Source organism: Anguilla anguilla, chromosome 1, assembly GCF_013347855.1.
Source record: "Anguilla anguilla isolate fAngAng1 chromosome 1, fAngAng1.pri, whole genome shotgun sequence".
Classification (NCBI taxonomy): domain Eukaryota; kingdom Metazoa; phylum Chordata; class Actinopteri; order Anguilliformes; family Anguillidae; genus Anguilla; species Anguilla anguilla.
The window spans coordinates 47,838,823-48,101,555 of NC_049201.1; the positions used below are offsets into that span (position 1 = coordinate 47,838,823).

Sequence of the window (262,733 nt, forward strand, 5' to 3'; positions counted from 1 at the left end):
CTGAAAATAAGTTTTGAAGTTTAATTTTATCAAGAGGGCTCAATCCTCAACACATCGAATCTGTTTCTGCTTTCATCCCGCCCTTAACATGAGCAGGATCTATAGGATTAACGTTCTTCTGCTCGGAAAAGGCACAGTCGTTAGCAATAGTTTTTTGTTTCGTACAACATTCCAATACTGAATTAATGAAAACTGGCAACAATTAAAAACATAGCTGCGAGAAAACTGTGACCAGAATATGTACAATTGAGTGTAAAATGTGTATTGTAACCTATAGGCTTGGCTGCATAGTGTGCAGTATGCATAGCGTCTTTCACGCGATGGTTCCAGACCTGCACTTGGGATGATTTAGTCATGAATTTGTGTCGACGAACCCGTGACCGCATGAGATGATAACCAGGTGTAGTTCAAGGATATTTGGTCCGCAAACAGCAGCGGTGCACAGGCATGCATGCTAACTGGAAAACACAAAGTCAATCGCCATAAATTCGTCTCTGAGTTCTAGGGAAAATGAATTTGCTCTGCATGGGACGCAATCTTGCGCGACAACAGAAAGGGTCGATTTCATTCAAAATGGTCTGCGAGCTAACTGACATCTAAACTGAGGACTTTAATTCGTACGAATTGGCGGACGTCCTTGTAGGCTAACTTAAATCTGAGATGTTAAAGTACCCTGGGTTGATCTCTTGGGACCTAAGGTTGGTAAAGGCTACAGTGTGGCTGTTGTTAAGAAGATCTTAAATATTTTGAACATAGTTTGAATTGTTTGACTTGATCCTTATTGCTATTATTTAGATACCTGTGTATTAACCTTGATTTAAATGAATGTGCTGACATCCATATTAGTTGAAACAGAAAGCACATTCATTTTTATCTAAATTAAATACATTCGTGGAGTAATTGATTTGTTCATCTGAGTTACAAATATGTACTATTTCATGTTGACAGAATGAAGAGGTAAAAAATAATTTTGGCGGTTTTTTAAATCTTGTCCTCATTGTGTATTGATTGCCTTGCCTGATGAAAATGCAATGCGTGTAATTGGACAATGCTATTGAAAAAAAAAATGTTACACAAGACTTCTTTGTGTACAGAAATATCTCACATAAGTTGCTTCTAATTTAGTCATGATGTTGCCTGATTTGGAGAGTCAAAAAGACATGGTATATGTGCATACATGTGATAAATTCCATGTGTTCTCTCTTTGAATGAGGAATGGGGGCTCATTCAAAGTGGATCAGTCAGTAAAATCTCTCACAAAATTGTCAGAATAGAGTAGGCTGAATGATTGGTCATGATCAACCAATTTTGTCTGGGATTCCACAACAGGGGGCCATAATTGGCCTTGTTCCTTCAGTGGTTGTGTGAGTTTGAGTGGGTGAGGAGTTCTATCAGCTGAAAAAGTTGAGGGTGTGATGGCCCACTGGAGAACTGGAAAGGCCCACTGGAGAACTGGGAAGTGCACACATTGAAAGGAAATCCTAAACTTCATGGCTTTGACACTGACTCAGTTTTTTAAATGGCCCTCCAGAGTTTACCCCACCCATGGTGAAACTTCATGTCTCTATGTTGAAATTGTACATGAGCTTAACACCATAACTCTCATTGGCAACAATGCTGGTTGTTCTGGCAAATCGATTCTGAGTATCGTGAGGATATCAAATGATTTTCGAAGACTACACATTCTGCACTCAATGAACTGGCGAGTGTTTTGGCGCAGACTATGCCTTAGTCACAGTGAAAGCACTGTTCATACCAAAGCAGTGTAAAGCCATTAACAAAAGCAAGAATTTGAATCAATGTGGCTTCTTCCCCCTTGAATAGAATGCATTAAATCAGAACCCATCTCACTGGAATCAAAGGCCACATGGAATGCAGTAGACATCCAGGACAATTTGACTTCAGGTCAACAATGAATTTCAGCATTTCCCTGACTCCTGCTGTCTCACTTTATTGTCACCCAGCTACAGCGAAACAATATACAGGAACTGAACCCAGAAATGAATGAGAACTGGCCACAATGTGCTGACTGGTATTCTTTACTGTCTGCAAATCCAATGTGGTCAAGATCTGTTCAACACCACATTGTTATGAAATGGCTGAAATACCAGTTTCAGCAATTTCATAATAATTAATGGGGCAATACAGCTGGGACTCCGTCATGTGCAGCTGATGAAAACAAATAAAATTCCACACATTTTTTATAAAGATAAAATGAGCACACGCTTGCTCCAGAAATATGAACCAAGCTAAACATATACAATGTTCCCAATTGCTGTTGACAGGAAACAAAATATTACATCACAAGTCAAATAATACTATATTTTCTAGCCTTTGGCCAAGGACTTCACAGCCTACAGTCTTTCACTATACAATGTGGAAAAGTACAATTTCCTAGGGAAGTTTCCCAATGAAAAGTCTTAACAGGAACACAATGCAGAGGGTGAAACTGGTTGATTGTCACAGGGATTACATCCTGGGACACTTTGGAGAACTATGCTGGGCTGAATATTTCACCATCTGTTACTATTTTTGGTATTCCAATTAAGTTTCAGCCCATAAAAATACCACAAAGCTAAGCCCCCTTTCCTGCTGTCATCCAATTACACTTCCTGAAGACATTGCTTGCAAGCCTTCATGTACCTGCTATGAAAGTATTTTGTCCCAATGGAAGCTTAATCTGATAATGCTCACTAAGGGTGGATTTCGTTTATTCACATTAACATTCAATGGGCAATACATTCTACGTTTTGAGTGATGTAAATCAGCAGCCAAAGAAGGCTTCGGTCATTTGAGTGGAACCACAGAGCCGTAACTGACTTGCATTTGACACAGTAGTCACATGATTAAGCGATCTATGGTCTCCCTGCAAAACAGACCAAAGTAAGACAAATATATAATATATTCAGAATGTGCTTCCTGTTATGATTTTAAAAGTGGGTATCTGCCTTCTTGAAAATTACGCAGAGACGAAAAGCCCAAACTGTGTTGTGAACATTTAAGGTCAATTTCCTTAATCTGTGCCATAATTTTTTCTCACCCTGAAAAAGAAAAGCCTCACTTTGTTTCAATGACCAAGAACACAGTTTCATACTGTCTAATCATCATGTAGTGCAAAGCACCCAAAATTCTTACTCTTTATAAAAGTTAAATGACACTCAGCCAGCTACTTCACAGTGCATTCTAGGGACTGGGCAGACAGAAGCCTTTATTTTATTTTTAAAAAACATGAAAGTACAATAATAAATTTGATAAAAATGTAAATGGCTTAGGCTAATGAAGGCCACCTATGATCTCAAAGGGTCACAAGGAGAACAGGAAATTACAGACTAGTTGAAGAGAGTGGATTCTGGAGTTTGAATGTTCTCCCCGTGTCCGCTTCGGTTTCCTTCCACAGTTCAAAGACATGCAGGTAGGCTAATTGGAGACTCTAAATTGTCCATAAGTATGAGTGTGTGAGTGAATGGTGTGTGTGCCCTGTAACAGATTGGCGACCTGTCCAGGGTGTATTCCTGCGTCTGTCCCAATGGATGCTGGGATAGGCTCCAGCACCCCCTGTGACCCATACCAGGATAAGCGGGTATAGATAATGGATGGATAGATGATTGAATAGAAATATTTCACATGTATGGCATCCCATGAAGTGCAGTGAAAAAAAGTAATGCATGGGTTAAAGCACGTTACATAAACACACATAAAAGTATATCAAACATTTCTTTTCTGTAACCTTTTGATTTACTTTGAATTACTACCATCCAACAAAACTTAATGTCATATACTTCAGTATTATTTATTAAGACCCCTTTTATTGTTTGAATGGATTTATAGTGGCATAAATGTTTATGGATAGCAGTCAATGATAACATATTTCTAACCAGTCAGACTAGTCTGTCTGTGTGGTTAATTTGTAGTCACAGACATATATACAATACTGTTCTCAAATGTGTGCATGGGATTTAAATTAATGTTGGTGTGGCAGTGAATTTCTACTTGATGTTCACCAACCTAAAAAGGAAAAACCATAACACAGTTGAATGTTCCCAAAAATATTTTATTAGCCCCCTCACAAAGAAAACATTGTTGTAGTATTATTCCCTTGTATGATTCACTTCTTACTTGGAAGTAGTACTGACATTTGGATGTGTACCTTAAATTCTTTGATACTTATTAACTTTCCTGTCTACATTTTCAAGTTTTAAAAGGCTTTACAAGGACTGACCATGATCTTTTGAGTTTGGAAAAAAACAGGTCTTTTGCAGAATCTATCTAAGCTCTATCAAGGAGGCATAAAACAACAGAATGATGACCCAAGATGAGTTTCAAACTTTATATGTAATGTACCCTGTATTCTCAACTGCAGATGTAAGCAGTGTCCTTATATCTGTAGAAGATGACTTCAAATACATTAGATTCTAAGAAAAGCAACATTGCAGACAGTATTAGAAGATGCCTAGAATATGGTGAAAAGGAGGAAATAAGACCATTGATCCATTGCCAAACCTTTCAGAGTTTGAAGACTTCAATATTATAAACACTCTTCTGTAAAAGACTATGAATAGTAACAGAAACAAATTTCTCCATGTAATTTCAATGTCTTGTCAAGTATGCTCTCAATTTCTGTACTTTTAGAGATTAACTGAAATCCAAAGAGGAAAACAAAGTCAATACATTTCTTGTGTAAGGATCCAAAACATACAGAGGTCTACAAATGTGTAGAAATGATGAATGTTCTTAAAAAAGAAGAAAAAAAAAATACTGAATGTGTTCAATAGTGCCTGGTGAATTCTCCTTTGACACCGATGACAAAAAACATGAAGCCTTTCATAGGAATCAAATGCTTCGCAGGAAGAATTTCTTGAGCACTGGTCTTGGCAGAATTCCTCCAGTTCTTTTACATTTCTTATTTTTTTCTTATGAGCTGAATTCTTGAATTTCAACCACAAATGTTCTCTTGAGGTGTAGAGATGGTAACAGCAAGTCCAAAACTTAGATTTCTGTGTCCACCAAACATATTTTTGTTGACCTGGTTATGCCCCTTGGGTTATGCTGAATGCCAATTTCAACTCATCCAGCTTCTTAATAAAAAGAAGTTCTTTGGCAGCATCTTGCTTCACATGTTATATAGTTCACAATATTACTATGGGTATTGTGTTATGCCAGCAAGCACAGCACCAATGAGCATGTCTGTAGAGACCCATTTGTTTAATTTGACCACAGCATCATCAAGATGCAGCTTTGGTAAGTTATACTGCATACTTTTGTCTTGTGGCTTTATTAAAACTATATTTCTTTTCAGCTCTGCTGTGAACACAAGATCTATGTAGCTGATGTCCATTGGTGGTTTTTTTGTTATACATTTTTTTTTACCTTGATTTTTTTTCACCAGGTTTGGAATTCCAGTTTATATATTCTTTATTTTTCGTATTCTTTATAATTTTGGCACCCAGTTTGAGACTGAGCATGTCCAATTCCCACCCTAATTTGAAATGGCCAACTTTCTGCAACAGCAGCCACATTCAACTGCAAACCGCACTCCTGATTCAAAAAAGTATAGACAACCATGGTCCTACAGGGGCCTAGCTGACCAGCAGGGGTCGATGCTCCTTATGTTCTGTGATGGACTGGCAGAGCTCTGCAGGCATTGAATTGCAGCTGGTGCCAAAGGCCTTTGAGTGACCATGAGGGGCATTCTTCTGCAGAGACAACAATCTTACAGATGAAATCAATATATGATACACAGCATTCCTGTTTGCTATGATTTTACAAGAAACTAAATAATTATTGAAACAGAGCCAAAGCTCACATTCCTGTTAACTGGAATTCTAAGTGACAAGTCAGTGACACAAAGGCAATCATTCAATACGTCAAGAAAAAATGTGTTTATTTTAGGTACACCAATGGAATAATAAATAAGGTATGACATGTAGTGTGTCGTGACAATGCCTTTTACTTTCTCCATGCAGAAAACAATACAATAAATAGATGTGAGCAGCCTAGAGTCATTTGAAAACCAGTGACAGATTTACATTTACTGGTAACAATACTGAATTTTAATTAATTGAAATCGAACTTGAAGTTTTAATCATCCATATTACGGAGTTCCCTGCTTGCTTGTTTGAATACCATAGCAACAGGCTTGCCAGGATCCTTTTTTTCAGCCTTTTTTCAGAACATTTTCACCAATGTTTATTTTGAGTGATGTCACCCAACCAGGTGCCGATGGCTAACGTACGCTTGACCATGAGCAACAAGGAAAGCTCAGCCTTGCTCCAGACAACCTGAACAATTCTAAATTGAAAAGCTAAAATAAACTATGCCGGATCACCCTGAATAAAAAAAAAACAACAGACACCCCATAAATCATATAACATTACAGGAACACAAAACTATTTTATCATTTTAAATATACATTTAATCACACTTTCATTAATAACAGTACCGAGAAGCATGTGGTTAAAGAGGCTGAATGAGCCGGAATCGAGTTGTCGCACGAACCGCTCATCATAGAGGTCCAGGCAACGTTCCAACTGCGCTTTACACCAACTTCCAAACCAGCTGCATGCACCGAGTGATGATGGCATGATGGCACGCTGAACAGGGCTCACGGTAACCAGGATACGCTTCCAGGATTCTAAAACGTATCTGCAAAATGCTGACCACCCTCTGACTAAACTTACCTTGAAGCGAACCCGAGACCCGCATGCCTGGTTTAGACTCTGATGCATAGATTGTTACACTTTTTAAGAGAATAAATAAACCACTGAAGGTATTTTTTATTTCCTTCTGTTGTTTTGCTGTACCGCTCTCTTCTGGTAGATACTGTGCATACTGCTGGCTAGCTGAAGAGAGTGACAAAACTGTGGCTTGGCTCCTCTCGTGACCGCACTGGATACTCATAATACAAGTATGAACGGAACACCAGCGAGTTTTAAACATGATCATACAACAGTCGCATTAACTTAGGAGTTTCATTTTAATCAATGGTCCTTTTCCCTCTCCCAGGTGTTCTTTATGGAGTTTAATGAAATAACAGTCCATCAACTGCTATGAATCCTGGCAAGCCTCTTCATAAATACACACAGTGTCACACATTTTCATTTTTATTAAATATCCTTCAAATCAAACTAAAACACTTGCTGTCTGTGGCACTGTGAAAACAGTTAAATGCCAAGACCTGTTGCTGATCAGACTTTTCTAAAAAATAACTGGTTTAAACCTGCAAGATGCTTTGGTCATGCAATCCCTTAAACAGATGCAAAAACACATTTTTAAACCAATGAACGGTGTTGCACAACTCGATAAATAATCAATTGTTTATCATTTCAGAAGGATTGCTTTTTATATATTGTTCAGTAAACAAAATTATTTCGAAAGACAACAGAAATATCAACACCAGCAAAGAGAATACATTTGGTGAGCATGAAACAAAAAAATGTAATTGTTCAGTATTTAAGGGTTTAAAATACAACAAGCCCTTTTGAAAAAAAAAAAAAAAAATCGTAAATTTACAAGCTATCTTAAGTGAGAAATAGTCAACAACATCAACGGTAAAAGAACTGAATGTCATATATATAAACATTTTTCTGTACAGTTCAGGCACTGCAACAGGCCTCCTAAGCGTGGTGAAAAAAGGATCCTGTGTGTAGCCAGGGTTATTAAAACAGAGTTAAGACACAGTGTAACGTGTCCGCCCACTGGCGCTAATTCAGAATGAAGCGGCTCCAGGTGTTCACATGGCTACATCACTTCCATTTTGGCTCCAATTAAACAGGCACTTCGCAGCCTGACTTAACTCCCATTTTAATAGCCCTGTGTGTAAGCATACTGTGGAAAGAGCGTAAGCTCCTGTAATAGTTCCCGGTAGCATTGCAGGATAACAGCATTCCTATACATAATACGCGACTCTGCGAGGAGCGCGGGGTTAATTCAATGAGGGGGACCGGTCGGTCGTCCACAGCAGCTCGATGTACGGCCATTTTGTCTGGAGGCACCGCTTGACGGGGGTGTCGTCCGTGCGTACCATCGGGTCCTCGAACCCCAGAACAAAAGACGTCCCTTCCACGTACATCACCTGCCGGTCGAGGGGGGGGGGGGGGGGGGGGGGAGGGAAAAAGAGCGACCTTGTTTACGGAGAGCGACGCGAAGGGGATACGGACAAACCTAACATCAAGGGGACGCGCAATGTGAATCCAATTAAGCGTGCGGCCTCACGCGATGACATCATCAAATTATTGTTTTTGCGATTGCTTCCATGTGCGAGGAGTAAGGTTGCTGCTACAGGTCTGCATTACCTGCACTATTTATAGGGACTCCCAGAAATTCACCACAAATTCGGTGCCCGGGGTGGGTTTAATAGCAGAGGACTGGGTGTATTACAGAACACGCTGGAGCGTGAAGTAAACAGTGTGCCACGCATAAATGAAGTAAGTCACAGAGCAGTCTCAGCATCCCATTGCTGCTCGGCTCATCTGGTTTTTTTGTTGTTAAAATGTGAATCTTGTGTGGGTTTTCAGGTCCCCCCCCACCCCCCCGTTAAGCCAGAAGTCTCCTGAACTTTGGATCACATTGTTTTTTTAGAGAGGAAAAAAAAGCTGGCTCACTGCATTATTAGGTCACAAGGCCTCTTCTTTTTTTTTAATGAATTTGAATTAACTGAAAATTTTATGGACCACCAGGATGGCGGAGGGCGGGAAACGGTCCTGCACGTGCGCGTGCGTAAGCATCGTCTGTTCCGCCTTCGGGCACAACGTTTCCCTCTAGTGGCAAACATGGTCGCTATCGCAGTTTTCATCATCTTACGCATTTTAATGCTTCCTGTCATATTCTCGGAGCTTCTATCTAAGAACTAAGACATATGATTTTTTCAGCCCTTCAACCAACACTGTAGTATCTGGGCATTACGAAGAGATATCAGACTGATAAGCCTTGTTATGGAATGCAAAACTTTTCCTGACGGCACATAAGCAATCTGCGACTGACGGTACTGTTTTTCACATTTTAAGATCACTCGCACTTCATACATATATGCCGAGATACGCGTAGGAGTATTTTCATAGTATATTTTTTAAAGGTTGCCCAATAATCAAACAAAATGTCCCCATTTGCTGTACTATATACATGAGAATCTAGTGATAAACACTGGTGCTGTGATATCGCACTGCCTGCAGGGCTTTTTCCGTCATTCTCAGTTATCCCAGGGATTAAAGACTGAAATGTGATTTTGAACGAGGCACAGACTCAAGGGGAGCTGGGGAAACCACTGGACAGTCACATAAAAAGGCCATTAAAGACTGATACTGAACGGTGCCAGTGGGGAGCAAGCTTCAGGCGGCAGAAAAGATAGCCCAATTATTGCCTCAATCGCTCGACACGAAAGCAGACAGGTTTGCGAGTGAAACAGATTGTCTTCATTGTGCACTGGCTTTTGTTAAAACTGAAGGAGGGGGGGAAACCCCCCCCAAAAAACCCCAACAATGTCTGTGTATGTTTATGCAAAATAAGCTAAATATTTTCACTTGAGAACGGGGAGTTTACGTTCACGATTTCACAGCCTCTTGTCACTGGCTGCAAAAAACTTCATATTTGGTTTAGTGGTTCATAGACGATAAATCTGTGTACCATGCGTTACATATTTGTCTAAGTGCACAGAAGAAGATAGTGTTCGAGGAGGAAGACATAAATAACCTGCTTAACAGGAAGTGCAGTCAGTCTTAAACATGGGCCCAAAACGAGTCGAGGAAGAACTGACCCATAGTGGAACTCCACCAATCCCAGAGCTGCTGGCTACAGAATCTGCCCCCCCCCCCCCAAAACAAGCAAAAACCTGACATAAGAACCCCAAAAAACCCTAAACTGTGGTATTTTAACCCAAAGGAAAACGTTTCAGATCGGATTTGTGCAAGTGCATTTTCTCAGAACAAAAAGGCATCCATTTTGTATGAAGCTAATGAGTTCTGCAGGCTAATGAATGGCTCTGCCTGTCTCTGCTGATTAGCTGTGTCTGCCTCCGTTCTCCGGCTTCCTTCCAGGGGGTCAGAGTTCAGCCGTACGGGGAAGCTACCCGAGGAAAGCACACTTTGGAGGAGGAAGCCGGCCTCCTTTATTTTGTAGAGGGGGGCCGTTACACGCGTCAGTCAGTCCAGTGGACCGCTGTCAACAGATCGAGATCTCAGATGTTCCAGAACTCCCACCGAGCCTGGAATTCCTCACAGTCATCCACATATTTACAGATTAGTGGGAAAAAATGCAGTTTTACTCAAAATGGAAATGATCTGCAGGAAATTCAAGACCAAGGTTATCCAACTGGCTTCTAAAAAGCACGATGGTATTCAAATTGGCAGCACTGATGTTCGTGTACATCGACCCTGTGTTCCTACGCGTGTCTTGGCTTCAACCAAAGCGTGCGTTTTTCAACCCAATAAACGTCCCCATAACCTTTAAACAATACTGACGTGTTCCAGCTTGTTTGCCATAAAGGCAGAGAGAACAGAGTCCCCGGCCCACTTCACATTACCTTCTCGTTGTGGTTCGACTGCTTCAGCCCGTTGTAGTGATACACAGGAAATGAGTCTGGGATGCCGGAGTCCTGCAATCGCAAGGAAACGTACGTCAACGTCGCAGCCGTCTCTCCGAGAGACCAGGCCTGTTTTTCTTAAAATGCCGAGCCCTTCTCACAGCACAAGACAAACAGAGAAAACGTCGAAACGGGAGCTCGCCGGGGGGCGTAAGGACGGACCCGAAGGCGCACTCACCTGAAGCGATCGCAGAGGGCCCCCAAGTGATGGCAGACGGCGAGAAAAGCGCAAAAAAAAACCCTCCAGTCCTCTAGTCTAGTTCATTTCCAGAATCGACACTCACTTAGACCGCGATACAAAAACACAGCAAGGGCTCTGTCACTGCCAATACGTGAAACGGGAGAGCAGGCAGAGGCGAAATCGGGCTCGGATTGTTTAATTTCGCAGCGAAGGGAAGACATTCCGAGAGACGTCCCAGGGCCCAAATCGCTTTAGCACGTTTCCCTTAATTCGCTGTGAAGTCATGACAACGATCTCCTCGGAAACCATTGTCTCGAGCTGTGTTAGCCCCGCTCCGCGTCTCGGTGCCAAGTGTCACATTTATCTGTTTATCTTCGACTGGCGGTGACTCTGTGAGATCTGGAGAGCCGAGGAGCTCTGAGCATGACGTTACCCAGGCCCACTTCTCTAAAGGAAACGACAGGCCTGATTCATTACTGGGGTTGTTTTTTTCCTCGGGACCGTCGTCCGCTGAACCCTGTTCGCTGCCGCGCGGCGCAGATGTTTCTTACTGTGTAACGGGGTGAAAGGGGATCCGGGAGGGTGGGGGGGTGGTGGGTGGGTTTGCCCCCGCGAAGGGAAAGCGCGCTCGTCCGGCAGTCGCGCGCCAAACCCGCTGCTGGCGATACCAGCGCCTTGGCCCGCCGCCAGCTCGCGAGCGCCATGCGTTTTTCCGGAATTCTCGCCGTCATTTTTAAGCCGCCGTGGCGAAACTTTGCCATCCGACTGCAGCGCGTACAGGAACCAGCACGTTGGGGGCGGGTCGGAGACCTCGCATCTGGATTTCGCGGAACTGGCTGGATGTCCTGGCGATATCGCATTTCCCCTCTAGAACCTGTAAAACTGAGCTCAGTCCGCGCAGCCCCTAGGCATCATGAGAAGGCGAGGAGGCGATGCGGAATTGGCCCTTTCCTGGCAACCAGCGCAGCAGTAAAGATTCTGTGTGGACTACAGTTCAGTGCATGGAGGTGGAGTTCAGGTTCGTATGAAAATGGCATACTGCCACACCTCCCAACCCCCCAACCCCCCAACCCCCTCCCACCCCACCCACCCAAAAATAAAATTCCATTACCTGATCAGGGAAAAATTCCAGGAGAAAGGGCCCTAGCAATACGATGCCAAGGCCTTCAGGATCTAATTTGTTCTTCATCAGGTTTACACTGAAACACAGATAGAAACGGCATCTGTAAGAAAGCGCAAAGGTGCTCTCTCACACTTTTTAATGGCAATGTAATGTAATTATGTGTGTTGACACAGGTTGCTGGTTCAGAATAAACAAAATCGATGTGATTTATTAGAACTTGTGAGGAACAGCGAGGAATAGCATGTTCGGATGCTAAATATAACCGTCCACGGAAATTCCTGAAAGTTTGAACATTATTGTTTCACGGCAGTGCCACTGATAAAATGTAGAGAGAGATTTCCTTTTAAAGACAAATCTGCTGGCAAAATCTTAGCGTAGCTATTTGCTTAATCCCAAACACAGCCAGAAACAGATATTGCCAGTAATAAGACGTAATTTACAAAGATAAGTGTATTACTGAGTTATAAAAGAGGAGTTTTTTTTTAACCACGTTAATATCTTTAAAAAATGGCTAAAATATTACCCGCCACACCATTTGCCATTGCGTTAGCGTTGATCGCACGGAACACTTCAGCCTAACCCATTCAGTTAACACCGAAATCGCAGCATAAAAGAAAACTAAGACCCGGGGCTCTCAAAAGATCTCAACATCAAACCCAAGACCAAGCCTAAAAGGGAGGTGTAGGTTTCAAACAGGCCAAGAGAACTTTGAGCAATAAGCACCGCTGAATGCAGGTGTCAGAAGCATTTTGGCTTTTTAAAAGGACGTTTAAGGGCCAGAGCGGCGTCTGCTGGATGAATTAAGGCGCCCTCGCCGAAGCCGGCCGGCTTTGCCGGGTGACATAAAGCGCGGCTCTGTTTGATGGCGCTCTTAAAGCCCTTACCGCCATCCGTGAACTTCACAGTCCTGCGGTACCTGCAGTAGGTCTCAGCATGACTCTGAACGACTTCTGAGAGCTGAGCTACATCACAGAGCTGCAAGCCTGCGCAGCTTCAACAAGCACTTCCTGACACGAGCAGGTGTTCAGCAACCCTTTCTGGGCCCAACACGTAAAAACTGGTCACGTTCTGCATGCACTGCAGCATAATGGTGGTACTGCGGTGTACGGAACAATCGACTTCATTGCCTAATGCACTGGACACTCAACTTCAATGGTCTCGCTGGTTTTAGCCACATGCGTCTGTTTAATGCCTAAATGGGGGATTCTTCTCTGAATCTCACATTTTCCAGCGGTCCAGTGTATGACGTTTAAGGCATCAGTATAGTAATAATTGTCCGACACTGGCTTAAACCGGTTCGGTCAATTCATAATCTTTTCCCTCTGTGAAAATGTTGATGTTGAAGTGCTATGCGACAGCCTGTTTGTAAATGGTGTTATACAAAAACAAAGACCTATTGACTTATTCACTGAACGGTGAATCCTGGAAAAAAGTTGAAAGAATCTTGGTACGTGTTCTAAGTATCTTCACAGCAATCTCAGTGACGATGCGGCTCCAAGGAATATCATATGGTCGTGTGATAGGGCCGTGTGATCTATGTCATGTGGCCGTGTGATCTATGTCATACGCCCACGCGATCTATGTCATATGCCCATGTGATCGATGAAGCAGGCAGGCAGGCGGGCCATACTGGAGCCGCTTCACTGGCGTCCAGCAGCAGGGGGACCAGGCCGTTTGACTGCGCGGGTGATTGGCAGTTTAGCTTACCTCATGTAGTGTGGCAAAAACCCAAACTGTAAACACACATCACAGTCTGCGCGGCCCTTTAACACTGAGGGGGCGGGAGGACGGGGGGGAGACGGACACTTCTGAGGACTTATGTGAAGGGGGGGGGGGGGTGTCTATAACACCAGATGCGCTGGAGACACGAACAGTATGCGCTAGGCCTTGGACCGCGGGCGGCGTACCCCTGCCAAAATTACTTACTACTCGGGCTCGGAGACGAGATCCAGGGCCTTCATCACGTCCTCCAGTAGTGTGTCGGGTATGAAGCCATTATCTGCAGGGGGAAGAGGGACAGAGACAGACGGAGAAGTGCTTTAAAAACAGAGGAGCCAGGAACCCGAGGTCTGATAAACAGATACCCCCTCAGGATGGCCTGACCTCCGCTTTGAAAAAGCTGAACGACAGGCAGAAGACTTAAAAATCTGAGCATCAAGATTAACAGGAATCTTAACCCAGAATTTTTACCTTATCCTGAGTAATCTAAGACGAACCTGAAGAATGAGAGGAGCCGATGCAAGAAAAAGAACAGAACTACTCAGGCATTAACAGATTTAACGCACACACACTCAGGGTTCAATGCCTGTGAAGACTTCCTCAATGTCAGCAAAGCTCCGCATTATCTTCTCTTTACTCCATATCGCCTCATTTTTCAGGTTAAAGTTACTTTGGTAAAAAACCTCTTGAGCCAGATCTCCTCATAGTGTCATTCATGAACTACATTCAGAGTCACTCTTTTTCCAACACAAACACATTATCTGAAAACTAAAAACAGGCTTTGTTAATTCGCTAAATGCGGTGTCAATCAAATTCCTGGCCTGCGTTTGCTGTACAGTCACTCACAGAGTGTTGCATTCTGGGTAAGACTGAACAGTGTACAGTGGATGGTGCCAATGAGCCATGATCTCCCACACTTCCCTCCGTGATTCAGTGTGGAAAGAGATACTCCTCACATGAACAGAACTGTGTAATGCCCCATGCCAGTCTGCATAAAAGGGTCAGGTCATGCGCTCTATAGCAATCAGGGACTAAAGGACTTCAGATTACTTGTGTAGGTAACTTCCAATTCCAGTGAAGACCCATCCCACATCCAGATTGCAGTTCAACCACATCTGGGCAGAAACCGGACCTTAGATTTAAGCACACACCATTCAATTGTTTGATTAATTCTCATGTAGGTATACTTTCAAACTGTCCACTACCCAGCATGCTTTGAGGTAACCAACATGCACTAAAATGTCCATATATTGAAATTACATTACATATTAATGCCCAAGTTTTTATTAATGGTAATTTACGTGCTGATCTTTATTACGAAGAAAATTTGCATTGGGGAATGAGTTTGCATGGCCAGGATGAGTTGTCATGGAACCTGAAATCACCATGGTAACGGCACAGAGTGGATTACTGTGCATGCACAGGGATGAGACTGAGGCAGATATTAATCCCAGAGCTTCTCCTTTCAGATGAAGAGAGTTCCATGTGTTCCAAAATGGCGTGCATTGCAACCTCTGCCCATCTCACAGCAACCAAAAAACACCGGATGCAGGACTTGATCACATAAGTGGATCCGTACTGAAAGTATATAGTCTGCAGACTAATTAAAAAATGCATTTTTTTTTTTTTTTTTAAAAGAGTGTGGACAACTTGTCCTCCTTTAACTTTTTGCTTTATTCAGACAGGTGGGAAGCAGAGAGGGCATCAGACGAAGAAACCACAGCTGAGAAGGTGCCATGGCGGGGGCCAAACTGCGGCCCGTGCGGAAGGGTACTGCTCCACTCTCCTACGGACTCTGCCACGCGCCTCACCCTGCTGTTTCTATTAAACAGATGAGAGGTGTGAGCTCTTGCCTTCCATCTAACACAGTAAATTACAGATGAACGCGACTCCTACGAACAAAACCCCAGTGACATCAGGCACATATAACCACGCCCAGTTTATTCAGGAAGCCAATGACGAGATTTCTCACGAACCCAGGAAGAAGCGGGTTAACGGAGAGCTTAACGCAGCTTAACATAGCACTGCGCCGGGACCAACCGAGGGGACCAACAAAAAAAAACCAAAAAAAAAAAAAAACCTGGGATGTTCCAAGACACTGTCCTTTCCATTAATCCAAAAAAAACAACAGGCAAAGAGGCCGGAAACTGGCTGGAGGGAGCGTGGGTCAGGATTCGAGGAGAGATGGGGTGAGGTGGGGGTGGGGGGGGGGGGGGGGGGGCGAGCGAAGGTAAAGGAGGGCTGCCTGTCCCGGTTTCCATGGCGAGCCTCACATTTGTTTGGCAGGGGTTCTAATTGAGACTCGCTCCTACAGCGAGGAGCGGCGGTCTGGACTGTTTACATATTTGGTGTTGAGGCAGACGAGATCACTTTCAGCTGGAGCGCGGAGCGCCCGCAGCAGGGAAATCAATCAGCCCCGGGCCCTTCCCTTCTCTGAAACGCATAAGACATAACAGAGACTATTGCTGATTGGGAGCCAGCTGGACTGGGTTTAACCCCGCAACTCGCTAACCGCGGCGCAGTTTCTGAGGGCCCTGGAGTCGCGCTGTTTGACCGTGGCGTCCGACTGCGGGCTGCCCTGCGAGCCTGGCGCTGACCTGCCTCCTGACTGGCTGTTTGGCAGACGCTAGCAAGTGTCTGTTTTCCAACCGCACGCACACGCACATTCACACGCAAGCACGCACACACAGACATGCACACAAACACATGCACACAGACATGCACACAGACATGCACACACACACATGCACACACACGCACATTCACATACATACACACGCAAGCACGCACACACACATATACACACACACGCACACACAGACATGCACACAAACACGCACACACAGACATGCACACAGACATGCACACACACACATGCACACAGACACATAGACAGTCAAAACCGGTTAAAATGAAGAACTGCATGTACGTTCAAACCACTTCCTGCTTCGTCCTCTTTCCTTTCAACCAGCTTTACCCCAATAATTCTTATCTGCTCCCGATATGGAATTCCCATTTGTGGGAAAAGCAGCCCCTCCCACAGAAGCAACCTTTGGGAGATTTAGAGGGCGCGGAAGCACACGTTCTCTTCTAAAGCGCACAGACAGCCGCCACTTCTCTTCACCCCGCAGCACGCCAGAGCCGCACGCCACAGCCGCACGCCCGCCGCTCTGCAACGGCACACTCCACCCACCGATGCAGGCAGACCGCAGGAGCCCGAACGAACAGAGGAGGTGCTGTGGTGCGCCGAGGCGGTGACAACCCGTCAGACTGAAACGCTCTCTCGCCGGACGACGCTATGGCAGATCCTGCGCCGCGGGCCCGGACGTGGTGACGATCCGGAAGCAGGCTGATTCGGGAGGGCGTGTCCCTGCACCGAAACCCAGCGGTTCAGCCGTCCGAGACACCCGCCAGCCCCCCGCACTTTCCCCCGGTCAAACGCGCAGTAATGGGAAACAGTTGTGGAGCGCAGACGTGCACGCAAAGCGCCGCACTGTTCTCGTAAACACACAGAGCGCAGGAACGCTGTTTACCGCATTAGAAAAGACTGCGCTTCCAGAACATCCTGTCTAAAGAGACCAGAAAACACAAAGGATAAAATGTGACTCGTCCCCCATTCTCACACATCAAAAGGTTTTTCCTTTTTTCAAAATTCAAGGACGTGGAAACCCATGAAGGGGTTTGTGGGGGGTGGTTTGGGGGAGGGACTTGGTGTGCCACCCATGGTGGTTCTGGTGACGACTGCAATGTTTACGATTAACATGATGACCACACACCGCATGGGGACCGATATTCATAAGCCTGTAGCAGGCGTGGTTTCACCCTCTACAACATGCACCGGTCACGTGCTTCCTGAGTCACGTCACCGTGTCTTTGGCTCACGTTCTGGTGTAAAGAGAAACCAGAGGGAAGCAATTAAAAAACAGCTGTGTCTTTGAGGCTGGGAGCCCAGCACATAAAACTGGAGCTTATGTGCCCGGGCCCTGCCGGTGCAGGAGTCTGCAGAATCCATCTCTTCATTAGTTCGGGTTCTTAAAGCAAGACACGAAGAACGCGACCGCCAAAGGTCTCGGGCCACACCGCGCGTTAATGACCCGCCGTCTCCTCCACAGCCGCGCGTTACGGGATCAGGCAAATCCGCTTTCTTAAGACTGCCTGCGCTGCAGTCAAACTCAGACTCAGACGCATGTTTTAAAAGATTCCCGAAACCTTACGAAAGCAATCCAAACTCGTTCGCGAAGAGGCAGGAGAAGCAAAGCGACGTGGTCTTCGTTACGGAGTGCTCCTCTGAGCGGGCGCTGGGCGAGGGCGCTAAGAGGCGGAAGAGCGGCCTCCCCTGCCCTGTAATAAGCGCAGCACAAATAAAGCGCTGGAGCTGCGGTTTCCTGCGCGGTCAGGCCCAGGTTAGCCCCATTAGCACCGCGCTCGGTTCCCCCGCACCCCTCCGAAAAACAGCACCGGGCCCTTCGGTTAAAGATTAGATGGGGGGGTGGGTAGGGGGTCGGTGGATTCGCAGAGCCCAGAGAGAACGATGGGATCTGTAATCCTCGCTCTCCGGGCGACGCGTCCCCCCGGCTCCCCGTCAGAAAAACACGGAGATCACTTCCGCTCTCACTGAGGGGGGCTGAGCGTAGCCGCGGGCAGCCGAGCCTCCTCAGACAGGGGCACGCGACCGTGACTACGGCCCGGTCCAAACAGGAAGGAACACGCCCCCGCCCCGCTACACACGACCGTGACTACGGCCCGGTCCAAACAGGAAGGAACGCGCCCCCGCCCCGCCACACGCGACCGTGTTTACTTGGCGTCTAACTCGGGCGTCTGCATTCCACGCGGCGACGCCAGCGTCTATCTGCGCCGGATTCGGCGGGCAGCATCCCTGCCCCGTTCTTTCACTGCTGGCCGGCAAAGAAAACGTCGGGAGCAAGAGAGTAGAGTCGACCGAGACCGTCAGCTTCAACCAAAGCTAACCGAAGCCAGTAAATGAAGGTGTAAAAGTGGTGCAATGACCCGAGTTCAGGAATGAGTTCACAAACTGTTCACCACCCTGTGGGCCAGCTGCCCTGTTGGCTCAGGGAAGGTCAACACTGGTTAGCGGAGTGCAGTGTCTGTAAGTGCTTGTGGAGAACACACACCATATGATAGCAATGTGGTGTAATGGTAAAAAAAAAAAAAAACAGCTGCAGAGAAAGACCTGCAGGAGGACTTACCTTCTGGGTCAAAGGTCTGGAAGACTCTGCGAGCCTGTTCAGATGGAGACTCCGGGGCGACCAGGGCCATTTCCTGCAGCACGGAGAGAAATACATTTAAAAAGACAGATTTTACAACGTATAGTTGATTCTGAGTATCAGCCTATTTTCCTCAAACATTTCTGGCGGTAAAATGCTGCAGAAGTTCTAAGAACGTTGCTAAAGTTATTAGCCGCGCAGACTGGGGCGGGATCAAAGACGAAGCACATTAAATGACTTGATAAAGAAAGGCATGCGCTTTAGAGTGACGCATAATGAAGGAAAAGCTCTGTTATAATGTGCTCCTCCTCACACCACAACACACTGTGACGCTCCCACAGCAACCTCAGTACAAGCTCCAAGAAAAATGCTAACCTAAACAAACAATTACTTCAAGTTTTTGCAATCAACCTTTGAAAATGACAGTCCTTAGTGCATGCACTTAATATTAGGGTTGACATGCTATCTTGAAGGAATGTTTCAAAATCATAATAAAGTTTAATATTTTTCATCCACAATTTGTATTTTAGGCTACATGTACTGTAAGGTGATGGAGTCTAAAATTAAATGACCATTTATGATCTAATGTTTCTAAATATACTGCTTGCGGCATTATTCATTTCCCGAAGGGGCAATCAATAGCCATTCTACACTACAGTTATTTTGTTAATCTGTGGGGGGAACCAAGGGGGGAGAGGCGACAAATTATAATAACTTGGCAGAATGAAAGAATCGCTTTCCAAATCAGAGATAGCATGACTAGTGCACAAGTGCGTGCGACTTAAATGAACGGCAACACGCAATTATTCTTAGTTTATGCCATAACATAATCGAGGCAGTAGAAAAAAACCACTTAGGAGCGTGCGTCTTTGCGAGCAGGCCAGAATCGTAGTACAGTACACCTTTTCTTAGGGGTCCTGCTGCAAGGGTATAGCATGTCTACAATAACACCAGCACCGGCGCAATCTCCGAAATATTCGCCCGTTACTAGCCGATGAAAAGATAAGGGAGCCGCAAAGCCGGGCGCTTTGTTTCCACTCTAAACCCGCCCCTAATCAGGCGCTGTCGGACGTCCGCGCGAATCAAAACACGCCGTGATTTATGGCGAGCAAATAAACCCAGTGTGTGTTTGGGCCCGTTTCGAACAACAGCGAAACACCGACCTGCGGGGGGGGGGTTTCAGTGGCCGGGGGAGAGAGCGTGTAGAAAACAACGCGCTTTGACAGATTTCATCGCAGTTTGAGCGTGTGAAGCCGTGCGGCGCGTAGAAACATTCCAAGACGTCCGTTGGAATAAGCCCCTCGAACTGACGTGTTGGACACGAAGAAGCCCCCCCCCCCCCCCCCCCCACACACCCCGAAATGATGGATGGTGGGAACGGGGATCTCTGGCAGTTTCACGAGCGTGTGCGGAACTAATATTCTATTTTCTTTATTTTTATCTTTAACAGAAAAATAATTCAAAGATCAGGATCATTTAAAGACATGAAATAGGTTTTGAGAAAGTACTACCCAGGGAAGGCACCAGGGACCTGGGTGAATGTACACAACCACTGACAACTCCTTGCCTTGCTCAGGCAGCACCGTGCAAGCACCTGGTGTCTGTCTCAAGGTCACCATCAAGCATTTACCAAGCTACTGAAGAAAACATCAACTTAAACTAGTCAGACACATCTTCAATAACTATGTGACATTAAGGATAATCTTTTGGAGAACAATCTTAGGTGAACTTTTAAACTTTAAACACATGCTTCACGAGTCACTGATCTTACTGCTAAAATGATCTACAATTCCACTGAAAAAGTACTGCGCCTCTTACAGGCTAGAATACAAATTAATACAACATCTCATAAATAATGCAAACTGTCTCATTAAAAGACCACAGTAATCAATCCAAAAAACTGAAACTTGCTCTTTTTTTCAACAAAATGAACGAATGGACAGAGAAAGTTTTTAATGGCGGGGGGGCAGGGAGGGGGGAGATTAGACGGAAATCAGTCACTGAAATCAGCATCGCAGATGTTGACATAACCCAGTGCACCTCATTGAAGTGCTCACCTTGGCGTAATTTGAACCGCACTCAATTAAAAGTCCTTGTTTTCTCTGAACAATGCAAGCAGAGCCCCGGGCCTACTTCAGTCACTTGCAGCTCCACTCGGCTGAACTTGAACTGCGGACATCGAAAATAACCGGTCCCTCGAAAGACTGTTTACCAGAGCTGCCTCTTACACAAACAAAACAGTCCTATTGAAAATAAACTGCGAGTGTATCCTCTCAGCATGGATATTATTAAAATGCCAGTCCTCCTTCCTAGAATTTCATAATACAAAGAGATTTGGGAATCCTTTCCAGCTCCAGAGAGAAAAGGGTAGAGAACTCCCAGCTGCCGGTGGGTCAATGAGCAAGAGACTGTTCTCCGGGACTTCATGAACAAATGCTCAGAGTATTTATAGTTTAGAGCAAAAAATAATATACTTCTTCCCAAATCCAGCTGCAGAGAAGAATCCTCTTGTTCATGGCTCAAATGAGTTGTTAGTTTTTACATTACGTTACGCAAACAGTTCGTAAAATATATGCATTCAGAGGGGGAAACGTTTGTACCGTTTTACGTTTTCGTGGATGAAGAAACGTCGATAAGGTTTCACTCGCAGGCATCTATGCACAGGCCCTAATTTAGAGTAAACCTTGGCATGACATATTTCATTTTGGCATTAGGGGCTTTGGTTAGCTTTAGCATCGACTAGCGGCGGAGAGTTCTTACAGGGCCTGGGCGGTAAATCAAACAGAACAGGTAACAAGACCGAAGACAAACAATCTCTGCTAACTTTATAGACGACTCGCGGAAACGTTCCTTGAAGTTTACGACACAAAATTACCGGCTTTCTGACTGAGATTTCCTGCCGGGTGCAGAAACGCATTTCGGCTAATTACCTGCACATACCTAATGCCTGCAAGCATATACACACGCTGGTTGTGGTAAACGCAAGGGCTGTGCGCATGCGACAGCCGTGGGATATCCAAGCGGACTGGCAGTGACGTGTCTGAATGAGATTCAGGGCTGACAGGTAGACGAGGAAGTTTAACCGAATGCCATCCCTCAATATTTCTGATTCACTCACTTCACCTACCCTCCTCTTCCTCACCCTCACAGCATCCCAGATTTGAGCACGGGCTCACTGCTGTTACTGACAGTGACAAGTCAAAACTTGAGGCTGTGAGGGAGTTTCTGAAGTTAAGGTTTTTAATTTAAGGGCAAATGTCCACGTTCGTGTATTTGTCATCAGGAAGCACCTTCAACACAAAGTTGATGACACAATGAAAGATGAAAAAGTCTTGTTGCTTGTTGGGAAGCCATTGGGGCAGATTATATGCTGCCCAGACATGGGTCAAATATATATTAGATGTCTTATACTTAGTTTTAAATACTTTTGTAAACAATATGTTGTTGAATGTTATTTTTTTAAAACATAGTATTTAAAGGGCACTACATATGGTAATCGTTTGATGATGAGTCCATGTACTCGACGCCAATGCAGGGCAATGTCTTTGAAGATATTTTAAATGTATATGGGGAAAACACACTTTAAACTTTAAAGAGCATTTTAGGTATTTCATTTGAAAACAATTCAAAGACATTTGGATAGAATACAACATTTTTTCCAAATTGCTCTTGAAAATTTCAAATAGAAGTACTTGTTTTGGGCAAGATCCACACAAGTTCCCAGAATGCCACGTCGAACCCCAAAACGCACTGTTATCTTGACGATCCAACCAGAGCAGCATGGAGGGCAGCCGAGGCTCCCTCCTCATTAAGAGTTTGGGCTGCGGGGGAAGTGGCCGGCGGGGAGGAGCGGAGGAATGGCAGATAAAGGTCTGGGATGCAGCCCAGCTCTGAGAGTGAGCGAAACAGCCAGGATGTCTGGGCACCGATAGAGAGGGGAGGCGGTATTAGGATTCCTAGCTACGACGCGCGGGACGCTAGGAGCGAGCACAGCTCCACATTGCGGAAGGGTTAGCGGGTTGGCGACAGAAAGCAGCTGGAAATCACCCACGCCGCCATTGCGTGCCGTTCTCAAACGCTCCGATTTTCTGACCGTGTTCGCCACCGGTTCGCTCGTTCAAATAATCTATGTGATTGCTATGCATTGCATGCTGCTCACTGCAGTCATGTACCTTCAGCAGGATTCAATTTGTACTGGAAGGAAGAAGTATTCCTTCAGGCAATAACAGAGGCAAACAATGTTGTGCAACCAACGGTGAGGACAAACCATAGTGTTCAGCGTGTAATAAGCGCAGTAAAGATCGAACAAAGAAGCAACCCAAGCTAAAAAAGGAGAACGATGCGTGCAGATAATTTGAGGTTAAAAATACCTTTGCTCGTCACGAACGCGGCAGACGACAAATTGCACATCTTATCACCGGGAAGTTAATTATAAGCGTGGCTCCCGTTATCGGCCCTTTAACTAAAGGCCTGGCACAGGAATTAAGCTGCGTGTGCGAAAAAGCAGCCATGTCCGAAGGCAAGAGAAGCCTCGCTATGGAAACAAAACAACCCTGGGCGCGGGGGTCAGTTAGTGCATCTCTGTTTGTTACCCTGGTCCCACTTCTGTTTGCTTTTGCAGGATGGTTCCCAAACAAAAGGAGGCCAGACGTTATTTAGTCTCCGGCAACACAAACGCACGCATTGTTGAATTTACCTGCCATTTACGAGTCTTTAAAAGACAAATAACGGTGGCCCAAGTTACCAGTTTCGGGAGCGTTTATCAAAAAAACTTGTCGATCACCTCATTTGCGCTTACAATTCATTTGGAATTTTAAAAATCCCAGTATATTCTTTTGAGCAATACACTTCTAAAAACAAATAACACAGAACAACAACAGTCTTAATAATATAGCACAAGAATAAGCACCATGTATAAAAAAGGAAAATGTGCTCTCATCCAGCCAGTACATAGGAGTCAATAAAAGACACCAACGAGAAGACGAAATTAAAATACAAAGCAGTTCCAAAATCTACTGTGCTGAGTAAGAACCATTTCCTTGATTTGAACAAACTACATGAAAACGCACACTTCCCCAGGGATCTGTTTCAAAGGCTTTTTATGAGAAAATTTGCAAAGCAATTACAAACTCGTCTGACATATTACATGTTACATGATAATTGCACGATGCTATGAATCATTTTCCTGGACACAGCCATTGGCGTCCTTTATAAGGTCTTTTTCCCGAAAGACAGGGGGAATTTATACTTCTTCACAGCTTGTTCGCATTTTGAAAACCCGGAATCTGGCTTTCATTACGGACACAGCGAGAGATCTACCAGTCGCCGTACAAGGAAGTTTAAAAACGCCAGCTCTGAAATCTAGAGAGTACCAGGACGGCCAATTTTCGATGACCGCTTGCGTAAAACATTCTACAAATGCAGCGCGCTGTGTTCTGTTAGGCAGACCACTGGCTCCTCACCCGCCAACCGCTGGAGGAATGGAACAGGCCACACCGCCATTGAAAAACCTTACTTTCAGAGCGGCCGTCAGTCACAGTCCAGTCATTTCAAGGACATGAGAGAGGGCAAACGAAGCAGGAAACGTAGCTCCCGATCGCCAGAAAATAGTCAAACAACATGAAAAATACGCCGAATACCTTTGTGCTTATTCAGAAAATGTGTCATACTTGGAATGGTTTTCCTCTCACCAACAGCGAGAACAAAATAAAGCGAAACGCCAGAAGAATGTTACCGTGTTTTATAGTCTTCAAGGCAGACTTGGACATCAGCCTGCAGCACTGAAATGTTGGTGAAAAACTCAAACGATGCAGAGGGGGATATGGGCCCAAGGGTTACTCAGTGGCTTGTAAAGAGAAGCTTGCAATGGCTAGCCTTAAAAGGTTATATGCTGCGAACAAGAGAGAAACCACCACTGTTACACCTGCAATCTCCCAAGCTCTCCGATTGGCACCCATCTCAACCTTGGGAAACAACCTTGACGTCCATCACACACGATCAGGTGTACCTAGCCTTGCTCGTAGCACCGAGAGTGACATCTCCACGAGAGGCTTTTTTCGTTGGCTTAAGCTACAGCAGACACAAGCTTAAATTTCACTTGGCCAAATGTTTAAGCTTTTGTTTACCTACACCTTTACGGCAAAATTGTACTATGAATCCTTAGCATAACATATAACCATGAAAGATCGATAACATAGGTATAGATATTTTATAGGAGAAAGCACTATACAAGTTCTTTATGACTAAAACCATTAGTTTGAGACAAAAAAACACATAATTATTTCCCTTGTGGTTTAAATTAGACTGCTTGTACTTGCTTCAAACAGTGGTGATTCAGACCATAGGCGGTCAGTTCTGAAAGTTGGGTGTGGTAAATCTGTGTGGGATTTAAGCACCATGTATCCTGAGCCGGTCACTCAGTGCAACGCTCCACAGAGTGTCCAGCGCACACCGGCCTCTCCAAGCTCGAGGAAATCCGAACAATTCGGAGATAGCGATCTCGGGGAATTATACCTAGCCCCCAGACGACTCGCCTTCCTGGAACCGGGTATCGCTATTGTCCGAGGGACACGGAACTCCCGCTTCCACTTGACTGACTCCACGGCGGCCTGTCGGCATGTTTCAGAAGGGCTATGGGCGCTAATCCTCTTTTGTGCTGTAACACTATATCTGGTCTTAAGTACCGATGAGTAACCCGATAGAAGGCCACAGTTCATTGGCTGGAGACAGGCACTTCAATGTCAGCCTCGTTTTACGCCGCGCTCCTCAGGCCTCTCCTTTGTTAACAAAGTAGTTCCATAGTGATGCGTGACAACGTACGGACAGGGAACCAAAGAGGCATTGTTTTCTTTTAAGAGAGATGCGTGCTATACAGCCATGAGATACAAGGGGTTGGGAGAGAGTCGTGTAGCGACATTATCACCGAAACAAAGGAGTGTAGCAATCTCCCAGGATGTCCGACAGCTGTGCCACCCCTCCGCCATGAACAGCCCGTCAGGCATCATGGCAAAGGCCCTCTCCAAAAGAAGGCTCCAAGCCGAACCGTCTCAAACCAGCTCACAGCACCGGGCTTCTTCAAACCACTTTTTCACAACGGAACAAATTTAAGAAATCAAGGTCTGCCCCGCAGAAACGTCGGACCATCTGGGGAGAGCCAAATTGACACCATCCTCTCCTCCTTCGCTGTGCCTTTAAAAAAAATCGCAAAGGTCAAGTCTGACAATAAGAAAAAAAAAAGACCTATTAATGGATATTACTTTACACTCCGGTTCCAGCCCAGTGCAGCCCATTTGCCAGTTTATCTGCACTTCGACTGACATCAGTGTTTTCTATAGAGCTTTCCCCACTGCTTTGTGCCCGTTTCCCCCATTCTTCTATGCACCCTGACATTCAAACCCCAGCATAGATTAAATCTATCCATCTATTATATCAATTCCCAATTTTGGACACATTATAGTATCAGTAAGAGGGAGGCAGTTCAAACCGCTCCCAATGTCGCAGACAGAAGAGCATGAGCGAGCCACAGGGCCACAGAGAGAAGCCAGACCTCCGCCGGTAGCTTCAGAGACATAGGAAGCTCGGGGTCCCAGCTCCCCTCCAAGCAAATTACCGGACCGTGAACGCCGCCGCGAACATGAAAGGTCCCCGAGAGCGACAGACGTTTTCCCCATCAGCGACTACGCCTCCCAAGCTCTCCCCGACCCCTCCTCCTTCACCTCCACCTCCTCCTCCTCCGACGTTCCAGCCTGAAAAAGAAGCTCGCCCATCCTTAGAGGGGCGAGGGTCCCCGGTGAGACCATGTTAAAAAAGAGATAAAATCCCCACCGCTCTGAGTGGCGGAGGGGCAGGGATGTGAAGCTCATCATGTCCGGCACTTCAAACGCGCCGCCCTGCACGAGGGGACTGCGCTCGGAGCAGCGCCGGGCCCGCGCCGGCCAGCCGGGCCGGGAGGAAACCCGACTCACAGCCCGGGGTCTCGGCCTCCCCGGCGCGTCCGTCTCCTTCCCCTCTGTCCCACAGCTGTCACGCCGCCTCTTAAGTTTTTGTGCAAACAACGGGCCGCCGGCCGCCCCAACATGACACCCGATCGCCGCCCATTGTCCGGGTCTACGGTTTCCGTTTTGTTAAGGGGATGTAAAGTGACTATCCATTACCTCCCCCCCCCCCCCACCCACCCCCCCACCCCCCTCCAGGGGTGTCTACCTATGGCGGTATCAATGCACTTCTGAGAGGACGCGTTCTCGCTGGGCTTTGTGAAATCAAATCGGATACACTGGAGGGCAAATCCTATCTGCGAAAGCAGAGGAACATAACGCTAACCACGCACAGCAGGAGCACGTACGCAGAGGTTCTCTTCGCCCCTTTCACGGCGAGCAAACGCACAATTTGTTCAGGAACCGCGCAGACTGAACGGAGGGCTTGCCACTCTTTTGTCGGGTTGGTTTACAATTATGAGGAACAAATCAGTACCGGCGAGAACAAGGCTGGGGTTACAGCTCAAATCAAGTCAATGCGCTGAACTGAAAATGTATCCATTTATTTTTAGACAAAAGGCCCAACGGACTTAAGTTTACAGAGCAGCAAGATCCTGGCCAAAACTCTAACTATTCTCAACGCATTGACTTTCACATCTCATACAAGGAGCTAACAAATCAGGTAGAGAGCCTTGCACATTTAAACTAAATATGGCTTGCCTGACACAAGCAAATATATCCAGCTGTTCTACTAATGTACAACCATGCCGCCTGTGCTCCTGTTTCAGCTTAGTGAGCAACAAGCCACTCTTTAATTAGATGTTAGGAGGCTAGGCTAGCTCGCATGCTGTGTGCCTTGCATCATAAACAAAGAGTTAAAACATAGTTTGTCACTAAATAAAATGCAAACAGAAGACTGTGTGTTTGGTCTCCCTTAAACATCATAAATGAAAACAATGATTTAAACTACACATGGTTTGCATGAAAACCACCAGCAGCCTAAAATCAGGCCGAGTCTTGTTTTTGTTTGTTCATTTAATTAATTTACCGAAAGACTCAACTGGTAATGCAACACAAAAGGAATGGCTCGTGTGCAATGTACTGGATGAGTCAAGGTATGAGAGTTGGACATGTACTGCAAGACTCAACTGGTATTGATTTTCATGATTTGGCTCCGTACTTCAATTTTAAATTCAAACAACACGTGTCAATAAAGTACACACTCACAGAAGTTATTTAAGTGTATTTCTATACACTCTGGTTTACAGAACTTTTTCTACATAGCCACACCCCCCCCCCCCCCCCATTACAGGGCATGTTTGGGATAAATGGTTTGCCAAGAAGTACTGAAAAGAGCCAGATGAGTTCTGGAAAAAGGTCTTGTGGATAAATGAGACCAAAATTCACTTTTATCAGAGTGATGGCAAGAGCAAAGTGCAGAGGCCAAAAGGAACTGCCTGAGACCCAAAGGATACCACCTCATCTGTGAAACATGATAGAGGGGCTGTTATAGTTTGGGCATTTAAGGCTGCCACAGATACTCACTTGTCTTGTGATACTCACAGGTCTTACTTGTCTTCATTGATGATGTAACTGCTGATGGCAGCAGCAGAATGAATACTGAAGTGTACAGAAGCATCCAATCTGCTCAAGTTCAACCAAATGCCGCAAAATGCATTGGATGACACTTCATCCTACAGCAAAACAATGATCCCGAACATACTGCCAAAGCAGTGAGAGTTTTTCAAAGCCAAAAACTGGAAAATTCTTGATAGGCCAAGTCATTCAAATGATCTGAATCCAACTGAACATGTGTTTCACATGCTGAAGAGAAAACTGAAGCCAACTATTCCCTGAAACAAGCAGGAGCTGAACATGGCTGCAGTACAGGCCTAGCTGAGCATCACCACAGAAGATACAGAGCAGCTGGTGATGTCTATGGGTCACAGACTGGAAGCAGTCATTGCATGAAAAGGATATGTGACAAAGTACTAAACAGGATTACTTTTGACAAAACCATTAATATGTCCCAAACATTATAGTGCCCTGAAATGGGGGGCCATGTATAAAAAGTACTGTAATTTCTACAAAAGTGAAACCATCCACCAATCCATGCATCCATTTTCTATACCCGCTTATTCCCGCAAAGGGTTACGGGAGGTGCTGGAGCTTATCCCAGCATGCATTAGGCCAGACGCAGGAATACATCCTGGACAGTTCGCCAGTCCATTGCAGGGAATGGTGAAACTAAAGCATATAAAAATACCTTTAAATAAAAGCTGAGCATTTGCACTTTAACCACATGTGAAATGTTTGGTTACTAATTTAAAATTTTGTAGTACAGAGCCAAATCAAGGACAAAAAAACGCAAAATGAAAAAGGCTTGCGTCGGGCACCAACATTCTGCTATCATCTGCCAGGTTTCCTTATTCTGGTATTTCACACGTGAATGCTCATGACATTTATAGCAAAGGCAGAAGTAAAGATTCACACCTGAATGGTGACGCTCTGTCAGACAGGCAAGGGAGCACTGTGACATGAGTGCGGCTCTTGGTTGCGGTTTCTCACTACACAATCTTTGCTCAGTTTGCTCGTGTCATGTCATACCCCAGGGTCTACATTCAACACACAGCCAATTATGTTCTGTTTTTGCACTGAAACCCTGGCCATCCGAAGCGTTTTACAAAAATTGTTACACTCAAGGGAAAATACACAATTAGCGACTTCAGCTCCTAGGCTGACACAAGCTTGTCCTGGATTTCACCAATCACGCAGTATTTACATGGCCCGGGGGCACGATATCTGACACCACAGACGGGAAAATGGCGATTATAGAGGACTGAGAAATGTTACATAAGCACATTATGTCCCTATAGTTCTAAAAGACACAAAAATAATATTTCAATCAGATCTGATTCCATTTTCAGTAAACAAGATTTTTAAAAAAGCCATTATGTCGCACAAAACAGACACAACTTCTTTCCCTCCCAATGAAGAATGGCCGCTGGTTGTAGCTTTGGAATGTGGTGTCCTAAAGTGGGTAGAGATCGAGACAGAACCAGCTTTACTTTGCCGGGGCTGGTTTAACAGCTAAAGCAATCTCCAGCAGGGAAAGCTGAACCAGATGGGAGGCCGGGGGGATCAGTTTTCCAAAAGGAAATAATTTTGTTGTTCACCTGAGGGCATGCACAATGAAATTTTCAGGGCTTGCATCAAAAAACCACAGATATTAACCTTAATCAGTCTCATATTTTAAAGCTATGAAGAATGTGTTGGGGTTATTAGGTAGAGGGGTCTGTGTTATTGAAGACAGCATCCCCGATACGTCTGGAATTGGGGGTCGCCATTAAGACCCCTGCGATTTCTCATTGCTTTGAGAAGCGGCCCGTCTGATGACACACGCGGTGCTTTACAAAGGACAGAGGGGATATGAATAACCGGGCAACACTGCCGTCTGGATGAAGAGGCCGAGTCGAAAGAGGCAAAAAGGCCTTTTGAAGGATTCGTATTCAGATACATGAAAACGGACATAGGTATTTAAAAAGAAGTGAACAGAAATAGGTGAGGTATCGCACCTTGAATGTCACATTTACTAATCGCAGCTTACGCGTAAATAAAATGATTATTTCCACGAGGTAACCAAGTTCTGACAAACAAACAAGGCAGTTTTACGTGTTTCTTCATGTGACTTCAGTCACACATTCTTTGATAAAAAGTGTGATCTCACTTTGGTCAAACTCAGTTCTTAGAAAAATTCAACTGGAATATCCATCCTCCTGTGATGTAGTTAGGAGTGAATTCAAGAAGACAAGGAGTCGCTTTTCCCATTAATCTCATTAGTTCTCGTTAACTTCAGCCTCATAAAAGGAGAATCACACACCAAGTAACACCATGATGTACACTAACTTGTACATGAAGCAAAGTGGGGAAGGTTAGATTTTCTTCACAGAAAATATGGCATCATTTAGGGGTCAAAGACTGGCGCTTTAATGGCAATGACCGCATAACATTCCCCCCCCCCCTTTTTTTGGGTAGAGTATGAAACTCTACACTGGGGTCTGTACAGCGAAGACCTCACTAAACCTCACACAGAGAAGCCTGACCTTTTACATTCGTTTCGGTGAGAAAAGGTAGTTCATGGCCAGGACTCTTTGAGGTGTGCTGGTCTGTTTCCAGAGAGAGGGATGGTATGCGCAGTTATCAGAACATATAAGGCAAGGAAGGCGCAACATAAGCATAAATTTGCGACAGGCCCTCATGATTCATTCAGCAGTTTTGGCTGCGCACATCCAAAAGTTTGCACCTGTAAAATGTTCTCCCCCATTCGAAATGCATCTGACGCACAGACGGTAATCCAAGCGTCTTAATGCTCTTTCGAACCGCAAAACCCCACTCCTTCAGTGGCAGTCAAAGTTGCTTTCTACAGTGATTGAAGCACTATCTAGCCCAGAGCTGAAATGAGGAGACACTGAGTCTGAGAGATGAATCGTCTATTGTTCCATTCCAGTTTCAACCATGCTAGCTTTCCTGCTGTATCTGCTAAACAGAGGAGCCATTTTCTAAATCAGAAAATGTGTAGGAAACTAATCCGCGTTAATGTTCTGCAGATGATTAATGTGAGCCGTCAATATCGCTTTCCTCCAGGTGCTCATTTTTTTTTTAGAAAATCAACCATTTCTCATTCCCTGGGGAAAGCAAAAATCATTTACATTAAAAAAAAAAAAGAAGAAAAAAAAACAGCACTGGAGAAATGACAATAAAACATACGGTACACTTGCTACAGTATCTACTTGTTGAGTGATGCGGCGGAAGGGCGCAACCGATATTTTCGTTTTCACAGGTCTTTCAACGGTGGGGCCAATAATGGAACCCTCTCAGCAATGCTGCATTACATAACGTGTCCATTTTTACACGAGAAACGCAAAACAGGGGCTACGCGTCCTGCAGTGCCAAAACGTACCGCTCCCCGCTGCGGACGGGGCGCTCCAGGATGCCTTATAAGTCCACGGCGCCTGTTCTCGCAAGTCCGCGTGCTGTTTTTTTTTGCTTTAAAATAAAGTCGGGAGTGCTCGATCCGTTTTTAAAAAAACACATTCTTGTTGCAAAAAAAGAGAAAGTGACCCAGAGAACAGCGGACTGGTTTACATTACAAAGACGGAGCGTTTCAGAAGGCAAACTCACCTTGGCAAAAAACACGGATAGATGCGTCTCGCTGCCAAGTATCCAAATAGGGAACTTTGGAGATTTTAGAAACGCTCCGACCTGGAAAACAGAACACAGGGAATGTAGCTGGTTTCATACCGGTGGACCACAAATGAAATATGGCGTCAAATGAGAAAGTCAAGGAAAATAACAACAACAAAAAAAGAAATAAGTTGCTAATTAAACTCTGGCGACCCTTCAAAAACTAATTTGGAACAGTCAGTTAAAAACACAAATGATTCATGAGAAAGAAATTGTGTTTCTTATTTTGAGTTTCAGTATGTGTTGGCTTCTATTTACTTAAGTGAGGGCAAAGAAACTTTGCTTTTCATCTTTGAAGAAAATCATTCTTTAGGTCATTGGTCGTTGGATAACAGATTTTTCAGATAACAGTGTTCCTCATGATATTCACAGTTTTATGGGGAACAAGCAGATAAGACCAAAATATTAAGCTTAAGACCTTAGTTCATTATTCCACAGACAACAAAATCAGCCAACATGTTATGTCATCACTTAGCTAATGTCCAAAGAATGATTTAAAAAATAACATAAATGAATACAACTTTTTTTTATGCATCGTGTCCTTATTGAAAAATTCTTATTTATATTTGCAAAATAAATAGAATCTATATAAAATCTATATAAATACGCAATCTGCTGGAGCAATCACAACTCATTTTCTGACTTTTCAGTGTTTAGGAACACAAGTCACAATTTGTTGGCTTGATGTGGTTGCTTGATATTCATTTGTGTTGCTTGTCTCCAGTGTACTCAAAAAACACAAGCACCTAAGCACTAGGGCTTTAATCAAATCAAAGTGAGACGTGCTTTCAAAATGAGGACCCTCCATTCCAAAACTAGGCTAAACACTAAAATCTCCCGAAACAAAAATAAACACGTCAAAGTGATTTGGGGGCAAAGAAATATTAGATTCTATGACGTACATTGTACAACTGGAGCATTTTATTTGCTAAAATTAAAGCAACGTTCTATAAGCAGTAGTTTAAGAACACTAATGTGTCATTTTGGTCTCGTTCCTTCCAGGCTTGTCGTTCCGGAAGGCAGCAAAAACAACATGCCGTAAGGGGTCGTCCAAGAAATTTGGAGGATGCAGGCCATTAAACTTCAGACGGCTCCTCCTCAGGCTGGAAGCGGTCTCCGCTGGCCAGGCCTTCATCTCTCCTCCTCTTCAAACATTGAGAGAACCTCTCGCAGGGTCGCCACGGCTCGCTTGGCGGCTAGCGCACCGCTCCGCGTTCCGCCAACTAATTTCCACATGTCGCTGTTCGCGGCGCCCGTCACGTGTGGCTGCGATTCTACGGATCTTAAAAATAACTTTTTTTTAAAAAATACTATTTTTTGTAAGGGTGTCTGAGCTGTTGACGTTCCACTTCAAATGGTTTAATGGTGTGAAGCCACCATGATGTCCATATGACGGCCATTCGTTGCTTTTCACAATTAATATGTTTGAGGGCCTTTACACTTCCCTCAGTTGTGTTTTAACATTCGCAAGCCGTTACGGACACCGAATTGTTTTTTTGGGTTTGAGTCAAACTCAATGTTGATACACAGAGAGAAACATTAATACAGTGAATATTAAACAATAACTGTTTTGGCCTGCTGTTGAACTATCTTTCACACAGTGAGGGAACGTGGGGAAATGGTATTATTCCCTCGGTATAGCAAAAAAAAAAGCCTCCGATTGGTGTAAATGCAATGATCTGCAACCGCCGTTTTAAACGTTTAAAGCACAGGTTGTGTTTTCTTATAGTTTCATAACATCCCTAAAAATGGTTTCACTGTGCCTGTCCTTTACTCTTCATGGCTGTGATGGTATCACTTTCATAACCCCTTTAATTACAGCATGACGCTTCATTTTAATAACTCCTTAATTGGACAGTTTATTTCAGAGTGGCTTAAAAGACCATCATGGCCAGACACGTGAAATGCATGTAACAGTTCAACAAGAGCAAAAGCACACAGCACCTCCAACATAGGGCTGAACATCAGGCCTAAATATCAGCCTGAAATCCAGTGGTAATGGCGAGTCTACAACTGTAATCATTGAAACATTAAAATAAATTACACACAATAAAACCACGAGACCAATAAAAACGAGCGGAATAAAACCCAGAGAGCCCAACAGGCAGTATGAGACTGTGCTGGGCAGGCCCAGGCTGCCATAGGAGAGCTACTTGCCTTGCAGTAGCGTAGAGACTCCATCAACGTGAGGAAGCCCACGGACGCCTGGTCATGGATACCGTGCAGCTCTGAAACACAAGGTTTTGCTTCTCATTACCGCAACTTACAAATATTACAATTACTAATCAGTACCCCGTTATTCACTTAATTATAATCTCATTCTGCAGCTAGCTAACCTAAGTTTAAGTCAGAAATCAAACCAGCAGTAGCCTAGACAGGAAGCTCACAAGAACATCAATGATTTTTTCTGCATCAGATTTCCAAACAATGTGTCTGGAATATTTCATTATATATTCCTTTTCTTTTTATTTCTTTTACTTTTTTGTTCCCCCATTTCTTTATATCAAACTCTCTTCAATTCAGCACATTGTATTCTTGGTCATGTTCCAATGTCAAATTTGTACAGTGCTGTATTTTGAGATTGTTTTAAATAGGAAGGCATGAAATGTATTTGTTAAATGCATCTTTGCATCAGTAAGAAGGAGCTTGATTAGGTGCAAATGTTGACCGGCCAGCAACTCTGAGGAACTGGAGTCGCATATTATTCAGTGTACTGCAAGATATGTGGTTTCTCATAGCCGTCTTCAAATTCATCTACATACAACTATCCAGTAGCAGCCAGATGATTTACAAGTGATGATAGGCTGAGCCTAGCTTGCTAAATGAGAGCGCTTAACATTATCTTAGACAAACACACAGTTCCAAACACGTGTGGCTGTTCCATGCCAGCACAAGGACGGTATTGGAAGACCGAGCCTTATTACACCCCTTCATTCTGAGATCAAGTCAACTGTTCCAGCAGACACAGGGCGGTAAGAAGACCGCAGGCAATAGTCATGTGTACTGACAAGAAACATCTTAAAAGCAGCCAAACCCTATCAGTAGGTCTGTAAAGAAAGGCAACAATGGAGTTTATGCTACTTGAGATACCGGCAATCAAAGGACTGAGTCAAAACTACACAACACAATTCATCAGTCGGTCTCTGGCAGGCTTGACAAAGCAACATGGTGCCGTGGGTTTCTGGCAAGCTTGTCGACCAACCGTATAATTTCAAACAGCTTGTAAAACTTTACTCATTATAGCTGTCTTTAAATCTCTGAGAACGTCAGTACATTTGGACAGGGGTGACAGAAGTATAGGCTTGTGTGACTAACTTTGTTAAGGCGGGACATCAATGGCACTAACTGGCAATTAGATTTTGGTTTCCAGCGTATTTTTAAACTTCTGCCCTTAGTATCACGTGGTCATTGTGCCGTCACACACAAAAATCGTTCATTCAGGGACCAACATGACTGGCAGGGCGACCAAAAGGTGAGTGCACGCCAACATAGTATTTTCAAAGTAGTTCAGTTTGACAGTTTTTGTTTTATGTTATCCTGTCCATGAAAAAAAAAAGCTAACTAAGTTGGATGAATAACGCTGTGCGGTTGCCAGTCCTGGTTTCCTGTCACAATCAAGTGCTAATTTCTAGACATACACATCTTAACACTGCCACCAAGTGGCAAAATACAGAACAAACAATTCACCGTGAGTCTCAACATCACTCCAACCCCCCCACCCATATTATTTGGTGAAAACACATCTGCCCAATTTCTAAAAACCTTTGAAAAGAACATGCATTTTAAACTAGCAAAATAAAAAGGGTAAAGGCAGAAAAATTTCTCCACCTAAATCATACTGGCAGAAAGCTCAAGGACTTACTCATTCCAGAACATTCCCTGTCACCGTCCCACACATTGGACACTGCATGACCAGTTATCAGCAGGTTGATCAGACTCTGACTGTAAACATAAAATAATATAGTAAACAGCCATAATACATAGAAAACACATCACAGCATACATGCCAGTGTGCCTTGGGTGTATGGGAGTAAAATCACACCTTCAATTGGCAGGACAGATTACCTCTTAGGCCCTAAAAAAAATAGGTGATGTAAATCTACATGAAAAGAAACATCTAAACTATTAAGCAATACTGGCATCCATCACTTTTTGATTTGATTGAACATTTGTCTCTGTCTCACAAGCAAGTGCACACGTACACAGGCACAAAAAGACCTACCTCCCGTGACCGTAGACTGGGTCAATCAGGGGTTCAGCAGTGTCTTCAATTTCATTCTTTATATTTTCTATACCCTGTAGTAAAAATAATAAAGAGAACGTGTATCATTGTACCTGGAAGCTATGGGGAGCGTCAATACTGGACAAGCCTAGGATGGTATTGTGTTAAAGATGATTCACAGCTGGGTGAATGTTATCTTTTCTCCTTTACACTTTTTACAGCAAAAAAAAAAGACGCTGATCACATATGGGTATTATACACTTACAACAGCACAAAAGCATGAAAACACTTAATCATGTGCATACACACATACATACACTATATGACCGGAAGTATCTGGATACCCATTGGTCCGGGGCTGTTTTTCATGGTTTGGGCTAGGCCCCTTAGTCCCAGTGAAGGTAAATCATAATGCTACAGCATACAATCACATTCTAGACGATTCAATGCTTCCCCAACAGATTGGGGAAGGCCCTTTCCTGTTTCCGCATGACAAAACCCCCGGGCACACAGCAAGGTCCATATAGAAATGGCTTTGTTGAGAACAGCACAGTCTGGAAGAACTTGACTGGCCTGCACAGAGACCTGGCCTCAACCTCATCCAACACCTTTGGTATCAGTTGGAAAGCCAACTGTGAGCCAGACCTAAGTGCCCAATCAGTGCCCGTCCTCACTAATGCTCTTCTGGCTGAATGGAAGCAAATCTCTGTAGCAACGCTACAGTACTAGTACTAAGCCTTCCCAGAACAGTGGATGTTGTTATAGCACCAAAGGCTGGATGAACTCCATAGGAATTCTCATAATTTTGGTTGAGATACTGGATATTAGGTGTCTATATACTTTTGGCCATGTAATGTACGTGTGCATGCGTCTGCGTAAAAACGCGCATATTTTAAAACAGGACTGGTGCGGCTCCTTTTGAAGGGTCCTAACACAGAAACTGGACAGACGCTGCCCTCTACCAACCTTTGTCAATATGACAGAGTAAAGGAAAAGTAGGACTCCAAACTGGTTTCTCCATGTGTCATACAAGGCAAGCACTGCCTCCTTCAGCTCCTCAGAGGTCTTCAGTGTCCTTTTGCTGTAGAATCAAAAGCACGTGTCTTAATTCCCCAAGGCACATCCACTTGCGGGGTAGACAGCACAGCCAGGGTTCAACAATAATGATTGCCCATATACAAGTAAAACAAGTAAAACTGCACGGCCACTTTGTGACAATTCAGAAACGTGCTAACTCAGAGAAACCTCGACGGAATGTCCATTGTTTACACAGAAATTCCCTGGAGGAATTATCTTTGTTGTTCGTTTCACCGTTACATACAAGCCGAAAATATTGTGAACAAAAGAATGTTGTTATTTCTGTTCTGTATAGATTCTCTGGAACAAAACAAGCCCATCTATAAGCTTCTCTGTCCAGTACTGGGCAAGCCGTCCCTCAGTATAGCCAATGGGACCCGCAACGACTCAACGTAGACAGTATAACTAGCCAATAAACTGCCAGCCAGTGGCAAGCAATTATAGTGACGACTGAGCAGCATTTTAGAAGAAGAAATTATGTTTCTAACGGTGTATCTGTTGTTAGGGCTTGAATAAAAGGATACTCATTGTTTCTCCAGAGTAAACAAACCACATATTTTTCAGTGCAAATGCTGAAAACATTAGGTCTCAACATTCTTGAGACTTTATGCCTACAAAGGCTGTTTTAAAATAAAAATGTAGTTTGCATGACCACATGTATTTATTTTGAACAATCTTCTTGCTGCCAGAGGTTGCAAGGTGAGAGAAAAGAAAGAAAGATGGAGGGGGTAGGGACAGAGAGAGAAGGAGAGGTCGGGGGAAATAACGCCACTACTTTTTCCATGACCATATAGTACAATATAAATTGTTGCTAAGTGTCCTTTTGGAGTCTCCAAATGGATTTTTTCAAAACCCACCTAGACATAGCTCAGAAAAAACAATGCAGAATGCTCATTTTTGGTGGTATTGTCATCAAATTTGAACCAGGATTTGTCCAGCATTGTGGCTGTCTACACTGTTTCTACCAGGCATAGTCTCAAACATCTGTATCCACTCAAAAATAAATAAATAAATAAATAAATAAATCTTTTATTTGAAAAAAACAAACTTCTATTTCCTCTGTGTTTGAGCTTTTGTTATTCTGTTTCAGCAATATTTAAGAGTGATTCTGACATAATCTTGGGAAAAAAAAACTCCCAAGGGGTACCTTTCAGAAGAGACCAGGATTATGCCTGTAGTGAAAAGGGTTCAAGAATGGTAACCATATTATTTGGGTCTGTCATTGGGGCGATACATAGGGGGTGAATCTAGTCATTTCCAACACTTTAATTTTCTGATGATACCAAGTTTTTTATGCACTTCACATCATGGGCAAACTTTGGACTTGTGTTTACATTGAGATTTACTCTGGATAAAAGCACCTGCTGAATGGCAATAAATGTTTCCATTTATAGGCTAGTGTGAATTTAATTTGGGCAAGTATTTTTTACCAACTTCCCTGACCAGGTAAGTGTGGCAAAAAAACATTAACACTGAACAACATAAATGTAATCTTCAGATTTACTGTAATGAAATGCATCATATTCTGAAATCCACCTGCCTTTTATTTCCCATTGTATTTACTTAGCTTCTAGGGTGTGCAACAGTTAATGCATGCTGGACTAACAAACATGGAAGCCAAGTTTGTAATTAAAGACTATAAAATTTGAAATTTGCACCAGAAATGAAGGTGAACTCCAGACATTTCACCAAAGCTATGTGAATCCACTCACGCCAGAATAATTTTGAAAATGTTATACCCCATTGAATAGGGTTATTGAATTGTTCATTAGCAGTTAAAATGTTAGTACGTCACATTAGATTAGCCAGTCGCTTGTATCAAAAGCAATGTACAATAAGTGCATACCAAAGGTCATTAAAATAACTACAAAACACAGGTCAGATAAAGTACAAATAGTACCTGCACAATGTAATACACTGTAATAAAAAGGTAAAGTACACCGTACTTATTCACTTTTAATAATTATAAGTATAGAACCAAGCACATAAATTAAGCAGTTGCTATTCTGTTGACATGGTCAATCAGTTTTCTATTATCCTGAAAACAAAGGAATCCTTATACTGCCCACTACTGGAGGATCTGTCCATAAGGAAATAAACACATGGCATATTTGTTCAAACAGGTCTTTCAAGACTCGCTTTTTAACATCATTAACAATGTAATTAACATAAACTATTTGTTCCATCAATCAGCTGTTATAAAAAACCAGCTCATTATACAAGTTATGTGCTTGCTTGTCACTTTATCAGTACTGTACAAATGTCATGGCTCATTGTATAAGCAGCTACAATATGTAGGCATGTCAAACTTTATGAGTCATAGAAAGGATTAATAAAGAGGTGCAGGGAGGAACACATCATTCCTCAGATGGAATAACTACTATGGCCAAGTTTGGTTCCTAACGCTATGCTTGCATCAACGCAGGGTAAGCAGTAAAATAACAATGGAAAGGCTAAAAAAGATGTTATAACAGGACTGTTATAAAATTTTTAAAAAATTACCTAGCTACCAATTTTTATAACTTGGTTTATGACACTGGAAATTCAGTAGATGGCTTGATAAACCAAGCTGAAGTTTCTAGATATCAATAGCTTGCTACCAGTCAGAAAATACTCCAGAGGTGGAAGAGTTGATGTCCCTATCACTGGAATTGACTCGTATTGCCTCGAACATGTACAGCAGAAGCACTCCAATCTTTCTGATGTTAAGGTTTGTTTTAGATGTCACCGGTGTCAAAGTCGGCATCGTTTTTCACGTAGGTCATAATGCAAGGCTAGCTAGCTAACTAAATGCTAGTCTGAATCCATTTAGTGGGCAGTCTATCAAAAGTGAGCTTGTGAATATTAATTACAGAAGAAACAGTCCCTCTCCAGCTATCCTGTTCAGTAATAATTTACATCAAAAGTACATTTTATTACTTTCCTGTTAAAAGGTAGGCAGGCATCTTTATCTTGAGTATAATGACTATTAAAAGTGCACAGTCGTTAACTACTTGCCCCACGGCAGGTAAAAGTCATTGCTGGCCATAAGACAATTTACTGTGCAGAACAAGAACGTATAATTTTGTGCTTACAACACACTATCATCATTTAAGAGGGCTTATCTTTACTCAGGATAAAAACTGTAACATTACATTTGTATTCATACAACTGTACTTTATACATGGGCAGTTGCAGGCTCACAGGTGTAACATTACTGTTCCAGTCAGACTTCAACCAGCTCTTCCTCTAGATTTTTTCCAGCAGAGGTGCGTGGGTTTCACAACGGTTCTCAGGTTTGCGGTGCAAACAAAGCCCATGGAGAGAAAATCTCCGGTGCAACTCAATGTTGCGTGCGCACAAACACACACAGCTGATTCTTAGAGCTTTACTACAGCTAATATGCGCCTCAGCTGATTCACTGATGTGACATCTGCAGTGTAGTTCATGTGTACCGCAAAGCCAGTCATCCATCACTCACGTGAGCTTGGCAATTGCTACAGCCGATTTGGGGTGGCAAACAACACAGTGAGACTCCCACAATGCTCCCTGAAACAATGACCGAAGACGTTACATATTACAAGTTGGCTCAAAAGCACAAGTAAACAACCGCAAACCCTTTTTGCAAGTTTCATGCTTGAATAGGAACAACATGGCAAGAGATGAATTTTCTGCTGATAGTAATGTTGAGGGAAAACTTTTAGCACGATAATACAGGCCACAGCTTTACTTATTTTCTTCGACCCAGTTATTCTGAACCAATGGGCCCATTTGCCTCTAAGCATAATTCAAGAAATAAATTGATGAACAAATAAATAAATAAATAAATGCATAAAAATTCTGGCAGTGGCGCTGTGCCACAGCTGCCTCTATGCAGGGGAAACAAACACATGAACTACAAACACATGAACTTCAGGCCCACTGCCCATGGCTCTAAGCTCTGACAGCACGTGAATTTAGAAAACGATACAGCATTAATTCAGCAATTACCTGTTACAGAATAAACGTAATAACAGGGCAATTAAAATCTGAACACACGGTGCATCACTTAAAACTTAAGTTAGCTATGTCAAGAGTTAGCTGTCCACTGATAATATGGTATTAGAAGATTGAGAATGTAACTTACTGCACAACGGAGTGAAATCGCTCAAAGCCGATCTCCTCTGCAGCCAGCGCGGCTAAGCACAAAAACACATTCCTCAGCAACATGCCCGCAAAACAGCACAAGGAGCAACAGCAAGATCACAAGGCATATACAGAAGCAAAATGCTTTTAAAATGAATGTTCTGGCCATGTATTTAGAAAAACACAACCATTTCATTAGTCTTCATATGTTTTCTAATTAATTTCTACATAGCTCACACCAGCACTCAGTTAGTCTAGCTCATGATGACAAACTCAAGCCACTCTGTGCATTATTCAGGAAATCAATTACTTTTCCTGGATATGCAATGCTCCAGAAGGCTGAAGACTTTAAGTATGATCACACAGCAAGTCTGTACCAAACAAAGTAGAGTGCAAGAAGAACCACAGAGAGAGAGATCTTACGTGGCTGGAGGCCTTCACTTGACCGACTGGGCTCTGGGTGACTGTCAGGGATGTCCGAGTTTTCATCTGAGATTTTAGCCTTAGACCAAGTGGCTAAGCAGTAAGACTCAGATTTGTTGAAACAGGCGGTTTCTAGAATTTCAGTCAGAGTGTAGCAGAGGGCAGTTTTTTGCTCTTCGTCTGTTTTGGAAGACAAAGGGCACACCTCAATCCACAACTGAAATCTCAGCCTTACTCCATATCATTTTCAGATTGTGGTTATAAAACAACCAAACAAAAAAATCAGATAAATATGCAGAGAAATTAATCTTAATTACTGTGTCAAGAATGTTGACACAAACCAGGCCTGGCTCCCCCAGCTTATCTCTTGGGAGGCCAGACAACATTTGAGGGTGGAGGGCGTGATGCTTTTATGGAACCATGGCATAATTCAACATTGGTTCTATAAAGATATAAACCCCTTCAATTGTAAAGGATACGTGATAAAATGATAGCAAATTCTTTTTGGAATTTTTCTCCCTTTTAAAAAACAAACAAACAAACAAACAAAAAAACATATATTCCAGACTGAAAACTGGAGGTTTTTCTAATCACAGAACTGTGTAAAAATGGACTGTGAAATGGTCAAATTCGTTCAGTTAATCTGTGTAAAACTCACCTGAAATATCCCGCCAGTTGGATCTTTCGCAGTTAAACAAGATATTCTTCATTAGGAAGGCCTGGAAAACATAAACTTCGAACGATTTAGCTCAATGGAGACTGTTAATCGCCTTTTATACAGGCACCTTCTTAATGCTGAAAATAGCTGTGAAGATTAACTTTTTCACACTACATTACTTGCTTATTTATGAGGCACTTACGGTGACTTACGGAGGCTTACAAATAAACATTAACGTTACACATTCTGTAATCCATCCTTAACTGCTTATTTTTACACAGAAGCAACTGAGGAAAGTACTCTGGTCCACTTCAGGCACATCGGAAACAATGACCCACCACACCACATGCTATCCACAACAAGATGCAAGCCATTGTCGTCATTGATGTATAAAGTCAATTCATCCTGTGTCTTCTGACTTTTATTATTATTATTTTTTTTTTTGCAATATAAAAGTCACCATTTTAGCCACAGTAATCAAGGCCCACATTCATGCAGCACCTGAGTAGGAGTGCTGATCTAAAGACCAGGGTTCCCCAATTCATATCCTAAACGAATACATTATGAGCTAAAAGGGAATACTGACGCTAGATCGCCACTCCAACCCTGGGACCCTTTGTGAATACAATAATAATACCATATTACATACGTTTTGTAACAAAGCTATTAAAACATGTAGGCATTTTTACTTCAAGTAAGATTTTAGCTAGAAGCAACAGTGCATTAATTAAATCAATCATTGTTAAATCATACAAGGTCGTCCCTGTTGTCTTAAATCGAACATTGTCCCACATAACTTGGCCATAAAAACTTATAACTGCATCGAATGTGACCAACCTGAACAGGTGCTATCACTGCGCAAGGGCCCCCTTCAAACTGCTCCAACGCTGTGCGCTCCGCCTCACTGAATACAAACCCTTGAACGAGATTTCAAGTCAGCTACGAAGCCTATATAGCTATATAACTTAAACCGCATTAAGCCCCGTAGTTTAAGGTTTTGTCTCCTTTAAATCGTAAATGGTTAATGCATGCATGTCGTAAATAGTTAATGCGTGAACGCAGCTAAATAAATCGAATTAAAGCACTAACGTTAGCTAAGGTGTACCAGTTAGATAAGTTACTTATTTAGCTAGCAAACTCTTAGCAGTTCAAAGAGATAAAGGTTTGTGACAGAGACTCCGAAACTTTGCTCACTAGCTAGCTAAATTGACTAGCGAATGTAAATACCTTGTGTCCATCTCCTGAACAGCGCGTCTGTCATGCCACTGCTGGTTTGTCTTCCCCACACCAGGTCGACTACTTCTTTGTTGAGATCAGACATTTTCTAATGTCTTCAATACGGATCTTGACACGGAGTAGCTCAAAAGGACTTAAAATGCAGTGCATGCACACCAGGCACCCAGCGAGGGTCCCCTCAAGAAGTAGTTAGCCGACTAGCTAGTGCTAGCACCTTTCTTCAAGACTGGCAATCAGTCTCCTTCCGCGTAATGGCAAGCTCGGTGGCATTTGCCACAGTGGTGGCTCGTGGCAAAACAGTAGCTATCACCTAAAAGACAAATGGAAAGATACTTTTGGAACATCCAGACTGAACATAACCGTGATCTTTGGCTAGGTGGATGGCTAGCTACAAAATAGAATTCTGTTTTAATCGTTTTTCCCTGCGAAGGTTAGCTGAACGCTATCTCGCTAGCTATATACAGGACTCATTGTCTGTGACATGGCAGTTTGACCCTTCTCATTGATGATACACAATGAATAAAACGTTAGCTAAATTATACCTTACTACCAGCTCGAAAACTAGATGTCTGGGCCATACTGGCCAACTGGAACAGGCCGCCAAACTGACCTGCTCGTTAGCAGGACTGCAACGGATAACCAACGAGCTAAGTTACCTCATACGATGTCCGAGGCCCCGACGTAACTGACTGCAACAAAAATAATCAACAACGAATCACCAGTCGTATGGTCTGTGCTGAATTAATAGCTAGCTTAGCAGATAGTCAAATACCCTATTTTGCTCCTTAGCTGGCTAGCGAGCTTCATCCAATGGAACCGGTTGTATGCAATGTAAATTCAGTTTCGTATCTAGGCTACAATTGGTTGAATTTTCTTTCCAAGACAAAATGTTTTTGCTGTAGCACAATGTTGACTTATTAGCTATTTCAGTATTACTATCTCCACTTCCCACTCATTCTATTTACTACAACTCTTACAAATGTGGGCTAAACGTAAATGTAGATAGGGGATTGGTCCAAATCCAGAATGTTCCCTATGCGTCACGCATTCAGACGCCCCACATGACAGCGCTGTGGCTTACCATAGGCTCATTTTAAACATCAGTCAAACGCGTTGCTATCACAACCGCTCTTCCCGCCTTCATGACCCGCAACACCATTTGTGGATACCGTATCAATGGTAATGGTAATGGTAAAGCATTTCAAATGACTTCATAAAAATGACGTCATGTATAGTTTAGGGCTCAACTTCAAAATATTTTATTCTGCCGTTTGGTATTTTATAGAATCATGTTAAGCACTTATTTTAGTTATTCACATGTTTCAGACGTTTTATAAATTGGTTTTGTTCTTTTATAGTGACTTATTACAAATATAGCCTGTGTTGGGTTGATACTCCAGGCTTTATATAATATTAAAACGTCAGAGCATGTGCATAAATACACACTCCCTGCTATTAAACAAGGTTATGCACATCGTGCGACTTATTGCTTTATTTGTCGATTCTGGTCACACTTAGCCTATTTAAGGGCTATTAACCTTTTTAGAACGTTTCCAGTCGCAGACCTTAAAAGTGCTTTCTCGCTTAGAGCGCATATTCTCTACTGCATACAGAAGTCGAACATTTCTTTTACCGGAGTATATTTTCCAGTAAGTCGAGGTGCAGGCAATTTCGTAATTTTAATTTATTTATCATTTATTTTGAGGAAATTGTTACAAAGCCTAGTGGCTTCCTACTACAACTGTCATAGGAAGAGCGTTACCATAATTTCGTACTTTTCGTCCTCGACCATATTCCGTAGTCGTAGCCGAATCACACGCGTGAAAAATAGGTTTCCAGACCAAGTTATCTGAGGAGAACCTGGAAAGTAGATAAAATGGGAGGTCAAGCGAAGAGTAAAAAGAAAAACAAACCAAGAAGGAAAGAACGACATCCAGACAGAGGTTTGTCATACTTAGTTTCAGGTTTGCCGTGTGACAGAATTTGAAGGTAGCCACTCACTTGGCTACCTAGCCAAACACGCATGGCACGTTTGATATACTAGGATAGATTTCAGCCGGCTCGATCCCAAATTAAGATAACATTAGCTGAGTTCCATGCGTCTCGAAAATCAGCTCAGGATTTGTAAATTTTGAGTATGTTGTATCTAGCTAGTCTGTTAACTGTACTGTATGCTCTAGTTTCATTCTGATGACGTACGTCCACAGTTGTCCAAATACCCGTTGCTAGTGTTGCCGGCTGCTCCTAGAAGAAGCGTCTAACGACCATGGTGTACATCAACATTGCATCTTGTGGCGTAAACCTTACATGACTCTCGGATATCTTGCATGAAACTGGTGACTAGATCAGCAATTTCTTTTTTTTGTGCGTATCCAAAAGACCCTGAGCAGAGAGGCTTATCTGGTCAAGAGAGGATGAAGTTCAAGATGCAGGAAAAAGCCAAGAAGAAAACTGCTGAGAAGTACTCTACGGAACAGTTACTGGAAAAGGTAGAGGGAAAAGGCACTTCAGCAGAGTAACACTTTTGTCCAGTGCAAACGTGTAAACATATAATTATAATTTTTTTTCTCTGTTTTAGACTGAAGAATGCATTGATAACTTCAATTTTGAAATGGCCCAGATGTTCTGTCAGCGTGCTCTGGACATCGAACCAACAAATCTTAAAATCCTAGACATGCTGGGAAACATTTGTGCAGAGCTTGGAAATGTGGAAAAGGCCAAGCAGATATCCTTTTACCAAAGTGTACATATTAGTAGATTAAGCAGTATGAATATGCTCTTTAGTGATTTGTGTAACATTATCATTTGCAGATTTTTTTAATCAAACAAGATGCACACTGAAAAATGTGTCCTGTTATTTTACAATGATGGTGGATAATGTCTGTGAATTGGAAAGAATGCTCCGATCTAGTCTTATAAACCACGGACACTGCTCTTACATTGTGCGGAACCTTTCTGATATAGGGCTTCAGTTAATCAGCAAAGTACCTTTACTGTCCATGTGCTCAAGTGTAAACCTAAACATCTTGTCAAGTGTTGTGTAATAGCAATGTAGGGTTGAGTTTTGTGGAGTAAACATGTAAAAACCATGTTTGTCCTCCAAAACGTGCATGCTAGACGTACATTATTTTGATTCTATGAAATATGTGGCTCTTGGGCCAGAGGACAGTACAGGCAGACAGTAGTCACGCAGAAGGTCCCACCCTGGGTGGCAGTGTTGTATAGCAAATTTGACAAATAATCTTGTGAGACTCTTAGCCATAGTTGGCACTGGCTCTGACGGGAATTGATTCCAGTTTGCGGGGCACATGGGTGTACCGAGTAACAATGCTTTAGGTAGATATGCTACCTGAGATCCTTGGTTTTGTATATATTGTTGTATGTATGTTTTATGTTATATGTGCATTTACACGTAAATGTATTGGGACAGTGGCACAATATCTGTTTTGGTTCTATGCTCCGGCACATTGGATTTGAAATAAAACAATGAATATGAGGTTAAAGTACAGACTGCCAGCTTTAATTTGAGGGTAGGAGAGCAAATGTAATGGGACAAATTAACATAATCTAAACGAAAGTTGTCATATTTAGTACTTGGTTGCAAATCCTTTACATTCAAATACTGCCTCAAATCTGAGACTCATAGGCATCACCAGACACTGGTTATCTTCCCTGGTGTTGCCCTGCCAGTTTTGTACTGAAGCCATCTTCAGTTCCTGTTCGCTTCTAGGATATTTTGCCTTCGGTCTTGTCTTCAGCATGTGAAACACACGTTAAATTGGATTCAGGATGAGTGATTGACTTGGCCAGTCTTGAACATTACACTTTTTGTCCCTGAAAATCTAATTGGTTGCTTTAGCAGTATGTTTGGGGTCACTGTCCTACTGAAAGATTAAGTGCCATTCAATGTGATTTGAGGCATTTGGTTGAATCTGAGCAGATAAGATGTTTCTGTTAACTTCAGAATTCATCGTGCTGCTGCCATCAGCAGTCACATCATCACAGAAGACAGGTGAGCTAGTTCCAGTGGCAACCATACATGCCCAAGCCATAACTACTGTACCTCCACCATGTTTCACAGATGAGGAGGGTGCTTTCGGACCCTTGTAGTCAGCTAATACTTTTTAATGTACTTTTAGCAAACTTCACCTAAAAGTAAAGTTTGCTAAAGTTGGCTGTTCTGTTCTTGAGGCATACCAGTGGTTTGCTTCTTTTGGTGAGGTTATGCGGGTGTAATTCTTCTTTTTATGGTGTGCCTACATCCTGGTGAGTGACTTATCTCTAAATTGGATTTTGATAAGGTGAATGACTTGGCCTGCCAAGAATTTTCCAGTTTTTAGCTTTGAAAAAAAGCTCCTTTGTTGCTTTAACAGTATGTTCGGGATCATTGTCTTGCAGCTGGGTGAAGTGTTGTCCAATGCGTTTGGAGGCATTTGGTTGAACTTTAGTCGATATAAGATGCTTCTCTGCGCTTCAGAATTCATTTTGCTGCTGCTATCAGCAGTTACATCATCAGTGAAGACAAGTGAACCAGTAGCTGTAGCAGCCTTGCATGCCCAAACCATAACATCCCCACCACCATGTTTTACAGAAGTGGGGGGTCCTTTGGATCTTAGACCTTTTGGCCTCCACACTTTGCTCTTGCCATCACTGATACTAGTGAATCTTGGTCTCCTCTGCCCGCAAATCTTGCTACTTTTTCCCCATTGAGGAATGCTGTGGTTGTGCAGGCAGTGTTTTTTGGGGTCATGGTCTTGCTGCAGGATGCAGCATCGGGTGATGTGGTCTGAGAAATTTCATAGTACATTAGGGCTGTCAAAAAATATTTGAAGTTCGAAAACTATTCGAAAAACTTTTTTTTAAAAATTCGAACCTAAATTTGACCATTGGAATATTAGTTTTGGATCCCGAATTTTTGATTCCGCGTTTTGTCATAAATATACAGGCTTTAATTTCATGCGGCGAGTCATGTTCATGCACGCAAAGTTCATTTCCTGTGCTAACGTTACTTCCTATGTCACATCAAAAATAACGGTGAAAATGGCAGCAGCATTGGAGGAGTTGTTCCCACTAGCTGGTAGTAGAAGCCCTGTTTGGGAATTTTCGGCTTATTGGCCATAAATGGCGAGGTCAAGGACAAGACAAGAGTTACGTGCAAGCTTTGCAGAGCAAGTGGATCGTCTGGTTTTCCTTGCCAATAACCTCCGGTGATACTTTCAGCTCCATGGACACCTAACGTTACTGGGCAGCTAACAATTTAGGCTAAATAATGTTCCCATGGCAGGCTATGTTTCCTTTCTGTCCTGAAGATTTTGATAAAACTGGATAATGAAAGAAGTTAAACAAACAGAGTAAGTAATTTATGTTGTTTTAGGCTACAGGCATAGCCGTTTGAATAGTTTTTGTGTTAAGAAATAAACAGGGATTTCCTATAAACATGATTTCCCTATTATTGTGATTAATAAATGGCGAGTTGTGGCAAATTACATCCACGAGAAAGTGCTTTATTTATTTGCGCATTAGGCTATAGAAACTGCAGGAGGCTCATTTATAAAATGAACTTGCATGCATACGTCAAGTGAAGACCTGACATGGAGCCACAACCGTTTCCACGGTCAAATCGAGTAATGTTGAAATTTTATACATCACTACTTTGACGTGATTTTCCACGTACGCGCCACACAGTTGTGTGCAGGCCAGTTTAGAGGGAGCCTCACGTGCATGTTGCGCCCGACAATAAGCAGCTTTTTTTGTGAATTATAGGCAAATGATGTTCGAATATATTCGAACGCTACCTAATTACAAAAGCTAATATTCGAACTCAATTTCATGGCACTTTTGACAGCCTTATTGTACATAGCTAGACACATAGGGGCGACATAGCTCAGGAGGTAAGACCGATTGTCTTGTCGAAGTGTCCTTGAGCAAGACAACCCCTAACCCCTAACTGCTCTGGCGAATGAGAGGCATCAATTGTAAAGCGCTTTGGATAAAAGCGCTATATAAATGCAGTCCATTTACCATTTACCATTTACATTTAGTCTACGCTTCGAAATTCATCCTACTGCTGCTGTCCTCCATTACATCATCAATGAGAATGAGCGAGCCTTTTCCAGAAGCAGCCATACATGCTCAAGCCATGATGCTCCCGCCTCCATTTTTCACAGATGAGGTGGTATGCTTTGGGTCATGGGCTGTTCCTTTCTCCAAACTTTCAGCTTTCCACTGCTTTGGTAAAGGGTTATTTTGACCTCATCTGTCCATAAAACTTCCAGAACTCTTCTGGCTTCTTTCTGTATTTTTTGGCGAATTCTCATCTGGCCTTTCGATTCTTTCTGCTGCTGAGAGGTTTGCATCTTGCAGTGTAGCCTCTGTAGTTCTGCTCTGGAAGTGTTCTGTGTACAGTGACTTTTGATATTTTCACCCCTGGCCTCTGAAGACTGCCGGTAATGCCACTGACTGTTGTTTTAGGGGTTTTCTTCACAGCTCTTAGGATTGCTCTGTCATCAACTGCAGTTGTCTTCCTTGGCCAACCTGTGTGGTGTTTTCTTCAGAGTCCAGTGGTTTCTTTCTTTTTTAGGACATCCCAAACTGCTGTATGTGATATATATATACACAGTTTCTCTGCTGTCCTTAATGAATTAATCTGTCCTTTCAGCTTTCAGATTAGTTTTTTTTTTTTTTTTTTTTAAGTCACAGTTAATCCTTTGGTCTTAATGGTGTGTGCCTTGACTCCAAATGAAATCTTCTCAGATAAAAACAATGGCTAAATCCTCACTTCTAAAGCTCACACTCACTTCTCTTTTATGCGTGAACAATCCATGAAAAAGTTAACACCCGAGCAACAGTTAACACCTGTCAGTCATTCATTAACTTGTTTTCGCACAGCTGAGACTCAAAACAGAAATGGCCGTTTTTGGAAAATGGTAAAACATGCAGATGTAACTACCATGAAATAAAAGGCGATTGTCTGTACTTTTGTCTCGTATTCATCTTTTGATCTCAAATCCAAATGCATTAAGTATATAGCAAAAATAACAAATTTAACTCTACTGGTCCCATTTTTTTTGGAGGGCACTGTATGTACACGCTGCCTAGGCTGATGATGTGGCGTGAGCCATCCTCTGTTATTGCTGTTATTAGCGCTGTGGGAAACGAATGTGGATGCCTCCTTAATCACCTTGTACGTGTTCCTGAAAGCTGTGGAGCTGAGTCCAGAGGAGGGACACAGCAAGTACATGTACCTGGGCCAGATTCACACTGGCATGGAGGCTGTGCAGTACTTCAGCAAAGGCATTGAGGTCATGCTCAACGCGCTGGAGGAGCGGACGCAGTCGGTAAGTTTCCTCAGGCCCGAGCGCTCTTAGGAGGTGGAGGCTGAAAATCTCCATTTCTGTTTTATCCACCAGTTTTATAAAATGTCAGCACAGTCCAGGTTGAGATTAAATCAATTTTTTGGAGCTGGTCCGTTTAAAAATCCAAATCGGCCTCCAGCGCTGTGCATTCACCTTGCAGTTCAGTTAAATTCCAGTTAATGGATGTAAATGGATGAATTGAATTGGAATTGTCTTCAATCTCCAGAACTCAGTTGCTCTTGGGATTCGTTCCAGCTCTGGTACTATCCTATAAAACCACATGTCGTGTAAAAACATGTCCCTCTGGCACACTTCTGACCTTCTCTCCTTTTCATTAATGGATATTTCTTTGTGAGCATGAGGAACCTCAGCTCAAAGCAAGCTTAGTCTCCTGACATCTGAAAGAACCCAGTTTCATTAGTGTAGACAGGAGATGCACTAGGGCAGGGAACAAGGGACGTGCCTGAGAAGCCTGTATTGAAGACAAATGATTGGGTAGTCAGAACATCAGTCTGACTTGCTGTGGCCAATCAGACTGAAATTTCCTGATTCATCGCTTCAGAAATGTATATCTTTAACAGAAGTCACACTGTAAACAGCCAAGGAGCTTCTAAATGTTATTCAAGGAGAAGAACCATTCATTCATAATACACATCTCAAACGTATGTATGATTTATGTGAATGGTGTTGAGGCATCATCCTGAAATACCCATCTTCACAGGTTCCTAAATACAGCTAATATTACCGCCTGGTTGCTTATAAGAGTACATTCTTCCAGATATTGTGGAATCTGGGTTGGTGACCAATTTGTTTTACTTTAACCAAATAAGTGATCTAGCTGTGCAATTAAAGCTTTGAATAGAACAAAAACAACACTTTGTCACTGCATGACCTGGGTTGCAGAAAATTGGTGGTTGCAGTTGTTTAAAATCACGAATTCCTTCAGTATTATTGACCCTTTGATTGGCGGTAGATTGCTTGAAATATAACTTTCAAATGAATATTATGACAAAAGTGTCTCTTGATGTTTTATATGTGTTACCATATTTGTGAGAAAAATGTGTGAGAAATTCCCAAGTTGCATGTAATTACAAAAGTCAACTTGCTGCTCCTCTTGCATAAGTTTTGTTTAAACATGAGAAAATTCCCATGTGGAAACACTCATTTTAGATCTTACAGCAAATAACTTGGGGCATATTGTTTTGAAATTATTATTAAAAAAAAGCTTCTGCTTTGAAGTTGCTTCTGTCTGTCTGATAATGCAGTTCAGTAGACTCACACAAGGGGGCAATATAGCCTAAATGAAAGGCATTTGTTCTTTTAAAACGTGAAGATGGACTCTCGAAGTACATTTTCAGATAATAAATAGCAAATCCCTGAAACATATTATTGGCACCACAAATATTCGTTATTCATCGGTTCCCCAATGCCTCTGAATGACTCACCACGGACTATGTGAATAGCCATTCAGAACAAATATGCCGAAAACCTAGAGAAGTATTTGAAGGCCATTTCTAATGCAAAATTTAAAAGGTTTTTTTTGGCTTTTTTTGTGATTAAATGTTTGCGGAAAGTCTGGATGGGACAGACTTTTTGAAGGGCGTTACGTGACGGTTGTTTTGTTCACCTGAAAGGCCGAAGGGGCGGCAGCTGCTGTCTCGGACCGCGACCCAGAACTGACGGGGAAGGATGTGTCAGTGGCCTTCTGTTCGGTGGCAGAGATATTCTTCACTGACCTCTGGTAACATTCTGTCTCACATTATCCTGTGAATATTTATTCAACTCACCCTGGAAAAAACAAACAAACAAACAAAAAAAACATACAGTGACAATGTGGTCCCAGCAAGACCGCTCAAAGGTCGACAATGTCGAATGGTTGCATTAAAACTAGAGGTTAAATGTAAAGATTATTTTGTAATTGGATACTCTTTGTAGTCAAATAGTATGTGGATACTCGGTTCAAAGTTAAATTGGGACTGTTACAACATGAAACTAGCATATTTCTGCCTGTCATATTGCAGACCCTGTCAGTAATTACCTGAGAATGGCCACATCTTTTCACATTTCTTCTAATGAACAAAAATAACTGTTGAGATGGCAATTTGCATATGTGTGTGTTGCTCAGATAATTAGCGTCCATATGAATACGCATGCTAAGTGTTCCACTCATAAGTTTTAGTACTGTGCCACACAGCGCTTCACACTTGCATTCTCACTTTTGTTTGTTTGCGTGTAATAAATCCACAATGCACTACGGTGATTCTGTTTCATTTTGGCTAGCAGACAAGCTAACTTAATGTTGCTGCCTGTAGCCTAGATGCGCTGTCATGGATTTGTCCACCTGAGATGAGTCTAATTTCACCCTCTTCACGAGGTGTAACATCCACATTTTGTCAATCAACCATTTCTGGACATTTGTTTCTCATCCATAATTGAAACCAAATTCTCTGAATTTTAAATATTGCCTCCTGTCTATCCTCAGATGTTTTGAACTGAAATATTTGAAAAATCTTGGCTTTATTTTTGTGAGTTCCTGTTTATCATTTTTTAGGATGTTTTAGGATCCCTCTTAAACATTTACATCCACAGGTCTTGCAAAGCTTTTTCAAGCTTAATGGTATGCTATGGAGTGAGATAATGAAGCTGATGAATAGCTAGTGAACAAGCTGCTTAATGTCTTTTCAGAACGTTTTTTATGATACAAAAGAGAAACTAAAAATGAGGGCTGTTGGAAGTGGAGTGGCACTTGTTTGAACACATGCCTCAAGTTATGGTAGCAGAGTAAAATTCAATAATTTCTTTTTCATTTGACCAAAGTTTTGTCCAAGTGCATCTGCACCTTGTCCAGAGCAATGGAGTGAAGAACATGAGAGCAATCAGATGGTGCTTCTCTTTTTAACCTATCTACAGAAAAGCATGACGAATGGTCTAAGAGCCAGTTACAAGTCAGACAAACAAGCTCACATAATGTGGTCAAGCAACAGAACCGTCTACTGCACTTGTGACCTTTAGAAATGTAAAATCCATCAAGTTTGCATTTTATTTTTTTTCACCACACATAATGGCATAATGAACAAAATAACACTTTGAACAGCTGTACGGATACCAGAGAACAGAACCAGATAAAAGTGATGTGTTTATGTATTTATCTTCCCCTGTCAGTATGGAGGAGGGTGCTGCGGAGAAGTGCAAAGAGGCCATCGAGAGAGCTTTACAGTATGACCCAGACAACCCAGAAGCCCTGCAGCTGATGGCCAGCTATCTCTTCAGCACGGAGAACGTTCAGGTGACTGGTCGTCTCCGGCCTTACTCTCCTCGTGGGCAACGTGGTGTGAAAAATGGCTTTTTGTTTATTTCTTTCATTTCTTTGTGCACTGTAGAAGTTTCCACCGGTATTATCTGCTAATGATTAATTGGGATCTAGTGATACCAGGGAAGAGCACACCAGTAACCGAAAAGGTTCATGTAGTATCGTTGGTTACTGCTGGACTCATTGCATTTTAATGTGGTGAAAATGAGCTTGAGTGAGTTTTTCAGTTCTTTTGCTACAAATTCAAAGACTTGTGGGAAATTATAAGCTGTTAAACATTGCCAAGCACCAAGCATAATCGGTGGTGCCCAAGATAAAGATTTTAAGATGCAACAGATGCATTCCTTGAGGAATTCCCGGGAATTCTCTATGATTGAGAGTTTCTTCATCACCGCTGATGAATATCTATATGGGGGTGGTTGCTTCAGATAACAGAAGACAATTAGAGGAGCCATCAGTTGGCTCGACTGCAGTAGCTGTGATGGCCACAAGGTGGCAAAATGGGTTAAGGCAAGTGTGTCATAAGGAGGTTGCCCCTCTTTGCTCTTTGGTTTCTCGCGCACATTCGCTTTGGCCCCTGGTCTCTCGTTTTCCTTTCAGTCAGGTGCAGCCTGATGTAGCGCCTTTTGTGTACTGCTGTGGATGTGTTTTTTGGCCTTATCGTTTGATGTAATGAGTGATATGTGATTGTTTTGCCATTGCTTTGTTTTTGCCTTCGTTTCCTAGTTAACCCAGCCAGGGAAGCGCATACACCGATTGATTCAGCATGCCTGACATCTCGTTTGCATTGCATATCATATTGCATATAATGGCCAGATGCGAATGTAATAATACCGAAAGTTTGAAAACCGTTCAAAGCAATATAGTTAAAGGGTGACTAATATATGAACCATTTCATTGACTCATTTTTCCGAACTATTTCCACCACGCTGATCATGTAATGACACTAATTTTGTGAAACTTTCTTTGTGGAGTGTTGGTGACCCCGAGAACCGCTCCAGTCTGGAAATAGCTTCTAAATGTGGTTTTACCACCAACTGAAAGCTTGATTTAGCATATACAAATGTATTTAATGGATAGCTGTGAGCAGTTATTGCTCTGAACTTTTACATTAATGGTCGGTACTTTTCTGCACTATAGAAACGCAATCCTGCTTGCACTGCGACAGGTTGTATTCATGCGCACAGGAGGGCGTGTTGGTACGGTTGCTCACTGCCGTAACTTCCTTGGCAGCGAGTCGCGCACTTCCCTTCTCGCCGTAGTTCTCACTGAGAGCCGTGTATTGTTCTGCTGAAATAAGTAGCCTGTCAACTGGAACACCAAATGCCTGGGGATGGACTGATGGAAAATTGCGTAAATGACTGTTCCCTTCCGGCTACGAGCGGAGTGGACCAGCTCTCGGGGTGACCAAAGCTGCACAAAGCAATATGTGACAAAATTAGTGTCATTACCGATCAGCATGGTGGAAATCGTTGGGTCCGAGCCAGAAAAAAAAAACCTCAAGTTATCCTTAAATATTAAGCTATATTTACCCACTCGAAGGTCAATTAAACAGTCATCGGGTAAGTGAATGAATTGCGTAGGTGTTTTCATAGCAAACAGAAGTCGTCCACAACAGATGCCAACCGTTTGACTTTGGGGGGGGGGGGGGGGGGTTATGGTTCCGGAGCCCGCACTTGCATCATCCCGTGGAGTGGATGATTGGCTTTGAGAGGCAAACCAACAGAAAGAGCGAAGCGCCGGTGCGGTTGCCCGGGCGATGGACGGCGCTTGCGCTGGAGGAGCCCGAGCCGGGCCGTCCGTTGTCAGGCGCGCCGTGCCTCGTCAGCGCAGCAGGGAAAGGGGGAACTGAAGCTGCCGGGGCCGTGTGTTGCAGGAGGGGCGGGAGTTCCTGATGCGGAGCGTGGCGCTGTGGCTCCCGAGCCGGACGAGCGAGGCTCAGCCGTGTGGGCGAGAGGAAGACGCGGAGGACGAAGAACACCAGCAGGTGAACGCACGCTCTGACTCAGTATGACATACAGTGCAATGCACAGTGCCCTATACAGCAGGGATCAGCAACTCACGGTCCTCGAGGGCCGAGAACTGCTGGTTTTCCACCCTCCCTTTGCCTGGGAGTCAGGTGCGAAGACAGTCTGGCCAATCAGTAGCACTAATTACCTGGGAGAAAAGAAAACCAGGGCTGGAGTTGGATTCGAGGGCCAGAGTTGATGATCCCTGCTATACAGTACGCTCACTGTTCAGAATATGCTACACAATATGCAATACCTTACTCTACATGCAATTTCCTATCCTGAAAAATGATATACCCTACGCTACACAGTACACTACATTTCTTTCAGTGTGGTATACCTGAACTCCAGGAGCAAACTAAAGGGGATACACCCTAATGCAAATAACATGGCACAGTAAACGTGAAAGGATTTTCCTTCAGCATGAAGTGGTGCTCAGGCAAAGTGAATGGGAGCGAGGTTCAGAAACAGACCGCAGCTGAGAGCCTCCACTTCTCTGGCTCTGAAAACGGTTCCAGTTTGGCAGGGCGAGGCTGCTGAGGGGCCAGGCAGGGCCTCCTCCTGAGCCCGCCGTTCCTGGAGCCCTGCAGCAGCACGGCAGAGAGACGCGTGTGCGTTGCGAGATCCCCACGCGGCTAACGGGGAGCCGCGGTCGGAATCTGTGGCTGGGCGTGATTTATGACGCGCGCGAATGTTAACAAAATCATTACGCGCGTGCCGCGGTACTGGAGCGCCAGGTCGTAGCTCTGACAGCTGATCACCGGATCATTAGCGGTCTCCGTGCGTCGCCTTCTCTCTGACCTCATGCATTATCCATAAGCGTCATGAAACCGTGTCAGAATGTTGATTTTGGCTGGAATTCCGCTCTAACGGAGAGAGAGAGACATTCTGACGCGCCGCGGAGGAATTCCGGCTCGCGAGCTGCGTAAACCTCATCAAAAATGAAAGCGGTGGCATTTCCGAGAGCCGCCAAACGAAGCAGCGGGCGGCGCGCTATGAAAGGTTAGCGCTTGCCCGTGTTCCTCGTGACACGATACTGTGATCGCCCTGTACTGCGCACGGAGGTCACGGAGAAAAACAATTAGTGCCCGGAATGGCTTTCACCTGTTCTCAAAGCAAGCGTGCAGTGCGTTGTTTGTCACTGTCATCTGGATTTAGCGATACCAGAGGCTAGCGCTGAAGGTCAGTTTTGAAAGTGGCCGTGTCCAGTGGAGGGGACGGCTATAAAGATGAACGGGGTGAAGGGTAGCGATGTAATACGCTGTCACTGTCATGTAGTTATTACATCATTATGGAATTTACCTGGCAGGACTTCCCTCCTAAAAGGACAGCATGTGTACCCCGTTCTAGATCTGAAAATGGCTGCGTAATGGAAAGATAATGTGGGCCTGCATTGCGCGAGTTTGATTTCCGAGAGAGCAGAGGATCCAATTGAAAATTGAAATTGAAATTAAAGTGGTCTTGAAATTATTTATACTTGAAATTGGATTGTCTCATACGTGCTTGGATGATGTAATATTGAGATTTGCACGTTCATTATTCATGTGCCATTAGGTCTACCATAGAAGCGGAGAGCCTTGGGGCACTGCTGGCCGAGCTCGACACGGTGCAAACTAGACAAGCTGTCTGCAACCCTGGTTCTGTAGCAGTACAGGGTCTGCTCGTTTATGTGCTCACCCTAAAATCAACAACCAATCAAGGCCCAAGAAGCCAAGTGTGGGGGGTTAACGGTGTAGTCGCTGCTTCAGTTGACGAGCTGGTAAAAGAAAAAACCTAACAGCAGCAGACGCTGTGTTATGTTATATTTATGTTTGGTCCCATGATACATAGAAGGTTTCTCAAGGTTGGCGGGGTAACCGTGAGCGACCGCCACATGACCCAGCCCCATGGCTCTGTTCTCAGTGGGCCTGGGGCTGCAGAAGATTACAGGCCAGCATCCTCTCCATAAAAGAATGTTGTTGTTCTTGTTACATTATTCTCTACATACTTGAGTCATCACTGCAATGTACATCCGGGCTTTTCAGACTTAGTCCCTGGAACCTACTTTGCATTCTAATTTTTTGTTCAGTTAAGGTTTCCATTTCTTCTGTGATTTTTTTCTTAAACTTATTACAACACAGTGCAGGTGTGATTCATTGCCTTTTAATTTGTCTTCAAACTTAATTGTACCAAAAATTGTCTGTGCCTGTGACAAGGTGTCCAGCAATTATGATCCCACTGATTTCATCTGTCTGTCCGTATTTTAATCTAATGAAAACTTTAACCTTTTTCTAAAGGAACTGTTTGCCAATATAGTGCATGATGGAAAGTGAAAGCTTAGATCATATGACTGATTAGAATTCGTGGCATGTAAATACGGGGTATTTTTTCTTCAGGGTTTGCACAGCTATTTCTGAGGGCAAATAACCCCCTCAATAGGTATTAATTGTCTAATTAAGAACAATTAAGAGCTTATTACAATTCAGGGGTTGCAATTATGTTTGGAATGAAAGCTGGCATATAGAGTGGGCCCCTGGGGCCAAGTTTGAAAACCCCCGACGTGGATCACAATATCTGAACGTTCTCTTTGTTCACTGAGCGTGGTGGAAACAGAGTTAACGGATGAGAGCATCGCTAGCACGGTGACAACAGCGTGTATGCTGGCTGTCTAACACCGAGGCCTGCCCCCCTCGTATAACGTTGATACTGCTGTCACATGTCTGCGTTTGATTCTGTTGCAACAGCAATATGTAGAAAGTGTTTTTCCGCAGTATTCTGAAGGCTGTGAGGCTCTGAGTCAGAGATCAGCCACAGTGATTGAAATTACCGGTCCCCAAATCAAAAAGGGGAAATTATGAATCCACAACACAGTATTCCCTTTGATATCCTGGACATTTTAATGAAATCGTTGATGGCCGCACAATTTGCATAGTTTGCTATTCACTTTTTTATGTTAGATCTTGAAGGCTTTCATTTCTGTTCAAGAATGTGTTATTAATTTCACAGCTGCACTCCTGCTTAAATTTCAAATTCAATCCCTACATATATCTGCCATTTGGAAATATGGTGGTGTGTTGTTAGTAACTTCATCTGTCTAGTTTACCAGAATGCTTTGGTTTTTGTTCTTTTCCGCTGTTTTGAGACCTCTGAAAGTTGATCGCTGTTGAAACCATTTTTCTCTCATGTCTGTTATATACTTGATAAATCGTTGTTTAATTAAATTAGAGGTGACAATTCATGAGGAAGCGTAGGAATGTTGTGCTCAAAAATGGCTTTTGTAAAAATGTGTAAAAATAAGATTAGTGTTGTAAAATGTTAATTGACCACCTTAAACAAAAGCTGATATGGGCTCTTATCTGATGGTTTTACTATTGACATCACAGTGAAATGGAAATTTCTTGGTTATGCCTAAGGGTAAGTTTGATTACCCTGACTGGCTTTCCTTGTGTAAACCAATTTCAGTCTCTTGCCTTGCCACCAGTGTCAAGTCATGATCTCTGGAAGTCACATGTGTACAATGTGTATTTACTTAACATCTTTGCATCTTTGTGCAAATTTCAGTCTCACCTTTCTGTTCTTGGTATTCATGAGAGGCTTACATCAGTGTAATTTGCCTATGTCAGTCTTCTGTGTGGTGATCTGCCATTATTCCACTCCCCAGTGTATGGGGATCATTATCAATGACTTGAGCTGACAATTTAGGATTTTTTTTTCACAGCTCCTGCCATCACGTTCCGATGTCTTCCATTGAAGTCCACCAGTAGTTGGCTTGTTCTTTAGGAGAGAACATAGCCTGCTGTTGACCATGGAATATGCAAACTTTCTGCCATAGTTCTAATTGAATTTAACTTTCTTTAGTCCTCACAATAGCATTCATGCTTGTCATACTCCGGTCTCTGGCCTCCATTGGCAGCTTTCTTGTCTTGTATCTTTTAGTTTATAACAGGAGTCCACAATCTTATCCAGAAAGGGCTGGTGTGGGTACAGGCTTTTGTTCTGAACCAAGCAGAATTTCTTGATAGAATTGAATTCTTTGTTCCCTCTATGATTGCAAGCTGTTCAGGCCCTGAGGCAGCAAAGCAGCCCTAAGCCATGATGCTCCCTCCACCATGCTTCACAGTTGGGATACGGTTTTGGTGTTGGTGAGCAGTGCTTTTCCCCTCCAAACGTAGCGTTGTGGATTTCTGCAAAAAAGTTCAAATTTTGTCTCTTCCATCTATAGAACATTGTCCTAGCGGCATTGTGGAACATCCCAGTGGTTTTTTTTTTTGCAAACATGCAATGTTTTTTTGGAGCAGTGGTTTCCTTCATGGTGTCCTCCCATGAATACCATTCTTGTTTAATTTTTTTCCTTATACTGGAACAGAGACTAAAAGAGCAATTTCAAGAGATTTCTGCCGGTCCTTTGCTCTTACCCTAGGGTTCTTTTGACCTCCTTCAGCATTGCATGGTGCACTCTTGGTGTGATCTTTGCAGGATGCCCACTCCCAGGGAGGGTCGCAACAGTACAGAATTTCCTCCATTTGTAGACAACTTGTCTTATTGTGAATTGATGAACACCCAGGCCTTTAGAAATACTTTTGTAGCCTATTCCAGCTTTATGCATCTCTATAGTTCTTATAAGTTTCTCAAGGTGTTTTGATCAGGGCATGGTTCACATGAATGGATATTTCTTGAGAAGAGCAGACTTTGTCAGTGTGCCTTTTTTATAGGGCAAGGCACCTCCAACTCACAACCCCAATCTCATCTCATCGATTGGAACAGCTGACTCCAATTAGCTTTTAGAGAAATCATTAGCCTAGAGGTTCACGTACTTTTTCCATTGTAGACTGTGAATGTTTAAATGATGTGTTCAGTATTGACAAGAAGTACAATTATTTGTTTTTTGTTAGTTTAAGCCGGTTTTGTTTGTCTATTATTGTGGAGATCAGACCACATTTAAATGAGTAATTATTGCAGAAATCTAAACAGTACCAAAGGGTTCACAAACCTTTTCTTGCAACTGTAATTCAATGTCTGTTTAAAAAATGCATAGAATAAATGCAGACATTGCAAATTTTGCCTCATAGTCGGTGATAGATTTGAAATGCAATTGTATTAGTACTGACGTAAAACAGCGGTCACAATACTTTTTCTTTAAACTGTATAACTTTAAAAATGCTTGCTAAACTTATTCCATGCTCAGAGGCTCCTTCACAGTCTTTCTAATGTCATATTCTGTCTTGTCTGATATGGTCCGCAATAATGTTTTCTTATTAGTTGCACAAAATAATTTGTAAAATTCAAACATAAACACTGAAGTATATAGTTGTGTGTCCTTACAGATCTTGACAAAGTTATTCATTCATAGTTTTGTGATATTTAACATTTTAATCACATTTTTTGGTTTCACGGCATGTTTTAATAGTAACACTTTAAACACTATCTTTTCGTGTTTATGCATTTGAAAGAACCAGTATTCACGTGTCTTAAGAAAGGTGGTCATCAGTGCAGAATCTGGCAGAGACAGGGTTTTCCCCCTCCAGTAGCCTACTCGCATGTGTAAGAGGGACAGCTTAATTGGGAATACGTTGGCAGCTCGGAGACAGCCAATAAATGCAAACTTGTTTTGTCGGGAGAGTACCGAGGTTAGATCCCGAGGTTAGAGTGTTTTACAGCAGGTATCCTGATCTCCCTCCCCCCCCCTTCCCATCCCCACAAATGCAACAGCAGCCCAAGAAAGGAACACTTCGCTTCTGGTGAAGTCGGTGACGTTAGTAAGATAGATGGGATGTAAACAAGGTTTGATAAGTGCACTCGTCGTCAGCAGAATAATGACTAGCGCGAAGATTGCAGAGATCTTTTTTTAGTTTCCTTTCTCCCACCATCACTAAGATGTCATCGTCCTTTCTCATTTTTGACTTGCATACTCAAACCTCTGGTGCCATTTTTAACAGGCGGAAAAGAAATTATTACCTGCAGTTGGTCTGTGAAATTAAAAAAAATGTATTTAATAATCCATAGAAGGCTGTTTTTCTACAACAGGTTTAATCTCCAAGTTATGCATTCATTTTTCTCCACTTCTCCAAGCTGCAGTATTCTAATTATGAGAATAAAACTGAGCCATTGGTCTTGAAATGAGTTCCAGATGGGAGACGAGAGACATTTTTGCATGTTAATATCCGGGGACTTTTATGGTTCAAACAATCAGGCTTATTAATCTACAGATTATGTAATCTTTAATTGTATAATGGCTCTTTAAATCCTTAATTGGTTCACACTGATGCTTGATGGAGGTCATATTTGATAGTTGAAAGTTTTAACTAATTGATTAAAGACACCCTTGGACAAACTGATTAAAGCGAATCATTTCTGCAGGAATGGGCAGACTGAAAATGTACTGTTGTTTTAATTTGCATTTAACATCTGTTCCAACATTTCTGTAGTCCCAAGCTTACCCATATTTTCTTATAGTGCTGTATTATGCTGTCCAACTGTTTTGCAATTCATGCTTTAACAGGATCAAGTTCAGTTGCTTTTCCTTTCAACCATTCTTACAGATTTTTTCACTGGAACACACTGTGCCAATTCAAAAAATATGAAATTCAACTTAAAATAATACATACAGAAATGTGGTAGCGCAGACTTTACGCGAACTTTTGTGTTGCCATCTCATGTCAGCTAATTACTGTGTGGATAAACATGTAGACCCGCGAGTAGTGATTAAGTGGGCCTGAACCCTAAGCTCCAGAGGAGTTTCAGACGGTGTTGTCACATCTGTCCTCGAGTAAGGCTCGTGTACACTGCTCTGGCGCTGTGCGCTAACGGCTGTGATAGCAGGTAAGTGCTGTGTTTCATTCACAGTGCTCTCACTACCAATGACAAAATGGACAAAAACAAAGAGAATAAAGTGGAAAAAAGTCAATGGGACCAGTATATAAACTTACTATGATATAGTCTGGGTGGTAGAGCACTACCTCTGCCCCATCTCCCATTTCCACAGTTACCTAAAAAACTGTTTGGGTATTCCCAATGGTTGTTCAGTTTGTTACATGAAAAAATAAAGCCAGTTGAATGCATGTGGAAAGACCTGTGCGGTTTACAGATGGGATATAGATATATGTATATATCTACATATATATAAATGTGTATATGAAGAGAGTGGGACAAAAACACAGTGTAAAATGAAACATGGATGCATCAAGCTTGAACAACATATTTCGGGTTAAACACACAGAATTAGCATTTTTTGTCTCCAACGTTCGACAGGAGAGTGCAATAAATATTTTGTACGATATTGGCAAAACTCTGTTTTGGCTATATGCAAGTGATTTTATTTATTTATTTTTTACCGGAAGTGTTTTTCTGCTTCTGTCTTGTGTGTATATCGTGAGTTGCATAATGTTTGGGACAAATACATTTTTCTTGATTTGGCTCTGTACTCCATAATTTTATATTTGTAATCAATCAATTCACATGCGGATAAAGTATTTATTAAAGGGCATTATTATGCATTTTAGTTTCACCAAGTAGAAACACTTTTTTATGTCCCAAATTATGGAACTCACGATATACAGTATGTGTGTATATATATATATATATATATATATATATATATATATATATATATATGCACACACAAATACCCATACACACCATTTTAGACACTCACTGTTTTCACTGTGTAGAAGTGAAAGAAACCCCTTTGTCTGGATTTTTTACACGCTTTTAGAAGCTGTATTCCTTTGTTACCTGGAGTGAGATTTCTTTTCTGTGTGCCTTTTTACACAGAATCCAATATGACTTCCCACTTATAAAATTTGCTGGAGTCGTCCTCATAGGGTGGCTCATTTCTGCCTGCCAATTACACCAGCCTTTGCTGGACCTCATAACAGTATTGTTGCTTCTGACTGGGAGCCCCTGCAGCTGTGCACTTAGTTTTTCCTAAGTGCTTTGGTTGTGTGATATTTAATTTTTAATGTGTGTTATATAGTGTGTACATTATTGCATTTTCTCCCCTGCAGAGTGGCATTCCACCATATGAGTCCAGAATAACGACAGCCAAGCTGCTGGTGGAGGCGGAAGAATACGAGGTAAGGTTTGGGCGAATTACTTCCCCTCTCCCCAATTCTTCCAGGTGTGTGAATTTTTCCACAATGCTTTATGTCACTCTTGCAGCCATATAATATTTAGAGTGGCCTATTCTCCACTGCACTTTGTTGCAGTTGGATGCCATCAACAAGTTTTGGAAGAATGGTGTCATCTCATGGAAGCAAACCTGCAGAGTCAGCCGTGTTTGCGTTAGTTATGAGCGTTGAATGTCATATTACGCTATCACCTCTGCTTGACCTGGAACTACCGAATCGGCGACTGTGCAGTCACAGTCTCACATGTTTAAAGTAGCTTGAAGTACATACGCAGTGAGCTCCATGTTGGGGAGAAAGACACTTCTTTCTTGATTTGCTGTGTACACCACAATTTGTAATGAAACAATTCATACGTGGTTAAAGCTCTCATTCTCAGCTTTTATTTAAAGGTATTTTTCCCACGGTGCGCAGGAACTGCCGCCGTGGGCTATGCGTGGCAAATTGTGGTCACTCACGCACTCACTCACTCACTCACTCACGGGCGACCTTTGAGGGACGTTTTGTGGGACGCATGCGCAGGTGGTGCCAGCTAAAATGTGTCTGCGGAAGTGAGTTGTGCCGTGGGTCTGGACGGTTACGTGCTTGTTGTACTATTTGGGTAGCCTCTGTAGTTCTGTTTGTGAAGTCTTCTGTGGACAGTAGTCACTGACACATCCATGCCAGCCTCCTGAAGAGTGTTTCTGTCAGATCTGTCAGACTGATGTTTGGGGATTTTTCTTCATTAGGTTGAGAGTTCTTTGGTCATCAACTTGTAGAGGTCTTCCTTGGCCTACCAGGCCCTTTGCGATTATTGAGCTCACCAGTGCTCTCTTTCTTTTTAATGATGCTCCAATCAGTTGATTCTGGAAAGCCTAAGGTTTGGTCTGTGTCTCTGACTGTTTTTTCTCATTTCTGAGCCTCATAATGGCTTCCTTGACTTTCATTGGTGCAGCCATGTTGACAAATGAATCAACCGCCTAGAATCACGGTTAGTTACTGTAAGCTTAGTACTGAAGCAATTGAACACACCTGACTAATTAGAAACACCTGTGAAGCCATTTGTCCCAAACATTATGGTGCCCTGAAATGGCGGTCTATGTATAAAAAGTGCTATAAGTTTCATATGGTGAAAATGTATAAAAATGCCATTTATTAAAAGATTATCTACACTTTAACCGTATGTGAATTTTTGATTACTAATCAATAAAAAAAGAATGTGTAGTACAAAGTCAAATCAAGAAAAAATATGTCTCAAAACGATGGAGCTCCCCTGATACTGTGCACATGTGCTGATGAATGTGCCCGGACAGAATTCAGGTTGGTGCAGTGAGTGTCTCAGTGTGGGGAAAATGGCTCCAGGAAAGGTTGATGGCTAATGTTTCAACAGATGTTCAGTCGTGTAATGTACTTTCTCCTGCAGTTACAGCTAACAACTGATTTGGGTTTAAGCACTGTGATACAATAAAGTTACCCAAAACAATAATTCTGTCCGCTGTAGTTTTCTTTTCACTTCGATTAAGGCCTGTAGCGAAAAGCAGCAGTGTTTCTCAAGTGTCCGCGCCAGTTTGAAACAATGGGCATAATAAATTCAGGGGAAGGTGGTTTATTTTGTGCTTTGTCAGTGTGTTCTGAAAATAGCACTGGGAACTTGTTAGTCCCTACTGTCTGCCTTTAGCTTCACTGTGTGGTATCCTGGTGGGTTTTGTGCGCTGTACAGAACACGCTCTTTAGGACTGTGAGACACACCTGAACTTGTTTCTCACAGAGGGGCTTGTTTACCGGGATTTATGAAGGCAGACGACTTGCCGTCAGTGTGAGAATGCTATGGATTTGAGTTCTGAATTCAAGGACAACACATTTCCGAAAGAAAATTATTACCACAAATTTAGTGGCCGCTAATGTGAAGTAGTATTGAAGTTTGAGGTTAATGTTTAAGTTTAATGTAATGCCTTGAATTTGAATGAAGCACTGTAACTGCTGTGTGAAGTACATGGGCTGTTAGCCTCAGAAGTAACGGAAGCCTGTTTCTATGGTGTAATTATGTAAGATGGGAAATAGTATCTCTCTTATAACATGGTTATCCCATGGTGCAGTGTGGATAGTGCTCTACTCGGCACCTAATGGTTTTGGGTTCGAGTCCCATTGGGAACTAATCTTTCCGATTGCTTTAGTACTTTGGTTGCCACAGTTTTAGAAAATCCATCTGAATAAATGAAAATGTTACGAGTCAAGGTCTCTGCGAATAAGCATCTGCTAAGCAAATGGTGTCTGTTTCTCCTCTGTAAAAAGCTCCTTTTTCATAAAGCTAAGGTTATTTGTTTAATAATGCAAGAGTGTGTGATTTCCCCAAATGCTCTTGCATGACCTTTCTGTACAGAATGTGCTGTAGGCTTGCCTGTCGGCTCGGCTCTGCTTAGCACTGTGCCTTTGAACTGTGGAGAGCAGCCAAAATGGTGAGCTGGTCGAACAGACAGTGGGAATGAAGCCTTTTCTATCGTCGCTATTCACATTGAGACCAAAAAGCTTGGATGCTCAGTCATTTGAAGAGTGCCATTTCACGACGGCCATTAAACATTTAACCCCAGCCAGTGTCCGCTGGCTCCTTTGGGTGCCTTCCAGCTTGGCTGGTGTTTAGTGTGCAGGCCAGCACCACACATGGGATATTATTTCATAAACAGCAGCTTTAAGGGAACATTATTCCCTTCTCTAGCTGATGAAGTAGGTTTAAATATTTATGTAACAATAAAGAAAATGTACATTCACAATAAATTAGGTTTTTATAATGGATGGAACATGTAAATCAGAAATTATAATTATGCACTTCAGATTCATACAAATTGAAATTATATGAGGTATTCTACTTTAATATGAATTGTGTTAACAAGCTGTCTAGCATATTCAATAATTTGGTTGGCATGTTCAGTTTAGCAGCTTAGAGACTCAATTTTTCCTGGGTTTAATTTAGAAATGTTGTTTGGAACGTGGGCTTGTATGTTAAGGGACAGTCATGACCTACAATTTATTATTATTTTTCTTAAGTTTTAATCTCTGATTTTCTCTTTTTGAAATATGTAGTTGGATATTTGATGTCACCTTTCCTGGCATGCCATTCGACTTCATTGCTAGTTGAGCTGCTTTGTTTAGTCACACTTTAAAGAGCTTGCCTGCTGTCATATTGAGTGGAACTGCACTGGGTAGCCATTGGGACACAAGCCTATGAACATGTTGCGAATAGGCTGTTTCACTGAATTAATCACAGCTTTGTCGTAGCCGTTTATCTTGTAATGTACAGAAAAATGAGGATGCACAGAATGGGTTTTTGGCTGAATTGCAGGCCACCAAAATGCACTGCAGAAAAAGAAGAGTGCTCCTTATATCGGACTGCCAATGTAAAGGTCAAGAGGCCGCTGGTATGCTGAGTTTAGGAAACTCTGTTGTGCGGCAGTTGACAATATCCTGTCCGCAGTCAAGATTTTTTTCTTCAGGAGCGTTCTGCACCAAGAGCACTTGGTGATCAGTAGCTGCGTCATGGAAAGGGTTTTCTATTCAGCCAATGCTGCTGCTACGCACTGTGACTTAACCCCTTTGCACGGATGCTAAACCCAGCCAGTCCTTGCCCATTTAGTAGTATTGGTTTTAAAATGGCTGCTCATAAGCCAGTTGTGCTGACACTCGAAGCGATTAGAAGAGTTAATGGAGGCAAAAGCGCCTGGGAAATTGCGGAGGAAATGGGGAAATTTGTACGCAGGTATGGTGAAGCCTGCCTTAGCGGTCACCTTTGTCTGGCAGTCACCTGCACATGACGGCCATTTCTCGTTTCTCCCCTGGGTGGCCACCACAGACAGGTTTCACTGTGTGATGATGAGAACAGGCCACTCAACTCGTAACATGCTTCCAGTCCTCGGGAGTATCCAGCGCTGTGTCAAGCCTGCCTCTGCTGTACTGCTGTACTTACATAGGACCCCGGTCCTCTTCTTCCATGTATTACTTACTGTTTGCTGGGCCATGTCAGACTTCAGCAAGTGAGAGAACTGTTTGAGCAGAGAATGTACAAGTACTGCCGACATAGCCTTTCATTTACGGAAAGACTAAAGAAAAGAGAGGATGTCCTTCCCCTCATTAGAGCTGCGGGATTGATGTGGATGCTGGAGCCAGCTGGCAGGGGGAAGTCTTTAATTCCAGCGGAGTCGGCAGCGGTGACGTGACGCGTGTCAGGGAGCCAGCCCTGCATTGGCAGGCCTTTGCTGCAGACCAGCTACGGTGAGGTCGGCAACACGGGCTCTCTCTCTCTCTCCCTGTCTCGTTCCCTCTCTCCCTCCCTCCTCGCCTCTCTCCCTCCTGGGTACGTTCTCCTGAGTGAGAGCTTGCTAGAGCGGGAGGGACCGGGCCTGCCTTGCGGCATCTGCCGACGCTTTGAAAGAAGATGTTCCCTTTTTAACGACGTGAGGATTTAATTTCCTTAACAACTGGAGATGAAAAAAATTACCCCCATGAACTTGTAAACCTGCTGTTACGCTAACTGCTTTTGGCAGAATTGTAGTATTTGCTCATTCTGATAAACAGGGCAATTATTCTGCCAGGCGAACATCAAGAGAATTCATATGCTGTTTAAGTATAATGGCTACGGGAACGCTGCATTTTGCTAATTAAAGCCAAGTATTGTTTCAGATTTGCAGTCGAGGCCACTTTGTTAAATGAACATTCTGGACCTTTATTTAAAAAATTTAATGATGTGCAGAAGCTGGGAGAAACGAACTCATAAATCCAGCTGTCGGTGGTCACCAACTTGGAAAATGGAGAGATTTCCCTCCATCTCGAGAGACGAAGCACGTGATGAACTTGAAATCACCTGGCCGTGATAATGCCTCATGGCCAAGTGGTGTGGTTGTTTCAGAATGGAGGTTCGCGTGCAAATAGGAGATGTTGGCCTTGAGTATAGAAAGTGCGCCACAGGTTATCGATGCCTTGGTAGGAGTCTATGTTGTCGACCCCTGCGGTTCAGGATGAACGTCTCGGCCACTATCTTAGTTAGACTGCTGTGGTGCAATTAAAATTCGTAACAGTCTTTGTCTCCCAGTCAGAGCACACAATGGCAATGGCAACATAAATCTGGACAGACTAACTGTTGCTACCGGAGTCTTGACATTCAGCTCCGAACAAGGGCTGGATTTCAAAGTGGATTTCCCTGTTAATCATTTGAGTGACATCTGCCTCTATTCCCATTTCAGCCACAGGAACTGTTATTCCTGAGACGGAGAACTAGGAGATGGGTCCCTAACGACTGATTGCAATTCCAGAGACTGAAGCGGGGGCATTGCTACCCCGGCAGCATCTTAACTACACAAACGGCTCCTTAACTTTGAACCTCCGTTTCATTCTTTCTTGTCTCAAAAACTTAGTTTCAGAAACATTTCTCTACAATCAATGAGAATTGCGTCAAAAGTAATGCGTTGTGTACTCCAGAGTCCGTTCTTTGAAAGCTGTTCAGTAGATTGGGCTCCGTTTACTTGGTTGCAGTTTTTATTGAAACCCCCCCCCAGCTCCCCCCCCCCCCTTTTTTTTTTTTTTTGCTGTCTCAGTTTTTTGTGTTTTTTCTTTGCCAGTTTCTCTTCAGTTTTATAAGTCCCTGCCTTATCAAGCATCAAAAGAGAGCGGGTCCTTCTGGAAAGTCGTCTTGGGGCCCGAGGTTCTCGGTTCAGAGCCTCGCAGGCGTTTTGCCGAAGCTTTTCCTCGCCTCTCGTCTCCCCGTTTTTATTTCCCTTCCTCCCCAGGAGGGGAGCATCTCATTTGATGGGAATCTGGGTAGTTGTCAGACGGGTCTTTAAAAATGAAGGCGCCGCAGTGCAGAATTTCTGCTGTGTCATTTGTCTCCTTTTCTCACAAATCTCCCCCACCCCCCCACCCCCCAAACCAGGCCGTATGCTGGGGTGGACTTTCAGCGACCATAGCTGCTCAGACGTAGAAAACGTGACTCTCTGCTCAATTTATTCATATGGATCTCTTAGACATACTTATGTTGATATTCTGCTCTTTTGCTCGTACATAATGCAGTGTACCAAGAATAGAATTCTCACATAGTGCATTTTAATCAGAGAAGTGCTCTTTTTTCCCTGTGATGTACTTACATACATACATCACCTTTTAAACCTGAGCTTGGTTTGAACATTTTGTTCTGTGTTTTCAGTTGACATTTTTGATGGTTCCCTTCCTTCAAATGAAACTAGGAAGCTTAATGGTTTCTTGATTTAAAGTAATTGTTTAGGAAATTACCTGTCAGTTAATTTTATTGATGAAAGCCAGGGTGGAGTGCAGGGTTATTTGAAAATGTTTTACAGAACTAGAAAATTTCTTGGTTCTGTAATGCATGTTCAGATAGCCTTTGTGGGAAGGAGCAATGTTGCAATGTGAGCAGGCATTAAAGTAATTTCTCCACGTCTTTAATTGTCTTTTGCTCACAGCACAAGTTACCATGTTATATTTGGAAAATGGTGGGTTAACTGGCAGCAGCTCTGCATCTTTCACACGCAGATACCATCCCAGTGAAGGTGGTTGAAATTTTTCTTTTTCTATAACACATTTTCTTTATATTTAAAAGCGCATTTGAACTCACCACAGAAACTGCTGAATGAATAAATTCTCCACTACAGGTGAATTGTTCTGAAATGGTGCGTGCAGAACTGGAAATAAATATATAGGGGTATTGTGTGTTTTAAACTCACATCTTCACTACGGCATGTTGAGAAAATGCTGTTCTTCCATGATGACTTTTGATGACTCTTTTGTTTTGTTTTGTATAAAGGGGAACACCACTGGAGAAATATCTTGAGTCATACCTGATATTCCATAAAGCAAAGCACATACCATGTGCCTCCTTCCCATTTTTTCCCTCACTTCATTTGGAATGTCCAGTCATAATTGTGGGGCTGTCCCAATATTTGGGCAGTGTCATGTTGGCACACTTCCTCCAAAATGCTTCTTTTGGCTCTTAAATCCACCAGCTGAGCTGTGCAGTTGAACTAATGCATCTGGTGCCAGGTGCCCATTGCATGTTTTCACTTAAGAACTTTAACCTAACCTGAGGGACAGAGTATCAGAGGATGATTAATGTGCTTAATCCTGTTTTCTCACTTTGAAGGGATTTGAATATGTGGGGTGAAATCATTTTCGCCTCTTGAAAATGTTGCAACATTTAAAATTTACTCCTACTTTCTCCCTTTTTGGAGTTTCCACATTGAGCATTGCAACCTCTGCTAATTCAGCACGCTCTCCTCTGAAACTCGGTGCCAATTTCCAGCTGCTCTTTGCTCCGCAGTCCACCAGTTAAACTGGCACTTCAGCAATTCCTGTGTAGCTTGTGCAGGCAGATCATGGTCTTCTGATTGACCAGAACCGGTGCATGAGTTAAAATAAGTACTCCTAAACTGAGACGTAATCCATTAGTAGAAATAGCGTATAAAATTGTCAACTAGATAACTATATCCGACAATGACGAAGGTTAGCTCGATAATGGTTAGCAATAAGTCTAGTTTTCTAGTTTGCCAGCGAGATAAGTGAGTTAGATTGCTTTTGCAAGCTGACTTACCATAATCTCTTTTCAAGACAAACTGTGAACTTAACTCAGCAAATCTTAACATTTTATGTCCCAGTGGCAATTCTAGCTAATGCTACTGTTGATAAAATGCCTTTGTAGACGGCTCTCTGGCTTGCTAGCCGGCCCTGATATTGCTGTCACTTTCTTGTCTGTGTGCATTTTTCTTTCTTAGACGGGAAGACGGGAGTAGAGGGAGTTCATTTTATGTTCCATGCTTTACAGCTGAGGGGTGTTTTCAGCACTAGATTAGGAATACAAAGTGGGGGGTGGGGGTGGGGGGGGGAGGCTAAAAGTGGAGGGGCCATAGGCCCGCTGGCCGCGTTTCTGACGCCAGTGCACGGTGCTCATGTGATCCTACAATCGCACCTGTATTGTACTCGTTCTTTGACTTCGCTTGATTGGCAGTTCAGTTTTCTCTCCAGGTGAACCGTTTCTTTACTTATCTGTTCTTTTAATAAGATCAGCTTTTTTTCCATCTGAGCTTGCACTGATGTTATTGTGCGCTGGGTTCTGCTGGTTGATAAACAAGCCCCAGCCGAAGGATTTGAGCGTCCGCTTCGGATTCCCGCACATGCTCCTGACGCTCAGAAGAGTCCCGGCGTGTAATCTTTCGCTGTAGAGAGGGTTTAGGGTTTATCTCCGAATTAGCTCCTCGTTAAGCAGGCATTCATCTTCCGATTAATTAGCATTTTACCTTCTAATCTGATTGCGCTGGGTTAAGAGTTATATGCATGCAAATCAAACAAAAAGTGGCTGTGTTCCTCTAACGCGTTTCTGGGAAAAAATCTTGCGAACACCCCTGGAGACTGATCCCAGGGGGAGGAAAAATCCTCCCGTTAATGTATCTCCTTATCCCTTAAATATTTTTCCACTCTTACTTAACCATGGCACTGAACTGAAAATTCAATAGGTGTAAGATATTTTAATTTCAATCAAGGCGACATCATTACTCAAATGTGGCTCGCGAAGAGGCTGTTTTAACGTTGGCATGCAAGGTGAAAAGGAATGGTAGTGAAAAAGAAAAAAAGCCCGTACAAAAAAAAAATTGGATTAAATATCATTTGGAACAAAATATAATGTACGATTTGCATTATTACTTTTAGTGGTTTCATTTTTTGCCCCAAGAGTGCTGAAGAAGATGGGGAAAAAAATGATGGGTATTTCTTTTGCAATCTGTGAGCCCTTTTTATTGAATTCAATTATAATATGTGGAATATATCCAGGGTATTTTAATTAAAGATGGAGGGGAGAATGTAAAAATATAACAAATTCCATCTTCTGTTGGTTCGTAAGGTTCAAATTAACGGTGCTATTTCGTGAAGTTGTATTTTGATGATCACTTGCATTAGGCAGGTAAATCTTTGGTTGCGGCTCCTTGAATTATTCTAATTAAAACCCAGGAACATTACAGCAAATGGGGAGTCAATTTTCTGTTTCTCTTTTTTATGCACAGCTCAGATTCTCTCGAGTATCCCACTGTGCCTCCCTTGTATCTCCGTGTATCCATTTCTGTTTTAACTGGATGCAGCAATTTGGGAAAAACTCTGTAGTGAATGTGTCTAACAGAAAAAGTAAATATGTGTATTAATTCCATTTCAAGACGTTAGAGGTGGCTCAATAACAGTTTTTTTCCCCAGTGTAGTTGAATCCTTCTAGCGTATCTATGAATTGATCTGAACATTTGCGAATTACAGATGATTTTTGCCAAAAGGGAAGGCCTGACTAGGTTATTTTTTTTTCCCGAAGTGTATTTTTAAAGTGATATCAGGGTTCTGAAGCTTCCGTAACGAGCGTGAAGAACTCAATTTCCCCCCGCTGTTTTAACATCAAACATAATTAAGCCTTGTAAAGATTTGATTAGCTCTGAATCTGAGAAGGAGTTGCGGCATTAATCGTAAAGAGGATCTATGTTAGAACATATGGCGCTACATTGGAGCCAAGCGTATATGGACAAACCCATTGCCTTTTTTGACACAGGATAAACGGAAACGGGTATACGTGAATTAAGGTTTTTAAATGTAACGCAGTTACCCATCAGTAATTTCATAACCAACGCTCATTTCTCATTGAATGGGCAACATTTTACTTAATTTGGTCACAAAGGAGCAAACTGGATATCCCTACTTTGAGAAAATGTCATGGAGGAGTGATCTGCTCAGAAAACTCAAAATGGTCCCCCCTCTCGCAAAGGAAGCAGGGCCAGTTCCACTTCCTCCTGCTGTTTCTGTCCCTGTGCAGGTGGGTGACTTTCTGAAAGGCTGCCAGTGCGTGTGTGAGGCGAAGGTGGGTTTGAGCACCATGAGCATCAGAGGGGCTTTCATTTCACTGTACAGCACTGTGGGCAGATGACTGCGAAGTTGCTTTTTTTTTTGTACAGTCGCTCACTCTGTCGAACAGAAACTCCAGGATTGATTTCTCGACTCTCGGCTTTTTATTCGAGTATCTCGGCCGGAACTGGGAAGGGTGTGGCGCGGTGAGCGCTGGCCTCGCCCCGCCGCTTTTCCTCATGCGGCTTTCGGCAGAGAACTTTCCGGATTATCCGTGAACTCCACAAAGGGCCAAGTCCGCGCGGCCGTGGGGAGACACGGGGCGCGGCAGTTCTCCCCCGCCGCACGGATATTCACCGTGTCTCCGCGGAGACCTGCTTCCTAAATCGAAACGCCACCCCCCCCCCCCCCCACCCACCTCCGGCCCCCTGCCGCGTCATCCTCCGCGGCGATACGGTTCAGAGTTTTCTCTCTGCCCGTCGCCCGCTGTAACTTTCCGCCCTTCGCGAATTCCTCGGCGACGGAAGGGATTATCATTTCATCTTCTAATGGCGCTCTGTTGCCAGCGCAGCGCGCGGCACAGTTACAGGGCTTCTTAATGGCCTCCCAGACGCCGCTCCTCACGCGGAGTTCGGTGCGTCGAACCAAAAAGAAAGAAAAGGAAAAAAACAGGGGGAAGCCATCAGAGAGATGAAATGTTAAGCACTCTAGTGTCTGATGAGAAGAGAGGGTGAGGAATTACAGACTGCAGACAAGTGGAGCTCTCTATATATCCAATTTTAAGCACAGCAGATCACGGTTTTAAATTGGAATCAATGGACAGTATCACTAAAGGACATTTGGAAGGCTGGTCACTTTATAATTGCATTCACACTTTTAAAATAGTGAATTCAATTATGTTTGGGAACCAAGTTGAGTTAAAATATTGATTTATGTTAACGTTTCCTGTATCTTCGCATCTTCTTGGGCAGAAAGCGGCCCAAGAAGACCAGTGCCATTTAGCAATCTTTGCTGTCTGACAGGCAACAGCAGCAGCAAATGAACATTGAAACGCTAAGAAAGTGAAACATTGCTGCCTATGGAGCTTATGCAGGCAGAGGTCCCACCTCTTAGCAAAAAAGAACCCATCTGATTGGTTTAGAACGTGTTATTTTTCTTGCCACTGGCAGATGGCTTTAGCCAAACACTAAACATTGGGGTGATGATGAACATATTTTGTTAATTCAGAGAATCTGTAGTTTATACAGTTAAATTGACAGGTCACCCAAAAGTAAAATTAAGCTATATTTCCACTTACCCGAAGTGCTGTCTATCCATCCAGATTGTTTCAACGTTTGAAAACACTGTTGACACTCCGCTTCAGAAATACTGGTGTGCTTTGGTTGAAACCTATATACGCAGTTGGCGTACTTCAGTAGAAAATAGTTTTTGATAAAAACCGTTTCGCGAAACCATGTCATTATGTGAGTTTTTCGGTGGTAAATTTTTGGCCCTGAGCACCACAAGCGTTGGCTGAGGTCCGTTGTATCAGGGTGAGCTGTGGTGGATATCTAGAAAGCTCGTCAAAGAGGATGGATAGATAGCACTCCGGGCAAGTGGAGATGTTGCTTTCTGTAATTTTTGTGTGAACTGCCCCTTTAAACTGAAAACCTGCAAGTTAAAAAATAGGTGGTTTGGCTGATTGTCATTGAATCTACTTTTGAATGAAAGTGTATGAGGGAAATTATTATTCACTGAGAGTAATATCACACAGCGCTGCAATTTGCCTTCCCTCCATTTAGGATGCCGTAACTGGTGCCTGATGCCTGCTGCACCTGCTTTTCAGAAGACTGGAACAGCAAAAAGCATTCCTTACCATAAATCTTTTTTTTGACCTCGCCCAAAAAGATTTTTTTGTGTTTAGCTGTTTATTTCTGCAAGCAACACCCACTAATTGCCAGGAGGTGTGTTGTCTGTACGGTTCATTTGTGGTTCTTTTTGAGGTCTGCTTAATTTGTGCATTTCGAACATAATGTGGCCCCAGTTGTTACCTCACGACTTGCCGTACATTGATTCTATGCAGCTGCAGTGGCGTCTGCACGTCACCCGGTAAAAAAGAAAGAGCAGAATCGCTGCTGGTGGTGTTCGGGGGATTGTGTGGCCAGAAGAGATCAGTGCTCTCCTTGCATCAGCCTCCTTAAAACCTAGCAGAACCAAATTATAAACGCATCTGCAGAGGCCATCTTGAAGCAAATTACCCATAATCAGGTCCATAATCAGGCGTTGACATAAGTGGTACGCAAGTATGCATTACCAGCAAAAATATAAAAATGCACAGCAATTTTGTGTCCTCACAGTGCAAATGCCTATCTACTTTTAGGTACGTATTGCATTAGGACATAAAATTGCCATGGATTTTAATCTTTTTTCCATTAATGCAAACTTTCATATCCCTTATGCTAACTCCTGCCCATCATCCAATGTTACGGCAATGGGGTCTGATTTCTAAAGCAGCTGTTGAGTGCATAACAAGTTCCTCGATACTTAAGTGGACCAGAAAGAGAGCTGGGTTCCCTTACAATGTGAACTCGAATGACTGGTCATTTGCAGCTGGTTCACTTGAATAGAACTGAGTTCGGTTCATCTTAAAAGAACTATATGTGAAAATGCCCTATTCTTTTTCCCTGAAGACCGCTTTACATTCCATGCAGTTTGAAAGCTAGTTCAGACCAAAGATTCACAACATGACGAGATGCAAAGCTCACTCTCTGGAAACGGTTTGCAACATTCTCAAACTCAACTGTTCGCATCGAAGCGACGAGATGAGACGTTGCTTATGGTTACCATAGCAATGATGCTGTCCATGTCCTTGTTTACAGTTACTTACTTGTTCTTTGCAATGCTCATCTGGCAAATATCTAGGTCAATGTAGCGAGAATGAGCAGAAGTAGTAGCGATGGTGAGATGCTTGCCGTAGCAGCAGCACTGCTAATGAAAGCAAGGCTTCGTAAGAACCGAACATCCAGTCCTTAGAGGCAATTATGGGTGTTTCAGCGCCCGGTACGTGGAGCGTACGCAGAGTTGTACACAGACTTAGATTTACCATTGCTAATTTCACCCCTCTTTACCCTGAGCAGTATGCTCACTGAAGAGCTGGTGTCACCGACTAGCCTGTATACCGCGTGCTCTTTAATTAATTACCACAGCGAATAAAAAAAAAAAACGTATGTTGTCGCCAGGGCGAATGCCGCCACCCCCTGCGTGAAACCCCTCACCCCCCCCACCCCCCCACAGTCTACAGCACTGCCCACTAATAAATATTTTCTAGTGGACTGTTCTGTCCCACTCCTCTGGGCACACGGCCTGTATCAGAGTACGCCTAGGACACCGCAATCTGCACAGCGCTCACTCTGTGCTCTGCTGAAGTGTGGCAGAGTTTCTGGTACACTAGGGGAGCACCGGAACGCAATGCAGCGGCACAGTTCAGTCCCCGTTCCCATCCTCTCTCTCTCATTTTGTTTTCGTGTGACTGGGAAATTATCCTTGCTTGGTGTGCCAACCGTGTTTGCTTCCTTCTGGCATTTTTTGCTTCCTGTAAAAATCAGTGATAAGCAAAATAATGCTTTTTCCACCTCTCTCCTCCTTGTGGCATCAGTGAATGTAATGGGCAGTTTATATGTGAACATGAGAAATGATTTTTCATAGGTCTTACTCTTTATATTGATAGTGGGAAATGCAATTATCATGCCTCCTTCCACCACTTCTTTAATCACTGTCAAATTCACCGAACACCCACTGGCTAAAGTCAAATATTACTTTGAGTCAAACATAAACACTTTTGCCTCTAAATCTGTAAAATATTGAAAGGAGAGCGTAATCAGGTTTGTTTGCCAGAAGCCCCCTGCATCCAATATTCTATATTTACTTCGAGCACTCAAAGCACCCTGTCTGTGGTGTGAATCAAGGCGTACGGAGCTCTATATGTGCAAATCTCAATTCCAAACACGCACGTACGCACTCCCCCACCCACACACACACACACACACGCACTCATGCACCCACATACACACATGCACGCACAAAAAAAAGAGCTTTTTTTATTTTATCACCCATCGTTGAAAATGGCAGTCATTGTGCAGTTAATTTTACTGCACAGAATGGTCTGCAAGAGGTTGTCAAGAGTGATGTTTGACAGGCAGGTCCGTAAGAGGAAGTTTCACCATGTAAACGCCAGTGAGAAAAATGCCAGAACGAATGTAATTACAGGGTACTGATTGCTTACAAATTCAAATGTGAAATTATTTCAGAGTAAGATTCATTACGGAGTTGTTAATCACATTATTTGTTGTCCACTTACAAATGATGGCGTGAAATATATTTTAGTGAGCTTACTAGTCTCTTGGCCGCTGAACAAAGAGATATACGATCAGTACGCAGTAGAAAAATAATGGGGTGTGGGAGTGGTTTGAAAGCCTGAGCTTGGATACTGTGTTTCTTTGTGGAACTTGTTCATCATGCTAATAGTTCAGTTTATGATTAATAGGTTTCAGGCTGCAGCAGTAAGCTAGTATTTTTAAAACGCATAAATCCTGAAATATTAGGAAATAGTTCTTTTTTGAAGGTTATGGAGGGTGGCTGCAAATGGAATTGCACACCATCATATATTACCAGAAATAAAATGGATTCCCGTGGACCTTAGAATTGCAAATTTGTACGAATGCCTTCCACAGAACACCCTTGAATAATCTCAAACTTTTCCAGTGCCATAGATTCTCACAGACGAGAGGTAAAAAAATTTTTTTTTTTACTTTGTTTTAGATTCATCTTTTAAAAAAAGTGCTGCGAATACAATCCCCCCCCCCCCCCCAATCCTCGCCTCGTTTTATATGCAATTATCAGAAGCACTGAAACAAGGAATGAATCATTGATGAGGTGTTAGCTGAAATTAACGAAGCGCACGAAGACATGCTTCGTACCTGCAGCTCTGCGGGGGACGGCGATCGCCCGTGTATCTGATTAAACCCTGTTTGGTCTCGCTACTGAGGCAGTTAGATTTAATTAACGGCTTCTGTTTGCTCTATTGGTAATGACTAGAGCTTGCATTCTTCTGCGGGAACTAATAATCTCTTCAGCGATTTATCGATCGCCGCGTTCTTATCTCCTCGGAGAGCCATTCCCAACACAAAAATTTCCTCCTGATTCCGTGCAATAGCAAAGTCTGCGTTTTGTCTGTATTCTGCAGACCTCCTTATCTCATATCTGACAGACTGTTAAAGGTTTTCAGTTTTCAGCCCCCAATACTTTTTTCTTCTTTGCTTGGTTTCAGTGTACTACATCCAAAGCTTAAGACTTGATGTCTGTGCTATACTGAAGTAACGACAGCTGTGTTATGCTTCCCGTGTTACTTGCTCTCTATCGTGCATTATGAAAAGTAACCGTTTCCAGAAAGTCCTGGTCATTTTTGTTGTCTGAAATAGCTTTCCTTGTGTTTTCAGTTCAATCGCTGTTTTCTGTGTTTTTCCCATTTCTTATAGATTAAGTCAAACCAAAGTAAATCAAACACGATGAGTGACTGCGCCTGGCCCAATTTTTTCTGCTTTGCCGGAATAATAAACTGTCAGACATTAACTTTACATTCTTCAGCATAACAAACAATCGATGCCTTTCATGGTTTTCACTGGCAGTAATGCACTGGAGTTTTAGCAGGCCAGCCAGCAGTATGATGAGGTTGTCTCTATAAATTAGTTATTTAATGATTTGCATGGTACTTCTGTCATTTTCTCGGGTGGAATATCAGACGTTTACAGCCTTTTAGGGCTTGAACCAGAGAAAATATTGATACAAACGCGTAGGTCTATGTGCATTCTATCGCAGACTATTCTCATATATTGTCTCCTTTTTTGGCCTGACATATTATTGGCCATTTTCTCTGTAAATATATTTGACTGATGTCCAGATGTTGTCAAGGGTGACTTGAGAGTCATTCTCGACGAGTGTTTTATCTGTTTAGGGTGATAAAGGAATCCCTTTAGCGCTTCTGCGAGTGTTCATCGCGAAACACGACGCTGCACGCGCTAACGATCCGCAGAAATGGTGATGAACGGCCCAGCAGAACGGCGTAATCAGATTTACTTCCACAAAATTGAAAAAGCTGTCCTCTCTCTTCAAATTTATGTCCCGCCAAACCACCTGAAGAAACTTGACCGTTTATTTGCGGTGTCCATTACTTTGTTTTGGAGAATTCCTTTTTATTAGTTCATCCCGGCAACGCCGGAAAGATGCGACGCGCTGCCGTAAATCAAGCTAATGGCTCGGAGTGCGGCAGGCGCGCGGTCGTTTAAGACCCTGAAAATCAACCTGCAAATATGTAAATAGCAGGACATTTGACATTTAATTTTCTTAGGCAGATATCATTAGCGGCAGGCTCACCGCTGTTTTAGTGCCCACCGCTACTCTCGAGTGTTTCTCACAAGCCAAAATAGTTCAGTTTTAGCCGCGAGGACGTCTGCTTTGGAACAGAACCGGTGCGCGCCGAGGAGCACTGCTGTGCTCAACAAAAGAGTTATGTAGGCCAAATAAATACCGAGGGGATCAGGGGAAAGCGTTGTTTCCTGTTTTTGGTGAGGCGCTGCTCGAGGTGGGGCGGGGGACCGGCGAGGGAAGGCTCACGCGGCACATTTGCATACCTCGTTTGTTGACCGAACATCAGTTATAAAGCGACAGTCTCGATGCCAGTTCTTTCTCGTGCTGGAGCCCACTCATTTATCTTTATATCAAAATGCTGTCGAGACCTCGCCCATGTCCTGTTTGCGAGAGGCTTTGTAGAATTGTTAGGGTGAAAAGGAAGATGAGAACCACAGGAACCAGAAACAAATGGAAAAACATCAGCATCAAGGTAGTTGAACACTCCTTGTTGTAGGAGTTTATGTGATGGTTTAGTGACACTGATAACAGATGGAATCTAAGGATTCCATGTCTCTTTATTTTGACTAGGGCCAAAGATGGCACCTCTAGTCCCCTGACGGAACAGACACCGTTTTCAGCACCCCAGATTGACACTTTCGCATGGGACAGGTCCTTGGTCCTTAGGAGAAGGCTCCCATCCCCCTGTTTAGAACTGCTAATGTAATGTAATGCTTTTAGGGGTATCGTAGCCGGATAAATAACCATGAAGCGACCAGGAGAGGGCTACGCGGTGGGAATGCAATTTCCTTTTTTTTTGCCAGGGAAGTGATCCTTTATCCGCTATCTGGAGCTGACAAAAGGGCTAAATGTGTTTGGAGGACACGAGATCGAATGGCACGCGGTGTGCTCCTCTGTAGATCTCTCGGATCGATACCCCTATCAGAACGACACGGAGCGCACGCCCTGAGACCCAAAGTAGTTAAGGGGCAAGATGGAATTGTTCTTTACAGTGGGAGGGAAGTGATGTGTCTCCCTGAGAAGCACATTGATGATAGTGTAAAAAGAAAAAAGAAAAAAAAAAGCTGCAATCTCCCCATCGGTTACATAATTCAAACTGAGATATAATATGGTGCCAGTTGTCATTTGCTCTCCTTTTCTGTGAGAAGACCAAAATGGAATTTTCCGTTGTGTATTTCTTTCTTTTGTCGTTTCAAAGACAGCTGTTTTCCCTCGCTGAGGGAAATGATACTGTGAATTTATCCCCCCAGTGTTGCAGCCAAGCAGGGCAAAAAAAGATACCCCCCTCGAATAACTGCAAAACGGTTCTCTGCGACGTCCAGACGAGCGAGTCGTTTGTCTTGCTTTGTTCTCGTCTCCGCGGCGCGAGCCGTGCTGAAATGATGGTCTTTAGCAGTTTCGCTAACAAATTATTCAGAAGGCGGTGAGCGATGACGAGCGCAGCGCAAAAACAAAACGAGTGCGCCGCGACGTTCCCCCCAGAAGAGCTGTTTCTCACTGGAAATAATAAGGGCAGATGCACTGCCCGACCAATTTCACTTCTCCAGACATCAATTATTCCCCGTTCTAATGGCTTTTCTCACGCTCCTTTTGTATTAACTTAATTGATATTTGTCCTTTCAGTAGTACAAAATAAATGTCCTGATCTTTGCATTGGAAGAGGATGACTTAGAAGCACAGTCGCTTTTCCATGCATAACAGGTGAGTAAGTAAGCACCCTCATTAATCCACACGAATGTGCCTTAATGTGTTGTTTCTCATACTTACGGAAAGAAAGGTGTTGCTTTTTTTGTTTTTGATTCCTACGGCGGCAGTAATTAATGGCAACGGAAGTTTTCAATTCCTAGGGGGTAAGCCGAATTCAGTCTATTAGAGTGTTCGTAAAGGGACAGGATAAATCAAAACTGAGTTCCATTAGCAAACAGTTGCATAGCCATCGACTTTCATGAAGCCAGGGAGACATTTTTATTATCATTATTTCAGCTGAGGGCATGAACACAGCTGATTCAGCCTTGGCAGCGAATTGGCTGAATTCACCCGTGCCATCGGGGAAGCAGGAGAGAAGACTGAGGGGATCTCATTTGGCCTGCAACTTGCAAATGCAGTTGTTTGCTATGGAGGTGCCAGCTGAATCACTGTCAACATTAGATTTCAGTGGTTAGAATAAAGTACTGATTTACTGCAACAAATGTGGTAACAGAGCTCTAGATCTGAGTGAGCTGAAAATTCCATTTCACTTTCTGGTAAGAAAGTCGCTTTGTGGTGACTCTATTCACCCCTAAATGTTTTTTGTAAATAGTATTCTTGAACCTAAGTTAATGTGTTGTGAGTATTTGTGCAGGTATTGGTTGCATAACTTCTGTTATATTAAATCAAGCAGATTGAGTCTGCTTAAAGTCAGAAAATGCAAGAGGGACAGGATTTGTATCAGTTTGTTTTGCCACTCTCACTGCAGGCGTGGGCCAGTGTAGTCTCCATTTCCAGACCCTCAGAGTGTTGTGGTATAGGCTTGCCTTAATCTGTTTGGTGGTGGCACATCTCTGTCGCTTGATTTGGTTGGCCAGGGCAGTTTATCACACCAGACACATTGTGCCCACCCCCTGATTTACAGTTTCTCATCTCTGTAATGATAATGTTGGACTTCAACATGTGTGAAATGGCGTTATTACTTCTGGTCAGCTTTTCACATTGGCTAAAACTGTGTTAACATTACAGAAGCAAGTTGAAATTGCTTTTTGGCTGTACTGCAATTATCGGTCAGTCTACAAATTATGTGATTTTTGCTAACTACCTGAGATTATGAAATCCCAGGAGCAAGCTATCTACCGAGCCATACAAACTTAATTTTAGCTTGATAAGCAGTTGTTGTATAATAGTTTCCATGACTACCATAATGCTTTCAGAAAGCTAGCTATCTACCCGGCCAATGTGTTCTTTTATGTAACTGCCGCACCACTGCAAAATAGCCATCGGTTTGCTCCCTTTTTCAGGCAAATTCCCAAAGTGAATGTTGAATTTTATTGTATTTAAATGCTTTTAGAATCGCAGCACTGGTCACGTTGAATTGAGTGGTGTTTCAGACTTTAAGTGGGATTATATAAATAGGATTAGTCTTTAGGGCTTTATTTTGGCACTTAAACTTATCTAACCCCAATATATAAGCTTATTAGTTGCATCTTGGTATCTAGATTTGCACAAAAAAAGACTGGTTGAAACATTGCTGTAAATTATTCCTGTAATAAAGGTGTGTTGCGCTGTGACAGTAAACCCTGATTTCCATGTCCAGACCAATGCCTTCCTCAAGGGGATTCACCACTTTTGAGGCTAGTCATCTGGCTAGCTACCTTTCGCCATATAGGTATTTAGATTGCTTCTTCTTGTATTTAAACTTTTATATAAACCAAAACAACAGTAGTCTAGCCACTCCTTTAGCTAGATAACTATAGTTGGCTGTCATTTTTTCGCGCTCTCCTTTTATGAGCAGTGACATGGAAGGCGAAGGGGAGAGATGTCCATGAGAACAACTTGTGCAGCTGCTGTTCTCCGAAGCAAATTCACGAAAGGAGTTGCATTTAGTCTTTTTGCACTCTTTTTAGAATCACAGACCTTTTGGTCACCTCAAGCTGTGTTTTGCAAAGTTTCAAACTGGGAGTAGCTGTAAAATGATGCAAAGACTAGGGCTTGTTTCAGTGTGTACATTATTTCTGGAAACACTGCCTCCAATTGAACTCCCGCCGTGTAAAATTGTGATTCTTTGTGATGGGATGCAAATTGTGATGGGATTCAAAACTCACCATTTTTCAGCAGTTCTAAAGGGCCATTAAGATTCAGATCAGGTTTAAACCACTATGAACTTCAACTCATTCCAACACCATTATGAGACATTCTACTTTGTTTTGTTTACTGGAACACAAACTCAAGTATTTTGTAGGCAAAAGGGAAGAAACGAAATGAATCTGGCCCTAGGTCGTATCAAATGAAGGAAAAATAAAAATGAGGCAAAAAACAATGAACAAACCGCCCTACAAAGAAAAAGCATTAAATCCGGCTGGAGTGACAGAAATAGGAACCCAATTGACTGTCTTTTTATAAAGCTATAAATCCTGCAACTTACCAAATTATTTGGGGCCCTGATTTTTAAAAGTGATTCTTATAAATGGAATTCTTAAAAAAGTGAATCGTGAAATCTTAATTAGACAAATGTTCCGTCACCTTCCTTAGAATAAGTACAGGCAGCCCTGAAGATTTCAAGTGAATTGATATATTCATTTTCATGCAAGTTTCCCAAGATTGCCAAAAATGGGTAGAAGTAAAAAAGGAATAGAATTCAAAAGCAAATGGGCCATGAACTTGCTTCTTGAAGAATACGTCTTCTGTACACCTTTCTTATGTTCCTTTTCCTTGAGTTATATCATCTCTTTTTGCTGACCTGATTATACTTGACCTCATACTTGGCTGTGAAATGTTAGATCACTGCATGTATCATTGTAATATCTCTGTCCTCTATGTGCTGCATCAGGTCTGCCCAAACTCTTTCTTTTCTTGTTTGCGACCTGTCCTTTCAAATTTCTCATGTATAGCTTTGCATCTGATCTTTTTATTCAGGTGCTTCGCAAAGATGTGTTCCTCCAAGTCTATTCAGAATTTATTTTAAGTAGTATGACAGAAGCTGTGCAGAATGAAAGCTTTGAATACAAACTTAATATGCCAAAGCAGTCAAAGGCTGCTCCAACGAGTGAAAGCCCACCAAATTTAAAATGTTTTTAATGTTTTTATCATCCATTCAATTGCTTACAGCAAGGACACTTTCAGGGGGCATTTAGAACACGACTTTGGGGTTGTTTTGCATGCGCTAAGCCGCCTGAAATTATTTCTTCTTGCCTGGTGCACTGTGTGTCATTACTTTCCTCCTTAATTAATTCTGTATCCAAATATTATTTTATTCAGTTCTGTAAACATTCTTTTTTTCTGTTGCAAAGGTCTTTATTCGTGTGCCTTCTTTGAGGCAAAACAAAGTTTGTTCTTATCCTGCTATACCGCTTGGTCACTTGCCATAATAATTAGCATTTTAGTCCTGGACTCACGGACGTTGCTTTCCAGAAACAATGAATCCCATTGGCTAGGCTTGTCAGGCACTGCTCAGGTGAGCATTTTGTAAAGAACAAAGAAAAGATGCGCTGGTAAACAAATTGGGTGAATGATTACCGGGCTTATTCAAAACAAAACACTTGACACTCACCAGGTCCTATATCAAAACAAAAGTAATTGCTGTTTTGGATGAGAGCGAGTCATAAGTGAATAGGACGGATCTCCTACTTACAGGCAATCCCCTTTCAGTCCTCAGAACCAAGTGTTTTATGGATGTCAGGTGCAGTGTATCCTTTACAGTGACAGAGTAATGTAGATTGTGCAAGTGCATGCAATAAATTTACCACCTTGGCTGTTGTAGTCATTTAGCTTATGTGCATTTGGGAAAAGACAGTGCAGGTAAAGAGGTTGGCATGTTTTGAAAAGCCAAAACCAACCACCGTCTATTCAGAAGGGAGAGTCTGTTTAGTTGCAGACTAAAAAAAAACGAAACAAAAGAACGCATGAATTTTGTCTTTGCATCTCAATGTTATCTTTTCCTTCAAGGAAAAAAAACAATCAAGAACTGCCCTTTTCTGCTTTCAAATGGATGGCCAAATAATAAAACAAATGCACTTGTACATTTAAGGTGCTCACAAGCTCCAGATGACCCAAAATGTGAGCCATTCTCTGTCAATTGGGATGCAACCGTCAAAACACCCAATATGTTAGGAGGTAGACTTTGGTAGAGGCTGGCTGGGGCATTGTAACCGTGGTAACCTTTGTAACATTTGCATTCAAAGCTCTGTTTAACCTTCACAGAATCCAATAAATTTCAGCCCAGCTTTTTCTTGCTATGATGCAAGCTGTGGCAGATAGATGAGAGGAGACACAATGAAATTTCAGAAAACTTTGCAGACCAAGGACCTTTTAAAAATTTGCCATTTCAGAGAGGCTAACAGAAGATGTTCTAAAACTTGTTAAGTGTACGTATTAAAGATTATGATCTTGTCTCTTCTCATTGCATACTTTATCTAAACTGGGCTCGCATACTATAAGATGCACAGTCTGTGGAGCACCTAATAAAATGTGTATATGGGGTGAGGGGATGGAGGGATGACAGAGAAACAGAAAAAACATCTATTAGTTGCAGTGCTTCACTAAAAAAAGAATAACAACTGGCATGTGTGTATTATTTAGTGTAATATTTTTATTAAAACAAAATATCAGAAATGAGCAATTGTCACCAATATTTTCATTGTGTGAGGAAATATTCTAAACATTCTAGGAGTTGAACCTGGTTTGTGTTGAACGAATGCTGGGTAGTGTAGTGTGGTACATGTTACAACATTCAATTTTAAATTATATTAACTGAATTCCCCAGAATTCCATATAATATGTTCTAGCTTTTCAGACTTGGCTAATGTTACATTAACATAAGCTAACAGAAAAAAGTTTGAATATGGGAGTGAACATTCGCCTTGGTGGATGCACATCTGATTGAGGATGAAATGTCACTTTGTTCTAAAACCTATTTCAGACTCAGAACTGTACAGTTGGTGGTTTTCTTATTTCAGGTTATCTGTGATGTATTGGAACAGGTGGGAGTGAACCAGAGGCAGGCTTCGGTGATGTTGAAACATTTTGTTAAAAACTTTTGCCTTTTGTTTTGTTGTTAAAATGTTGTCCAACTGTATTACCTGGGCAGCCTGTCCAAGTGAAGCCTAGGTGTGGGGAACGCTCATTCCTCCTTGCTGCAAACCTTCAGTTAAGCATAAGCATTTCTGCTTTTGCAGTTAGACTTTTGCTACATTTGCTGTTAGACTTCCATGTTTTCACATTTATGAACTCTGTACAACCCATCACTTTTACTGTGCTGCCGCTAACCTATCCCTATCGCTCATTCAAGTATTTTGAGAATGCCTCACCTTTGCTGTCTCCGCTTTTTAATTAGCGACTTAGTCGATGGTTTTCTACCCCACTGGCCTGTGTCCACATCTTCCTCCTGCAGTTCTGTGGGCTTGCCTCCCCGCTCTTCTTGGATCTCGTCACCTCAGTCTCACTTTTACTTGTGCCAATTAGACTTCATCATCACTTGCATTAGCCTGCCATTTGTACTATGTCATCATGCTTTTTTTTTTTTTTTTTTTTTGCTGTTTGTGCAGTGCTGCTTCTGTGCTGGGAATTTCAGAATTGTATGCAGATGTATTGCTTCTCAGAGGGAATAATTACAACAACAAAAAAACCTAAGAAGAGGATGCCAGATTCAGTATCTCCTGCAGAGTTAACCCATATTTAAGAATGTGGATGTAGGAACCTAAAGGGGACTTTTTGTTTTGAAGTGCCACTTGGTGCTTTTTCCTGCAGTAACTTAAAAGGAGCCAATAAGATTTATTAATCCCTTATGTCTTACATGAAGGTTCAAAACTGACCCTGATTTAAGACCAATCCTGAGATAAAATGTTGTGCCTTTAAGCCAAAATGTTTTATTGATTGCATCATGCATTCCATATTTGAATATGTCTTTTCTTTTGAGTCTGTGGAGCAGGATGAAAAATTGAAAGTGATCAGTATTGCTCTTGTGTTCCTACTCACTTCCTTAATATTCCTCTGGTACTTGTTTTCAGAGTGTAGATCTAAGCCAGCAGTAATCTCTCTGACATTTGATAAGACAGAAACATTTGTTCAATCACTACCCCTGTAACATGTATGGGCATCCTAATATCAGACATGGCTAACGGCATGTGTAGCCAAGACACATCCAGCCTATATTCTCGTAGACTCTATTAGATTTATTTTGGCTCATTGAATAGCTGTACTCTGACTGGTACAGCTGTATGACTTTGAAACTGGAATTGACTAGGCTATATTAATGAAACGGAAAACCTTTGCCAGGGATGGCTCTTGATTGTCAGTAAATCTCATTAAATGTGCCCTGACACAGGTTGGGCAAGGCACAACAGTTTGTGACAAAACCCTGGTTGTTTTGTCGTAGCAAATCTGGGCCTGCATGCGAAACCGGTAATTGAATGTAAGAAAAGTTCTCCCTAAAACTCTTCTTGTGCTGTATTTCTTCGCATCTTGCTTTTCTCCTGCAGTCTCACAGTCAATGCCTCTGGGCCTACAGTATACTTAGTAGAAACGTTGCACAGTGCACTTTTTAGTGGGTTTTGTAGTTATGGTTATGCCTCTCTAGTCAAGTGGTTTGAATGACGTTTTGTAAAATTATGTTTTTTTGGTGTTGTCGTTTCATCATTGGTTTTTGATTAAGCTGGATATAAACACCATTCTCATAAGTACCTAAAACCCTGTCAGCCTCCAGGTAACAGGTTTGAATGTCAAAATGATAGCATCTTCTTATAGGCTCTTTTATTTCGACTCTACATTCACATGTATTTGGGTGAAACCTGAAACCTTTCCTTTTGTATTCTTCAAAACTCCTATTCATGTCAAATGCCATTCACGAGAGTTGAAAAGAATGTCCAAGAGCATTTTTCAGCTTCAGGTCTCTAACTTGGCCTCTTTTGCAAGTATTTTAATCAATCTTTGCACAGATTCTTCACAATTTTCCAGAACTATGCTCCTTTGATCTTCGTTTCAGAAGATATAAGCAAACTGAAAATTCTAATAGATCCAACTGTCTGGGAAGTCAGAATCTGGTTAACATGACAATGTCAAAATCCAGCAGTTTTAAAAGCTAACTCCTTTATTTAATGTTCGGCACTCTGAATACAGAACACAAGTGCATCAACAATTAAAACTCCTCACTTATCCAACATGATTTTGATTTTATTAACTTGTTTATTGTTATGTGAGATGTCACTTATAAATTAAGTCACCAATTCATTGATAGGCAGAGCAAACCAATAGACCGCAGAATACTCCAAAAAGACCAGTGATGAAATGTAAAATGCACCACTCAGATGCTATCCATTGAAGTAAAGACAGACCCACAGTTTATGTAGTTGAAAGAGGGGGAGGGACACCCCCTCTTCTCCTGGCCGTTGCATAATGAATGATGAGAGGATGCTTGGTCTGAATGTGTGAGGTCACACAAGGACTGGCTCATCTAAAAGCTTTGCTTATTAAAGAGGCTTTATGTTGTTGGAAGCAGGATTAAGAACACGATATTATCAAAATATTCATGGTTTTAGTCTCTTTCTAACTAGACCACTCATGAATATGTGAGGGGGTAGTCCGGCTCAGCTATTTAATGCCTCTATAAAAATGGAAATTTACTTCCACTTTTAACAACAGAGGTGATGGTTTTAGGCAATAATTGTTAAGTGCTGCCAGTAGTGCAATCTCCCATCTTCCGGCAAAATATGAAGATACTGATTTCAATTGAATGTCATAGATTGGCATTCAATATTAAAATCAAAAAGTAAAACATGATCCTTATGGTATTCTGTGGCCACGCTGGGCCCTGACCCCATATATAGCTTTGTGTTCTGTGTCTCTTTCCTTTTTATGCCTGTGGAGGGGAGATATCCAACACAACAGATACGGATACTTTCTCCTCACTATTGATGCAGAAACATTGAAATTTCATGCAACTTCTAAAAACGTATTATCAACTTAAAGGCATACTATACAGGATTTTCCCCCTTGCTTTCCTCCTGTGTTTACAAGCAAAAACATCTGTTCCTCTGTTCTCAAGCCTAGGAAGCTAGCTTTAGCTTAGTTGTGATGGAACAGACCTATGCTAACCACTGCTAGCACAACACCAGTGGGTTTTAGTCTGCTTTAGCCTGCCTGGAACTACTGAAAAATTCAGTTCATTGTCACATTTATTATTGATTGACTTATTTTTGCTTCATGGTCTAGCTTTGTGTATCTATTGCAGCAATGTCATATGCCTCTCGTGCAACATAGCTTGACGGAAGGCCGACTTTCCCCCTTTAGCAGATCAGGGAAGAGGCCTAGACGACCTGCCAACTCCCATGGCAACAAAGGCACACAACCGCACGTTCACCTTAGAAACGAATGACCAACCAGATAATGTTGCCAAACATCGTTGAATGTGGTCAGCCAATGACAGCAGCTACCTAATGTTACCAAATGCTGACCAGCCACTCGGTTCGCATTAGGTTGGCCACCAAGGCAACGCTATCTCTCCAGCACTAGCCCAGCTGAAAACACACCACTGTCGCCAATCCATACACATTTCCTCCTCTTCTCCTTCTACTATTGCCCACATGCTTTTCAGATGCAGCCCACATAGAAAAAAGGGTCACGCACAGAAACATCCTAAGCACTTTTAGGAGTAACAAATACAGGCAGACAAGCAAGGACTGGGCAGAAGTGAACACTAACACGGATTGCCAGTGCATCATGGTATTGATTGAGCATGGCTGTTTTATAATATTTTCAAGGTGAAAATCCTGCATTATTCACTTTTAAGAAGTAGGAAGGAATTCAAAACCTGAGTGTCTGATAAGCCCAAATTCTGTGATGAAACTTCATAAAAGGTCTATTTACAGTTACCTTTCAATGAATATCCATGCCTGTCCATTCTGGCATAAACCGGTGTGGCATAAAAGCCTTCACCTGCAGTGATCCGTGTAATGATTAGCCTGTCATTTAGGTTATAATGTTGCATTTTCCATCAACCCATGCCACCCATCTTTGTGTTGAGCAATTGCATTCAAATGGGCTTAGCAGCTTTAGTTTTCTTTGAAATATTTTTGATTAGAACAGAGGCGTTCTCTCATGCTGCAAAAACATTTTGTTTTTGTGTTCTAAATTGTGTTTTTATTCTTAATCCTTCATTAACTATGGAACAGATTTAATGAGTTTAATTTTTTATTAGCGATAAAAGAATTCTTTTGGTTTGAACAGAAAGCGTTTGTTTTTTATTTGTGCGTCGCTTTGAAATTCTTTAACTTTAATCCCTTGCTTCAGGGACATCTAAGGCTTTATTTTTAACGTGGTTAGAAATAAATGTCAAAAAGTGAAAGTAATTGCAATAATTAATCTGTAACCTTGGGCTGTAGTAGAACTGGCCAGAAGCCTTTTCATTTTACAGTCCTATCACTAGGAATCGCTACCATAATTTCTTCTAAAACGAATCTGATCTTGTTATCCACTTCTTGTGCTTTGTAACTTGCATTTTGTTTTGTACGTTATGTAATATAAATAGGGAGAACTTTGATGCTTGTGTTGTTAGACTATACAGCATACTGCCACAAAAAGGCTATGCAGACAAAAGAGGCTTTGTTTCATCATAAACTGCACATTGTTGTAAATGGCAGGGGGCAAAAGTCACAACAGGAAATATGCAAAGTTTTCTCACAACAACTGTTTCCCACATCCCTTTGGTTAATATGCATTTCTCAGACTTAGTGAATGGCTTGATTTGTTTCCGTCTTGACTCCTGATTAATGAGCTTTAATTGGAGAAGATTCATCTGCCATCAGTGATTGCCACCTCTGAAAGTCCTCCTTTCCATCAGAGGGTTTTTTTTTTTTTTTTGTTCAGTCAAGCTAATTAGGTGCAGTCTTGTATTTTGTTGGGGAAAAAACCTAAGATAACCTAAGATTGAAGGTTTTTCTGTTTTATGAGTGTCTCATGAAGTTTCCATGGTAACAATCCCTCATGCTGAGCACAGTCACTTTTCTTTCTAGTTTATTTGTGTGGGGCAGATATGAGTGTGTATAATAGTGCTCGAATGTAGACAACTACAGTATCTTGCCACTTTTTGAAAATAATAACTGGTAATTGGTTTGCCATAATTTGGAAAGTCTCTGTTGAGAACGGTGTGTTTATAGTCAAATAAAGCACGAAGCATCACACTCCCCCCTCTGCGATATTCCACCAGGTAGAGAGTGGACACGAGCAAACGGTGTCCTGTCAAAGCCTTCTCAAACTACACAGGAGACAAAGAAATCAGTGTTTCTGCAGAAGGTCAAGTGGCAGTAGCTAAGTTAATTCTATGTTTGTCCCAGTAATGTAGCAATACAATTTGATAACATTTCAAGTTTCTCCAAATAATTTTACTGACTAAAAAACAATGGCTTTCTTATTACTGAGGTATTGTGTGCACTTCTGAGAAACTGATTTCCCAAACAAAAAAATTGTCTTCCCCAATTAATAGTAAGGTGAAATTATTACACTACTAATTATGGATTCTGATGGTTACTTCACATATCCAAAGTCACAGAAATGTAGGAAATGGACTTCCATAATGTTCTCTGGGGAAGGGACCCCCAGACCCCTCTGCAACCCCCCACTCCTCAACACGCACACCACGGGTGCCTTCTTGTTCCACATTTCCAGAAAAACCTGGAAATGTGAAACAGCCCAGATAGTTTTGTTTATTTGTATTTTTTACTTGGCATTTCGCCTGCCTCCCTCCCAGGGTTGCAGTTTGGCGGTTTACCTGTCTTTCGGCTTCGTCTTTGGTCAGTAGTGAGAGAAGGACATAAACCCGCAGGGCCTTGCCGTAAGGCTAACTGAATGTGACTCTCCTGCTCGAGGCCCTGTTACCCTGCTTTCCACCGCGTCGCCTCTCAGGCGGCACCTGGCGATAAGCTCAGCCCCGTGTCTTCCCTCGGTGTCACCCTGCCTTAAGGTCTGCACGTCTGCCCTCCACGCTCTCTGGGCAAGGGCATGTAACAAAGAGTAAGATTACCCCCCCCCATTCTGTTCTACAGTATCTGGTCCTCTTGCCTATAGTGGATCAATGCAGCACACATCTACCCATCTGTAATTCACAAATGTAGTAACTGAATTGTGAGTTAGTACATAATGACTGGAAGGAGTTCCACCTGGAGGCAGCTGGTGCATGGTGTTTCCTTCTCGCCCTGTTGCCTTCACTCTCCCACTCCTTCCGCATGCTTGGAAGGGAAATGATGAAGCTGCTCTCGCCCTGCTTGGCATTCTCACTCCCCCCGACAAGGACGCACGTTTCATCCGGCGTTTCTAATGCTGTGGTTTTAGTGCCTCACACTCTGCCCATCGGTGCGAGGTGAGACTTCTGAAATGAGGAACGTACGGCCCACAATATCCTTGCTTGTACGGAGGATACAATGTTCAGTCGGAAACACTGAAGTAGGATGGTTGGGTTTAGGGTCCCAGGGAATGCAAGGTGAAGTTGTTTGCCAGCTATACATGAATAAAACTATACACAGTGCAAGTTTTTTATACAACAGCAGCTTCTTCGCCAGTCATCTTCTGCAAGGTCCCTCTGCTGGAGAGCTCTCTAAAATAACTCGGTAAGCTTCCGAGATAAGAATAAACACACCATTTTATTCCCTTTTTTTAAACTGAATTCCCTCTCCTACATGGACTAAAAACACAATTTAGACTACACAAATAACACTTGAAAAAAAAAAAAAAGGCCTTATGACAACATTATTTTAGATTTGTGGTTTGTCCTTTAATGGTGCATCTGTGTAGAATCATATTGCTAATCTTTTTCTTTCAAAGTGATTATTTGGATTTCTTCAGTCTGTTATGTTTATGATGAAGTCGTATAGCTAATCTCCACAAATATTGGCTGAATATTAAAAACATAATGCCTTATGCCGGAAAGCTTCCAGAGAGTTTGTAAGTGGGTGGGCGGTTTGCCCCAGGGAATGCATCTCGGGGTAATGCAAATTGCCACGGAGACCGAAATTAACATCTCGGAATGCCAGATGCGACGACGGCAGCTGTGAGTGTTCCTCCGAGCCGAATCATGAATTCCATTGAACCCTGAACCCCGCTCCCTCAGATTTTTATTTCTTTTTTTTTTTTTTTCCTGGTGACAGCGCTCAGCCAAGGAGCGGTTAGGATCAGTAGCCTCGCAGGGGTTCACCTAACGGCTGTCACGGGTCGTCACTCAAATCTGATCTGCCACCCACATCCCGCAGCACTGTTAACGTGTGCATCTGGGGGGGGGCTGCCACCTGTCACACGGCTGCTTCTGGGCGAGCCCCGGCCCCAGCCCGGACCTGGACCCAGACCCCTTCTCATCTCCACGGCTTTATTAAATTTCAGAAATTTCTCGAAGGGCACCTTGGCCCAATCTGGGAAAATTAGCCGCAGTTTAGTCTGCTGTCATAGCTCGAATCGAACGTCTGTCTAATTGCTGCTTGAAATGAATCTTTGAGTTTCCCAGGAAAAAAGGTCAGTGAGTAGTTAAGAGGTAAGTCATGTTGTAAGCATACACTGAAGCAGTGGCTTTTATAAAGTCTGATTAATATTTTCGGCACATCCTACAACAAGCTTTCCTGCGATTTACTTTCTCATATGCCAACCTTCGGTTCCTTTTAACAATTTTTTTACCGCATTAGGTTCCTTTTAACAATTCTTTTTCTGCATTTTACTGTAATTTACATTTATTTTCATAAAAAGAAAATGATATGTAATAAATTATGAGCTCCATTATGTTTTGGACAAAGTAATTGATTTGATTTGGCCCTGTACTCCACAATTTTAGATTCGTAATCAAGAAATTCACATGCAGTTAAAGTGCACATTCTCAGCTTTTATTTAAGGGTGTTTTATACACTTTGGTTTCACCAAGTCGAAATTGCTGCACTTTTCATACATAGCTCCCCTTGTATTGTGTTGACTATAACGTTTTGGACATATTGTTATGTAAATGAAAGTAGTTATGATTAGTACTTAGTGCTGCTTATTCTTTTCATGCAATGACTGGTTGAAGTCTGTGACCCAGAGACATCACCAGGGGCTGAGTATCTTCTCTGGTGATGCTTTTCCAGCCATCGTCAGCTCCTGCTTGTATTGGGGGCTAGATGCCTTACGCATATCTCTTCAGCATATGAAAAGGATGTTCAATTGGATTCATATCCAGTGAATGACTTGTCCAGTCAAGAATTTTACAGTTATATTCCAGAATGCATTCAGTTATATCGTCATATATCGTCACTGGAGACACTGTGCAGACATACAAGCCCAAACCATAACACCCCCACCACCATGTTTCACAGCATGACCTTTTCCCCTTTTATTTTTCAATCACAAATTCAAAATAGAAAATTCATTTCGACTTTATTTCATTTTTTTTTCTAGATTGGAAACTGGCAGTGAAAGGCATGCATGTGCATAGCGTTACCTTTTGTTGAAAGTGGGCATAAAGTGACATAGTACTGTCACTTTAAATGTGAGTTTTTTGTGTTTTCGCACGTTGTTGGTTGTGCTGTAATTAGCCAAATATTGCTTTGCAACAGCCCGTGTTACTTCAGTAATGCCTCGCGTTTCCACAACAGTGTTTACAGCTGGGGGTTAAGACGCTTTCTGTAGTAGAGTGGATAGTGCACCGTCCTTTCATATTTTTTGTGTTATTCGGACAGCTAGAAATCGGAGAGAATGACGGATAAGGAAAGGGTCAGGGTCAGAATGTGCCGTGGCACAGGATCCTACTGTAAATGGCTCTAGAGTCAGCTGCCCTACAGACTGCGCCACACGTCCCCCCTTGAAAATAAATTTCCCCCAAAGGATGCTTTTGTCTCTGGGAGCTAACTTCTGCAATGTGGTGTAACCCCAGTAACTTAGAAAGTGCGCTTTGATAATAAATTAGTGGTCAGCTACTGTTCATAAACACTCACCATTCTATAGGTGGAATTCCTGATGCAGGCAGCAGTTCAAAGCCAGAACTCTCCGGTGATCCATTGGCAAATGATGTATGCGCTAGCTACCCTGGTCAGGGTCACAATAACTATTCAGCTATCATAACATGCTGTTCACCCAGAAAGCTGATAGGATTACTTGGCAGGCGAAGAATAAAGAATGTCAGCTAACCATTTAATGGAATGAGACTTGGCCACTGAAGCAGTGTTTGATCTTCATCCATGGTCATGCCAACCAAGTGCTGATGAAACACTTGAGTCAGCATTTTTTACCCATAATTTCTTTTTCTGCACGATCATCTCCGGTGATCTAAAACAATGTGTAACTGCCCATAAGCAATATCTACATCATTGTTTTGACTGGTGCATTGAGCTGATAAACCCCAACATTCAGACATTTAATTTATTACGGTATTAATATAAAGATAAAGATGAAGGGAAAGATAACCGTTATCATAGCATGTAACTCTGGGCATCGCTGGGTATTTATTTGATAAACCTCATACCGCCAGGTTTAATATCAGATTTTTCCCATATCCTGTTGGCCGACACCCAGCATGTTTTGATTCAAGTTGACAGTTTTCTCAAAGCCTGAGGGTAACATCAGTGCAGGAATGCAGCAACTGTTCAAAACCCGTGCAACAGTATGCTCAAAAACTCCTTCTGATACTTCCATATTAACAAAGCACAATGTCTTTAAGATCCACTAATTCTGGTTGTGCCAAGTGAGGGGGATCAATGCAGTGCACTTGTATGAAATGGAAAAACAATCCTTACCAATCAAATTCATTGTCAGATTGCTGGCACCAATCAGATTGCAGGCAAGGCCAGACATTTTTTGAGATGCCCTGTGAGAGATTTTGCATCTGGAGTAGAGACTATACTGGGCTTTAAGTAGATCTCTGTTATCATTGGCCGAGGGTCATTCACCCAGACTCTTTTGGACAAATTTCCAGGGCACATTTCCTGACATTATGATTTTGGAAAATGCTTCACTGATTATTTCTGAAAAACCACAGAAAGATTGTACTGTGCTCTTTTAAAGCCAGGCCACCAAAGTCTTGCTTGATCTGAAATTACCTCGGTAGTATTTGATTGCTCCCTCCCAACTGTGCATAATGCAAGTGGCTTAATTCCTCCTTGACCACATCAGGAAATGGTTGCGCTCCAGCACTCTGAAAATGGCACTGTGGGAATGCTTTTTTGTCGGGGTAAAAAAGATCCTTTAAAATTCTGCCACAAAAAAGGTTGCCCCGCTCTGCTCACTGTGTTGACACAGTGACCCTGTCTCACCCGTGTGTCTGAGCCCGCCCACTGGGTCATGTCCGCTGTCTGGGAACTCCTCCGCGGTCCGGATGGCCCTCTTGTTGCGCCCAGCGTCTCTTTTTCCTTCTTCCAGCAAATTCATTTTTAATGGCGCGGCGCGGTCGCTACGGCTCAGCGGTCTGTCGCCCTGCCCCCTGCCCTTCTCGCGGAAACAAAAGGCGCAAGGATAATGTCATCGTTTTGCAAATGGGTACTTTAGGGATGAGTGGTTTTTGGGGGCCGAGGGGTTAGGTACAGAACAGACCCAGCCCGGCAGAGGCCCGACGCAAGCTCTCTTTCAGACTGGAGGCAACCGCGCCTCTTCAGTGTGCCGTTCATAATCTCCTGAAGATCTCCCCCTCGGTCAGATTTCCCTTTTCTGTCTGCTTTTTCAATGTCTAAACTTGGAGGTGTTGTTAAACACGATGGGGAACGTGCTTCTGCCTTTGATTATTGTCCTTTCAGCTGTCACTTTTTTGTTTGTTTGTCATCTTTTTTTTGACGGACTTCCTCATAAATGAGAGAGTCTGTCGGCCGACCATTTCAAAATGCAAATTGACTAAGTGACAGCATGGATGATACCTTCCCGTTGGAAGTGGCGGAAACTGAGCAGGCTCGACCAATCACGGTTGTGCGGTGCGCAGGTAAACAGAACCCATAGGAAAGGCATGGGCACTGATGGCGTAGTCTCTCTGACAGACTCTCTCATGAATTTCTCATCCCAGTATCTCGATATAAGGCTTTGCCGTGGTTTTAAATTTTGAATACAGTGTCATCTGTTAATTTGTGAAATAATCCTGTTGAAAAGTTCATCTGTAATCTCCATTGCGTTCTCGTTCAATGAGTTGCCTATCGGACTGTGAACACGACAGGACTTCCACTCTGGGCGGATATGGTATGCCTGCTTCCGCTGTCGTAATGCCAGTACTTCCATTTCACAGGACTGTCACATGACCCCCGGAGGCTAAATCATAATTTCAATTCAGATCTAGCCGACGAGTTCTGAGGCGGCAGTTTGTAAACTTGAGCCTGAAAATATACTCTGTTGCCTGTAGGACAATGTTGAAGATGACTGACTTAAAGAAGTTTGGATTACTATACGTATCTCAGCTTCACTGGCAGGGATGTTATTGTTTTTAGTCGTTTCTAAATAATATTTGATATTCATACATTTGTGCCAGCCACCCCACGACAGTAAAGAGGACATTTCCGGGAAGTGATGTTTTATAAATTATCCCGGAGTCTTTAAGGAAAGATATCGCTCGGCTGTGTGACATTATTGTGCGTCGCCTCATTCTCTCGGCGTCTCGATCTGACTCTTAATTCTCGTCGGTGATCGTTCTTTGCGGTGACACGCCACGCACGCCGGTGTTCTGCTAATCAGGAAGGCGCACAGACCCCGGCACAGCGTGACGTCGTGTCATGTGAGCGCTTTGATCGTCGCTCGGGCCGCGACGCGGCTGCTGATTTCTCATTTATTTTCCCAGCGGACTCGCTCCTGCCGCAGTGAGCCGAATAGCAGTGGGCGCCAGTGATTTTGATTACGGTTATTAGCGACGTCCTGGAAAGTGTGCAGCCCGAGACACTGGGCCAACTTTTCAGTATTCCTGGCTCCTGCGGCTGCGTTTCGCGGAGCGCATATTTATTACCGGGACAAAGGCAGTACTTTCAGCTAATTGACATCTAGTGCAGTGGCCACAGTCTGCATCTCCATGCTCCACACTAGATTCTAGAGGGAAGACTCTAGAATGTGCAAAAGTATGCTTGCAGGAGATCTTTTAAGTGCCGTTCTCAATCAGAGAAGTGAATAATAGGCGTTACATTCCGAGGTGTGACATCATGCATTTGTGTGCACGTGTTAAATAAGACAAATAGAGATTTAGTGCTTTGCTCTTGCATTTAATGCGTTCATTTAACGTCTTCTTAATACCGATATGCGGAGAACATCAGTGCCGCAGAATCAAATGGACAGCCGGTGATATGATCCTTAATCACCTGTGGTCCAGTCTTGCTTGGAATTCCAGACTGCTAGCATGCACTGTGTGTGTGTGTGTGTGTGTGTGTGTTCTTAGTAGAGATGAAAAACTTTCAGGAAACTCAATTATGGCTTTTTTATTACTTTTGATGCAATCTCTAAGGCTGGACACTGCAATATCTCAGAACAGACCGTAGACACTGCAATACCTACAGTAGACACTACTACGGTATAACCGAGACTAGACACTGCAGTCTCTGAGGATCAAAAACTAAACACTGCAATCTTTGAGCATAGACCCTAGACACTGCAATCTTTGAGCATAGACCCTAGACACTGCAATCTTTGAGCATAGACCCTAGACACTGCAATCTTTGAGCATAGACCCTAGACACTGCAATCTTTGAGCATAGACCCTAGACACTACAATCTTTGAGCATAGACCCTAGACACTGCAATCTTTGAGCATAGACCCTAGACACTGCAATCTTTGAGCATAGACCCTAGACACTGCAATCTTTGAGCATAGACCCTAGACACTGCAATCTTTGAGCATAGACCCTAGACACTGCAATCTTTGAGCATAGACCCTAGACACTGCAATCTTTGAGCATAGACCCTAGACACTGCAATCTTTGAGCATAGACCCTAGACACTGCAATCTTTGAGTATAGACCCTAGACACTGCAATCGTTGAGCATAGACCCTAGACACTGCAATCTTTGAGCATAGACCCTAGACACTGCAATCTTTGAGCATAGACCCTAGACACTGCAATCTTTGAGCATAGACCCTAGACACTGCAATCTTTGAGCATAGACCCTAGACACTGCAATCTTTGAGCATAGACCCTAGACACTGCAATCTTTGAGCATAGACCCTAGACACTGCAATCTTTGAGTATAGACCGTAGACACTGCAATCTTTGAGCATAGACCCTAGACACTGCAATCTTTGAGCATAGACCCTAGACACTGCAATCTTTGAGCATAGACCCTAGACACTGCAATCTTTGAGTATAGACACTCTACACACTGCTATCTTAGAGACTAGACACTTTTTTCAGTGTTTTTTTTTGCGCCAAATGTTTTCATTTTTATTTTGGCTTCTGAACATGCTCATTTTTCACCTCAACGTGTTGTGGCTTGTCTTTATCTGACAAACTAAGTGACTTTCTTCTTGCTTTTGAGAAATCTCTAGATAAGCTCCACATAGTGCTCAGCCAGCATGTCAAGCTGAATAGATATGGAAAGCTGAACGGTGTAGTGGGCACTTCCCCTTGCAAAGCTCTTCAAATTGTGATGAATGACTTGGGGAAGCGCAATATTTTAGGCTACCAGCGTTCATTAGTGAATAAATCTATCGGACGGTAAGAGGAGACTGCAAGGCGGTTTCTGAAGTCTAGCCTTTAATGTAGATGGAAGGAAGAGCTAGTGTTTCTTTGCCTGTGTGAACCGTGGAGCAGTAAAGCTGTGTACATGCCAGGGTTACATTAATGGCCACAGAGAGGCAGGCAGTAAAGCTTTATTCTTTCATAGCTTTCATTCCTGTAAGAATAATGAATGTCCTTTCTGACATGGGTTTTTTAGGTTGATCTTATAACAGTACACCAAAGTGTATTTGTAGCATCGTATACCTCTCCTGGTGAGGCCCTTTTATTTCCCTATAATTCAAAACATTTTTAACAGTAAATGTACTGTAGCTACGCGTACCCATGTGTTTTTAACCCTTTGTCAATATTCTGTTTGATGTAAATCAAATGGTTGGGCTGGATTCAATCAAATGCACTTACATTGTATAATGGCATATGCAATTCAGTCAAACCCTCTATATTAATTCAGTGCCCTATCTCAATAAAGTTCACTTAGCTTTATGTATTAAGATACAGCACCAGAAGTAAATGGTTCTGTCGATGGAAGCAAGCTTTCATGCAATGACTGACATTCCAGGTTGTAATTCATTGGTCGAAGGACTTTTATAATGCCTTTGTTTTCATGCTAAAAGTTTGTCAAGCATCCTAAATGCAGTTCAGTGTTCCCCATAACCACAGGGAAATAGATGTTCTTCCAGGTGACTTTTTATCATCTAATAAAGAAGTGCTTAATACATTTTGTTTTATTGGTTTAATTTCCTTACATAAAAATTGTACTTGTGTTCCTTAAAAATATACTATGTTTTCATCTACCTTTAACCTACTTAAAAACACAAAGGTTTGTATGGGGATTCTGTCACTCGTGCAGTTTTATAAACAGTTTGATTTACTTTCAGCAAGTTGTGTTGCACATGTCCCGGTACATGTCTGTCTAAGTGAGGTTTTTGATTTGCAATATTATACATCCATGAAAAGACCTCAAAACACCACATAGATCATTTGATTACATATTTGTTTTCCTTTTGCAGTAACTGTGATTGTGTTTTGAACAATATTTGTCCTTTTTGTTCATGAATCTAAATTCGGAGGTTTCAGACTTAGTCTTGTGGGCGTCCAGTAGTATAAAGAGCTATCGTTAAATTATAAATCATCATTCTCGTAATTGCTGGTCAAAGGTCATTGACTTTGGTCTTTCTGCTGTAATGCTATGTAGAAACGAGGTGAACACCTTGTGTTGTGCCACATGGTCTGAAAGGATGCTTGTTGCACCAGAATCCAGAACGAATGCTAGTCAGAATGATGCAGTTAGTTTTCATTAATGCAGCATTTTTGCTCCTCTGGTCGTTCTTCTTTCCCCTGGGCAGGATTATAGAAAGCTGCGTAATGAACGCTAAGTTTTGCCCTCAAAGCAGAGGGCTAAGCCCATGCACACGGACGCAGGCCAGGAGACCCTGTGGGTGCGGCGGCTGCTTCCCCGCGCGCTCTGTGTCGGTGACGAATGGCGGAGGGCCGCGCTTCGTTCCGAAACGCGCGCCCGGGGCAGATTCCCGCCAAGCCGTCGCCTGTCCCCCGGTACCCGCGTCGGCAGGGTCGCTGCGCCACGCGGCGCGTGTGAGGAAGCCGCAGGGACGCAGAGCGCAGTTCCGCCTGTGCGGTCCGCATCGTAAAAGACTACAAGCGACACGCAGACATTTTTCATACCCGAAGTGGCGACAGGCAGAATTTGGCACAGAAATAAATGATGCAGAAATAAATTCCTGCTGGACTGACCAGTATGTCACATGACCATCTGCTTGGGCTTCCTTAACAAGTCCAATACAGGTTGTACACGCCAACAGCTCACTTGGGATTATTATGATAATACACCGAATGAGAGGTCCGGTTTGTTTGATTATATCTCCCTTTTATTAGTCGGAGGGAAGCAGCTATTTTTGTTTCTGTGTGTGTGTGCGCTACCATGTTGTTTTCACTATAATATCTTGCAATCTGCCAATGGATAGAAATCTTGCTTGTGACAGGCACGCTATAATATTCCCCAGGGCCTCTGCTGTAGGTCATTATGGAGCATTATTGGTTTCAGATCACTCCACTACATCAGTCAGTGTGCGTGTTTGAGAGAGAGAGAGAGAGAGAGAGATCGACGGAGAGGGAGAGGTGGAGAGGGAGAGGTGGGGAGGGAGAGAGACCTGGAGCTCAGTGGATCAATTTTTAATTTGGCAAAACTATGGGCCCTGCTGTGTTTATGACTGGAACCGGGGCATTCACCTTTGAAATAGGGATTAGGAGACCTATTGAAACAGATGAAAAAATCTGTTTGATATTTTTGATGGAGGCGCTCTTCTTGCTGAAAGCCGGAAGTGGGGTACGCCCTCTGGACTCGAGACCCATCCCCTGGAGCGAGCCTTCTTTCATTTCACCGGGGGGCTGTGTGTGTGTGTGTGTGTGAGTGTGCGTGTGTGCGTGTACGTGTGTGTGGCTTTGTGTGCATGTGTACGCATGTGTACGCATGTGTACGCGTGTGTACGCGTGTGTACGTGTGTGCGTGTGTGTGTGTGTGTGTGTGTGTGTGTGTGTGTGCGCGCGCGCGTGTGTGTGTGTGGTATCGCACCTGGGTAAATACAGGCCCAAGCCCAATTGTGCCATGCTCGCCTGTGTATGCGTCTGTACATATGCATGCATTTCTATTTCTACTGCTTTTGTATATAGCAGTATATGAAACTAAGTTATATACAGAAGATGTGGCAGAAAAGACCTTTTCATTTCCTGTCGTTCATCCTCCTTTGAAAAGTGGGGTGTGTTTTCTCGATAAATATCTTTGCAGATTATGCAGAGGTCTAGTACAATCCCTTTTTATACAAAAGCATCTCAAATGCCGCACATACTCACATTTAACATACAGACGAAATCTAAATCTGACAGGCATGCAGCTTGAGTCGAGTGTTGCCAGGCAGCGTACGGGCCTGTGTTAATAGCAGGCTTCAGGAACAGTACCGGGCGGTATTCACACAGAAATGCCGAGTGCCATTACGGCTCAAATTAAACGTTCAGACGCGCGTCGGTGTCGTCAAAGACCGACGAGCAGAAAGGCGTCTGCTGTCTTCCGCCGGAACGTTCATTTAGGCTCCTCCGGCCGGACGTCCCTGTTGTCCCAATCGCAGTCCTCGCCCTTTCGCCTGAATGCAGATTGGAACTCGCACATTTTTTTAAATATTGGAGATGAAACGGAAACCCCCCCTTCCGAGAAAGCGTTTATCCTCGTATTAATTTGCTCTTGGTTTAGGCGCTTCGGCGTATCGACGTGTCACGCTAGAGATCGAGTCGTAGTTAGCGCTTTGATGCTACATCGGGGGCGGATCGGCTCTCTCTGCTATCGAAGCCGCGTCCGCCGCCGTCTTTCATCCGTGTCCCCAGCGGCAGCGGCGCGAAAGTCCCCGCGAGTTTTAAGCGGAAGACGGCCAGCTTAAGGAAAGTGGCTGAAGTTGTTTATGCGGGGTTTTGTCGGGGTAAATGGCTTTTCGAGCCCTGCTGGCGCGAGTGCTGCAGGTGATCTGAGTGGCGTAGCGCCGCTGGCTACGGGCGCCGCGTTCCGGAGAGCGCCCGGCTGACGGATCGGGTTCTCCGGGCGCGGTTCTGCGCCGGCGGAGCGCGAGTCGCGCGGGGCCGTGAGAAGGTGGAGGTGGCGGAGGGATTAATGGAACCTCACTGCCCGCCGCTGCTGTTGATTTCATCATCATTCAAACGTCCGGGCCCGATTATGTGGTTTAGCTTCTCCGGAAAACGAGAACGTTTTTACTGTTTGCTTTGCGCCTGGTAATGTTAGTTCAGATGTGTGTGCGTGGACGTGTGTGTGTGTGCGCGTGTGTGCGCGCGCGCACGTGTGTTTGTGTGTGTGTGTGTTTGTGTGTGTGTGTACGCCATATGCATGCCTGCACTCCTTATGTTTGCATAAGCATAAGCGAGCGCATGCACGGACATGGCACACACACACACACACTCAAGCATGCATTTACACATTTATATATGCGCATGTGTCAAGTGCATGCAAGTGTGTTTGCGTGCTTGTTTATATGTAAATGCTCATGTGTGCACGTGTATGCGTATGTGAGAGAGTGATCCCGTGTGTGTGTGTGTGTGGGTGTGTGTGTGCTGTCCCTGTATCAGTGAAGGCTATGTTATGTTCAGCCGAACCTTGGTCAATCTATAGGCAAAGTAAGAAGGTTGAAGCATTCATACATTGTACTGCATCTTCTAGTTTTTCGTTATCATTTAGGCTGCAATGGCTGTTTCTCATCTTTCTAGATGATGAGAAAGGTAAAGACTGGTCCCTTGTCTCTGTTCGCTGGCTAATGTTAAGTTTGCTGGAGCCGATGCTGAGTGCTCCGTGGCTTGATTACCACTACTGCACTCTCCTCAAGCCACAAACATATCAGCAGAATTAAAGCTGCCCAGTTTAAACGTGTTGTTTTATCTTAAATATTTGTGCCCAATATTTAAAACTCCTCCTGTTAATCGTGATCCCCACGATCCCTTCTGGATTGAATTTTCAGGAAACTTTTTTTTCTCGTGTATTTTTGTGAAAGATTGGTTCTAAAAATAAAGGTGGTATTTTCTGCAGCGGACGGGTGCGATTGTATCCGGCGCGTCGGGTAAGAGAGCGGCGCTGGCGGAGCGGCAGGTACGGAGCCGCCGTGTTTTTCCCACGCCACTCCAGCGCGTAGCGCCGAGAGGCCGGTTTCGCGCGTCGCCTCTTAGCCTTCGGTCCGCCGGTCGCCGATGAAGCGGCCCTGCCGGCGGGGGCGGCGTCCGTGTGACCTCACAGCCGCTGGGCCTGGGGTCCGGCTCTCCGGCGGCCCGGCGGCGGGAAACGGCGGAGGTCGCCGGAACATCTGCTCAGCCCCGCGCGCGGGAGCTCGACGCCGTTTGATGGCTCCTCGCTAGCCGCGGCGCGGCGTTGGGGATCAGGAGGTTCGCAGCCGGCAGGTCCGCGGTGTCCGACGCCGCCCCGCCGAATCGCGCGGTAATCCCGCTATTAAGGAAGATGCGGCAGAAATTAATGACTTTGTCGAGCAAGTAAATCCCCCCTGTCAGTCCTGACCTGACTGACACACATGCTGGCCCAGCCGGGAGCAGCCCATGCCAATCATACTCAGGCTGGCAGGTACCAAACACACACACACACACGCACACATGCATGTGCACACACAAGCATGTGCAAATGCACACACGTACACACACGCAAACACACATGCAACACATGAACACACTCGCAACATTTGCACACACTGGCACACACACACGCAACACACACAAGCACATGCACACGCACACACACACGCACGTGAAAACACACACACATGCACATGCGCAACACACACACGAGCGCATGCACACGCAGACACAGATACACGCGCACACACAGCCACACACCTCGGGTCACACACACACTCACCCACACCCACAGGCGCACACACACAGACACACACATACCCACACGCACACAGACACTCACACACGCAGATAGACACACGTGCTCAAATGCATAGACTCAAATGAATGTACACATGCAGGCAGACATATAGCACAAAGAACTTGGCTAGAAAAGAACCGTGTGACAGCAGTTACGTTGATATAAATGAACACGACCCCATGCTATGCTATTTCACATTCTTGGAATCAGTGAATGCAAAAAAAAAGATTTAAAATTATAAGAATAATTGGTAACATACCAGGCGCTCGCCTGAAACTTAATTGACAGCCACTGTTTTACTTGGAGCTGTTGCTATGGAAACCTTTTTCATAAGAAATCATAAAAGAAGGGGCAGACATCTGAGGAATAAACTGCTGACCTTTTACGTCGAAGCAATATTGAATACACAAATTCAGTCGTGCCGAAGATGAGAATCGCTCTCTAAATAATTAGGATTTGGCCTTAACTGCTACTGCGCCACGTTTTGGTCGAATGTCAAAAACCGGTCCGTCCCTGACTGTGATCCGTCGAAGCGTGAACACGGTGCTTTCCATTTTATGCCAAAAAAAAATAAAAAACAGAAGCTGTGGTGAAATTACAGGCTGATGAATCCAGATCTCCCAGCAGCAGGTGGTGTAGGAGGGGGTGGCTTTGTCTCGGGCGGAATGTATCACCGGGACATAATTGAGCTTTATTCTTTTTCAGTTTTCAAAAGTCCTGTGGATCATTTTAACTACGGTCCTTTTGTACTTTTCGCCATGTCTTAGTAACGATGTGTCAAGTGCTTATTTTAATGTTGTTGAGGATCTTGTGGGCTTTCTCCCAAAAAATTTTTTTAAAAAGTACAGCGCAGTCCGTAAGTGTTTGAACAGGAAAACTATTGTGGTTTCGGCTCTGCTCCAGCACTTTGGATTTGAAATGAGGCAATGAATATGATGTCAATGTTCAGAACATCAGCTTTAATTTATGTGCATTTGCATCCATATCCAGTGATCCATGTCAGATTTCTTTTGCCCTTTTTATACATATTCGCCCACTTTAGGGGACCAAAACTTATTGGACAAATCAACATAATAAAGTCATAATATTTAGTACTTGCTTGCAAAGCCTGCCTTTGATGACTACCGGAAGTCTGCCACCCATAGTCATCACCAGGTGCTGGGTATCTTCCCTGGTGATGCTCTGCCAGGCCTGTACTGCAGCCATCTTCAGTTCCTGTTTGATTCATGGCCTTCACTCTTGTCTTCAGCAAATGAAAAGCATGTTTGTTTAGATTCAAGGTGGGTGATTGATTCTGGCCCTGAAAAACTCCTTGGTTGCTTTAGCAGTGTGTTTTCTGTCATTGTCCTGCTACAAGGTGAAGAGCTGACCAGTGTGTTTTCAGGCCTTTGGTAGGACCTGAGCACATAAGATGTTTCTGTACACTTCAGTATTCATCCTGCTGTCGCCATCAGCAGTCAAATTATCAATGTAGAACCAATGTGGCAGCCATACATGCTCAAGCCATAACTCAACCTCCACTGTGTTTCACAGAAGAAGGGGGGGAGGTGCTTTGGATCATCAGTTCCTTTCTTTCTCCATACCTTTCTGTTTCTATCACTTTGGTATAGGTTCATATTCGTCTCCTCTGTCCATTTGAGTTTTTTTTTGTTTTTTTCTAGAACTATACTTTTTTTTTAATGCAACCAGTGGTTGCATCTTGCCTTGAACACCATCTGGGGTTATGCTGATATGAGTTTTCTTTTTATTAAATGAAAAGGAAATCTGTAACTGAGTATTACAATTAAGTTAAGTGCTTTGCCTCAAGATCTAAGAAAAACTAAATATGTTGCTTGGACATCTGGTTACCATCCAGTTGCTAGTGAGCCTTTCACTTTTCCATGTTTTCACATCTGCATGTACTGATTATTATAAATAAGAAATTATATGCACCATTAAGGTTTGTCATTTTAGGAAGAGAGCGCAATAAATGCACAATTCAGATGCGTGTATTTCAGAGGGGAGGTGCATTTCCATTCAGCAATAAGGATCCATCCTTGTCCTCAGATGGACAGCAGACTTTCACAATGGAACCTTTTTTTAAAATCTCGCCTTTTCTGCCATACTGCTTGAAATAGTGAAATTGACATTTAGCGCCTTTGTGTTTGTGCCTCAGGATACCCTCCCTTCCTCCTTTGAGATTTTAAAAATCCATTTTTAAACAATGTGTGATGTGTGCAGCAGAAATGCTCGAGCACAGTAGGCAAACGGCCATTTGGTGAAATCCTCCGGTAACGTGTTGGGTGATGGCGCTTTGAACGAGCAATTACCTCATTTTTGCATTCAGCGATGAATGTCCTTTCGTTTGTTTTAGTAAAACAAAAAGAACAGCCCCTCAACAAAAGGGCCCTGGTTTTCTGCCACCTGGTTCTAAAGTTGGTCTGTAGTGCGTATTAAATCCACTCATGTTAAACATAAGCTAATTTGGTGTGATACAATTAGAGACCGATCCTAATGAGCTTGGTAAATAATGATTGTGTTGACTGAATGTGCGATTCTAACAGTGGAATCTCATTGAAATTTTATTTGCACAGGCTGCCAGTTTTCTTAGGCCAACCACCTTATGTGTAAGACAAAGAAAACCAGGTGATGCTCATTTATTAACCAAGTGTACAGCACTGACCTTTTCTCCGCTTTCTACCTGAAGCAATGCTTTCTCCTTGCAAACAGCATTTTGGTATTCATGTTTTCTCCAGCTGTTGTATGACTTTAGCCATTTTAAGGATGCCAGTTGCAGTTTATTTAGAAATGTTAACAGGATTGCATGAACATTGGCATGAGGAGAGTAACAGAATGACTGGTTTTTTATTCATTATTGAATAATTTAGACTGTGATATTATTAATTTATAATACAGAGTTTTATAATGTTTATATATGTGTTTTCTTTTCTGAGTATTTCTTTTTCTGTTTTTTTTCTGTTCTCTAAATGTCTTTAAAAAAGTTGCTACTTGCTTGTAAACATGAACTTTATTCTTGAAATGTTGTTTTCAATGCAGCCGAATGAAACAAGTAAAGAAATATGGCTTTGAGCATTGGTCTGCGAATCAACATTCAATTGTGTGTAGTCAGTCATAAAATTTCTAATTGAGATTTAAGTACTGTAATGAGCCGGTCAATAACGATAGCCCAGTAGGTGGCTTTGTGTGAAGGTAGTTCCAGCTGCTTCTTAATGCTGGAGACCTGAAGTACTGTGTGTGTAAATTTTCAGTTCTGACGTAGATGTTCCGGCTGTATGTACGTTCTGTACAAGCTTTGAAATCTGGTTTGTAGAAAAGCTACTGTCCGTCTCATCATTCATATCAGTGTACAAATTCCAAGCACAGGGCTCAAAAGAACACAGGTTTAGCATTTGGCACGAATACACAAACAAGGCCCGGTCAAAACCTAGTATATGGCTGGACCGGTCCACCAATGGTGTAACTTCGTAACTCGGCCGACCAATGGTGTAACTTCATCACTCAGTCACAGACATTCGCGTTTATAGGGCTGACCCCGCTGTTGCGGTCCAGCCAAAAAGCAAGGAAAACAACATAGCTTTGTAGTTCCGATACGCTCTTTTTCAGACTCAGGTGTACGAGCTTGCTTGCATTAAGTTCCAAATGTGACCCAGCACCCTCAGTGGTGACCTCCAGTGTGAGACAAGAGCACAAAGAAATCTTCCGGAATCATCCATGTGAAAGTTACGAGCCTCCACTCGAACTGCCTGAAGGCTGGGAAAGGATTTTGACCTTTAAATTAATTATTCTGACAGTAGTGTGAGAACAATGCAGATTGTATTCAGCAGATCTGCAGCGTCCTTCCGGTGATTAAAAAATCTTAAATGAGTGAAACTCCAACTGAATAGGCTGAATAGATATAATCACAGCCATAGCACGCCAAAGTCGAGTTAATGAATATAAAGCAAAATAAAAAAATAAAAGTTAAAAAAGATGTCTCATCTGCTTATTAACGTTTATATTGTTGCCTGAAGGTAAGGTCAACATGCTGAAAAACACTCCTGAAAAAGGGTTAACGTTTTATTTATAGACGTCTAAAATCTTTGCTCAATGTTCAGGTTTTTAGTTTACTGTTTCCCAACTGAAGTTTTGTTAATAAAAATGGAAAAATAGAATGAATGCAGTTCAGTTATCAAGGTTATTCCGCACATAAACATCAGTAGCATTCACGTAGATAGCTTTTTTTTTCCAAGAGTCTTTCATTCTAGACACGTTTCCCTAACATTTCAACATCTGTTCAATTGCTTGAGGTGCTGTGGTGCAGTGGTTCCAAAACTGTGGGAGGGGGGCCCTCTGATGGGTCATGAGATGTGTTGAGGTGAAGCACAAAAACATGCATGGAGATAAATGTACTATACATAATACATTTTCCATTGACATTCACAGCAGTCAGATTAAAGTGTGCACTCGTCACATGCGCAGGGCTGAGTAAGTGCGCATGCTGTCGTCCACCCATATGCTGAAAAGATTTGAATTCTGCATTTGAAAATAGAATATGTTAAGCCTCATTTTAATATAAATGGTGGCTTACAGAAAACGTGTTTGATTGGTCTCTGCTGCTATGTCCGGGACTGGTGCTCTAGCTGGCTGTGCAACCAGGGAAAGCTAGCAAAATCCCAAGCTTTGAGCAAACTTTACTTTCATTAGATGAAAACCCCATATCTTGCATAATTAGATACTCGTACATATTCAGTCTGGAGGTCTCTGGATGCTGGCTGAGACCAGTGAGGACCAGGAATTCTTTATATACTGTACAAAAAAGTCTTATAGCTGCAGTAGCAATTTAAAGCTATTTAAGCTCACTCTTCCACCCACAGGCAAAGACCACTCTTTTGCAAATATACTTAATCTCTGTCATACAGGTCAATGTCTGCCCTATGAGCTGGTCTTGTAGCACCAGATCATGCTGATCGGTCAGTCTGCTCTTTTCCATGCTGATTTGGACTAAACACCCACCAACATTGCCTAGATGAGTCCTGGAAGCATCAGTTATGATGTGCTTTGGTTTTCTCATACTGATGTTCATTTGTAATATGCCAGTTATGTGTGAGGTGCATATTAAATATGCTATCCTCATCCCTGCTGGTCAGTAGGCCCATAAGTGAATTCACGCAATAGTGAGTTACGATATCGAATCTTGACATAAATGTATGCTGTCATTTAGGTAATCTACTTTATCATTATAGCCGGTGAGGACAGAGTCCATGTGTTAAGCGACTAGCTTCTTGTCAGCTTTTTATTTTTGAGGGTGGTTTCCTGTCCATCACTGTGGTGGTGTCTGCACCAGTACGTTCCTTCCAAATAGTGGAAGTCCTTGATCCCACTCCTTTTGGGAACAACGCTGTTCCTACGGTTCATTGTCCAACATCACCAGAGAACGGGCCATAAACTGTGCTCAGGACGGAGAGAGGAGCTCAAGCAACGGGTAATGGATAATTTGGCAGGAGCTTCGAGACAGTGACCCAGCACCAGAGTTCCCTCTCTCCTCTCCACTCCTCTCCTCTGGCAGCATCTGCAGAATAGCCCACCCCACCTCCTCAGGCCTGGTATTTTTAGCCTCTGACATCTCTGTACCTCATTAACGCTCCAGCTATCCGCCTGTCTGCTCCAATGCTCATTAAAAACAGCCTCTCTTCCCTTATTATTCTTATTTTAACCTCAGTGAGGCCAGTGGAGAGGTAGAGAGCAGAAAAAACACTTCCTAACATTTCAAAGTGACTTATTAGCCTATTTAATTAGCAGGGAAAAGGGGACAATTCTTGCAAAGGAGTGAGCAGAGGTTACGCTGAATTATTTATAATTACTATTGTTATTATTATTGTTATTATTAGTATACATTTTTTAAATCTCGAAATGAGGAGCATCTGGAGTTCAGCCACCCAGCTAAATGTGCAGGTGTGTGTATGTGCTGTGGGCTAATTACTGTGGTGTTCAGGGGGGGCGAAGGCCCTGTCGTACAGGGTCTGACTGCAGGAGCGTCCAGCCTGATGTTAATGCTCAGGCCCCGGGGTTAATTGTGATCAATAGTGTAAATTCGGTGCAATTTGTCACACTTGTTTGTGCCAGCGCTGACAGAGGAAGGGAGCAGGCCGCGGCCCTGCGGCTCGGGAGGGGCGGAGACAGCCGCCGCTGGCCCTGGGAAAGCACAGCCGTCAGCTGCTCGGCTCCTCTCTGGAAGCTTGTGTGTAGGGAAAACTGCTGCTGTGTTAGTGCGCGATGGAGGGTGTACGCGTGTGTGTGTGTGTGCGCGTGTGTGTGCGTGTGTACAGTATGTGTGTGTCTGTGTGAGTGTGCATGTGTGTGTCTGTGCGTGCGTGCATGTGTGTGTGTGTGTATGCGCGCATGTGTGTGTGTGCGCGTGTGTGTGCGTGCGGTTGCGTGCATGCATGCATGCTGTAGTTAAAATAAGTTTTGCGTCTCTTACAAGTATGTCATGGGATAAAAAGTTTCTGAAGTGCGCTTTAGATAATCCTCAGAAATGTTGCTCTCCTTAGGGGGACTGAATGGCGCTGTCTTTAGCCTTTTTCTGAAAATATGAAAATCCTGTGTAGCCAGGGGTTCGATTCCCAACCATGAAACTTTCTGACTCTTATAACCCTCTCTGCTTTCACCATTTGATTCACATGGGAACAGTTCATAAGGAGGGCAGACTGTTCCATCGTTCCTCTCTTTGTGCGCCGAGCCCTAATGAAAAATGAATGGACACTGAAACAAATATTAAAATAGCCTAATTGATAGCCTTTTCTTGTCAAGCTCTTGAGGACATAAAATACATCTGACAAACAGAATCAAAATCAGAATCTGAAATCTAAAAAAATGACAAAAGCATTCTGTGTTTGAGAAGATGTCTTGCTTTCCACTACACAGGCAGGATTTTTACAGTTGTGCAAATTTCCTTTTCTCAGATTTACACTTTTCTCAAATTTATGTTTCATACAGTTTAATACAAGTACAACTGGCAACCGCGCACACTACTGAAAAATCTGCATTAAATGCGGCAATTTACTGGAGTGTCTTTTCCTCTCCCTTCTTTTGTCACATTGAAAGGTCAGGCATTGTACATGATGCTACAATACTTTTATTGTGCCACTTCAGCTACTCAGTAAGCTGTTTGCTGTATAACTTGAGAATAGAATAATAAATAGACATCTTGAAACCAATACTATTAAAAGCCAAATTCGTTATAATTAACCTTGGCTCGTCGTTTTCTTTTATAAAACAGGAGTCCCCCATCAATGGTCCTGGAGTGGTATTTGTTGTTGTGCTGCGCTTAAATGGAAGATTCAAGCAGTTGACTTGCCTGTCTTGGTTTCTTGGGCTTGAATTAGTCACTGATTTTAAGGTGAAACAAGAACCAGCAGACCATGTAGCTACCCAGGAGCAGTTCTGGGGACCACTGGCCTGAAACTGAAGCAATAAATGAACAATTAATCACTCAGAAAATTTATGAATGTGGACATTAATTGTGTTATTGCAAGGATCTGGTTACAGTGGTTAGCACTGGTTGCACTGTTGATAAGATGACACCAAATTCTCTAAGCAGGCATGTTTTGCACTCAGCCATTTCACAGGGGAGGGAAGAGACATTGTTCAAAATAGAACTAAAAATCAGTCAACATAACACAAACTAAAAACAGAGGCTCTGGCTAATTAATACTACTGTACGTTTGACAGCCAACAGGAGCTACCTACATTACATTCATTTAGCAGATTCTCTGTCCAGAATTCCAAATCAACTTGCATTACCGGAAAAAATAAGTGCATTCAGTTGAGTAACGTGAGCAATAGTGTCAGACCTGGCTGACAACCAAAGTCCACTGGTTCAAGTGAACTACAGTATGTCAACCAAGAACGTAAGTACAAATTCTAAATGTTTACTGCCTACATTCATTACATACTGATCGCTTGCTAATTTGCAGTGTGGGCAGGTGTAGATATGGAACCTTGTCTATCATCACTGCATTGGTGATTTTGTACTGTGGTTTCACATAGTAGTGCTATTTTTTTTTTTTCCATTTAGAAAAATGCATAATTTCTGGGCAAGTATGTTCATAGGTACATTCCTGTTAGCTAGCTAGCCAGCATCAGCTGTGGAAGATCTATTTGGACCACAATACCCAATAGCAGATGTGGTAAAAGTCAAGGGTCCTGCAGGACCAGGGGTGGGCAGCGTCCTTTCTTGTCTGTGGTAATTCCTTCAAAAACTTGAAAATATTGACATCAAAACCATTAGTACAAAAACCCGTCATGGTCATGTCCATCACAGAGTCCCAAGAAGTATCGAAATATCTATCATGATGGATGATAGTGCTGACCATTGTTTAAATATGAATGCTGAGACAAAAGTGTGATAGCAGAGGTGTTTGAACAAATTTGAACCTTCATTTTTGTGTGGTGGGGGTGACGGAAGAAGGGCTTGCACTCAAGGCCTAATACACTGTGTACCTTGTTCAACGATGATGGGCTGCACTAGCCCTAATTTTAATATATATTTGAGTCTTGTTGGAAATACTGCTTTTTCCTTTGAGCAGCTTCATTTCATTTGCTGTTCTGCTCTTAATAAAGGGGCGACATAGCTCAGGAGGTATGACCGATTGTCTGGCAGTCGGAGGGTTGCCGGTTCAAACCCCGCCCTGGGCATGTCGAAGTGTCCTTGAGCAAGACACCTAACCCCTAACTGCTCTGGCGAATGAGAGGCATCAATTGTAAAGCGCTTTGGATAAAAGCGCTATATAAATGCAGTCCATTTACCATTTACCATTTAATAACTTTCTGGAGCATATTTCATTTTCAAATGTGACCGCGATGTTCCAAAGCCACCGTGTGGGGAAAAAAACAGAGTTTCCAGCTCAGACGTTCTTTGTATAGTGGAGCCTCCTTAGCACGGGGCCACAGCAGCTCCGGTATAACGAGGGAGCGGCGGGTCGTGAATCTGACTGCACAGTCCGCACGCGCTCAGTAATCGCTCTTTCTGCTGTAGCGCGCGAGAGCAATCACTCACGGGCTGTGGAGCGGCACAGTGCTGAGATTTGGTTATTCACTGCTGTCCTCAGCAGAAAGGACTTGAGGGATGTATGTTTGCAGCGCGCTGCTTTCTCTGTCTGTTTCTTTCCCTCTCTTTCCCTCCGTCTCTCTTTCCTCTACCTGCGTTCCTCCCTCTGCACTGCTGTGCCGTGGCTCTGCCATTTTGATTTTCAGAATCTGTATGAACTCCTCCCAGAACAACAGCTTTTATTTCGTGAAAAGAGAACAAGTGTATGATGCAATGTTTCCCTTCTCAGGGCTTATAATGGATAGTCTGTGTATATTTAGAATTTGTACATTGGTTCTTGGTGAGCATAGTTAAGTTTCACTAATGCTTCAGTGATGTTTCATCTTTACTCACTGGTCTGGGCATGTTATTAGGGAGGTATGTCTCTGTTGCTCATATTAAATAGATGAATGCACTTCTATTTCTTCTACGTTGTAATTCACTGCAGATTAGAGTGTCTGCTAAATGGAAATGAAAAAGAAGTTTTGGAAATATGAAACCTTGCTTCTACATGTCTACGTCCATACGTTTACCACATTTCAACGAATATGTCGTTTTCATAGTGCCCCGTGAAGCACTGCTCAGCACTTCTCTTCCAGCCATAGATGCACCTCATAAAAACAGCCAAACTCATCTTTAATTAAGAAATTATGGAATAGTGATTATGCTGTCAGCAAGGTGAGGATTAATTGAACTAGGTTTAATTTTCTGAACCCAGCAGTTTTGATCGTTAACACCCTCATTTGACGCCGGGCACTCTGAATACCAAACACAAGTGCATCCACATCTTAAAACACCTCACTTATCTAACATGTAAAATATATTTATTTGATTTAACTTGGTAATTATTATCAAAGATTCATTTATAGGCAGAGCAAACATATCACAGGTTGTTGGATCAACCTTTATCACAATGCACAACTAGCAGACAGAAATTAAGAATTTTTTTAAAGTTACAACAAATATTCATGTCTTATCTAAAACAATTAACAAAGGTCACAGACATGGGCAGTCAGACAAGAAATTAATGACAGAAGATACCAAACCACTGTTAATTCGTCCCAAAAGTAATCAAAATGCAAAAAATGCCCGACCTAGATATAGGACTCAAATGCTCACTTCCAACTGTTACAGACTTCTACTCAGGTTGCCCAAAAACGGACTGAATTAGGAAGAAAGCTGCATAATTTATCTTGTGAAAAAGACGGGGGCATTGACACCCCCTCTGACATACGGACACACACATTCACACCTCAGATGGCTAACCCCTCTCCAGTACCTGTCTTATCTCCACACTATGCTGGCCAAGTGCTTTGAATTGAAGCTTCCTATGGCTGAGAAAGGCCAAGTAGTGAATTACATGTCTGACAATGCAGAGATTCAGAGAAGCAGTGCTCATGCTCACATTTATCCCCATTTTCATCTTTCACAGGATTTCTGAGTCTTAAATTGTATGAAATCCAGTTTTCGAAATGAAAGTCCTTGTGGAGGGTTCATCTGTCTTGTATATAGTTTTCAGAGATCTGAAATATATTTTGGTACTGACAGGGAGGTGATAACAACAGTATTCTCCAACATTGCACTGTGAAAGTGTGGAAGTCCAGTCTGTGGAGGTCACATGATGGGAAGTTCACAGGGTGAATATAGAGCCTGGCTGGGACAAGGCTATTTAGCCAATGAAGAGGCTGGAAACAGCTCTACCTGCTCTGCTTGCTCTGCTTCCTAAGTGGTGCCCTGTGAAACCACAGGTAAAATCAGGCTACTTTGATAGCCTCATGAAACCTCATTGATCTTATTCAAATTCTCAATCTGATGGTAACTTTCCCTAGGTATAACAGTAAAACAAATATATTTTCTTTTTAGTGCATGGATTTTTAGAATTTTTTGGAACATTTTCATAGAGCTCTGTTCACTATTCATTATCTGATCAAGTCAACTAATGGCATCTCTCTTTATGCAGAAGACTCTAATGCCTATAGGATATAGTTGATTGAACTTTTTCATTGAATTCTCTGGATGTTTTGTGAAATAAGCTCACTGACAAGCTTGCTTCCAGTATTGATTACCAGGCTGGATGAACATATTGGTGGATAGACCTTATAAACATGACTTTTTTTCCTATATTTTTGCATGAAATGAAAATAACCAAATTTGAATACAGTGAACTTAAACTATAGCCGCGTTTCCACCGCAGGAACTATACCCCGGAACTAGGAACCTTTTGAGGAACTCAGTGCGTTTCCACCGCAGGAACTAGGGTCTAAATTTAGTTCTGGGGGCTTTGTTTTACCCCCCAAAACGTTCCTGCTCAGGGGGTAGTACTTTCCGAAAGTACAGGAACCTTTTGGGTGGAGCTTGCAGCGCTGAACATTTCTGATTGGTAGAGTACTCGTAGCGTTTGTGTTGTATTTATTTTCCGCCATTACCCGCCATGTTTGAAAATATGCAGCGGCAAACCAATTTATTTTCATAATAACTTCAAATCAAACTTGTATGTTATGCGGCGCAGTAGCCTACTTTTGGTTATAGCCTATCAACGTCTTGGAATTATAACGTGTGCTCTTCTGTTCTTTTCTTGCTTTAGTATTCGTTTTATAAAATGCTAAGCATTCGTGCTGGGACAGCATATTACGTAGGCTACCAAAACATTCAAACGGATTAATTCGGTTGCTGAATATTTTCTTCCGGATTTTCTTTGTTAGCCCGTTGTAATTGACTCAAAACGTTTGATACAGTTATGTGAGGTATGCGGTAGTTCTGCATAATTAACATTGGTGATACAGTACAAGCAAACTGGAAATCACCTTCCGCACTTTTTATCCGGGTAAAATATCAGGTTAATTCTAGTAATCTTCCCTTTAGCTTTTTCAGACTGCCGTAATTTTACTCAATTTTACTGCCATTTTTCAATTCCACGAAAAGACCAGGAAGACTATGGACTAATTTATGGTGCATGGTTCGCATCTGGAGGGCACACTTCGCTGCTCGGCGAGCAGTAACTTCGAAGGAAAGCAAACCGTGGCTGTACCACTACTAATTTACATTTTCACGCAAGTCCGAGTTTTCGTTCTATTCTTGTCATTTTGCGATTAGCCTATATGGAATTGACGACGAGAAAGTAATAAAACAGCTAATTGTTTACAACGTGTGCATGTTTTCTGCTGTTAATAAATGTGTTTGAGAGGATATATGAAAATAAATAAATACAAAAGTAACCATATATAGTCATTGTTGGTAACCCCTTGTATATAAGTGGAATAAACCCCTCCGGGCTGTCCCGGTTATTAGAAAATAATGTAGGCTACTTCGGTGGTAGTATGGGGTTACAGAAGAAATCATATGACAGATGGACCGACGACAATGTCAGTGGGCTAATTTGCCTAATCTTCGCGGTACTTTAGACCCCGGTGGAAACGCAGACAACCATTGGCTGAAGGAACCTTTTAGTTCCTGGTAAAGTAGTTCCTGGGACTGAAAGTTCCGGGTAATTTTGGTGGAAACGCGGCTAAAAGTGACCAATGGGATTAGCCTATGGCCTTTAATTAGTTTAAAAGTTAATGTCAGTTTCTAATCGAAAAGATTGGCACTTTTTTTGCCTTCGAAGAGATTAGTCAATTCAGTTTAAATAAGCCATGCCGTTGCGGAAATTCTAGGCATACACAGCATTGGATGAGTTGTGATTTTATCATGTTTTAAATGCACTAATTGTGTTTATGCTGTCATGTCAATAGGAAAGAGACTTTTTTTTGACCAATCTTGATTTTCTGTTGGCTTTACATCAGTTACTATTCATGTGTGAGACTTGCTGTTTTGTTGCTTGGCAATGTCTGCGTAAGCAATACAAGTCAAATCTATACTGACTTGGAACCAGGAGATAAATGATCAAATTGATGTGTCGCCTATTTTGCTTTAATGAGCACTAACATTAAAGAGCAAACAAAACACTTTCATGCATTTATTTGCATGGGTGTAAAGCTGTTTTTTAAGTATTATTTCTTAGCTATAGCATTGTGCCTTTAAGATTTTTGACTACAAGTTTAATGGGAAATTAAAAGTAGGTCAGAATAATTATACATTTAGGCAATGTTTCATTGAAATGCTGATGGTAGAAATTCAAATGCAGTTCTCTTATTTATGCAATTTGTCTAGACTCATTTTATGGAAAACATGGCAGCCTTACTCTACACCTCCTTCACAATAACTCCTGTACACTTCTCTTCCAAAAAGTGCAGGGCTCTTAAAGGGAATGCAAAGAGGTCATTTAATTGGCTATGATCTTCCACCACTAATATGTTCTGCCTATTCCATGTCCATTTTGCACCTCCGCCGCGCGCTTTGAACTGTGCTCTCCTTGCCTCTGGTCACTAAAATGCCACCATTCAATAGCTGTGCCCAGTGTGTCCGCATGCCATGTGATGTTAATTCAGGAAAACAGAGCCCGTAATGTAATTTTTTAAGTGGCCACAGAGTTGATCCTTGTCGTTTGTAAAGCCATCTGTGAGTTCTACAGCCTTGCTGTGATTTTCCTTTGCGAGATGCTGTGGCAATTTATCTGAAGCTTCTGAACGGAATCTGCCTTGATGTGCCAAATTATTCACAACAGGATTCTGGCCCAGGTGATTTCACAGCCGCATTGATTTTGTTTGAGCATGTTTTTTTTTTGTTTTGTTTTGAAACTGTGAACTTAATAAATGGGAACATGCAGTTGAGTTTGTCTCTTGGACTCTGCCTTTTGAGTTAATGCAGCGAGAAGATGCGCAAAGTCCACCCTGTTTCTTTCTGAGGTTACACACGTTTTCCTTTATTGCTTGGTCACACTTAGTGGTATTGAATCTGTGTTGTTAGTGTTGTGTTGTTCTTCTTTCTCATGTGGTATTTGCTACATCTGTCCTTCAAAGACGCTAAATGATTCTGAAATCAAAACCCCTCGTGTTTTTCTGCACTTTGTGCTCCATAACTTGCCTTAAAATTGAATCTTCCTGAGGGAGATGCAAACATTTCTAATTCAGTTTGCACAAAAACAAGATTTAAATGGTTCTACTGTCTGAGTGACATTGGAGCTAAGGATAAAATGGAAAGAGAAAATTGTATTTCTTTACCTTGATCTCCTGACAAAGCAGAGATGGGGAAGAAATCTCTCCGAGCTTGAAACAGATGCTCTAGCTCGGCTCGGAGACCCTGACGTGCTGGGGCACTGTATTGTAGTCTGTTGCTTAACTGTCCTTGATGGGATGGAAGAGTTCTGTCAATCAGAGGAAAAGAAAGGGCACAAGCAATGGGTAGTGGGATAAATGGCCAACTTTTCCCACCAAAGGAGTCGGTGAGAAGTGGATTTCATGGTGTGACACGGATGCTTTGGAGCAGTCACTATGAGACTTCTATTGTTCAGGGAGAGCCACAGCCTGAATTTGGACTGCATGTGGTATTGACGTTGAAAAGCAAGACCAGGGCTTTACGAGCACATCAGCAGCACCCTCCTGAACATCTTAGGGATGTTACCGCTCCAAAAACGAATGCATGCGTTTATGTAAGGGCTCTTGATACTCTGACATTAACATTTCTGGAAAAGGAACAAGAATATGAAATGTCATGTGGCTGTTTCTTATTCCCCCCCCCCCTTTTTTCCCCCTGGTAAGTTAGGAAGATAATGAATTTCTGTAATTCCCATAGTGACAAGGCTGAAGCAATGTTTTGGCATCAGGGCAATCCTTTACCTTGTGAGCCACTCAAGATGTGGTTCCTGGAGGGATTGTGGGGGGGTGGGGGGAGGGGGGCATGGCCTTGTGCGGCCGAGAGTTGGAACACTTTCGGTCTGTTTGCATAATCCCCAGGAGCCCCTAACATCAGTCACAATGCTGGTACACCAAATGAGTGCTCTGTAGGGCTGTCTCTCATTTCATTCTGTCCAAATCCTGTTAAAATGACGGTCATCTAACACTTTTAATAACTTTTTAAGCCGTGCTATCTTCAGCTTTGTCTCATACACCCAGCACACACAAAAAAAGGACGCATCAACATTTATCAAAAGCATCTTGGAGTCAGACGTCTCTTAGCCCCTGAGAGAAGGCCTTTCATTTGATCCCCCGCTCATTCCCTGGGGGGGCGCTAGAGAGCGATACGCTTTGTGCGGAAGAGACGAGGGCGGGCTCGTGTTTGCGCTGCTTTTCAAAGGCCACGGGCGTTTGGACGGGGGGGGGGGGGAGAAGAAAAGACATAAAAACTAAGGGGAGAGCGGGGGTACGCATTAACAAACAAACCCGCCAGCAGCAGCAGCGGCAATTCTCACGACGGCCGTCGCGGCTTTTATCAAATGCCGTGGCATTCAGCCGAGCAGTTAGGCCACACGGGTTTGCGACACGCCGTTCTCTGGGCGTGGGGCCTCGGGCTCCGCTTAAGAACGGCTCCACTCTTCATCAGCGGGCGCCGGGACGCGCGGGGCTGAAAAGTGGCGGTATTTACCTGGAGCGCTTTTATCAAGGGGCCATTTCCTCCACCACTCCTGTGTTTATTTTGACGGGGACCGCGCTGATGAGAATTTTAAGGTTAGATCAGAATGCGCATGCTGTAGGCGCTGGCAGAGCAACAGTGCATGCAGGATTTGAGCCTGAGCGGGAACATTGGGAGAGAGCTGCAGGTCCCGAGGGCCTTGACCGGGTCACAGGGGTGTTATGGTCTAGGCTTCATAGTTTTTGTAAATATTTGCGAAACAAATTGACTGCAGTTACATGTTTATACTGTGTTTGCAAAGTCGGCAAGTGGGCAAATTAGACAAATTCAATTGTATGGAAAAAAAAACAGCCATATATGCAGTGATGCCAAGTTCTTTCACAAGTCTTGTACTTCACAAGGTAGTGGCCTGTATGGGTGACTAAACCCATCTGCTACTGTCTTACTAATTACATTCAACAGTGCTTAAAAAAATAAAATGAAAATGAGCGATGGGGTAAAGCCGATGCCGTGTGTAGATGATGCCGGCCATCGGGGGTTGCCGTCGCTTGCATTCGCAGATATCGCCACTGTCGGAAAGGCCAGGATTTGTCCACTTGGCTGTTAGAAATGTTTTTCACAGCTTTTGACACATTTCACATTAAGCTTCCCGTGAATCAGCCTAATTGTTCTGCACAGGTCGTGATCCTTCCAAACACATTTAATTACATTCAGGGTTTGAAATGCCTGCAATTAATCTGAGGGGGGAAAAAGGGCTGTCGGGCTTGTCAGCTTGTCAGGAGCGCACTGACGTTGCATAATGAAATTATATGAAGATGTCACCGGAAAGAAAAAGAAGCGCGTCTTTGTGCCACAGTGTTCTTCCAGCTTTCGTTTTGCGTGTCTTCTTCAAGTATTGAAACTTTTTGCTTGTCGAGTTACGGAATTGGAGGGTTAATCACATCGCTCACCTGGTGTACCGCAGAGTTTGGAAACGGTTAAGAAACAGTAGCCATCCGCATGGGCTTCATAAGAAGAGGCATTCTTGTTTCTGCTCTCCCTAAGTGGCAGGCCACGGTAATATCAGGGTCATATCAATATCCTATCAGATGATAATGGCTTAAAATGAACATATCAGTATCGGCATGATGCTAGGATTATGGCTGATACGATCCAACATACATGCAACCAAGGGGCAAAACATTTGATGTGCCTCTGGTACTGTAAATTCAGTGCAGTTACCTAGTCATTTAGTTTATTACAGCTTCTGGGCAGTTCTTAGGATATCATTATGCAAGCTTGTGATTTAGTTAGGGAATGTCTGTTTTATGCGTTTTGGAAAAAATGGGGTTTCAACTAAAGAACAATAATAACAGGCTTTGTGTTTGTTTTCAGAAGTTTCAATGCTCTTATCCAATTGCCTTTGGTGTTGATTGACACTGAAATCCCTTTGCCATTTCAGCATTTGAATGCTCAGTAGCCGGAATAGTTGTATACAGTAAGGGGTAATTAGGAAATGAAATGCAGTCCAAAAATGGGAACTGCTGCTCCAAGTGGAAGGCTTGATCAGTTTAATTTTCAAGTACTGTACCAGCGAAATGTTGCCACATGTCAATAGTTGTTTTAATCATTCTAGTGCAATGTGCAGAATGTGATCAATAAGAGGCTTAATCTGGCACTGTGCCTTTTTCATTAAATTACAAATGGTGCATGATGGATTAGGGTATACCCGCATAAGGAAGTAGTACGAACTCTAGGCTGCTGCTTAATGGAAGTCTCCCTTGCTACATTTACCTTTACTTTTCATTTGCTTGAACAGTAATGGGAAAAGATGGATTTTCAATAAAGGAAAATGAGACCCTCTGGAGTATGAGAATGGACTTGCTCATCAATGGCCCCAGCTTTAGGTTGTTTGCTGGACTGGTCCTTATTATATGTGTAAGCTTGAAGATAAATACAGGTTAAAATAAAAGTGAAGTCACTTTATAGGGTGGTTTGGCTACCACATGTAGCCAGTACAGAATGTACTGGCATCTGGAATTCTGCAAGAGGAACCAATATTGCTGGTGAAAGTCAGACAAATTTAGTTGAATGAAGTGGAGATCCATATTTCAGGATGTCAAAGAAGAGTGCCACGGTACAAAGAGTATTAAACTGGGGTTCAAGGCACTCTCATTAGTGGAAGAAAGGTTTAAAAGCCTTTACCCATTTGGCATATTGATGAGAAACTTTAAAACCAGCCTAACACCAACGCATGTCAGCCGCGTCAGCCTTCGTCAGAGTTTTGGCGCCTTTTGTAGCGTTTCTTTATTTTTCCCTCCCCCTCAGGTGTGAGCGCCTCTCCGGCCTATTACAAACAGAAACTCATGCGATTACCTCACAGTTTGCTGAACACCATTTGACTCGCAGCTCGAGAGAGAGCAAAGTCAGGTGGTAAATGCAGGCGGTATGAAATCCTCAGCTACCCAGCGCAGCTTCTCTCCCTGTGTCTTATCTCCACCTCGGAGGAGCCGTTTGAAAGTATTACAGGTGGAAGAAGAGCTTTGTAATAATTGTGAAGGGGCAGGTCAGCCGTGCCTCTGAGAATTCAGGGGAAGGAAAGCGATTTCCCCTCGGTAGTTTTTCAGCGGCAAATATGTGCTGTAGGTTTACAGAGGGAGAGGGGGAGGAAGATGCCGTAAACAAACACACCCATGCGTGACAGAGGAGTATTCCTTTTGTAGCGAATTGCACAGTTAAGGATGCAGCTTCCCATCTCTTTCTGGCTGTGTGTCACTCGCTGACAGACATTTCCCTTTTTCTCCCATTACTTCAGGCGATGTAACTGTCTGTGGGCAAATTTAACGTGAGGAACGCGCACGTTTGGATGCCACTTGCCTTTACTGTCAGTTTAAACTGACAGCACTCTGTTTTCCACCCGACTAACCTTTGAATTCTCTGCTTTTGTGTTCGTTGTTGTGTTCCGTTTTTGTCTTCTCAGGAACAGATTGTTTGTGTGATAACTGTTTGTATATAACTGATGTTCCAGCCGTCTGGTGTTCCTCCGTCTCGAATGATTCACAGAATGATAATATCTCATTAATTGTATTTCTGTATCCTTAAATGGCATCTTCCTTATTAACCATGTAGATAATAGGCAGTCATATAGTTAACAGCCAATAAGGAGTAGCCTGTAAATAGGTTTTCTGTTATCTCCTGGGCAAATAAAATGGTTTACTCACCCTGGGTTACCAGTGTGCCCTCTTGTAAAGGGCAAAGCAGCCACATTAACCTCTGTGACCAGATAGGGATTGGCCATTGTTTTTTTTTGTTTTGTTTTTTCCTGATGTGAGCTTGGAAATGATTTTGTCCTTGGAATGCTCAGTAATTGTTTTCACAAGTAATTCATTTGCTTGCTTATCTCATCAGTATCTTGACCCCAAGGGCATTGATCATTGTGTTTTTAGAAATCCTGTGGTACTTTGTCTCCTGCTTGAATGTTGCATTGAGAGAGATTTCTGTTTAAGTGAAAGTGTTCAAATTGATGCCCCAAGCATTTAGCTATTAAAAGGTTTATTTTGCCTGTGGTTGGTTCATGAAAGGTCATTAGACATGTATTTGTATTTATAATTTTTCGAAGTTAAACTTACAATAACAATAATATTGACTTTTGCAGAAAGCTGAAGTTTAAATAGGTTTCTACCTCTAATCAAAATGATTATCCCCCAATGTTCTACCCAATTTGGAGTGCCCAATCATATATCAGCACTCATAGTCCCTCTGCTACACTTGACCACAAGCGAATGCTCTCTTCTCTCTCTTTCACTTCCTACCAGAAAAAATTTGCTGCCTCACTGCTTTTTGTCATGTACCTACACGGTCTCTAGCGCGTGTGTGTGTGTGTGTGTGTATATGTGTGTGTGTGTGCATGCGTGTGTGCGTAGTGGATGAAATGGTTGAATATATAAAGCAGATGTAAGTGCTGGCAGGTCCAGTGGGTTCTGGGAGCCATGCCAGGTTACTGGAAAGTAGCATCAAATGCGGTTCCTTGACAGCGGAAGGGCCATCAGTCCACCCTCTTTGCCGATTAGCTCCGGCCCGTGTTGTCAGCAGACCTAGAGCTGTAAGATGTGTCATTGGGGAGTTCTCCAAAAATTAATTGACACTGCCGCTTTTCAAAACAGTCAGTAATCATCTGTGACTTTGACACATGGTGCTAGAATGCCGTAGTTGGCAGTGCAGTAATGAGGGACCTCTACTTACCTTTTCCTTACTGAATTGCTATTGGCATTTTCCCCTAAGGCACATAAAGCAAAGGGCTGCAGACTTCCACTCCAAGGTGCGCTTCATTGTACCTGTCACAGTGCATCAGATTTCCACATGGGCAAGCCCATTTCTTAAAGGGGATTGCGTTCAAAACTTGACAATTCTTGTATTGTTGTTTACTTTGCTTTAGAGTCCTTGCTTTGTTCGAGATGTCAACGTTTCTGTCACACATCTCTGAACTTCCATAAGAATGTATCCTTCAGGGATGGGCAATCATGACTTTTGTGAGTGAGTCAGCAAATCTGGGGGTTTTTTTTGGCAAAATTGTCTCAAAGCTTATATGGGCTGCCACCTCCCTAGCCTACTCAAGATGTCTCTTTTTGAAAGTATTTGATTAGCTCAGCTGCGCGAGTGTCAATTAAGATATTCAATGGAGGGCTCTTAATGAGAGCCGAGATCCCCCGTCCTGCCTGGGCAGGTGCGCACTCGCTCTCGTGCTCATTAAGGTATGTTAATTAGCGTCGGGGCCTCTCCATGGGGGGCTGCGGGCAAGGGGAACGAAAGCGGAGCTGAGCGGGGGGTCCACCCCCGGCCCTGGCATGCTCTGCCACTCATATATCACCGTTTATTCCCCACTGCGGGTACAAGCGGTAAACGGGCCCCAGCGTGGGAGGCAGCGGGGGACTCGAGCTCGCGCGGTAATCGGATCTGTCCAGATGGCGAGGAGTCTCGTACCATCGCAGGAGAATGTGCCCCCCCCCTCCCCACGGTTGCCGGAGGAGACGCTCCTCAGGTGCGATACTGCAGCAAATTGCACGCGTCGAGGAAACACAGGGCCCTGAAAATTCCACCGGAAGGAGACGTGCTAGGCTACGTGACGCGCAGGAACGTGAAATTCTGAGGCACTTTTGCAGGTTAGACAGAACTTTGGGTGTGTTTGCTGAAAGCGTGTTTCTCCTTAAATAGGATTTCATGTTGTTGTTCCACCTCTTTTGAAGTTCAGAATGAATCCCTTGAGAGATGGTATCACATGTGATATGGATCGCCTCGGTGGTTAAAAATAGAACGGCGGTGGTCATGTAAAAGCGTGCACCGCACAATTTGTTCCACAGAAGTGTAAATGACCAAGACGTGTATTGATATGACATACTATAATTGCCTAGAGACAATGGGAATATCAGCAAGAGAACATTGTTGAGAACTTGAGATAAGCTGAGGAAATCTTGCTCGTTTTTTTATTTATTCTCTGCTTTAAGTCCCTTGTGTGGAGAGGAGCCATATTTTTGCATCCTTTAAAAATTTAAACGATTTTATCTTTATAGTTTTATTCAGCTGCAGTGACTCAGACCTGTTTTTATTCTGTCGTCTGGTTTGACAGTGCTAAAAACAGTGCCTTAACTTATGCATTTGGAAGCCTCTAATCAGTAATTATGAAGGCATTCTTCCAAGCTGTTGTAGTAATTGCATTGTAGATTACATTGGAAAATTGAGTTGCACTGATCACTGATGGAGCCTTTGTCAGTGTACATCAAGATGCCTTTAGTTTGGGTAATTATGTATGACTTGGGCTCTTCTGATGTATTTAGCGAATATAGAACTGTCATTTAATCTACATTTTTTCATAGTCTCATCAGTCACTGAGACGCTCCTATTGTAGCCATGACTGAAATGAAAATGTACAGTGTCTGTTTTGATTTGCTTTCCTTTATTTGATTTATTTTCCAAAATATGAAACCTTGTGTATTACACCAGAGTTGACTAACGGCTCATTTTCAAGTCCCAGGGCAGGTATAGAAATTAAATCACCGGAGTGACAAGACAATAAGGAGACTAAACGGAAAAAACTTTCCAGATTAAAAAAAAAAAGAAAAAGACTCCAGATTCCAAAATATGAAATGTGATGCATTGAACCAAAATTGGCCAAAAGGCACATTGCTAAACCTAAAGTAGCTATTAATTATTTTTATTCAGCTGTGAATTCACTGATGGTCATACTGTCAATCATGTATAATGTATTTGTTAACCAATTCTTATTGAAAATATCCAGTAAAAATGCATAACAAATGTTGTATCTGGTAGGGGCGGCAGAGTAGTATCGTGATTTGGGAGCTGAGTTTGTAACTCCGAGGTTTCAGGTTTAATTCCCAGGTGGGGGCATAGCCGTTGTACATTTAAACAAGGCATTTCACCCAAATTGATTCGGAAACTATCCCGCTTTATGAATGAGTTGTATGTAAAAAAGAATGTAAGCAGTGTAAATTTTCCTGGGAAAGGGCATCCACTAAATACCGAAAATGTGTATCTAAAATGAGCCACCACAAATTAAGTTCTGTAAAGGCTGATATGAAATATACATATGCAACTTTTTCATAAATGCATCAAGGTACAGTAGTCATTTTCACTGCCGCTATTGTCTCCAAGGTGTCGCAAGAAATATGGCTGAAAGTTGTCCATCTGAACTGCTGGTTAAAAATGGATCCCTAGCAGATGAAACTGATCCCAGGACTGCTATGCATTAATTAACATAATGGTACAGTCGAAGAGATTGAGTGCCAACATGTGAAAACCAAGTGCTATTTGTATCCTGAAACATTATTATCCTGAAGTTGTGTTCTCGTGCATCACCTCAGCGCTGAGTAGTTCACACTCTTTGGGCTTTGACAGAAGGTCTAACTCTTGAGTTTTCAATCAATGTCACAAGCATTGAAGTTGTAAAGCTGTAATATTTAATTATTTATTCACCTGTACAAACATAGCCTTATTTTTATCACCATTAGCCATATGTTGTTTATCTGCTTACCTACAGGTGTTTAACTACTTTTATACAATGTATATGCATAATCTGAGTTTGACTTGAGGCTGCCTGAGTTTGTGGTGAACAAGAGTTCTCACTGGTGATAATACTGAGAATCATGTGTACGTGTCCTTTTCTTCTGTTGACAGGCCACCAAGGAAGTAATACTAATAGCTGACTGATTATAGAAGCTGTGTTTCACTTGCTTAAATGTCTTACTTGTCATAATTGTAAGAATTACAATATAGGCCTACGTGTCATCTTTGTACGACAAGTCTTGTTCCTGTTGATTGCTGCTCAGTGCCACTTTTCTCCCTTCTCTAAGGGGGAAAGGTTTGTCCTTCTTAGTGCAATTGATACCTTTCTATATGTATATCTCTGGCGTGCAGAGCTGAGATATCTCTCATTCTTAAAGTACCCATAGATTCATTACATCTCATTCGCTCTTTTTTGTATCATATTAGGGGATTAGTGTCACATTAGGAGATGTCTGCTGATGAAGCATGTCACCTCACTTTAGACAGTAATTGTTTATGGGAAATTTTCTCTGTGAAATCCTTGGTGACAGTACCTGTAAGCATGCTGTATTAAATAAAATATGATCAAAATTAATGTTCAGTTCCTGGGAACAGCGCATCTGTCAAAAAGGCTTGGTGGCTGAGCAATGCAGGTTTGCCTGGTTTGATTTTAAATGGGTTTGTCTGGTTTGATTTTACATCCCTGGATGCCCTTGTACTCTTAATTGAAATTTTTATAGTGCCTTTCATCTATTTTCAAAGATCTCAATGCCTCTTGTAAAGAGGAGAGGGGAAGTGATACTTCAACCACCTCCAGTCTACATACCGCATTGTCCTTCGGTGACGAGAGTGAATATGTGTTGCGTAAACATGGGAAATGTTTTATATTAGTTATAAAAAGTATGAGAAGGGAGATTTGAATGATATGGGGTGGAAAATGGGCTTACATATTTTTTGGTACTACCAAATTAGATTTTTTCTTTCTTAAAAAAAAAGAAAAATAAGCTTATAAGCTGTATTTACTAGTAATTTCTGTAGGGCCTGCTTCCTTGAGTGGAACGGTAGTTGGGTTATTAATCAATAAGTGAGTGGAGATCTTGAATTTTTGTGTCTTGCCTTCTTGACTTGGTCAAGCATTCCAGCTGTCCATGGACCAGAGCATAATCGCCTTTTATTTAGCAGTAGCCTATAAAATAGTCTTTTGTATGAAGATAAACTAAACCACAAATATCTCATCCATATTCAGTTTTGAAAATGTGATATTTTAACAGAACTTGGAGTGCCCTTTTAGAATATTTTATCTCAAGCAAGTATATCAAACGAGACAGATTGCATTTCTTTTGCCATCTAAGTTTAACCAGCAGCCTAGTTTCATTCAGAATGTTAGTGTTGTTAGGGTCCAAATGAAATATTGGACTTGGCTAGCTAACCAAGTTCATACTTTTCCAAATTAGGTCATCTTGCTAATATACCAAGCTGATAACTAAAAAATTTGCCAAGGTTGACGAGTGGTGTGAGAAACAGTATAGCTGACTTAACACGATAACTTTGCAAGTTTGCTGCACACTGTTCCAGGACTAACAGATGGCTGGTGGAATGACCTGTGATAGCAAACTTGCTAGCAAACGCTCCAAAAATTAATGATAGGTTCTAAAGTTGATAATGCTATTTTTCTTTTAGTCATTTTCACATTCGCACACACATACGTGTGTATATATACTGGTACGCAAGCATATACCTGGACTACAGAATAATTGCTTGGGTCATGAGATTGGGTCATGAGATTTTGCTGCTTGGTAGACCAGATGACTAAAACATGAATTTATGAAGTCATTGTCCACCCCATATTATTTCCGTTCTTGTGTTTGTGCTTGTAAATATATCAAGATAAAAGCTCTTCCTGAATTAGTATGATATAGCAATACCGGAGTGAAAAATGTGAGCTAAAACTCAGGTTTATTTCATGACCGCAAAGGCAGTAATGACTCATCGATGCTGCACGCACAGTAGCCCTGGTGCGGCATCGTGCGTACAGTGCTCGTCAGTGGAGTGTATCCAGTAATTCCAGTGGAAGAGAGGTTATCCACACCAGAAGCGAACACCACGTGGACCTACCCAATGCCGCCTGCTGTCAGTTTTATATTTTTGACTCGCTGCGCGGCGCAGAGTAGAGTTTGCGCACATACTTTTGCGCTAGTTATATCACTGCAGTTGCATCCCTTGTTCACCTCTGTATCACTGGAAAACGGCAGTTTTTTTGAATAAGCAGCAGAAATACTGGAGAACAAGCGGTACCTGGGAATTAAAATTTAAATATCGTCCTAGCGGAATTTTTTTTTATATATAAAACTGAATACTGGCGGGGGAAGAGGCAGCAGTGCCTCTCAGATTTTGTGAAGCGGGAGGGGTGATTCAGAAAACGCGCAACAGGAATGCTGATTGAATGATGTAGCCTAAAAGCGAGGGGGAGAAAAGCCAGGGCGGTTTGTGAGCTGGAAATGTAGGACGTTCAGCTGAAACTTGAAACGTTTCCCAGTTTTTTTTTTTTTTCCATTAGATTTCTCAGATGTATTTGTTTTCCGTGTTTGCAACAAGGGCTTATGGACTATAATGTGCGCATCATTAAACGGGATTGTGATTGCTGATGAAAACGCACATCATTTGTGAATTATGATTTAATTTCTCTATTATTGTAATTCAAAGCTTGGGATATTACTGGGACGCTATTTAGATAAAATGTTTATCTAACATGATGATTCAACTGTTTTTAATAAATCAGACTCTGTATTCTTGTCAACTAATTTGAATGATCAGAAAACGCAACCACGTGTGAGACAAAGGAATATTTTCTACTTGAAGGAATATATTCTTCTGCTGAGGCAGAAATTCACGAGCTCACTCGGGGAGCCCTGTCAGTAGTTCCCCAACCACAAATTATGAATTATTTTAATAGAATAATTTTTAATGGCAGCAAAGAGAATGGGGGCTAACATAAGCCTAGCTGGGAGAGAGCAGAAAGGGATGGCTTTGAAAATCAGCCAAGTGCCACCGTGCAGGAGCGTTAACTGAAAGGAAAGGAAAGAGATACAAGGAGCCGGAACTTCCATTTTTTTAAATGTTAGTCTTGCATCTTTTGAGTCATTTTGTGTTCAGATATAAATATAGAAAGCAATATCAAATTTAAAAAATGGCTACTTATTTTAAATTGTATATACACAAATTATGTCTTGCTCTAGACTGAGGCAAAAATACCACTGTGTATCAAATGTAGCCTACTGGAATACCTTTGCAAGACGCAAAGCAAATGGAACCAGTGTAAACACTGCAAGGACATGCTGTGCGGCTTCTACGCGCTGCTTGCACACTGCCATTACAAGTATGGTGCAGGTGAGCCTTAAGAAAGAAACTGATTGACATCGTCCATCCATCCATTATCTATACCCTCTTATTCCTGCTCAGGGTAGGGGGGTGCAGGCACCAATCCCAGCCTGCATTGGGCGAGAGGCAGGAAATCACCCTGGACAGGAAATCACCCTGGACACCCCGATCTATCGCAGTGATTGACACCAGACCAAGACAAATACCAGCGTATTGATTACAGATGCATCACGAGAAGAGCACAAAGAGATGGACGTGTTTACCTTTGCCAGGGTGGTGGTTGTAGGCATTTCTGCTTATAATGATGGAGATTTAGCTGTTAAATGGTAGGGGTGTGCCTAGGATATCCCCTAATTCCTCAGTAGTAAAGGGGAAAACATTCCTTTGCAAAAAGCAATACTTCCTGTTCGAGTGTAGTTCTGAATCCTTCAATCAGTCAGTCGGATGTGTGTGTGGGGGGCCAGTCACCTGTAGCGGATTGTATTTGAATTAATCAATTGCTCCTTTGAGTGCGTGACAGTACCAGTGAAGCTCAAATACCCCGGAGGGTAACAGATGTTTGAAGATTTTATTTATTCAGCTTTCTTCCTTGGACTTGGTGATTTATGCACTTGAATAGGGTGGCCTTCTGACTCTGGCTGTCAGCCAGAGGCATTGTACTGTATGTTCTCAGAGGGTGCTGTGATTGGCTGCCGGCAATACGTCGTCACTTTTCCTTTTACAGTAACTAGCAAGCAGATAAAATATCAGTGTCACTATAAGCCAAAGGCAATTTCGTAGTAGTTGGCCAATGAGATATGGAACGGCTTTAGTTTCTCAGCCACTAGAAAATATTGGCATCTGCAGGAACTGGAAGAGAGTGAAATGTGCTATGTGGATGTGCATTTGCATTGTCCAAACATGTTGCCAAGTTTTTGTTTGATAGTTGGATTTATTCAGAGATCATGAGGTGTGCCTCTGTTTTCAACTTCAATTAGGCCAAAACAGCTGGAGGTGGTATATAATAGTTTCATATTTTATTTCTGTTGAGAATGGATGCTTTGCATGCCATGACTAGGGATGATCTCAAGTGACTGATATTACCAGAGAAAAAAGATTCAGAATACAGAAGTAGATGGGTTTAAAGGTAGGAAGTAGGCACAGATGAATGAATGTGCATTTTAGTGAGAATACATTGGCTAGGGATACCATTGATATGATGTCACAGCTGCAAGTTTCTTGTTCCAGTGCAATGTTACTGATAGCATGTACTGATTTTCTCTGTGTAGAATCCTAAACGGGGCTTCTTGTGGTCATTCACTGCCAGAAATACTTAAAAGGGAAGGGATTAGACATCCCAAATTGAGAGGAAAAGAAGAAAGGTCATGGTTAAAAATTGGTTATAAAGGCAAGTTGGAGAGGATGTTGTAAAGGGTGAATTCTACCTCTTTAAGGCTTCATGACCCATAATGAACACTTCTTGGTAAAGAAATATCATCGGCTCAGACAAAAAAAAGAAATTAAATAAAATATTTTTGCCAGTGGAAATGTGTGTACTTGCACAGGCCATTTCTGAAGGGATACAACTGGAAAGGAGATGAAAAAAAAACAACTTTCACACATGCATCGTAACTTGTAAGACCTTTTGTTCTTGCACAATTTCTTTAATAAATACTTCACTGAATTTGCCCATTAACAAATTGCCATCATTGCTTGACCAATTGCTTGTGTGCTATGCAATTCTTCTTCCTGTTAAGCATTTAACAGGAAGCTTTAAGTTGCTTTTTTACCCAGTGTAGCAAGCTGGCTAGCGCTACATATATGTAGGGCACATACCTTGTATTACTGGAAGATATAGGTAGCTATTTAACTTGGCTAACACAATTATTTTTGTTGCATTTTACTGAAAGCATCTCCACATACGCTGAAAAAAGTTATACATAAAATGTACTCATGAACAAGTTTTGCACTATTTTGCACTATAGTTGCACAAGTTTTTTTTGAGTAAATTTTACTTCCTAAATATTAATTAAACTTACTTAAATATGCAGTTTTTGATGAATCGTGCATCTGATTTCCTTAACTCATTATTTCCTTTTCAAGCACATGCTGTTTTAAGAGCAAAAAAGATGACTTCACTAAGCGCAATGCGAGGGAGTCGTATCCACACATAGAAAAGTCCTCCATGGTGCTAATTCAACTATTTACATGAAAACTATTGCACACAATGCACTTCTGTAACACTTAAACTGTTAATAAGTGTAAGTCAACATTTATGTTGCGGTCTCCTCCTCATTCTTGCTGCGCCTCACAGTGAAAACGGGTACTGCTAACTCCGGAATAGCAGCATGTGGTTAGATAACTTACAAAAATGTTGTAAATATTACTGCATTATGGATGAAATTTACTTATTGATTTGAAGACTGATAACCTACAAAAAATAACATGTAACACATTAAATATAGGGTGACATATTTAAGTAAAACCAGGGACATGATGTCTCGTAGAAATGACAAACATGGTCTTGTATAGATTTACATGGCCAAAGAATCATTTTTCAGTGTTTAAGTGTAGATTTTTAGCTGTTAAGCCATGCTTCCACTGTTAATCTAACATTAGCTATGTTGGATAATAGAACTGAACTATATTGGCCAAGGATATTACCATAGGTTATCTTAAAGCTGTCGCTCTTCAACTGTGTTGTGTTGGTTGGATGTACTTCTCTGCCAAAACTGTTATTCAGTGAGATATCTTGCTGTTTTAAAGACAAACTAAAGTAATGTTAGCAGTTGTCCTGCCTTGCTTCAAAAGGTAGACATCTTGCCATGCCTAATCTATCCAGAATGGTCATGTCATGTCTGAACACTCAACAGAATTTTCCCACTAGCTTGTATAGTTGAACTGTGCAATTTTGTGGGTTCCAAAGGGGCTTCACTATACTGTATTTTGGCAGATCTACTGCAGTTTAGAAGGAGAAAGATCTTGTGCTGTCACATGGTCTACGTTTTTGTGCCTTTTCCGCCGAGTTTTTTAAAAACTGTGATATGGGTGTGCTGTTATATGGATTTTTATCTTATCGTAACAGTTAGGAAATTGATACATTTCTGTATGTGGTGGAGATAACTACAGAATATCAGTTTACGCTGACAAAATCGGCTCACTGTTCACCATGGTAAAAAAAAAAATCTTTTAATTTAAAGCCTTGCAGCCATTCAAGCACACTTAAACCGCACCAAATGGCAGTGTAACATCAGGAGGTTTTGACAGCAAACGCACTCGTTCAGCAGGAATGCAAAACACTGATTGTGTTACAGGGTCAACCATGCTATTTAGATGTATAGCTGTTCATTTCAGTGAAACTGGGACAGGAAACCTTGGACCCTAATGGTTTATTTTACTCAATATATTGTAGTTTTCCTTTGAGAACTGTCTGTGTTGACTCTTATCACTGTGGCAGATTAGCTTTGAAGCAATGAAGGTCTATACTCTATGGAGCTGAATGGCTGCTTTTGCCCTCCAGTGGGAATACCTTATGCATTAATGTTGTTGGTATTGAACTGATGGCTTGTGAAACATGAGAACATGAATGTGATGGAGCTGGAAATGGGCCTTCTGACCAAAACCTGAAGGTGACAAATTTTCTTTTTTTTCTGGTTGCCATGCTTGTTGAAATTTAGATTTTATTACCAAAAATATATTTAAAAATATTTTTAATATTGCATTTGTCTGGTGAAATGACACCACGCTTGTGTTTGGTGGGTGTAAATTTGAGGGCCTGGCGGTGCAGTGAGAGGTGATGGTGAATCTGGCTGTGCCGATGAAGTGGGGGTGGAGCAGGACGTGATGCTGGTGCCTTATAAACCTTGGTCATTTTTACAGTGACAGTCATGTCACTGTTCAAAATTTTGTTGAGGTCAGCAGAACTGTGGCACCTTTGGATACCAACTTGAGTCCATCGAGTTACTGCCTCTGCAGAACTGCTAAAGGAGGGAGTCTGAATTCTCTAACGGTCGCTGTCAGATCTCTACCTCTCTGTACAAACCAGTATTACCTGTATACGCCAACCCTAATTAACTCCTAGATTATTCCCAGTAAAAAGCTTCATTTAGGGGCACAAGAACCGTCTTTAGCCGTCATTCACGATTTCATCAACAAGTGTAGCTAAAATGTAAGACTAGGTAATTGCGTGGGCTGGTTAAATAATAGAGCAAAAGTTAGCATGAAGTAGGACTGGATACTGCCCTCCTTCACCAGCCTTGGCATAGCCATTAGAATGAGGCAGCGGAGAGCTCAGCCTGGCTTTGGGCTGACGTTTTTCGACCGTCCTCTTCTGGACAGCCGCAGGCATTGCCTGGGCCTCCTGCTCTGCTCAGTGTAATCACAGAGTTCCGCTCCACAGCAGACGCCAAGCAGGCCGTTTGAGCGGTTAAACCTACATCTGTTGTAAGGGGAATTTAAAGACACGCTTTCCCCTTTCCACTGCAACTATGATTCCACCGGCATTTTAATTAGCCCCTAAAACTATGAATATAAATAAAGATTAAAGTGATTTGATGGTTGAATCCCACGATGATACTTGAATATAAAGACAAGATTGCAAGGTTATACACAATTACAGCGATCAAACATTAGAGACTCATTTCCACGAAGAACAAATTATACAGGAAATAAGAAATTGCTCCTTAATTATTAAAGCATGTATCAGACACTTGGTTAATTGAGAGCTGGGAACAAAATAGATTTGTGATCTCATTGTGTGATTACAGCCATGATTGAAGTAGCTAAGTAATTTTTGTTTTTATGTTGTTATAACAAGCCAACATGGCCAATGTGATTTGGCTTTGGTAAACCGCCACCTCTGAAGTGTTTTAAGGGGCTTAGTTGTATGGAAGAGATGTTCCAATGCCTGTTGTAAGAAAGTAGGCTGAAGTATTATTGTGAATCACTGATCCATATGAAATGATGGAAATTGGGTATAAATGATTCTGGCCCCTTAGTGCTCTTAGATTCTTATTTTTTTCCGTCTTTTCCGATTTAGATTGCTGGAGTGAGTCTGATTGAGAAGGAAGTCAAATAACCCTAGTCCCAAGTTATGAATTGGCTTGAAAGGTGAATATTTAAAATGACTGAGAAAACATGGAGTTGACGTTAATTTAACAAAGGTGACTTCATGTAGTGACTTGCAGTGTCTGGTCAGGGTAATCAAGTGCAAATTGACTAAACAGTGTTCCGACAGATGACGAGACACAAGCAAACCTTCTCTCTGCCTGCTTTTGCAGTAAGCTGAGGTTAATGCAGGAACTGTTTCAGAGCTGGACTTACACAATTGCTTACCGTTTACTTTTTAATCTTACCCTTTTAAAACAATGTAGTATTAATAGAAGTGATGGTGTTTCAAGAATTGACTGAAGCATTAAAATGTTGAAAGCACCAAAAATGTCACCGCCTGACAACGGGCAGAGAACAGGCTATCCATTATGAGTGCAGTGTGCTGTAGATTATGGTTACGCTAAATTGTGTGCCATTAAGCTGCCAAGACGGCGACTCTGTAACCTCTTCTCCGTCAGCACAAGTATTTTCTGAGCAGTGCTTCATGATGTAGAATGGCTATTACTGTTAAATGTTTTGACGACTCCTGTCGAGGTTACGGACTTGCAGAAGAGAATAACTCCACTGCGCGCCTACAGAGCTGGGTGTCATTAACCCTACCCTTTCAGTGTGGGTCCTAAACCCTTTTTCATAGTATTCATTTTAACTGCAGTACGTGTGCCTGTTTTTATTTTTGTTCATTTTGGGGTTTTTTTTTTCTGAGATTTGTTCTGATAGTAACTCATAAACGCCGCTGACTTTTAGAAAGAAACTACGCACGGCACTGCAACCTGCAATAGACAAGCTGTGGTTTGGGCTGTCTGTTGAAACTTTAGGATCATGTTCGGTGATCTTTTTGTGGTAATCCTGGCCGCTTGCAGTGGATTCGCTCTCAGACCTACGGTTAGCCTCTTCTTGAAATCGCACCCCTTCCTACCTGCTCTATCTGTGGTCTTTTGAGCTGTGAATTCCAGCCGCTCGGCCCGAAAGCGCCCGTGGGGGATCTGCGGCTGAATATTGGCGGGCCGGGTCTCGGCTCCTCGTCTCCGCTGCCCACGCGACCGCGGAGCCCCCCGACCCCGCCCCTCCTCGCCGCGTGTGAAATGGAAATGAGATCCGGCGTCTCTGGCTTTGATTGCTGCGAGTCGACACCCGCTCACCTCCGCGTGTCTCCTGAAGGCGCGGTGGCCGGCTTAATGGAAGATGCCTCCCCCCCGGCGCGGAGATGCGCATTATCTGACATTAAAAAACAGCGGGCAGAGGATCAGAGGCTGTAATAAGATTTAACAAGACGGTTAATAGCTTCGCTCTTATTAAAGCCTGCTCTGTGTGAGAGGTTCTGAGTGCCTTTTCACTCCAGCATCTGCCTGAAGGTGCCTGTTTTTCTGTTATTCTGGATATAGATATAGATTTTGTGGACTAACTAGGAAGTCCACTCCTAATTCCCATCTATCCTCTCAGCTTCTTAAGGGCCGAGGGTGGTACTTGGTAACTGTTGCAATGCAGAATGTTCAGTGCCACGCCCCTTCATAAATATTCATAACATGCTTCAGAATGAAATGCTCTGGCAGCCACGATAAGAAGACAGAACGTTAAAATTTAAGAACATGGAGCTAAGTATCAGGTGGTGACTTTATAGTTTGTGACAGAGTGCAGTATTTTCCAACATGTCTTCCGTATCTGGTTCCTGTTTTGTAAGCAAATACACTTCTTGACACTTTCCAGGCTAAAACTCACAAAGATGTAGTGCAATAAATTATTGTCTTGTGTCCTGGGATCTGGCCACATGATGCTGTTTCACTGGAAATCAAGACTGAACAAAACTCATAATGTGCGTGTTCTAATTTATATGTGTGGGGGCGGACAAAAATTATTTATTTATTTAATATTTTTCAACTGAGACGCCAGTTCTGTTCTTCAGTGATGCCCTGGCCAATCAAAGTGGTGTGGAATGCTAGAGGTGCTGTTGCAAATCAGATATAGAGCCAGTTTTTAGAGCCAGGACACTGGAGTTAATGTGTGTGCTCTTTGAAAAATGCCACAGGATCTATAATGACCACAGTGAGTCAAGATCGTGGTTTAACGTCTCGGCTACTGGACAGAACCTTCTACAGCACCGTGTCCCCATCACTGTATTGGGGCACTGGACTTCTGTTTGGTCCCGAGCGAAGAGCACCCCCTTCTGCCACACCAGCAGTAAGATGGGAGACCTGGCTAAGTACTAGCTAAGTACTAACCAAGCCCACACCTGTTTAACTTTAGTAGTTAGCCATGAGGAGGTTAGTGTGACATGGCTGCTGACTCAAATATATGATATCAGATCCATTCTTGGAATGGCATTTTTAATTCTGTAGCATTAGAATAGTTTATCAAATAAGATGCAGAAAAATGTTTTGGGCTTAAATTCCTTCGTATTTTCAGCTTTGTTTTGTTGTAGTGATTCCCAGGCAGCTGATTTGAAAAGGTTATGCTGAATTATTACTATTACCTTCAAGTTAATGGCACCATAGAGATTGTGATTTTTCTTGATAAATTATGTTGTGATTATCGGTGATGAAGGTATACTAATGAAATGTCATTTAAAGGATTTTCTTCCTTCAGAGTCTTTATTAATCACCAAGTTAAGTGGAGTCATTCTCTCTCGCTCTCACTAACACATACTAAATTGAGTGGCAGGCATGTGCAAACCTATTGGGAATAAGGCTTTCTAAGGTACTTAGAGTTCATGAGAAGGGCTACCTAATCTATGGCCTTTAATTGAAATACCCAAGTGCTTTTTTAATTGAAGTGTAAACTTCAACTCTGCAGGACACAAGGTCATCTTTTAGCATTCCAAACAGAAAGCTTATGTATAAAGAAAGTGGAGGGATAAACTACTAAGGTGCATGGAATAGAAATATGCAGCAACAAGGATACAAATTGCAGCTTCTCTTGAATTTGTAGCCCCTTTGTCAGGATTTCATAAAACAATGGAAAAGGGCAGTATTCATATATGATTGAGCCAAGGTACTGCTGGGTGGCTCATCCTGTTAAGGAACTGTTTCAGTGTGTGGATGGGCCACACAGTTTGGTATCAAATCTTCAACCATGTCAGTGCTGACTGTGGTCAGCAGCCCTGCAGGGTGATGCTCAGTTGGGTCTGTTGTCACCCAGGAAAAAAACAGGGGAGTTTCTGTTGGCTAGGGCGACAGCTTCACTTTGTGTCCCAACGACCTATGCTGGTTGATTGGGTGCCCACACTTCCTTAAACTCACTCTGTGTGAGCCTGACTTGCTGTGGAGGGATTGGAAGTGATGCCTCTCGATTCAGAGGACAGCACATGCCTGGGTTCTCCTCAAATCGATGGTCGGAGTAATGTGCTGATAAAAGTATAATTGGGCATGCCACAATTGGAGATAAAAGGGGTAAAAAAAAAAAATGAAATGCTAACACATTCAAATATGTGTTTAAGAGTGTAGGTGCAGTGAAAAAAAACAATGACATAATGATAACCTATTTGCCACTGGATTTAACAACAGAGGACTCCTTCCATTCAACTCCAAGAAGGCTTAGGTAGCGTGTTCATGAATTACAATGAAGTTACTACACATGGTAAATGGTAAAATGTTCTTCACGTTGATGATTTACCATAAATGGCCGAGCGCATAATTATTATATTTTGTGTTGCGTGGGAGTGAGGATTTCATTTGGCAGGGTGCTCCCTGCCCCATTGTTTTACAGTGACACTCTTGATCGATCAGCACCTGTGGTCAGTCATGGTACAGTATGTAATTTTCTAAGGCAGTAGCTGCGCTGTTCAGATGGTGGAGTGCAGAGAAGCATATGGTAGTCCAAACAGGCAAACATAAGGGGATAAAAGTGGTTGCAAAATACCCAGGGACAGTTTAACTTGAGATTTAGAATTGTAAGGTATGAGGGTAATTGGATGATATGAGCTTCTCTCCTGTTGCCTAATAACGTAAGAGATGATACACTCTCAGAAAAAGGGGTACAGGGTCTGTTTTTGTTCTCTAAGGCTTTCTATAGTTTCCTCGCTGGGTCATATTTGTAACATAGAATACTAATCTAAAAGGGTAAATGAGTATAATGGGCGTACCTTTGAGGGTACTGCACCAGTGACAAGCCATTGTACCCCTATAGGCACATTTATTCTGACAGTGATGGTGTAACCCCCCCCCCCCCCCCCACTTCAGGGCACTTAGCCTTGAACCCTGTTGGCATTAGGATTCACTCGCAGAGCTCTGATGGTTTTAGTAATTGTTTTCCATTTTTTCGCATGCGTCATAAAGCTGATGTAAATTATGATGACGGTGTTTAGAGCTTCATAAAAGACTTTATTGGCCGCTTGCATCCTGTTCTAGTCAGTATCTGGTAGTTTGCGTGCAGGTGGTATTTAAGCTACAGCACTGAAGACATGGAGGGACGCGGGGAGAATCAATGAAATGGGCAGTAATGGCGATTAAAGCAGGTGCTGTTTTCGCTATGTTTGAGAAAGCAGAGCCCTGCATGCAGCACTGTTGATGGTTTCAGGAAGAAACGTTTTTTTTTCTTCGTCCTTTTGTTTCTCTTCTAGAAGACAGTGATGTGCCGTAGGTCACATAAAGGTCAAGATCCATTTGGCAGCACAGAGTTTTTCTCCCCTCTGATGGCGTCAGAAGCGGCCACACTATAGGAATGACTAATGACGAGGCGCAAGGTGTTTGACTCTGTTGTAATGCCTTAATTGTGGGCGCTGCAGTGACGCTTAAGCATTGTGATTAATTATGTGATATAAAAAGGACAAAAAGCAATTTAGGCTTTCCGAAGCAATTGACCTCATCTCCTGAAATGAGACCCGGAGTTTGGCTTTGAAGGTTATCTGCATATCGGCTGCCGCAAAAAGCGATTTCCACCGTTAGCCACCCTAACTGCCGTTGACTTGGCACCATGCTCTGGGGCTACCTTCCGCTTTCTGACTTCTCTTCCTTATCTGTTTCAGCAGGCAGTTCTATAGCATTCGCATTAGTCTGTGTCATTTTACTCCTCAGATGACTGCAGAAAAGGCGAGCTAGACAGGATGTTTCTGTTATTATTGCCGTCCCTGTGTTTACTTGCATTCTGTCTTGTTCGTTTTTAATTCTCAGGCTAGATGGCCGCACTCTGTTTCAGATAACGCTGCTTGATTCTCATCACTTCAGACAGGAAAAGAAATGGCCTGTTTTCCTGAAAGGATTTGTTCATTCCGTAACGAAAACCAGCGAGCTGTTCATTTTTCTGTGATTTGCCGTGGTTATTTTTCAATAAGCCCTCTTTACAACGTGTCCGTAGTTTGTTTTGTGTGTATATTTGAGTTATAAATTGACGCAGATTGTACTTAATTGGTTAAGTGAACCACGAGCACACTGTACTAGAACAGAAATATTAACACACGGTTAAAATACGGTTACTCTGAGCTACAAGGCAGAATGCATTTGTCGGATTAATTACAGGTCAAACTCTTCGAAGGCAAGTGCCTGTTGTCGGCATACAACCATCTCAGCAACAGTTATAGACTATGATGTGCTATTCTTAATTAACTTTAGAAAACCACCTTTTTTGTACAGACTGCTTTTCTCTCCAGGGCCATGGGAATTACTGGGGGAAGATTCCCTCCGCTCTAACGAATTAAATAATAGGTTTCTTTGATAACCTGCTATTTCAGCAGATGTCTGACACCTGTGTTTCCTAATTGACAATGAACACGTAAGAATCGAGATCCTGGGGCTCATCAAAAGTCTTGTGTTCTCTGAACGCGGGAGGCAGAGCAGATGTTAAATTGGCCGGAAATGTGGGCAGGCTGAGAGCGAAGATTACATTTGGAGAGAGGCGAACCGCGGGGCTTTGCTAAGAACCATTAGCCTCCGGGAGAAGGTGAACTCCTCGGAAAAATGTGTCGCCGCGTGTCACCACAGATCCGCACACCTTCGTCTGTGGCGGCGGCGGCGGCGTCGCGATTCCTCTGTTGGTGAATTCCGTCACACCGCAGCGCAGAAAGGGAATCCGCGTTAAAGAGAGGATGACACGAGCGCGTTCCAGAATCCCTCCTTTGCTTGAATCTGCGAGCGCTTAACGATAGCCGCGGAGGCGCTGGAGGAGCCCGTCGCGGTCGCTCGATTGCGGCGGAAAACCCCGGCGTGACGCAGACGAGCTTGTTGAGCAGCAGCGGGGGGAGGCGCCGCGGCGGTCGACGTGGAGGATGACGAGAGCGGACCCCCGGCCGAGCGGGAGCCTGCGGGACCCGGCTGAGGGGAATGAAAGGCCGCGCGCGGAGCGGGAACCCGAGGCCTCCGGCGCCCAAGCAGCCGGAGCTTCAGACGAACCGCCTGATGTAGCGGCGACTGACGCCGCGCCCCGGCTCTGCCGCGCGCCGCCGCGCGTTTCTTTCTCTTTCATGCCTGCGCTCCCTCCGTCCTCATTTCCACATGCCCTCCTTTTGGCCTTATTCCTCCCTTCGCCCCCTTTCAGTTTCATCGAATTATGTTCTAAATTGGGAGACTAAAATGCTGTATTGGTATACAGTACATTGAATGTAACTGGATAAAATAGCGCTGCATTTCTGTTCTGTCAGCCACGCTGAGGCAGGCCACAGTCAGTTATGTTTGTGGGGTCGTGCAGTTCTCTCCCTTCCTTCTTCCCTAATTGGAGGTTTCACCTCCTGGGTTTTGAAATGTCTCGTTATTTTTGTAATTCAAAAGAAAGTTGTTCTGTCTTAAATTCTGTTTGTTGTATTGTAGCCTGCATTTTTAACGTTAGCGTTTTAGGGTCCTGCAGTACTGAGGTTGTCTTAGCGTTTTGGTGTTTGTGTTCCAGTTAGTGATATAATTTGCCTCGTTTTGATGCAGTGTGGCTTGCCTCAGTATTGTGTGTTTTGATGGTGCTGTCATTTGGCCAACAAACATGAACGGTCTTTACTCTAGGATCACCCCTGGGCATTTTGCATCACTGTTGTTTGGTATGTAGCTAAACCTGTATAAAGTCATGGTCATTGGTGTAATTCAGCAGCGTATACATTACTGGCCATTTTGCATTTCATTATGGAGGCCTCTGCCTCCAGGGATGGTTGGGTATTCAGTTAACTTGACTCACGTTTAACTTCAATTGCGTGCAAATTGTTTAATAAATTATTGAAAGATCTCTCGCCAAATTCAAATTGAGTTGTGAAAATTTAGTCTGCGTGCAAAATCAGTTAATGCTGTTTTGAGTAATACATTAGAACCTCTGAGACCCACATGCTTCGGAAATGGAGATTGATTGGAAATATGAAAGATTCAGAACATTTGGTAATAGAATCAAAACCAATTTTTTTAAAAATTTGAAACGTGAATCCTTACATGTCTGTATATTATATTGGTTGGTATCATTATTTGCCCCACTGTAGCGTTATTTTGAATTGGTACCATCATGCAGCTATAAACCATAATTTAAAAAATTTTAAAAATCAGGTAGGGCATAATTATTATCTGGAATACTATTATCTGTAATGAGAGAAAAGTGAAGCTCGGCTCTTAACCCAAGACATTGTGTTCTCTGAGCTTGAAGATGCTTTTGTATAGAATGCTTCAGAGCACCGTCCCATTACTGTTCATACTAAAAGCTTGGTGGTTGTTGTGGACAAATTTGTCTTCACCCTCTCAGGGAAGTAGCCCGCACTCAGAATGAAATTGGAGTGTTTTTACAGTGCTTCCCAGAGTTTATGGCTGCTGTATTTTAGCAACTCGTTGGAAATGTGATCACACCCACGTTTTCCTGATTTGAGGGAATGGGAGAGTCCCAAGGATTTTCTGTTCTCTTGTTTTTTATTAGGTCTAGAGAGTACATTAGTGCATTTCGTTTTCGAATGCACCAATTATTTTTCTGAATAAATGTTAATACTTTGGATAGCCAGAGATCCCTTTTTATGCTATGAAGATATTTAATGGCATTTAACCAGAATGGTGTCTTATTATTGGTTTGACTGATTTTGTTGTCATTTTCTTTATGGAAATATTGTGTACTGTTTGGGGTGCATCTGTAGAATACACTGTATTTGTATTGTTCAGATTACTGGGCTCTGTATGTCTGGTGATTCTAAACAGGTCCTCTGTCTCTTTTTTCTTTCTCCCTCCCATTGTCGCCTTGCTTTCTCTAATGCCTCCTTTCTGTCTTATTGCTTTCTCTTTCCCTCTCTCCTCTGCTTTCCCTCTCCCTCCCTCCTCATTCTTTCTGTCTGTCTCTCTCCCTCTCTCTCTCTCACACACACACACACACACACACATACACAGGTACACAGGCACACACACACGCACCCTCGCTCTCTCTTTCACACACACAAACTCTCTCTCTATCCCTCTCTCTCTTTCTCTTCCTGCCAAAGGGCCTCCATCAGAGGCTTAAGGAGGTGTTTCAGAACCCATTCCAGCAGCTCAGGGTCCTTCAGGTAGCATTAGGAGGGCAGAATTACTGTTTTGGCTGTGCCGACGGGGCTGTCCAGAGCGTGCCCAGTTGAATTTCAAATCCACTCACCAAGGCCAGATGTTTTCTACCTGAGCTGATATAATTTAATGCTGTGACCTTCACCTTCTGGGAGAATTGCAAGAATTCCTTCCAACTTAACAAAAAAAAAGGTGGAGGGAAATCGATATGTCATTGCAGCTGGCCTGGACCCCAACATGTGAAGATTGCTTCAAAGATGGAAAACAATTTGGTGCTGTACTGGACCATTGTAACTGATAAATGGATGGTATTAGTTAAAGAAAGCTTCACACACAGCTACAGAGAAGCTATTAGGCAGTTCTTCAAGGAAGGGAATTTGTTTATTGCCATTTTGTAAGCTTTCTGAACAATCAAGAGTGTGCGTTTGACCAGACATCTCATAAATTCAATTAACAATTTGTGCTTCCACTGCCAGTGTTAGTAGTCTGTTTCATAATTGTGATGAATATTTGTTATGGCACAATTCATCCCTTCCATTTTGTGAAATGATATGATTTATTGATTTGATATGATTGCTAAATTGGTCATCTGTCAATTAACATATGAATGATGCTTTGGTAACTCTGCCACAGCCAGCCAGTAGTCACATGCGAAAAGGCAGATTTTTCTTAATTTTTTTGCCATTAAATTTATTAGCTAGCTGGGAAGATCACAGCCTGCCTTTCCCACTCATGCAAACTGAAGATACTGTTCCAGCACCACTGTTTAAATTGTACAAATGTTAGTTGCATTTAAAATGCATTTTGTTGTTGTCAATATCTGATTATCCAACACTCACACTCACGTACGCACACACAGGCACAGACGCGCACACACACACGCACACACAGACACACACACAAACTAAAACATGCATTCAATATCTTTCTTTCCTGAGAAGTTTCAGGATGCTGCTTTATGAACAACATAAGGGTTAGAGATGCATTTCTTAGTGACTGAGTAGTTGTGTGTCTATTTCTGTCCTTTCCATCCTTTTGCCAGTGAAAGACATACACGTGACATACAATTTTTTTTGATATAGGATTTATTTCTCTGTTTATGTAGAAATTGGTTTCAGATGCTTAACAACATTTTATTCTTTTTACAATATCAGTTTCCAATTTTCAGTTTCTTGTGGTTTGTAAAACTGTCTTCCATTGAAGTAATTTTTGTGCCTCAAAAAGCATTGTAAAGCCCAAATATATTTTGACAGTAGGTGCATAATTAGGTATTTAAATGATGTATCACACATACTGCTTATGTCAGAAACGTTCAGCTTGCACAAAGGATTTTGTTACAGTAGATATCTGCGTTTTTGCCTCTCCCTTTCTAGCGTGACTTTCTTAGTTTTTTGTACTTGCAGTTTTAATGTGAGGAGGTGGCAGGCACGCGATTGGATCCCCACAGTGCAGTGGTGGTTAATAGCGTCAAACAAGGTGCTTGCTGTGACGAGAGAAACCGTTAATGTTGCTTTTTGCCTCTCTCTCTCTCTCTCTCTGGAAGGGTAATAATCGTTGAATCTGTTGACGCGGCACAAGAGGAAATGATGCCAAATGTTCCTCCTTGCCTCCCCGTGGTGAGACGTGGAGGGTGGTGGAAACACGATCACTTGTGTCAAATTTTGTCGTTGTGGGATTCTGAAGAGAGCAGGTGGATGGAGAACAAACTGAATCATTCCTTCCTTCCTCTGATTGCGCTGAGAATTTTCCCTCAGAGTCCCTGATCTTCCTCTTCCCCTGTCATCCTAATCCTTACCCCTTTTGATCGGGACCTTCCGGTTTGCGTAAATGTTCATTTTGGAGGGGTTGATAGCAGCGGGCTTGCACAAGCTGTAACATTGTTGGTCAGGTGAACTGCATTTGGCTGTCGACCTTGGGAACATAAATGTAGTGTTGTGTGGCAATCTTTGGATTTATTTCTTTTTTTATTTCTTTGCTGTTATTGTAGTGAAGTTTGGTTAAATGTATCACAAACTGAATCCCCTTATGTAAGGGCAAACCATCGCTTGAGCATAAATATAATAAATATACTGTAACTAAATGGCAGAAAGCTCTGAATTTATTTATTAATTAGGTTGAAGGATAATTCACCAACAGGCTGATTGAAGTTTAGAATTGCTACCATTAATGGACGTGGGATCAGTTTGCGTTGCGGGTGATTGACAGCTATCATTATAGTTGTTAGTCTCATCGTTCGAGTCAGTCTCAGAAAAGTATCAGTCTCATAATCGGCAATGCAGATAAACAATATTGGGCAGTTATTTGTGAGCAACAGGCAACATGGCAACAATTATCTTACTACACGCCTGTTGCGAGAGGCAAAAGTACCCTCCAGTAAAAGCCAGGCGATATCTAAATGGCAGAGGTGCACGGGAACACGTGTATTATTTCATTATATTTAGTTAGCGGGCGCTTTCATCTGGAGCACATTTACAAGGCTGCCGTGGCACGAGACACGAAGTGCGCGTCACATGAGTGAGAACAGCGGCGCAGGTACAGGGTTATTCGACGGCGGCGTTTAAACTCGCCCGTCTGCCGTCCTGTCATCTCCTTGTTCTTTTTTACCTTGTACCTTCCTTTTTTTCCTTTCCACTTTCTTTCAGGGAACACGGTTGCAAACTTTAAAAAAAAGAGCGTTAGACTTTTGTCGGATAAAGCTAATGAGCCCTCGTGCAGCAAAAAGTGATGTTTGTTCAGAAAAAAAGGTGAGCAGAAAAAATGGAGGCCGAGAGCGAGAGAGAGAGAGAATGAATAAAGACAAAAGAATCCCAGAGCTATACAAACTCCACCAGCCTTGCTGAAATTCATTAGGCTGTCACATGAAATGGAGCTGGTGCCCAGCACTCGCGTTTCACAGCGAGAGCTTCTTCCACCACCAAGCCCCCCCGAACGCGATCGTGTGACAGCATGCCTCTGTTGCAGGAGGAAGAGACACGGGCCTCATTAAAAGGCGCACATAACCTTCCTTTTCCCCGAATAATCAGGACCCCCTGCTGTATGTACCCATTGTAACAAACGAAGGTGTTAATTAATTTGCAAGTTATTAATCTTGACCTTAAAGCCATCCCCTTCACTGTGCCCTTACCTGTTCACCTTTACGCTTTACCCAGTTGTCCATTTAAGGAAGTGTTTGAGAAGCCTGGAACGCCGCTTGCTTCAGCATGGCATGGGGTCCAGTCTAGAGTTGGCCTTGCTCACAGTAAGCCCGGTCAGCATCCATATGAGAGCCAGAGGAGGACACCTCAGGCTGCAAGCCCTCGGTTTTCCCTCCAGCTGAAATCTCACTCTCCCTGGGTGATGCTTCAGCCAATTATGTGCCCCCCTGTGAGGCTGCTGTCCAAGGCTGACACACTGACACTGGCACAGCCTGGGTTCCATGCCGGATGGTGGGGCCCGTCCACACACTAGAAGATTGCCTTAACCAGATGAGCCGCCCCGCAGCTTCTTCACTTATAGAATATATTTTCTCAGGGGTTATTAAAATGCAGTGTAGAAGTCACCCACGCCATTTTTCTTTAAGCTAATGTTGATGTAATGTTGAGCAACACCGTTGGCGAACCTATTGAGGCTATATTCAGAGCTGTCCCATTTTGGCTACTGGCTATGGAGTGTTTTGCAAATGATGATGCAACCAAGACAATGCAGTTCTGAGGAGAACGGCAAATATTTATGGACCACTGCATTTTCGTAAGCCAATTAGTCCCATGCTGTGCGTTTAGAGGACATATACTCTTGTAAATTCTTTCCTGGGACGCAATACTGTGGGGCCTCGTAAAACGAATTGTCTCATATCCTTACCCTCAGACGCTGTCTCTCCTTCTTCCTCAAGGGGATTTTATGTTTTAAGATTATACTGGCAATATTGTCATCTAGGACAATATCAGAGGTGATTGTACTGACTAGGATCCTCTCCTTGGGTAGACACCAGCTAATGAACCACAATAGGGTGCTGGAGACTTGCTCTGTTGAGAGGTGTGTTAACATGTTTTCGAATTTTCTGTGACAGTGGCACGGGTGTGTTGTGTCCTTTTAAGTGAAAAGCAGCTGAAAAATAAAAAGGGAGCATCAGTCTAAAAAGTAATTATCTGTGTTCCAGTGGATTGGATGGTAAATTTAAGTGAAGTTTTCAGCTCTGATAGCTGGCATGTTAAGTCTGATGAATGGTGAGACTATAAAATGAATACTGTCATGTCTCCCCCCCCCCCCCCCCTTCTCACCAGACCAAAGGGTGACTGCAGTAACCGTAGATTGGAATTGTCAAGGGTGTCACATTAAATGTGCTATTATTAAGTCCGGGCTGTATTTTATTGCTGCAAATGCTCATAAATTGAATGGTCAGTCCCTTAAATTACGGAACTTGGCGTTCGCTCGTCTTGTCTGGACCCGTTTCCCGCCCCTCGACTCCTCAGCTCGCCCGAAACAAATAGCGTTAGCCTGGACCCGGGAGGAGCGGACGCGGTTCGTCACGAGTGACACGGCGTGCCGAGCGGGGGCTGAAGTGGCCAGAGCCATCGTCCTCCTCCTGGGCTCTGTCACCTGGGACAGGTGAAGCCATGTTAGCGACATTTATTTTTCATTTTAAAAAAGGTAAAACAGGGGGCCTCCAGTGGCGTAGCCCATAGAGCGCTTTCCACATGCTCATTGCGAGCTGCGACGTCTGCGGTTCGAGTCCGACCGCCGACCTTTGTCGCATGTCACTCCCTCTCTCTCCTCCTAGTTCTTCCTGTCTCTCTACACTACACTCTCTATCTAATTTTTAAAAAGCTGGAAAAGCCCAAAAAACATATTTAAAAAAAAAAAAAAAAAAAAAAAGGTAAAACAGACCAAAATTATTTAGGAAGTGGAATAAATCTAAATGGACTGCATTTATATATGGTAAATGGACTGCATTTATATAGCGCTTTTATCCAAAGCGCTTTACAATTGATGCCTCTCATCCACCAGAGCAGTTAGGGGTTAGGTGTCTTGCTCAGGAACACTTCGACACGTCCAGTGCGGGGATCGAACTGGCAACTCTCCGACTGCCAGACAACCGCTCTTACCTCCTGAGCTATGTCGCCCCTAAATGAACAACGTTTCTGATAAAGACAAATTACAACAAATGAGAAATGTTTCCTGAAGAAGTCAAAAGAATCCAAATTACTAGCAATATGTTCCAAAAAATCTAATGACAAGCTGGTGTTGTAGTGGAACAGAACGCGTGATTCAAGTGAGGGTGCGTGTTACTAAGCCCTGAAACAGAGCATTGACTCTGCATTTTAACGCTCTCATTTGCGTTTGCAACATTCTTTGTTCCTGTGCTTCGTACGACGAAACCCCACACCGACGTGGAATTGGCGATAGCGGAAGACATTCGCTTAATCGTCTCTAATTTTGAGTCAGGAACGGGGCTCCCGTGTCACATTAAAAGCTTGCAGGCGGGTTAAACGCAGGATTGGTTTTAAAAGGAGGGACCGCCTGCGCTTGCAGATTGTGTTTTATAAAGCGTGCGGGATTAGCTGAACAGAGCGTTTTCCGCTGCTTGCGAGGAGTTCCCCTTCCCCCGGCTTTCTTGATAGCTTGCGAAGTCACTAGGAACGGGGAAAGATAATGCGCTTGTAGTACAGTATAAGTGGGGACGTTTATATGCATGGAGAGGACGAGGGCGGGTGATTCGGAAGCAAGCATGCGGATTCAAGATTACTCTCAAGCCACATCCGAGTTGCCCACAAGAAACTCTCGACTACGATAAATGATAAAATGTCCTGCCAAACTTTTGAGCGTGATTTAAAGCATGTGCTGATTTTGAAGTGTAGAAACTGGGCGAGCTAAATATTATCATTTTCAAAACCATGCCCCATAAAGCTGTAATTTCTGATGCCACAGAAATTTACGGAATTACACAAAGCTGTCCAAGGGGTCCGGTGGAACAGAATAACTGTACCTATGTATATATTAATTTATATGTCCATGTACAATTTATGTGGGTCTTTATTTTCTGCTGCCACCTAAAATTTTTAAATGTTGTAAGCAATGGGCTTATTGATAATTTCATGATATATAAAATAAAATTTAAAAAAGCATGAGTACAATAAAGTAAAAAAAAAAAAAAACTGACGCAAAGATTCGAGGAGACTGCTTCAGCTCGGGACGTGGTCATCCTTATACTTTTAAACAGAAGGATGGACCAAGATTGACTTCAGCAGGCTGATAAGAAGAGGGTGGCATATTGAGTATTGACATTTTCCCCTGTAGAACACTTGACTCTGCCTCCGAGACACAAATCAAACTCATCGATCGCAGCTGGAGACGGAAGCCAGCTGATAGTGTTTTTGTCACCACCTGACAGCACCAGTCTCGTTGCTCCGCTAAGATCAGTCTGCTGATTTCTTACTATGCTAATTGTGTCAGGGGCCTTCAAGATAACCTTGATTGTGTGCTTGAACTACATGATTAGAGCACATATTTGACTATGTTGCTTCTGTATCTTGATATATATTAGATGTACCTCGGTACAGCGTTATAAATTGACCTATATATATTATAAATTATTTATGAGTTATTCTGTGCACACATTGCACACTTGAATTAACTAACGCATCAATGGGAGTGGAAGCGGTCTTTCTAGAGCATTCTTTTGATCCCAGCTCCTTATGATTCAAAGTGAAAAAATCACCTCGCACCAGAAAACACTACAATCTAAGCGTTGTGAATTAATGTGGTGTATGTTGCCGTACATTTTAAATGTCTTACCTTTGTACTGCTAGGGTGGGCTTCTTCGGAAAATAACAGCAAAAGATATTTTCCCATACTGATATAATAATATATTAGTCAAACAGGCACAGCAGTGTGGTCTTTAAGAAAAGGATACAACTTCCTATGACTTTTGGTGTTTTCTGTGTATTGAAACCACTAAATTCCTTCGCACACTAAGTGCTTGCTAAATAAAAACTGCCTTAGCCTCCATGAATACTGATTAAGCCTGGCGAAAAACTGTGCTGCGATGATTTTAATGTTTTTATGTGTGTGTGCTTTGTGTCCTGCGCAGACTGCCAGCGAGGTCCTCGAGGGACTTCTGGAGGAAGATGATGAGGTTGTGCAGGTGAGTGCCTCAATTAAATGGGAAGATAATTTACCACTTGCAAAGCAACGGTCAGGTCATAGGTTTTATTCAGAGTTGTTCTATTAACTGTTGAGTTCAAAAAGAGGGAAATTACTGTACATTTACGGAAAGATCTAGAGACCAGTCCTTTGAATCTTACTGCAGGTGGGCGAAGAGATCATTTACCACTTAGAAAGAAATGGGCAGGTCATAGGTTTAATGATCCAACTGTATTTTTCATATTAACGACTGGACATGCACCGGATATTGAATTTTTATGTTTAAACACTGCAAGGTTTAATTTATTGTGCAGTAGCAGATGCAGTTCTAGTGTCTATCTGTCCTATGAATCTGTGCATAGATGTGTCTGCATAGAGTGCAGATTTCCCATTTAATCAATCTTGTGAAAAGTAGTCTAGGAATAACTAATGTCTGTGTGCACTGTTTCTTTTTTTGTTCTTGCGGTTTATCACCCGATGGCATCTATTTTCCTACTGTTTACACCTGATGACGAGGTTTGGTGTTAATTTCAGTGCATCAGACTGAAATGTACACCATCTCTCATGTCCTGAATAAATTGTGTAAAAGTGCACCGGTTTCACTCTGTGTCATGGAAAGGAATATGATTAAGATGAGGCTGTTCAAGCATATGACATCTGTGGTGAGGCCTCAAGTATGCCAATGAGGTAGGCTGTGTGGCCTGCCATTGCAAAATTGATGATGCCTTCTAGGTAGTTTGCATAACAGAAACTGGGTGAGTACTGGCAGGGTCAATGTAAAAAGACCTGTGCTAATCTTCGTTATTAGCCAGCATGTCTAAACGAGCAAAGTATTCTCTTTTGCATGTTAGTTTATTGTTGGTTTAAAGAGTTGATGTCATATTTTTGCTGAACCCTGAGGGCCAGCCAAGAACAGTGAATGTCTCTTACTGAGGGGCTGGCTGACTCACTGAGTCGCTGACTCCCCGTTGTTGAACTGTGTTCTAGTGTTGGTGTGCAGTTGGTGGCTGTATTAATTTTAAGAAGCGACACCAGGTGAGTGCAGTGATTTAAGGACAGAAAAACAGCACTACTCTGGACGTGAAGCAGTGTTCATGTTGCAGGTAGTTAGCTAGCTAGCAAGTATTATGTTAATAGCCTATAGCAGGTTGTTCAAAACACCCAAAAACATTTGCAGGCTCGCTTTGCTAGCTAATTAGTTTCGATATTTGAGCTCAATGGCTAGTTACAAGGAGCTAACATATAATGGTGTGCTGAAAGTTTACAGATGGCTAACTCGCTACTTGGCTAACATCCAGTTAAATGAGAAGCTCCCTTATTTGTTTAGGTATGGCAAGGTATGGCTCTCACCATACCTTAGATTCATAGACTTTTTTGTTATTGGTTTAAAAAATACGAATAAAACGTGGTATCATTTTGTCTTCAAATGAAGAGGAAGTATCATCTGGAACCTCTGTGAAAAGCAGGTCCAGTACCATTTATGAACAAAAAGTTATGGATTTAAGGTTCAAGTTTCTGACAGACAATGTTCCCCACTGGCAGTGTCCAGGGTGTGAGCGTGCAGTTGAACTAGGCTTGCCTAGTCTTGTTTCTTTTAAAGGGAAATGGCCTGTCTGCTCTCTTTCTGTTTCTTATTTTGGGCTTTATTCAGGCAGGTGAAAAGCAAATAAGGTAAATTATAGAGGAGAGGCCAGTGTTGAGACGTTGCCATGGTGGCGATCGAATGAATCATTTCCATTCTTCTGTCCATTGTTATGTGTAGACGTCTATGTTTTTAAAATAATTTTTCAGTTGGTATGGCAGGTATGCCATGTCCCAAGTTATGGCTTGGTACTTATATACAGTAGCCTGGGTTTCCTTTTCTCTCACCAAACACAATTAAAATAAACAAAAACAACTAAAAATAATACCTGTGCACGAATGAATGAATGAAACATTGCATTTATATTGCACTTTCCCAGGAACTCCAAGTGCTTAACTGTGAATCCCTCTAAACACATAGTGGCTGCAGAGAACTACTTTTCTGAATGGATGTTCTCAGCAAGCTGTGTCACTCAACATAAGCACAACAAGTCTGCGGTTTGTACCATGGCAGTACATATGCACACATAAACACAAGAGTCCTTTCTTCAAAGAAACTCCAGGGAAAAACACATTTCACCATATGAAAAAGGGAGATGTCGGACAGGCAAGTGGGTGGTTTTATTAGTTAGAATAGACTGGTGATGAAGGTAGACAGCAAGCTGGCTAAAATCTCTTCTTTCAAAACTGAGATTTTTGTAAAACTGTGAATATAGTTGACCCAATTTGAATATGACACATTCTATAGCTATAAAGCTAAATAAAGCTATAATAGCTGTCTAACACACCAGCTGGCTTTAATATTACAACTGCAAACATTTTGATCTTGTTTTCTTAGTAGTTGTAGTGGATAATTTGTAGAATGCACATATAAACTTGATTTAATATTTGACATGCTATCCCTGTCTAAACTGAGGATATATAAAACTGATTATAAATGACATACCAAGTGACAACTGCATGTACTTGGAATCCATGGTTGGCAAAACCACAGTTGGCACGGGGATAATGTACACAGCTACTGTCACGCTAGACTCAGCCTGTGGCAAAGGTGTTCACTTCTGCGTGAAGCTGAAGACGTGATCTCCCCTCATTACATTTACATTTATTTTATATAAAAATACCACAACCATATTCGTATGTATTGGTTGGAGAGGATAGCAATGGGAGGCCAAAAATAATTTTTGAAGACAGATTCTGAGAGAATATACAATTCCCGGATAACTCACATGCCTTCATATTCATAGGCCAAAAGCATCTTCCCTGTCACTAGGGGAGAACTGTGGGATAGACAGGAAGAAAGAAAAACAAAAACCTGCTTTAAAATAACCTGCATTTCCATAACAAGTCAGTCTCATCTTGTTCAATTTTCTTCTGTATTGAAGCAATGTACAGCCTTATAGCAAGTGTTATTGATTTGATATTTGCTCTGAGGGATATTATTCATTTGTTTATATTTAAAAACCATATCCTACATTCAAAAATAAATTAACAAAACATATTTCATTTTCATTCACAATGTTACATTTTTGACAGCTAGCTGCCACAATTCAGCTCAAGAATGAGAGTAGGATCTTTTCTGTGTATTTGTTTGGTTTTCAATTGACAAGTCTGGTCAGCCTGTTTGCAGGAAATATATTTAAAAAGAAGAGAATGCAGCGGAATAAATAATTAACTTTGAGGTACACAGGTTTGGCTTTGGCACTTCAGCATTTGAAAATGATGATATTGTGTGAATAATATATATTATGTATATTTAAAATAAATTAATAAATATATTTTTAAAAACATGAGTTTAGTGACAAAATCAGTTGAATTCCTGACAAAACACACTGAAAATCTGTATTGGAGCACCTAATGGTGAGGATGCGGAAGACAAATTTAAGGAAGATAAATTTAAAAAACGGTTGTTGGCCACTTTGACTGCTGTTTGCATGCAACACTGAACTCTGATAAATTCTATGGGCAGGCAAGATTTCCCCGTCTCATTCATGTAAACAGTACTATGGTGCGCAATGCTCAGCTGCCATGTTGGGTTGGACTTGCCAAGTTACGTGACACCTGTAAATTTCTAGGGTGCCAGCCATCAGAGGTGCAAAGCATCTAGTTGTTTTTGTTGGCGTAATTCAAGGTATAGCACTGCTGTTTTTAAAAAAGATTGTTCAAATTTGAAAAGCAACTGCAAATCTATGCCGAGGGCTAAGAACCCCTTGTTGAGGAGTCACTGTAGGTCACAATGGCTTCATGCTGCAGGTTAGTACATAATTGCCCCGGGCAGGGAAGGCGTCAGTCAGCAGTGTATTCAGCTCATCCTGCTGTAGCGCCTCCTCTGCTCAGTCGACAAACTGCAGCAGAGCTCCAGGACAGGATGTCAGCTGTGTCAGTCGCGTAATCCTCCAGAGCAGCGGCCGGCTGCTATTCCAGATGGGAAGTAAATAAAAGATGGGCAGAAAAGGTTATGAGATATTAAGAAATGTAAATTCTGGAAGAAAAAAAGACTGTGTGTGGTGGTTTACTAAATATTTAGTGCATTTTAATTTGTGTCAAATATCTTAATCAAACATCATCTTACATCATAAACATTTGACACAGTACATGTTTTCTCGGTTTAGATCTCTCAGCTGTTAAGTATGACATGATTTGTCAGTGCATACAGGGATTGCTGTGAACTCCGAAATGTGCTCAGCTGGACCACTCATGCTTAACTTTTAAGAAATGACCTCACCTCCTTAAAGTTTACAACATTTGGGAAAATATGGCAAAAATGCAGTGCCCTTGGAATAGACATGAATGCCGTATAGGACACTTAGGACACTTAGTTTCTCAGAAAGTTTCAGTAGGTCAGAATAATAACTCTGTAAATTCTCAGGCCATGTTGAAGCTATCAAAGAGTGGAGCAACTTATTACAAATACTCCTAGTACCACATTACTCCTTCATTATATTGTTGCAAGGGTGGCCATCCCTGTTTCTGGAGGGACACAAAGTCTGCTGGTTTTTACTCTCTTCCTGATATCTCTGGCCATTTTAGAGTCACGAAAAGTGAGGTGAGTTTACAGTGTAAATAACTGCTTTAATGGATCAAAATTCTGAGTCACATAAAGCAAGCATACCGTGTGGCTCTCTGGGTCAAGGTTTAGTGTTACATATACTCACTGGAATACGTCTATATTACAGTACGTATATGCAGATGTAGATACTATCGACTGTGGCCAGAAATTCTATGTACATTAATTCCACAAGCAGGTTTGTCATTTCTTTCATACTGTTTTCATACCACCATCCTATGGAAGGCCAAATGTGACAGTTATCAGTATCAATGTACTTCATTGCTTATTTATTTAATTATCCATTTATTTATTTAATTTTGTCAAATTTGATCTTCCATACCATCCTGATATATATTCATTACAAAACTGTTATAGAGTAGATAGCAGTTGGCTAGCCGTAGAGTTTTATGTAACTAGCTCTATATTTGCATCGTGCTGTTTCCATGGTTCTGAAAAAAGAGTTTCTTTCTTTTCTACCTCTGCACTATGTTATGAGGATTATTACTTGAATGTACTTTCTGCAGAAAATAAAATAACCATTCATTCAGTTTATGTATTTAAATCATAGAGCACAACCCTTAATCATTGAAGGACCTTACAAAGTGAATGCTTTCAAATGACCTTAATTATAATCCTCAGTTGTTGAAGAAAGTTCCATATTACAGAATGATGAAAGAGTAAATAAATGATTCCCTCTCTCGTTGCTGATTGGCTGCTACATTAGTTAGTTAATTTAATTTATACAGCACAATTAAAACAACAACTGTTGCACCAAAGTGCTATACAAAGTGCATGCATACAAAGTTACTATACAGGGATACAAACATGCGCACATGCAAGACGAAAAAGAGAAATCGTAACATTAAAAAAAATATTTGAACATTTGGAAATGCTACGGCAAAGAGTTGTGTTTCAAATCTTGATTTAAATCAGAGATGGAAGGGGTGGGGCTGATGTTGAGTGACAAGCTGTTCCACAGTCTTGGACTGCAAAAGCACTGTCGCCCTTGAGCTTCAGCCAGGACTGTGGAACAGCCAGAAGCAATTAGTTAGATGACCTTAGGGCCTAGGAGTGGTGTAAGGGCAGAGTAGGTTAGAAATAGAAAAGGGAGCCAGCCCATTAAGAGTTTTAAAAACGAAAAGTAAAACCTTCAAATTGATTCTAAGATAGACTGGAAGTGAGTGCAAGGATGTTAAGGTAGGGGTGTTGTGGTCCCTCTTCTCAGTGCCAGCAAGCAATTTGGCACTGGCAATTTGCACTGGCACTGATACGAGCAGGGTTACAATAATCTAACTGAGAAGTGATGAAAGCATGGATGACATTCTCTAAATGATGGCAGGAAAGAAATGATTTGATCTTGGCGATTGCTCTAATCTGGAAGAAGCTCCTTTTGACAACAGAGTTTATCTGCCTATCAGATCAGAATGAAAGATGACCCCCAAATTTCTGGCATGCATTTTAATTAGTGGAGAGAGAGTACCTACATTTTTATGGAGGGTGTTAAAGGATTTAGATGGGCCAAATAACATAACTTCAGATTTAGAGTCATTTTTTGGAGGAAGTCATTGACCATCCAGCTTTTAATCTTAATCTTATCAGTCATTTAGGCTCTGCTGTGAGCGCAGATCATTGGGTTTCAAGGGGAGGTAGATTTGGGTATCATCCACATAGCAATGTAAAGAAATATTGTACTTGTGGATGATATGTCCCTAAGAGAGCAAATACATAGAAAAGAGAATTGGCCCTATGATGGACCCTTGAGGGACCTTGGAGGTGATGGAGGCAGTCGAAATGAAATTATTACCAGTGTTAGCAGGTCATTTGTCACCTTCAGGAGGGCAGACTCTGGGCTATGAAGGGCAACTGGAACATTTCGAGAATGTCATTATTGTTCATGAAAAACTAATTGGGAGAGGACTTTTTCAGGATTTTGGATTTTGAGTAACGAAAGTTACTAAGGGTTCTGGATTCAAGGGTGGACTTTTTAAGATGGTGCTAAACAACTGCATATTTGAAGCAGGCAGGGACAGTACCAGTGGCTAAATGGGTGTTAATAATAGAGAGAATACTGATACTAATCACATTAAATGATTGTTTAATGAAACTGGAAGGGATAACGTCAAGTGGAGAGGCTATGGACTTCATGTGAGATACAAGATCTGATAAAGGAGAGAGAAACTAGTTCAAACTTAAAGACTGTGGCACATGCCACATACGAAGAGATATCAGCAGCGATGGGAGTGATGTTAGATTTAATGTTCTGAACAAAACATTTCTAAAATCTTCATGTGATTCAGTGGAGACAACACCACCTTGGCAGATGTGGGGGATGGGGTGTGGTTGCAGGGGGGAGGGGAAGAGTTACAGAATTGATGGTGCTAAAGTTAACTTCAGGTCTATGGCAGTTTTTGGAAATGATTTCTGAAAAATATTTTTGCACTTGCTTTTGTGACAGTTTCTTGGGAGGTGGCCAGACTATCTTAAAAAATTTCATAAGAAATTTTTAGTTTCTATTTCCGCTCTGCTTTCCTTCATTCCTGCCTAAGTGCCTCAGTGGTTTCATTAAACCACGGCTGGGGTTTGGGCTTGGGTCGTTTCAGTTTAATAGGGGCAATGGAAGCAGGGATGGCTGAACAGGAGGAAAGGAAATGGGTAACGTCTGCAGTCAGTTCCGGAGAAGGAGCCAGGATAGCGCTAGTGAGGGGGGCCTTTAATTAGGCATTTGAGAATTGGGCAATAGTAAGTTTATATACCGAGAGTAGTGGGCTGGGATACTAGGGGTAGGGTTAGGACAAGGCAGCCTCCTTTTGAGCTGTGGTCAGAAAGTCGGGGGTGTCTTCATTTCAGTATTACTAATGCTGAAACCAAAGGATGAAATAAGGTCAAGCGTGTGACCACACGGATGAGTGGGGCCATTATTGGAAAGGGCAAGATTAAAAGAGTTGAGAATGTGAGTGAACCCATAGGTTTAAAGGGACAGCAAACATGTAGGTTTAACAAACATTGTGGGTATTGTTAGGTTTAGAATTAGAATTTGTGTGTTCAATTTTAGTCAATTGAACCTCAAAGCTAGAATAACTGTTGGCAGAGAGCAGGCAATATTTGAAATTGTTTTTTAAAGCTATGGCTGTGCCCCCACCTTCTCCCAAGCTCCTGGGGGAGCTAAGATAGCTACAGTCTGAGGGGGAAACTTCAGAAAGTGCAGTCTGAGCGGAAACTTCAGAAAGTGGGTTCAACTCACCAACACCAAGCTTTGTTAAAAGTAAAAGGTATAGACCACAAGATAGAAGGAAGTCATTTAAAATGAAGGTCTTATTGGAGAGCGATCTAACATTGACCGGAGCCATCTCCACCGGAACTGACTTTCTGACCACCAGTCTCCAAGAGCCAGAGATTACAAGCCTGAATCCCTCTGCAACAGGTGTACGATGGTTTATAAAAGTGCGTTTTATAATTCAGACGGAAAACTGACAAGGCTGTTCTGTCAGAGTGCCATTTAGTTCAAAAGGATTTGGCTGGATAGCGGTGGATTTAGGACAGCCATGTGGGGATGGAGAGTGTGAAAGCAGGTTGTTGCAGAATGGAACAGATCTGGTTATTGACCAGTCTGTGGTGCAAACATGTCAGCGAAGTAAATGGGCCTATTCAGTTTCAAGGGACAGTGTTGACTGTGCTAAATATATAATCAGTTCAAGTTTGTGCACCTAGCCGACCCCTCATCTTTTTTATGCAAGGATGGGCGATTCCAAAAAAGATCAAAATTATTGATAAAAGACAAGTTATGTAGGGAGCAAACCGACTGTAACCAAGTGTGGAGACTTAAAATCCTACTGGAACTTTCAAGTTCCTCTGCCAACAGAGGGCCTGAAATAAAGTATGCTTTGCGCAATCCTTGAGTGCTTTAAACAAATAAAATCACATTTTAGAAATTTGGAGGCGACAGCAGGCCTAGCAGTGGCTCTGACGTGGTGTTGTAGAGTGTGGCTTTCAGCAGCGGGCAACAGGATGGTGAATTCCTCGGTCGAGGCAAACAACACAGCTGACGGTGGAAGAAACTGGGGATAACCGGGGGAGGGGGGGACTCCCGATCATCCAGGATGACAGATCTATTTGCCAGTTGAATGTCTTGGGCTGGAGGGGGTGCAAATGGAGCGCCTCCCATCGCGCTTACGACCTCCAACTGCAGTCCAAGGTTCCAGTTGTTGCGGAGTGGAGCTGACTGGGATTTTTGGCTTGGCGCCTAGCTGGATCCGGGGGTCCCCAGCCGGGATCAGGGCAGCGTCTGGCATGGGGCGGTGGAGGCCAGCTCTCCAGCAGTGGTGGCTGGTCCCAGGCCAAAGGAAGCAAAGGAGTCGATGAGCTTCTTTTCTTGCTGTATCTGATGTGACAGAAATTCTGACTTCCAGCTCTGTGATTTTCTGGCTAAGACGGACGCAGCTCTCACAACCAGATGGAGAGGTTAGTAGAGGCATGATTTTCATGTGCAGTTGCTGGGGGAACAGAGAGCGCAACTATGGCCAGAACAGGGGTTTAGCAATGAACAGTAAGGTAGATTATATCCGCTGACTGGGAGGTAAAGGCACAGGCCAGGCACTTAGACACGAGGGCCCTGAGATCAGAGCCCACTGCGATGGAAATTGCTTGAGAAGAAATGGTACACAGCAGCGAAACCTTCAGGGAGAAGGAACTTTCCAACACGAGCCCAAAAGCTGACCCTACTGCATAGATCAGGCTCTCTCGGTTAGCTAGTTATAAAATACCGATTCATAAGCGGAAGCATAGGAGAGTAGTCCGATTCAGGAGGTCAGTTGAGTTGCGTTTGTTTACTTCAGCAGTGAAATTTAGTTAATAAAAAAGCCTCAAATTGATGAAGAAAAAATAAGTAAATAAATAAATAAATTGTGCAAGTCAGGCCTAAGAGAGACCGGAAGTTTGTCACTGTGGTTCTGTCTCAACAGCACGGCTGTTGGAACTAAGGAATCTGTGTTGATACTCGGTTGCCATTTGCTGTTGTGTACAGCATGTGAGACATTGTATGAGCACCCATGAAATGACTCACAAACTTGAGGACGTTGTGGTGCGATGTAAACACTTTGCTCACATTGAAAAAGTCATCCCCAGAGGTTTAGCCCAAAGGGAGAAGATGGCCAGGTCGATTATGAAAATCAGACATCAAAGTATTTTGTGATAAACGGCTTCCAGTGCCAACTTATTTTCCTTTCGATACCTTTTTCATGTTCAGAAAAAGAAAGGGGTTCACATCCGTCCCTTAAATCTCAGAAATTATCATAATTACATACATATCAGGCAAGCATTTGCATATTTCTCGCAGAGTAATCAGAACGTTCACGCTACAGATTTAAACTGTGATCACCAAACTTCATTTTTTTTTTTTTATACTTAAATGAGCAGTGACTGGCTCTAGGGTTGATAACAGTTAGTCATTTTGCCAGGTCCCATTCGACTTCTCGTTCCATCTTCAAGCATTGTACTTTTCATTTCTCCCCTAACTGAGTTATGTTACTAATCTGATTTAGATGAAAAGGTAGATAGCTCACTGGTGTGGAAATGTGAGGGATGATAAGATTAAAACCCGTTTTTCACCTTGTGATTTTAACTCGCCTTTTTCCGCTTTTAAAAAACCGTGACAAAATCATTTATGGATGAGTAAGGAGTTGTTTTATCATCTTATATTTTTTATATTTTTGTTTCATAACGGCTAGGTAACTGTCAATGATGTTCTCTGTGTACTGTGATTATTGACTTTCAGTGTGGTCATCCAGCAATAAGTTTGATCAAGAGTTACATGAAAATGAGGGATACGAATTGAAATGGCAAAATAAAAGTGTAAATAATAACAATAAAAATGATCAGAACAATCGTGATGAAAATGATAGTGCTTTTCATAGTAAGAAGAGAGTATTCTGGTAGAAGTGAACAACAGGAGCCTCACTAATAATCTGACAGGTAACAGTGACTGCCTGTGTGTAAGGGTAGGCTTTGTTGGGAGGCCTGCACTGCAGACCTGAGGGGTCTCAGTGACCATTGGGGGCTGGCTAAGTAACTGATAATCATACGGTTCAGAGGTTTGCCCAGCCTTACAGCAGTCTATAAGAAGCAATCACTACCCACACTGCTGCCTTTCTTTCTCCAGTAATCCAATAGGCCCTGTCCATAAATCACGCTCAAGCCCCTCGCTCTCCGAAGCGGACGCCAGGTCCCCGCGCGGCGTTAAAGGCAGCTCCGGGGCCGCTGACTCGTCCTCCCGTCTTCGCCGTCCGCTCTGTCAGTGTGGTCGGCGACAGCAGGGGCGGTCTTTTGGGAGAAAGCTCCATTCGCGTTGAAGATCTGTTCGGACAGGGTCGTGTCGTGAAAAATCAATTTGTTCGACGAAGCGAATGCATTCCTAACGCATGTCAGGATGGTGGCGTGCACGGCAGGGGGGGGGGGGTGGAAGGTGGGCGTTCGTAGGGAAGCTATATTCAAGTGGTCCTTAGGACCAGACTGGCTTGACAGGTTTCCTTTCAGTCAACGCCCCTCAACATGCTATAGATCTTTCTGTTTCTTTCAGGGCCTTAAGGGGAGCTCATCTTTTCTTCATTTAATGGCTTCATGGTTTATGATTATCAGTAGCAGTTCGGGCACATTGTATAATTTTACAGGGTTATTCCTCCTCGAGTGTAGCTGGTGATGTAAGACGGTGTCTCTTGAAAACATGTCGATTGTTGTTACGGTTAATTGATGCAATGATTTTCTGCAGCCTGGAGCAAATAATATTAATATCATTATAAACAGTAGAATGTGCCTCTCCTGCTCCTTATTCAAAATTCTAAAGGGTTACATATTTTCAGTTCCATGTTTGATTAATATCGATGTAGAGTATTGTAATGAGCTTTTTTTATTTATATATTTAACAAATCATTCATTACACTGGCTGTGGCAGTAAATAATGCAGAATGTAAAAATCTTGGAGCTGGATTCAGCTACCATACTGAACTAGAGCGTTAAACTCATTCTGGAACATTCTACAAACACTCTGAACAGTGTTTGATTAAGCAGCTTATCAGAGCTTGGGGTATGGTGTCTATTTAGCGTGTATTAAATAATATGCTAATTTTTCTCCCTTTTTTCTAAAACTTTTTCCTCAAGTTCCACAGAAAGGTTGTGTCTTATTGGGGCACATACAGGTCGTGAACATAATGTGGAAACACCAGCGTATAAATTTCAGTGTTGGGCCACCATGTGTGCACAGACTGGCTTGTATGTGCCATGATATAGTCCAACAGAAGGAAGAGGGTACCATTATTCTACAAGAATATCAATAAACTGACAACTGATAAAATGACAAGTATGAAATATAGATATGTGAAGTGAGAAGAAGTGAGGAATTCCATATCAGGCATTGCTCCAGAATATCCCATAAATGCTCAATTGGGATGAGACCTGGAAACTGCAAAATGGATGAAGCCAATATAATGCTCTGATTACTCATGCTCTGTGGGTAAGGGCATTGTTGTTTAGAAAGGCACCCCACTCTGTAGGAGGGGAACCACCAGAAACCTTCACTGTTGGAGTACCGTTATTTTACGATTGTTCTCACTATTTATAAAATGCTCTTTAGAATGGAAATGGCCCTATTCTCACGTTCTCAAATATTTTCTGATTAGTACCAACTAGAATACATTCTGCTCTCTTGAGCCTCATCATTCTAACACTGTTCGCAAACACATTTAAAAGCGTGTCAGGAAAGCCTGTTTGTGCAATTAACAGAAAATTGAGCTAATGAACAGAAATGAGCTTTTGGGGTGGGTTCAGGCAGCCGCCTGAGATTAGTCGCTGTGGCAACCATTGCGCCCGACGTCCTCTGGCGGCGACCGGGGCCCAAGCGGCTCCGGCGTCCGACGGCACGCACGGCTGCATCTGCGCGGAGGTATCGCTTTCTTAATTTGGACGCATTGCTGAGCTCGCTTTGACCCTCTGCCAGAGCCATCCCGGGGGGACCGCGATCGGCATTCTCCTCACGCTCGTGCACGTCGCAGAGCCAGAATGGCTCCCGCGGCTGCAGGATTCAGAACTGCAGTAAGCAACAGGAAAAGTTCACTTCACTGGGACGCGGGTGGAAACCACTATTCACTTCTACGTATTTCGTCCTAATGGCACTTGAGGTATTTCAGAGCACCTGCTCCTGTTGTTACTAACAACGTGCCAGCAGTCTGAAAAATATTTTTCTCTTTTAAAGGGTATTGTGAACTTTCATTTATAACAGTTCAGTGCTTTGCTTCATTGGACTGTGTATTTGGGTGAAACACCAGATTCTTTTCTTTTTTCCCCTGCTGCCATTACAGCAAATTTCTTGCATTTCTTCCACCCTACTCATTTTTGTATTGCAAACAAGAGCCTGATAAGTTTCTGGCTGATTTTTGTCCCTGCAAAATTTGAATCCAAAGGACTATAGTAATTTGGTGAAGCGTGATTTACCTTTTACCCATGCAGAACATTTTAATATTTGGCATGATTGAAGCTACACAGGACTCGCAAATAAAAGAGTTCAAATTAGAGTTCTAGCAAGTGGCACAAACTCTAGATGGTCCTAGAAAAAGCCCGGAACACCATTCCAGAATAGTTTGTAAAAGAATTTGATTATTTGAAGATTATTATGATTAAAAAAAAAAAAAATAAAGGCGTGCGTGCGTGCGTGCGTGCGTGCGTGCGTGCGTGCGTGCGTGTGTTCCAAACTCTTCTTTGAAACCACAGTACACAGCCGTATAAAGGGGTGTCTGAACTGTGGATTTTTCTGGGCTTTCATAACCTCATGCTCACCGTAGTGTGACCGGGTCCTAAATATTCCTGCTTTGTGAGAGAGCAGTGTAGGTGTGCGAGAGGAAAATGGCTGTGCCAGAAGGCCTGAAATGATGAGTGTGGGTATTGCCTACCATACAGCTGCTCAGGTGGGGTAGACGTGGATGGTCTGCAGGGGACATTACCGCACTTTGTGTTTTACAGTCTGTTCCCTGATATGTGCAGCCTGCCTATAAATCATTATTATTACTTTTTTTGATCAAAACTTGCTTCCCCCATGCCTCTGAGGGGGGTACAAACAGGACTGATGAAGAAAAGGATGTACCCAGGTCCCTGTCCAACCCCTTTATGGAGGGAGGAAAAAAAACATTATTTAGCATTGCAGATTGGTATGCCGAGCTTTTGATGGGGGGAAAAATTGCATTTCCTTTCAATCCCTGACTGACTTCAAGGTTGGGATTGATCTAGCGTTTTTTTTTTGTTGAGCTGCATCCTTCCTGCCCTTTGATCAGAAATATTCTATCAGCAATAATTTAGCATTGAAAGGGGGCCACATGCGGACACCCCAGAACCGCTGAGCGCTTGGTTTTGCCTCTGACGCGGGGCACATCAAAGCCATGACACTTGCGTGGATGAAACACAGTCCCGATTGCTCATCCGCGATCAGAGGGGGGGCCCTGGGAATGGAGCGGCTTGAAGATAAGCAGGCCCTTTTATTTCCGCCAGCTCAGTGGGCCAGGCACCTATGCCTGGGCAGGATGTTTTTAAAGACAAACGACTTTTTATGTGATAAACTTTGAGACACAGTGATTCATAAATGTGGTTGAATACAGGACTGAATTTGCCATTAGCAGAACATCGGTTGAAAAATAGTGTTTTTGAGGGAACGGAGGCTTTCGTGTACTGAAGTCACGAAAGCCATCCTTCTCCTCAACATCGTGCAGTTGGGGCACTTTGCAAGTAAATTTTCCCTTTGGCGTGGTCATTTCTTGAGAATGTTTTGATTTATTAGGCAACTTTTGCTTGAAATATGAAAGGAAGTGATGTCCATTCCAAGCCAGGTGGAATGCCACCATGCTGTGACATCAGGGTTGAAGCTGTGCCTTTACTTTTTGTGCTCAGCCATTTGTCTGGAGTACCTTATTTCTGTGCTGCACCCTCAGAAGGGCTCCAAGGCTCCTCATGGTCTCCATACAGGAACCCTATCTAGTTCAAGGGTTCTTCGTTGTTGCACAAAATTGTTCAATGTGGGAGCCTTCACACTTTTCACACCTACCAGAGCGTACCACAAATGACCTAGTGGGGTACCCCTAGGGAGAGAAGCCCAAGAACCCTTATTCTGAATGTGTAAATGTTGTATGTATTGAAAACATTTTGCCCCCCCCCCCCTCAGAAAGAAAAATGTGTTCACAAGTGATGTTTTGCGGTGTGCGGGGTATCGTATAGGTTCTCTCAGCAAGGAGATTGAGGGCTTGCCATAACCACCTCAGTCTCTGCTGTTTCCCTCACGGAGTACACAGGATTTATTACAGTGGGTGTGAGAATTAAAAATGCATTGACGAGTCTCGTTAGAGCTGCATCTTGTCACTGCGTGCATATTGCACTCACACTCTGATACATGTGCACTCTGGTCTGGGAATGTTGTTCGCCAGGTTTGGTACTATTTCCCATATACTGTATATCATGTGAATGCACTTGTTTTATAGTGTTAGCTCTGCATAATATCATCTGCTGCATAAATGTAATGTCACTAAAATGAACAGTGTGAATCCATTTTTATCTTTCAAAATCACTGCAGTAGAATTGTCTCATTGAAATTGATGCTAATCAATTAATCATTACATCCCTAGTTTTTACATATTGGGGAAGCATGCTTGAATCCATACAACATGTGATAAGGATTTAGTAGTTGCACTACTACTTATGACACATCATGCGCACACCAAATTTATGTTTGTATGTAAATTAATCTGTGATATCACAGAGATAAATATTATGAAAAATGTAATTGTGAGATGAAAGGTTGCTGTAATACTTTACTGTTAGTAGACACTTTTACAATGTAATAAATATAAAGGCGACTTAGTGTAATAGATGTGATATAATTTTATGCAAGGTCACCCTTAGAATATGATAATTATTATATTGTATCAAAGTTGCAATACTGTGGTGAGATGCTAGCCTGTTTAAATAGTCATTTACAATAAAAATGTGACACTGTAAAGTGGAAAATTATACTGTTAGAATGAAGTGATATTTTTCAGTAATAAACGTGTAATACTGTTTGGTTACACTATGAATACAGTTGTTATTTACAGTAAAAATATATGGAATAAATGTGATTGACTTGGCTTTGTATTAATCTGTTGGTAGTTTATTTTTAGCCCATTTTGCAGCTGCAGTTTGCAGACAGTAAGCGCAAGTTTGCTTTGCTCCAAAAAAAAAAAAAGAAAGAAATTGAATTTCCATCTGAAAAGAGAGGTCTGAACAGTTAGTTGTAAGCATTTGTCATCTTGGACAGTTTATACTCTCTTGCCAGTCATAAAGTGTGGCTTTCCAATTATTCTGGAGATATAAGGAAAGACGGAGCAGTGGACTGAGCGCAATCCTGGTTATTGATGTGACCGACTGTAACACAGATGGTAAGCTGGTTAGTGTCACTTGAGTTTCTCATGTTGCCATATCTGTGTCGCTAACTAAATGTTCACTAGGAAATGTTGGGTTTATTGGTTTGCCTACTTAGTTGTATTTATGTATGCTGCATTTCACTCTTAAAGGATGTTTCACCCCAAACAAATAAATGAAATAAGAAATAATAACGATTTTACAATCTGGAGATGATGATACAAACGCACAGTGCGTGATACATATTATGTCCTGTTCTGTGAGATTGCACTTCTAAGATTTAAACAGATTTCTCCAGATGTTGTTGATGGGAAGTTAATATGTTTACTCAGAAATGTGTGTTTGTGCGTGCGCGTGCGCGTGCGTGCGCGTGCATGTGTACACACACATTGGCATTCATCCTATCAGCTGCTTGTCATTATCTTTACTATTTTAAAATCAATCCTATATTTATGTGCAGATATTTTGACATGCCAATGTGATGTTCCTCTCTTATAAACTTAATTCTTGCATAGTTTTTTTGCAGAGTCATTGCCTATGAGGTTTATTAGATGTTGGTGAAGTGGCTGATGGGAATACTATTGAAATGCCATATCAGATGACCAGTTTTGTCTGGTCTCAATTCCAGACACTCAATTTCCGGTAGGGCTTCTGGAAAACATGTTTAACTTTGCTGACATAGACTTCTGTAATCCGATTGGTGGCTGCAGAACCCATATCCCGAAACAACCTTGTGTGTTGCTATGGATATTTCAGATGTCATCATTACATTATTGCTTTTATTGCATTCCTGCTTTGAAGCCAGTAAAACTGTTGTTTTGAATCAAGTTGTACTTGCCTGCATAAGTGTGAAACAAGCCACAATAAGCTACTGAATTCGGATCGATTCAGAGATTAAGGTTTCCAAGGATGCCACTATCTCATAACAACCGAAAAAAAGTATGTACTATTAGCATTTCCCAGTCTGTTCTTTAACTGTAGGACAGTCATTAAATGGGCAAATAAGGACCAGTGATTGCATGCCTCCACTGAAAATGAGTGGAACCCATTTTATAATTTGTAATATGTGGCTATAAAGAGGGGTTTGTTAAAGTATTATAATCATGCTGCGTTACTGTACCATTTAAAATATTTAGCTGTTGACACACTAATTTAAGTTTTCTTTCCTTTTAATTTCGTAGACAGTTGATATTTAGTATTACATGCTATCTATCGAATGGTTATATTTTGTGTGTAAAAAGACTGCAGTAATATCATCCTCAAGTTAGGATGAAATATCTCACCATGTGTTCCAAAAGATGCAGTACTATCTGGTCTGGAAGTAAATGCCTGCACGTAAAGATATTGATGATATCATTTACAATACTTTCTTCTGATATTTTTCTTCCCCCTTCTCCAGTACTATCTGTAATGGCTTACCAATACAGGGATGTGAAACTTCAGTCCTGAAGGGTCAAAGCGTATGCCAGTTTTCATGGTTTCCTTTCAAGCAGCAACCAGTTAAGGCCTTGAGAACAAGCCAATCAGCATCTTAAATGAGTCACTGGTGCTGAAATGCACCAAAAACCAGCATACACCCATAGCCCTCCAGGACTGGCTTCTGACACCTGTGAACTAATGACTAATTGACAGAATAGAAATTAATTTTTTATCTTTTATAAATAAATACAAACAGAGAATACCATTCTAACTGTTTTATTTGATATTTTCACAAACAAGTCTTTTTTCACTTTGCAAAAGCTGTCCTTTGAACTTTATTCATTTTAAATTGAATTTGATACCTGGTATTGATCCTCCTGCAGGGCACACCATACACAGTAAAGAATTTAATTCATAAATCTGGAGGTTGGCCCTAAGATAAAATAAATAAATAAGAGTTGGTATTAAAGCACCTTACTATGTGTGGAAAAAGTAAGAGAGTAGGTGGTCTAGTGGTTTAAGTGTATCGATTGTGAATAGGGTAAAGATAGGCCTTTGTAAGTTCTGAAAAAAATTCAGTAAAGGACAATCTGGTCTTATTGAATTTTGATCCACATATAGTGCTGCTTAGTTTTTCAGTCTGAAAGCACATAACTATATTTGATCCATTGTAAAATGGCAGGGGGTCTGGCTGCTTTCCACTTAAAAAGGATAAGACGTCATGCTAAAAGTGGTGTGAACACTATCACATTGGTCTGGCAGGAGGTCATCCTCTGTTCTGAGTAGGGGTCGGCCATTTTGTGATTTGTTCTACACTAATATGATTGCCATCTACTCGAGTACTCAGAAGACCCACTCAAAGGCATTGCAGAGCATTTTCTCCAGCTTTGCTTCACACTGAGCACCAGGACGGGTCAGGCTTTTCTCCTGGATGGGTGGTGGGTCAGAGGAGCAGGTGGTAATGCCAAAACACTGTGCCACTACGGACAGACACAGCCACAGCCCAGTACAATACATTTTGGAGAGATGAATTTGGAAACCTGCACCATATGCCATGGCAAGCCGTCTTCAGTCTCTGGTGCCAGGTACTCTAGTGCCAGTCTCTGGTGCCAGTTACTCTATACCGTAGGCCTGTGCAGTTAAGTAAATAAAATGATATCTTGAAGATATAGACTCTGAATTCTATCAGAATTGTTGACTAATTAAAAGTGAATAAGCACCAGACAACTCTCTGTCTCCTTTCCAGTAATTATCAGGCTTTAGTAGACTGACAGGCTACAGACATTGTGTGATAAGCTCTTTATTTAGCTATTCTGGGAAAAAAGACAAATAGACAAAGGTGTACTGCACCTCAAAATTCACGGCATAAGATTGCAAAGCATTTAACAGTTTTTTTTTCCTCTCTTGCACATTCTGCTCAAGGGGGCTGAGGATGACAGTGATGACATATGAGACATTGTGGAAAGCACATACTCCAAAATGATGTTAACCATCTCTTACACTTGACAGTGGTCCCAAGCCAGAACAATCAACACGAAGGGTGGCAGTTGAGAACACAAATGCATGATGCTCAAGTGAACGGCATCACCTCTCTTTGAAAGGATGCCAAAGAATACAATGACTGGGTTTGGCTCTGTTGTTTTGTTACAGATAACAAAATGAATCAAAGATGGACAGGCGGAAATTTCTCAGGGCTGAACAAAACTAGAACGTGCTCTAATGTAGAAGTTATTTTTTTTGTCATTGTTGTTCCCTTGTCTGCCCTCCAACATCATCTTGACATTAATTGTCATTTTGTTTCAAAAGGAAGCAGCCTTTAGTTTAGCTGACTAATTGAATGTAATGGGGAATTTTATTCTTGAGCTAATGTAATGACATTCCGAGCATTTATTTTGTTGTCAGTGGAAATGTTTAGCACTTAATCAGAGTGAGTGTATGAGTGTTCGAAGCCTCTGCTCGTAATGCATTATGAGGAGCTTCATTATGCAAACAAAAAAGAAAAGCTGTCTTCACTTTTTCTGTGTCTATTTTGAAGAAGCCGAAAGTCATTAAAGGGAAAACTCAATATTCGGCGCTGTCATTACAGTGCATATCAGTCCAACTCATCATCTTCCCAAATTGGTCTCCTGCTTATCTGCCGTGAGCCACATTCATTCTTAACTTTACATTCACTAAGTTGTTTCGGATTTCTTTTCGGTCGCCCCATAGATGGTATCTCTGACACACTCACTCTCTCACTCACCCTCTCACTCTCTCTCACTCACTCACTCACTCTCACTCGCCCCCTCCCTCCCTCTCTCTCTCTCACTCACCCTCTTACTTTCTCTCTCCCTCTACCTCTCTCTCTCTCTGTCACCCTCTCACTTTCTCTCTCCCTCTACCTCTCTCTCTCTCTGTCACCCTCTCACTTTCTCTCCCTCCCTCTCTCTCTGATTCTCTCTCTCTCCCTCTCTCTCTCTCCATCCCTCTCACTCACTCTGTTTCTCACTCACCCTCTCACCTTCTCTCCCCCTCCCTCTCTCTCACTTTCTCCCTCACTCACCCTCTCACGTTCTCGCTCTCTTCCTCTCCCTATCTATCTCCCTCCTTCCCTCTCTCACCTTCCCTCCCTCCCTCTCTCACCCTCTCCCTCCCTCCCTCCCTCTCTCTCTCTCTCTCTCCAGGTATTCTCCTGAGAATGAACATAGAAAGTCAAAGCTACTGTGCTACTGGCGGCAGTGGTGTGGTTTTGCGAGGGATGGCGATTTGCGTCTATGCGCGATGTCACCTTTGAATCACTCATGTGGCCCTGAGGGTGAAGCTTCAGCCCACTGTCCTGCCCCCCAGCTCTCTGTCCTCCAGTATGCCCCTCAGCCTTATTTCGGATCGAACTCAAGGACTCCTCTGCCTCTCCCTCTTCCTGTTTCGCCGGGGATATTTATTTCCCCCAATTATTCCTTGTGCTGTGTAAGCAGAGGCCTCTCGCAACATGACAAGTTTGCCTTACCCCCAGGGGGCGGGGTTCCTATGGGGAAGACATGCACCCCTTGCGGCTGAGCGGACGCCGTGATTGGTGGAGAAGCTGCAGAAGCGGGGGGAGAAAAACAACTCCATGCAAAGAATTGATATTTCCCCCCGGACAGCTGTTTTATGTCTCCGCCAAGTTTGGTTTTTTCAGTGTTGTCTGTGCGCTCGGGTATAAATTTCACTCCCGCACGCTGACATTGCTTGTGACAGTTATTAATGTCTTCTCTGCCTAGCACGCCTCACTTAATTGTACGGCGCACAACCTGAAGGGCTGCTTCCTCTTTGTCTCGTCCTGTAGGTTTGGTATCTGTTGGGATGGGCCTGCTATCTTCAGGCAGAGAAGCCGGAGGAGCCCGAGACCTTCAAAGAGTCTGCGCGGACGTACCTAACCAAAGCCAAAAAGGTACGTGGGTGACTGTTCTGTGCTTTCGTTAAGGATGCTTTGTGACCCATTTGGGTGCATTCAGCGGCTAGTCATTGAACAAAGCATTGGTGAATGTTGGCACGGTGCAGTACGTAGTGATTTTCTGCAGTTTGTCCATTGATAATAGGCGTGTCAGTGAAGCATGAGTAAGTCCTGTGCACTTGCGCTGTCCTCGTGCGGTTTTCTCATTGCAGTGGGACTGGCTGTGTGCACGTGATTCGCATTGTGTGAGTGCGCGTGTTTGTGTGTGTGCATGTGCGCGTGCGCGGGTGTGTGGGTGCGCATGTGTGTGTGAATGATTATTGGTGCGTGTCATAATGTTGGGGAATGGTTCCCCTGTGCTCTGTGGAGGAACCTTACGGCTGTAAGAGAGAGCAGACGCCCCACGGGGCGCTGAACGCGCACTGTCCTCTAACGTGTGCTGGGGGGAGTCTGGTGACCGCCGAGCAGATGCGCCGCTCTTCAGCTTTCATTTGCGGGCGCTCTGACGAGCGCGCCGCGGCTGGACTGATCCCGGAACAGCGAGGAACCCCTGACCTTGAGCTCTGAGTCTCAACACGGGCGAGCGCGCCGCAGCTGGACTGATCCCGGAACAGCGAGGAACCCCTGACCTTGCAAATGGGAGCGGGACTCTGAGTCTCAACGCGGGCGAGCACGCCGGCCAGTTTCCTAAACCACAGCTCGGCCCAACGGAGCAGTGAAGCGCGCTCTGACACAACGGCCATTTTCAAGATCAAATCGAGACTTTGCCAATATGTCACGTCTGGCTGGCACGCGAACGTAACAAAAGGAGAATGAGGATACCTAGCGCACATCGTGGTATTTCTCAGAGAAATGGCCGTCCTCCTCTTTGAGCACGCTCAGTAGAAATGTGTGTGCTGGAAATGAAAGTTGTCTCATCTTTTTGAGCTGGAGCACCAGCACCGTATCTGACTGGGCTCTGCAAATCTTATTACCTTCAGTGAAAGATAGACTGTTTTTTTTTCTGTCATCTCTACGGTCTAGTCTTATCCTTGGACTGTAATGCCCAGCCTCTGTCAAATTTTTTTTTTGTGCCTCGTCTCCTTAGTCTTCAGTGGATTTGACAATATCAGCGGCGGGGAGATACAGATGTATGTGCAGCGGTGCGTCGGGAGGCGAACCCGGTGAAGGCTGAGTGACGCTCCAGGTCCTTCGATGTCGCGTTTGTAATTGAACTCTGACAAGATTTGCCCGGGCACCGTGCGAAAGCACTGCCTTTTTCCTGCGGAAAAAAAGGAACAAACATAAGGCCCCGACACCCCCCCCTCCTCCCCGACCCAACCTGAATGTGAGGTGAAAGAGATTACCGGGGTCCAAACCCGCGCCGCGGATGCAGACCGCGTTCTCGGGCGCGGCCGCTCGCCGCCGGGCGCGGCTCGTTAGCGCTTTCGCTCGCTGGCCTTCTTTTACCCGGCTCTCCGCGCTACGCCGTGCTGGCTTCTCAGGCTCGTTACGAAACCTTAACTTCCTCACGGCAGTCTGCGGGAAACGCTCTTTAATTCCCATCCGGCCAATCAGGTCCTTTTATTGCGGGGGTTTGTGCCGGCCCGCTTCGGGCTCGGTGTTCCGGGCCCTTCCGCCTCCGCGCGCTCAATAAATATCAGCTCAGCGCAGCTTCCCTGGGATTTATTGAAGTGAATGCTAAACCCCCCCTGTCAGCAGAAAATTGAGCGGCGCTGGCATCAATACAAGGACTGCCTCTTCTGATTATCTCACAGGCCGGCTCTTACACACTGTGCCATTATACCTTAAAACAAATCTTTAACTGTAGCTGCAAACTCCGGTGCCTAGATAATACATGCACTTCAGTTTATCTGCACTGCTGAATGTTGGGGTGGAAGGACAGGTCTTTGTTTTCACAGTCGTATTAATTTTTAACTATGCTGGGGGTTGGGGGGGGGGGGGGGGGGGGAGTGCATTCAGCACATCCAACACAAAATATGGAAATAAGCCCTCAAATCCTCTTCTGCGTTGGCAAGAGTTCAGTACGCTGAATATTTAATTATGCTCGTTAGCACTGCATGAAACATTTCAATTATTTATTCCACCTTTAATCGGAGGCTCGCATGCTCCTACTCCACTAAACAAAGTTCTGTTTTTTTCTGTTTCCTTTGGCAGTTTTCACAGTTACGAAACAAACACCTGAAGGCCAAATCGCTGCTTTAACGCCTGATTAGAGAGGAGCCTAGTCAAAATTTTGTCCAGTGGACTTTAATGGGCTAATAGCTCCTTTGCCGCATGAGCTGTTAATCGCTAAGCAAATTGGAACTTAGGAAAAAAAAAAAAAGTATGGAGAACGGCTTTATGCCAGCTACCGAATATTGTTTACAAGCAGCGCTGAAGTGAAAATAAAGTGAGAGCCTGCTTTTTTCTTAATTTAGCTTTTTTCTTTCTTCGGATAAAAACACAAAGTTACACATCTGCGATTTAAATTATCGTACTTGTGCAGGCATAAGTTTTTCTGCTGTTGAAATAGTGGGCATCTGCTGTAAATTATAAAAACAAATTGCAATGATGGCTTAAGGAGAAGTGGGGGCCCCCAGAAATCTGTCGGCTGTACAGACCTTGAATTTCCATCTGGCCTAATGGAGATGATTTTCTCTCTCAAATGATTTTCATCAGGCCTGTTACTGAGAACAGTTAACGGCCGTGTTTTAAATGCCGGCGGTGACAGTGCTTTCATTATGTCGCTAAGTGCGCAGGTGCCCCTGCCCGCGCAGAGCATCGTGTTCCGTGTGAATGGCGCCGTGTCCAGGCACGGGGAGAGAGGAGCGGAGGTCCAGGTTCTGCGTCGCCTCTCGTAGAATAGCGGGAGGGCACGGGGAACACGGGTTCCGCAGCGGGTGCAGCGCAGCGGCGAGCGAAGGCGTCGCGTCGGCGCCCGCTTGTCCTGGCTCGCCTCTCGCGCTCCCTCGACGCCGCGGGCGTTTCGGCCGCCGCGAACGGCTTGTTGTCTGGCGCCAACAGCTCCCCCGCTGTTCGCCGGCGAGGCCAGCGCCGCGCGCACAGCTGGGGACGGGTGTCACCGCGCCGCCAACGCCGCTCGGCACCTCGCGCTCCTCCACACCTTGGCGAAGCGGACCTCCCCCTCCCCCTCGCTCCCCGCTCCCCGCTGGTGTTCCCCGACAGCCAGTCAGGTGCCTGTAACAAATGGGGGCCGGCGCTGATGAATATTTAAAAATGACAGAAGAGTACAAATGGCTTCCCATCCAAAGTCGTAACTGCCTTTGATTCTTCCTAATAACCCTGGAGGCAATTCCAGTTCATTCCAAATGCAGCTTTTCTCTCAGATAAAAAAAAAAAAAACAGGAAACTGGAGATGGCACACTGTGTCCTTGTCTCTGTGTTCTCTGTTTAAGATGCACTGAAGTCTGAAGATCTTTGTTTACCGGAGACCAGGCTTGAACTTAAGGCCTTCCGATTTCACACGCAGGCCATTTGCTATACCTCACGCATCACAGAACCTTCGTACATCCAGCCTTACTCTGTGTCATCGCAACTTTGCGTGTAGGCACTGGTGTTGTCTATTTTTAATAACACTAAACATCTAAGTGATGTCACACGGGGAAGCCAAGGCGAAACTGCAAGTCTCCTGTGCAGAATTGGTTGTAATCCTGGATATCTCTTCCTTTTCCTCAGATTAATCACAGAAATTATTTTTTAGGATGTTGTCTCCCACTCCTTTCCCAGTGATGGCTTTATTGTGCTAGAGTAGTCCGTGGAAGAGGAAACAAGGACATCTGTCAGTATTAGACTGGCATGGTGATGACAACCCACGATCCATTGCTCGTTCTTCTTCAGAATTGTTACCAGAACCCCTTGAAATATTAATCAGAGGGCTAGATCTTAAAATTTGAATCTGAAAACGACAAGATAGATTTGGGGCCGGGGGGGGGGGGGGGGGGGGGGGCGCATGCCAAAAAAGTAGTATTTCACGTTACTCAAAATCAGTTGAAGATATGCCACTTCTGGGCAACCAGCACCTGTAAAATAAAATGGTAAAAAACCTGTATTCATCTTATATTGCATCAGTGTTCAGAACTGTGAGTAGCTTAAGAGGGTCATCCTTTAAATAACTAAAATATAGATAGTTTAAAGAAAGGAGAACCGGTGGAACCGGTGTCAGTCTACTGACAAATAGCTTGACTCCCAGCACCATTGTAGGAGGTAAATTTAGGAACAGAGGGTCATCTCAAAGCAAGAAGATGGCAAGAATGCCTTCATATATTATTAATCACAGGCATAATGGAGTTTAATGGTGTGGATTAGTTGTTCTGAAGAAGTGAGACGTCACTTTTTATTTGATACGGACAACGGCTTATGCAAATAGATTAAAATCTGATAAAAAAAACTTTTTGGGATTTTTTGAAAACTGACATGTCTTTACTAAGATATCACAAGCAGTTGCATGTACTGTACCTCAGTTAGTCAGTGTGGGAAGGGGCAAGGATTTAGGAATATAAGGATCTACAGAATAAATACACAAAGCTTAACTTTGCCTTTGAGTTTCCTGACACAGAACACAGTACCCAACCGGCTATTCAAAGTAGCACCAGTGGCCCTTTGCGGTCTTACTATAGATTTCTGCAAAGCTAAAACATCAGCCATAAAGATGAAATGGTAAAAAATAAGCTAGTCTGCAATGTCTGTTACCTGCGATTGTTTTTCTTGTTCTGCCATCGGCGTGACACTGACTTCACTCAGGAGAATGCAGGAGCCGTGCCTGGCCACTTTTTACTCCTTACTTCGGTCTTTTAGAAAACTGTACATTCACGAGATCCCACCCGAGCACATCACTTTCTCTGCATGCAGCCCGTCGCCACTTACTTCCCCTCTACAGTAGGCCAGCTGAGCTGTACAGACACTGCACTGCCTCTACAGTAGGCCAGCTGTGCTGTACAGACACTGCACTGCCTCTACAGTAGGCCAGCTGTGCTGTACAGACACTGCATTGCCTCTACAGTAGGGCAGCTGAGCTGTACTGACACTACACCTCCTCTACAGTGGGCCAGCTGAGCTGTACAGACACTGCACTGCCTCTGCAGTGAGCCAGCTGAGGTGTACAGATACTGCACTGCCTCTGCAGTGAGCCTGCTGTGCTGTACAGCCACTGCACTGCCTCTACAGTGGGCCAGCTGAGCTGTACAGCCACTGCACCCCCTCTGCAGTAGGCCAGCTGAGGTGTACGAAGACTGCACCTCCTCTGCAGTAGGCCAGCTGGACTGTACAGCCACTGCACCACCTCTATAGTGGGCCAGCTGAGCTGTACAGACACTGCACCACCTCTACAGTAGGCCAGCTGAGCTGTATAGCCACTGCACTGCCTCTGCAGTAGGCCAGCTGAGCTGTATAGCCACTGCACTGCCTCTGCAGTAGGCCAGCTGAGCTGTATAGCCACTGCACTGCCTCTGCAGTAGGCCAGCTGTGCTGTACAGACACTGCATTGCCTCTACAGTAGGGCAGCTGAGCTGTACTGACACTGCACCTCCTCTACAGTATGTCAGCTGAGCTGTACTGACACTGCACCTCCTCTACAGTGGGCCAGCTGAGCTGCACAGACACTGTACCACCGCTACAGTGGGCCAGCTGAGCTGTACAGACACTGCACTGCCTCTGCAGTGAGCCAGCTGAGGTGTACAGATACTGCACTGCCTCTGCAGTGAGCCAGCTGTGCTGTACAGACACTGCACTGCCTCTACAGTGGGCCAGCTGAGCTGTACAGCCACTGCACCACCTCTACAGTAGGCCAGCTGAGCTGTATAGCCACTGCACTGCCTCTGCAGTAGGCCAGCTGGACTGTACAGACACTGCACCGGAGTGCTGTGCTATGCCATTTCTACTGTTGACACAAGAACAACGCTGGCAACCAGATGATCAGAGGTTTGCTCTTTTTCTTGCACTTTTCTTATTTTTTAATGTTGTGAGCTTGCTAGCTAATATCTTTTGTGAATGGCAACATTGATTAATTTAGCTAGCTAGTTTGCCTGATACTTGCAAGGTAGATAGAAATCAATGATACCTATCTTGTTTAATTCATCCGTCTTGCTGCCTACCTTTGTTTGCACTCGTCAAAGGTGCGCCTAATGAACAATTCCATCAGCATGCAGGACGAACCTGGCACTAGCTATAGTTAGGCAGCCAACTGCACATAAATAAAATTACAATGATATGAATAATGTGACCATGAAGTGCCCAAACCTCTCCTGATAAACAAATGCTTATTGTAAGCTTTAGTTTGAGTGCACTAGAATACAGACTGTGATGAGCTTGATGGCTTTTGCATCATTTCTGATGGAAAATTTCTGTCAGAGGCAAAAACCTGACTGACTGAGCAACAGTAACTTAGGATTGGCAGGGCTTGACAAATGATCAATTGGAAATAAAATTTAAAAACATTATCACAATAAAAACTTATGGAAAAGGCAATAACCATGGGGTATCCCATTTGGGTACCGGTATCAAAATAGTATCTGAAGTACTTGTGCTAGTAGAGGAAACATTTGAATGATACCCAGTCCTGCTCCCTACCTGGTTGATACTACAGCCATTTATTGGTCATAATTTGGAGTTGACAGACAAAGATGGAGAATAACTGCACCACAACCCAACTACTGCTTTTAGATGAGTCACCTGTTTGGGGAAGAAAAGTCACATCCTGTTCAAAGCAACAGTAACAGCCTTAGTCTGGCCTCCTGAGGCTGACTTCTGGAAGCTTCCGGTTTCCTCCTCTCCCTCCCTCCCTCCCTCCCTCCCTCCCTTCTAGCAGGCTTTGCTGGACCCAGGCTGTGCCGCCGACTGAATTCTTGCCTCAAGCGCAGCTCTAGATTCCATTTCACGTCGTATTTACTATTGATTTTCTCCCCGCAGCATTGTAGTCACAGGGCCGAATAGAAAATAGCACCAATCAATGTCTGGCGGCACAAGTTTTTCATGCCTTGCAAAGACCCCAGCTGCTGAAAATGTGGTAGGCGAAAAGGAACAAGGACAAACCGCGTTTCCTCTGCAGCAGGATTTGAGTATTCACAAAATGGCTTGTGCCCTGTCTGAAAACAATCGCAGAAAGCCTCATCACCCAGGCACTTGTCCTTGAAGAAAGTCTTTCTCATTTGTATTTTAAAACCCCCCACCCCCTTCCTGTCATTGTTCATTCAGAGGACAATTTGTATATTTCAGAAATGGTCTTCATTGACTGTTTGCACTGCTGCCTTTATCCTGCTTATGACTATGACTTATGTGTCAAGGCAACACTTATAGTTTATGTGCAATTGAATTAGCATGTTGCTAGCTCCAACGCTTGACTGTTCTGCATGTAGAATTTATTTTCCCTGAGTTTGACTATGATACCAACTCTGGATAACTCTTTACAATAAGGTCACATGAACTGGCATTGACTAACGTAGTTGCTAACTACTAACTACTGAAAAGTTTATCTGTAAAGCTTTGTTAATGCATTTTGGACATCATCAAAAAGTTAATGTTGCTAATGGTTAACTACTTATAAGTTTATCTTATGTTTTGATAGTGTATAAATAATCATGTAACTAATACAATAGTTAATGTATTTTTTAACTACTAACTAGATTTCATGTTTAATTAAATGTATTTGTACATCATTAATTCATGTTAACAGCTGTGTAACTTAATGCCAATTCATGTGACCTTATTGTAAGTGTTACCCAACTCCGGATGGGAGATGTGTAAAAAATGGACACCGTGCAGGTGCAGTAATGTACAGAAAAATGTCATCAGGATGTATACAATGAACTGACCTTGAAATCTTTGGATAAGCCAATATGTGGAATGAACTGTAAGAACCCTAAGAAGCAACTGAATAAAACTAGTATGTAAAAAAACAAATAGGGCAAAGTCATTTATTCAGCCTCTCTGGGTATAGTGTAGGCAAAACATGACCGACCAACCAAGACAATCTTATGAAAAATAATTTTGTTCTGATTTCTGGTGATACTGTGCCTTCAGAAAGTATTCACCCACATTAAACCCCCTGTTTTCACATTTCCTGTTGTTACTCTTTAACATTTCAATACATCAAAATATTTTAATAATAGCTATGTTATGTTATGTATATAAAGCATGTAAAAATATATATATGTATATATATTTTTTTTTTAAGCTGAGCATGGGAGTGTGAGTTCATTTCGATTTTGGGATTTTTGCCCATTCCCTCAGTGTAGATAGACAGGGAATTTTCAGGTCATACTGTACCGCAGCTTTTCTTAAGCACATTATGTCTGGAACTTGGCTGGGCCATTCCAGAATACTGACGTTCTTGTTTGTAGGCCATTCCTTTGTAGTTTTTTGCCATGTGATTTAGGTCATTGTCCTTTCAGAGCATAAATCTTCACCCTGAATGCAGATCTCTTTCAGACTGAAACTTGTTCTCCTCAAAGAGTCCAATTTTGTGAAGTCCTAAAGAGATTGTTGATCTCTGGACTGTTTTTCCCATGTCAGATTATGAGCTCTGCAACTCTATCAGTGTTGTAACTGGTCTCTTGAACTTCCATCTTTTTGCCTACTTCACCTTTGTCTTCATGACAGCATGACTGATTGAATCTGTCGTTTTGGTCGCTAGACCTCATGAATTTGTGATATTTGTTCTGCAATCATGCAATTTGAAATCAACATGGGTGGACATTAACTCGTTAACTTATTTAGTGTTATTTATCAAATTAAATTCACCTGTCCCAATTTATTTTGTTAATACAGAGGGGGGTGAATTCTTAAGTCATTTTTATTTTTGATGTAGGCCCAATTCTGTAGACATCTAAATATCTTATTAAATGTTGACGTTATGGAGAGTTACTTATATTGGAGTAGCAAAACCCATTTAAATATATTTTAAATTGACTTTGCAAGACAGCAAGACAAGAAATAATTAATGAGCAGTGAGACATTTCTGAAGGCACTGTAAAATAAAACTTATCAGCTAGATAAAAATGATTTAGTGGCCACCAAACTAGCTCATGGGCAATGGAAAGTTGTTGCATTGTTTTTCATGGTTCCCAACATGTCGGTGACATCATTATACCGGTGTTTGGGTATCTGGTAGGGCTCCGTGATGTATTGTTTTTTTTTTTTTTCAATTGTCATTGCGATCCGAATTTTCACTATAAACACATTGCAAAAGGCTGTGATATTAGAATTACGGCACAAGCAATGTCAAACTCGAACTAAAACTAAAATCTATTTTCGACTGGAAAAAAGTGTCCAACTACACATTTTCTAAATGTCGCGGACACTGTCATACTTGTGTACTACTTGTCATGCAGTGTGATTGGAAAGCTTGAGGGGACACCAAAATTCATTCTCATTGATACATTTTTTTGGTCCTTATTTTGGTTTTGAATGGTGTTGATAAACATGGAGTGGATTTAGGAAAAAGAATTTGGGAGGAATGAATAAGAAAGTATTGCATGTACAGTGTAGTTTATTGACCCAGTTGTCTGACATCCTTGTATATTTTAAATGTGTGTCTTAATTGAACATTTCATGCATCTGCGTAACTAGAACATATTCTCCTGGCTTTTCCACTGTTTGGTAGGTCAAGGGGCAGAAAGACCACCTTCTTTTTTTCTGTTCACGTCATTCATTTTAACAAAAGTGCTTTTGAAATGTCATCTCAGTTAGTTCACCCGGCGCAATCATGTTTTCGCAAATGTAAAGGAGTTTGGCATCTGGTTACCATAGAGACAACAGAACCATCCCCCCAGGCCTTCGACAAAGTATACAGTATATACTAGGCCTACTTGGTTAAGGATATGGTGCATATTTATACTGCTGCCAAATAGGCCTTTGGAGCTGATTAAAGAAGTTGGCTAAACAGTACCAGATCCCCTGAACATGTTTCTCCAAAGTTGCCATCCACAAAATGTATGATGAGCATCAGAGATCGGTAGAATTAGAACTGAAGCAAGCAGTTTTCTTTGCTGCTACAATGGATCTTTGTTGAATTTTGTTTTAGGAGAGAATACGCTGATGTTCTTTTTTACTTTTGTGACCAAACGAAGATTGCAACGATACCTATGGTTGATCCTTTAAAATAGCATCATCTGATTTCATTACCCAGCTGACATAGGCTTTTCATTTTCAGGGTCTCCATATAGGCTACATCAAAATGGCATAATATTTCTCATTGCATTTATATCACCTTCGCAATATCCAACATGTTAATCACACGTTTTGCCCTCATCGTGCAGCCCTAGTATCTGGCCGCTGTCAGTATGTCTCTCTGTTGGGGAGAGAACCCTCCTGCCATCACTTTGAGGTGTTTCTTCTATGCTCCTTTGCTAGCTTGCATGCTAAATAAAGCTTGTAGCATTATATGGAGAACCTTTTACTCCCAGACTATCATTAGTAGTCCTTACTTCAGTAGTATAGCAATTAAAGCTTGTCTTGAAACGTACTAACTGAAAACATTTTCTAATATGTGTTACTGGTATTATGCACGTGTGACTGTGAATGGGAACATGGTCCCGAGACAGTTATTGAGCTTGTATGTCCCTTGTATTTAATGGGAAGCAGACGTCGCATATCTACTGCTGACACCTACTTACTGCAAGGTTACTTTGGGCTCGGCCTGCACTTACTGTACTACCGACTGCGCTTGTAAAAATAGCCTCTCAGGAGGAGGCTACCGCTCCAGTTAGTTTTTACATTAACCACAGTGTCCATATTGTGAACATAAAGAGGCGCGCTCAGTTGCTGTGGGTGTATATGAAAGTGCCCTGAGGGCCTATTCGGGTCTTCTGCTTCGCAGTTTGGCCATAAATAAGACTGGCTAATGAATCTAAGCAAGTGTTGCTTTCGCACTGCGTCACATTGTGTTAGCTGGCTGCCCGCATCGATGAAAAGTGTTGCGTGTACCCCCCCCCCCCCACCTCCCACCCCCAAAAAGAGAAAATAATCCTTTCTTAAATTTGTCTGTGGAGATTAAAGACAAGACATGAATTTTGAGGACAATATGTCCTTCCTGCTGCCCTTAACCTCCTCATCGCTAGCTCCTCGAAGCCACGGGACATGAAAGGGCATTCCGCCTGCGCATTCTGCTGTCATGTAATGCAGTGTGCGGGGCGTACAGAGCACGCATTGCTTTTCACTCCATTAAAAACGAGGAGTCGGCCTTGTATGCAGTACATCGCGGCATGAAGATGTATTGTAATATAGCGGGGCGCAAATTACGTTTCTGAAATTTCCACATTCAATAGCGTGGAATTCCTTCAGTCAAGTGCATGCAAATAATTGGGAAGGCAAATGTGCGGTGGGAGAAGAGATTACCCCAGGTTGCAGCTATCACATTGGATTAGGATGTTGATGGAGGAGCGGAATGAGAGCGCGTGTGTTCGTGAGTTGTTGAAATAGACACCTCCGAGCTACCGTGCTGAAGTCCACCTCGAGGAGAGGTTGGAAGCATCTTTTACCAGTAAACAGAGCCAGGCGGTTTTTTTTTTTGTTTGTTTTTTTTCATATTGTTGCTCTAGGCCTGTGATTGAGTATATAGTTGGTTCAGCGCGTCTTGCTTTTTTGGAAAACAAATGAGTTTTCTTACAAGCGCCGGGTTTTTTTTCCCCCCTTGAGACTGAGCCTGTGGAGGTTATGGTAATGCAGAGATGCAGACATTATTCAATAGCCTGGTAAACTTTTATTTGCGTCATAATTATGCCAAATCTGAAGTGGCTGCAGAAAATTGGAAGTAAATAAGCATGTCTGCAAAGGTGTAATAAAATGATGGATGTAAGTACTTTATGTGAGCCACTAGGATAACTTGCATGCTCATTCTCTTTTAGGCTGCATGCGGGGTGAGATAAGATAAGGTTAGGTGCGATGAGTCCTAATAACTTCATTTCAGATCATATAATACTTTCTCACCGGTTCACAGGACCTCAGTGGAAGCCAGATTTGGTGTGCGTGTGTTCAGCAGACCTGGTTTAGTTGGCATGCTTTAACCCTTCGCACACCAGTAAAATTTGCTTTTTAAAGAAGCATCTATTTTCACAAATATTCAGAGCCAAATCCTTTTCTTTTCTTTATTGCACATTTTTTAAAGTTACACATTTAAGTGAAATAGCATCCAGAAGGGACTCAATGAAGGACTTATGTAAAAAAGTAAGTCCTTAATATTACATATTTCATTTTGGTGATATTACATTTTGGTTAGTAATAATAATACTAATATATGTATTTTATATGGTGCTTTTCATGGTCTCAAAGACTCTTTACAATACATGATACATACATACAAACATTACATACAAAAAAAAAAAACATGTAGGAACATGTTCTGTAAGGGGCTGCTGGGTGGATCATTCAGTACAGGCACCATCCATGCTGTGGTGCGTGAATGAGCCCCATGGTCGTGTATAGAGTCTGGACTGTGCTGGTGCCGGCTGTGGCCAGAGGCTCCCCAGGGCGGTGCAAAAATAACAATGGCGCCGCCCAGGGTTTGGGAAGGTTCAGTCGGTCAGAGGCCCATATTTCATCACTCTCTAGTGACCCCCCGTTGGTCAATCAGGTGCCTGTGGACTGCATGCGAAGGCCACATATGAAAGGTCTTCCTCCGACTCTCTCTGCGAGCTTGCCTGTGGGATGCGGTGTAAAAGGAAGCAGCTGGCGACGCCTCATGTTTCGAAGGATAACCGCAGATGCGCATGCTCTCCGAATTCATCAGTGGAGGTCATGCATGAATGTGGCTGCAGTTGAAAATTGATAATTGGACATTCCAAATTAAGTGCGAATTTAAGGTGCAAATTTGACATGTTCGGCCCAATGTTGGGCACCAAAGTTTATAAAAATACAAATGTATGGAAAAAAAGAAACACCTTCCATTCTGAGGGACCTGTTGGAGTGTTTTTACATTTTACCCTAAACCCTGTTAAATGTGTACTTCACCCAGGTCGTTTTCAGTGGGTGAAAGAATTGTCCTTGGTCAGAGAGCTTTGACCTTCAAAGAAAAAAAAATAAGTAAATAAAGGACTGAACTAACCTTCAGCGACGTGTGCCATGACGGGCCCTTCATTGTGCTCAACGTGCTTCGGGTCCCATGATAAATCCCACATGAAGGTCACGCAGTGTGACACGCTTGACCTAGGAGATGTGGCTTTGACAGTGGGGCAGGCCACAGGGTCACAAGAACCACTTGGGAGTTGAGGGAAGAGTGGCGGGGGCGGTGCCTGTGTCATGGGGCCAGAGAGCCACGCAGACAGGAGGCCTTGGTGTGAATACTGATACTTTAAGGTCTGGGAAGGGCAAAGGGATCACTGGAATAATCAGTAGTGCTCTAAAGAATTTTAGCCCCCAAGCTCTCAGGAGGAGAATCTGGAAGAGGATCGTATTTACGCTGTATAGAGTAGACCCTGAAGAGTGCTGGGCACATAGAGACTGCAGTGATCGCGTCTGTGCAAAGACCTGCAGGTTTATTTGGGGCAGTGCTGAAATGAACTGCCCTGGAAGGAAGTTGGAAGTACCTGTGCAGACAAGAACTTCCGGGAACCAACGAACATTGACCATTACAGCACATAATGTTTCAGTAGCTGCTCCCTGTAAGAAGCTGTGATATTGACATGGCAGAAGAAGGACTCAATGGGCAGAAGATGCAAGCGCAGTGGCCAAATTGTAGGTGTTGCAGAGCTGGGTCGAGAATATTTGGCTACGTTTACACCGCCTGGTAAAAGTGACCCAATTCAGATTTTTATTATGAACGTGTAAACAGGAAAAAAGCACATGGATTTGGATATTTTCAGATCCGTTTTGGGCCAAATTCATATGTGGAAATAAATTTGATAGGAATTAAAAATCTGCCAATGCGACTGTCATCTAAACCCACAGATTGGAATTATTGCGATTCGCACGTTATTCAAAATGCGGTATTCTCATACTTTTTCCACATTTGAATGATGTGTAACATATATTACATGCCCAACCACTCACCACTGGTAACGGTAAATGGTAAAAGAAGTTAAATGGAGGACGAAGGCTCAGCCCAGTGGCGAATAGGCCAAAATACAGGGGATGTTCGTTGCGGACCTAAGACCCTTTTAAAAGCAATAGCTTGAATTATTATTTAAGTCTCGTTTTGTGTCCATTGTAGATGGCGATATGGCCGTGGCGGGGTGGCCGTTTACTTTCGTATCGGTAACCAAACCCTTGGGTGCACATGCGAGTTGTTTCAAGTGTAAAACGTGTGAGCACAGGTATCGGATATGGGTCACTTTTAAAAGTAGATGTAAACAGGCGGCCAAAAAAATAGGATATAGGCAAAAACGTCGGAACTGGGCATCAAGACCGGCAGTGTAAATGTAGCCTTTATGATCTATCAAAAAAGAAATGGATTTAAAAAATATCCGACCATATACATGCATACAGACAGATCCACCAAAGCGCGTTTTCTGGATTCCTTAATAGAATAGAAATCTTAAGCGCCTTAAAGTAGTTCCTGGCTAGGACAGTCACAAACCACATAAGTGAGGGCAGGCAGAAGTCAGCATTATTGTGCTGGTTAACATGGCGGTAATTACACATAAGAAATGAAAACCAGTAGGAGAGTATACTCTTAAACTCCTTTCTTCGCTCCTGAAATTTTGACCCCCGTCTCAAGACTGGTGCCTGTGATGTTACCACATTGCTTTGTCTTCCTTGTCTGTCCTTCAGAAAGAAATGTCTCTGAATAGGTGTCAGAAAGTATATGCTGGTGAGAGAAATGTCTCTGAATAGGTGTCAGAAAGTATTTGGTGGTTAACTCACCCTGTTAACCCTTCTATTTTTGAGAATCACCATTTAGACCTCAGTCACAGCTAGCACAATACAAGGCCGAATGAGGAATGAATAAAACCAGATTTAACAAGCAAAACTAGAATTGCTTGTAATAAAAACTTTAATGAAGTCTTCTTTTATAATTTTAATTAAAATTGGCATGTTTGGCAGCATTTTTTTCACATCGTAAAGTCCATTTAGCTTTTAACTCGGTGTCAAATACAACACTAATGAACTCACACTGAACCACTTCAGAACACAACACTAAACATTATTACTGTAATAGAGACGCTATAATGACATTTTAATTTGAACCCCGTTATTAATTTGTTGAAAGTCGATGCATGCTTAATAGTTTCAGCTCAATGACTGCAGGAACAAGTGGTATTCTAAAGGTTAATAGATATTATGCAAAATATATTTTTTGTTGTTGATTTTATTGGGGAGGGAGTGTGTATGTGGGTGGGGGAGGGTCAGGAGGTGTAGCACTTGGCTGGGATATGGATGGCATCTGTCAGGTAGACAGAGAGGTCACCTGTGGAGGGCCGGGCCCCCAGTCAGAGGTGCAGTATATCAGAGTGAGAGAGAGAGCGGGAGGAGTTTTAAAAGGGAACCACGGGGGAAGAGAGGTCACGGGATGATATAGAGCGGAGGGACCTGGACTGAGTCCTTGATAACAATCTAAATTATAAAGGCGGTGAGCGAGAGGCGCTCCTTTGCCAGGCAGATCCATTCATTTCCCTCAAGGAGAGACGGCCGCGTCCCCAGCTGTAAAGAACAAAAGGCGGAACGTCTCCCAGACATCGACGGGGAAAGGAGGCTTCTTTCTGTATGCAGAGCGGGGTCACGTATCCATTGTTTTTCTCTGCCGTACTTTGGAGTGCCCCTTTGTCAAGCAACGTGTCAATGTCTCACTTTGTGTTCGCAGAAATTGTTAGAGGCTCGGCACTAAGACGGCTTGGAGTGCAATTACAAAATTCTTTGATGGGCAAATCGACTGTAATTGTTCTTCCAATTTTTTCATCATTGTTGTTTCACTTATTGTTTCTTTTTTTTTGCAAGACTCATAAATAATGAAATATTTCCCGTATTCTCTCAAAAGTGCATTTTAATAGATTTATTCAAATTACTTGGCATTGTAACAATAATAATGTCATCATTTATATAAATTGCATTTCACAGAAGTCTCAACACCCTGTGTGCAATGAAAGATAAAAAAACAGAACAGCAAATGAGCAACAGCATACCAGTGAAAACAAGTTGTCCGTTGTTAATGGTTGTATTGGGTAGTTCAGAGAAAATGACATTACAATAATCTAATCTGGAAGATATAAATGCACATATTAAGATTACACAAAGACAAAGATTTTTAACTGGCTCTGTGATATCTTAATGGCATCTATGGCGATAGTCAAATTTTCAAACAGATGCCTGTGTTTGGCTGGTCTCACAATTAGCAGCTCAGTTTTATCAGAATTTAATAGCATAAAATTAACAAACAGCCATGTTTTCATTTCAGCTTGGCAAATTTCTGAATTTAAAAGTTGGGTGGAGTAATTCTATAGTTGAGTCATCATCATCATCATTGAAAGTTGATGCCGTACTTCTGGATAATATCCCCAAGGAATGCCATATGAATAGAAAATAATAAGGGACCTAGAACTGATCCTTGTGGTAAAATTTACAAAGATTATGTTAAATTAAAAATCACATGTTTAGTGCTATCTAATTAATAGGAGCTGAACCATACTAATGCTAACCTTTAGTCACCAAAATAGTTCAGTATTCAATATTCCAAAATAATTTTGTGATCCGCTATGTCAAAGTGCTCAGGTCCAGTAATAGTACTCCTGAGGATGAATCCAAATCGACAGCCATTAAAAAGTCATTGACCATACAGAGTGGTTTCAGTGCTGTTAAAAGACCTAAACCCAGACTGAAATTGATCAAAAAGATTGTTGGTGGATATGTAATTATAAAGCTGATTTGCTGCAGTCTTTTCCAGTATTTTGGACAGAAAAGGAAGGTTTGAAATTGGTCTATACTTGTTAAGAACTTCCCATTTAAACCATTAACAATGGTTTATTTATAGCAATTTTAAAGGCAGGGGGAACTGCATCGGTGAAAAGAGAGTGGTTAATGATGTTGAGGATTGGTGTAGTTAAGACTGGGAGTCGCTCTTTATATCAGGGAAGTAAGCCTTGATTTTCCCCTTGATTTAATAAATTATTCCAAGAGGAGTGCTGTCCTTAAGCCTCATAAATGCATGCAAATTTTCCTGAAAGAAGTGCCTACACTTCCTCATTCTGGTTCTTTATTTATGTATTGTCTTGTCTGTATGTAGTGTACTGACCTGAGCAAAATTAATTTCCCTTGTGGACAATAAAGTACATCTATCTATCTATCTATCTATCTTTCTTTCTGCATCTCTGTTTACGTGCATGCGTGGCATTGTAATACCTTGGTGCCGTGCTCTTGCATGTGATTCCTGACTGATAGGGGCACAGCTGAATTAAGTGCCTTGAGCAGGACAGCATTTAGGTTACCTGTGAATTTACCATAAAATTCATCAAAGGGAGCAAGTATGTTATGCTGTTGTTCACTTAAGACTAGTCAAAACAATAGCATTGTTGTGCCTCCTCCTATAAGTACTACAATAATTTAGGGGATGACAAGCTAACTCCACACAAAACTGAATGAGACAATTATCTGAAAGTACAGATAGACATCTATCAACTGAATCCATCTATGAGGACCGGGTCAAGAGTTTGGATTTTATTGGCAGTGGGCCCTGTAACAGATTTAAAATTAAAAGTATCTAAAATGTTTGAAAATTCAGAGACTAAAACAGAATCAGGGCATCAGACACGGATGCTCAAGTCTCCTAGTAATACTGTTCTGTCATGGCTGGGCACAATTATTGAGAGAAGCTCAGAGAATTCAGTAATAAAACCAGTGGTCTATTTAAGGGGCCTATAAATTAAAATGCAAAGAAGAGTAACATGATCCCTTATAATAAAGCTCATTTCCGCAAATGAGTGAAAATGACCAAGAGAAGTAGAACGGTAATTAAAACTAGCTGTATTAACGACAGCTACACCACCTCCTCAGCCAGTTGGTCTAGGCTTCTAAAAGTAGAAGTTAACAGGGGTTTTAATGGCTAAAGCGCATTAGGTCTAACCCGGGTTTCTGTCATAAAATCAAGTTATGAGACTGTATAAAATCACTGCAGATAGAGGACTTGTTATTTAGTGGCCTTGATATTGAGAAGCCCAAAATTAGCCCTGTCAGCCTGGGCCTGCCTGGGTTTGCAGGAGCGGGGGGGTCTCCCCCAGGGGTGACGTGCAGTGGGCTGCCGGGGGTGCGCAGTCGCAGCTGAGACCGTATTCCGTGCAGGCAGGACTGACAGCGCAGGCGGAGGCTGAGGGATGGCTCATAGTGGAACCATTTGTGCCATCCAGAACGATAAACTTCCCTTGACTTGGGCCTTGCAGCTTACCGAACCCAGGTCTTTTGGATTGGGAAAGTGTTCAGGCTCCAGTAATAATAATACTGTAATAATAATAATTATAATAATAATAATAATAACAATAATACTTTGAAATATACTTTTCTTTCATGCAAAAAATCTTGTGTTATCTGACCTTTCCTATAAAAGACATCGTACTATGTTGTCATACATTTCCCTGTTGTATGATGTTAAAGGGGTATCCCCCCCTTGCCCCCACCCCCCCCCCAAAAAAACAAAAAACAAATTATGCTGTTTCCGCTTACCCAGAGTGCTGTCTATCCACACAGTATTCTGGAGTGCTTAGGTTGAGACTTTGTGTGGATATATACAGTGGGCGTACTTCGGTATAAAGTAGTTTTTGATGAAACCGTACACAAATTAAGCTCTGTGGATGTTCGTGAGTAACCGTGGCATTGTATTTGGAAACCGATATTGCTGTTGAGTTTATTACATTTTTGATACTTTGAGACCACAAAAATCCTCAAATCACAGTAAAACATATCTGGCAGGATAGAAAGCAGCCTGGGTAAGTGGCAACTTAGCTTAAGTAAATTTTTGGTGAACTGCCCCTTTAAATTTTCTATTTTATGTTCAAAACAAAAAAGATTGTGCAGCGGTAGAAAAGGAGACAAGACAGAAGAAGGGGATGTTGGGTACATGAGCCTTAGATGAGTTCTAAGAAGATTTATTGAAGCAAGAGAACAATCTGCAGACAAGTAAATTGGCATTTGAGAAGTGCCACAAACAATAATGCCCTACATCTCACACAACAATATACAGGTGTCCAAAAGCCATTACAGGGTAGGTACCACACTAAAATTGTATGAAAGTAATAACTGGATTGGCTGTGCCGATCGGCAAGAGCCGCTTTCATTCCGGAGCATTCTGTCCCCTCTATCCTTGCTTGCTACCATCGCCTGTGTCACTGAATGAAATTCATAAGCAACGATTGCATATCCATTTTGCCTGAGAGGGCTTAATGACATTGTGTTGGCGCTGATTCCCGTGTGGTTTGCCAGCAAAAAAAAAAAAAAAAAAAAGGACAAAGGGAGAGCTGGAGTGTTGATTCCTCTTTATGAAATGACTTTGGTCCCCATTTTAGAACAGGCTGTGCCTGGAAGTGATCAAACACTGAAGTGGTTGATAGCAACGCGGTTGTGGGAGTGTCCCTTTCCTGCCCTCACAAAAGAATCCATTTCGCTTTCCGTTTATGGGCAAAGCGCGTTCCTCAGCCTTCTCCGAAGGCACGGCCTCCGTAAAATAACTTTGCCTCAGAAGTGTTAAAGTAGAGGAAATCTCAGCGTGTCGCCTCTGTTTGTTGCATGTTTCCACAACAGTTTCTCGCTCGTACGCAGAACTGTTGTGGAATCGGGACTGTTGGGCAGCAGAGATTCATGAGCTTTCATCTGACTCCTCTCTCCCCTCATACTGGAGGGAGGTCTCAATCACGGCGCAAATTAAATCCTGAAATTCATTGCGGATGTAGAGTAGAAGGGCCTTTCTGCTTCAGTAGGTGTTTGAAGCACTGCGGCAATACAGATCGTCTTCTTCGGCCTCTTGCGTCCTCTGTAAAGGACACGTATGCAATATTTAATACAGTCCTTCGCTCTCGATTCATTTTTCATAAAATGAAGCACATTAAATGATTTAATAATTGATTTAAGCTGTGATGGGGGCAGTCTTGGAGGTAGACTTACTTTTTTCTCTTTCTCTTGGCTTGTTTTTTTTATTTATTTTAATTCCCAAGACGACAGGCCGTGGCTGGACCCTCTCTGTGCCGTCGTCAGCCGGAGTATCTTAAAAGCCCAGAGTGGTCAGCCTGCGTCCGGTGTTCTCCCCGACCGGCTCGAAACAGAGCCACGTCAATCCAAACACGAGGCCCGTCTGTGTTCAGGGAGGAGAGGTTATTTTTTCAAAATAATCCCGAACAGAAGAGAAAACGGAAGTTTACAAATCGTTGTTAAAAGCGGTTTGTCGTTTTGCCGTGTGATTTGGCACGGCGGAGCGTGTCTATTTCCATTTAATTTATGCGTTTATTTATCCGTGTTGGGGCAAGGCTTTTGTGCGCGTCGTTTTTTTTTTTTTTCTTCTTCCTTCCACGCTTACCTTAATGCTAATGCATTATGGCATGAGCAGCTCACACAGTCAGTTCTCATTACCGGCAAATGTTGCGAGAATCAGAGGTGTTATTATAGAAGATCCAGATCGGGCTTTTTTTTTCAGACTGACAGACGGCATTAGCGTCAAGCGGGGGAGCTCACGGGGCACGCAGACACACTGCACACACGTGTCTGCGTGTTAGCATTTATCGCGCGCCGCTTGAGTGTGTTGTAGTCACCCAGCACCCTCGTGTAGCGAGCCAGCTGTTTCCAAAATGCATCCGGTGACAGTTGGGTGGGCTGTGATTATAAGCTCTTGTCTCTGTGCAGTCTGATGGTATGAAGGGTCTTGATGTGGGAGGGTTTTTTTTTTTGGAGGTGGGGGGGGAGGGGAGATGAGGTGAGAGTCTATTTACAATCAGTCACTTTAATCCAGCGTTAAGATACTGTAACTGAAGAGCTTTTCGTAGCGCACTCACTTTGACGCCAACGGAGCGCACAAGTCAAGGGAGTTCAGAGTTTAAGACGACACAGAAGTTGAGTGCTTTTGAGTGAATTACTGCTTTACCGTACTGACCTTTAAAAGTGTAACGCAGCGTTACTTCTTGCCTTAAACGTGTCACGTGGAACTTCCAACCCTGGTGTTGGAAGGGAACAACTCCTGAATTAGAAATGAAAGTGGAAGGAAAAACAGCTGACATCATTTTAAAAAGGAAAAAAAAAACTTAAACTTTAATGGCCGTTCTAAATTAAAAATATTTTTCCATTGATTCCAGGAGTTTGCTATGCTCAGCACGCCATTGTGGTATAATTTTTATGGATTACATTTTTCTTGCTCCTGCCAGTAGAATGGTCTACTAATTAGAACGGTGAACTTTAAGTTCAGATTTACGCCATGATTTGACGTGGTCGTTCCCTGGAAGTTATCGACTGTAGACACGTATTGAGCTTTAAATAACAAATCATTTAAAAGACATTTGGCCATAGGATTATGGGCTAGACTGTTATGACACAAATTAAGTTGTCTAATAACACTTTCCACGTGACAATGTAGGTCTAATGGCTTATGCCGCTTATCGCAACCTGCTTATTCATCCGGTAATTCTTCATTTTTAATATTTAATTTTTGCTTTTAAAAAATGTTTGTCCAAATATGTTTGTTGTGTTTAAATTCACAGTTGGTTTTTTTGCGTTGTGTATTTTGTGTACATTTGGACCAGTGGACAGCATAGCATAGTATAGCATGTGGCATCTGTGTGTAAAGCAATTCCAAGCAGCACATTACAGGCCCACTATCGCTAGCAGTAGAAGTAGCTACACTGAAGACATTAGAAGACTGAAAGGAAATGCAGTCTTCTAACCCTGAACCCTAAAATCTGCAGCAGTGTTCAGGAGAGCTGCCACACCATAACGATTTATATCAAAACTTGCTAGATAGTTGTGACCAATATACGCTATTATTCTGTTACGTAGGATGTCCATTTTAGACCACTTAACAGCTTGCAGCTGTGCTTAGAACTAAGGTACCAAGGCCCATATTGAAATTTTGTGTTTTAAATTTTTAGTGAAACTATAAGATCAAAGCTACAAAATGAGGTATCCTTTGGTGGGAGTGACCAGTCTGTTTTGGAGATAGGCTAGTTAAAGAATGTGTGTCTCAGAGAGGTGTTTTTTAGAAATCAGCCTTCAGTTTGGTGAAAGACTGTGACAGTTTCTCACCTGGAGGACACCTAGATGTGAAAACTGGCCCATCAGCCACCGGTGGGGAGGGGTCTGAGTGATTTGGGCCAGGGCAATAGGGCTGGGCCTGTCAACTAGGTGCAAAGTGCAGGTGTGAGCTTCAGGTGAGCAGCTAAATGCAGCAAGTCAAAGGCCTGTGACAATAGTGACACAGAAAAATAAAACTTTTATTTATAAAATGGTAAAACGGTGCATAAACAATGAAATAGTGAATGCCCTAATCACACCTTCCTCTTTAAATACATTATTAATAGCCTGCAGCAGTTAGTGGTATAAATATAGCAGTTAGTGGTATAGATACAGCAGTTGCGCTGAGTAAAAACATTATGTGGAGTGTTGCACCAAAGAGCGATATTAACTGGAGAGTGCAAGATGAATATGAGAGTATAGTTGTAAACATGAGAATGATTGATCTAGGAGCTCAGCGGAATAACAATGAAGAATAATGCACATGTTCTTCCTCCTCACTGTCCGACCCTGTGGTGGATTTTTCCTTCGTCAGTCTCCAGAGAGTAATTCACTATCACTTCTTCCGCTGTGTTCTGTCCTCTGCCTTGCGGAAATTGATGTCCGAAATTGGTTGGATTCAGAGGCAATTGTCCTTCTACAATTCATGTTGTTAAAGGATAAAGCCAGTATAATATCATACGTTTCTTATGAGCATCATATCCTATAAGACCAGTGCTTGAAGTTGGAAAAGAACAAGTGCTGGTACTCATAGAACCCCATAGTGGTGCAAAAGAACATTATAACAAGGCAAAGAGACACTGTTGCCTTTCTCACCATAATACATCATTACAAGGAGGAACCTGGCTTTTGTACCTTTTACTGAAACAACTTCATGAAGTGACAGGGATTGCTTCCATATGTGGAAAGTAGCCTAGTTCCATTTTGGCACCAAAATACTGAAAACAATCCACATCGAAATGAACAATTTTATCAGTTTTGAAGTACATTTGGTCAGAACTACACGGGCCGTGTTTTCATCATAAAAAGGTTGCGTTTTCTGAAAATGAAAATATGCCTATCTGAGCTGAATGCAATGATTTTGGCACACAATTTGAAAAAATTACTTCCCGGTTGAGCAGTATGGGGTAGGAGAATGTCAGATCGTATTGAGTCTGACAGAAACATTGTAGGTTTTGCTCTTTGTGTTGACAATTGTAAAAATAAAAATTATACCTGCCTTTTCCTTTAGAAGTGCATTGATCATTGAAGTTTTTCAAATAGTGAAGCAACATTTTTTGCCTTATTTATCTTTGCATCAGTAGGTGATTGCCATACAGGTATACCTGTATGTTATTTTCGTCACCATGTCACTTGCAAGCTACTGCTTTTTCCACCTAGGAAGACATGGTTGAATCACAGCAAAACTGACCAGACTTTTTATTTTGACATTTTTTCCATATTTTACCATTGTGACACAAGAAAATGATAGCTGAATCATAGGTGAGTACTTCAAGATTCCAAATCTGCACTTGTCCCATTTTTGACCAAAATCACTTCTGACAAGGTTTTTTTAAGCATTCTGTAAAGTTTAGAGCTGCACAATGCCCCCCTCCCCCGCTCTTTCCTGTGTCTGTTCACATATCTCTTTTTCCTTTGATGAATTGGAACCTGGAATGTACAGGACTGAAATGATTTTCGTAAAAGAATCCATCGCATTTGCAAAAAACGTGACAAAATGGCAAGCAAGTCTGCACATTTTCGCTCCTGGGTTAATGAAACCTGGAGTATTTTTACAGGTGAAGGCCTCTGATGTCAGGCACAAGGCAGCACACATCAGAAATGCATTACACAGAGGGGAAAATGTTACTCAGATTGCCAGCAGCCATGCCACTCTAGACCTTTCTCATGACAAACCGCTGAAGCTAAGCAGGAGTGGGATTGGTTAGTCCTTGCATGGGAGGTCTCCTGGGAAAACTGAATTGCTTATTGAAGACGTTTCGGTGGGCCAATGGGGCCACTCTTCCCTATGGACCAAATATAAAATTATTTGCCCCAGTAATGGGGGTACTGTACTGTAGGAGGTGCCATCCTTCTGGTGAGAAGTTAAACTGAGGTCCCTACTCACTGTGGTCATTAGAGATTCCGGGCATTTTTCTGTTGTAGAGAGGTGTTAACTCTGACGTTTTGGCCAAATTCCTACAAAAATTGGCAATCTGCATCTGACCCACCTAAAGACCCCCTATGTCTGATAACACATAACTGGTTATCAGTGTTGTCACTGCAAAACAGAATTGAGTTCTTCTTAGCTGACCACCCTGGTCAAATAAATAATAATACATATTGAGGAGAAAATAAAAGTGCTGGAAATAAATAGTTTCATTAAGAGTGTGTATGTGTGTGCGGGCGTGCGTACGTGCGTACATGCGTGTGTGTGGGGAAAAATTAAAATGTTATTACTTACTTTCATGGATGTAAATACAACTTGAATTTAAACTTGCTTGGTTAACCCATTTTAAATTCTTCAGACTTCTGTGCCTTGCACTAATGTGCATATAGTACTGTGTATTTAGCTCTGGTATCTGTGAAGCATGGCTCCTAAAACATGTATAATGGCTGCCTGAGGGACTTGGGCATAGACGGGCATCACGAGAGCAGTCTGGGCCCTATATTTACAAGCTCCAGCTTTGGCTTCGTTATGCACCAGCTGTGACCGGGAGTCCAAAAGGGTGGGACAGTTACTCGCCTCTCACGAGGAGTAGTGATAAATCAGGGTGCATTAGTTCCTCCCCCTTACAGTGGGCATATCTATGATCTCACTCATTTAGAGATAGGCCTTCTTTCCATGGTTGCCAGCTTTCCATTAGCATGCTGGAAAAACTTGGCAAGTCATTCACACTAATGTTGTGTGAATATACTTGGCTCAATCGGTGTAAGAATGCATATTTCTACTCCATATTTTACATAACATAAATTAGGTGTCTGTGTTAATTGTACAGATTGTGCAAACATCCCACATTCAAAGCGAAATGTTTAGTAGTCTGTAAATAACGAATGCTTTTAATACATGTGTAGTTGCCTTTACAATGAAAAGCAGATGTGGATTTGCTGTAACCTCACCGCATTCTGCTAGATGTATGTCAGGTTTGAGAGTTATTTTTTTAGTTCTGCCTACTCCTTTAACAGTGATAAACTATCGGGTGTCAGCTCTGAGACGAATGCATTCTGTTTCTCCAAACAGTTCCTCATAATCTTTAGCTGGAAGAACACAGCCGTTGTAAATCCGTCCCGGTCTTCTGGCCGGGGTCTGTCGGACCCTGCGAGCGGCTTTTTGACCGGGAGCTCTCTGGGGCTCGCATCAGCAGGCCCGGCCGTTTCTAAATGAGCTCCGAAAGGACGCGCCCTGGGCACCGCGCGCGGTTGCTTAGAGACCGCCCGGCTCTCCCGCGGCGACGCGTTACCTAGGGAATACACACAGCCCGCAGTGTTCCCGCCGCACTTGCCTGAGTAAGCTTACGTGGTGAAGGTGAGCTCAATGTCTTGCGCCAGTGTTTCTCGTGGTAATGTAGCAGCAGATAATTGCATTATGCCGTGCGCACATGTGTAGACAATACATGTATGACAGCATGCAAAAAAAAACACCCTGATCCCCCCCCCCCCCCCCCCCCCCCCTTTGTTGCCATTGACAGTATGATTTTGTAATTAATTTCCCTTGTGAACGTGCTAGTATGAGTGATGTTTCTGTCCATTTCTCTAACATTAATGATAAAAAGGTCAGTGTATAGTCTGGTCAGAGAGGGTGTACTTACAACTGCGGAATTGGTTGTCTGTTCCATCCCAGCATAATGACTCTGATACTTTCTGATGGCCAGCCCATTTTCGGGCTGCTTGACCCTTGAACACTGTACGGGTAACCATGACCCTGGAGCATCCTGCTGAGTCTGTGGTTTTCTCCAAAAGGGCTGAGGATTTGGTGGCTTTTAGTAGCTGTCCACTGGGCAGCTGAGCCAATTACATTGCTAATGGTCTGGATGGAAGAGGCTCATTCTAGGATCTGGGGAGAATACCTCTCACCTTAAGCAAGGAGCACAGCTATTGTAGTGGCCTTATCTACCCAGCACTGTGTGCTGAACACGCATTTTCATTTTTTGGAAGTTTTTGCGAAGTTTTATTTTGGCACTCAGGCCAAAATTAATATGTTCCCTCTTGTATAACTTAGCTTGCCTTAATGGTCTTAACAGCCTATATCACTAAAGATTACTGTTGGCAATTTGCTTGCATTCTAGGATACATCTAGAAAAATCTTAGTATGTGTACCATTTGAAGATGGGATTAATGGATTCTCATTGCATTGCAGTGAACTCAGGGGCTGGTTTTGGCATAACCCTGGCACTGTATACGGGGGTTATAACAGAGAACATTCATGCTCTGTTATGAATGTGAATCGCAGGAATAATTTCAAAGCCAAATCTGACTGCAGATTTCCCCTCAAACACGGTTAATGTTCTTTCAGGCTAACCCATTAAAATTATTTTACGTTGTTGCACCATTATAAATATATAGATAAAAGCGCTATATAAATGCAGTCCATTTAAAATCTACCATTAATAACTCTCTCTCTCCTTCTCTCTCTTTCTCTCTCTCTGAAGAACACGGTGTTTGTGGAGCCCCCCCCCCCCCCCGACTTGGGCCTTTTGTGTTATTTCCATGATATGATTTTATTAATGCGCAGGAGCGAAGATTAAGCTGAATAATGCACCTTAACCCAGATTCTCGGGTCCGCGCTAATTACCGCAGCTGTTTACGCATGGTGAGAGGCTGGGCTCGCACAACTGTGTGTGCGCATTTGTCTGTGTTTATCTGGGAGAAATCAGGCAGAAAACATGTTTTGAGAAAAGCGATTTCTTGTTCTATATGCGCACTTAAGAAAAAAGCCATTTCGTTTCAGGCTTGTTGGACAGTAAGTCATTTCGTTTTCATTGCATCATCCCTGCATGAGTCACTGTATAAAATGACTGATATCTTAACTCATTCCAAGTTCATTTTGGCGACTCAGTTCATGTCACAGCCAGTTAATGATTCATTCTTAGGATTTGTAGTATGGTGAAAAGAATCATGTCTTCCTGTGTTTTGAGGGGAAAAAGATGAAATTTCAATTTAAGTGGAATGACACTGAAATCCACTGAATCAGCCCCCAGACCGATCTAAATGGTGTCTGAAATTAATGAGTCACGCAGTCTTGTGTGCATTGATTCAGACAGCTTGGCGAAGTGATTTTAAATGGACGAATCGTTCCACTGATTCAGCGCTAATCTGAACAGCAGACGTGACTCTTCCCCACAGATAGCACAGTGCTCTACTTCGGTTGTCTTTTTCAGACTTAACAACAAGGCACAGTAACTTTCCCCGCTGACGCCCGTCTGTCCGCTTGCTTCTTCGTACTTTGACAGATCGGTTAGGTTCTCCTTAACATCTCAATCTACCGCTCTGCCCCCCTGTACTTCCCTTAGTAGGGCAGCCTTCAGTCAGAGGTTAGCACAGTCCCATCTGTGCTCCTGTTCTATCAGCCTCAGTACCAAGGAGAAAGTGCTTATCGGTAGAGGGGAAAAAAACAGCCACCTTCGAGCCATTAATTCAGTTGCTGTCATTGAGTTGTTAATCCTTACATAAGGTGCTAAAAAAATGAATATATATTCTCCGTAAATGCTTTCTGATGATTTTTGTGGCCTTGTGCAAAAACGGTACACAGAGCATGTCGCGACGCGATGAGAATTTTTTCGGAGAATGTTTGATGAGGTATGCCTGTTTAGATGGTCCGGGTCCATTATTGGTCAGTCACCTCGCCATTCCTTCCCTCATCAAGGGCAAGCCCCTTCGATTTATGATGCGGCTGGGCTCTACATCATAAAGCCAGCCTTTCTGAATGGCCACAATAACACCACTGCAGTCCTCCGATGCAGGCAAATAAATAATCTATTAGAGTGCAAAGAGCACCTCTCCTCTTATACACTGTTAGTGTGCTCTAATGCGAGGGTCAATTTGGAGTCATAAAGCAAAAAAACATAAACTGTGAGACCATAAGAAATGCATTTGACGAAGGAATACATTTGAATGAATTAGAACGTATTCATCGATTTAAGCAAATCGTTACCCTTCCTGTATATGGTGGATAAAACCGTTAATAAAAGCAGGAGTTTGCAAGATACTGGGAGTTGCTGCCAAATGGTGATTGGTCACAGGGTGGACCTCAGCCCTGGTCCTGGAGTGGCACACGGTCATCTGGTTTTCAGGACCGGCTACTGGTTCAGACCCAAGAAACCAGGTGGGATGAGTCAGTGGTGTGACCTTGCAATGGAACGATTGTGTCGAGTTACGACTGAAACTAGCAGACCTTGTGGCTCTCCTCGACCAGGATTTGGGATGAGCGGGGCGAAACCTCAGAAATGTTGTGGTCATCTACAGTATTGTTGCTCTAGAACTGGACAGTCTGAAGTGTAATATACTCAACGGTACTCTTTATTTCTGCTGGCGTGACTGTGCATAGCACAAGGCAAATAGAAGCACTGCCGTTGTGCTGTAGCGCAGGGTTTAATTCTTAGAGTTTACTGTGCTCTGGAAATGCACTGAAGTGAAACCATGTGGAACTTAAAGATAATGCATGCTTATTTGGTCTCTGGGATTACAAATAAAACTTGCTTTGGGTCTTGTTGTTTTGAAAAGTAATTTCCAAAGATAAATCCTGTGGCCATTATTGTTACAATTGCCTTTTTTTTTCTCTCCGTGTTGTCGCAGTGTGTTTTTTTTTCTTAGAAAATAATTGCTCGCTATCGTTTTGGTCAGCATTAGTACAAACAGTATGGTGTCCCCGCGGTTTCCTCTCTCCGTTCTATGCGCATCTGAAGGTGATTCGTTTGTGCTTGGAAAGGCTCGCTAATTAGTGTAACCTAGCAGCCGTTCACCCTGCCCGGCGCCTGTATCCAGGTGGACGGAGGCCTGAGGTGGAAGCGTGACATCACACGCGCTGCTCCGCGTCGTATTAACGCAGCAGAAATCAAACCTCTCCCCAAGTATGAGGGTTTGTTCTGCTGTTTTCCGGATTGTTCTCGAAGAACGCATGTTATACTGTAGCTTTTCATAAATATCTTACTCGTGCACAGTATACATGATGTTTAAAAAATATATATTTTTATATATGCACACCTCCAGGGCCCTGAGGCGGGCAGGAAAGATTGTGGCCGACCCCTCCCACCCTGGACACAAACTCTTGCAAACACTCCCCTCCGGCAGGAGGCTGCGGTCCATCAGGACCAAAACCTCACGTCATAAGAACAGTTTTTTCCCGACTGCAGCTGGCCTTATCAACAAGGCCCGGGACCCCCACTGATGCCACTGTCACTGTACTGTTATCCTGACCCCCACGGACACCAACAGACAGCACCTGTACTTAAAACCACTTTATCCCCTTGCACTATTGTTATTGTTTTGCACTATGTTTATGTTATGTTATGTTATGTTATGTCTGTTATGTTTTTTACTGCACTATTGTTCTTACTCTATTTATCTTATCTTATTTTATGTTCACTGTTACGCACCACCTGACCAAAACAAATTCCTTGTATGTGTAAACCTACTTGGCAATAAACCCGATTCTGATTCTGATTCTGATTCTGATATGAAGGAACTGTTAGCAGATGCCTATTGATAACTATTCATTTATGAGTGTGAATAGTGTTGGCTGATGCTGGTTGCATCATACGAAGGTGCCGCACACCCCTTTAGTGGACAGAAGAGTTGGACACAGTGAGATGCGAGTATTCTGGAATATTCCGGTATTTATTTTATAAGAGCGAGAGAGAGAGATCGTGGTCATTACAAAAATAAATAAAACAGCTTCGCCTTTTACCCTCACAGGATCCGGATAAAAATAATAAACCAACGCAAAAAAAATAAAATAACGAAGACAAAAATAACCAAAATTACAAAACAGCTTTCAGCTTTTTGCTTGCTGGTAACTTTCTCTCTCTTTCTTTCTCTCTCTCTCTCCCTCCCTTCCATTGGGTTGTGAATCCCTCGGTCACAGACACCTACGGGGAAGAAAGCACACTTTAAATACCTGGACTATTTATTGATGCGCTCCAGGTGCGCGATTGCGCTGAACCTCTCCCACAAACCGAGCCCTGCCACAGCGGGGTGAGCAGAATTAGTAACGTGTGCAGATAATGCACATTCACAGAGTCGTGCTTTTCTTGACCTTGACGCACTTATAAGGGCTCGCAGTTGTGTTAGCCATTTTTGGCCTGATCATAGGGAAAAGTTTTACATTTATCAGACGCTTTAAATTTATGTCGAACATGCCTTTGAATTACAGTCTGAAGGAGAATTTGAAGTGCCTTGAGAAAGTATCAATGCCCCTTGAACCTTTTCACATTTTGTTCTGTTAAACCTTTCAATTTGAGCGCATTGAAATAATTTCCCCCCCCCAATCGCCAACACAGTATGTTGATCACACTTAGCAGGAGAGCGAGCTTCAAAAGCACAGAACTTTGCCCTGTCCGTTATAGTCTTGTTTTTCTTTGACTTGCCTCCGTTTCAATTCTTCATATATTTTCTGAAGCACCTCGTGCCAGTACCGATTTAAAAAAGCGCTATACATATATAACAATATTATTACATCGGCTTATTTTCGGTTATTGTCTGCCATTGGCTGATGCCGGGCTTGATTTAGACCTTGTGTAGCGGAGTCCGGAGGAGTGTAAAGCAGCGTCGGAGACTGGCGGATTATGACTGATGATTCAGACGAAAACATTGGCGGCCTCCAGTCTCGGGCCCTTGACGGAATTCGCCGGAGCTCGTGAAAAACGGGCCGCTATTTCAGCCTTCCATCCCTGCCATTAACTCGCCAGCCTTTTACATCGGCTCTGATGTAACGTTTCTTTTCTCTTTTCATTTTCCTGTTCAGTTTGCGACTGCGCGCAGGTCGCTGGATGTAGAGGGACTGTTGCACTCACTCCTGTTGCTCTCGCCCCTCAGTAATTTGGCGCTCTCAGAGCGAGCGAGTTCCTTGGTGAGAAGGCGGAATGCCCGTGCAGGGAAGGTCTCTCGCCTGGGGAAGGCACTGTGGCTTAGCGAAGCGGGATCACCCCCCCCCCCCCTACCCCCCCCCCAGACTGGTGAGATCAAAGGCCCCCGTTTAGCCCTCCCCCCCAAGCCCCCCACCCGCTTCCGGAAAATTCTCAGGCTTGGAGATTGGAATCTCAGCGGTGCCCCGAAAGTCCAATCAGCCGCACTCCGCTTCGCTCTCCACACCTGCACCGTTATCCTCTCCGGCCGGGTCGCCCGCTGGGGGGTGGGTGGCGGAACGCCTCTCCGCGGGTCGGGGCGCGGGGGCAGTTCCGGGCAGGTGTGCCTTTGCCCTCGCCCCCGCTGCTCGTGTGACGTCGTCAGTGCGGGTGTTTGAGGTTTGAAAAATGATTCCTTACGTGCTCAAGCGGAAGGACCTGAAAGCAGAGGCGTCCTCAAGGATTGCCTGAGCAGATAGATGTAAAAGAACATTTCTTGAGTGCAGGGCAGACAAGAGGCTGCTGGGATGCGCTTTTCCACTGCACTGCAATAGCAGGGTGGGTGGGTGCAATGGGAGTGCCCGCACACAGGCAGTCTGAGATGGTTTGACGATTCTCTGATTGTTTTATGTCCGTGGTGTACCTGACCCAGCTGTTTCTCTTCTCTTCTGTCTTCCCTCCTCTGTGTGCGTGCATGTGTCCATGTGTGTGTGTCTGCGTGCGTGTGTGTGTTTCTGCGTGCGTATGCCTGCGTGTTTGTGTGTGTGCGCCTGCGTGCATGTGTGTCTGCGTGTGGGTTTCTGCGTGCGTGCGTGTCTGTGTTTGTTTGCCTGCATCCGTGTGTGCGCGTCTGTGTGCACCTGCGTGCGTGCGTGTGTGTTTGTGTCTGTGTGTGTGTGCGTGCCTGCATGCATGCTTGTGTCTGTGTGTGTCTGCATGCGTGCGTGTGTCTGTTTGTGTGCCTGCCTGCCTGTGTGCATGTGTGTGTGTGTGCGTGTGTGTGTGTGTGTGTGTGCCTGCGTCTATCTGTTCTTGCTGCAGCTGTACATGAAGCTGGGGTGTGATGATCCCGCCATGCTGGAACACACAGAGCAGCTGCTGGGAGAGCTGGGCCCTGGAGACAATGTGGCGGACTCTGGGGATGAGGATCTCCCGCTGGAGAACATCGGCGACGACTTCGTGGAGAGCAGCGAGGACGAGGACGCCATGGAGCACTAACAAAGAACAAATCTGTCTCCTGCCTGCTCTCCCGCCTTCTCTTTCTCTCGCTCCGTCCCTCCCTCCCTCCTGCAATCTCTCTCTCTCCCTCCTACTTTCTCTATTGTCGTCCCTGTGTCCCTCTTTCTCTCTTTCCCCAGTCCTTTTTTCTCTTTCAGTCTTTCTCTTTCTTTCTTGCCCTCTCTCACATCCTCTATCTCTGCCCCCCCCCCCCCCCCCCCTCCATTCCCTGTCCTTGCTCAGTTCAGTTCAGTTTAATTGCGCTTTTCTGGTTGAACATTACCAAAGCACAGGGTTGCCAAAGCAGACACATACAGTACAATAGACGTTTTACTGCAATCAAACTAATAATAAAAAAACTGAAAAACTGAAAAATAAATTTCTACCGTTACTGTTATGAATTTTGACAGGTGTTTATGCCCCCTCCTTCTAGGCATCTTACTCTCCATTACTCTGTCTTTCTCCAACTCTCTGCGATGTGCCTTTACTTCCATATGTAATGTAAATACCGCAGCAGATATGATTTTCTAAGTCCATGTCTTATCATATGTTTTTGTTATTACGCTGACAGACCTCTTGATGAGGGGTGATTTGTCTGACCAGTCTTCTGAAGAATCTGAATTCCCCTTAAACAGAGTATTGTGGGCTGGTACATGAGTAGTCATATGGGACTAAAAATTAATTGATGATACAGTACATTGATGACTGCACATGAAGTCTGTTGTCCATGAAATGTCTTGACATGGCAGGACATATTTATAGGATGATGAAAGGATCGCATAATGCATTAGGAGAAATTTTGTTCTCGGGTGAGACATAATGCGCGGTTAATCTTCTCAATAATCGAAACATGCTCATGAATGAATTATAAACTCTTCATTTGTGCCACATGAAGGTTCTATGAACATGCATTTTATAACTATTTCAGATGTTGAATATGGAGAAGGAAAAACTCCATGCCATTTGAGTACTCTTAGTGTTATAATTACCATGCTTCCACCAAACTTAATAATGGCTCCATTTTAAAAAGTAAGAGCACTTTTTTTAATGATCTATTACAGGCACTCAATCTTTGTATATTACTTTGAATTAGGGGGTTGATCAATTATGACTAGCTTCAGATCTAGTCTCAGTTTCTGTTGAAAAGAGACATATATTTTACAAAATACTGACCCGTTTAAAAAAGGACAGAAAATAATTAAAGCAGACCATTAAAGGAAATTAAACCAGTGACATTGTTTAATAAATTTTCACATTTGAGGAAGAATAACTGGGAATTATTATCTTCCAATTAGAAACCATAGTTAACAGTATGAAAGCAGTCAAATGTAATTTCTCATTCTTCGGGCAGTGCATTAATGGTTTGTATAGATATCTCCATTAATTAAATCTCAAAGGGAAGATCTGTAATGCTAAAATGGACACTCTACCTTTTCTCTCTCTGTGATATTCTAACACTTAAAAGTCAACATTAATCTCCATAGAAAGTGGTTTACCACTGTTAAATGGGCTTATGTTATACTATGCTATATGTGCCGAACTTGCTACAGCATCCACTGTATAGGAAAATAAAAAAGAATGGAAAACACTCCCTTTGAATGATTTTTCACTCCGTGTGGTTTCTCAGATGGGTCATTTGCGGTCTCTGAATGTGTTGCAACATACAGCAAAAGAAAAATCAAAGAACCCCAGACCGGGGTATAGGGCAGTCATTGAGTGTTCATGAATAAATTAGGCGCGGTATGCTGTGTTTATTGAGCCGCCCGGATCCATACCGGAAAATGTTAAGCCAGTACATTAACTCGATATCTGACTCGGTTGTATTGCTGATGGAGAGCCTGGGCGAGAGGAAGGAACTGAGAGGAGCGTGACATCGCTTCAGGAGAAAGGCCGTGTCTTGGAGGGGATCCCCGGCACGGTCGGAGGGTTCAGGAGCCCGCTAACTTGGATCACAGAGCTTCTGCACCCTAGCTCCCCAGTGGTGGAACGAACTCCCCTCTCCGAACCTCCCCCTCACTACCCGTCTTCCGCCGTGGCCTGAAGACTCATCTCTTCAGACTATACCTAGACTAACTACCACCAAGCTGTATATTTCATTCTAAATCCACCCCCCCCCTCTTTATGACACTTGTTACATGTTGCCCCATCCCAGCACTTTTTGATAATTTGTATTTGTCCTAATACTGTAGCTCATTCTTCTGCCTAGTTGGCATGGCAGAGGTTATTCCCCCCCCCCCCCCCCCAACCTTAGCAATTATCATGATTGACAAAATTCTGCTTTGTGGAAATAGATTGTCCATAAAGATATGATCTCTTTCTTGCAAGCTTCACAAAAAATCTGATTAAGGCAGGCGTAGTAAGTAGATTAGGCTTTAAATGCTTAACTGTACTGCACCGTCCAGTCAGGACCAGCTGAGTCCTTGCCTTTTAATATTAGAAGGTTCTAGAAGGAAGTAGGAGTGGGACTGTTTACCTGGGTAAACGGCTGCTTTTTTTATCTAAAGAAACCCACCTTAGTGCAACCAATATTCAAAAATAAATAACTGCTTTTTTTAATTTATTTATTAACCTTTATTGAACCAGGTATGTCCCATTGAGATTAAAATCCCTTTTCCTGGCCAGGAACGGCAGCACTACAGACTCAAAACTCACATAATGACAACAGTCACTCTAAAAGTGCTCTACCACAAAAGTGCAAGGGAAAAAGACTATAAAATTTGCGATTAAAACAGTTATCAATGGATTCCATAGACTTTCCAGTAGCATTATTTTCACTGAAAGTGCCTAGGGCCTGAGGTTAAAGTTCCCTTTTGCAAGCTATTCCAGGCAGAGGGTGTAGAAAACATTAAGGCCTTCTTTCCCAACTCAGTACAAGCTTCAAGATGAGTCACAAGCACGGTGTCCTGAGACCGTAACCCGTAAGTGCCACATTTTTGGGACATAAAGATAAATAACAAGGGAGTCTACCCTAGAATGGCCTTGTAAATAAGACCGTGCCAGTGACTAAGCCGACAAGTGGAAAGAGCAGGCCAATTTACTCTGGAGCATGATATACAGTGATGAGTCAGGGCTCTACCGTTTGTAGTGAACCTCAAAATGTCACATTATGTCTGTGTTTGTGCGGATGTGGAACGTAGGTTTTTATGCACATTTGCCCATTCATATTTGTGGAGTATTCACATTTACCCATTCCCCCTGTTTAAACTTAATAGTTTCTATTTTTAATGAAGGAAACCACACACTATGCTGTACAGGCATGTTGTAAGTAAAAAATCAGCTTGTCGTCGTGTAGAGAAAATGATTAAATATCTCACTCCTAGCCCTGAGGTACGCTATTGGAGCCTTGTTTGCGAGCTTCAGAATAAATCATTTTATTTCAATTTTAATTCGTAATAACCTTTTGAGAAAGAGGCACTGATGACATGCCATTTATACATTATTAACTTGTGTTGAATCTGAATGCTCGTATTTTTAATCCCCTCCCCTACTTTTGTGTTTAAACCTGAGGCTTTTAAACAGGTTCAGCACAATTGTATGGCTTCAAGATTTGATTTGCTTTCAGACAGCAATTGCAAGCTCCCCATTGGCTCATGGTCATGACCTTACCGGAAAGAAGAAAGTTCTTTTCTATATATTGCGAGGATTCGTCTCTGTGACGCCCTTCGAAAACAGAGCAGTGTGTCTTCTCTGGCCTTCAAAAAGGAACACTGGGCTGCAGCTGCGTTCAAACAGGGAGAAACGGGCAAAAGATTGTGCCGTTAACCAGGCTTTGGGCATTTCCTGCTCCTCTGGCATCGTCGCTGCACATGGCACAGTGCCGTACCTTCCTCTGTTCCCTCTGCACACACACCTCCCCCCCCCAGCCCCTCCACCCGCCGCACTTCCCACCCTCCACAATTTGGGTGCCAGTTCAGGGGCTGGACTCTAATTCAGACTCCGAGTCCAGGGAGGGAGGGTGAGCGTTTTGGCAGGCGTGGTGTTTCTCACCTCATCGGGCATTGATGCAGGCTAGTCATTTGGGCCCCCCGCAGTCCGCCCACTCCGGTGGACCGCGGAGCGGAAAGACAAAGCAGCAGCTGGCTACACAACACGCGTCCTCCCAAATTGCCAGAGGATGCTGTGGTGATGGAGTGGGCTCACAGTCGAGTCTGGGCATTTCGAGAAAAATGTAAAATGGAAGAAAAAAAGATGTTCTCAAAAAAAAAAAAAAAGACCCCACAAAATATGTCAAAGCAGGAGAGATCTAAGATCTAACTCGGCACCTAACTTGGGGATGTTTATATTTAAAGATCTTTTGTGACATTTTATTTTATTATTGGACAGGAAAGACTGTGCGAGTCTGCTGAGTCATGTGGCAGTGTGATGAAAACGTCTGTCAGTAAGCGCAAAACCAACCAGCGTGACTCAACATGGCTGATCACACCACCCTACCTTCCACAGCAGTGGTCAAACTGTTAGAGTCTCTTTTTTTTCTTTTTTTGCAGGCCCAGTCATGACTGTGATAAAGACCAATACTCTGCTGCTTCCGCATGAAATCTATTCCAAAACTGTATTGATTGGCCCTCTCCGTCACTTTGCCTGAGGTCACTTGTTTTTGAGTATGTTCCTGCCTTCCCACTGCCCTTGACAGACAGCAACCTTAATTTTTCCCCGTTAAAGAATGACTAATGAGCTTGTGCTGATAATCATGGCCACTTCAGGCAAAATAGGTTTAGCGAAACAATTTCCTTCACTGGTAAATAGGTGAGGGGGCACTCATGGAAAGCAAATAGGATTATTAAAGCGCTTTCATCAAGTGCAATATCGATTTCTTTATTTTTTAGTAACTGCTCCACCCCCCTTCTCCTCTGCCTCCTCCCCTCCCCTGTCAATCTGGCACCAGAGGCTGGTCCTCCCTGCAAATGGAGGCTCTGACATGATTGCTCCCCTAACTAATGCTTGTGTTGTTCCCGCAGAATGGAAGAACTGATGTGCTGCTGACTGCCGTGTGCCTGCTCTCTCACAAACCTTCGATTAATCACCCCTCCATCACTCCAGCCGATATGAAGGAGGGCTATCTCCCCAATATCAAATCAACCGCGTCTGTCGGTGTTGGAGCAGAATTTATGAGGACTTAAAGGGACCTTTTTTTCTTCTTCTCCGGCATGGCTGCTTTTGGAGTTTGTTTTTCATCTTCCTCCCTCTCCGGCCCCAGCCCCTTTCTGGGAGCTGATGACGCTTTAATTGTTCGTCTTATTACCCACAGAGGTCATCCATCACCATACTCTGCTTGTCTAGGCTTTTATAGGCCCAGGTTCGGGCTAGGCTGAGGAGAGGCTTTGCGATTGGTGCTTCCCGGAAATTCATGGCTCTTAATGACGTCTCTGAGGTCATCATTGACAAGATTTACAGACACCTTAAAGGCTGGTAAAGTAAATCCGGCACTCATGATAGCAATGAGATTTGTTTGTTTAAGCTGATATCCAGCCTGTAATCAAAAGATACAATATGCATTACCCTGTAAGTTTGTATGTTTTTTGCGCATGCGCACATGATTCTGTGCTTGTGTGTGTGTGTGTGTGTGCGTGTGTGCGTTTGCGAATGCGTACATGGTTGTGTTTGTAGTTTAGTGTGTGTGTGCATGTGTGTGCATGTTTGCACATGCGCACATGGTTCTGTGCTTGTGTGTGTGTGTGCGTTTGCGCATGCGCACATGGTTGTGTGTGTTTGTAGTTTTGTGTGTGTGTGTGTGTGTGTGCGTTTGCGCATGCGCACATGGTTGTGTGTGTGTGTGTGTGCGTTTGCGCATGTGCACATGGTTGTGTGTGTGTTTGTAGTTTTGTGTGTGTGTGCGTTTGCGCATATGCACATGGTTGTGTGTGTGTTTGTAGTTTTGTGTGTGTGTGTGCGTTTGCACATATGCACATGGTTGTGTGTGTGTTTGTAGTTTTGTGTGTGTGTGTGTGTGTGTGTGTGCGTTTGCGCATATGCACATGGTTGTGTGTGTGTGTGTGTGTGTTATTATTATTTTATCATTATTATCCTTGCATTTATATAGCACCTTTCCGAATGCTCAGAGTGCTTTACAGTCAGGGGGAACTCACCTCACCCACCACCAATGTGTAGCACCCACCTGGGTGATGCACGGCAGCCATTTTGCGCCAGAAAGCTCACCACACATTAGCGAAGGTGGAGAGGTAGAGAACATATTTTTAGCCAATTAAATCTGATGATTTTTTGGTGGCAGTTTGCGAGAGCCAGTTCTGGGATTTAGCCAGGACACCGGGGAACCCCCTGTGTGTGTGCGCGTGTGTGTGTGTGTGTGGATGAGGGGAGGAATTTAGATTCTCAGCAGTAAATGGTACGCACTGCCTTACAGAGCTTTTGGTGAAGATGTAAAGACGCGTCCAAACTGCTGTATTACAATGGCTTGCTTTATGGAAATACAGGTACTAGAACCAGTAATTAAGTCCTTTGCATTTCATTTATGTGCGTATAAAATCTATAAAAGGTATTTTAGCAAATAATTAATGTACCATTGTTGTCCTTAATTAGCTTAAGCAGCATGTAGTGACAACCCATGTTTAGTTTGACTGACGCAATAATGGACCATAACATGTTTTCACTACTTTGGACAATTTATTATGTATAATAGCATGTATGGCAATACATTAAACTAGGTAGACTACAGAACCTGAAGAATTAGAATCCATACTTGGCATTTTGAATTATAATTGACTAATTATAATATAGATTGATTAACACCACACTATGCTTTACAATATATCCAAAGTCACTCAAACCTTATGTTTAAAACATTTGCCAGCAAATAGCAGTGTATCAAGGAGATATGCATATTCAACATATACATAAAAGACCATTTAATTAATTGTCTCTGTGTTTATATCACTTAAGGAACATTATTTTGCATCACCTGGGAGATCATTAGTTTTAGTCTTGATGTGCCAGTGCGTTGTATTCATTTATTTCAGTCCTTATGGTATTTTAGAGAGAAAATAATTATAGTTTACCTTCAGGATGAAATCATTTTGATATCAGACTGAAGTCTCACCATTTAACACTTGGCCTAAGTGTTATTCAGAGTCATCATCGCATAGATTCAAACGGCACAGAGAGAATTAAAATAATTACTGGGTTTGGGTAAATAGAGCAGTAATTTGTTTTCCTCAAGAATTGCATATTAAAATGTGCAGATGATTGGCCAAATGATGTCACTCAAGGGAAGAAGTGGAGGTAGGTCCTCAACAAAATAAATAAATACTTTAATCGATTATGAAATACCATCTTTATTTTATGCTTAGAATTGCTTCAGTGTGAAAGCAACATCTAAATGTTGGCAATTCGTAATGTAAGCAAACAAGTTCAGCTGATCTGGAGCCACAGAGGATGGTGTTATTTACAATGGCATTGGCTGCAGTGTATTTTGTCTTTGGGTCCTCTTACAGTGCTATATACTATTTGATAATACACTTCTACACCTGCAAACATTTGCCATTGAAAATTGGACCCTACCTGTTCTGTACATTGTAAAATACTGGTGTCAAACAACCTCAGTCAATTACTGTTAAAAAGCATTCTTCTGTTGTAGCGTGCTGGAAGTCCCTCTTTAATTCAAATAGCTAGTTTAGCTAGCAGCTACTTTAGCCGTCTGCCTTCTTATTAGCCATCACTAATAGCATGATGTCACATGGGCAGTCACTGTTATCATTTTTTATAAATTGTTATTATTGAATTGGCTACATATAGTAAGCACTTTTTTAAAATACCTTTAAGCTCTTAATTGTTCTTGTGTCTAGTTTATACCTGTTTTTCTTGGCACAGAGAACTGTCCCTTTCAAACTAATAAATTGCAGCATTTCACTCAGTATTCAGCTTGACATTAAACATGCTATACGCATGGATGTGAATCCAGTAGGCAGTAAAATGTCAAAACACAGGCCTGGATTCAATGAACATCTGTCTTTAAAGTCAACTTGCAATTAGAAACACTTTGACAGGGTCACATTTATGAACCCAGTACTCGCCATAATGAGTTTGAGAAGAAAAACATGGATGTAAGTTTAACTGTCTGAGACCCAGTGTTGCAAAAATGCAACATGTTTTTTTCAGGCAACCTACAGACACCATTTTATTCCCCAAATATCAGTTTAGAACAAGATACCGCCTTTGGTCCTATGTTATAATTTAGCAACATATTTGGAGTGAAACATTTTCAGTTGTTACACAGAATGTCTAGAGCACACACATAGGCTCCCCAAGCAGATCCACTTTGTCTCTCATATTATTTGGATTTTCCACCACTTGAAGTTCAAGTAAATTTCCACCAATATGTTTCATTGCGATGCCAAGTACGTGGATATGCAGTTTAAGTAAAACAAAACAATGGCTGCGTCCCAATGCGAAGTCAGCTGCCTTAGAAGGCAGCATTTGAAGGCAGCATTTTCACTATTTTTGCAATTTTTCAAACCTTCGTAGACGTGCTACACCAAAGTCATCAAAAAATTGATCTTTCTAAGAGGCCTTATTTTGGGTAAATTTGAAGGCAAGGTTTGAGGCAGCCTTCAGCTGGAAGGATATTACATTGGTCTTTGCGATTTCCTCAGACTTCTCACTTCCATGAAATTAATGGTGGCTCAAACTAACAAAGTGGTGGAAATGTGAATATACAGTGAACTCAATAATTTGTTGTTATCATATCTTGTACATTTTAATTATTTAATACACTGGAATAATGTGTTTAATGTTTTTAAGCCTCCGTCAGTTTTCCCTGAACTCGCCAACAAACTTTGCTAGTAATCATGTTACGTTCCAATAGAACAACGTTGCTAGCGTTAACTTGGCTTACATACAGTGAACATACTGAAATAATGATAATGTGGTTAAAACCAAAAAAGTGAACTAGTGGCTAGTTATGTAGTTGGCTGAACATAAAACTAATTTTGTTTCCCTTAAATAGAGAATCAGGACATATGCGGCTACAATGACAGAATCCTTATTTATTTGGGTTGGGTTTGTCAGTTGGAAAGCCATCAGCTGTAATAGTACACACTGATCTCATGTGGTTGGTATGTGAATGCTCTGTGATGTCATTCTGCCTTCAAAGTGCATCCCAAATTCTTTGCCTTTTGAGGTTCCTTTACCATTAGGATGCTGCCTTCAGAGGGAGCTGACTTCTGAGGATGCAGACAGCGAGGCAACTGCCTATGTATTGGGAGACAGTCTATGTATGCCTCCCCTGCTGAAAAATCTAGCTACCAGCTTAAAAACTGAGCTGCCCAATCTGGTCATAAGCTGGTATAGCTGGTCATAAGCCGATCTAACTGGGCATGAGCTGGCCAACCAACATGGCTAAGCTGGTTATAAGCTGGTCTAGCTGGGCATGAGCTGGTCAATCAACATGACCAAGCTGGTCATAGGCTGGCCTAACTGGACATGAGCTGGTCAACCAGCATAGTCAGATTTGTAAAAGTCTACTGCTAGAAGACTTTTCCCCAAGTAAATCTATGATGCCTTTTTAGTGTTCCTAAATCTTGTGTGTGCATGTGGGTGCTTTGTTTTTTTGTTTTTTTGTGTGTTTTTTTTTTATCCCTGTCTATGTGGCCAGTCACTAAAAAAAGTCTAACATAACGGCTAATCAGGTTGTAGCCAAGATTTCACGCAGAATATAAGTTAATAAATAAGTAGCCTAAGTAAATAAAATAAGAACATGGTGATTTGTGACCCCAATGACCGCACACCCCTGTTTGTAGCCGATTTATAGAACAAGATCACTCTGGTCAAGATGGAGACTGGATTTCACATCTGCTTTTTAAATGAACGATGTTCAATATCACAATAAAACACAATTTGTAAGTGAGAAGACATTTATTATGAATATATTTACATAGGCAAAACTTATAAGCGCTTATGTAGGTGTTTGCTTTACATTCATTTTTCCACACAAAATGGATAGTAAATATAATAAAAATGTATCATCTACTCATATGATCTGTCTGAGAGTGGTTAGTTCATGGATGTGTTCAGGAAGGTTGATCTTACATCATGCCAGGAAATTCAGAAAACAAACAATCCCCTGAGGAGAATGTGAACACTGAGGGGAAAACCAGATTGCACTCTTCATACGTCCCTTTCTACCATATTTCGGAATGTACAAATGCAGCTTTCATTGGCATATTATATGAGTAAGCACTTGCTCTTTATGGCAGTAGGAGGAACTGCTCGAATATATTCAAGGTCTTGAGAGGAAGACAGAAAAATGTGAGCTGGAGAAATATCTGATCTTCTATTTTGTAAGCGTGTCTCACTAAGGTGACTGAATTCTTGCAGTATTAAAAGAATATTTTCCGTGTCAGAAGTTGAAAAGGAAACTATTTTTGATACTACTCCAACACTTTGGTCAAAGAGAAACTCCACAGTGTTATTTGACCTCTTAGGTCTAGCATATTCTGTTGAATGAATTATCTGACTGTTTAGGACAAATCTATTGTACACACCAAACATTATAATCAGCAGGTCAGAATAACTTGTCTGATAGCAGTTTCTCTGTCACTGAACTCTGTCTTTGAATATTATAGTTTTGAGGTCTTGCTGAGTTTACTGCATAATTGAATAATGGCTGTGGCAATTCTGCTGATAAAGGATGGAATAGTTTTAGATATCAAGAACTTACTGACAATTTGGTGAGGTACACCTTTAGCATTTTTCACAAGCTTAACTGGATTTCTATTACCATTCTCAAAAGACTGAATGTGCCCAAAGTGGCCCCAATTTTTAACACTGATGGTTAGGTGACCTAGCTGGTTAACACTGAATGTCATAGCCTTTTCTCCACATAGTATCTGAACATTGAACACAAATTCAAGAAGCATTACAGGCATTTGGCAGTCGCTCTTATCCAGAGTGACGTACAACAAAGTGTATTACCATAACCAGGAACAAGTGTGTCGAAAACCCTAGAGAGAAGTACCGTTCCAAGTGCAGGGAACAACCGCATAGTTCAACTTGGACCCTGAAGGATAAACTGATTGATACCAACGCAAACGAGAACAGCAACAACACAGTCTACGCAAAAATACAAGCAGTAGATAAGATGAATGCATTAACTAAGTCACCTACGAAACAGCTACCTAGTTACAACCCTAAGCTTACAGTTAATTTAGAGATTACAGGGAGGTAGGGAGGGATGGGGAGAGGTGCAGCCTGAAGAGGTGAGTCTTCAGTTGTCGCTTGAAGTGGGTCAGTGTCTCAGCTGTTCTGACCTCTACGGGGAGGTCATTCCACCATCGTGGGGCCAGGACAGACAGGAGATGTGTTCGGGAAGCGCAGGTGCGAAGAGGGGGAGGTGCCAGGCGTCCTGAGGTAGCGGAACAGAGGGGTCTAGCTGGCATGTAGGGTTTGAAGATCTTGTGGAGGTATGCTGAGGCTGATCCCTTGACTGCCTGGTATGCTAGGACCAATGTTTTAGATTTGATGCGAGCCATAACAGGCAGCCAGTGGAGGGTAGTGAGCAGGGGAGTGACGTGGGAGTGTCTGGGGAGGTTGAAGACCAGACGAGCTGCAGCATTCTGAATGAGTTGCAGGGGTCTGATGGCAGATGCTGGTAGTCCAGCCGGGAGAGAGTTGCAGTAGTCCAGGCGGGATAGTACCATTGCTTGGACCAGGAGCTGGGTAGAGTAGGTGGTGAGAAAGGGGTGGATTCTTTCTAAGAATGCCTTGTGTAAGCAACATAGCCATACACAAGGCATTCTTAGAAATGCAGTCAACAAGAAGAATGTGCATGCCTTTTATAAGCAAACCAAAATGGAAAAGATGTTTTGCAAAAAGATTACTTTTGAGACATGCAATGGCATAGAAAAGCAGCCATGACCTCCATTCCACAGACTTACTGTGCTTTCTAATGTTGTGTCGTTCACGAATGATTCGTTCAAAGTGTACTGAATCACTTCATGAAACGATTCGTTTGCGAATGTGAACTGGTCGTTCACTGACTGACTATCGTTCACAGACTCAGTGAACGAATCAGTTCAGTGATTTGTTCACTGAACGTACTATGCCCGAATCGTTCGCGAACGACACAACAGTACACTTGCCTGAATCGTTCGCGAATGACACAACAGTACACTTGCCCGAATCGTTTGCGAACGACACAATAGTACACTTGCCCGAATCATTCGCGAACGACACAACACTAGTTTGTTCGTTCCTCTTGCTGTAGCGAATGCAAGGGGCGAGGACTCTCTGGGGAGGAGAGTGGGTACGGTATGAAATAATGGATAATAAACTGATAATAATCGAACATCACTGTCAAGTGTGCTGTTTACTTTCAATGAAATCACAAGACATTTTTTTAAACATGTCTCAAAGTAGGCTAGCCAAGGCTATTTTATCAACCACATTTTATGAGAAAATGTGATCTACTTAGCCAACGTATATCAGCACTTTCTATTTCAAGCAGCCGTTAGAACAAGTTATGGTAAAGAAATCCGCATCTAGGGCTAAAACAACCCATTTTGGGAAATGTAGTGAAATGAAATGCCTACATGAAACACATTCTTTCAAACAAAATGATGTGGAATTAAATTGAAACGAAAACATTTTATGAAAAATAGGGAAATAATGTGTTGTGGCTCTTTGGCTATTAAATATTCTGTAGGAAAATGCTCTGTCTATAAATGCTCCCCCCCCGGTCGACAACATCCTACAGCACCCCCCCCCCCCCCCACTGTTGACCGACACCAACCCTACTGACGCAACTCTTTTTAGTGAAATGATTCAGTACACTGAAAAGAAATGTTATGCCCATCACTAGTGCTTTCTCTCACGAAAGCATCAGGACTATAGACTGTGGAAAAGTATGGATAGAGTCACTGTGATGTCACCCATTGACTCCTTAAGGCCTTGGTGAAAAGCGTTTTGAAGCCTGGGAAGTGTAGTTTGTGGGCGCTGCCATGTTGTACAAATTCGAGTCAGAGACTGCGCAGTAGGGACATGTACGGTCAACAAGTCCGGTCGTCCACTAAGTGCGTGAGATACAGTGACCTAGTAGTGTTGCAAACCTGATTTGTCCACAAAATATTACCGTTTTGTCCAAATAGCACAATAACTTAATGAATCCGCATGTGGGGAGAAATTAAATGAAGAAAAAAACATCTGTTGCAACTATTTCTAGTCTAGATAGTCTGTTTTATTTTTGAGATGCAGGCATTAATGATCTTTTCATCCAGAGGTGACTCAATTTAAAACTCAAATCCATCAACTCAAATCCTTCAGACCACAATTTAGAGAGCTGTTTGGGGACACCGATTAGAACACCGAGTTTGTACTGGAGCATGTAATCCAGTACAAACCCTTGGACAAAGAGGGGTAAGTTAGTTAACGGTGATACTCCCTTACATCTCTGACACTTCCACTGGGTTCTGCCGTCTCCATCTCTTTGAACATTTCTACTGCCGCCCTGTCTGCGTATTGCTATGGGCTCACTGGGTATCTCATTGATCCAGCGATGTATGCACCAGGATGGTAGCAAAATCCACTTCCATAGTATCCATTGAGGTGCATAATGTTTTGAATTATTGGCCGAGTCACAGCATCCAAAAAAGCAGCACAGTCCAACAAGTTTTGTTTTGATTAGTGCAGGACCTTTTCTCCACAAGACCACATCTGTTATTAGTTTTCTGGTTGACTTAACAAAAGCTTGCAAAAAATGTCCATTCTTGGTTCACCTTTGCTACACCAAAACCCTAAAAGCATGTGATTTTTTCCATCATTGGCAGGAATTCCACTAATAGCGAGCTGAATTGACCATATGGAGGATGAAGATGACTTGAATAACAAACTGCCATCAGAATTAAAGACATATGACAGGTAATATTTAGAGTTTAAAATTCGCCCTGGTCTTGCTCATTGTTTATACATTTCCCCATCATAAATATGATAAATGGCGTCAACTTCTGCCACCCTTGAATATCTATGATTGAGAGAACCTCTAACTTTTTCATTTTCAAGAAGAGATTGAAGTCGTATCAATTGGTAAAGTTACAAAATAGTTATTAGCTTTTAAATCATTCATATTGACTGCTGTGTTGCAAACTGGGCATGTATGCTGCTGCAAAGGACTCCAATCTGGGCTGGTGAAGTGCTGTACTGTGCCGCTACCAAGTGTTCAAAACCTTGTTGAACATATGCTTTGTAGCAGACAACACTGTCCTACAAAATATGTAATTTATAATCTTAAACAAGTCTGTGAAGGCTACAGTAGTTAAGTTGTGTTTCAGTATAAAAGTAATCAGGAGTAAAAGCACCGTCGCCTTGGTCATAGTAAGAAATCCACATTGTAAGGTATGAACATTGTCATCAGGCTTTGAATTTGCACTATTTCTCATCTCTGTGTTTCAATGTCCTAGAGGTCATCAGATATATCTGATATAGTGGAATGATTAGCATCCTCATTGGATGAAGTATTGGAAGCCATGTCTGGAGGCGGAGCTTCATGCAGTTGATTATCCAGCTCTGAGGGTGGTCCTTCTTCCTCGTGGTTATCCACCTCATTGTTTAGACCAGGGTCCTGCGCTACACTGAGTATTGCATTGTTGTAATTCTGTCTGTAATATGTGGTCCTTGCTATAGGGGACATCAAATCAGGCTCTTTGAGGTCATTATGACCATGTTGCAAAAATGCGACATTGGGACTCAGTGGTAGCACAACACATTCTGTGTTGTGAACAATAGTGTCACACATGAATGACTCATAAATGCTTACATGCAAGCAAGGCAGCATAGACAATTCAGTATCAGGTCAAACGCTGGCCATGAAGACAATTATGAGGACATTGCGAACATTGCAGTATTGGCTATACAAACAAATGTGATAGATACGAATGTGATGTCTGCCTCTGCTATACAGATTTAGAAAACTGCTTCCTTCTGTATCACACAGAAAAGGCAGACATGGAGTCATATGAAGAAAAGCGATATGATTATTTGAGGAGTTAAGGAGTAAAATAAGAATGAAAGTTCAACATGTGTTTCTTTCGTTATCCTCACAATTAAACTATAAAGTTTTAGTTTTAAAACTGCCACAACTCTGCCTTTGAGTATTCTTACTGGGAAGCATAATGGCCATTTCTGCTACCTCTTAACCCCAATGTTGCATTTTTACAACATTTGTTTACAACAAAATTTGGCCCAAAACATTAAAATGCTAATTTTTCAACATATTAATCATCAGAGGCCTCCTATAGCAGTGTTTTAAGACTAAAACTATTTTTTTTTCAATTGCATCTATGTCTGGGTCTCACAGTATTAATCACGTGTCAAATTTAGGGAAAAATTTGGACAGGATCCAAGTCATAGACGTGTCTATGTTCCTTCCTCGGGTATACAACTGAACACCAAATGTTTGGGTTCATGAGGTATAAACAAATCCATATCAGATTAAAGTTTTAACTGTGGGTGGCCATGTTTTTCTAAGAAAATACAATCAGCTGTGTGCCCTCCAGTTGTTTCTATCAATGATGGAAATCAGCCTAACTGCAGTGTTCATCTCTCTCTGGGAAATAATACTCTCTCAGCAATGAGTGTATATGTGGCTCAGTATTTTATGATAAAGAATCCCCAGAATTTCTCTATTGAGTTTTAGTCAGATGCGCTTGTTGGCCAGTCAATCTCAGACACACACACATCTTACAGATGGTGATGTCACACACCCCACCCCCACCCCAGTTTCAATAGAAGTGTGATTTCTTTCCTTTGTGATCAGTGAAGTTGTTCTTTAGCTCAGTGTGGTAATTGTACTGCTTGCCATGCCTGGGCCCCTCTCATAAGGCCCTGTCATTGCATAGTGTCCAAGAGAGGATGGCAACAGTGCCACACCGTTCCACAATTTGTGCTCCTCCCCCCTCCACAATTGCAATCGCAATCTCCCCTCAGGGTCTGCGATCATAATCTCCCACAGATTCTTCCGGAAAGGAATGGCAGACCCCAAATAAAAAAATGTATAGAGTGGCCAGAAGCATGGGGCTAGCATTTCTTAGCAAGATGCTCCGCACGTTGACATCTTTCTGTGTAACAATAATACTTCCCAATGTCAGTGTAGAATTTGCCTTTAAAATAAACCAAGTCCCCCTTGTTTTACGGACAGAACTCAACTTGGAAAATGCACTAACACAGGACATTCAGCATTGTTCTAATTGTCTGGTAGGCTATGGTGCCTCAATCCTGGAGCTGCCTTAATACAGTAATGGGATTTGACTTTTTCTGTGGCAGTTTGGTATAAAGGAATATGCCTTGTCATAAGATGCCAGTCTTGTTCAGGTGCTGCCATATATAGTGACAGCATAATTTTCCAGCCATACTTGGTCATAAGGTTGTGTGTCAATGTATTGCCAATACAGGCATGATATTGTCATCAGTGCCAGTCTGGCAGTTCTGGACACTGATATTTCTTCCCACAGCAATACTTCCATCAGCTTCTTATTTGCCATCTTGAATATAAATGTGGGAAAGGTTATACTCATACCATATATACACTATATTATGGGATACAAAAGCATACAAAATGTGAGCAATTATTAGGAAATTATGAGAATGGAATTATTTTCACTATTTCCTTGTGAATACTGTGAATAAATGTTTTTCATTATTAATGCCTTTCAGGATATTACAGTATACTCAAATGTATAATGTAACCGACTGCTGTGCTTCTCTCTCCCAAAGGAACATGTGCACATATACATAGTCCTCGGATTCTGGAGACACCAGCTGCCGCAAATATGGACCTTGGTGCCTTACCATATGTCCAGTATGATGGTTTCCAAATACAGAGCACAACATGTGCTGTGCTCGTATAAAGTAAATGCTGGTCCATGGTACCCCTGGATGTCCCAGCTATCTCCAACATGCTGTAATGCATAAAGTTAGCCCTTTACAAACTGATTCTTTACAAATCGGTGCACATTATGATTCTCAAAGTTGCCATTTTAAACTGTGATAGAACATTCATTCTCCAGAAATCCTCCAACCTCAGCCAATCTTATATCCAATTGTACACCACACTACTGTGCTGTGCTGTCTTTAGCAGAATTTCAAGGATTTACTGCACATGGGGAGAATAAATTATGTCCATCCCTTATTCAAATGAAAATAATGCAACACACAGATATGGAATATTTTTATATAACATATAGTATACTATATTGCTATAGTAAATACAAATATTTTAAGCATTTATAAATGGGCAGATTTTGACTCAGAAGTATGAAAAATATACACACTCACCGGCCACTTTATTAGGTACACCTTGCTAGTACCGGGTTGGTCTTCTGCTGCTGTAGCCCATCTGCTGGTTATGGTTATACACTTTGTTGTACGTCGCTCTGGATAAGAGCATCTGCCAAATGCCTGTAATGTAATGTAATGTAATGCTTCAAGGTTCGACATGTTGTGCATTCAGAGATGCTCTTCTACATACCTCGGTTGTAACGAGTGGTTATTTGAGTTACTGTTGCCTTTCTGTCAGCTCGAACCAGTTTGGCCATTCTCCTCTGACCTCTGCCATCAACAAGGCATTTTTGCCCAGAGAACTGCCGCTCACTGGATATTTTCTTTTTCTCGGACCATTCTCGGTAAACCCTAGAGATGGTTGTGTGTGAAAATCCCAGTAGATCAGCAGTTTCTGAAATACTAAAACCAGCCCGTATGGCACCAACAACCATGCCACATTCAAAGTCACTTAAATCACCTTTCTTCCCCATTCTGATGCTTGGTTTGAACTTCAGCAGATCGTCTTGACCATGTCTACATGTCTAAATGCATTGAGTTGCTGCCACGTGATTGGCTGATTAGATATTTGTATTAATGAGTAGTTGAACAGGTGTACCTTATAGAGTGGCCGGTGAGTGTATATACTGTATATATACACACAGTCCAGGCCAAAAGTGTGTTTTTTATTTTTTTATTTAAAAAAAAGAGAGAACAATTCAGTAAATAAATTAAAATAAATTTAAAAAACAATTTCTACCTACAATATCACAAAAAGATTAGTTTTATTTAAAAATAATCTTAGACACAACTTTTCTCAATGTAGCCTCCTTTGGCTTTAATCACAGTTAAACAAATTATTGGAAGTCTATCCAATCATTTTGCAAATGGGGGATGAGAGGGAGATGGAGGGTAGTTAAATTGACTGAATTCTTAAGAAGCTTACGATTTCCAGGTGCAGTGTTCAGTACACACACAGAAGGGTCCAGCTGATGGGCAGTAATGTTAACAAGATAAGACCAGGACGATCAAGAGACAGTAGACAAACATTGTGCAGTGTCTAGAAAAAGAAGCTGTTCTAAAATTGCACCACAACTACAGGAAGAGCTAGAGACAATCCAGTTCCCTTGGCTACATGGAAGCAGCAACTACTGTATAATCTGCTGGTCTACAAGAATGTGCATCTGCCTTTTCACCACCTTTTTGGTCCAGTGCTGATTGTGCTTGGCCCACTGGAGTGTTCTCTTCTTCTTAAAGTTACAATCTCGAAGATTTCTGTTCCATTCTCTTTGGCGGTACCAATGGCAAAAAGCAGTAATTGCAGGCGTGTTTTTGGACCTCACTTCCCAGAGATCCAACCGGATCCAACCAGTGTCGCCTGAGTGACGTCAGTCAGTTGGCACCTGGGGCATGCCAATTATAACACTTACTATTTACTGAATAAAAAATGGTTTTGTTATGTACACATTCATTCATTGTCTAACATTAGGCTAACTTAAGCTGCCTTTACACTGCCGAGCTGGGTTAAAATACTGTAGCAGACCTGGGGTAGAATTAGTGATGATCAATTTCCACAGACGTTCTTTATCCACCTTTTGCCCGGTATGAACATCTTTTTTGGCTGAAGGACCATATGAGGAAGCGTAATAAAATAATAACGCTAATCCTAACATTAAAATACTGCTGTATTCTTTTATTTAGTTTTCTCCGGTTTGACATCTTTACACTGAAATCAGACCTGGCTCTGCTCCACCTATACGCCTGGTTAATGCTCTGTGTAAAGACGGCTTTATTCCGATCATTATAATATATTGATGAACTTGATGGCAATGTAAATAACGGTAATGTTAAGGCCAGTTCAGATCAATGATTTGCAATGAGACTAAACGGTTTTAGAATGTTGCAGAGAAAATTGCAGCGGTGTGAACTGGTTAGTTGCAGAGCGTCTGAAGCCGTTGCCTGGGGTCTCAAAAGACCCACCTTGTCAAATCGCTAAGTGCAGTTAGAACGTTTACAATCAGACGTCTTGGAATTTAGCAAGTTGCATCCAGTCTCGTAGCGAATCATTGATCTGAACTGACCTTTAGTTAGCTACATTGCGACGTTGCAACAAGGTAGCATTGCAATCGAGAGACATTTTGCGAGGTCGCTACCAGTCGGTAGCATTAGCTCGCGTTTTTTCTAATTGTTAGCTGACATTAAATTGTGTTAATTACATTAGCTAGCTAGCTAACGCAACGTTACCTGATATGAGAGATGGATACTGTGCACAACGCTGTCTAAACTAATATTGCCTTTCTTGACATGGTCCGGTAGCTAGCGTTAGCTGTGCAAATAGCTAGGCCGTATAATTTAGTAACGTTACATTGTCATCAAATGTAATACGAAATCTACATCAACAAATAATATGACCTCTCATGTTACACAAAAATTTTTTAGGGTTCCATAACCCACCCCCCCTCTGTTATTGTAATGCTAGCAGACACCGGAAAAAACAGTGCACCGCTCACACACAAGTGAGTTGAAGAGCGAGCCTGTTGCGTTAGCTCCGCCTACGCTCTCTGGCAGCCCAACCACTGATGGGTGATGGAAAGCGCGTCACTAACTGCGCCGCTTGTGATTTTTTCCCGGGAATGTCGCCACAGACACCCAGTTCTTTAATCATAAATTATAATATTAATAATAATATAAATTAATATAAGAATAGGCTCAATCGCCATTGTGTTACCTAATTCGGCGATAGATAGTGACTTAACAGACATTTATTTTAATGAAAATCTTCGAGATTATTACTTTAACATCACATAGCAAATATGGAAGCTGCATGGAATCTGCATTTGTTATGTTGCTCCACTTATTTATCGAGGTTTATCCATCCATCTTTGTATGTGTGTGTGTATGTGTGTGTATACAGATAGATAGATAAGATAGATAAACCTTTATTGATCCCGGAGGGAAATTTAGGTGTCTTAGCAGCAACAGAGTGAGATGAAACACAGGGAAGAGTAAGAGTCAACCAAACCAAGATAAATAAGTAAGAATAAAAATAATAAAAATAAAGATAAAATAAAATAAAATGCTAAGCTGCTGGCCCACTAAATATAAATAAATGTACAATGAATGTCCGTGTAAAGTGCGCCAGAGTCCATGCAGGAATCAGTAGTCAAAGTCATATGGGGGTCACGCTTGGTTGTGGAGCCTGATGGCGACTGGCACAAAGGACTGGCCAAGGCGCTTTGTGGTGTGTCGAGGAGGGATGAGTCTGTGGCTGAACGTGCTCCTCATCCTCGCTAGCTCATCATGGAGGGGATGGGAGGGGTTCACCAGGATAGCGTCCAGCTTCCTCCTTGTCCTCCCCTCCGCAACCACCTCCAGATTGTCCAGTTTAATTCCAACTACGGAGCTAGCCTTCCTCACCAGCTTGTTCAGTTTGTTGGCATCCCTTGAGTTGAAGTTACCCCCTCAGCATACTACGGCAAAGAAGAGGACAGTGGCTACTACAGAATGAAGACAAAAATAATTTACATTGAATTTCTAATTATTATTTTTTTCTTGTAAATCATCAAAACCAATGGAGAAAAGCCAGTATACGTAAGGAGCCCCCTGGACCGATTCTGAGAACCACTGGCTTAAATGCTCTTGTCGGTCTCTTAAATACTAAAATAATGTTCCTTTCTAAATGCCAGTATTACAATGATGGTTAATTTCGTTAAATTCTGTGTGTGTGATTTCATCGTGTGTTGTATGTTATCCAGCAAATAAACCTTAAGACTCTTAATTCGCTTCGTGAAACTGAAAATTTTTAGGTGTTTATCCCAAAATCGGGATTATAGTAGCTTTGTCACATCCGTGAAGCATGGCCCAGGTAGACATTTACGGAACGTACACGACTGACAAGCCGTCAAACACGTTTAACAAATTGAATATTTGCTGGTTAGGGTTAGCTAGCTAGTCAAATGGCTTGGTAGCCGAAGTTGCAAATTGTTTTATCATAGGCTACTGAACTACCAAATATAGCAAATAAGCGTTTGCTGATTACGCTTTCTGCCAACTAATTATTTGGTTAAGTAGGCTAAAGGAAATAGTGAGAATGACTTGGCTACCGAAAAAACTTCAGAGGAGGATTATTTTATGGTCGTCTAGTGCAGCTGTAAATAGTACACGCCATAATGAAATCACTACGAAATGGGATGCCTGCATTTTCGCACAGGTGGACCATGGTTGGAGCCGCAATGTCAAGGCCAAGAGGCGCCACCTCCCACCCCAGTGACCAAAGACTGTAGCCCCTACTGTAGCTTAGTCCTCCGCAGTAATCAGGAAGTGACGCAAACTGAACCTCATTGGTCCACAACAAATATTATAACAGTGCTCAAATGACACAATAAATTATGAAATTGACCCATGGACAGTCATAAGACGAATAAAATACACATATTGTGACTATTTGTTCTTGTGGGAAAAAATGACTGACTTTGTATTTTGACCGCATTTGTACCGTAGACTTATATGGAAACCGGATTAGAAAACACCTATACTGGAGCCAACCGCAGTGGTGCTAGTGAGCAACCAGGAACAACAAGACCAGGAAATGAGCTTCAAAAATGAAGTCTGGTTTTGGCCGCTTGGGGGGGACAAGCTGCTGCCTCCTGGGGAATGGGGCTGGGGGTGAGGAGGGGAGGAGACGTGTGAATGGGGGCACTGGTGCTGGGGGAGGGGGGAGGAGAGGTGTTAATGGGGGCACTGGTGCTGGTGAGTGGGGACCGAGGCTGCCCTGCTGAGCTCATGGGGGTTGGGTGGTCAAACCTGTTGAAAAACAGGTTCAGCTCATTTGCACAATCCAGGGTCCCCTCAACAGCAGTGCTTGACTGTTTGTAGCCAGTTATCTTTCTAAATCCCCCCACACCTCTCTGGAGCTGTTGGCCTGTAGCCGACCCTCCAGTCTGTCCTTGTAACTGTCCTTGGCCACCCCCAGTTCCTTCTTCACCTCCTTCTGAACAGCCTTGGCCCCCTCAGTGTCCCCTGCCATGAAAGCCCTCTTCTTCCTGTTCAACAGGGCTTTAATGTCCCCATTTATCCAGGGCTTATTGTTGGGAAAGCAGCGTACCTTTTTGGTGGGTACAATGGGTATATATATATATATATATATATATATATATATATATAAAAAAAAAAATGTATTTATTTATTTTTTTATTTTTTTATTATTATTATCAATGCCCAATTTCAAATAATTGTACTTAATGCTGACGATCTTGCATTGAGAGGTATGGTGTTGCATGCATTGATATTTTGCAGGGGCAGCCTGACCAAATGGAATGGAGATGTTTTTAATATTCATTGTAAATCATGTGCATGTCCTCATAAGTTGTCAAGTGGGACTCAAATGCAAGCATAACTTAGTGGGAGCAAAAAAATACATTTTTAAAATTATATAATAGCAATACATTGAAATTCAATGCATTGAGTAAAAGTTGCACCTGTATTTTCATATTCATAAGTCAAATTTAAGGGCAAATATTAACATAATCCAGTCCATAGTCATGCAGTAGCCATGCAGTAGCTCCCCAGCCTGCCCTTATGGTGAACACCTTTATAAAATGAATGACTTGGAAACCCATTTTTTAAATTTATATATTCTTTGAAGGCCAGACTGAGCTTGAATGTGTTACAGCTGAAGATGCTATTTCAGAGCCAGATGTGTGCTCCGGAGTGTAATTTCAAAAGCAGGGATAGCCAATTGATATGGCTGAGGCTGCAGCTGCTAGAGTATCTTAAAATTGACAACAGATAGTCGTAGCGCAGTGTTCAATAATAAATATAAAGCGTTATAAATGAAAACCTATAAACTTGCAGGGTCAGCTACTGTAGTCACTCACATTGCACCCTGGCTGTTGGGATGACTTATCTTTCATGCATGATTTAAAGATCTCCTCTCTCATCCATTACCTATTCCCTGTGTGCCACTGTCTATATCACAGAACCTGGCCCTCAGCTCCTTCTGATTGAATTAGCGGATGTATAATGGAAATCTTTTTTCAGAACAAAGGTAAATTAATAAATAGCACAAGGGCAAGCTATTGAACATGGTGTACAGCGACACTGTAATTGAGTCAGGACCACTGTTGTCAAAGTTAGAATCTTTATTAGCAATCTTAAATGGCAATACAGTTTTGATTGGTGGTATGGCTCTGTTCTGGAAGCCTTCCCAGCCATCCATGCAAAGATTAGGAAGGAAGGGCAGCAGCAAACACACAAAACAACCATACGCCAACACACGGCTTGAACGGTGGTATCCGGTTGACATGATGACTGTGTAACAAATTTTTGGCTAACTGGGTGAAGCCATTTGTCCAGTCAGCTTGATTCCATTCTCCTATTACATAGATCAGTGGCTATGTGCACCAACAAGCATGTTGGACTTTCCCCTGGAAGGCTTGAGTTAAGATTATAATAAATCAGGGGAAAATACTATGTGTATTGATGAAGCTAGGCTATGTGTGCGACCTTTGGCTTAGCTGCCTCCAAGGCCGTTTTAACTAGTGAAATTAACATTTAGTATGTGTACGTACAAGCATGCTGGTATTTCCCCCGAGAGCCAAGATTAAACCAATTTGAGGGAAATTTTCTACTCCTGTATCAATTAAATGAATCCTCACTCACTGCCAGCAAAAACCAGCACCGCCATGCTTCCAGACCACTGAGCTTTTTGAATTTAAATAATTTTATCGACACCCAGACAGACATAATGTTTGTGAGATACAGATGACCAACTGCCCATGGCTTTCACTGAGGACTTTGGGGAAACTTTCTGCTGTGGTAGCCGTGCCAATGCAGAAGGAGTGGCATTGCCAAGCTCAGGAGAAAGACTGTGGTGTTGGCAAACGAGACAGAAGCAGACAGTAACCAGAATCTTGTCATGGCATTCCCAGAGATGGAGAGGCTCATCAGGGCTTGCGTGGGGACGCCACCACAGATACCAGGTCATAGAGGACAACTGTGTTAGATTGTGTAACAAAAATATAAATTCCATTTTGAATGTTTTCTGGCTTCCCCAGAGGATACAAGTGATAATGTAATTCAAGCAATGCTGCAGATTGAATATAGTGAAACAGGATTTGCAGCTCTTTAGGTTAAGCTTCTGAACCACGATTACTATAAAATCCCCCAAGATGAATGCAAGGTGCCGCATATGATATTTCAACATGGTTATAATAAAAGAATGAGATGCCATTCAGTTGGCACATGGCATCAACCAAACCACAAGTTGGTTCTGCAACCTGGGTCAGAAAATACGGTTTTGAAGATTTCTAGCAGTTTGTGGAGAAATTGAGCGAAGCCTAGATTTAAAGGAGCACTCTACAGAAAATACTTGCTTCACAAATTAAAAGACTCAACTTGTAAGGAAGCAAATGAATGCAAAATTCAAATGAAAATGTTGTATGTAAAATGCAATGAAAACCTACATTTGACTTTACAATTCAAGTTACAATTCTCCAATTGAATCCCAGATCTCTTGGCTATACTTTAAATGAAATTTTAAATTCAATATGAGTTGCTTTTGCCATCTCATTTACTAGCATTGACATTTCATTTAAAATGGTGATTACACACTTTATGATTAGCTTTATTCAAATAATACAACTTGGAAAATTACAATTTCCCAAACTACATGGATATGTATCATGTGGTTATGCAATAATGGTTTCAAAAACAGTGATTTAAATGTAATTTACCTAATGTATTGCACTCTAAGGCATTTGCAATGATTTTGAAAACAGTACCCTATGAAGATAGCAAAATTCAAATGTCATCCAAATGTAAGGGGGGGAAGAGTGCTTTGTGTCTTTGCCATTACATACATGCTACTACACAGGTTCCTTGGCAAAAATGGATTGCAAATGTAATCTGAGGCGATTGAATGAACCTTTTATGGCTCCCACCTGTCAGTCATCCCAACGAGGCGGATATGTGCAGCGCAATCAGAAATAACTCCTGCCTCTCCTGCCAACCGGAGATACTTTGATATAAAGTGAGATACGTACCCCGAGTCCCAAAACTACTGGTAATCACTCTCCCTCTGATTTGAGTCGCACTTAATTAAAAGCCACTGACATGAGCACTGCTCACAAGCGAGGGCAGGCATCCAGGTGATAAGGAGCAGAAAAATAACAGGTGTGGGATGCACTTTTGGTCTGCTGCGGCATCCCTGATCCCGATTGGAATTTACAAAGAGTAAATTATCAATAATAAATCATCATTTAAAATTACATCTAACATTTGGGCACAGTGGGCTACTTTGAACCACCACATTTCCATTACAAATTATGATTGCCACAATTTTGGTTGGTATTATCCGTAAGTAGGCCTATACTTTCGATGGAATTTGCAATAGTTGAGACAACACTCGTTCGCAAACAATACTGCGACAATACTGCAATGACCATAATAACTGTCTTTAGAAAAGCCATGACATGGCAGTTAACTTATTAATGTGGTTAGTTCTTCCATTCTTTAGTGACTCTGGTAATGGTATTAAGCAACGCAATGCCTACTGTGTCCGCAATTGCTTATTTAGCCAGCACTTTAATTTCATTACTGAGGGAGTGTTGGAAGGCCAAACAGCCATTCACTATGGAGAAAGATTAGTTTCACCACCGACAAATTTGTGCACCATGATCCACAAACAGAAGACACACCACACAGCTTATCTTTTTCCGTGTCATAAGCAGGAGCTGACACACGAATGATGGTGCTATGCCATACACTTAGAATGTGTGATTTGGAGACAGCCAGGCCAATAGTAACTTTTGGGAGCACATCCGACCCAGGAGGCATAGTTGTTGACTCAACATGCATGCTCAGTAGTCACATGCCTGATGCCTGTAGCCTACAAAGCACACAGCAATTATGTGGAGAAAATCAAAGCCCATCTTCTTTCTCCACAGGTGATAAATGCCAAATGGCAATGTGCAGCAAGCATGCATGCAGGAGGAAGCAGGTTTAGACCACTGACTGTAGGTTTAGACTGCCAATGTGCAGTAAGCATTCATGCAGGAGGAAGCAGGTTTAGACCGCTGACTGTAGGTTTAGACTGGCAATGTGCAGTGAGCATGCATGCAGGAGGAAGTAGCAATATGAGTCAGGGGGAGGCCCTTTAAATACGCCGCTGTTATGTGAATGTACTATGATAGGTGAACCTCACTAATCAGCCAAACCATCAACTGATTCCACCAGAGCTGGGCTTGACATCCTGGCCTGCCTGAACTATGTGATGCTCCATTTATTGGAAGCATTTACCCAGAGTTCTTGTCTGCCAAAGAAGGCAATTATAATTGGCTACTGAACAATTATGTCCTTTAAATATAACATTTTAAATGGACAAGTCCCTTGTGTTTGGGTTACGCTTGTTGAAGCTCTGTATCTGAACAGTAGGGCTTCAACAAACTGACCCTGCCTAATTTACTGGAGTCAATTTAAGTCTTGACCACGCATGCATTGCAGAGACATCTCTCCTGTGTACTTCGAATAGTAAAAGTGCAAGAGCAGTCTCATTGGCTTTTGAAATATGTTTTGATGAAACAGGCTTGTAGCTCAAACTTTGCAGGTGTGATTCTGCAGTGGGGCACAGCTGTTGTAATGCTTAACAGAATCACTTGAGAAGATATTATTCAGCTGAATAAATGGAAAATAAAAGTACAAGCTGCTATATGTAAGTTTCTGTTGTGTCTAATAAGCAAATAAACAATGTAATTATAAATAATGATGTTGCTGTTTGGTTGTCATCATTAGGAAAAACAAATTTGAATAATTTCAGTTTTGAATAGTACTGCATAGACAAGGCAGTACCATTTTTGACAAAGGATAAGCATTTTTGAATATTACAAGGAGTACTCTCAGTTTAATAGGGTAAAAAATTAACTTGTAAACAAAAAAATGTAAATTGAGAGATTTTGCTTATTTGTAAATAATAAAATCAATTCATAAAATAAATTCAATATATGTTTGCCATTTTCTAATGCATTTATGCATCTCTATAGTTGGGCCCCAGGAAGAACATGCTCACAGTATTTAACACAAAATCAAATCTACAGGTCATCATATCCTTCTGTTTGTTCATACTTCCAAGAAACTGTAAAAATGCTGCATGATTACAAAAGAAAGCAGAGTTGCGTGGGTTTTTTTTTATTATGTCACAAATTCAAACTAGAGTCACACTTGTGGGCATTAAATATGGCATTAAGCTTTATTTTAAAATGTTTTGGGAGTTACATGTGATAAGTCTTGGCTGTTCCTGACCTCAGGCTTGCTTACATTTGCCCTCATTTCTGAAGCTGCTGTCCCATCACCGTCTCGTAACCAACAAATGTGAGATTCATAATGGTTACTTAATGTTTCCATTTTGAAAGAGGTTGACACCCTCCTAAAACAGTACTTTTTAGCTCATGAACAATGGTGCAATGATGGCCAATGGTCTTAAGCAAAACCATGACTGTTTTACCATTGGAACCAACTAATTTCGCATTTGTACATCATCACAGTGATTCAGGCAGTGAAAAGTTCAAATGTGATCGTATCCTGCATCATTTATAAAGTAGGCTGAGATAATAGCTCTCTACAGTATCAATGGGGAAACGTTGTCAGGAATTCATGCATTCACACAGTGAAACAGTGTCTTTTTTGCAGATGAGCTACTCGGCAGCCTTGCTGCTTGGTGACAGTTACAATTTGGAGTTAAGTGAGATTGCTAACAACCACGGACACCTATTGGTGTCTCTAAAGTACGAAAGCAGCAAGGTGAGAAAAATGACTGAGAGGTGCAAAAAATACATTTTGCATCTGTAAGGCTTCTTTTAATTCTAGACACGGTGCTTTCACGATAATTAAAATTCTACAGTGCAATAGTTTTTTGAAACCACCTTTGTGGTCAAAAAATAATTTTTAAAAGGCCTATTCAACTTTCATGTCTGCGTGCTGTGATCCTGTCCATTGTCTGCAACATGGATTCCAAATTGATCCTCCTCCAATGAAGCTGGTTTGGCCAGGGTTAGTTCTACATTAATCTGCAGCAGCTGCTCAATAAGACAGTCATTTCATGTTAAGGAACAACATGATGACATCATTCAATTGTAGTGATTCTGTATCTCTTTGTGGGTGATGTTAACCTTCCCTGGCAGATGTAACACCTGTGGGGTGGATTAATGTAGTCTGGATAAACTTTGTACCGTAGCTGGGTGGAGTGAGTAGGCGGGGTTTACTCTGTTGCTCTACGCTGTCACAGCCGCTATCTGGCGTGATATTCCTCAGCCTAAAGGCAGTGTCCCACGCTATCTTTTTGCAGTGTCTTAACGTGTTCTCCTCACTGGGACTTTCACAGATGGCAGGTTGTGAGGATTAATAAAGTCTTTCCGCTTGAAATGTTGCAGTTGTAAGATGTTTTTCTTATGTAAGGGAATCTTATATAAGAAAAACATCTTACGAGTGTAATATTAGTCATTTGCACAGCAATAATACAGTAGGTAGGACCTGAGCAATATGAAGCCTTTGGGAATGGGGGTGGTTCACAACCCTGAAAGGTTTTAAAGTGAGGTCACAATGGACAATGCAGCATAATAATAACCTGTCTGTGGCTGACAACTGTTATAAAAAAGGGCTACCTGCTACTTGTGCTCCCAAAAACGAAAACATTGCAAACTGAAAGTTGAAATGTCATAAAGAATGTACGGGTGTCGATTACGAAGTGAAAACTATCGACCAAGAAAAGAGCTAGACAGAAGGAGAGCGAAAACTGAACTCATGCAGACTGGGCTGTGAGTTCAAAGCAAGCAAGAGATGATTGCAACCCTGTCAGAAAGGACTTGGAACATTGAGGTGATCTGCTGAAGAATAGGCGGCTGTATTTTCTACCCGGCTCAATTTGAAACTGCTTCTACCGCTGTCAGGTTATTAAAGCTTGCATCAGTGTGGTGATAAAAATATGTTTTATTATACAAAATAGAAACAATTATTTATATATATGTATTATATATTTTTATTTATCTTTAATTATGCTGCTTCACTGGAAGCTTTCTCCAAACGCTCAGATGGACAATGGAAAAGATAATTTGTTTCCATTTAAAGCTCCCTTTTTGCATCAGTGATAATAATGAAGATAATCAATATATTGTAGACTACGAAGCTTAAAAATGTGTAATTGCTTATGCTACTTCATACTCTGTTCTGTTCACTTTAGGTTTCACTCCATATTCAACCATCTCATAGCACATAATGAGTGACATGCCCATTAATTGAGCTTTGTTTTTTTGTTGTTTTTTTGCTGTTGCTCTGGTTTGTTTAAGGGGATTGTTTTTTTGGAAGCTGGAAATTAAACTCATGAATAGATTTCTTCTTGCTTTGGGCATCACATATATTCTCTCACTATTGTCCCTTGTACATTCGGAGACGTAACGGAATTTAAATGTTAGTGGGGATATTGCAGTGCTGGGCAACACAATGCCCTTCACTCTGTCAGACCAGTAGGCTTTTTTACAAAAATTGATCAAAGCATAGAACATGAAATATCCCTGAATCAGGGATAAATGGGACCTGTCAAAACATGGGTTTTCACCGTATTAAGGTGCAGTATAATTATGTTTATCCCAATATTTGTATCGTGTCCTCTTTGTCAAAGTAAAGATTGACTGCTGTTGTCTCATGCTCCTATTGAAAGCATTTATGCGATGTCTGAATGTAATTCAAATGTGTTTTGGAATACAACATTCAGTCTAGACAGCTGACAGCTGAGGTGCAGCGTTTAAATCTCCCCATATATTAAATTTCACGTTGCATTTTCCCACACCCCTTTCCCAAACACTGGAGAGCGAAAGAAATCGAGATATCTATCTTCAGTCTCTTTGAACAATTCACAGTCTGCTAAATTAGAAAATTATCTGCGATGCTGACATTGATTAAGCTGGCCTTGGAAGCTCAAAGGGATACAAAAACCTGCTTGTGCGGAACATTAAAGTTCCTTGAGAGTAAAAAAAAAACCCCAGATGAAGTGCCTCAGAGTAATTGGAGGTGTTCTGTTAAAATCTTCCTGTCCTTTGACTCTTGCTTTTGTAATCTCTCTTTGTCCATACATAGTATTGTGTACAATGGATCTGATCTTAACACGCTGATCTCCATCTGCATGTCATTATCACATTTAATGGTTACAGACATTGTGACTCCGTGTTACATGTGTTAAATAGCCAGGTGCAGGATTGGTTGGCTCTATGTTTGTTTTTCACGCCATGGATAGCTGAATGAACAGGTTGCATCACTTTTTCCCTTTTAAGGCTACCATTTTAAACTGTTGTGATTGAATAATTGCTGTTTTTCTTCTGTCTTACTCTATTTATGTTGTGAAGCGATATGGGGCAATTGGTAGAAAGCAGACTGTAACAATGCACAATTTATTGCATAGATGAGTATATACACTATCCACTATCTGACTGGAAAATTAATTCTGGTGAATGTTCAATTTCAAATTTGAAGCTATTTTAGATCACAGAAAATATTTCCATGTTTAGCCTACTTGTATTAACCCTTTCTGAAAATGGCCTGCTCCCCCTATCATTATTATAGTCTTAAGAAAAAGCTCACAGTTAAAGTTCAAGTATAAGATCAAATTTAGCTCTGGGAATGGTCAGTTTCAGGCTGTAATAAAAGTGTCATGGCGATTCAAAGATTACTCCTCCCCCCACCACACTCACACACACACACACACACACACACACACGCTCATAGCCACAGTTGTCAAGGTCGGCGCCCAGTATCTGCGCTGATCCTCAGTTTTATGCCCCCTGATACCATCATTTCATTTCAGAATTCTGACACCTCATCCTGACCGTGGTGATTCACGTCAACAAGTGTCGCCCCTTCAAACTTTATCTCTTTCTCCTCGGTGTTTCAGATTCCTTTTCCCCTCTGATTCTACTCGTCTCTGCTGAACAGCCGCAAAGCTCCAGCCCGGTATTCTAATGCATGTAAGTGTGCTTTTATTTTTATTTGTAGTTTTTTTTCTTTTAATTTTTCATATACTGCCACATTCCAATTCTCTGTGGGCTGAATCCAGACCTCCACTTAAGTGCATTTTCCGCATAACTCACCATTGGAAGGGTGAGAGACTTAGGCGGAAAATGCACTGAAGCGCAAGTTTGGATTTGGCCCTGTCATACTAGAAATACATTGTCAGATGCAATAAATATATTTGGAATTGTAATACGAATGTGATTGTCTCTGGAGTACTGATGCACATACAGTAATTGTATATATCTTGCATAGTATCCAAATTACAGGTAGTTTATTTTATAGGTGTGCTTGCTCAAAAAATTAACACAGTCCTTTTGTTGGCTGAACTTTGATATAGGAATTATCAGACAGTGTTTCAGGATCTATACACAACCAATAAGACTAAAGTATGTTTGAATTGATACCATATGTTTTGAGAATGAATTCACTATGAGTAATTAAGATATTGTCTAATTGCCTCTCCATGTTCTGATCCAGCTGTATGTCTAATAAGAGACTCACGTATGTTCCTGCCATCTAATTAGTCTGAAGTATGTTTGAATTGATATTACATGTTTTGAGAGTGAATTTACTAAGGGCATCTAAGCTATTGTCATCGAATTCTAATTTCCTGTCCATGTTTTTGGTCCATCTGGTTGTCCAATGAGTGACTGACGTACGTTCTCGCCGTTCAAGAAACAAATGTCTATTCATATACTTTAGAGCTATTTGTTAAATTACTTGACAACACATTGACCATTTGTGAACATTATTGATTACATAAAATGTGGTTTTAATTATTGGATATTTAGAACCTTAATTGGCAAAGATGACGCAATTATCTTCGTCATCATCTTCTTTTGTTTCTTTAAAACTGTTGCTGATTCATCGCATAACCTTTAGACACTGAAGACGGCTTAGGCCGAAACATCTCAGTCTATTTTCATGTTCACAAATAAAATCTAGAAAAAGTATGAAGACGTCTTAAGTTGCCAAGGGATTCATTTTTTGATCACTTTCGTTATATGTGAGTGCGCACTCCCGTTTCTCTTTATTCAAAAAATTAACTTCCCATTCCCTCTCCCAGAAATACCAAAATGTGTATGTGTGCTCCAGAACTTCTAAAACTGAACAAAGCTAAACTTTCAACCTGAGGGTTTCGTCTCAAATTAAAGGTGGGGTACCACAGTCTCCCTAAAAGTACTTTTCGTCGATCTGATCACACCAGTAGGAACACCACTGCCAATCATTTAACTAAATTAAAAAATATCAAATGCATACTTTAATACCTGAATAGTGAATAAAAGAATAAAAAATATCGATGAAAGAAATAAACACCTTGGATGCCAGAGGAAAGTCTGCATCAGGCTTGAGTTTAAGAGGGAGAATGAATGGCTGATCTGAAGCGTTTCACCTCCAGTCTCAACTTTAACGCTCAGGTGATCATCAGATTCCCAATCAAACCTCTGAATTATTCATCGGTGTGTTTTCACTCTCTCCTCTTCTTTTAAAGCCGTGTAATTAATAGCTTTCTCCCAACAAAGTTATAATTACACCAAGGTGGCTTTCCAAAACTGCCAGGAGGAGGAGGAAACATTCAATAATTTAATCATGTAATGCAGCTTTAAATGGTTGTGAAGTCAATGGTAATAATATGAATAGACCACTTTACAATATTATACCCTTTGATATGTATACCTTTCAGTGGTAGTTCCATCAACCAAAAAGGGGAAAACACGTCCAGGAACTGTAAGCTGAAGTAGTTTTTCCACTCCAGTTGTGGAGGAGGCATTTTTCATAGGTGTTCCGATCAGTGAAACTTTATCATGTGTTCAGTATTTTCTCTTTCACAACAACTCTCTCCTCTGGTTTTGGGATTTAGTTTCAATGCATCCTCTTGGGTGTTGATAGCACAGATTAATCTATATACTATGGACATCATTTTAGTTGAAATCCCATCTGTGTAGACACATTTCAGCGAGAAATAGCACATCTGTTATCAATTTAAAGAATCCTATGTCTTCGATATGGCTGAACCCTTATGTCACAACTGATTAAAAATATAGGCTGTACTTTTGCCCCTGTGCGTTAAAAAAAAGCCACATATGTTCAGTAGACCTAATGACCATAGAGTTTTGAGTGAGTTCATTTTCAGTCTGACAAATAAATATATTTGTGAGAGATGTTGTTCTCTGCAGAATGCAAATGTCACAATGTGCACATGCACATGCAAATACACACAACCCAAAGGCTGGTACAAATTGTGTCACCTGGCGCCTGTAACTCCAGGAGGCCCGTTTCTTCTGGGGGGGATGCATTGGCATGGGACACCGACAGCCAGCTGGCACAGCGTGTGGGTGGGCAGCCCCCCTTGGGTGAAGCCCTTTCCCTACCACAGGGAAAGCACGGGACTCTGGGCTAAATGCATTATCATCTCTGGATTGGTAACTGTAAGCCTTTAGCACTGCCAGGTGCTTCTGGTCTTGGAGCCTGTGAGAGCTGTGCATTAGACATGTCAGCACCCCATGCTTGGCCACCCTGTTTAGGATCCCCTCCTGGTGACATTGTGCCCAGTTTCACTGCCAATCGTGGCCTCCATGAAATGTGCTTTGCTAATACACCAGCACCAAAAGTCAGGCAGTCCTTCTGACCAATCGCGGTCTTGTGATCCAACTTCATTTGGGGGCAGTGATTCATGCCAACTCAGTCATTGGCCTTTATCATAATGCTGGCTAAAGCTAGCATGACGTAATCAGGTTCCAAGATGGCAAACTGTAACTTCTCTTTCCAGATACTGTGGAGCCGTGTCTGGGAAGCAAAGCCTCTAAAAATGTTTTTTAATGTTCCATTTTTTTTCTTGTTAATTAAAAAATGCATGAATGCAAACAGAATTTTATGTGGTTACTGCTGCCATTTTGACTTTGAAATATTTGCCAAAATGGCACCATCTATGGAACATTGTAAAATCCCCTTTCTTTAAGGGCGAGTCCAAGTAGACCTGTGTAAGCCAGGCTTCTCATTTAAATGTATTACAAAAATTGATTTTAATAGAAGCTAATGGGTTGCTTTTTCAGCAGTCAGGCTACACATCTACTTGTACAGAGCTTGGCCTGTAGTTATGATAACTATCTGATGATCAGCAAATTGTTGTCCATGTTCAGACAGCTGATAGTCAACCAAACGTCCCTTTTGATAATAATATTTAAATCGCGTATCCCCCTGTATATGCATAGTTCATGCATAGTGTGTTGAGGCATCCCTAGCGTGCTGTTATTACAGCATTGCTGATTAGGAGTTTGACAGCTTTGCTTGCTACCTAGGGTAACTAAGTCATACCAACACATTTTTTACCGTTGTCGGACAGAACTTTGACTAAACTGCCTAGTTTTCTCATTATTATGCTAGGTCACAAGATTTATTTTCCTTTTCAAAGATTCTGAAAATAAGGGTCATTTGTCCATTCCTTTTCAGTTCTTGCCTGACTACTTTCCTGTCCTGTTTCACCCCAGCCAACCCCCCGCCCCCGCCCCCCGCCCCCCGCTCCCCCCACTACCACTACGACTGCCCTTGGCCTCCTCAGTGTCTCAGTTCACAACCCACTAGCCATCACTGCTGTAGAATCTGGTTGTGATCAGCTGCTGAGTTCTGCAATGTTTCGAGTACATAGGGCACAAAATCAAAAAAAATGACTTCTGTAAATGTGAAGGCTGTCACAAAACATCAACTGTATTGTAACATTTTACTACTGTCACTCCTTATCCATGTTTAAAGTTTCCATCAAGTCAAAAACAAAGGGACTTGTAAATTGGAGGATTTGAGGTAGGTAGCTGAAAATTGGGGTTTCTGTTTTGTGTAGGGGTGCGTAGCTGCTTGTGGTCAGACAGGGATTTTTAGGCGGTGTCCAAAACGTTGCATTCCGACATCAGTTTTGGCACGGTGTATTGAGACAGCTAGAGCATCCACCATCAGTGCTGCCTGTGTTCCATTTTATTTAGGCTGTTTATGCATACTGGGACCTAGGGCTTATTACTTTTGGCAGCACGCATAACCTAAACTAAATGTACCCAATGGGGCAAAAAAAAATTTCATCCAGACTACATCTTCTGTCTCTGCCTGTTCATTCATGTTTGGACTAAGTCTGAACAGTATACAAAATAACAGCATGATACTGTTCATAAATGCTTATTATAGGTTGGTCTCATTGCATACATTTGGATTCTATAATATGACTGGCTTGCTGTCATAATGATTGACGTATCAGATACTGAAATATGACTGGCCAACTGTCATACTGAATGAATTATCTCATATTGAAATATGATTGGCCTACTGTCCTACAGAAGAATTATCAGATACTGAAGTATGACTGGGTGATTTACTGTTATGCTGACTGAGGTACACAGTAAAATGTCCTGTCGGACATTGGACATGTTAATGTGTAAGGGCACATGCAATCTTTTTGTTTTCTCTCACAGTAGAGCATGTGTGTCTAGGTACTGTAGCTCTATGCAGAGAAGCATTTTGTTCTCTCTCACAGTAGAGCATGTGTGTCTAGGTACTGTAGCTCTATGCAGAGAAGCATTTTGTTCTCTCTCACAGTAGAGCATGTGTGTCTAGGTACTGTAGCTCTATGCAGAGAAGCATTTTGTTCTCTCTCACAGTAGAGCATGTGTGTCTCGGTACTGTAGCTCTATGCAGAGGAGCATTTTGTTCTCTCTCACAGTAGAGCATGTGTGTCTAGGTACTGTAGCTCTATGCAGAGAAGCATTTTGTTCTCTCTCACAGTAGAGCATGTGTGTCTAGGTACTGTAGCTCTATGCAGCGAGGGCTGATTAATGAAGCTTGCAGAACCATGGAAGCCTAAAATAGTTTAAAAGCTGTGACCTTGTTCTCCACCAGAAGACAGATAAAACCACAGGCTATTTTTCTGACCATTGGGATATTTTCTTCACATGTATTCCAGTTCATGCTCTTCTTTTCTTACCTTTTTAATTGATCCTTTTTTGCCATTAGAGAAATAAGGCAACTAAATGGCACTTAAAAAGATGGATGGTGGTGTCCGGTTTCGAGCCTGCTTGAAGTCGTCCATCACCTAACAGAGACAGCGGTGTTGTTTAACAAAGCACCATCCCTCAGAGGGAACCGAGGGGGGAAATAATCACCCGCTACCCAAAAAAAGAAAAAAGAAAAAAAAAAGAGTAATACGGTATCCCTTTAATTTACACCGCTTATTGCCATCAGCGTCCATATTTTTAGAAGAGAGCAAAAAAAGAGAGCAAAAAACAAGAACTGCCTTATGTTCAATTCCTGATATTCATCGTCATGCAGCACTGGTTTGTGCAGCAAACTTTTTATATTACTGGATCTTTAATGTAGTGCTAGGTTGTTTTGCTCTTAGTGACTGGGAAGCCAAAGTTTTACATCTATGCTCAGTAACTGAATTTTGTTTAACTGAACCATAAATCCATGAGAATGTCAGTGAAGTCTGGAACGAAGCTATGAGCACAGTGTATTCAGTCTGCTGTCGCTGATATGGAGGCCCTACTTGCTTCTGTTATGCACTGCTCCAGTACCTAGAGGTTTGTGGTGCTCCGGCGTGTCCATGTTAAGGTCAAAGGCCAAAGACGGGACTCTGCCAGGCATAATGAAACCCTCTGTGTAATTTAATTAAATCTGCATACGCCATCCAGGGAAGAAGCATGCCGAATATAGACAGACTAAAATACATAAATAAAAAATAAAATGTAATCCCTGCTCCAACTGATAGGGGGCAGTATGTGTGGCTCAGTTACGTGGTTCCTGATTTTGAGTGAAGCTGCATTTCTTTTACCTGAGTGAGCAGGAACAGAAGAACCATTAACATGTGATAATGGTTGTCAGAACTGCTATAAATGCACATAAATAACTTGTGCCCTTTTCGCCCTGGTACAAGCCAAAACCCTCGAGGTTCATAAACATGTCCTAAAATTTTTGGCAAATAGCTGCATTTTAAGGAATGGCTCCCCTGCATAGTCCCAAATATAATATCCATCCTGAGACCTCACTAGCCAGAATGATTATATATAATTTATAGGTAAACAATTCATGTAAATTATCATTTAAATTTTCAATTACGTACATTGCATGAATCTTTTAAACAAACCCATTCTGAACAAACCAATTCCAATTAAATTCAATTTCAATACTTAAGGGTCACCTTCTCAAACAAACTAAACACTTGACATGGAGACATTGGAAGAGGGATGATTATTTATGTTTACTTAACACTTATTAAATATGTAGAGTATATTATTGGCCTATGGCATCTGGATACTAAGAACAGTGAATAAAATATTATTTTTTGAATCAAAGAACCTCTGGTCACCTTCAGTGGAGTGGTGTTTTACCTTTTAATTTTAGAAGTAACTTTAAATGGCTAGGCTCTCCAGAGGCTGGATACTGTTAGACTAACTTAAGCTGTTTAAGGGCACATGCAGTTCAATCAGACCCTTCAGAATAATCCAGAGTCATATCATGATAATGTCTACTATGGAGGAGGTCCGAGGAGACCTATTTCCTGACAATTGAATCGTACCATAAGAATTTCCCTTGACTACACTCTAACCCTGGGACCATAGGATGGTAGTGGAACGTGCTGTATTTTTTTATCTGCCCAAGATTGAGTGCTTCTGACTCATATAAAGTGCAGGGATTCGCAAGGAGGGCCGTATCTGTTTCATAATGGTCTTTTCTTAATTAATAATTCCTGATCATTTACATTACATCTGACATTTTCATGGATGAGCTCACAAATGAAAACTGTCTATCAGAATTTTTAGCTATGGTATAATTTATGAACAAATCTATGTTGGGGTATGCAGTTATTTATATTTTATATTTTAGAGTACAGTAATAGGTGGGAAAAACCTGCATATACAGGGCCTCATGTCCCTCACCTCTGTATTAGTGTGTAAATTATTTACCAAATCAGCACTATAGAAAGTTCTGGCATTTAATCTCCACCTCCAATTGGAGTCCTGCCTACATGATATTGTGTCCAGCCAGCAGTGATAACTCCATTATTTAGTTAATGCAAATCCCCAAAGTTAGGTGGAGTTATACAACATTTGAGTGTGCAGTTTGTCAGGCTTATGTTATCATCCTGACATGTGAGACTAACAGCTGACTAAGAAAAAATTTGGATAGAAAACTTCAGGCTAATAAGAGTTAAAAAGAATGCTTTCTCTGTTAAGATCCAGGGGGGTGAAATGTGGAACCAGCATGGAGGAGAAGCCAGCCACATGTCAAACTGCTGTATTTAAAAATGGTAATCCTTTAAGTGCAGGAGACAGCCAGTGAGAGATATTAGGCAACCTGCAGTCAAATCTGTAAAAGCTCGGGTTGGCGGTGCCCTGGGAAAGATTTGCTCATCTTACCATAGAATGCAAAGAACTGCTCATTCCAGGCTTCTCAGCCCTCACTCAGAAAGCGACTTAAAAGATTCCCGGAGAAATACGGGCTTCACGATTCCCAGTGCATGAGAGCTGGTTTTAAAAATACTCCACTTACTGGGTACATTTCCAGATTCAGACCATGTGAAAGACGACCTGAAAGGAGATTAATTGGCTCCAGTGACACTAAATGGTGCAGAGCAGAGCAGTGTGGTGAGGATCCTCATGCATTAAATCAACCATTTATTGTATGCATTCATCTGTACATTACATATGAAATTATTTCTCATGAACATGCTACAATTTGAAGGGTTGTACATTACCATGTAAGGCTTTTATGAAATGCTCTCAAAAACGAAAGAACATCAGTTAATCGTGTAGATAAAACTGACGTGAAGTAAAGCCCTACCACTCTGTGCCAGGAGTGGTAACACTTGGACTATATACCATAAAGTTGATGTAACAGTGTTATATGCATGATATAACAACTGTCGTAACGAGTGCCGGTGATATTGAAACTTATAACTAATTTTACAGTGCTGTAATAATGTTTACCAGACAGACACACTGCAACAATATTGTGCAATTGCCGTATGCTATACTGTAATACACTGCCATGACCAGTTATGGCATTATACTATGCTTACAACAGCAATAAGTCACCTTTATGTCATATACTGAGGCTCATTGCTGTACATTGACGAAGCATCCATCTTTTCCCTGTTGTGTTACTTAATTATTTATTGTAGGACCATTTTTCACATCAAATCAGTCCCACACAGTGTTTAATCCCAACTGGAGCCAACCCATGATGTTCATGATGAGACTGTAAAATATTAAGTCTTTAGGTTTGTAAGAATACAGTATTTACTGCTATTTTATGTGTAATGGTAAGACCATAAAATACATATAGATCTAGGAAGAGAGAAACTGTTTAAGAATAATTATATATTGTTGTTCAATGTGTCTGTCAAGGTAAGTCCATACAAATGCTTTAAAAAGTGTTTAAGAATACAGTATTTATTGTTATTTAATGTATCAAGATAAGACTGCATAGAGATAAAGTGTTTAAAAAAAAAACATTTTGCTGTTTAATGTGCAAGACTGTGCTATCAAAACATAATTAAAATAAGAGTTTATGATGAAGTATACAGTAAGAAAACAGAGTTAAACAGCTGGATGTGCATATGTGTTGTGTACACATGTGTTGGGAAGAGTGTACTGCATCATGAGCTTAGCCTAGGCTAATATTCACTGGGAGGGCATAGAACCATAGACTGTCTCCTTTCCACCATTGATTATTATCCGCCCAAAGACGTACTGTAAGACTACACCAATTTACACAAATTCTTATGGGAGAAAATTCCCCTCTGTACATTTCATGCAACATCCTTGTTTTTTGAAACATAGCTGTGGCATATATTGAGGAGGAGCCCCTGTAGTTCAAGTGAAGTGCAGTATTTTTGATTTCTCAGTATTTTATTAATTTAACAATATTTGTCATATGGAATAATGGCAGCATTTATCCAAGGTGTAATATTTTGTCTCCACATACCTTGTGAGTACAAATCACTCATTAATATGTCATGTCCAATATGGTATGTGACATTACTTCTGATCAGTAACATTGGTGGGTAGCAATTCGCAATTTGATGAAAACATAAAAAATTTTTGACTGATGCGTCTTGAGGTTAAATTTGGTGAGTGTACACATTCTCATGATTTTTTTCTCCAGCATACTGGAAACAAACTGACAAAGTGAAATTGTTATTGTACCGTACAGTATGTGCAGCCTTCACAAATGTGCATGTGATTGTATTTTGGATGCTAATTTCCTGCAAAATATTATACTTTGTTTGTGTGCACAATTGAAGTAAGTTGCATTGCAGCACAGACCTATCCTCTGACCTCACTTACTGGTACTTGCACACATAACTTTGGAGCAGCAAGTTTTGTATAACTTCAGTACAAAGAAAACTTTAATTAAAGACTACCCACAAGCAATAGCCGGTATTCATTTAGAAATGGATGTTGTTGTATTTTTTATATTTGCCAACCACAGGGAATCTGAGGTCTAACTATTTCTAATTTGGTTGAAAGTAAATTTCACAGACTGTTGAAATAACCTATTCATGTAACTCATGGAATAGCTTGTTTTCATTAATGATATTGAGTCAAATACCCTTAGATCCTTCAGGATCACAAACATAACATACTGATATATTAAATGCATTAGCTTGATTATTGTGTTTAATTTATCAACATTTTCTCTAAAACGTATGTACTAATACATACCCATATGTGACATAGTGGGACCACAGAATCCAACGTAGAGGCAAAACTTTGTCATTACTGATAAATTTCAATATGGTTTAGGCCTGAAAAACCAGACCATGTCCTTGACTTAAATGCATGCATGTGGCTCATATCAATGTTTTGTGTGACCTTGTTGCATCAACACAAGAACCACATGTCAATCAATGTGTACAGATCACAGACTCAGCACTTTTACCAGGCTTTTTAACAGACATGAAATTCAATAGGATGTGAATAATGTGCCGTTTTATTAAAACCCAGGTCTTTTAAAACAATAACATTTCCTCAATCATACAATTCTGGGAGATAGCAGGAATGGTCTAGCCACCATAATGAAATTTGTGTCCAATTTTAATGTGCTCTTGTTCTAAGACACAAAGGCTGTAATGCCTACAGTACATGACTTGCAATAACAGCTTTAACTCCAATAAGAAAAATGATGCCCATTAGTGCTAGCTGACTCTAAATTTAATAAATGTAATATCAAATACAAAATTCTATCAACATTTCAATTGAATAATTTCTATGTGAAAAATATGACTGCCATAAACTACCCAATAAATATGCAAATGATCCAATCCCTTTCACCAGTTAGCCATTTACTGCAAATTGGTGTACACAGATGGTGACCATGGCCAAAATATTGTACAGTGTTACAATAAAAATAATAGATGGCTGCTGCAACTGGACATGCACACTCTCAGTAATATTTAAAAAGTGCATCGAAACTTTGGAATATGATTTAATAAAATTGTATTTTAAAAATTGATAGATTCAGCCATATAGCTGCCATGAGGAAATACATTTTATGCATCGATTTTTGTGTGGAGTTTTGAGTAAACCATGTTTGCATTTGATGAAACATTACATGTCTGTATGGATTTCTGAGATCTGTACCAGATTTGGCGGTTGATGATCACATGACACAGATGCAATATTGGCTGTTACAACGTTAGTTTGCAAATGCTTCTCTTAGAATGAGTAACATACATTCATTACACTTGCAACAGTTTTTGCACCTTTTGCATGCATTATTCTTGGAGTCTTGGATTTTGCACCTGGTCCTTATATGTTGCTTGCTGCTTACAGTTATTCAATCCAATTTCTACTAAAATGTATAGTTTTGTAATATTACAAGTAATATTTCTATCATTTTTGATAAATGAGAATAACATTTCATTAATAAGAATCATTATTATTAAACATGAGGAAAATGACGAGAAAAATGGCTGAACTGCTATCTAATAATTTAAATGCTATTATGTTCTATGTCAGTTTAAAGTCCCTGGCTTATTTAAAATGAATAAATTCATTCTCCTTAATCTCTTCCTCAGCATTAAGTTTCCACAGGCACAAACAACAGGCTCAAACTCTCACTAACTGAAGAACAGTATAGGAAATTGAAATGTAGGGTACAAACCACAAACTGGATTTTCAGCCTTTGAACACTTGTATTGTCTTTGATCTTTGATCGGTAACTTTGTTTCATCCCCGTTTTATCTGCGCAGCTGTTTTGGTTCAAGGTATTGTAAATTGCTTGTATTTGATCCGTTTAGAGCCGCTTATCGCTACATTATTTGAGTAATTACGCGGCACTTCAAATAGTGTTTCTGAGCGACGCTAGCGTCGCTCCTCCTCAGTTTTATGCAAGCTCTTCCCATCTCTGTCTGCTCTCTGCCCTACAGCACCCGGTTCCAAAGACGTGGCCCCCCTAAGCGACGGAACCCAGCTAACCTCTCCTACCCCCAGCTGTCTCCCTGCAATAACTGCACAGTTGCTGGAGGACTTTGGAACTGCCAGTCTGCTTCAAAGAAGGCTGATTTCATCTCAGCCTATGCCTCCCTGCTCTCCCTTGATTTCCTTGCCCTCACTGAGACATGGATCACCCCAGAGAACACTGCAACCCCTGCTGCCCTCTCCTCTTTCTTTTCATTCTCCCACACTCCCCGACCATCAGGCCGTGGTGGTGGCACTGGTCTCCTAATCTCTCCCTCCTGGAAATACTCAGCCCTACCTCTCTCTGACCTACCCCGATTCAGTTTTGAATACCATTCTGTTTCAATCACCTGTCCAACTAATCTATACATTGTTGTCATTTATCGCCCCCCAGGTCCACTGGGAAACTTCATCGATGAGCTGGATATCCTACTCAGCTCTTTCCCTGAGGACGGCACCCCACTGATCCTGCTTGGAGATTTCAACCTCCACCTGGAAACATCCCAGTCTTCAGCTGTCCTACATCTCCTCCACTCCTTTGACCTCTCCCTACAGTCATCTCCCCCTACCCACAAGGCGGGCAACCTCCTCGACCTGGTTTTTCTGAGGAATAGCCCTTGCACCGATATCACTGTAACCCCTCTGCACACCTCTGACCACCACTTCGTTTCCTTCTCCCTCCCCCTTGCTCCCTCTCACCCACCTTCTCCCCCCACACCCACTGTATCTGTCCGCCGCAATCTCTGCTCCCTCTCAACCTCCTCTCTTGCTTCATCTGTCACTGCTGCCCTCCCTCCTCTCGAATCCTTCACTACCCTCCCCACTGATTCTGCATCCACCTCCCTACTTTCCTCCCTTACATCTGCTCTTGACTCCCTCTGCCCCACTGTCTCTAGGCCAACACGTCCATCTCCTCCCCGCCCGTGGATGTCCAATGCCATACGCACCTCCAGGGTTGGACTCCGTGCAGCAGAGAGGAAGTGGAGGACATCCAGAGATGCTTCAGACCTCTCTGCCTACCAATCCCTCCTTGCAGCGTTCTCCTCCACGGTGACTGCTGCCAAGGTAAACTACTATCAAACCAAAATCCATAACTACCGTTCTAACCCTCGGCAACTGTTTTCTGTCTTTTCCTCTCTCCTCAGCCAGCCATCTGCACGCCCTCAGTCCTCGCTCACTGCTGACGACTTTGCAACCTTCTTTGACGAGAAGATTGCAGTCATCCGCAACTCCTTCTGCACTCCACCTCACCCTATGCTCCCCTCCCCTTGTCTCTCCACTCCTCTGCTTACGGTCACTGGCTCCCAACTCCCCACCCCTCAACCTGTACTCTCCCCCTCCCTCACCATTTCCCCTTGTTTCTCCGACTTCTCTCCCCTCACCGATTCTGAGGTTTCACAACTCCTACTTTCCCATCGCCCCACAACCTGTGCCCTTGACCCCATTCCCTCACCACTCCTCCAGGCAATCTCACCCGAGATTCTCCCATTCATCACCTCCCTGGTTAACTCCTCCCTGACATCCGGCTGCTTCCCGTCAACCTTCAAGAAGGCCCTCATCTCCCCCCTCCTGAAAAAGACCACACTAGACCCCTCCATCATTGGGAACTACAGACCGGTATCTCTCCTTCCATTTCTGTCAAAAACCATTGAACGTGCTGCATCAAATCAACTCTCTGTGTTTCTTTCACAGAATGAGCTCCTCGATCCCCATCAGTCTGGATTCAGACCAGGCCACTCGACAGAGACCGCACTCCTCTCTGTCAACGAAGCTCTCCACGCAGCCCGAGCAGCCTCCCTCTCCTCCGTCTTATTACTTCTGGACCTATCGGCAGCCTTCGACACAGTCGACCACCCCACCCTCCTGTCCTCCCTATCTGCAATGGGGATCTGTGGCACAGTCCTCAATTGGATTGAGTCTTACCTCTCAGATCGCTCCTTCCAGGTAGCCTGGGCTGGTAAAGTATCTGCGCCACACCCCCTCATCACCGGAGTCCCACAGGGCTCGGTCCTTGGTCCTCTCCTCTTCTCTCTCTACACCCAGTCCCTTGGCCCTGTCATCACAGCTCATGGTATGTCTTACCATTGCTATGCTGATGACACACAACTGTTTCTCTCCTTCCCACCCTCTGACACACAGGTCTCAGCCCGCATCACTGCCTGCCTGAGTGATATTCAGAGCTGGATGGTCCGCCACCATCTCAAGCTCAATCCAGGTAAGACAGAGCTCATTTATATTCCGGCTCTTAACTCCCCTCTCTCTGATCTCTCTATCTCCCTAGGTAATACCATCCTCACACCATCACCCTCAACTAGAAACCTTGGCGTGGTGATGGACAACAGACTGTCCCTCACCGAGCACATTTCAGCAGTGACACGTTCATGCAGGTTCTTCCTGTATAACATCCGGAGGATCCGCCCCTTCCTCACAACTTACTCGACCCAACTCCTCGTCCAGGCAGTGGTCCTGTCCCGCCTGGACTACTGTAACTCCCTGCTTGCTGGCCTCCCAGCATCATCTATCAGACCCCTGCAACTCATCCAGAACGCAGCAGCGCGTCTGGTCTTCAACCTCCCCAGACATTCCCACGTTACCCCCCTGCTCACCACCCTCCACTGGCTCCCCGTGATGGCTCGCATCAAATTTAAAACATTAGTGCTTGCCTTCAAAGCAGCCAGGGGGTCAGCCCCTCCCTATCTACGTCAACTCATCAGACCCTACACCCCAGCTAGACCTCTCCGTTCTGCTGCCACATGTCGCCTGGTCCCTGCCCCGGCTCGCACCAGCACCCGGTCACGCCTCCTGTCTGTTCTAGCCCCACGGTGGTGGAATGACCTTCCTGTGCAAGTCAGAACAGCAGAGACCCTGGCCGTCTTCAAACGTAGACTGAAGACTCACCTCTTCAAGCTACATCTCACCTCATCACCCCCCACTACCCTCTAACATTTTTTTTTTCAAAAAAAAAAAAAAAAAAAAAAAAAAAAAAAAAAAAAAAAAAAAAAAATAGGGTGTACAATTCACACTTATACCTAAGCAAAGTTATACCTATTGTAGCTCTCTTGCAGGAATGTTGTAAAGCGCTTGTCTCTGAGTTTTGTAATGCACTTGTTGTAAGTCGCTCTGGATAAGAGCGTCTGCTAAGAACCTATAATGTAATGTAATGTAATGTATTGTCTTCATATAATGTATGCATCCCATGTGCACAGGGTCAAAAATGACCCACCCTAACCCCCCCAATAAATCTGAGAATAACTTATGTCCTACTTTACTGTCAGGAGAGACTATATTTCTTCAGTCTACACCACTTGTATTTAGTACAAAACACAAATTATAATTGATTTTGCTTTAAGAGGTGTGTATCACTTAACTTTGATTATAACTTCTAATTTCATAGCTGCAGGGTTAAAAGAAGACTCATAAGACAATCTTTGTCAATCTTATGGTAATTTTGGGGAATTCTAAAGTTTAAAGTTGTGACAATTATATTTTACAAGAGCACATTATTACAGGATACAAGACGCGACTGAAAGCTGATGGGAAAGCGTAACCTCGACTATAGAGAAAAAAAATCACATAACCATTTGAAACAAAATTTAAATGAATAAGTTATACTGTTATGTTCTTCTGTGAGCTTGGTCTGTCCTCTCTGGAAGGAACTTTAAATTAGGTCAGGAGTAAAATGGGAATCACTCATAATCTTTCCACTCCAGTGAAATTATTTCAATTCCTAATGCAATAAAATAACTCAGCTGAGAGACGCTGCAAAAACATCTACAGCGCAGAAAATGAATGCCCATAATTTTGGTTTAAAAAGTCCACACATTTTGATAATACAATACAGATTGATTATTAAAGTATATTAATTAAGTCAGTGGTTCCTAACCATGGCGCTGGGGGACCCCCGTGTATGCTGGTATTCATTCCAACCACAGTTATGATCCCAGAATTTAAAGAACCTGTTATTATTATTATTTTTTAGGTGCTCTTCATGTTTAGAGGGATTATGTGTCATCTTAAACCAGATTATGTCAGAAATAGCTATGTATGCCATGAAGAATCAGTTAAGTAATTTTAAAATACTTTTGATGTAATTGTGTTTTTTTTTGATGCTGTTGCAATTGTAATTGTGGTTGGAATGAAAACTGACATATACAGGCCGCAAGAATGAGGTTGGAAACCCCTGCTTTAAGATTTCATAATGCCATTCAGGAAGTGAGATGTTTACAGGGGCTCCTTCTGTATTCTTTGTTTTATTTAGACAGCTAGAGAGCAGAGAAGGTAACAGACAGAGAAGGGACCACTGCTGAGACAGTGCCATGGTGGGAATCAAGCCCCCTCCCACACAAGGAATTACAAATGACCGAGAGTTGGCTGTCCAACGGACTGCTTCTCACGTCTCTCCCCGAGTGCTTGTTTAAATACAGCTGTCACTCGCCTGGGTGATGCCACCAAATCCATTTGTTTGTGAGGGCCTCTGCTTGGCATGCCCAGCTGATTGATGTGACTGGGAATGTGCTTAGGGGCTGAATGGATCTTCTTTAAGTGCGTCTGTGCATGCCCCAGCGTACGCTAACCTATCAAACAGGGATCACGATGCATATGCCCTACTAAATGGGAGAAATGCCAAAACCCCCCCAAGTACCTACAAGCAGATCTAAACAACAGCTGGGGTCATGGAAGGTGAGTGCAATTTTGTGAGCTGCAGGTAGTGTAGCATGCAAAAAGCAGCACAGGCAATGAACAGCACCTGAGAGGTCTGAGAGTGATAGGCTGAGTATGAGAACATGTAGTGATGTGTGTGTATGTGATTGGTTGAATATGAGAACACGTATTGATATGGGTATGTGATTGACGGAGTAGGAGAGTATGTAGTGATCTGTGTATGTGATTGGCTGAGTATGAGAACATGTGGTTGCTGAGGGTGACCAATGAATGGCTGCAGCAAGAGTTTCCTGACCGAACATGCTCTGCACATTTCATGCACATCGCTCATATCCTTTGGACTGTGGTTATGGTCTGCCCACTTCAATTCAAACCACTAATTTGATTGGGGTCAAGCCTGGAGACTAAAATGGCCATTGCAGAACAAACATCTGGTCAGTAAACCATTGTGGTCTTGTGGAACAATCCAGGTGCAGGTGAAGTTTTAGCTTCCTGTGTGGTGTTTTACTCAAGTTCGCAGATATGTTTTTTTTTTTTTTGGTTTTTGGTTTTATCTTCTACAGTTTTTTTCTGATGGATTTTAATATTGGAACCAAGTGTGGGCGTAGCATGTCCAGATCTCACCCAAAGTTGGAATATCTGACTACTTGCAATAGCAAAAAACCTCACTGGAATCCGGAAGAGTGTAGGCATCTGTAGTTCTCCTCCGAAATGTGGAGTATTGCCAGTCTGCTTCTTTTCACAGCAGCCCATGGCCAAGTTCACATAGAACTGAGTCGGAGGAAGACCTTTCATATGCTGCTTCGGCATGCAGACCACAGGCGCCTGATCAACCAGCAGGGGTCACTTAAGAGTGATGAAACGTGGAACTGTAACTGCCACAGTGTGGTGCCTTAACCAAATGAGCTACCCAGCAGCTTATCACAGCGTGGTGCCTTAACCGAATGAGCTACCCAGCAGCTCATCACAGTGTGGTGCCTTAACCAAATGAGCTACCCAGCAGCTTATCACAGCGTGGTGCCTTAACCGAATGAGCTACCCAGCAGCTCATCACAGTGTGGTGCCTTAACCAAATGAGCTACCCAGCAGCTTATCACAGCGTGGTGCCTTAACCGAATGAGCTACCCAGCAGCTCATCACAGTGTGGTGCCTTAACTGAATGAACTACCCAGCCCATCACAGTGTGGTGCCTTAACCAAATGAGCTACCCAGCAGCTCATCACAGTGTGGTGCCTTAACTGAATGAACTACCCAGCCCATCACAGCGTGGTGCCTTAACTGAATGAACTACCCAGCAGCTCATCACAGTGTGGTGCCTTAACTGAATGAACTACCCAGCCCATCACAGCGTGGTGCCTTAACTGAATGAACTACCCAGCAGCTCATCACAGTGTGGTGCCTTAACTGAATGAGCTACCCAGCAGCTCATCACAGTGTGGTGCCTTAACTGAATGAACTACCCAGCCCATCACAGTGTGGTGCCTTAACTGAATGAGCGACCCAGCAGCTCATCACAGTGTGGTGCCTTAACTGAATGAACTACCCAGCTCATCACAGCGTGGTGCCTTAACCAAATGAGCTACCCAGCAGCCCATCACAGCGTGGTGCCTTAACTGAATGAGCGACCCAGCAGCTCATCACAGCGTGGTGCCTTAACCAAATGAGCTACCCAGCAGCCCATCACAGCGTGGTGCCTTAACTGAATGAACTACCCAGCAGCTCACCACAGCGTGGTGCCTTAACCAAATGAGCTACCCAGCAGCCCATCACAGCGTGGTGCCTTAACTGAATGAACTACCCAGCAGCTCACCACAGCGTGGTGCCTTAACCAAATGAGCTACCCAGCAGCCCATCACAGCGTGGTGCCTTAACTGAATGAACTACCCAGCAGCTCATCACAGTGTGGTGCCTTAACTGAATGAACTACCCAGCTCATCACAGCGTGGTGCCTTAACTGAATGAGCGACCCAGCAGCTCATCACAGTGTGGTGCCTTAACTGAATGAGCGACCCAGCAGCTCATCACAGTGTGGTGACTTAACTGAATGAACTACCCAGCTCATCACAGCGTGGTGCCTTAACTGAATGAGCGACCCAGCAGCTCATCACAGTGTGGTGCCTTAACTGAATGAGTGACCCAGCAGCTCATCACAGCGTGGTGCCTTAACTGAATGAGCGACCCAGCAGCTCATCACAGTGTGGTGCCTTAACTGAATGAATGACCCAGCAGCTCATCACAGCGTGGTGCCTTAACCAAATGAACTACCCAGCAACCTGTCAGTTCCTCTTGCGTTTGATCATAGCACTCAATTGTTGCACACTGTAATCCGATCCCTTCAAAGGAAAGGAGGAAGAAATAGGTTTCAAAAGAGAAGGCTGAAGGTGGCAGCCAGAGGGATTTGCTCATTAAGCAACTGGATCCCGGCAAATAGTAGCAGGCCACCTTGTCAACCAGGCAGCCTTGGGCCGTTTCTTCATAGACCTTTCCGTCATGAATCTGTTTTTAATAAACAATTCCTCTGCATTTTTAAGTGTGTCTTCCAAAAAAGTAACTTTCAGTTGAGTGACTTAATTCAAAAATTCAAAAATGTAAAGCTATTCCCAGAATAAGTGAAATGAAGTACAAGCAGTTTAACGAGTACAAAAGCTATTTTTGGTATCAGTGTCTGGTTGTATTCTACCATTGCTGCAGCCTAATGTGCACAAATGCTTTCTTTAAGTATACAAGAACAATACTGTAACAATGACTTGTATTTACTACACGTATTTGTTAGGTATGTAAGTTATGAATGAAACATAAAACAACAATGAAAGTGCCGCTTTTCCCTAATGAGCCCCTGAACACAAAAGGCCTGGAGGTGCTGCTGGGGATGTGTCATCTCCAGTCATTCAATAAATGGACAGTACTGTGAAACCTCATTCTTTCACTTGACTTGTGGTTGCATTGGGTTTCTGGGATAATAGAGTTCCCTGCAGCATAACAGTCCTACTGGCCACTCTGTGCCTGACGTATTCGCTGTAATATCACAAAATAATTATAATAGTTCATATTGAACAAAATTAAATGGATACATTTTTGTATGTCCAATATGCTACATTTATGTTAGTATATTTAACGTTTACAATATACAAAAACATGTTTAAATTGTCCCTGCGGAGGAGTTGTTGATCCCTAATCAACCCCTTTAACTTTCTCTTCCTCCCCTGATTATTTGAAAATAACTCACCAACATTCATCAACTTGATCATTTCTTTTCTCTTACAATACAAAAAATGTGCCATTTTCATATTGAGTAACTTCCGTGAATGCACAACCCGGATCAGGACATTTGAAACACGATTGCTGTGTGGAACTGTGGCATAAACGTGTTTCCCTTTTTGTGAACAAGTCTAAAGGAAATTCAAAACAATGAAATGCCAAGGACTTATTTTGAGCGAATCAAATTCACCTGGAATGACTTAAGCAATAATCGCATGGTAACTTTTGAGAAACAAAATATTATAAGGGGGAAGCTCATTGTCAAGGTCACTGCACATAATGACCTAAGAGCAAATCTCAGGCACACGACTATCTGGACTGTCAATCTGAATTTCAACAGCTATCCTCCAGGAGTGCCTGCAGGCACAGTGGAGTTCAGCACTTGTTTGCCGGTTAACACTGAGCCAATTATTGACTAATTATTGACTAATTATACAATTATGGACCAATCATGAGGTCTTCTATTCAGACCACAGGAAATAAAATTGCCTTAAACTGGGACTTAAAGGCACAAAGAATACTGCAAAGATTTGCACAAGAAAGGGTAAGGCTGGCAAAAAGCAAAAGGGGATAGAGAGCTGTGACAGGCAGCACAATTTCAGTTATGGCCTAGCAGAGGAATTGGCCGGTGTAAATGTACAATTGGCTCTTGCTTCACCCAGGAACGGGAGTGTTTCAGTCTGCAGGGAACACAGCAAACACAGGATCTCATTGTGTACCAGCAAACCGCTCTGTCCGATTGAGCGCCCGCAAGTCCACCTGTGAGTGAGTGCACATGACACCTTGTCCTCCAACACACGTCTGTGCAATCCCAGCTTGCAAATTGTGGTATGAAGCACATGCTCTGCTCTTCAGACTGATAGCATTGATTGTGCCAATTGTAAAGACACGATTGAGCATCTCAAAATTGGAAAAAGGGCAAAAGCATGAAAAAACTCCAAAGAAAATGAAACAAATGAAGCCGGGTGAGCCATTCACAGTATACGGTACACAGTCTTGTATACTATGTTAATTGTGAGAAGTCTCACAGAAAGCACATTACTTCCCGAGGGACTAACAGAATTAAAACAAAGGAGAATGTGTGAGAGTCGCATTATGAAACATTGTGTGCATGTCTGACCTCTCTGAAGAATAGCTCCCCATGTTTACCACAGCTCTCGGCAGACAGCATTTGGAAAATTTCATTCATTTCCATAAGGGAGGGGCAAAAAAAAAATAGGCTGACTGCTTGCCCTCCCCTGTGTCCTGGAAACCTTGGCTTCAGCCAAATTTATTTCCTCCTCTTCCCCCAGGGAGGGGGGCCTCAAATTAATCCAAATATTAGGACTTAATTAGATCTCTGGAAAGAACGAATAATTTAGGATTAAAGGATTAGCGCGCTCATGTCATCATAACAAAAGGATGACTGGGACTGCGAATTACCAAACCTTGCAAGTTTAAATCACTTTGGCAAACAAAAACATGCAACTGGTGCTCATCAAGGAGTTAATCGCAGATCTAATCGGGTCAGGCCTCTGAAGGTACGCGAGCGTGATTAAAATAAAATCCAGAGTACCCTCCGAACGAAAGATGAATACCTGTGGAGTGATAATGCGCGGGGCACAATCCGTTTTCTCCTGAATTATTTGCTTAATTAAACAAGGCTGGGAAAATAATGAAATTATAGCGCAGTACATTTTGCTGGCAGTTGTTTTCCAGGTGCTGTACTGAATGAACAAAAGGAGCAAGGGTAAAGCACGAGGCATGGATATGACAAGCATTACTGTTATGTGGTTTTTGCTGTCATGTTATTGCCCATGACTTTGGTGAGCATCCATATGCAATGGCCTTTTCAGTCATCGGATCTGAACCCAGTTTAGGTTCCATGAAAGATGGAACGATGTCGGAGTTTTCCACCTCCGGCAACAATGCATGAGATGACTGATTTTCTTGTACAAGAATGGTGCTGCATTCCTCCTACAGTTGTCCTGAAAATGCGTAATTCTATTATATGGTACTGTAGATGCAGGCTGTGCTGGTGGCATGTGACAGGACTGCATAATGCTAACAGTTACAATTTTAATTACATTTGTTCTAATTTTCTTTACTTTCTAATTCCTTTTTTTATGTTTTTAATTTTGCTTGTTTTGCTTATTTTTTTGTATACAGGTATAAAAATATAACGTTAAAACTGTCATAGAATGTCACTTGATGTGTCATTTTTAAAAGAGTGGATGGGTTCCATAAGTAGCATGGGGGAGGCCCCTGACCAGTCTAGGCAAAATAAAAAATCCCATTGTTTGACGTTACTTAATATCGAGGGTGTTTTGCACCAAAAAGGCATAGAAAGTGAAAGCTGAAATCAAAGTTGGGATGAACTGAAACCCCAGAAGGAATATATTCTAAGACAAAAGATTGATGCCAGTCATAGGCTTGCTTTTCATCAGTAATTAATTTGTAGGCTGCATTGAATGTACGATAAATGATAAACAATAAAATGTAATGAGCCATGCATCCTGTTTTTCTCCTGATGGTATGCTCTTACGGGAGAAAATAACCTCACAGGACAATTACCGTGCTACAGGCAATGTATACATTTAGCTATTAAGGCTGACTGGGCAACTGGTCGCTAACGATGATAATTCATCTGTCAACGTCAGCCTGAGCTGTAGACTTCCTCATATGTTTGGCATTAACCACCACCCATTTTAAGCAATTTTTTAAAAAGAGCAAAATAAAAATAAATAAATACATTTTAAAAACTGTTGGAGATGAAAAATTTTGGAGATTAGAAAAAAACCAACCCCTTCCCCCATCTCCCCAGGGCATATCACCAATGATACTTTGTACTTTATTTTGCAATGCCAGGCAAGTGGCAAATTTATAGCACCTCATTGCGAAGTTACTGTAAAGCAAGCAGTCTACAGCACCCTGCTGATTTGGCTGGGTCATGCATTTTATTCAGTGTAATGCCGTCTATATTTAAAAACCTTGATAGAATGCATCTCCATTTTATTAACATACTTCACTAGGACGAGATCCAGCAGGATTACTTCCTGGAGTCAGCACAAACCTCACAGTGAAACCTTTAATGAATGCTGTTCCACCCAACTCCCTCTTCGGAGAGATACAGAAACCTTGTTTAAAACAAAATTATTTTTAGCAGTAGAATCCATGGATGCATATGGTAGTAACCTGAGATGACTGTTAAAGGATCATCTGACTTCCTTTTTACATTTTCTTTTTTTTAACATTTTTGCTGGAATTTTGAAAACTCCTTCCAAGAATTGCTTGTGTTTTAGAGAAACTAAGTTGTATCCTCTGACACTGAATGGCTGAAAATGAAAGAAATAAGAGAGAAATAAGTGCAATAAGTGCAATATAATATTTTTAGGAAGGTGACATTTGGAAGTACATTGTATGTATATTTCAATGATTATATCTTAGGTATTGAATTTTAAATATCAGAAATTTCCCAGCAAGATTTTAAATTCCATACAGAAATGTGACAGACAAGATTTTAACTCAGATTTTAATGCAGAAACCATGAGTAATTGGACATTCAAGGTTCTATACAGTAAACAGTATTTTCCATGAAAAGATATGTTAAGCCATTTCCTCATGCCACCTTTGAGTGGGCTAATTGCTTTTATAATAAAGTTGAAATTTTAGCCCAGCTTGCAAATTGTATCTGCAAACCTGCCACAATTATATGAGTGGAAATCAGCCAGAGCTGGATTCCTTGATCCTGAGTTGGCATCTCTCTCGTGTTGACACACTAGACCTTAAAATAGACTTGGCTAGAAACAAATTTGTTAATAATTCATAAAAAAAACAATGTTTTTCTTATTTTTACCTTTTTCTGAAGTAAATATTTTTTAGGTGTTTAGTTTTATTTGGTGACTCTGTAAGAAATGGAAGAATTTTTACAATACGAAGTTGAGAATTAAATTAATTTGGCTTATTGTGAGGGCAAGATGGACATTCTCTCTCTGCCTTCCTCTCTCTCTCTCTCTCTCTCTCTTACACACTCTCTCTTTGGTTTCAGAGGCTGAGAGGAAGAATTACTGCACTCGGAAAGGGCAGACAAATGTATCTTTCTGACTGATTACAGTCAAATACTTTTTGTTTTGTGTTCTGCTGTATTACATTTGTGCTCCATTCTGAAGGTCTGATGCCCCCAGTAAGAGCTGCTTCGGGTTTGTTTTTTATGTTTTGTCCTTGCATTTCAACATTTAGTGCTGCTGCTTGGTCAATCGTAAACATTCCCGCCACAGTAACTTCCTTCTGCAGCTTCATGTACAACAAAGTTTTCCAAAACATTTTACATACTTTGCAAACACTACCAGCAGCAAAACAGCTCTTTTTTAACACACAAATAAATGGGAGTATGTCAAAATGGCATGTATTATGCATTGATATAAAACATAGAGATAATTTGTATGGAATAAACTACATTGGCCATAATACATAATGGCATAAATTATTCTCTACGCAAATTAATTTGTACAGTGTATCTGTGCCATGAGCCAGAAAGACAAAAAAAAAACAGAACCCCTTATCCATACGTAGGTTTACAGAAAGGCACAGGCAGTTCACAGTCCAGGCTAGTCCTTATCTTAAACAAAATCCAGTAATAAACCACCCTGCTGGGGCAAAGCAAAAGGAGTGTCTTTTGACAAATACTCTCCCCACTCTGGCCCAGCTATCTAAAAACATGTTAAAACAAGAACGAAAAGAAACTGCCTGACCACCTGTAACCTACAACAAAAATACTCAAACATGAAAGAAACTGAAAACAAAACATACGGAAAAAACATGGTAGTTGCAAATTGTAAAAGCACAAGGAAGCAAAAAAGGAGCCTCAAAAAAGGGGAGACTAAAAGAGTAAAAAAATCTCTTGAACTGTGGTCTCTTCAGGCTTTTATTCACTTGGGCCTTCAGGTGGGTGTAATCAGCAATCAAATGATCATGTGCTCAATCAGCTTCACCTGCAGGACCCAGCTAGGCACAAAAGCATATCTCTCCATATAGCACAGCTCTCCATATAACCTAAATGAGAGCTGCACGGTGAGAATTAGATTGACTACATCATGGCACTCTCCAGTACCAGAGTAGGGTTTCAAACTAGTGGTAAATCACACCCAAAGGGTTTTAGGAGGTATTTGGTATCAAGATACATAATTATTGATATTATCACAAAGTGTTGAAAATGATGAGGGATACATTTGAAATTCTCTGTAATTGGAAAATAGGGAAAACCATGGGAAGGTAAAGCAGGAAAGAAATAATGTTAATTACCACCAAAATTTATAAACCAGGTAATAGGAAAATGCAGTCTGCCATCTTGCATGTCTCATCTAGGTGCATACCACGAGTAGCTGCCTGTCTCATGCCAATTTTTTTGTCAGCATGAATCTATTTCATGACATATTACATTGAGCGATGGTTTCTTTTCCACTGCTGGGACAATCAAAGTCAAGAGGCAAAAAGATATAAAGACGAATTATAAACAGCACGATGGCTGTCAAAGGTTTTCCCCTTTCTGGTGATAAATGATAAAATGGCTGCAGCGCCATTAAGATGGGCTCATGACAGAAGGAGACAGTCTGGATCGCAGACTGGCATGCTGGGGCGGGGGGTGGCATGGCTCCAACCCTGAGATTTAGATTTACATGTAGCAAATGTTCTTACCCAGAACAACTTACACAGATTACATTTTCAAGTATCTATCGTAAAGGCAT

At 42.3% G+C, this 262,733-nt stretch overlaps 2 protein-coding genes across 5 annotated transcripts; one reads left to right on the top strand and one right to left on the bottom strand.

Moving 5' to 3' along the window:
• Nucleotides 1–5,855: 5,855 nt before the first annotated feature.
• On the bottom strand, nt 5,856–44,779 carry mindy3 (MINDY lysine 48 deubiquitinase 3). Of its 4 annotated transcripts, none has more exons than XM_035404779.1 (16): nt 44,531–44,779; nt 43,750–44,068; nt 43,360–43,439; nt 42,523–42,583; nt 41,865–42,044; nt 41,443–41,494; nt 37,227–37,341; nt 36,261–36,334; nt 35,901–35,980; nt 34,196–34,266; nt 31,976–32,056; nt 18,804–18,876; nt 13,804–13,876; nt 11,866–11,953; nt 10,514–10,585; nt 5,856–8,071 (listed from the first exon to the last, which is right to left on the bottom strand). In XM_035404779.1, exons 2-16 carry the CDS (start codon nt 43,841–43,843, stop codon nt 7,922–7,924), a joined length of 1,344 nt encoding a protein of 447 aa, XP_035260670.1. In that variant the 5' UTR covers nt 43,844–44,068; nt 44,531–44,779; the 3' UTR covers nt 5,856–7,921. The 4 variants fall into 4 exon arrangements, with proteins under 4 accessions (XP_035260670.1, XP_035260650.1, XP_035260660.1 ...); XM_035404759.1 differs by having other exon boundaries at nt 44,415–44,779; XM_035404769.1 differs by having other exon boundaries at nt 44,369–44,779.
• Nucleotides 44,780–45,517: 738 nt separating this feature from the next.
• On the top strand, nt 45,518–207,930 carry si:dkey-12j5.1 (probable assembly chaperone of rpl4). Its single transcript, XM_035404803.1, has 11 exons — nt 45,518–45,701; nt 46,138–46,247; nt 46,337–46,483; nt 50,946–51,095; nt 52,748–52,854; nt 54,276–54,399; nt 56,300–56,410; nt 64,415–64,483; nt 153,029–153,082; nt 173,859–173,963; nt 206,165–207,930. The coding sequence occupies exons 1-11, from the start codon at nt 45,635–45,637 to the stop codon at nt 206,339–206,341; spliced, it is 1,221 nt and encodes a 406-aa protein (XP_035260694.1). The 5' UTR covers nt 45,518–45,634; the 3' UTR covers nt 206,342–207,930.
• Nucleotides 207,931–262,733: the final 54,803 nt, after the last annotated feature.

Coding starts and splice junctions, on each gene's coding strand:
- mindy3 (XM_035404779.1), bottom strand. CDS start 43,843: ATGTCTGATCTCAACAAAGAAGTAGTCGACCTGGTGTGGGGAAGACAA. Junction 42,045..42,522: donor CAACTGGCGGGATATTTCAG/GTGAGTTTTACA, acceptor CTTCCAAAACAG/ACGAAGAGCAAAAAACTGCC. Junction 37,342..41,442: donor CGATTTCACTCCGTTGTGCA/GTAAGTTACATT, acceptor TTGATTCTACAG/CAAAAGGACACTGAAGACCT.
- si:dkey-12j5.1 (XM_035404803.1), top strand. CDS start 45,635: ATGGGAGGTCAAGCGAAGAGTAAAAAGAAAAACAAACCAAGAAGGAAA. Junction 45,702..46,137: donor AGAACGACATCCAGACAGAG/GTTTGTCATACT, acceptor CGTATCCAAAAG/ACCCTGAGCAGAGAGGCTTA. Junction 52,855..54,275: donor ATATTCTTCACTGACCTCTG/GTAACATTCTGT, acceptor TTCCCCTGTCAG/TATGGAGGAGGGTGCTGCGG.